Source organism: Oncorhynchus mykiss, chromosome 1 (genome assembly GCF_013265735.2).
Source record: "Oncorhynchus mykiss isolate Arlee chromosome 1, USDA_OmykA_1.1, whole genome shotgun sequence".
NCBI classification, from domain to species: Eukaryota; Metazoa; Chordata; class Actinopteri; order Salmoniformes; family Salmonidae; genus Oncorhynchus; species Oncorhynchus mykiss.
Window position 1 is genome coordinate 94,243,549 of NC_048565.1, and position 257,500 is coordinate 94,501,048.

At 44.9% G+C, this 257,500-nt stretch overlaps 8 protein-coding genes and 1 long non-coding RNA gene across 21 annotated transcripts; 2 read left to right on the forward strand and 7 right to left on the reverse strand.

Annotated features, from left to right (window-relative positions):
- Window positions 1-3,852: 3,852 nt before the first annotated feature.
- LOC110531877 (acyl-CoA dehydrogenase short/branched chain) lies at window positions 3,853-30,188 on the reverse strand. Of its 4 annotated transcripts, none has more exons than XR_005053382.1 (11): window positions 29,958-30,188; window positions 28,552-28,711; window positions 26,716-26,816; window positions 24,668-24,874; window positions 17,459-17,629; window positions 16,168-16,293; window positions 14,773-14,955; window positions 10,103-10,240; window positions 9,482-9,581; window positions 4,255-4,385; window positions 3,853-4,212 (listed from the first exon to the last, which is right to left on the reverse strand). XR_005053382.1 is itself a non-coding variant. In XM_036989044.1 (11 exons), exons 1-10 carry the CDS (start codon window positions 29,988-29,990, stop codon window positions 4,309-4,311), a joined length of 1,296 nt encoding a protein of 431 aa, XP_036844939.1. In that variant the 5' UTR covers window positions 29,991-30,188; the 3' UTR covers window positions 3,853-4,199; window positions 4,297-4,308. The 4 variants fall into 4 exon arrangements, 3 of the variants coding, with proteins under 3 accessions (XP_036844939.1, XP_036844930.1, XP_036844949.1); XM_036989044.1 differs by having other exon boundaries at window positions 3,853-4,199; window positions 4,297-4,385; XM_036989035.1 differs by having other exon boundaries at window positions 3,853-4,254; window positions 4,297-4,385.
- A 124-nt stretch (window positions 30,189-30,312) lies between these two features.
- Window positions 30,313-35,027, forward strand: LOC118936691 (zinc finger protein Pegasus-like). 2 transcript variants are annotated; one of them, XM_036988986.1, is made up of 4 exons: window positions 30,313-31,530; window positions 31,680-31,859; window positions 32,312-32,491; window positions 32,704-35,027. In XM_036988986.1, exons 2-4 carry the CDS (start codon window positions 31,730-31,732, stop codon window positions 33,711-33,713), a joined length of 1,320 nt encoding a protein of 439 aa, XP_036844881.1. In that variant the 5' UTR covers window positions 30,313-31,530; window positions 31,680-31,729; the 3' UTR covers window positions 33,714-35,027. The 2 variants fall into 2 exon arrangements, with proteins under 2 accessions (XP_036844881.1, XP_036844888.1); XM_036988993.1 differs by having other exon boundaries at window positions 32,315-32,491.
- Window positions 35,028-39,634: 4,607 nt separating this feature from the next.
- LOC110531859 (L-seryl-tRNA(Sec) kinase) lies at window positions 39,635-51,106 on the reverse strand. The gene is given in 9 exon segments (XM_036989094.1): window positions 39,635-40,103; window positions 40,170-40,987; window positions 44,016-44,109; window positions 46,286-46,361; window positions 47,167-47,368; window positions 49,004-49,142; window positions 49,203-49,340; window positions 50,643-50,843; window positions 50,846-51,106. Coding segments are annotated over 8 exon segments (1,104 nt in total). The 5' UTR covers window positions 50,873-51,106; the 3' UTR covers window positions 39,635-40,103; window positions 40,170-40,760.
- A 9,716-nt stretch (window positions 51,107-60,822) lies between these two features.
- LOC110531895 (disintegrin and metalloproteinase domain-containing protein 9-like) lies at window positions 60,823-74,826 on the reverse strand. 2 transcript variants are annotated; one of them, XM_036989080.1, is made up of 10 exons: window positions 74,541-74,826; window positions 74,108-74,303; window positions 73,147-73,255; window positions 71,145-71,325; window positions 70,581-70,670; window positions 70,153-70,258; window positions 68,728-68,869; window positions 66,475-66,553; window positions 61,394-61,434; window positions 60,823-61,271 (listed from the first exon to the last, which is right to left on the reverse strand). In XM_036989080.1, exons 1-10 carry the CDS (start codon window positions 74,637-74,639, stop codon window positions 61,172-61,174), a joined length of 1,143 nt encoding a protein of 380 aa, XP_036844975.1. In that variant the 5' UTR covers window positions 74,640-74,826; the 3' UTR covers window positions 60,823-61,171. The 2 variants fall into 2 exon arrangements, with proteins under 2 accessions (XP_036844975.1, XP_036844972.1); XM_036989077.1 differs by lacking the exon at window positions 66,475-66,553 and having other exon boundaries at window positions 74,541-74,825.
- A 5,027-nt stretch (window positions 74,827-79,853) lies between these two features.
- On the reverse strand, window positions 79,854-98,260 carry LOC118966130 (short/branched chain specific acyl-CoA dehydrogenase, mitochondrial-like). 4 transcript variants are annotated; one of them, XR_005053409.1, is made up of 8 exons: window positions 98,121-98,260; window positions 96,721-96,880; window positions 95,427-95,527; window positions 90,826-91,032; window positions 83,276-83,446; window positions 80,413-80,709; window positions 80,191-80,333; window positions 79,854-80,157 (listed from the first exon to the last, which is right to left on the reverse strand). XR_005053409.1 is itself a non-coding variant. In XM_036989115.1 (7 exons), the coding sequence occupies exons 1-6, from the start codon at window positions 98,151-98,153 to the stop codon at window positions 80,554-80,556; spliced, it is 828 nt and encodes a 275-aa protein (XP_036845010.1). In that variant the 5' UTR covers window positions 98,154-98,260; the 3' UTR covers window positions 79,854-80,269; window positions 80,538-80,553. The 4 variants fall into 4 exon arrangements, 2 of the variants coding, with proteins under 2 accessions (XP_036845010.1, XP_036845003.1); XR_005053407.1 differs by having other exon boundaries at window positions 79,854-80,333; XM_036989115.1 differs by having other exon boundaries at window positions 79,854-80,269; window positions 80,538-80,709.
- A 138-nt stretch (window positions 98,261-98,398) lies between these two features.
- On the forward strand, window positions 98,399-102,567 carry LOC110533014 (zinc finger protein Pegasus-like). Of its 3 annotated transcripts, none has more exons than XM_021617149.2 (4): window positions 98,399-98,646; window positions 99,839-100,018; window positions 100,886-101,065; window positions 101,281-102,567. In XM_021617149.2, exons 2-4 carry the CDS (start codon window positions 99,889-99,891, stop codon window positions 102,288-102,290), a joined length of 1,320 nt encoding a protein of 439 aa, XP_021472824.2. In that variant the 5' UTR covers window positions 98,399-98,646; window positions 99,839-99,888; the 3' UTR covers window positions 102,291-102,567. The 3 variants fall into 3 exon arrangements, with proteins under 3 accessions (XP_021472824.2, XP_036844894.1, XP_036844909.1); XM_036988999.1 differs by lacking the exon at window positions 98,399-98,646 and adding an exon at window positions 99,320-99,689; XM_036989014.1 differs by lacking the exon at window positions 98,399-98,646 and adding an exon at window positions 99,323-99,689 and having other exon boundaries at window positions 100,889-101,065; window positions 101,281-102,566.
- A 4,162-nt stretch (window positions 102,568-106,729) lies between these two features.
- Window positions 106,730-114,294, reverse strand: LOC118966131. Its single transcript, XR_005053410.1, has 2 exons — window positions 110,747-114,294; window positions 106,730-110,634 (listed from the first exon to the last, which is right to left on the reverse strand). It is a non-coding gene; the product is annotated as an uncharacterized LOC118966131 (long non-coding RNA).
- Window positions 114,295-119,838: 5,544 nt separating this feature from the next.
- Window positions 119,839-126,479, reverse strand: LOC110531886 (L-seryl-tRNA(Sec) kinase). Its single transcript, XM_036989065.1, is given in 7 exon segments — window positions 119,839-121,140; window positions 121,789-121,882; window positions 123,803-123,878; window positions 124,585-124,786; window positions 125,452-125,818; window positions 126,235-126,435; window positions 126,438-126,479. Coding segments are annotated over 7 exon segments (1,194 nt in total). The 5' UTR covers window positions 126,465-126,479; the 3' UTR covers window positions 119,839-120,913.
- Window positions 126,480-137,074: 10,595 nt separating this feature from the next.
- Window positions 137,075-178,337, reverse strand: LOC110533036 (disintegrin and metalloproteinase domain-containing protein 9). Of its 3 annotated transcripts, XM_036988969.1 has the most exons (22): window positions 178,180-178,337; window positions 173,633-173,742; window positions 173,452-173,528; window positions 170,157-170,235; window positions 169,164-169,240; window positions 167,744-167,936; window positions 167,522-167,584; window positions 167,109-167,180; window positions 166,543-166,712; window positions 164,862-164,952; window positions 159,640-159,770; window positions 157,557-157,728; window positions 152,372-152,461; window positions 151,939-152,134; window positions 150,992-151,100; window positions 149,262-149,442; window positions 147,933-148,022; window positions 147,503-147,608; window positions 143,305-143,446; window positions 140,392-140,470; window positions 137,657-137,697; window positions 137,075-137,523 (listed from the first exon to the last, which is right to left on the reverse strand). In XM_036988969.1, the coding sequence occupies exons 1-22, from the start codon at window positions 178,247-178,249 to the stop codon at window positions 137,424-137,426; spliced, it is 2,439 nt and encodes an 812-aa protein (XP_036844864.1). In that variant the 5' UTR covers window positions 178,250-178,337; the 3' UTR covers window positions 137,075-137,423. The 3 variants fall into 3 exon arrangements, with proteins under 3 accessions (XP_036844864.1, XP_036844853.1, XP_036844873.1); XM_036988958.1 differs by lacking the exon at window positions 140,392-140,470; XM_036988978.1 differs by lacking the exons at window positions 137,075-137,523; window positions 137,657-137,697; window positions 140,392-140,470; window positions 143,305-143,446 and adding an exon at window positions 144,940-145,154.
- Window positions 178,338-257,500: the final 79,163 nt, after the last annotated feature.

The window sequence follows — 257,500 nt, forward strand, 5'->3', positions numbered from 1 at the left end:
GAGACACCGCCATGTCATGTAGCTAGACAGGAGACACCGCCATGTCATGTAGCTAGACAGGAGACACCGCCATGTCATGTAGCTAGACAGGAGACACCGCCAAGTCATGTAGCTAGACAGGAGACACCGCCAAGTCATGTAGCTAGACAGGAGACACCGCCAAGTCATGTAGCTAGACAGGAGACACCGCCATGTCATGTAGCTAGACAGGAGACACCGCCAAGTCATGTAGCTAGACAGGAGACACCGCCAAGTCATGTAGCTAGACAGGAGACACCAAGTCATGTAGCTAGACAGGAGACGCCGTCAAGTCATGTAGCTAGACAGGAGACGCCGCCAAGTCATGTAGCTAGACAGGAGGAGACACCAAGTCATGTAGCTAGACAGGAGACACCATCAAGTCATGTAGCTAGACAGGAGACACCGCCAAGTCATGTAGCTAGACAGGAGACACCGCCAAGCCATGTAGCTAGACAGGAGACACCGTCAAGTCATGTAGCTAGACTGGAGACGCCGCCAAGTCATGTAGCTAGGCTGGAGACACCGCCACGTCATGTAGCTAGACTGGAGACACCGCCAAGTAATGTAGCTAGACAGGAGACACCAAGTCATGTAGCTAGACTGGAGACACCGCCAAGTCATGTAGCTAGACTGGAGACGCCGCCAAGTCATGTAGCTAGACTGGAGACGCCGCCAAGTCATGTAGCTAGACAGGAGACACCGCCAAGTCATGTAGCTAGACAGGAGACACCGCCAAGTCATGTAGCTAGACAGGAGACACCGCCAAGTCATGTAGCTAGACTGGAGACACCGCCAAGTAATGTAGCTAGACTGGAGACGCCACCAAGTCATGTAGCTAGACAGGAGACACCACCAAGTCATGTAGCTAGACTGGAGACACCAAGTCATGTAGCTAGACTGGAGACACCGCCAAGTCATGTAGCTAGACTGGAGATGGCGCCAAGTCATGTAGCTAGACAGGAGACACAAAGTCAAGTAGCTAGACAGGAGACACCAAGTCATGTAGCTAGACAGGAGACACCAAGTCATGTAGCTAGACAGGAGACACCACCAAGTCATGTAGCTAGACTGGAGACACCAAGTCATGTAGCTAGACAGGAGATGCCGCCAAGTCATGTAGCTAGACAGGAGACGCCGCCAAGTCATGTAGCTAGACAGGAGACACAAAGTCAAGTAGCTAGACAGGAGACACCAAGTCATGTAGCTAGACAGGAGACACCACCAAGTCATGTAGCTAGACTGGAGACACCAAGTCATGTAGCTAGACAGGAGATGCCGCCAAGTCATGTAGCTAGACTGGAGACACAAAGTCAAGTAGCTAGACAGGAGACGCCCCCAAGTCATGTAGCTTGACAGGAGACGCTAGACTGAAGACAAAGTCAAGTAGCTCGACTGAATCTTACAGAATCAACTTAGTCAGTGATGAATGTTCATTTGCTCTGTCGAACAGATATAATTACTGGCAGACAGCTGATATAGGTCCACCATGTTGTGTGTGTACTAACTATGCTGTCTGGGGAGAGAACAATATCCCTTGTATTGTATGGACAAGACCGGGTCTCGTACGGAAATCTAATCAATCTTATCTATCTGACAAACTGCTCCTGAGAGAGTGAATTATTTAATGAGTTCTCGTCAGTCTGAAACCTGAGCGTAATTCAATTGCAATAAAATAACATTAGAGCTGACAAGGCTATTAGAAGTTGTTTTAATTTACTGCTTTTTGGAGGTTACGGTCTGTGGCTTTTACTGTGACAAACCTCACCTCTCAGACTCAGAAAAACAAGGAAATGTCTGCCATCTAGTGGCTGAAAAACAGACGTGCTAGGAGTTGGGCTTTGGTACTTTAGCTAAACGAGATTTAGAAGGATAGCTTCGCAAGAATACCTTAGCTGAAATAAGAGGAGACAAGATCCTTAAAAACACTTATTCAATATTTATTAGTATTGTCAAAGAAGTTGATGAATAGTAAAAAACGTAGACAATCTCTTCTAGTTGTGTGAAACTAATTCCCCAGATATATCTTTAAAATAAAGTAAGAGTGCTGAAAGACAGGATGGATCTACTCCACCGAAGTAAACATGGTTACCGTGACAACAGTAGAGCCAAAACCACCCAACAGACGACACAACCATAGAAGGACTTCATCTAACGCAGGTATTAAATTATATCTTAAAATAAACAACAAACTATGCTGGGATGAAAGGCACTGATTTGATACGAGACTATTTAAAATCAGATGAGTAAATAATCATACCAATACTGATGAATTAACATGATGTATTCTTATTAGTTTGTAAAAAAAAACACAAGGTACTGAGGTGGAACATTCTGGAAGAGCCATGGAAGTAGGGGAAAACAGGTGAACACACTTAACAATACCAACACACCAGAGATATGTTACACCATCTATCAACAGGTCTGGAAACAGTTGTACCAACACACTAGAGATATGTTACACTATCTATCAACAGGTCTGGAAACAGTTGTACCAACACACCAGAGATATGTTACACTATCTATCAACAGGTCTGGAAACAGTTGTACCAACACACTAGAGATATGTTACACTATCTATCAACAGGTCTGGAAACAGTTGTACCAACACACCAGAGATATGTTACACTATCTATCAACAAGTCTGGTAATAGTTGTACAAACACACCAGAGATATGTTACACTATCTATCAACAGGTCTGGAAACAGTTGAACACACAACAATACCAACACACCATGGTGTTTCCAACTGTTTCCAGACCTGGAGATAGTGTAAAGTAGCTCACTTTACACTATCTATCTCCAGGTCTGGAACCAGTTGAACACACCAGAGCTACTTTACACTATCTATCAACAGGTCTGGAAACAGTTGAACACACCAGAGCTACTTTACACTATCTATCAACAGGTCTGGAAACAGTCGAACACACCAGAGCTACTTTACACCATCTATCTACAGGTCTGGAACCAGTTGGAAACACCAGAGCTACTTTACACCATCTATCTACAGGTCTGGAACCAGTTGGAAACACCAGAGCTACTTTACACTATCTATCAACAGGTCTGGAACCAGTTGGAAACACCAGAGCTACTTTACACCATCTATCTACAGGTCTGGAACCAGTTGGAAACACCAGAGCTACTTTACACTATCTATCAACAGGTCTGGAACCAGTTGGAAACACCAGAGCTACTTTACACTATCTATCAACAGGTCTGGAAACAGTTGTACCAACACCAGAGCTACTTTACACTATCTATCAACAGGTCTGGAACCAGTTGGAAACACCAGAGCTACTTTACACTATCTATCAACAGGTCTGGAACCAGTTGGAAACACCAGAGCTACTTTACACTATCTATCAACAGGTCTGGAACCAGTTGGAAACACCAGAGCTACTTTACACCATCTATCTACAGGTCTGGAACCAGTAACCATTAATCCATCCATAGTGGAAAGCATCAGATACATTGACGAAGTGAACATGATTATGGAGCATCCTCTAGTACTATATAGTCAGCAGTGGTTCACACATGACCTCTACAGTAATGTCTGACACTAAGGGCTCTATTCAGTCTGGCTGGCTGAAGTGGTACAGATTGTTTACGGTCTCCACTAACCCGGGCGCATGGCCTTTAAAATGTTCATATCATGCTGTAAAACGCTGAACTTCCAACCATTCAGATTGAATAGAGCCCTAAATCCCACACCAGTTCAACAACGAGTGATCAAATCCAGTTGGTCACAAAGAGGAGTGTATGACGGTCAGGAGATCAGGTCAGGAGGTCGGGTCAGGAGATCAGGTCAGGAGGTCGGGTCAGTCTCCATGCTGAGAATACGGTCAGGAGACCAGGTCAGGAGACCAGGTCAGGAGATCAGTCTACACGATGAGGAAACAGCCAGATCAGGTCAGGAGACCAGGTCAGGAGGTCAGTCTACACGATGAGGAAACAGCCAGATCAGGTCAGGAGACCAGGTCAGGAGGTCAGTCTACACGATGAGGAAACAGCCAAACCAGGGCAGGAGACCAGGTCAGGAGGTCAGTCTACACGATGAGGAAACAGCCAGACCAGGGCAGGAGACCAGGTCAGGAGGTCAGTCTACACGATGAGGAAACAGCCAGACCAGGGCAGGAGGTCAGGTCAGGAGATCAGTCTACACGATGAGGAAACAGCCAGACCAGGGCAGGAGGTCAGGTCAGGAGGTCAGTCTACACTATGAGGAAACAGCCAGACCAGGTCAGGAGATCAGTCTACACGATGAGGAAACAGCCAGACCAGGTCAGGAGGTCAGTGATCATACTCCTTGTCTATAAACTTGGCCATGGTGGACAGCTGGATGTTGGTTGTGCCCTCATAAATGGTACCTGTGTAGATACAGAGACGGAGGAACAGCTTTAATGACCAGCTTTAATCACCAATACAGGAATAGAACATTACAGACGACATGTTATCACACGTTAATGTCCATAACTTCCACCAATATTTAAAAGAGAGAGTTTTCCTTAAATCAGTACTGGACCAAAGAGAAACAGTTCACTCAGTCTGTCGAACTGCGCCTGGATCTGCCAAAATGTCTGCCATCAACAGTTAGGACGCCACAGGGCCCCGTCCTCTTACCTAGGACGCCACAGGGCCCCGTCCTCTTACCTAGGACGCCACACAGGGCCCCGTCCTCTTACCTAGGACGCCACAGGGCCCGTCCTCTACCTAGGACGCCACACAGGGCCCCGTCCTCTTACCTAGGACGCCACAGGGCCCCGTCCTCTTACCTAGGACGCCACACAGGGCCCCGTCCTCTTACCTAGGACGCCACAGGGCCCGTCCTCTACCTAGGACGCCACACAGGGCCCCGTCCTCTTACCTAGGACGCCACAGGGCCCCGTCCTCTTACCTAGGACGCCACACAGGGCCCCGTCCTCTTACCTAGGACGCCACACAGGCCCCGTCCTCTACCTAGGACGCCACAGGGCCCCGTCCTCTTACCTAGGACGCCACAGGGCCCCGTCCTCTTACCTAGGACGCCACAGGGCCCCGTCCTCTTACCTAGGACGCCACAGGGCCCCGTCCTCTTACCTAGGACGCCACAGGGCCCCGTCCTCTTACCTAGGACGCCACAGGGCCCCGTCCTCTTACCTAGGACGCCACAGGGCCCCGTCCTCTTACCTAGGACGCCACAGGGCCCCGTCCTCTTACCTAGGACGCCACAGGGCCCCGTCCTCTTACCTAGGACGCCACAGGGCCCCGTCCTCTTACCTAGGACGCCACAGGGCCCCGTCCTCTTACCTAGGACGCCACACAGGGCCCCGTCCTCTACCTAGGACGCCACAGGGCCCCGTCCTCTTACCTAGGACGCCACACAGGGCCCCGTCCTCTACCTAGGACGCCACAGGGCCCCGTCCTCTTACCTAGGACGCCACACAGGGCCCCGTCCTCTTACCTAGGACGCCACACAGGGCCCCGTCCTCTTACCTAGGACGCCACACAGGGCCCCGTCCTCTTACCTAGGACGCCACACAGGGCCCGTCCTCTTATTTTGGACAAACCCCCTCTCTCCTAGCACCCCCCTCTCTCCTAGCACCCACCCCCTCTCTCCTAGCACCCACCCCCTCTCTCCTAGCACCCCCCTCTCTCCTAGCACCCCCCTCTCTCCTAGCACCCCCCTCTCTCCTAGCACCCCCCTCTCTCCTAGCACCCCCCTCTCTCCTAGCACCCACCCCCCTCTCTCCTAGCACCCCGCTCTCTCCTAGCACCCCCCTCTCTCCTAGCACCCCCCTCTCTCCTAGCACCCCCCTCTCTCCTAGCACCCCCCTCTCTCCTAGCACCCCCCTCTCTCCTAGCACACCAAGGTCAGACCAGACACCTTGCTGTGGCCCAATAACTAGCTAGCTAACTGTAGTTATGACGTTCCTAAACACCACCCCCCCCTCCCCACTCCACCTTGCTGTGGCCCAATAACTAGCTAGCTAACTGTAGTTATGACGTTCCTAAACACCATCCCCCCCCTCCCCACTCCACCTTGCTGTGGCCCAATAACTAGCTAGCTAACTGTAGTTATGACGTTCCTAAACACCATCCCCCCCCCTGCCCACTCCACCTTGCTGTGGCCCAATAACTAGCTAGCTAACTGTAGTTATGACGTTCCTAAACACCATCCCCCCCCCCCTGCCCACTCCACCTTGCTGTGGCCCAATAACTAGCTAGCTAACTGTAGTTATGACGTTCCTAAACACCATCCCCCCCCCTCCCCACTCCACCTTGCTGTGGCCCAATAACTAGCTAGCTAACTGTAGTTATGACGTTCCTAAACACCACCCCCCCCCCCCCCCCCTGCCCACTCCACCTTGCTGTGGCCCAATAACTAGCTAGCTAACTGTAGTTATGACGTTCCTAAACACCATCCCCCCCCCTGCCCACTCCACCTTGCTGTGGCCCAATAACTAGCTAGCTAACTGTAGTTATGACGTTCCTAAACACCATCCCCCCCCCTGCCCACTCCACCTTGCTGTGGCCCAATAACTAGCTAGCTAACTGTAGTTATGACGTTCCTAAACACCACCCCCCCCTCCCCACTCCACCTTGCTGTGGCCCAATAACTAGCTAGCTAACTGTAGTTATGACGTTCCTAAACACCATCCCCCCCCTCCCCACTCCACCTTGCTGTGGCCCAATAACTAGCTAGCTAACTGTAGTTATGACGTTCCTAAACACCACCCCCCCCTCCCCACTCCACCTTGCTGTGGCCCAATAACTAGCTAGCTAACTGTAGTTATGACGTTCCTAAACACCATCCCCCCCCCTCCCCACTCCACCTTGCTGTGGCCCAATAACTAGCTAGCTAACTGTAGTTATGACGTTCCTAAACACCATCCCCCCCCCCCTGCCCACTCCACCTTGCTGTGGCCCAATAACTAGCTAGCTAACTGTAGTTATGACGTTCCTAAACACCATCCCCCCCCCTGCCCACTCCACCTTGCTGTGGCCCAATAACTAGCTAGCTAACTGTAGTTATGACGTTCCTAAACACCATCCCCCCCTCCCCACTCCACCTTGCTGTGGCCCAATAACTAGCTAGCTAACTGTAGTTATGACGTTCCTAAACACCATCCCCCCCCCTCCCCACTCCACCTTGCTGTGGCCCAATAACTAGCTAGCTAACTGTAGTTATGACGTTCCTAAACACCACCCCCCCCCCTCCCCACTCCCACCTTGCTGTGGCCCAATAACTAGCTAGCTAACTGTAGTTATGACGTTCCTAAACACCACCCCCCCCCCCCCCTCCCCACTCCCACCTTGCTGTGGCCCAATAACTAGCTAGCTAACTGTAGTTATGACGTTCCTAAACACCATCCCCCCCCCTGCCCACTCCACCTTGCTGTGGCCCAATAACTAGCTAGCTAACTGTAGTTATGACGTTCCTAAACACCATCCCCCCCCCTCCCCACTCCACCTTGCTGTGGCCCAATAACTAGCTAGCTAACTGTAGTTATGACGTTCCTAAACACCATCCCCCCCCCTGCCCACTCCACCTTGCTGTGGCCCAATAACTAGCTAGCTAACTGTAGTTATGACGTTCCTAAACACCACCCCCCCCTCCCCACTCCACCTTGCTGTGGCCCAATAACTAGCTAGCTAACTGTAGTTATGACGTTCCTAAACACCATCCCCCCCTCCCCAATTCACCTTGCTGTGGCCCAATAACTAGCTAGCTAACTGTAGTTATGACGTTCCTAAACACCACCCCCCCCTCCCCACTCCACCTTGCTGTGGCCCAATAACTAGCTAGCTAACTGTAGTTATGACGTTCCTAAACACCATCCCCCCCCCCCCCCACTCCACCTTGCTGTGGCCCAATAACTAGCTAGCTAACTGTAGTTATGACGTTCCTAAACACCATCCCCCCCCCCCTGCCCACTCCACCTTGCTGTGGCCCAATAACTAGCTAGCTAACTGTAGTTATGACGTTCCTAAACACCATCCCCCCCCCTGCCCACTCCACCTTGCTGTGGCCCAATAACTAGCTAGCTAACTGTAGTTATGACGTTCCTAAACACCATCCCCCCCCCTGCCCACTCCACCTTGCTGTGGCCCAATAACTAGCTAGCTAACTGTAGTTATGACGTTCCTAAACACCACCCCCCCCTCCCCACTCCACCTTGCTGTGGCCCAATAACTAGCTAGCTAACTGTAGTTATGACGTTCCTAAACACCATCCCCCCCTCCCCACTCCACCTTGCTGTGGCCCAATAACTAGCTAGCTAACTGTAGTTATGACGTTCCTAAACACCATCCCCCCCCTCCCCACTCCACCTTGCTGTGGCCCAATAACTAGCTAGCTAACTGTAGTTATGACGTTCCTAAACACCACCCCCCCCTCCCCACTCCACCTTGCTGTGGCCCAATAACTAGCTAGCTAACTGTAGTTATGACGTTCCTAAACACCACCCCCCCCCTCCCCACTCCACCTTGCTGTGGCCCAATAACTAGCTAGCTAACTGTAGTTATGACGTTCCTAAACACCATCCCCCCCTCCCCACTCCACCTTGCTGTGGCCCAATAACTAGCTAGCTAACTGTAGTTATGACGTTCCTAAACACCACCCCCCCCCTGCCCACTCCACCTTGCTGTGGCCCAATAACTAGCTAGCTAACTGTAGTTATGACGTTCCTAAACACCACCCCCCCCTCCCCACTCCACCTTGCTGTGGCCCAATAACTAGCTAGCTAACTGTAGTTATGACGTTCCTAAACACCATCCCCCCCCCTCCCCACTCCACCTTGCTGTGGCCCAATAACTAGCTAGCTAACTGTAGTTATGACGTTCCTAAACACCATCCCCCCCCTGCCCACTCCACCTTGCTGTGGCCCAATAACTAGCTAGCTAACTGTAGTTATGACGTTCCTAAACACCATCCCCCCCCCCCTGCCCACTCCACCTTGCTGTGGCCCAATAACTAGCTAGCTAACTGTAGTTATGACGTTCCTAAACACCACCCCCCCCTCCCCACTCCACCTTGCTGTGGCCCAATAACTAGCTAGCTAACTGTAGTTATGACGTTCCTAAACACCATCCCCCCCTCCCCACTCCACCTTGCTGTGGCCCAATAACTAGCTAGCTAACTGTAGTTATGACGTTCCTAAACACCATCCCCCCCCCTCCCCACTCCACCTTGCTGTGGCCCAATAACTAGCTAGCTAACTGTAGTTATGACGTTCCTAAACACCACCCCCCCCTCCCCACTCCACCTTGCTGTGGCCCAATAACTAGCTAGCTAACTGTAGTTATGACGTTCCTAAACACCCCCCCCCCCCCCCCCCCCCCACTCCACCTTGCTGTGGCCCAATAACTAGCTTGCTAACTGTAGTCATGACGTTCCTAAACACCACCCCACAGAGTCATGCTACCCACCGGGTTGCATAGCAACAGTACAGGAAAAGCTTTGGAACTAGCCATAGAAACTTACCTATTTTACAATCTCTGTAGTACTTCTCAACAGGGTAGTCTTTGGTGAAGCCTACCCCTCCCATCCACTCGATGCATTTTGAAGTGGTCAACGTTGCCACCTAATTTATGCAGAAAAGAACAAGGAACAATCAACACAAATACTGTGATGCTGTTGAATGAAGTAGTTTGGATTTACACTGTTCATTCCCTGTACCCCTCTCCGAGCAGGGCGGGACCCCTCTCCGAGCAGGGTGGGGACCCCTCTCCGAGCAGGGCGGGGACCGCTCTCGGAGCAGGGTGGGACCCCTCTCGGAGCAGGGTGGGGACCCCTCTCGGAGCAGGGCGGGACCCCTCTCGGAGCAGGGTGGGGACCCCTCTCGGAGCAGGGCGGGACCCCTCTCGGAGCAGGGTGGGGACCCCTCTCGGAGCAGGGCGGTGACCCGTCTCCGAGCAGGGCGGTAACCCTCTCCGAGCAGGGCGGGACCCCTCTCCGAGCAGGGTGGGGACCCCTCTCGGAGCAGGGCGGGACCCCTCTCCGAGCAGGGTTCTGATACAGGACCAGTCCAGTGATTATATGATCGTAGATCAGCACTCTGAGACGCTGTATGAACGTGGGCCTTGGTCTCTACATTCAGCTCACCTCTGAGGTGAAGTACTTGGCCATGCAGGCCTCCTTGATGAAAGGTCTTCCAGCCTCCTTCAGCCGGGCAGCGTTGTAGGTAAGCAGCCTGGCAGCCTCTATCTGGGTGGCTACATGGGCGATCTGGTGCTGCATGGCCTGAAACACATTACAGAACACCCTTTAGATGTGGTGCTGTAACACATTACAGAACACCCTTTAGATGTGGTGCTGTAACACATTACAGAACACCCTTTAGATGTGGTGCTGTAACACATTACAGAACACCCTTTAGATGTGGTGCTGTAACACATTACAGAACACCCTTTAGATGTGGTGCTGTAACACATTACAGAACACCCTTTAGATGTGGTGCTGTAACACATTACAGAACACCCTTTAGATGTGGTGCTGTAACACATTACAGAACACCCTTTAGATGTGGTGCTGTAACACATTACAGAACACCCTTTAGATGTGGTGCTGTAACACATTACAGAACACCCTTTAGATGTGGTGCTGTAACACATTACAGAACACCCTTTAGATGTGGTGCTGTAACACATTACAGAACACCCTTTAGATGTGGTGCTGTAACACATTACAGAACACCCTTTAGATGTGGTGCTGTAACACATTACAGAACACCCTTTAGATGTGGTGCTGTAACACATTACAGAACACCCTTTAGATGTGGTGCTGTAACACATTACAGAACACCCTTTAGATGTGGTGCTGTAACACATTACAGAACACCCTTTAGATGTGGTGCTGTAACACATTACAGAACACCCTTTAGATGTGGTGCTGTAACACATTACAGAACACCCTTTAGATGTGGTGCTGTAACACATTACAGAACACCCTTTAGATGTGGTGCTGTAACACATTACAGAACACCCTTTAGATGTGGTGCTGTAACACATTACAGAACACCCTTTAGATGTGGTGCTGTAACACATTACAGAACACCCTTTAGATGTGGTGCTGTAACACATTACAGAACACCCTTTAGATGTGGTGCTGTAACACATTACAGAACATCCTTTAGATGTGGTGCTGTAACACATTACAGAACACCCTTTAGATGTGGTGCTGTAACACATTACAGAACACCCTTTAGATGTGGTGCTGTAACACATTACAGAACACCCTTTAGATGTGGTGCTGTAACACATTACAGAACACCCTTTAGATGTGGTGCTGTAACACATTACAGAACACCCTTTAGATGTGGTGCTGTAACACATTACAGAACACCCTTTAGATGTGGTGCTGTAACACATTACAGAACACCCTTTAGATGTGGTGCTGTAACACATTACAGAACACCCTTTAGATGTGGTGCTGTAACACTACAGAACACCCTTTAGATGTGGTGCTGTAACACATTACAGAACATCCTTTAGATGTGGTGCTGTAACACATTACAGAACACCCTTTAGATGTGGTGCTGTAACACATTACAGAACACCCTTTAGATGTGGTGCTGTAACACTACAGAACACCCTTTAGATGTGGTGCTGTAACACATTACAGAACACCCTTTAGATGTGGTGCTGTAACACATTACAGAACACCCTTTAGATGTGGTGCTGTAACACATTACAGAACACCCTTTAGATGTGGTGCTGTAACACATTACAGAACACCTTTTAGATGTGGTGCTGTAACACATTACAGAACACCCTTTAGATGTGGTGCTGTAACACATTACAGAACACCCTTTAGATGTGGTGCTGTAACACATTACAGAACACCCTTTAGATGTGGTGCTGTAACACATTACAGAACACCCTTTAGATGTGGTGCTGTAACATATTACAGAACACCCTTTGGATGTGGTGCTGTAACACATTACAGAACACCCTTTAGATGTGGTGCTGTAACACATTACAGAACACCCTTTAGATGTGGTGCTGAAACACATTACAGAACACCCTTTAGATGTGGTGCTGTAACACATTACAGAACACCCTTTAGATGTGGTGCTGTAACACATTACAGAACACCCTTTAGATGTGGTGCTGTAACACATTACAGAACACCCTTTAGATGTGGTGCTGTAACACATTACAGAACACCCTTTAGATGTGGTGCTGTAACACATTACAGAACACCCTTTAGATGTGGTGCTGTAACACATTACAGAACACCCTTTAGATGTGGTGCTGTAACACATTACAGAACACCCTTTAGATGTGGTGCTGTAAACACATTACAGAACACCCTTTAGATGTGGTGCTGTAACACATTACAGAACACCCTTTAGATGTGGTGCTGTAACACATTACAGAACACCCTTTAGATGTGGTGCTGTAACACATTACAGAACACCCTTTAGATGTGGTGCTGTAACACATTACAGAACACCCTTTAGATGTGGTGCTGTAACACATTACAGAACACCCTTTAGATGTGGTGCTGTAACACATTACAGAACACCTTTTAGATGTGGTGCTGTAACACATTACAGAACACCCTTTAGATGTGGTGCTGTAACACATTACAGAACACCCTTTAGATGTGGTGCTGTAACACATTACAGAACACCCTTTAGATGTGGTGCTGTAACACATTACAGAACACCCTTTAGATGTGGTGCTGTAACACATTACATAACACCCTTTAGATGTGGTGCTGTAACACATTACAGAACACCCTTTAGATGTGGTGCTGTAACACATTACATAACACCCTTTAGATGTGGTGCTGTAACACATTACATAACACCCTTTAGATGTGGTGCTGTAACACATTACAGAACACCTTTTAGATGTGGTGCTGTAACACATTACAGAACACCCTTTAGATGTGGTGCTGTAACACATTACAGAACACCCTTTAGATGTGGTGCTGTAACACATTACAGAACACCCTTTAGATGTGGTGCTGTAACACATTACATAACACCCTTTAGATGTGGTGCTGTAAACACATTACAGAACACCCTTTAGATGTGGTGCTGTAACACATTACATAACACCCTTTAGATGTGGTGCTGTAACACATTACAGAACACCTTTTAGATGTGGTGCTGTAACACATTACAGAACACCCTTTAGATGTGGTGCTGTAACACATTACATAACACCCTTTAGATGTGGTGCTGTAAACACATTACAGAACACCCTTTAGATGTGGTGCTGTAACACATTACAGAACACCCTTTAGATGTGGTGCTGTAACACATTACATAACACCCTTTAGATGTGGTGCTGTAACACATTACAGAACACCCTTTAGATGTGGTGCTGTAACACATTACAGAACACCCTTTAGATGTGGTGCTGTAACACATTACAGAACACCCTTTAGATGTGGTGCTGTAACACATTACAGAACACCCTTTAGATGTGGTGCTGTAACACATTACAGAACACCCTTTAGATGTGGTGCTGTAACACATTACAGAACACCCTTTAGATGTGGTGCTGTAAACACATTACAGAACACCCTTTAGATGTGGTGCTGTAACACATTACAGAACACCCTTTAGATGTGGTGCTGTAACACATTACAGAACACCCTTTAGATGTGGTGCTGTAACACATTACAGAACACCCTTTAGATGTGGTGCTGTAACACATTACAGAACACCCTTTAGATGTGGTGCTGTAACACATTACAGAACACCCTTTAGATGTGGTGCTGTAAACACATTACAGAACACCCTTTAGATGTGGTGCTGTAGCACATTACAGAACACCCTTTAGATGTGGTGCTGTAGCACATTACAGAACACCCTTTAGATGTGGTGCTGTAACACATTACAGAACACCCTTTAGATGTGGTGCTGTAACACATTACAGAACACCCTTTAGATGTGGTGCTGTAACACATTCCAGAACACCCTTTAGATGTGGTGCTGTAACACATTACAGAACACCCTTTAGATGTGGTGCTGTAACACATTACAGAACACCCTTTAGATGTGGTGCTGTAGCACATTACAGAACACCCTTTAGATGTGGTGCTGTAACACATTACAGAACACCCTTTAGATGTGGTGCTGTAACACATTACAGAACACCCTTTAGATGTGGTGCTGTAACACATTACAGAACACCCTTTAGATGTGGTGCTGTATCATATTACAGAACACCCTTTAGATGTGGTGCTGTAACACATTACAGAACACCCTTTAGATGTGGTGCTGTAACACATTACAGAACACCCTTTAGATGTGGTGCTGTAACACATTACAGAACACCCTTTAGATGTGGTGCTGTAACACATTACAGAACACCCTTTAGATGTGGTGCTGTAACACATTACAGAACACCCTTTAGATGTGGTGCTGTAAACACATTATATAAGCATCATGATCACTAGTGTGCTGGAGTTTCCTTCCAATACAACACTGGTTCTGTGTGGCTAAGGAACCCACAGCCCACAGCAATGCCAGGGCTGTGGGTTCGATTCCCGCTGGGGCCAACCAGGCTAAAACGTATGCAGCCATGACTGAGTCGTTTTGGATTATTTTATTTTTTTAAAGTATCTGCTAAATGACCTCGATTATTGTTCAAGATGGAGAATAATGGAGGTTTTTAAAATGAATCACAAAGATGAGTTTGATAGAAGTCAGTAAGCCACACACTGGTCACAGCAGCAACACCTACAAGTGGAGAAACATTCATCCCATGACCAGGAAATGTATATATATTTTTTAAATGAATATGTTTTTTAACCTGGAAGTCGAAGATGCGTTTGCCAAACTGAACCCTCTGTCTGGTGTAGGGAACGGCCTGGTCGAAGCAACCCTGAGCCAGGCCCAGCATCTGAGCGGCGATCCCAATCCTGCCCTCGTTCAGCATGCCGATGGCGTACTTGTATCCGTGGCCGATCTGACCCAAGACGTTCTTCTCAGGAACCTTCAACAAAACCAAAGAAATCTCTGGTCGACCAACAGCCTATCGGACCAATCAATGGACCAGTCGACTAAATGGGGTCAGCCCGACAAAATATATAGACAGAATCTAAAATACGGATACTCTAAAAATGGCCACTTCTAGAGAGTACAGACACATTTCATATACGCAGCTAGAAGGTTCATTATTATTATTATTATTATTATTATTATTATTATTATTCATTATTATACACACATTACATGACCATTCAGTCAACATGCTTCTGATCTGATGGACAGGTTGATGCATATCAGATTCACCTTTTCATTGTTGGTTGTTGTTACGGTCTATATTTGTTCATATATAGAATGTGTGCCTTGATGTTGTCCAGGTTGAAGAGCCTACCCACCTTGATGTTGTCCAGGTTGACGAGCCTACCCACCTTGATGTTGTCCAGGTTGACGAGCCTACCTACCTTGATGTTGTCCAGGTTGACGAGCCTACCTACCTTGATGTTGTCCAGGTTGAAGAGCCTACCTACCTTGATGTTGTCCAGGTTGAAGAGCCTACCTACCTTGATGTTGTCCAGGTTGAGAGGACAGGTTGAAGAGCCTACCTACCTTGATGTTGTCCAGGTTGAAGAGCCTACCTACCTTGATGTTGTCCAGGTTGAAGAGCCTACCTACCTTGATGTTATCCAGGTTGAAGAGCCTACCTACCTTGATGTTGTCCAGGTTGAAGAGCCTACCTACCTTGATGTTATCCAGGTTGAAGAGCCTACCTACCTTGATGTTGTCCAGGTTGAGAGAACAGTTTGAAGAGCTTACCCACCTTGATGTTGTCCAGGTTGAAGAGCCTACCCACCTTGATGTTGTCCAGTTTGAAGAGCCTACCCACCTTGATGTTGTCCAGGTTGAGAGGACAGGTTGAAGAGCCTACCTACCTTGATGTTGTCCAGGTTGAAGAGCCTACCTACCTTGATGTTGTTCAGGTTGAAGAGCCTACCTACCTTGATATTATCCAGGTTGAAGAGCCTACCTACCTTGATGTTGTCCAGGTTGAAGAGCCTACCTACCTTGATGTTGTCCAGGTTGAAGAGCCTACCTACCGTTATGTTATCCAGGTTGAAGAGTCTACCCACCTTGATGTTGTCCAGGTTAAGAGGACAGGTTGAAGAGCCTACCTACCATGATGTTGTCCAGGTTGAGAGGACAGGTTGAAGAGCCTACCTACCTTGATGTTATCCAGGTTGAGAGGACAGGTTGAAGAAGCTCTCAGACCCAGTTTGTTCTCCTTCTTGCCGATCTGAAGCCCCTCGGTGTCTCTGTCCACGATGAAGCAGGTGATACCTCGGTGACCCTGTCGACAAAAGAGGAAGTTTACTGTCAATTTACTGCTGGATACAAAATCAAACTTTATTGGTCACATACACAGGTTCCAACAGCGTGTAAACCAGGAAGTAGCTGTTTCCTAGGAGCTACCACTCAACAGGACATATCAAACACTAAGGAGAAACTCCTCTACAGCCTGAAGACAAACACTAAGGAGAAACTCCTCTACAGCCTGAAGACAAGACAAACACTAAGGAGAAGCTCCTCTACAGCCTGAAGACAAGACAAAAACTAAGGAGAAACTCCTCTACAGTCTGAAGACAAACACTAAGGAGAAACTCCTCCACAGTCTGAAGACAAGACAAACACTAAGGAGAAACTCCTCTACAGTCTGAAGACAAACAGTGGTGACTGCGTGGGTTGGTGACTGCGTGGGTTTGTTTGGTGACTGCGTGGGTTTGTTTGGTGACTGCGTGGGTTGGGTTGGTGACTGCGTGGGTTGGGTTGGTGACTGTGTGGGTTGGGTTGGTGACTGCGTGGGTTGGGTTGGTGACTGCGTGGGTTGGTGACTGCGTGGGTTTGTTTGGTTACTGCGTGGGTTGGTGACTGCGTGGGTTAGTGACTGCGTGGGTTTGTTTGGTGACTGCGTGGGTTGGTGACTGCGTGGGTTGGTGACTGCGTGGGTTGGTGACTGCGTGGGTTTGTTTGGTTACTGCGTGGGTTGGTGACTGCGTGGGTTTGTTTGGTGACTGCGTGGGTTGGTGACTGCGTGGGTTGGTGACTGCGTGGGTTGGTGACTGCGTGGGTTGGTGACTGCGTGGGTTGGTGACTGCGTGGGTTTGTTTGGTGACTGCGTGGGTTGGTGACTGCGTGGGTTTGTTTGGTGACTGCGTGGGTTGGTGACTGCGTGGGTTGGGTTGGTGACTGCGTGGGTTGGTGACTGTGTGTGTTTGTTTTGTGACTGCGTGGGTTGGGTTGGTGACTGCGTGGGTTGGGTTGGTGACTGAGTTTGGATGGTGACTGCGTGGGTTGGGTTGGCGACTGCGTGGGATGGGTTGGTGACTGCGTGGGTTGGGTTGGTGACTGTGTGGGTTGGGTTGGTGACTGCGTGGGTTTGTTTGGTTACTGCGTGGGTTGGTGACTGCGTGGTTCGGTGACTGCGTGGGTTGTTGACTGCGTGGGGTTGAACTCACAGCAGACGGGTCCACGTTGGCCATCACCAGAAACACCCCGGCTTGCTCTGCGTTGCTGATCCACATCTTGGAACCGTTGATGACGTAATAGTCTCCATGTTTGTCAGCGCGGGTCTTCAGAGAGAAGGCATCGCTACCCGACTCTGCTTCTGACAGGCAGAAACTACCAACCTACAGGACAGGACAACAAGGTATCATTACATGGACAGGTCTGGAACTACCAACCTACAGGACAGGACAACAAAGTGTTAGCATCATTACATGGACAGGTCTGGAACTACAGGACAACAAGGTATAATTACATGGACAGGTCTGGAACTACCAACCTACAGGACAGGACAACAAGGTATCAGCATCATTACATGGACAGGTCTGGAACTACAGGACAGGACAACAAGGTATCAGCATCATTACATGGACAGGTCTGGAACTACAGTACAGGACAACAAGGTATCAGCATCATTACATGGACAGGTCTGGAACTACAGGACAACAAGGTGTCAGCATCATTACATGGACAGGTCTGGATCTACAGGACAGGACAACAAGGTGTCAGCATCATTACATGGACAGGTCTGGAACTACAGGACAACAAGGTATCAGCATCATTACATGGACAGGTCTGGAACTACAGGAAAACAAGGTGTCAGCATCATTAAATGGACAGGTCTGGATGTACAGGACAACAAGGTGTCAGCATCATTACATGGACAGGTCTGGAACTACAGTACAGAACAACAAGGTGTCAGCATCATTACATGGACAGGTCTGGAACTACAGTACAGAACAACAAGGTGTTAGCATCATTACATGGACAGGTCTGGAACTACAGTACAGGACAACAAGGTGTCAGCATCATTACATGGACAGGTCTGGAACTACAGGACAACAAGGTGTCAGCATCATTACATGGACAGGTCTGGAACTACAGTACAGGACAACAAGGTGTCAGCATCATTACATGGACAGGTCTGGAACTACAGGACAACAAGGTGTCAGCATCATTACATGGACAGGTCTGGAACTACAGTACAGGACAACAAGGTGTCAGCATCATTACATGGACAGGTCTGGAACTACAGGACAACAAGGTATCAGCATCATTACATGGACAGGTCTGGATCTACAGGACAGGACAACAAGGTGTCAGCATCATTACATGGACAGGTCTGGAACTACAGGAAAACAAGGTATCAGCATCATTACATGGACAGGTCTGGAACTACAGTACAGGACAACAAGGTATCAGCATCATTACATGGACAGGTCTGGAACTACAGGACAACAAGGTGTCAGCATCATTACATGGACAGGTCTGGAACTACAGTACAGGACAACAAGGTATCAGCATCATTACATGGACAGGTCTGGAACTACAGGACAACAAGGTGTCAGCATCATTACATGGACAGGTCTGGAACTACAGTACAGGACAACAAGGTATCAGCATCATTACATGGACAGGTCTGGAACTACAGTACAGGACAACAAGGTGTCAGCATCATTACATGGACAGGTCTGGAACTACAGGACAACAAGGTGTCAGCATCATTAAATGGACAGGTCTGGATGTACAGGACAACAAGGTGTCAGCATCATTACACTGACAGGTCTGGAACTACAGTACAGAACAACAAGGTGTCAGCATCATTACATGGACAGGTCTGGAACTACAGGACAACAAGGTGTCAGCATCATTAAATGGACAGGTCTGGATGTACAGGACAACAAGGTGTCAGCATCATTACATGGACAGGTCTGGAACTACAGTACAGAACAACAAGGTGTCAGCATCATTACATGGACAGGTCTGGAACTACAGTACAGAACAACAAGGTGTTAGCATCATTACATGGACAGGTCTGGAACTACAGTACAGGACAACAAGGTGTCAGCATCATTACATGGACAGGTCTGGAACTACAGGACAACAAGGTGTCAGCATCATTACATGGACAGGTCTGGAACTACAGTACAGGACAACAAGGTGTCAGCATCATTACATGGACAGGTCTGGAACTACAGGACAACAAGGTATCAGCATCATTACATGGACAGGTCTGGATCTACAGGACAGGACAACAAGGTGTCAGCATCATTACATGGACAGGTCTGGAACTACAGGAAAACAAGGTATCAGCATCATTACATGGACAGGTCTGGAACTACAGTACAGGACAACAAGGTATCAGCATCATTACATGGACAGGTCTGGAACTACAGGACAACAAGGTATCAGCATCATTACATGGACAGGTCTGGAACTACAGTACAGGACAACAAGGTGTCAGCATCATTACATGGACAGGTCTGGATCTACAGGACAACAAGGTATCAGCATCATTACATGGACAGGTCTGGATCTACAGGACAACAAGGTGTCAGCATCATTACATGGACAGGTCTGGAACTACAGGACAACAAGGTGTCAGCATCATTACATGGACAGGTCTGGAACTACAGTACAGAACAACAAGGTGTCAGCATCATTACATGGACAGGTCTGGAACTACAGTACAGGACAACAAGGTATCAGCATCATTACATGGACAGGTCTGGAACTACAGTACAGGACAACAAGGTGTCAGCATCATTACATGGACAGGTCTGGAACTACAGGACAACAAGGTGTCAGCATCATTAAATGGACAGGTCTGGATGTACAGGACAACAAGGTGTCAGCATCATTACACGGACAGGTCTGGAACTACAGTACAGAACAACAAGGTGTCAGCATCATTACATGGACAGGTCTGGAACTACAGGACAACAAGGTGTCAGCATCATTACATGGACAGGTCTGGAACTACAGTACAGGACAACAAGGTGTCAGCATCATTACATGGACAGGTCTGAAACTACAGGACAACAAGGCGTCAGCATCATTACATGGACAGGTCTGGAACTACAGGACAACAAGGCGTCAGCATCATTACATGGACAGGTCTGGATGTACAGGACAACAAGGTGTCAGCATCATTACATGGACAGGTCTGGAACTACAGGACAACAAGGCGTCAGCATCATTACATGGACAGGTCTGGAACTACAGTACAGAACAACAAGGTGTCAGCATCATTACATGGACAGGTCTGGAACTACAGAACAACAAGGTGTCAGCATCATTACATGGACAGGTCTGGAACTACAGGACAACAAGGTATCAGCATCATTACATGGACAGGTCTGGAACTACCAACCTACAGGACAACAAGGTATCAGCATCATTACATGGACACGTCTGGAACTACAGTACAGAACAACAAGGTATCAGCATCATTACATGGACAGGTCTGGAACTACCAACCTACAGGACAACAAGGTATCAGCATCATTACATGGACAGGTCTGGAACTACAGGACAATAAATTATAGAAAATACATATCCTTCAGACCACTGCAATTTCGCTGGTACACCATTGACATTTAAATGTTATTGAAATATTAACTTCTAATTACTACCCCAAATATGGCTGCCATTGAATGACAACTTAAAACGGTAATGTCTATTCTATGATGTATATTTCTATGATTTCAATAGGTTTCCTATGGAGGATTGACAGTAAAATGTTAAAACTACAGATATTAGTACCATTTATCAGCCAAAACATTATATCCACCCTGTATTCAAGATCCTGTTGTGTCTCAACCAATCGTAGGCACAATATAGAAACCTCAGCTGTAAAATATGGTCCAAGATACAACACGAAGAAGAAACAGCTGTAAAATATGGTCCAAGATACAACACGAAGAAGAAGAAACAGCTGTAAAATATGGTCCAAGATACAACACGAAGAAGAAGAAACAGCTGTAAAATATGGTCCAAGATACAACACGAAGAAGAAACAGCTGTAAAATATGGTCCAAGATACAACACGAAGAAGAAGAATTAACAGCTGTAAAATATGGTCCAAAATACAACACGAAGAAGAAGAAGAAACAGCTGTAAAATATGGTCCAAGATACAACACGAAGAAGAAACAGCTGTAAAATATGGTCCAAGATACAACACGAAGAAGAAACAGCTGTAAAATATGGTCCAAGATACAACACGAAGAAGAAACAGCTGTAAAATATGGTCCAAGATACAACACGAAGAAGAAACAGCTGTAAAATATGGTCCAAGATACAACACGAAGAAGAAGAAGAAACAGCTGTAAAATATGGACCAAGATACAACACAAAGAAGAAGAAACAGCTGTAAAATATGGTCCAAGATACAACACGAAGAAGAAGAAACAGCTGTAAAATATGGTCCAAGATACAACACGAAGAAGAAGAAACAGCTGTAAAATATGGTCCAAGATACAACACGAAGAAGAAGAAACAGCTGTAAAATATGGTCCAAGATACAACACGAAGAAGAAGAAACAGCTGTAAAATATGGTCCAAGATACAACACAAAGAAGAAACAGCTGTAAAATATGGTCCAAGATACAACACGAAGAAGAAGAAACAGCTGTAAAATATGGTCCAAGATACAACACGAAGAAGAAACAGCTGTAAAATATGGTCCAAGATACAACATGAAGAAGAAACAGCTGTAAAATATGGACCAAGATACAACATGAAGAAGAAACAGCTGTAAAATATGGTCCAAGATACAACACGAAGAAGAAGAAACAGCTGTAAAATATGGTCCAAGATACAACACGAAGAAGAAACAGCTGTAAAATATGGTCCAAGATACAACACGAAGAAGAAACAGCTGTAAAATATGGTCCAAGATACAACATGAAGAAGAAACAGCTGTAAAATATGGTCCAAGATACAACACGAAGAAGAAGAAACAGCTGTAAAATATGGTCCAAGATACAACACGAAGAAGAAACAGCTGTAAAATATGGTCCAAGATACAACACGAAGAAGAAGAACAGCTGTAAAATATGGACCAAGATACAACATGAAGAAGAAACAGCTGTAAAATATGGTCCAAGATACAACACGAAGAAGAACAGCTGTAAAATATGGTCCAAGATACAACATGAAGAAGAAACAGCTGTAAAATATGGACCAAGATACAACACGAAGAAGAAACAGCTGTAAAATATGGTCCAAGATACAACACGAAGAAGAAGAAACAGCTGTAAAATATGGTCCAAGATACAACACGAAGAAGAAACAGCTGTAAAATATGGTCCAAGATACAACACGAAGAAGAAACAGCTGTAAAATATGGACCAAGATACAACACGAAGAAGAAACAGCTGTAAAATATGGTCCAAGATACAACACAAAGAAGAAAAAGAAACAGCTGTAAAATATGGTCCAAGATACAACACAAAGAAGAAACAGCTGTAAAATATGGTCCAAGATACAACACGAAGAAGAAGAAACAGCTGTAAAATATGGTCCAAGATACAACACGAAGAAGAAGAAACAGCTGTAAAATATGGTCCAAGATACAACACGAAGAAGAAGAAACAGCTGTAAAATATGGACCAAGATACAACACGAAGAAGAAGAAACAGCTGTAAAATATGGACTGAGATACAACACGAAGAAGAAACAACAGAGTGAAGAATGAAGCAGGTTTTCCTCTAGGACTTTACCTGTAATTAGCTCTATTTTTTTTATCCTGAAAAGTACTGGGGAGTTTAACGATTACAAGCATACCCATAACATGATGCATTAAAAAAAATCCAAAATTGAATCCATTTTAAATTCAGGCTGTAACAACAACACAATGTGTTTAAACGTGAAGTGGATATTTTCTGAAGGCGTTGTAGGTCTGTTAAATGTCTTGTGAACCAGTAGCGCCCTCTACTGGCTATAATCAAGAGACGTTAGCTACATGATCAGAAGCTTTATTTAAAAACTTACTAGTTCAGCCTTAAATCAAAACACATAGATACAGACTACCTCTCACTACCCTTAAATCAAAACACACTACCTCTCACTACCCTTAAATCAACACACTACCTCTCACTACCCTTAAATCAACACACTACCTCTCACTACCCTTAAATCAAAACACACTACCTCTCACTACCCTTAAATCAAAACACACTACCTCTCACTACCCTTAAATCAAAACACACTACCTCTCACTACCCTTAAATCAAAACACACTACCTCTCACTACCCTTAAATCAACACACTACCTCTCACTACCCTTAAATCAACACACTACCTCTCACTACCCTTAAATCAAAACACACTACCTCTCACTACCCTTAAATCAACACACTACCTCTCACTACCCTTAAATCAAAACACACTACCTCTCACTACCCTTAAATCAAAACACACTACCTCTCACTACCCTTAAATCAACACACTACCTCTCACTACCCTTAAATCAAAACACACTACCTCTCACTACCCTTAAATCAACACACTACCTCTCACTACCCTTAAATCAACACACTACCTCTCACTACCCTTAAATCAAAACACACTACCTCTCACTACCCTTAAATCAACACACTACCTCTCACTACCCTTAAATCAAAACACACTACCTCTCACTACCCTTAAATCAACACACTACCTCTCACTACCCTTAAATCAACACACTACCTCTCACTACCCTTAAATCAAAACACACTACTTCTCACTACCCTTAAATCAAAACACAGATGCACTACCTCTCACTACCCTTAAATCAAAACACACTACCTCTCACTACCCTTAAATCAAAACACACTACCTCTCACTACCCTTAAATCAACACACACTACCTCTCACTACCCTTAAATCAACACACTACCTCTCACTACCCTTAAATCAACACACTACCTCTCACTACCCTTAAATCAAAACACACTACCTCTCACTACCCTTAAATCAAAACACACTACCTCTCACTACCCTTAAATCTAAACACACTACTTCTCACTACCCTTAAATCAAAACACACTACCTCTCACTACCCTTAAATCAAAACACACTACCTCTCACTACCCTTAAATCAACACACTACCTCTCACTACCCTTAAATCAACACACTACCTCTCACTACCCTTAAATCAACACACTACCTCTCACTACCCTTAAATCAACACACTACCTCTCACTACCCTTAAATCAAAACACACTACCTCTCACTACCCTTAAATCAAAACACACTACCTCTCACTACCCTTAAATCAAAACACACTACCTCTCACTACCCTTAAATCAACACACATAGGCCACATATTTCCTCTCAGGCTAGAAACCCGTTGAATAAAATCAATACGACACGCAACCTGTTAAGTCACTCACCATGTCTGTTGACAGCCGGCTGAGATACCTCTCTTTCTGGGCTGCGGTCCCCAGCTTGGTGAACAGCGTGTTGATGAGGGTGTTCTGGATGTCACACAGCACGGCCACGGAGGCGTCCACTTTGGCCAGCTCCTCAATGACCAGGATGGAGGAGAAGAACGTGGAGCCGGTGCCTCCGTACTCTGGGTCGATCTCTATGCCCATCAGCTGGGAAGTGACAATGAATCATCTGACAAATTAATGGGGAATACTCAGGTACATACAACAGGGTGGTGTTCAGGACATACTTTAACGTGTTCTTTTGGACAACAGGGCAGTGTCCATTTTGACAACAGGGCAGTGTCCTTTTTGACAACAGGGCAGTGTCCATTTTGACAACAGGGCAGTGTCCATTTTGACAACAGGGCAGTGTCCATTTTGACAACAGGGCAGTGTCCTTTTTGGACAACAGGGCAGTGTCCATTTTGACAACAGGGCAGTGTCCTTTTTGACAACAGGGCAGTGTCTAATGAACATGACGGAGGTCTATTCCACGATAACGGAATTATGCTGCGACTTCCAAATATTACTAAACAAAAAAAACATGTATTTAAAAAGTTTAAACAAACCAACTCCATGCACAAGGACTAATTTTAACAATTTCCCTTTGAACATTTGACAAAAATACATTCCCTAGAAGAACTGCGCCGATGCAAAGTTTGGTAACAGAATTTCGGTAAAATCTCCCTCAGTTTCTTATGTGAGAACGCTTTACAAAAACTCTAAATATACACTGAGAGTACAAAACATTAGGAACACCTTCCTAATATTGAGTTGCACCTCCTTTAGCCCCTCAGAACAGCATCAATTCGTCAGGAAATGGACTCTACAAGGTGTCGAACGCATTCCACAGGGGATGCTGGCCCATGTTGACTCCAATGCTTCCCCAACAGTTGTGTCATGTTGGCTGGATGTCCTTTGGGTGGTGGACCGTTCTTGATACACACGGGGAAACTGTTGAGTGTGGAAAACCCAGCAGCGTTGCAGTTCTTGACACAAACCGGTACCCCTGGACCCTACAACCCAGTTCAAAGGCACTTTTAATATTTTGTCTTGACCATTCACCCTCTGAATGACACACATACAACATTCATGTCTCAAGGCTTAAACATCCTTCTTCTCCTCCCCTTCATCTACACTGATTGAAGTGGATTTAACAAGTGACATCAATAAGCGATCATAGCTTTCACCTGATTAGTCTGTCATTGCACATTTTGTACACTCAGTGTCTTGAGAATGAAGATTCCAAGATGTCTGCTGATATCCCATTCTTTCTGCAGACATGACACCTCGACTTCAAAAATATATATTTTGGTTATTGAAGTACACTAAGTTGATTTCCATCAGGTAACAGAATTACGGTAACGGAACTACATCATGGGTCCCTGATCAGTATTCTACAGAAATGCATAATTATGGATATGAATATAATTATCTTCATGGTGATGTATCCTGGGTAATATCCTGCTTTACATATTTGGGTATTATTCTACACACTGGCTAGTATTCTAATGAGCTCCGCCCCCAAACAAATTCATTATCCTCATGAAGAGAGAAAATATCTTAAAACACACAGTAGGGTCTGAAATGATTGACATTCATTATCCTCATGAAGAGAGAAGAGAAAATATCTTAAACACACAGTAGGGTCCGAAATGATTGACACCCTTGATAAAGAGGAGCTTAAATGACTGTATAAAATAAATCATTCAAACACTGAGCTGTATGCTAAAAAAATAAAACAGCGTCAATTATATTAGTTTCTACTAATTGAAAATGCAATTTTGTTTAACTAGCAATAGTTGATTATTATTATTTTTTTTTTTTAAAGGAAGGGGTCAAAATGACCTCACCTTGAGAGGATACTGCACTTAGCTTGAAATTTTAGCCCCACTTCAAGTTGGTTCAAATGGGTCCTTATGAGCTTCACGTTGGTTCTAAATGGGTCCTTTTACATGGAAATGCCCTGAGCCTAATGACCATAGGATGTAAAGCAGAGAAACACATACCCCCTGTTCAAAGAGGGACTTTATCACTTCCGGGTCCATGAGAGAGTTTTCGTCCATCTTCGACACGAACGGGGCAAGACGCTCCTGTGCAAACTTGTTCACTGTTCAAATGTGGGACATTAAAATGAAATGCAATGTGACTTGATTAATTGAACTTACATAAAACCAAATTCATGACAAATTAGACCAATCCATAGCATGATCCAGTCTGTTTATTACATCTTATTGGTTGGTTTTAGTGCTATATAATCACACACACAATACCAGTCAAAAGTTTGGACACACTTACTCATTCCAGGGTTTTTCTTTATTTTAACTATTTTCTACATTGTAGAACAATAGTAAAGACATCAAAACTATGAAATAACAAAATATATTTTAGATTCTTCAAATTAGCCACCCTTTGCCTTGATGACAGCTTTGGCACACTCTTGGCATTCGCTCAACCAGCTTGATGAGGTAGTCACCTGGAATGCATTTCAATTAACAGGTGTGCCTTGTTAAAAGTTCATTTGTGGAATTTCTTTCCTTCTTAATAAGTTTGGGCCACTCAGTTGTATTGTGACAAGGTAGGGATGGTATACAGAATATAGCCCTATTTGGTAAAAGACCAAGTCCATATTATGGCAAGAACAACTCAAATAAGCAAAGATAAATGACAGTCCATCATTACTTTAAGACATGAAGGCCAGTCAATCTGGAAAATTTCAAGAACTTTGAAAGTTTCTTCAAGTGCAGTCGCAAAAAAACATCAAGTGCTGTGATGAAACTGGCTCTCATGAAGACCGCCACAGGAAAGGAAGACCCAGAGTTACCTCTGCTGCAGAGGATAAGTTCATTAGAGTTACCAGCCTCAGATTGCAGCCCAAATAAATGCTTCAGAATTCAAGTAACAGACACATCTCAACATCAACTGTTCAGAGGAGACTGCGTGAATCAGGCCTTCATGGTCGAATTGCTGCAAAAAAATCCACTAAAGGACACCAGTAAGAAGAGACTTGCTTGGGGCAAGAAACACGAGATATTAGACTGGTGGAAATCTGTCCTTTTTGTCTGTAGAGTGCAAACTTGAGATTTTTGGTTCCAACCGCCGTCTTTTTGAAATGCAGAGTAGGTGAACGGATTATCTCAGCACGTGTGGTTCCCACCATGAAGCATGGAGGAGGTGGTGTTATGGTGTGGGGTGCATTGCTGGTGACACGGTCTGTGATTTATTTAGAATTCTTGGCAGTCTTAGCCAGCATGGCTACCACAGCATTCTGCATTGATATGCTATCCCATCTGGTCTGGGCTTAGTGGGACTATCATTTGTTTTTCAACAGGACAATGACCCAACACACCTCTAGGCGGCGTAAGAGCTATTTGACCATCAGATGACCTGGCCTCCATAATCACCCAACCTCAACTCAACTCAATTGAGATGGTTTGGGTTGAGTTGGACCACAGAGTGAAGGAAAAGTAGCCAACAAGAAGTCAGCATTGGTGGGAACTCCTTCAAGACTGTTGGAAAAGCATTCCTCGTGAAGCTGGTTGAGAGAATGCCATGAGTGTGTAAAGCTGTCAAGGCAAAGGGTGGATACTTAAGAATGTAAAATATAACATCATTTGATTTGTTTAACACTTTTTTGCTTACTACATGATTCCATATGTGTTATTTCATAGTTCGGATGTCTTCACTATTATTCTGCAATGTAGAAAATAGTTTTAAAAAAACTTTTAAAAACTTGAATGAGTAGGTGTCAACTTTTGACTGGTATTGTATGTGATATATATATATATATATATATATACACTTTGTTGCTCTGCCTACTGTATATCCGGCATGCTCCAACTCACCAGCATCCCTCATCATCCCCTCCTCCTCAGAATATGTCTGTAGTGGAGGGTAGGTGACCCCCAGAGCAGCAGCCTGCTCTGCAGACATGTCTGGTTGGGTGGATCTGTTCCGCAGCCCATGTTGGCACACACTCCATGGTCGGGACACCTGCCTACCAACCTGAAATAACACAGTTACCTTTTTCGCTGATGGATGACATGATACAACTTGAGTGTCTAGGCAAAAAGTTGCCACTCTACTCAATCCCCAAAAATGATTTGCCCGGCTATCCAAACTCCTTGTTCGGTCAGCCATCCATTTGATTAAATCCATTTGAATTCAATCCCTTTTTGACAGCACCCCCTTTGATTTGTACCAAACCTTTCACACATATTTGCCCATCGTAGAAGTGCTCGGAAAGGGACTTTTTGCACATGAATGCAAAAAACATTCAAGAGAAATGTGACCTATTTTGCATACCCCACCATACCACGAGACATCCATGTCTTCATCACCAGAAAAAATAAACAGTTGAGTTTGATTTCATAAAAGCTTAAAAACAGGGTTGTCAATAAAAAATAAAATAAAAATTGACGATTTTATTTATTTAAAATTTGTTTTTACCTTAAATATAAATAATCTACAAAAGCATTAATTCATTTAAGTAGTATTTTTCCAATTTGATTCCCATTGTAGTACATTTATCCGCCAAAACATTATACCCACCCTGTATTCAAGATCATGTTGTCTCAACCAATGGTGGGCACAAGTAGGGCTTACAACATATACGAATATAGTTGGAGGTCCAGACATCAGAGAACGTTTGACAACCCTGTTTGAAAGCTTTTATGATATCAAACTCAACCGTTTATTTGTTTCCAGTAGTGAAGACACGGATGTCTCATGGTAAAGTGGGGTATGCAGAATAGGTCAACTTTGAGCACCTTTTGCTCTTGGAATGTTTTGGCACTCAGGTTTTTAAAAAATCACTTTCTGAGCACTTCTAAAATGTTAAATAGTGACCGTAGCAAGCGACAATAGAGCAGTGGAACAATTCAGTTTGAGTCGTCAGGCAACAAACATATATCCATTCTCCAGCATGAGTGAATATGAGAGAGTGGTGGCTATATACGGCAAGATAAAAAGCAGTGACACAGGCAGGACATTTCTTCATGAGTAACTTGTGGTGTAACTGACGCAGGCGGTAACTAACTAGCTAACGTTATGTCATTTTTATTATCATGCAGCTAACTAGCCAACGCGTTGTGTGATAGCAGGTTTCGAAATGGGGTAATTTAAAGTTACAAAAAAAACACTCACTAGCTAAGTTCGTATTTCTAATGAAGTATGACTACACAAAGACAACCTATCCTAAAAACAACAATGTGAACGAAGAAACCGCTTTTGCATTACTTATTCGTCTCACCTTTGAGAAGCACCTGATCAAGGGCGAAGCCATGTTTTTCTCTTGTTTACATCTGAGTGTGTTCACTTTCCTATTGACCGGGTGAAACAGCGACCGTGGAACGGTTTTCGCATCTTTCACTTTGGTAGAACGTGATCAGCTTTTACTCATGTCTTCAATTTTATATACGCAGGGTATCTTTAATCAAATAAACATGTTTCTCTAGGCAAACCCTTTCTCTTTCTGCTGTTGTATTTCCAACTAGGAGCTTTTCACTGACAGTCGGCTCTGTGCTTCTGAAATGGGAGTCATTTTACTGTTGCATAGCTACTATAACACATAGAGCTCCCTGCTCTCTCTCTCTCTCTCTCTCTCTTTGTTTTACACAACCAGATAACATTAACTTGTCATCACATATATTTTTGATTGTCTAGATCGTGTTTGAAATGTCCATCTTGACATCGGTCTTAGAATTAACATAAGAACGGATGGGAAAGCGTAAGTTGTCGTGTATATATTTCTTTTTAAACGGTGCTGTGATTGACGACCAGCGGGTAAGTAAAATGTCTAGCTCACATTATTAACGTGATATTAACTAACGTTAACGAGCCACGCCGGTAGTAGTGGAGTTATGGGCGGTGTATCAACATGCTGCGTGTCATGTTGCCACTGTTATGAGATGTTTTGGGGTGATAACATACTTATGATCGTGACTGACTGCCCACATAATGGATCATGGTTATGGCTCGTCTTTGATCATGACTCTCAGTTCCATTACATTGAAAGAGTCCTTGGATGAAGGCGTTTTCTGTAAGAGGGGAGTTTTATTAATAAGAGCCGCGACAGCCGGTCTGAACATTAACCGCATAGCTGGGCGGTTTTGGAATCATAATAACCGTATCTTTCATATCGGGCGAAAAAAAAAATGAATTGTTAAACTGACACGCCTTTATTGGGTTAGTATCCCACACGGCCATATTTACACGTTACTGCATCTATCCTGTGTCTAAACGGAAGACCGATGCCACAAACTGTTTTCACTGAAAAATACAGTCGGCTGCAGCGGTTAAAACACTGTACAATGTTTATTTTGCATTTGTGAAATTATTTTGTTGTGCTATCAAAAGTCGAGCGATTTATATTTGAAGAACCGTACCGAAATCGATTCACGTTTAGATGGGAGTCTTTGGCTGTTTTGGCATCCAGAGCCATTTCGCCCTTATTTTAATTGAACCTTTAAGAAAAAAATCTTATTTTCAATGACAGCCTAGGAACAGTCGGTTAACTGTCTGTTCAGGGGCAGAACGACAGTCAGTTAGGGGATTTGAACTTGCAACCTTCCGGTTATAAGCCCAACGCACTAGGCTACCCTGCCGCCCCTTAAACAGCACATCTAAGTTCTTTGGACTATGGAGTAACGTTAGGCTCATTTAGTCCAATATCGGGCTATAGATTATGTCATACATGCAGTGGTATTGTAACAATGTGATGATCATGTGGTTCATTATGTTAAATCTTCAAGCAGGTAGCCTAGTGGTTGGAGCGTTGTGCCAGTAACCGAAAGGTTGCAAGATCGAATCCCCGAGCTGACAAGGTACAAATCTGTCGTTCTGCCCCTGAACAAGGCACTTGTTAACCCCACTGTTCCCCGGTAGGCCATCATTGTAAATAAGAATTTGTTCTTTAACTGGCTTGCTTAGTTAAATAAAGGTTTTTTAAAAATATTATTGCCTTATTTTACAGGTTTCGGGGGGAGTGATCAGAAGTCATCATAAAACACCCCATCTTGCCAAATGGATGATGATCTAAAACCTCTGGATTTCATAAAGGACTTTCAAGAGTACCTGACACAGCAAACACACCATGTCAACATGATCTCAGGCTCTGTCGGTGGGGAGATAGAGCCCGACCACCTCCAAGCTGGTGAGACTGTTATGAACACTATCAGAGTAATTTACTTTTAACTTATGATGTGTATATATATATATATATATATATATTTTTTTTTTTAAATCACCCCCAAAAAACAAGCCATATCCCTAATTTTTCTTTGGGAAGTGAAACCAGTGGAACAGGGCCCAGCGGTACGGGGGAAAACCTAATAGGTGGGTTTGAACGTGTTTATTTAGTGGCTATGGTCCGTCATCTGAAAGGGGTCCTCTGGAGGAACAATGCGTGGTTCTTCTGTTTATGTAACGGATGTGAAACGGCTAGCTTCGTTAGCGGTGGTGTGCGCGCTAAATAGTGGTTCGATCGGTGACGTCACTCGCTCAGAGACCTTGAAGTAGTGGTTCCCCTTTGCTCTGCAAGGGCCGCGGCTTTTGACTGTAAAGTATCTATTTAATTCTGTGTGTTGTCGTCTCCTCTCCCGGTAGTAGCAGCTATCCCAGACAGTGATCATCACAATGGGTCGGTGGAAGTCTCTCTGGACGACAGCTCTGGGCTGCTGGTGGACGGCTTTCAGAGGACCTTCGACGGCAAGCTCAAGTGTAGCTACTGCAGCTACGCCAGTAAAGGCACCGCTCGCTTGATAGAGCACATCAGAATTCACACAGGTAAAAATGGACCAGCCCATCTGGCATTTGCCCAACATGCCAGATGGTCAGTCCGCCCCTTTTGCATCGCCCATATAGTTAGGATCTTATTTTTTATTTTTTTATTTTTTAAACTTGTATTTATATTGTGTAACGTTACATTTTAATGGATGTTGGAGTTGTGCCAAGATGTTCAAATAAACCTAAACATTCCCTCTTTGTTGATTTAACAGGAGAGAAGCCTCACCGCTGCCAGCTGTGCCCCTTCGCCTCTGCCTACGAGCGCCACCTTGAGGCCCACATGCGCTCCCACACGGGAGAGAAGCCCTACAAGTGTGACCTCTGCTCCTTCCGTTGCAGCGACCGCAGTAACCTGTCCCACCACCGCCGGCGCCGCCACAAGCTTTTACCCATGAAGGGGGCGGGGCTGCCCGCCTTCCTGTCCAACAAGAAGATGCTGAACGTCCTACAGAAGAAGAGTGGCAGCTCCCTGGGCCTGGGAGGCTACAGCAGACACCTCCTCATCAACTTCAGCCCTCCCTCCATGGTGGTGGGGAAACCAGACTACCTGAACCACGAGGTGTACGAGAGCGATGTGAAGGACCATGGGACTGGAGGAGGAGGAGCCAGCAGGGATGTCAACAGTGACATGATGGTGGACAATAATCCTCTGAACCAGCTGTCTACGCTGGCAGGCCAGTTGTCCAACCTCCCCCCAGTGGACCAGACCCCTGTGTCTCCTGACAGACTGTCCTGCAACGACGTCAAGCCGTTCCTCATCCAGCAGGCCTCTGGTGCACCGATTGCAGTGTCAGTATCTTTGTCCACCAGTCAAAGTGGTGCCCACCACCACCACTACCACCACCACCACCACCAAACCTCCTCCCCAACCAGCCCCGAGGACCTCCAACCGCCTGCAGGCCATAGCAGGAACTACAGCCCCAGCCCTGTGGACCCAGAACCCAGCAGTGAGCACAGTGCACACACACGCACCAGCTCAGCTAGCATTAGTAACAGCCAGCCCAGTACCCCTGCCCTGCTCGGTAGCACACAGCACCCAGACCCACAGATGCTGCACAGCTGCCAGCACTGCGACACCTACTTCTCTGACAACATCATGTATACCATTCACATGGGTTGCCACGGCTACGAGAACCCCTTCCAGTGTAATATCTGCGGCTGTAAGTGCAGGAACAAGTATGACTTTGCCTGCCACTTCGCTCGCGGGCAGCACACGCTGTGACTGACTTCCACAGTAACCCGAGATGAATTCGAACGATGTTTGGCGGCTCACAGAGAACATTAACTTATTCCCGTGTTTATGATAATCAGGGATCAGAGCGATTCTGATCTAGATTTTATTGTATCGGTTTTTTTTTTAAATGATATAACTTAGAGAGTGAGTGTTACTTTGAAATGAGGAATTGATGTTTCTATAAATGGGAACGCAATCTGGAGGTTGGAGACATTTATCACGTGTCCTCCTCGGTGCCGTCTGAGAATTTAAAGAAAGTCAACTTCTTATTATTTAAATGTATCCTTTTATTTAACGAGGCAAGTCAGTTAAGAACAAAGTCTTATTTACAATGACAGCCTACCCCCAGGGCCAAACCTTGACGACGCAGAGCCAATTGTGTGCCTCCCTATGGGACTCCCAATCATGGCCGGATGTTATACAGCCTGGATTTGAACCAGGGACTGTTGACGTCTCTTGCACTGAGATGCAGTGCCTTAGACCGCTGCGCCACACGAGAGCCCGACTCTGAATTAGTTACATAAATATTGGGGATGTTACTAAACTTATAGTTTAAATAGCGATTAGCAAGGTATCTGGTTGCTGTGACTAGAGTTTAAACAGTTTTGGCCTTATCTTTTATTTCACCTTTATTTAACCAGGTAGACCAGTTGAGAACAAGTTCTCATTTACAACTGTGACCTGGCCAAGATAAAGCAAAGCAGTTCGACACAAACAACAACACAGAGTTACACATGAAATAAACAAACATACAGTCAATAACACAATAGAAAAAGTCTATATACAGTGTTGTGCAAATGGTGTGAGGAGGTAAGGCATGAAGCAAGAAGCATGAACAAGCCCATTGGTCCAAATAGGTGCTCAACAATGACAAACAGACAGGCTTTATTATACATTGTGTATAGTAGTGTCTCACTTTGTGGTGAGTGTAAAAACGTAACATTATATCAACGGCTTGAAGTGAATGACATCTGTGCATATTGATGCTTTCAGCTTAGACATCATTTCACTCTGTAATTTACTCTGCTCGGTTCCACATTCCGGTTGATTCCATGTGTTCTCTGTTCCACATTCAGATTGATTCCATGTGTTCTCTGTTCCACATTCCGGTTGATTCCATGTGTTCTCTGTTCCACATTCAGATTGATTCCATGTGTTCTCTGTTCCACATTCAGATTGATTCCATGTGTTCTCTGTTCCACATTCCGGTTGATTCCATGTGTTCTCTGCTACACATTCAGATTGATTCCATGTGTTCTCTGCTACACATTCAGATTGATTCCATGTGTTCTCTGCTACACATTCAGATTGATTCCATGTGTTCTCTGTTTCAGATTGATTCCATGTGTTCTCTGCTACACATTCAGATTGATTCCATGTGTTCTCTGTTCCACATTCAGACATCCTCTGTTGCTGCCAATCACATAATTTCTTACCTTCAGCTAGCCTTACTGATTCATATTAACTGGTGCTCTTTAGCTAACACCTCCTAAATTAACAATGATCTGTAGCTTAAATGCAATTTGCGTTGGAGACAAATCATTCGGACTTGGATAAATCGTACTTCATCAGAAGGCCAAAGTATTCCTCTGAACCTGTTTTTAAAAAGTATTTCAAAGTATTTCACATAACAGTTGTAGCAGTGTTGGAAATGACTGTGGTCCTTACAGACAGTAACGTAACACCACCCCTTCCTGAGTATTGAAATGATTGTGGTCCTTACAGACAGTAACGTAACACCACCCCTTCCTGAGTGTTGAAATGACTGTGGTCCTTACAGACAGTAACGTAACACCACCCCTTCCTGAGTATTGAAATGACTGTGTTCCTTACAGTCAAAAACGAAAAACACCACCCCTCCCTGAGTATTGAAATGATTTGCACAGTTCCAAGTGACAGCCTGGAGTTTGTTTTTCATATTGTATGTTAAAAAGGATTTCCTGTTTGTTTTCTGGAAACATAGATTGATGTAGCAGTGTCTAATGGTCCCTGTATTGGAGTGGTGTTTTCTATGCAGTGATCTAGGATGTGTAGGATTGGCTGCCAATCAATGATCTATATTGGACTATGGAGAAAGTAATGTTATGATATGAAACACCACAGGGTAGAAATATGTAGATTCTGATTTACACTGAAGAAAAATATGAATTTCAAATGCAAAAATGTAAAAGATTCAAAGAGTTCCAGTTCATATAAAGGAAATCAGTCAGTGTAAATACATTCATTAGGCCCTAATCTATGGATTTCACATGACTGGGAATACAGACATACAAACGAACAACCAGAACAGGGGAGTGGATCAGAAAACCAGTCAGTATCTGGTGTGACAAACCATTTGCCTCATGCAGCGTGACACATCTCCTTCACATAGAGTTGATCAGGCTGTTGATTGTGGCCTGTGGATTGTTGTCCAACTCCTCTTCAAATGGCTGTGTGAAGTTGCTGGATATTGGCGGGAACTGGAACCACGCTGTCGTACACGTCTATCCAGAGCATCCCAAACATGCTCATTGAGTGACATGTCTGGTGAGAATGCAGGTCATGGAAGAACTGGGACATTTTCAGCTTCCAGGAATTGTGTACAGATCCTTGCGACATGGGGCCGTGCATTATCATGCTGAAACATGAGGTGATGGCGGTGGACGAATGGCACAACAATGGGCCTCAGGATCTCGTCACGGTATCTCTGTGCTTTCAAATTGCCATCGATAAAATGTAATTGTGTTCGTTGTCCGTAGCTTATGCCTGCCCATACCATAACCCCACCACCGCCACCATGGGGCACTCTGTTTACAACGTTGACATCAGCAAACCGCTTGCCCACACGATGCCAAACACACGATCTGCCATCTGCCCGGTACAGTTGAAACCAGGGATTCATCCGTGAAGAGAACACTTCTTCGTAGTGCCAGTGGCCATTGAATGTGAGCATTTGCCCACTGGAGTCGATTACGATGCAGAACTGCAGTCAGGTCAAGACCCTGGTGAGGACGACGAGCAGATGAGCTTCCCTGAGACGGTTTCTAACAGCCTGTGTAAAATATCTATGGTTGTGCAAACCCACAGTTTAATCAACAGTCCGGGTGGCTGGTCTCAAATCCCACAGGGGAAGAAGCTGGATGTGGAGGTCCTGGGCTGGCGTGGTTACACACTGGGGTTGTGAGGCTGGTTGGACGTACTGTCAAATTCTCAAATGCCACATCTGTCAGGTGGATGGATTATCTTGGCAAAGGGGAAAAGCTCACTAACAGGGATGTAAACAAATTTGGGCACAACATTTGAGATAAATATGTTTTTTGTGTGTATGGAACATTTCTGGGATTTTAGTTTTTTAATGACTTCTTTGGGAGGAGGGGGGGGGGGGGTTCCTTTATTTCAGCTCATGAAACATGGGACCTTCACTTTACATATTGTGTTTATATTTTTGTTCAGTGTATAATTTTAGTCACATGTTAACACCTTGAAAAGGCCTTTTATGTTATTGTAATTTGTTACAGTAACTGTAATATATTACATTATTACCATTACTAAGAGGACTGAGTTTATTATTTATATCATATAGGCCTGTAATATATTACATTATTACCATTACTAAGAGGACTGAGTTTATTATTTATATCATATAGGCCTGTAATATATTACATTATTACCATTACTAAGAAGACAGTTTATTATTTATATCATATAGGCCTGTAATATATTACATTATTACCATTACTAAGAGGACTGAGTTTATTAATTATATCATATAGGCCTGTAATATATTACATTATTACCATTACTAAGAGGACTGAGTTTATTAATTATATCATATAGGCCTGTAATATATTACATTATTACCATTACTAAGAGGACTGAGTTTATTAATTATATCATATAGGCCTGTAATATATTACATTATTACCATTACTAAGAGGACTGAGTTTATTAATTATATCATATAGGCCTATTGTAAATACAGGACTTTTTATTATTCGGTTATTAAAAGAAGTTAGAACAACGGACTTTCTGATTTCAGAGGGGTATAGAGGTCACGCAGAGAGGGGTATAGAGTTCACGTAGAGAGGGGTATAGAGTTCACGTAGAGAGGGGTATAGAGGTCACGTAGAGAGGGGTATAGAGGTCACGTAGAGACTATTTGATGACATGGTATAGTTGTGTGATATGTTTCCTGAAGGGAAGGTTGCCTTTCCAGGAAGTGAAATATTCAAATTGACAGGGACTCTTCTATAGTTTATATTTCAACAAAACAGAAATCATGAAATAGGTGAATATTTGCTGGAGCAGTCCGTGGTGCTGAAGAGGATTTATCTTGTTGAGCGTTAAGGAGGCCTCCCTCCCTTCGCCTAACTTGAGACCATCATGCAAAAACCATATACATGGACATTGTACTTACTACATGTTGTCAAACAGCCCTCTATAAAACCATATACATGGACATTGTACTTACTACATGTTGTCAAACAGCCCTCTATAAAACCATATACATGGACATTGTACTTACTACATGTTGTCAAACAGCCCTCTATAAAACCATATACATGGACATTGTACTTACTACATGTTGTCAAACAGCCCTCTATAAAACCATATACAGTGGGGCAAAAAAAGTAAGTTCTCCCACTAAAAAGATGAGAGGCCTGTAATTTTCATCGTAGGTACACTTCAACTATGACAAGACAAAATGAGAAAAGAAATCCAGAAAATCACATTGTAGGATTTTTTTATGAATTTATTTGCAAATTATGGTGGAAAATAATTATTTGGTCACCTGTAAACAAGCAAGATTTCTGGCTCTCACAGACCGGGTCATTCATTCCTGTTATGCAGTGCCTTTTCTGTCCCCAGGAAATATCATCTCTTATTTCACTGTAGAATGTGGTTTCCAAAGAGCTTTAAATAGAAAGGTAGGTGTCCTTTTCCCCATAAAAACACAGAAGATATCGATCTCAATGGGAATTTTATTTGCATTTTTTGACCATTTTGTTTTTCATTGGACGATGACATCACAATCAGGAAGTGTCCCATAACAGCGCAACGCCACATGAAGTATCAACACACGGTTTAAACACATCTACATTTTAATGTTTCGTGATGTCAGTCAGTACGGTCTCACTCTTAAAATGTCCCCCGGCTGTTCGGCTGAAGTAGATGAACATTTGATCACTTCAAATTGTGTTTGACAGAACAGTAAAAAAAAATGATCTTCAAGTGTTCACCATTATGCCAGCTAGATCACTCACAGTGCTACGGCTAAGTTAGCCTCCACATTTCCACCTTGCTATGTTCCACCCAGTGCTACGGCTAAGTTAGCCTCCACATTTCCACCTTACTAGGTTCCACCCAGTGCTACGGCTAAGTTAGCCTCCACATTTCCACCTTGCTAGGTTCCACCCAGTGCTACAGCTAAGTTAGCCTCCACATTTCCACCTTGCTATGTTCCACCCAGTGCTACGGCTAAGTTAGCCTCCACATTTCCACCTTGCTAGGTTCCACCCAGTGCTACGGCTAAGTTAGCCTCCACATTTCCACCTTGCTATGTTCCACCCAGCGCTACGGCTAAGTTAGCCTCCACATTTCCACCTTGCTAGGTTCCACCCAGTGCTACGGCTAAGTTAGCCTCCACATTTCCACCTTGCTATGTTCCACCCAGTGCTACAGCTAAGTTAGCCTCCACATTTCCACCTTGCTATGTTCCACCCAGTGCTACGGCTAAGTTAGCCTCCACATTTCCACCTTGCTAGGTTCCGCCCAGTGCTACGGCTAAGTTAGCCTCCACATTTCCACCTTGCTAGGTTCCACCTTGCTATGTTCCACCCAGGGCAACGGCTAAGTTAGCCTCCACATTTCCACCTTGCTATGTTCCACCCAGTGCTACAGCTAAGTTAGCCTCCACATTTCCACCTTACTAGGTTCCACCCAGTGCTACGGCTAAGTTAGCCTCCACATTTCCACCTTGCTAGGTTCCACCCAGTGCTACGGCTAAGTTAGCCTCCACATTTCCACCTTGCTATGTTCCACCCAGTGCTACAGCTAAGTTAGCCTCCACATTTCCACCTTGCTATGTTCCACCCAGTGCTACGGCTAAGTTAGCCTCCACATTTCCACCTTGCTAGGTTCCGCCCAGTGCTACGGCTAAGTTAGCCTCCACATTTCCACCTTGCTAGGTTCCACCTTGCTATGTTCCACCCAGTGCAACGGCTAAGTTAGCCTCCACATTTCCACCTTGCTATGTTCCACCCAGTGCTACAGCTAAGTTAGCCTCCACATTTCCACCTTACTAGGTTCCACCCAGTGCAACGGCTAAGTTAGCCTCCACATTTCCACCTTGCTATGTTCCACCCAGTGCTACGGCTAAGTTAGCCTCCACATTTCCACCTTACTAGGTTCCACCCAGTGCTACGGCTAAGTTAGCCCCCACATTTCCACCTTGCTAGGTTCCACCTTGCTATGTTCCACCCAGTGCTACGGCTAAGTTAGCCTCCACATTTCCACCTTGTTAGGTTCCACCCAGTGCTACGGCTAAGTTAGCCTCCACATTTCCACCTTACTAGGTTCCACCCAGTGCTACGGCTAAGTCAGCCTCCACATTTCCACCTTACTAGGTTCCACACAGTGCTACGGCTAAGTTAGCCTCCACATTTCCACCTTGCTAGGTTCCACCCAGTACTACGGCTAAGTTAGCCTCCACATTTCCACCTTGCTAGGTTCCACCCAGTGCTACGGCCAAGTTAGCCTCCACATTTCCACCTTGCTAGGATCCACCTTGCTATGTTCCACCCAGTGCTACGGCTAAGTTAGCCTCCACATTTCCACCCTGTTAGGTTCCACCCAGTGCTACGGCTAAGTTAGCCTCCACATTTCCACCCTGTTAGGTTCCACCTTGCTAGGTTCCACCCTGTATATGCACCTAACAGGTTGGACGTTTTGTCAGAAAAATATATAAATGTAATTACTAACGTCAATATGTATGACTATTTACATAGAATCAATGAAAGTTACATAACGGCGATCATCTATCCCTCATTTTCTGTGTCATTTTATTCTGTCATAAGGAGGAAGGTATCTTGCAATGATTTCCTGTTTCTCTCTGTTGAAGACGTCCACGGCTCTGCTCACAACCCGTTCCACCTCCACGCCCTCTCCCTGGGTTAAGGGAAGGCCGTGGAGAACTTGTCTCCGCAGGTCCTGGAGAAATCTGGTTTTGGATTCATTGAAGTCGGCTGCCAGAGACCTCATCCTCTCGGGGGGAAGTTGATGTTCTGAACATAGGAGGATGAAGAGTTGTGATTTACTGGTGAGCGTATATAGAAGGAAGGTGGAGGTAGTGAGTCAAGAAACGTTCTACTTAGAAACCTACAATATAAACCACACAATCATTCATTCTCTCTGTTTTTTGTTGTTGTTTTTTTTAACCTTTATTTAACCAGGCAAGTCAGTTAAGAACAAATTCTTATTTTCAATGACGGCCTAGGAACAGTGGGTTAACTGCCTGTTCAGGGGCAGAACGACAGAGTTGTACCTGGTCAGCTCGGGGGTTTGAACTCGCAACCTTCCGGTTACTAGTCCAACGCTCTAACCACTAGGCTACCTGCCGCCCCTCCACTCCACTCTAACCACTAGGCTACCCTGCCGCCTCTACACTCTAACCACTAGGCTACCCTGCCGCCTCTACACTCTAACCACTAGGCTACCCTGCCACCTCTACACTCTAACCACTAGGCTACCCTGCCGCCTCTACACTCTAACCACTAGGCTACCCTGCCGCCTCTACACTCTAACCACTAGGCTACCCTGCCTCCTCTACACTCTAACCACTAGGCTACCCTGCCGCCTCTACACTCTAACCACTAGGCTACCCTGCCACCTCTACACTCTAACCACTAGGTCACCCTGCCGCCTCTACACTCTAACCACTAGGCTACCTGCCGGCTCTACACTCTAACCACTAGGCTACCCTGCCGCCTCTACACTCTAACCACTAGGCTACCCTGCCACCTCTACACTCTAACCACTAGGCTACCCTGCCACCTCTACACTCTAACCACTAGGCTACCCTGCCGCCTCTACACTCTAACCACTAGGCTACCCTGCCGCCCCTACGCTCTAACCACTAGGCTACCCTGCCGCCTCTACACTCTAACCACTAGGCTACCCTGCCACCTCTACACTCTAACCACTAGGCTACCCTGCCGCCCCTACGCTCTAACCACTAGGCTACCCTGCCGCCTCTACACTCTAACCACTAGGCTACCCTGCCGCCCCTACGCTCTAACCACTAGGCTACCCTGCCGCCTCTACACTCTAACCACTAGGCTACCCTGCCACCTCTACACTCTAACCACTAGGCTACCCTGCCGCCTCTACACTCTAACCACTAGGCTACCCTGCCGCCTCTACACTCTAACCACTAGGTCACCCTGCCGCCTCTACACTCTAACCACTAGGCTACCCTGCCGCCTCTACACTCTAACCACTAGGATACCTGCCACCTCTACACTCTAACCACTAGGCTACCCTGCCACCTCTACACTCTAACCACTAGGTCACCCTGCCGCCTCTACACTCTAACCACTAGGCTACCTGCCGCCTCCACACTCTAACCACTAGGCTACCCTGCCGCCTCTACACTCTAACCACTAGGATACCTGCCACCTCTACACTCTAACCACTAGGCTACCCTGCCACCTCTACACTCTAACCACTAGGTCACCCTGCCGCCTCTACACTCTAACCACTAGGCTACCTGCCGCCTCCACACTCTAACCACTAGGCTACCCTGCCGCCTCCACACTCTAACCACTAGGCTACCCTGCCGCCTCTACACTCTAACCACTAGGATACCTGCCACCTCTACACTCTAACCACTAGGCTACCCTGCCACCTCTACACTCTAACCACTAGGCTACCCTGCCCCCTCTACACTCTAACCACTAGGCTACCCTGCCGCCTCTACACTCTAACCACTAGGTCACCCTGCCGCCTCTACACTCTAACCACTAGGCTACCCTGCCGCCTCTACACTCTAACCACTAGGTCACCCTGCCGCCTCTACACTCTAACCACTAGGCTACCCTGCCGCCTCTACACTCTAACCACTAGGATACCTGCCACCTCTACACTCTAACCACTAGGCTACCCTGCCACCTCTACACTCTAACCACTAGGTCACCCTGCCGCCTCTACACTCTAACCACTAGGCTACCTGCCGCCTCCACACTCTAACCACTAGGCTACCCTGCCGCCTCTACACTCTAACCACTAGGATACCTGCCACCTCTACACTCTAACCACTAGGCTACCCTGCCACCTCTACACTCTAACCACTAGGTCACCCTGCCGCCTCTACACTCTAACCACTAGGCTACCCTGCCGCCTCTACACTCTAACCACTAGGCTACCCTGCCACCTCTACACTCTAACCACTAGGTCACCCTGCCGCCTCTACACTCTAACCACTAGGCTACCTGCCGCCTCCACACTCTAACCACTAGGCTACCCTGCCGCCTCTACACTCTAACCACTAGGCTACCCTGCCACCTCTACACTCTAACCACTAGGCTACCCTGCCACCTCTACACTCTAACCACTAGGCTACCCTGCCGCCTCTACACTCTAACCACTAGGCTACCCTGTCGCCTCTACACTCTAACCACTAGGCTACCCTGCCGCCTCTACACTCTAACCACTAGACTACCTGCCGTCCCTACACTCTAACCACTAGGCTACCCTGCCGCCTCTACACTCTAACCACTAGGCTACCCTGCCACCCCTACACTCTAACCACTAGGCTACCCTGCCACCTCTACACTCTAACGACGTTACTGCCATGTTCTCACACAGTCAAGAGTATCTGACACGTGTTACGAGGGGAGCTTCACACTACCACGACGTGGTTGGTACGGGTCCCCCCCACCCCCCCCCAAAAAAAAAAAACAGAGAAGTTTAGTCGTCTCGTGCTTCAACGCCTCTTTTAGTTGTTGTGGAATTGGGCCGGATGTTTATTTCGTCATCTCACTGAGTCTACCTTTTAAAGGGGAGAGTAAACACCTCAGAATGTCCACGTGCTCCATGTTCATATTCCCCTTTGTTTGGCGTTCGTTCGGCACGGCGGGTTTTAGGGACCGACTGCCGGTGGGGCGTACGGCTGACAACATTTTCCGCTTGCAAATTACGCCTGGCATTCCGTTCAGAGTCGCTAAGTACTCTCAGCCGGCAAACTCTATCAGTGTGTGTGTGTGTGTGTGTGTGTGTGGGCTTTAAGGATCACAGTAAGGATGAATTACTGACCTCTGGCCTCCTGCATGGCCTGTGAGACCAGGCGTCTGCAGGCCTGGTCAGCCTGGTGGACCACACTGGACACACAGCTCTGACGGTCTGCCTCCTACAGAATATAGAATACACCACAGCTCTGAGGGTCAGCCTCCTACAGAATATAGAATACACCACAGCTCTGACGGTCAGCCTCCTACAGAATACACCACAGCTCTGAGGGTCAGCCTCCTACAGAATATAGAATACACCACAGCTCTGATGGTCAGCCTCCTACAGAATATAGAATACACCACAGCTCTGAGGGTCAGCCTCCTACAGAATATAGAATACACCACAGCTCTGACGGTCAGCCTCCTACAGAATATAGAATACACCACAGCTCTGAGGGTCAGCCTCCTACAGAATATAGAATAGACCACAGCTCTGAGGGTCAGCCTCCTACAGAATATAGAATACACCACAGCTCTGAGGGTCAGCCTCCTACAGAATATAGAATACACCACAGCTCTGACGGTCAGCCTCCTACAGAATATAGAATACACCACAGCTCTGATAGTCAGCCTCCTACAGAATATAGAATACACCACAGCTCTGAGGGTCAGCCTCCTACAGAATATAGAATACACCACAGCTCTGATAGTCAGCCTCCTACAGAATATAGAATACACCACAGCTCTGAGGGTCAGCCTCCTACAGAATATAGAATACACCACAGCTCTGATAGTCAGCCTCCTACAGAATATAGAATACACCACAGCTCTGACGGTCAGCCTCCTACAGAATATAGAATACACCACAGCTCTGATGGTCAGCCTCCTACAGAATATAGAATACACCACAGCTCTGATAGTCAGCCTCCTACAGAATACACCACAGCTCTGATAGTCAGCCTCCTACAGAATACACCACAGCTCTGAGGGTCAGCCTCCTACAGAATATAGAATACACCACAGCTCTGAGGGTCTGCCTCCTACAGAATATAGAATACACCACAGCTCTGAGGGTCAGCCTCCTACAGAATATAGAATACACCACAGCTCTGAGGGTCAGCCTCCTACAGAATACACCACAGCTCTGATAGTCAGCCTCCTACAGAATACACCACAGCTCTGAGGGTCAGCCTCCTACAGAATATAGAATACACCACAGCTCTGAGGGTCTGCCTCCTACAGAATATAGAATACACCACAGCTCTGAGGGTCAGCCTCCTACAGAATATAGAATACACCACAGCTCTGATAGTCAGCCTCCTACAGAATACACCACAGCTCTGACGGTCAGCCTCCTACAGAATATAGAATACACCACAGCTCTGAGGGTCAGCCTCCTACAGAATATAGAATACACCACAGCTCTGAGGGTCAGCCTCCTACAGAATACACCACAGCTCTGATAGTCAGCCTCCTACAGAATATAGAATACACCACAGCTCTGAGGGTCAGCCTCCTACAGAATATACCACAGCTCTGAGGGTCAGCCTCCTACAGAATACACCACAGCTCTGAGGGTCAGCCTCCTACAGAATACACCACAGCTCTGAGGGTCAGCCTCCTACAGAATATAGAATACACCACAGCTCTGAGGGTCAGCCTCCTACAGAATTCACCACAGCTCTGAGGGTCAGCCTCCTACAGAATATAGAATACACCACAGCTCTGAGGGTCAGCCTCCTACAGAATATAGAATACACCACAGCTCTGAGGGTCAGCCTCCTACAGAATATAGAATACAGCAGAGGTCACGTTAACATGGTCAAAATGCTCATCACTATACTGTAAGCTGCTCTGCCTCCTACTAGAATATTGGAGGGTTTCAGAGATGTCCTTTGGAAGTGTCAGTGGGTTCCATGAACTAACAGAACATACCTTCTGCTCAGCGTTGTCCTGGACTGGACTCAGTGGGTTCCATGAACTAACAGAACATACCTTCTGCTCAGCGTTGTCCTGGACTGGACTCAGTGGGTTCCATGAACTAACAGAACATGCCTTCTGCTCAGCGTTGTCCTGGACTGGACTCAGTGGGTTCCATGAACTGACAGAACATGCCTTCTGCTCAGCGTTGTCCTGGACTGGACTCAGTGGGTTCCATGAACTAACAGAACATGCCTTCTGCTCAGCGTTGTCCTGGACTGGACTCAGTGGGTTCCATGAACTAACAGAACATACCTTCTGCTCAGCGTTGTCCTGGACTGGACTCAGTGGGTTCCATGAACTAACAGAACATACCTTCTGCTCAGTGTTGTCCTGGACTGGACTCAGTGGGTTCCATGAACTAACAGAACATACCTTCTGCTCAGCGTTGTCCTGGACTGGACTCAGTGGGTTCTCCAACGCAGTAGAGATCACCTTCACCAACCTTTGGCTGAAGGAGACGGTGAAACACAAGGTTAATATACATAAACAGTAACATTTGATTAACGTCCCATTTCCTGTCTGATTGCTTGGATCGGATGGGGCCCCAGTGTCTCCTGACCCCTCCTGTCTCAGCCTCCAGTATTTATGCTGCAGTAGTTTATGTGTCGGGGGGCTAGGGTCAGTCTGTTATATCTGGAGTACTTCTCCTGTCCTTTCCGGTGTCCTGTGTGAATTTAAGTGTGCTCTCTCTAATTCTCTCTTTCTCTCTTTCTTTCTCTCTCTCAGAGGACCTGAGCCCTAGGACCATGCCTCAGGACTACCTGACATGATGACTCCTTGCTGTCCCCAGTCCACCTGGCCGTGCTGCTGCTCCAGTTTCAACTGACCTGAGCCCTAGGACCATGCCTCAGGACTACCTGACATGATGACTCCTTGCTGTCCCCAGTCCACCTGGCTGTGCTGCTGCTCCAGTTTCAACTGTTCTGCCTTATTATTATTATTCGACCATGCTGGTCATTTATGAACGTTTGAACATCTTGACCATGTTCTGTTTTAATCTCCACCCGGCACAGCCAGAAGAGGACTGGCCACCCCACATAGCCTGGTTCCTCTCTAGGTTTCTTCCTAGGTTTTGGCCTTTCTAGGGAGTTTTTCCTAGCCACCGTGCTTCTACACCTGCATTGCTTGCTGTTTGGGGTTTTAGGCTGGGTTTCTGTACAGCACTTTGAGATATCAGCTGATGTGCGAAGGGCTTTATAAATACATTTGATTTGATTGCTGGTGTAAGGGGACACTTCCCTAGACTCACTCACATGTATTCTATGGTGAAGTGGTGTTCGCTGTCCAGAGTGACACTGTTCTGCTCCCATGAGTTTCTCTGAGGGTTTGGAGGCTCCATGCGCTTAGCCATCTCTACTATAACATCACTGGGTAACGGCTGGGGCCTCAGCTGGTTTCTCCTGACACACGACTCCACGGGACAGTGGACGTACACCTGACAGAATCCCACAGAGTCTGTTTTCAAAGAGAAAAATGTCATCGTAGGCAAACGATATCTATGATTTACTAACTGTTTCCACGGAAACGGAATTACGCCGAGACTCTGATTTAACACGAAGACTTATGCTAAACAAAAAAAAAAAAACATTGATTTCAAAGTTTAACAAACCATACATACAATTCTATGCACAACAACATGTTTGAACAATTTACAGAGTAAATAAATAAAAATAAATTAAAAAAAAAACATTTACTGGAAAAACTGTGCAGATGCAAAAGTTTGGTAACAGAATTATGGTCAAATCTCCCTCAGTTTTATTCTGTTAACAAACTTTATCTGCACAGTTGTTCCTGTAAATGTGTTTTTGTTTTCTGTGGACATATTTAAAAGTCGTCCTTGTTTCGTTTGGTACATTTGTTTGGTAACTTGTAACTTTTTGGGCGACCAGACCAAATGCACATAGAAAGGTGACTTATAGATCTGTCATTTTCATTGAAAGCGAGTCTTAGAAAGCAGTAGGTCTGTTCTAGGTGTGCAATTTCTATGCTTCCCATACTTATTTTTGCATATTGTACTTTCAGTTTTGTACACCGGGCTTCAAACAGCTTTAAATAAAATATTATCAAGACATTTCACGGGGTTTCAGACGGTGCAGTAACTCTCTACCACGGGGTTTCAGACGGTGCAGTAACTCTCTACAACGGGGTTTCAGACGGTGCAGTAACTCTCTACCACGGGGTTTCAGACGGTGCAGTAACTCTCTACCACGGGGTTTCAGACGGTGCGGTAACTCTCTACCACGGGGTTTCAGACGGTGCAGTAACTCTCTACCACGGGGTTTCAGACGGTGCAGTAACTCTCTACCACGGGGTTTCAGACGGTGCAGTAACTCTCTACCACGGGGTTTCAGACGGTGCGGTAACTCTCTACCACGGGGTTTCAGACGGTGCAGTAACTCTCTACCACGGGGTTTCAGACGGTGCGGTAACTCTCTACCACGGGGTTTCAGACGGTGCAGTAACTCTCTACGTTACGGGGTTTCAGACGGTGCAGTAACTCTCTACCACGGGGTTTCAGACGGTGCAGTAACTCTCTACCACGGGGTTTCAGACGGTGCAGTAACTCTCTACCACGGGGTTTCAGACGGTGCAGTAACTCTCTACCACGGGGTTTCAGACGGTGCAGTAACTCTCTACAACGGGGTTTCAGACGGTGCAGTAACTCTCTACAACGGGGTTTCAGACGGTGCAGTAACTCTCTACAACGGGGTTTCAGACGGTGCAGTAACTCTCTACAACGGGGTTTCAGACGGTGCAGTAACTCTCTACGACGGGGTTTCAGACGGTGCAGTAACTCTCTACGACGGGGTTTCAGACGGTGCAGTAACTCTCTACAACGGGGTTTCAGACGGTGCAGTAACTCTCTACGACGGGGTTTCAGACGGTGCAGTAACTCTCTACCACGGGGTTTCAGACGGTGCAGTAACTCTCTACAACGGGGTTTCAGACGGTGCAGTAACTCTCTACCACGGGGTTTCAGACGGTGCAGTAACTCTCTACCACGGGGTTTCAGACGGTGCAGTAACTCTCTACGACGGGGTTTCAGACGGTGCAGTAACTCTCTACGACGGGGTTTCAGATTTAACATACGTTTTCTGGCCAGTTGGTACACCTCGTATCTCATGCTTGGATAGTAGAAGTTGTCGTCCAGCAGAATGACGAGTGGCGGCGGTGGTCGATCTGAAGGTGATGGGTAAGCCTGAGAAGAGCCCACCGGTGTCCCGCAGACCTGAGAAGAGCCCGCCGGTGTCCCGCAGACCTGAGAAGAGCCCACCGGTGTCCCGCAGACCTGAGCGGCGTGAAGGAGACGACTCCGGGCATCACTGTTGATCTGGTAGATGATTGGTGGTAGCTGCTCTGTGGGACTCTGTAGGAACTGTTCAACACACCGCAGCACCGCTTGTCTGTGACATTTCCATTCAGTCTGCTGAAAGACATGGGGGTTGTGGCACAGTGACATGAGGAATACATTCATGACAAACCCTGTTCTTTCATTACCATTCAGTCTGCTGAAAGACATGGGGGTTGTGGCACAGTGACATGAGGAATACATTCATGACAAACCCTGTTCTTTCATTTCCATTTACTCTGCTGAAAGACATGGGGGTTGTGGCACAGTGACATGAGGAATACATGTGACAAACCCTGTTCTTTAATTTCCATTTACTCTGCTGAAAGACATGGGGGTTGTGGCACAGTGACATGAGGAATACATGTGACAAACCCTGTTCTTTCATTTCCATTTACTCTGCTGAAAGACATGGGGGTTGTGGCACAGTGACATGAGGAATACATGTGACAAACCCTGTTCTTTAATTTCCATTCAGTCTGCTGAAAGACATGGGGGTTGTGGCACAGTGACATGAGGAATACATGTGACAAACCCTGTTCTTTCATTTCCATTCAGTCTGCTGAAAGACATGGGGGTTGTGGCACAGTGACATGAGGAATACATTCATGACAAACCCTGTTCTTTCATTACCATTTACTCTGCTGAAAGACATGGGGGTTGTGGCACAGTGACATGAGGAATACATGTGACAAACCCTGTTCTTTCATTTCCATTTACTCTGCTGAAAGACATGGGGGTTGTGGCACAGTGACATGAGGAATACATGTGACAAACCCTGTTCTTTCATTTCCATTCAGTCTGCTGAAAGACATGGGGGTTGTGGCACAGTGACATGAGGAATACATTCATGACAAACCCTGTTCTTTCATTACCATTCAGTCTGCTGAAAGACATGGGGGTTGTGGCACAGTGACACGAGGAATACATTCATGACAAACCCTGTTCTTTCATTACCATTCAGTCTGCTGAAAGACATGGGGGTTGTGGCACAGTGACACGAGGAATACATTCACGACAAACTCTGTTGCCTATTTCAAATAGTATATCATATTGTAATGACCCTGGGTTTATTAGCGCTGGAAATCGAGCATGCTTTTGCGGCACAGTCGATAGGGCGCCGGACCCGAGGGTTCGAGACCTGCTCCTTGCCGTTTCATTACAGTATCAATCAAACCTATGACGCATTTATATGGAAATGAACTCCCTTTTGATTCCTCTGGTAAAATGTTGTCTAATTGCAGTTGCTTTACAGGCAGTGTAATTCAATAATGCAGATTTGATTGAATTTCGGCACAAAACATCCCAGGTGGGTAGTTGAGAATTTACAGTTCTCAGTAGTCTACATTGATATAAACAGGATTTAGACTTGTAATGTACCGTCTGCGATCGCGGAATATCCTCCTCATCCTCGACTTCCTTCACATTGAAAGCGTCACCGGGAATCAGGTCGTCGTAAGAAATGACAGCGGACCTCCAGCCTCGTTGGACAGAGTGAGAGTTGACCGCCTGTGCAAGCGTCGACTTTCCTGCTGCAGGTAAACCGCAGAGAACACACAAGCATATCCGGGTGCACATCGCAAATTAACACTATCTTCATTTAGATTCATCGACGGAACGATGTGTCACCTTTGCAACGTTATTAAACTATTATTTGTTGAGGAATGTCCTCTTCCTGACCCATAACAAGTCCACGTCATAATCCAGTACTTCGATGGTGGTTTTGTTTTGGTAAGTATACTAGTTTCTGGCCCGGTGCTGCCACCTAACGGTGCTGGAGGTTCTACCAAACCAATGGCATGTTCAGAGTAATACCAAAGACAGGACAGTATCAAAGACCGGCTCAAACTGATTCTCCAACGGAAGTCCCCGTTCATACTAGGTAAACTCACGCGTACAAACACGTCATCGGGTCTAAGGGTCCTCTCGTGTCGAACTGCGCATGTGCACGCCGTCTCAAAGCCACTCTTTCGACAAAAGTTTAAAAAATCAAATGCTGTTGGTCACATATTCAGCAGATGTTATTGGTCACATATTCAGCAGATGTTATTGGTCACATATTCAGCAGATGTTATTGGTCACATATTCAGCAGATGTTATTGGTCACATATTCAGTAGATGTTATTGGTCACATATTCAGCAGATGTTATTGGTCACATATTTAGTAGATGTTATTGGTCACATATTTAGTAGATGTTATTGGTCACATATTTAGTAGATGTTATTGGTCACATACACATATTCAGCAGATGTTATTGGTCACATATACATATTCAGCAGATGTTATTGGTCACATACACATATTCAGCAGATGTTATTGGTCACATACACATATTTAGCAGATGTTATTGGTCACATACACATATTTAGCAGATGTTATTGGTCACAGACACATATTTAGCAGATGTTATTGGTCACATATTCAGCAGATGTTATTGGTCACATATTCAGCAGATGTTATTGGTCACATACACATATTCAGCAGATGTTATTGGTCACATATTCAGCAGATGTTATTGGTCACATACACATATTCAGCAGATGTTATTGGTCACATGCACATATTTAGCAGATGTTATTGGTCACATGCACATATTTAGCAGATGTTATTGGTCACAGACACATATTCAGCAGATGTTATTGGTCACATACACATATTCAGCAGATGTTATTGGTCACATACACATATTTAGCTGATGTTATTGGTCACATATTTAGTAGATGTTATTGGTCACATACACATATTCAGCAGATGTTATTGGTCACATACACATATTTAGCTGATGTTATTGGTCACATATTTAGTAGATGTTATTGGTCACATACACATATTCAGCAGATGTTATTGGTCACATACACATATTTAGCAGATGTTATTGGTCACAGACACATATTTAGCAGATGTTATTGGTCACATATTCAGCAGATGTTATTGGTCACATACACATATTCAGCAGATGTTATTGGTCACATATTCAGCAGATGTTATTGGTCACATATTCAGCAGATGTTATTGGTCACATACACATATTCAGCAGATGTTATTGGTCACATACACATATTTAGCAGATGTTATTGGTCACATATTCAGCAGATGTTATTGGTCACATACACATATTCAGCAGATGTTATTGGTCACATGCACATATTTAGCAGATGTTATTGGTCACATGCACATATTTAGCAGATGTTATTGGTCACAGACACATATTCAGCAGATGTTATTGGTCACATACACATATTCAGCAGATGCCATTGGTCACATGCACATATTCAGCAGATGTTATTGGTCACATACACATATTCAGCAGATGTTATTGGTCACATGCACATATTCAGCAGATGTTATTGGTCACATATACATATTCAGCAGATGTTATTGGTCACATACACATATTCAGCAGATGTTATTGGTCACATACACATATTCAGCAGATGTTATTGGTCACATATTCAGCAGATGTTATTGGTCACATATTCAGCAGATGTTATTGGTCACATACACATATTCAGCAGATGTTATTGGTCACATATTCAGCAGATGTTATTGGTCACATACACATATTCAGCAGATGTTATTGGTCACATGCACATATTCAGCAGATGTTATTGGTCACATATACATATTCAGCAGATGTTATTGGTCACATACACATATTCAGCAGATGTTATTGGTCACATACACATATTCAGCAGATGTTATTGGTCACATATTCAGCAGATGTTATTGGTCACATATTCAGCAGATGTTATTGGTCACATACACATATTCAGCAGATGTTATTGGTCACATATTCAGCAGATGTTATTGGTCACATACACATATTCAGCAGATGTTATTGGTCACATATTCAGCAGATGTTATTGGTCACATACACATATTCAGCAGATGTTATTGGTCACATATTCAGCAGATGTTATTGGTCACATATACATATTCAGCAGATGTTATTGGTCACATATTCAGCAGATGTTATTGGTCACATATTCAGCAGATGTTATTGGTCACATAGACATATTCAGCAGATGTTATTGGTCACATATTCAGCAGATGTTATTGGTCACATATTCAGCAGATGTTATTGGTCACAGACACATATTCAGCAGATGTTATTGGTCACATATTCAGCAGATGTTATTGGTCACATATTCAGCAGATGTTATTGGTCACATGCACATATTCAGCAGATGTTATTGGTCACATATTCAGCAGATGTTATTGGTCACATGCACATATTCAGCAGATGTTATTGGTCACATATTCAGCAGATGTTATTGGTCACATGCACATATTCAGCAGATGTTATTGGTCACATACACATATTCAGCAGATGTTATTGGTCACAGACACATATTCAGCAGATGTTATTGGTCACATATTCAGCAGATGTTATTGGTCACATACACATATTCAGCAGATGTTATTGGTCACATGCACATATTCAGCAGATGTTATTGGTCACATGCACATATTCAGCAGATGTTATTGGTCACAGACACATATTCAGCAGATGTTATTGGTCACAGACACATATTCAGCAGATGTTATTGGTCACATATTTAGTAGATGCCATTGGTCACATACACATATTCAGCAGATGTTATTGGTCACAGACACATATTCAGCAGATGTTATTGGTCACATACACATATTCAGCAGATGTTATTGGTCACAGACACATATTCAGCAGATGTTATTGGTCACATACACATATTTAGCAGATGTTATTGGTCACATACACATATTCAGCAGATGTTATTGGTCACAGACACATATTCAGCAGATGTTATTGGTCACATACACATATTCAGCAGATGTTATTGGTCACATATTCAGCAGATGTTATTGGTCACATATTCAGCAGATGTTATTGGTCACATATTCAGCAGATGTTATTGGTCACATATTCAGCAGATGTTATTGGTCACATACACATATTCAGCAGATGTTATTGGTCACATGCACATATTCAGCAGATGTTATTGGTCACATATTCAGCAGATGTTATTGGTCACATATTCAGCAGATGTTATTGGTCACACACATATTCAGCAGATGTTATTGGTCACATATTCAGCAGATGTTATTGGTCACACACATATTCAGCAGATGTTATTGGTCACATATTCAGCAGATGTTATTGGTCACACACATATTCAGCAGATGTTATTGGTCACATATTCAGCAGATGTTATTGGTCACATACACATATTCAGCAGATGTTATTGGTCACATGCACATATTCAGCAGATGTTATTGGTCACATGCACATATTCAGCAGATGTTATTGGTCACATATTCAGCAGATGTTATTGGTCACATATTCAGCAGATGTTATTGGTCACATACACATATTCAGCAGATGTTATTGGTCACATACACATATTCAGCAGATGTTATTGGTCACATATTCAGCAGATGTTATTGGTCACATGCACATATTCAGCAGATGTTATTGGTCACATATTCAGCAGATGTTATTGGTCACATACACATATTCAGCAGATGTTATTGGTCACATGCACATATTCAGCAGATGTTATTGGTCACATATACATATTCAGCAGATGTTATTGGTCACATATACATATTCAGCAGATGTTATTGGTCACATACACATATTCAGCAGATGTTATTGGTCACATATACATATTCAGCAGATGTTATTGGTCACATATACATATTCAGCAGATGTTATTGGTCACATGCACATATTCAGCAGATGTTATTGGTCACATATACATATTCAGCAGATGTTATTGGTCACATATACATATTCAGCAGATGTTATTGGTCACATATACATATTCAGCAGATGTTATTGGTCACATATACATATTCAGCAGATGTTATTGGTCACATGCACATATTCAGCAGATGTTATTGGTCACATATACATATTCAGCAGATGTTATTGGTCACATGCACATATTCAGCAGATGTTATTGGTCACATATTCAGCAGATGTTATTGGTCACATACACATATTCAGCAGATGTTATTGGTCACATACACATATTCAGCAGATGTTATTGGTCACATGCACATATTCAGCAGATGTTATTGGTCACATATACATATTCAGCAGATGTTATTGGTCACATGCACATATTCAGCAGATGTTATTGGTCACATACACATATTCAGCAGATGTTATTGGTCACATACACATATTCAGCAGATGTTATTGGTCACATGCACATATTTAGCAGATGTTATTGGTCACATGCACATATTTAGCAGATGTTATTGGCCACATGCACATATTTAGCAGATGTTATTGGTCACATGCACATATTTAGCAGATGTTATTGGTCACATGCACATATTTAGCAGATGTTATTGGTCACATGCACATATTTAGCAGATGTTATTGGTCACATGCACATATTTAGCAGATGTTATTGGTCACATGCACATATTTATCAGATGTTATTGGTCACAGACACATATTCAGCAGATGTTATTGGTCACATGCACATATTTAGCAGATGTTATTGGTCACAGACACATATTTAGCAGATGTTATTGGTCACAGACACATATTTAGCAGATGTTATTGGTCACATATACATATTCAGCAGATGTTATTGGTCACATACACATATTCAGCAGATGTTATTGGTCACATGCACATATTTAGCAGATGTTATTGGTCACAGACACATATTCAGCAGATGTTATTGGTCACATATTCAGCAGATGTTATTGGTCACAGACACATATTCAGCAGATGTTATTGGTCACATATTCAGCAGATGTTATTGGTCACATATTCAGCAGATGTTATTGGTCACATACACATATTCAGCAGATGTTATTGGTCACAGACACATATTCAGCAGATGTTATTGGTCACATGCACATATTCAGCAGATGTTATTGGTCACAGACACATATTCAGCAGATGTTATTGGTCACAGACACATATTCAGCAGATGTTATTGGTCACATATTTAGTAGATGCCATTGGTCACATACACATATTCAGCAGATGTTATTGGTCACAGACACATATTCAGCAGATGTTATTGGTCACATACACATATTCAGCAGATGTTATTGGTCACAGACACATATTCAGCAGATGTTATTGGTCACATACACATATTTAGCAGATGTTATTGGTCACATACACATATTCAGCAGATGTTATTGGTCACAGACACATATTCAGCAGATGTTATTGGTCACATACACATATTCAGCAGATGTTATTGGTCACATATTCAGCAGATGTTATTGGTCACATATTCAGCAGATGTTATTGGTCACATATTCAGCAGATGTTATTGGTCACATATTCAGCAGATGTTATTGGTCACATACACATATTCAGCAGATGTTATTGGTCACATGCACATATTCAGCAGATGTTATTGGTCACATATTCAGCAGATGTTATTGGTCACATATTCAGCAGATGTTATTGGTCACATACACATATTCAGCAGATGTTATTGGTCACATACACATATTCAGCAGATGTTATTGGTCACATATTCAGCAGATGTTATTGGTCACATACACATATTCAGCAGATGTTATTGGTCACATGCACATATTTAGCAGATGTTATTGGTCACATATTTAGCAGATGTTATTGGTCACAGACACATATTCAGCAGATGTTATTGGTCACATATTCAGCAGATGTTATTGGTCACACACATATTCAGCAGATGTTATTGGTCACATATTCAGCAGATGTTATTGGTCACATACACATATTCAGCAGATGTTATTGGTCACATGCACATATTCAGCAGATGTTATTGGTCACATGCACATATTCAGCAGATGTTATTGGTCACATATTCAGCAGATGTTATTGGTCACATATTCAGCAGATGTTATTGGTCACATACACATATTCAGCAGATGTTATTGGTCACATACACATATTCAGCAGATGTTATTGGTCACATATTCAGCAGATGTTATTGGTCACATGCACATATTCAGCAGATGTTATTGGTCACATATTCAGCAGATGTTATTGGTCACATACACATATTCAGCAGATGTTATTGGTCACATGCACATATTCAGCAGATGTTATTGGTCACATATACATATTCAGCAGATGTTATTGGTCACATATACATATTCAGCAGATGTTATTGGTCACATACACATATTCAGCAGATGTTATTGGTCACATATACATATTCAGCAGATGTTATTGGTCACATATACATATTCAGCAGATGTTATTGGTCACATGCACATATTCAGCAGATGTTATTGGTCACATATACATATTCAGCAGATGTTATTGGTCACATATACATATTCAGCAGATGTTATTGGTCACATATACATATTCAGCAGATGTTATTGGTCACATATACATATTCAGCAGATGTTATTGGTCACATATACATATTCAGCAGATGTTATTGGTCACATGCACATATTCAGCAGATGTTATTGGTCACATATACATATTCAGCAGATGTTATTGGTCACATGCACATATTCAGCAGATGTTATTGGTCACATATTCAGCAGATGTTATTGGTCACATACACATATTCAGCAGATGTTATTGGTCACATACACATATTCAGCAGATGTTATTGGTCACATGCACATATTCAGCAGATGTTATTGGTCACATATACATATTCAGCAGATGTTATTGGTCACATGCACATATTCAGCAGATGTTATTGGTCACATACACATATTCAGCAGATGTTATTGGTCACATACACATATTCAGCAGATGTTATTGGTCACATGCACATATTTAGCAGATGTTATTGGTCACATGCACATATTTAGCAGATGTTATTGGCCACATGCACATATTTAGCAGATGTTATTGGTCACATGCACATATTTAGCAGATGTTATTGGTCACATGCACATATTTAGCAGATGTTATTGGTCACATGCACATATTTAGCAGATGTTATTGGTCACATGCACATATTTAGCAGATGTTATTGGTCACATGCACATATTTAGCAGATGTTATTGGTCACAGACACATATTCAGCAGATGTTATTGGTCACATGCACATATTTAGCAGATGTTATTGGTCACAGACACATATTTAGCAGATGTTATTGGTCACAGACACATATTTAGCAGATGTTATTGGTCACATATACATATTCAGCAGATGTTATTGGTCACATACACATATTCAGCAGATGTTATTGGTCACATGCACATATTTAGCAGATGTTATTGGTCACAGACACATATTCAGCAGATGTTATTGGTCACATATTCAGCAGATGTTATTGGTCACAGACACATATTCAGCAGATGTTATTGGTCACATATTCAGCAGATGTTATTGGTCACATATTCAGCAGATGTTATTGGTCACATACACATATTCAGCAGATGTTATTGGTCACAGACACATATTCAGCAGATGTTATTGGTCACAGACACATATTCAGCAGATGTTATTGGTCACAGACACATATTTAGCAGATGTTATTGGTCACAGACACATATTCAGCAGATGTTATTGCGGGTGTAGCGAAATGCTTGTGTTTCTAACTCCAACAGTGCAGTAGTCTCTAACAATTCACAACAAAACACACATCTAAAAGTAAGATGTATGTAATTAAGAAATATATCAATATTAAGACGAGCAATGTTGGAGTGGCATAGACTAAGATACAGTAGAATAGAATACAGTATATACATATGAGATGAGTAATACATAGACTAGGATACAGTAGAATAGAATACAGTATATAGATATGAGATGAGAAATACATAGACTAGGATACAGTAGAATAGAATACAGTATATAGATATGAGATGAGAAATACATAGACTAAGATACAGTAGAATAGAATACAGTAGAATAGAATACAGTATATACATATGAGATGAGTAATACATAGACTAAGATACAGTAGGATAGAATACAGTATATACATATGAGATGAGTAAAGCAGTATGTAAACATTATTAAAGTGACCAGTGATTCCATGTCTATGTTTATGGGGCAGCAGTCTCTAAGGTGCAGGGTTGAGTAACCGGGTGGTGCAGTCTCTACGGTGCAGGGTTGAGTAACCGGGTGGTAGTCGGCTAGTGATGGCTATTTAACAGTCTGATGACCTTGAGATAGAAGCTGTTTTTCAGTCTCTCGGTCCCAGCTTTGATGCACCTGTACTGACCTCACCTTCTGGATGATAGCAGGGTGAACAGGCAGTGGCTCGGGTGGTTGTTGTCCTTGATGATCTTTTTGGCCTTCCTGTGACATCGGGTGCTGTAGGTGTCCTGGAGGGCAGGCAGTTGTTGTTGGCTATTGCTCCATTTAAAAAACAATCATTACCGCATGTAAGAGGCCTGAGAAATGAAAACCGGGTGGTGTAGACTACGCTCCAAAATGCCATGTGGTTCAATGAGAACACGAACATTTTCCAAGGCAGAGATGAGTGGCAGATACAGAGATGCGCGAGGACAGCAGTGGACACATACATTCTGGCCTAATGACAATAGCCCTGCCAAATGGCATTACACTTCTTTGGGTGATTGTGTAACCCATATCTCTTTCCATTCACCACTGTTTGGAGGCTTGCAATGTGTTTGTGAGAGAACGAACGTCAGTGGGTCGTCTTGTAGAGAATGTTTGACAATCAGATGAAAAGAACAACATGACTGGTTGTGTTTATGCCACAATAAAAAAAGGTCATACATTTTTTTTAAAGTTAAATGACAAATCTTTAAAATCGCCCGGCCCACAGAGATCCCATTGAATTAATAGGATCTCTGGGTTCTATATGAAATGCTATGACTCAGCCCATAACACAGGTTGGTGTAAGTGTGAACATATAGAATGTCCTGTACCTGGAAGAAATGAATTGAACTTTGACCCCTGGTTAGAATACCACAGAAGTATTCAGACCCTTTACTACACCTTTGGCAGTGATTACAGCCTCGAGTCTTCTTGGGTAGGACGCTACAAGCTTGGCACATCACCCAGTCCCTGCCACTGAAAAAAATCCCCACAGCATGCTGCTACCACCATGCTTCACCGTAGGGATGGTGCCAGGTTTCCACCAGATGTGATGCTTGGCATTCAGGCCAACGAGTTTAATCTTGGTTTCATCAGACTAGAGAATCTTGTTTCTCATGGTCTGAGAGTCTTTAGGTGCCTTTTGACGAACTACAAGTGGGTTGGGTAAATTGTTGGGTACCCTTCCCCAGATCTGTGCCTCGACACAATCCTGTCTCGGAGCTCTACTGACAATTCCTTCAACCTCATGTCTTGGTTTTTGCTCTGACATGTCAACTGTGGGATATATATATATATAGCCATGTTATTTTCTACTGATTTCCACTGTTAGTCTACACCTGCTGTCTACAAAGTAAGTCAGCAATAATTTGATTTGACTTTTCAAACTCCGGCATGGTCTGTTTCACAAGCGTTACTAGAAATCTCGCGATGTTGCGCCTCTGGGTTTAGAAACTCTGGTAATATTCTACTGTACCTCTGGGTTTAGAAACTCTGGTAATATTCTACTGTACCTCGGAATGAAAGATTGGCCTAATAAAACAATGGAAAATAAGGCAGGAAATATTATATACATTTTTTATTATGAGTAACATTTAAATATTAAAAAAGATCTTGTAAACCGCTCATAAAATAAATTGAGCCTTTCTGGAACTGAACAATATCAACAATATGTATATTTTTATTACAAAATGCGTTACCTTCATTTCCGTAGTAATAATGTAAAAAGCAATATCTTAAAAAGTCCCTGTCACCAAATCATGTTCCTGCAATAAAATGTTTTTTAAATTATTATTATTTTTTAGATATCCACAAACAATCATACAAATATGAGTAAAATACAAATATGAAATTTACAATAACGAATGAGGGAAGAGCCCCACATTATGTTCGAAGGGGTGTGTCTGTCAGGGTTAATGCTTGGGAGGGATGGGTTTGGGAACACCTGGGCCTTGCTGGGGGAGAGGTGGCTGGGAGGCAGGAGGTTGGTTCCAATTGTTGTTTTCTCCATACCTAAGTGGCATATTAAAACTAAAATCAACATTAAAAAATAAAACATACAACTAAGGCGTTTGTAATATGGACACTCTTCCCCCCCTCCCCCCCCCCAATATGCTACGATAAAGCATTAATACCTGGGTCCTGAGGTAGAGGATGGTGGATATGTAGGCATTGGCTGGAAACAGATGAAGAGAGCAGAATTACTACAACATGTAAACTGATTAATAAGTCACATACTGGAAAAGGTCCTAGGTCTGTTTGTGTTGTATAGCCCACTCCCATGACCAGGCTAGATCTGTGTGCGTTGTACAGCCCACTCCCATGACCAGGCTAGGTCTGTTTGTGTTGTATAGCCCACTCCCATGACCAGGCTAGGTCTGTTTGTGTTGTATAGCCCACTCCCATGACCAGGCTAGATCTGTTTGTGTTGTATAGCCCACTCCCATGACCAGGCTAGGTCTGTTTGTGTTGTATAGCCCACTCCCATGACCAGGCTAGATCTGGTTGTATAGCCCACTCCCATGACCACTGGGAGTGGGCTATACAACCAGATCTAGCCTGGTCATGGGAGTGGGCTATACAACCAGATCTAGCCTGGTCATGGGAGTGGGCTATACAACCAGATCTAGCCTGGTCATGGGAGTGGGCTATACAACCAGATCTAACCACAGATCCTTGATATCCTCTGTCTGCTCTTGTATACTACCCTCCTCAATTCAAACCACAGATCCTTGATATCCTCTGTCTGCTCTTGTATACTACCCTCCTCAATTCAAACCACAGATCATTGATATCCTCTGTCTGCTCTTGTATACTACCCTCCTCAATTCAAACCACAGGTTTTCAATGGATTTCAAGACCAGAGACAGATGGCGATTGCAAAATGTGGATTATGTAGCAAAATAACCATTTCGATGTGTGCTTGGGGTTATTGTATTGCTAGAAGAGCCACTTGTGGTCAAAGTTCAGCCTCCTCACAGAGTCAACCAGGTTGTTGGCTAAAATGTCCTGGAACTGGGTAAAGTCCATAACCTAAAGTCCGTTGACCTTAACAAGGCCTCCAGGACCAGCAGAAGTAGAACAGCCCCACAACATTAAAGATTCACCACCATATTATACAGTAGGTTGGGGGTTCTTTTCTGCTCATGTATTCTCAGACACCACCACTGGGTACGTGGCCTGTATTCTCAGACACCACCACTGGGTGGACGTGGCCTGTATTCTCAGACACCACCACTGGGTGGACGTGGCCTGTATTCTCAGACACCACCACTGGGTGGACGTGGCCTGTATTCTCAGACACCACCACTGGGTACGTGGCCTGTATTCTCAGACACCACCACTGGGTGGACGTGGCCTGTATTCTCAGACACCACTGGGTGGACGTGGCCTGTATTCTCAGACCCCACTGGGTGGACGTGGCCTGTATTCTCAGACCCCACCACTGGGTGGACGTGGCCTGTATTCTCAGACACCACTGGGTGGACGTGGCCTGTATTCTCAGACACCACTGGGTGGACGTGGCCTGTATTCTCAGACACCACTGGGTGGACGTGGCCTGTATTCTCAGACACCACCACTGGGTGGACGTGGCCTGTATTCTCAGACACCACTGGGTGGACGTGGCCTGTATTCTCAGACCCCACTGGGTGGACGTGGCCTGTATTCTCAGACACCACTGGGTGGACGTGGCCTGTATTCTCAGACACCACTGGGTGGACGTGGCCTGTATTCTCAGACACCACTGGGTGGACGTGGCCTGTATTCTCAGACACCACCACTGGGTGGACGTGGCCTGTATTCTCAGACCCCACTGGGTGGACGTGGCCTGTATTCTCAGACACCACCACTGGGTGGACGTGGCCTGTATTCTCAGACCTCACCACTGGGTGGACGTGGCCTGTATTCTCAGACCCCACCACTGGGTGGACGTGGCCTGTATTCTCAGACCCCACCACTGGGTGGACGTGGCCTGTATTCTCAGACACCACCACTGGGTGGACGTGGCCTGTATTCTCAGACACCACTGGGTGGACGTGGCCTGTATTCTCAGACACACTGAAGCCACCACTGGGTGGACGTGGCCTGTATTCTCAGACACACTGAAGCCACCACTGGGTGGACGTGGCCTGTATTCTCAGACACCACTGGGTGGACGTGGCCTGTATTCTCAGACACCACTGGGTGGACGTGGCCTGTATTCTCAGACACCACCACTGGGTGGACGTGGCCTGTATTCTCAGACCCCACCACTGGGTGGACGTGGCCTGTATTCTCAGACACCACCACTGGGTGGACGTGGCCTGTATTCTCAGACACCACCACTGGGTGGACGTGGCCTGTATTCTCAGACCTCACCACTGGGTGGACGTGGCCTGTATTCTCAGACACCACCACTGGGTGGACGTGGCCTGTATTCTCAGACACCACCACTGGGTGGACGTGGCCTGTATTCTCAGACCCCACCACTGGGTGGACGTGGCCTGTATTCTCAGACACCACCACTGGGTGGACGTGGCCTGTATTCTCAGACACCACCACTGGGTGGACGTGGCCTGTATTCTCAGACACCACTGGGTGGACGTGGCCTGTATTCTCAGACACCACTGGGTGGACGTGGCCTGTATACTCAGACACACTGAAGCCACCACTGGGTGGACGTGGCCTGTATTCTCAGACACACTGAAGCCACCACTGGGTGGACGTGGCCTGTATTCTCAGACACACTGAAGCCACCACTGGGTGGACGTGGCCTGTATTCTCAGACACACTGAAGCCACCACTGAGTGGACGTGGCCTGTATTCTCAGACCCCACTGGGTGGACGTGGCCTGTATTCTCAGACACCACTGGGTGGACGTGGCCTGTATTCTCAGACACCACCACTGGGTGGACGTGGCCTGTATTCTCAGACACCACCACTGGGTGGACGTGGCCTGTATTCTCAGACACCACTGGGTGGACGTGGCCTGTATTCTCAGACACCACTGGGTGGACGTGGCCTGTATTCTCAGACACCACTGAGTGGACGTGGCCTGTATTCTCAGACCCCACCACTGGGTGGACGTGGCCTGTATTCTCAGACACCACTGAGTGGACGTGGCCTGTATTCTCAGACACCACTGGGTGGACGTGGCCTGTATTCTCAGACCCCACCACTGGGTGGACGTGGCCTGTATTCTCAGACCTCACCACTGGGTGGACGTGGCCTGTATTCTCAGACACCACTGGGTGGACGTGGCCTGTATTCTCAGACACCACCACTGGGTGGACGTGGCCTGTATTCTCAGACACCACTGGGTGGACGTGGCCTGTATTCTCAGACACCACCACTGGGTGGACGTGGCCTGTATTCTCAGACACCACCACTGGGTGGACGTGGCCTGTATTCTCAGACCCCACCACTGGGTGGACGTGGCCTGTATTCTCAGACACCACCACTGGGTGGACGTGGCCTGTATTCTCAGACCTCACCACTGGGTGGACGTGGCCTGTATTCTCAGACACCACTGAAGCCACCACTGGGTGGACGTGGCCTGTATTCTCAGACACACTGAAGCCACCACTGGGTGGACGTGGCCTGTATTCTCAGACACCACTGAAGCCACCACTGGGTGGACGTGGCCTGTATTCTCAGACACACTGAATCCACCACTGGGTGGACGTGGCCTGTATTCTCAGACACACTGAAGCCACCACTGGGTGGACGTGGCCTGTATTCTCAGACACACTGAAGCCACCACTGGGTGGACGTGGCCTGTATTCTCAGACACACTGAAGCCACCACTGGGTGGACGTGGCCTGTATTCTCAGACCCCACCACTGGGTGGACGTGGCCTGTATTCTCAGACCCCACCACTGGGTGGACGTGGCCTGTATTCTCAGACACCACTGGGTACGTGGCCTGTATTCTCAGACACCACCACTGGGTGGACGTGGCCTGTATTCTCAGACCCCACCACTGGGTGGACGTGGCCTGTATTCTCAGACACCACCACTGGGTGGACGTGGCCTGTATTCTCAGACACCACCACTGGGTGGACGTGGCCTGTATTCTCAGACACCACCACTGGGTGGACGTGGCCTGTATTCTCAGACCCCACCACTGGGTGGACGTGGCCTGTATTCTCAGACACCACTGGGTGGACGTGGCCTGTATTCTCAGACCTCACCACTGGGTGGACGTGGCCTGTATTCTCAGACACCACTGGGTGGACGTGGCCTGTATTCTCAGACACCACTGGGTGGACGTGGCCTGTATTCTCAGACACCACCACTGGGTGGACGTGGCCTGTATTCTCAGACACCACTGGGTGGACGTGGCCTGTATTCTCAGACACCACTGGGTGGACGTGGCCTGTATTCTCAGACACCACCACTGGGTGGACGTGGCCTGTATTCTCAGACACCACCACTGGGTGGACGTGGCCTGTATTCTCAGACACCACCACTGGGTGGACGTGGCCTGTATTCTCAGACCCCACCACTGGGTGGACGTGGCCTGTATTCTCAGACACCACTGGGTGGACGTGGCCTGTATTCTCAGACACCACCACTGGGTGGACGTGGCCTGTATTCTCAGACACCACCACTGGGTGGACGTGGCCTGTATTCTCATCTGACCAAAGCACCGGTTCCAATGCAACATTCATAATCTACATTTATCAATGGCCATCTCAGTCTCCGGACTTGAAATCCATTGAAATCCTGTGGTTTGAATTGAGAAGGGCAGTCCACAAGCACAGACAAAGGATATGAAGGATCTGTAAGGGTTCTGTATGGAGGAATGGTCTAAGATCTGTATGGGTTCTGTATGGAGGAATGGTCTAAGACGTACCTTTGAGAATGATGAATAAAATAATATAATTTCAATTGTTGTAATAGATGAGTATTTGAATAATTTTTTCTCATTTTTTATCAAGGGTGTCAATATCAGATCCCACTGTACATGTAGTGGAACTGTTTACCCGAGGGGGTGGGGCCTGTGTTGCTGGGGGAACAGTTTGACCCGAGGGGGTGGGGCCTGTGTTGCTGGGGTAACAGTTTGACCCGAGGGGGTGGGGCCTGTGTTGCTGGGGTAACAGTTTGACCCAAGGGGGCGGGGCCTGTGTTGCTGGGGTAACAGTTTGACCCGAGGGGGTGGGGCCTGTGTTGCTGGGGTAACAGTTTGACTCGAGGGGGCGGGGCCTGTGTTGCTGGGGGAAAAAACAGTTTACCTGAGGGGGTGGGGCCTGTGTTGTTGGAGGTTGTGTAGTTGGTTGTTTCGGGGCATTGCCATTCGCTGTGTTTCCTGACCTGCGTACATTAGAAATCATCATGTGAAATGCAACAGCTGTGACCCAGAGAAAGTCACCCAGTTTTACATACTATATGCTTTTAATCTCATACAATTTCTATTTCTGTCACACAACCTGTTAAACTAATCAAAGAAGTGCCACCATCTAGGTTTGTACAGTTTTGTGATGAGATGAACCCAATTTACAGAGACAAGAATATTTATTGACATTTTGTTGGTTTACTCATAATCTAGGTGTCCATAAGCTACAGTTGAAGTGTGAAGTTTACATACACTTGGGTTGGAGTCATTAAAACTAATTTATCAACCACTCCACTAATTTCTTAGTTTGGGAAACAGCTTGGGAAATTCCAGAAAATGATGTCACGGCTTTAGAAGCTTCTGATGAGTCCTATATCAACATAACCTGAAAGGCCGCTCAGCAAGGAAGAAGCCGCTGCTCCAAAACCGCCATAGAGCCAGACTGCGGTTTGCAACTGCACATGGGGACAAAGATCGTACTTTTTGGAGAAATGTACTCTGGTCTGATGAAACGAAAATATAACTGTTTGGCCATAATGACCATCGTTATGTTTGGAGGAAAAAGGGGGAGTCTTGCAAGCCGAAGAACACCATCCCAACCGTGAAGCACGGGGGTAACAGCATCATGTTGTGGGGGTGCTTTGCTGCAGGAGGGACTGGTGCACTTCACAAAATAGATGGCTTCATGAGGTAGGAAAATTATGTAAATATATTGAAGCAACATCTCAAGACATCAGTCAGGAAGTTAAAACTTGGTCGCAAATGGGTCTTCCAAATGGACAATGACCCCAAGCATACTTCCAAAGTTGTCACAAAACGGCTTAAGGACAAAAAAGTCAAGGTATTGGAGTGGCCATCACAAAGCCCTGACCTCAATCCCATAGAAAAATTGTGGGCAGAACTGAAAAAGCGTGTGCGAGCAAGGAGGCCTACAAACCTGACTCAGTTACACCAGCTCTGTCAGGGGGAATGGGCCAAAATTCACCCAACTTATTGTGGGAATCTTGTGGAAGGCTACCCGAAACATTTGACCGAAGTTAAACAATTTAAAGGCAATGCTACCAAATACTAATTGAGTGAATGTAAACGTCTGACCCACTGGGATTGTGATGAAAGAAATAGAAGCTGAAATAAATCATTCTCTGTCCTATTATTCTGACATTTCACATTCTTAAAATAAAGTGGGGATCCTAACTGACCTAAAACAGGGAATTTTTACTAGGATTAAATGTCAAGAATTGTGAAAAACTGAGTTTAAATGTAATTTGGCTAAAGGTGTATGTAAACTTCCAACTTCAACTGTAAGTATCCATAGCTAGGTGTCCATCCAATTAGCGATAGAATTTCAGAGGAATACTCTAGAATCCGCATTACGGAAATATGCATTTTCCCCACCAGTGGTGTTTCCAGATAGATAGATAGATAGATATATATATATATATATATATATATATATATATATATATATATGTATAATATACTTTTTGCTGATAGAAACCAGTACGTGATGACAGAGTACACAAAATGTACTTCTTCGCTCAAGTATTCGTGTACCGAATAAAAATGTCAACTTCAATGTTTCCACGTTTTGTTTCCATCACAGCCGTCAGGATCATTTAAAAAACATGTTTATGACTTACAAACTGTGGATGAAACCGTGGTGATAGACTGTTTATATCCACGACTGGGTTTACCCGGAGCGTGGTGATAGACTGTTGATATCCACGACTGGGTTTACCTGGAGCGTGGTGATAGACTGTTGATATCCACGACTGGGTTTACCCGGAGCGTCTGGAGCGTGGTGATAGACAGTGTTTACCTAGAGTGTCTGGAGCGTGGTGATAGACAGTGTTTACCTAGAGCGTCTGGAGCGTGGTGATAGACAGTGTTTACCTAGAGGGTCTGGAGCGTGGTGATAGACAGTGTTAACCTAGAGGGTCTGGAGCGTGGTGATAGACAGTGTTTACCTAGAGTGTCTGGAGCGTGGTGATAGACAGTGTTTACCTAGAGTGTCTGGAGCGTGGTGATAGACAGTGTTTACCTAGAGTGTCTGGAGCGTGGTGATAGACAGTGTTTACCTAGAGTGTCTGGAGCGTGGTGATAGACAGTGTTTACCTAGAGCGTCTGGAGCGTGGTGATAGACAGTGTTTACCTAGAGCGTCTGGAGCGTGGTCCTTTGAGGCATCTTTCCAGGGTATCCCTTCTGAACACATAGAGCAGTACTAACACCAGCAGCACCAGGATGGGAACCACCAGCAGGAAGAAGATCAGCAGGCCGTCCCTCAGGGAATAATCTGGGAGCAGCAGAGTGATAGTTATTAGTGAAGGTCAGCAGGCCGTCCCTCAGGGAGTGAACAGCACCTGTCTATAATGACAGGCAGGTAGAGACAGGAAAGGTGTGCAGTGAACAGCACCTGTCTATAATGACAGACAGGCAGAGGGAGGACAGGTGTGCAGTGAACAGCACCTGTCTATAATGATAGGCAGGTAGAGGGAGGAAAGGTGTGCAGTGAACAGTACCTGTCTATAATGACAGGCAGGTAGAGACAGGAAAGGTGTGCAGTGAACAGTACCTGTCTATAATGACAGGAAAGGTGTGCAGTGAACAGTACCTGTCTATAATGACAGGCAGGTAGAGACAGGAAAGGTGTGCAGTGAACAGTACCTGTCTATAATGACAGGCAGGTAGAGACAGGAAAGGTGTGCAGTGAACAGTACCTGTCTATAATGACAGGAAAGGTGTGCAGTGAACAGTACCTGTCTATAATGACAGGCAGGTAGAGACAGGAAAGGTGTGCAGTGAACAGTACCTGTCTATAATGACAGGCAGGTAGAGACAGGAAAGGTGTGCAGTGAACAGTACCCGTCTATAATGACAGGCAGGTAGAGACAGGAAAGGTGTGCAGTGAACAGTACCTGTCTATAATGACAGGCAGGTAGAGACAGGAAAGGTGTGCAGTGAACAGTACCTGTCTATAATGACAGGCAGGTAGAGACAGGAAAGGTGTGCAGTGAACAGTACCTGTCTATAATGACAGGCAGGTAGAGACAGGAAAGGTGTGCAGTGAACAGTACCTGTCTATAATGACAGGCAGGTAGAGACAGGAAAGGTGTGCAGTGAACAGTACCTGTCTATAATGACAGGAAAGGTGTGCAGTGAACAGTACCTGTCTATAATGACAGGCAGGTAGAGACAGGAAAGGTGTGCAGTGAACAGTACCTGTCTATAATGACAGGCAGGTAGAGACAGGAAAGGTGTGCAGTGAACAGTACCTGTCTATAATGACAGGCAGGTAGAGACAGGAAAGGTGTGCAGTGAACAGTACCTGTCTATAATGACAGGTAAGGTGTGCAGTGAACAGTACCCGTCTATAATGACAGGCAGGTAGAGGGAGGAAAGGTGTGCAGTGAACAGTACCTGTCTATAATGACAGGCAGGTAGAGACAGGAAAGGTGTGCAGTGAACAGTACCCGTCTATAATGACAGGCAGGTAGAGACAGGAAAGATGTGCAGTGAACAGTACCTGTCTATAATGACAGACAGGTAGAGGGAGTTAAGGTGTGCAGTGAAGATTACCTATCTGTGCAGGCCCGCTGTCCACACTGCCCCCTCTCCCTGACTTGGCACAGTTAGGAGGTCCCCAGCCGTCATTACAGTGGCAGTGGCCCTGGTTGTTACACACCTGGGGGAGATATACCAATCAATTAACTAATCAACCAGCCAATACAATAGACACTGGTCTCTCTCCCAAGTAGAGCCAAACAATTAACTAATCAACCAGCCAATACAATAGACACTGGTCTTGACTCCCCAGAAGAGCCAATCAGATGGCCTGTAACACGTGATGTACCAAACCCCTTCTAGAGGGCGAGACCTCTCCCCAGAAGAGCCAATCAGATGGCCTGTAACACGTGATGTACCAAACCCCTTCTAGAGGGTGAGATCTCTCAGAAGAGCCAATCAGATGGCCTGTACGTAGAATGTAGAATGAGACCTTCTCTTACCCCCCGGCTGTTACATGTGTTGTTGGCATCACAGTGGAGGTCAACAGGCAGTAGAGCTGAGGCATTCACACACTGGAAGTCAAGGCAGGCCTGTAATAAAAAGAGAGGAGTCCTGGATATTATCTCTGGATTCAAACAAACCTCCCATAGCAATGACTACAAGGCATTATGGTTGTCCTGCCGCCTCAGTACACACCACCCACACTGTGGAAGAAATGGCTCAACACACACCACCCACACTGTGGAAGAAATGGCTCAACACACACCACCCACACTGTGGAAGAAATGGCTCAACACACACCACCCACACTGTGGAAGAAATGGCTCAACACACCACCCACGCTGTGAAAGAAATGGCTCAACACACACCACCCACCCTGTGAAAGAAATGGCTCAACACACACCACCCACCCTGTGAAAGAAATGGCTCAACACACACACCACCCGCTCTGTGAAAGAAATGTCTCAACACACACCACCCACCCCGTGGAGGAAGTGACATCATCTTAGAAAGACAGAAAGGGACAAAGTTGAAGACACTGAAACCAAAAATGCTAATCTTACCTTCCCCTTGGTGCAGGGGCTGCCCTGGTTGACATAGGCAGGGTCCAGAACATCAGAGCCCAGGTTAAAGTCTGCGTTGACACACGAAGAACCATCGATGATCTGGTTACTGACCGAGCCTCCAGGAGGAGGGTTGTTGGTGTTTACGTTAGTGCACTGTACCTTCCCACACATGGCATTACTGCAGGAACACAGTGGAGACAGGGAGGGAGTCAGTAGTAACTCTATACAGGAACACAGTGGAGACAGGGAGGGAGTCAGTAGTAACACAGTGGAGACAGGGAGGGAGTCAGTAGTAACACAGTGGAGACAGGGAGGGAGTCAGTAGTAACACAGTGGAGACAGGGAGGGAGTCAGTAGTAACACAGTGGAGACAGGGAGGGAGTCAGTAGTAACACAGTAGAGACAGGGAGGGAGTCAGTAGTAACACAGTGGAGACAGGGAGGGAGTCAGTAGTAACACAGTGGAGACAGGGAGGGAGTCAGTAGTAACACAGTGGAGACAGGGAGGGAGTCAGTAGTAACTCCATATAGGGAGGGAGTCAGTAGTAACTCTATACAGGAACACAGTAGAGACAGGGAGGGAGTCAGGAGTAACACAGTGGAGACAGGGAGGGAGTCAGTAGTAACTCAGTGGAGACAGGGAGGGAGTCAGTAGTAACACAGTGGAGACAGGGAGGGAGTCAGTAGTAACACAGTGGAGACAGGGAGGGAGTCAGTAGTAACACAGTGGAGACAGGGAGGGAGTCAGTAGTAACACAGTGGAGACAGGGAGGGAGTCAGGAGTAACACAGTGGAGACAGGGAGGGAGTCAGTAGTAACACAGTGGAGACAGGGAGGGAGTCAGTAGTAACACAGTGGAGACAGGGAGGGAGTCAGTAGTAACTCAGTGGAGACAGGGAGGGAGTCAGTAGTAACACAGTGGAGACAGGGAGGGAGTCAGTAGTAACTCAGTGGAGACAGGGAGGGAGTCAGTAGTAACACAGTGGAGACAGGGAGGGAGTCAGGAGTAACACAGTGGAGACAGGGAGGGAGTCAGTAGTAACTCAGTGGAGACAGGGAGGGAGTCAGTAGTAACTCCATATAGGGAGGGAGTCAGTAGTAACTCTATACAGGTACACAGTGGAGACAGGGGGGAGTCAGTAGTAACTCCATATAGGGAGGGAGTCAGTAGTAACTCTATACAGGGAGGGAGTCAGGAGTAACTCTATACAGGGAGGGAGTCAGGAGTAACACAGTGGAGACAGGGAGGGAGTCAGTAGTAACACAGTGGAGACAGGGAGGGAGTCAGTAGTAACACAGTGGAGACAGGGAGGGAGTCAGGAGTAACACAGTGGAGACAGGGAGGGAGTCAGGAGTAACACAGTGGAGACAGGGAGGGAGTCAGGAGTAACACAGTGGAGACAGGGAGGGAGTCAGTAGTAACACAGTGGAGACAGGGAGGGAGTCAGGAGTAACACAGTGGAGACAGGGAGGGAGTCAGTAGTGGCTCTACCCTCCGCCCAGGGGGGCTGGGGCTCCACCCTCCGCCCAGGGGGGCTGGGCTCTACCCTCTGCCCCGGGGGGCTGGGGATCTACACTCCGCCCCGGGGGGCTGGGCTCTATTACCATCATGTGTTAAACAAAAAAGTGTCAAACAATTCAAAATATATTTTACAGAGCCACCCTTTGCCTTGACATTCTCTCAACCTCCCAACACTTTTTTTGGTTACTACATGATTCCATATGTGTTATTACATAGTTTTGATGTCTTCACTATTATTCTACAATGTAGAACATATAAAAAATGAAGAAAAACCCTAGAATGAGTAGGTGTTCTAGAACCCTGGAATGAGTAGGTGTTCTAGAACCCTGGAATGAGTAGGTGTTCTAGAACCCTAGAATGAGTAGGTGTTCTAGAACCCTGGAATGAGTAGGTGTTGTAAAACTTAACAGTAATGAAACATTTCTCATCTTACTTTTTCATCAATTATGAATGCCGATGACAAATTCAGATCACTTACGCCAAACTACATTTCACATAGGTCCCTGACGACGTCATGCCACAGTTCCCAAACGCATCCCCCTTTAGATTAGCCGTCTGAAAGCAGATGTCTGCTGCTTTGCTTGCACCTGGGAAGAAAAATAAATCAAAACATTTAACATTTCAGACTTAAGAAATAAAAGAAGGAAAATATTAACAGTCAGGTCACAAGGTCACAGTTACTTTCTTGATTCAAATATAGAAAATAAAAATAAAATCAAACATATAAAATAAAATATATAAAATAAAATATATAAAATAAAATATATAAAATAAAAATCTAATCAAATATATAAAATAAAAATAAAATTAAATGTATAAAATTAAAATAAAAAAGAAAATGAAAATAAAATAAAATATAGAAAATTAAAATAAAAAAGAAAATGAAAATAAAATAAAATATAGAAAATAAAAATAAAATATAGAAAATGAAAATAAAATTAAAATAAAATCAAATATAGAAAATAAAATATATAAAATAAAATATATAAAATAAAAATCAAATATATAAAATTAAAATAAAATCAAATATATAAAATTAAAATAAAATCAAATATATAAAATTAAAATAAAATATATAAAATTAAAATAAAATATATAATATAAAAATAAAATAAAATATATAAAATTAAAATAAAATATATAATATAAAAATAAAATCAAATATATAAAATTAAAATAAAATCAAATATATAAAATTAAAATAAAATCAAATATATAAAATTAAAATAAAATCAAATATATAAAATTAAAATCAAATATATAAAATTAAAATAAAATATATAATATAAAAATAAAATAAAATATATAAAATAAAATGTATAAAATAAATATAAAATATATACAATTTAAATTAAATACAATATTTAAAATAAAAATAAAATATAAAAAATAAAAATAAAATATAGAAAATAAAATATATAAATATGTTTATTTTGTACCTGTTTCAAAAAGATGTTTGCATTGGTAGTCGTAGGTCTGGCAGCGGCCCTCATAACAGTACGCCGCGTTGTTCTCACAGAGAAGCCCATCCATGATATAGAAGTCAGATGGACAGTAGGAGGTGGAGCCGTTGCAGTATTCTGGGAGGTCGCATGAGTTGACAGATCCCCTGCACGGTGTCCCTGACACGCTGATCTGAAAAAATTGGAGAGAAATTAGGCCGGAGAAACATTCATTTTCAAAATCGGTTTTCATCATTAAAATCAAAAGTTGACACCTCCCAAGTTGAAACCTCTGACGAAATAGCTCAACACAATCCTAGGCCCTCCCCCACCAACAAACTGCTTTAATTGAAAATCATTGCTTTGCTGTCCGGTTTGGGGAGCGCACCTAATCCATACGGTTTTGAAGACCGACAGCAGCTGGACTAACCTTGCAGTCCTTGCAGCAGGCTCCCTGAGCGCAGGCCGATCCCCAGGTCAACTTACAGGTGGCCGCGTCACAGCACTTATTGGTACATTCCTGCAACATCGGCAAGATTAGTAAACTTAGGCATGTCAAAAACTAAATTCTGAACCGACACATCCATGGATAACTGACCAAATTATAAAATACATGCATTGTAATTTTGAATTCTTTAAAAAGTGTTATCTATCAACCATGACAAGCTACCTGGGTCTGACATTTTTTGATGGAAAATGACTGAGGATAATATTGAACGATATTGCCACTCCTATTTTCCATATCTTCAATCTAAGCCTTACAGGAAAGTGCCCCCAGGCCTGGAGAGAAGCAAAAGTCATTCCGCTACCCAAGAATAGCAAAGCACCCTTTACTGGATCAAACAGCCAACCAATCAGCCTGTTAACAGATTAAATTAACAGATTGTGGGGGATGTTTTTTTTTAGACTTCAGTCCATCTTCTGACATTATCGGTCATAATCTGCTGTTGGAAAAACATCTGTGTTATGGCTTTACACCACTTGCTATATTGTGGATAAAGAGTTACCTGTCTAACAGAACCCAGAGGGTGTTCTTTAACGGAAGCCAACATAATCCTGGTAGAGTCAGGCATTCCCCAGGGCAGCTGTCTAGGCCCCTTGCTTTGTTCAATCTTTACTAATGAGCTGCAATTGGCTCTGAGAAAATACTGTGTACAGCAAGTGAAATCACTGCAATAAGAGCTGCAGTCAGTTTAAGAATGGGTGGCAATATAAATAAGCTGAAAGTATTTGGGACAAATCATTCACTAAACCCTTACCTCACCAAAATCTTGTAATGAATGTGGAAGTTGAGCAAGTTGAGGTGACTAAACTGCTTGTAGTAACCATAGATTGTGAACAGTCATGGTGAAAACATAGTGATACAACAGTAGCTAAGATGGGGAGAAGTCTGTCCATAATAAAGCACTGCTCTGCCTTAACAGCACTTGCAGGCCTGAGTTTTGTGGCACCTGGACTACTGTCCAGTCTTGTGGTCACGTGCCACAAAAGAAGGACATGGGAAATTACAATTGTCTCAGAACACGGCTGGCCCTTGGATGTACACGGACAGCTAACATTAATCATATGTCCTGGCTCAATGTAGAGGAGAGATTGACTTCATCACACATACCCCACAAGACATACCACCAGAGGTCTCTTCACAGTCCCCAAGTCCAGAAAAAGACTATGGGAGGTGCACAGTACTACATAGAGCCATGACTACATGGAACTCTATTCCACAGTACTACATAGAGCCAAGACTACACGGAACTCTATTCCACAGTACTACATAGAGCCATGACTACACGGAACTCTATTCCACAGTACTATATAGAGCCATGACTACACGGAACTCTATTCCACAGTACTACATAGAGCCATGACCACACGGAACTCTTTTCCACAGTACTACATAGAGCCATGACTACACGGAACTCTATTCCACAGTACTACATAGAGCCATGACTACACGGAACTCTATTCCACAGTATTACATAGAGCCATGACTACACGGAACTCTATTCCACAGTACAACATAGAGCCATGACTACACGGAACTCTATTCCACAGTACAACATAGAGCCATGACTACACGGAACTCTATTCCACAGTACTACATAGAGCCATGACAACATGGAACTCTATTCCACAGTACTACATAGAGCCATGACTACATGGAACTCTATTCCACAGTACTACATAGAGCCATGACCACATGGAACTCTATTCCACAGTACTACATAGAGCCATGACTACATGGAACTCTATTCCACAGTACTACATAGAGCCATGACCACATGGAACTCTATTCCACAGTACTACATAGAGCCATGACTACATGGAACTCTATTCCACAGTACTACATAGAGCCATGACTACATGGAACTCTATTCCACAGTACTACATAGAGCCATGACTACATGGAACTCTATTCCACAGTACTACATAGAGCCATGACTACATGGAACTCTATTCCACAGTATTACATAGAGCCATGACTACATGGAACTCTATTCCACAGTATTACATAGAGCCATGACTACATGGAACTCTATTCCACAGTACTACATAGAGCCATGACTACATGGAACTCTATTCCACAGTACTACATAGAGCCATGACTACATGGAACTCTATTCCACAGTACTACATAGAGACATGACCACATGGAACTCTATTCCACAGTACTACATAGAGCCATGACCACATGGAACTCTATTCCACAGTACTACATAGAGCCATGACTACATGGAACTCTATTCCACAGTACTACATAGAGCCATGACTACATGGAACTCTATTCCACAGTACTACATAGAGCCATGACTACATGGAACTCTATTCCACAGTACTACATAGAGCCATGACTACATGGAACTCTATTCCACAGTACTACATAGAGCCATGACTACATGGAACTCTATTCCACAGTACTACATAGAGCCATGACTACATGGAACTCTATTCCACAGTACTACATAGAGCCATGACTACATGGAACTCTATTCCACAGTACTACATAGAGCCATGACTACATGGAACTCTATTCCACAGTACTACATAGAGCCATGACTACATGGAACTCTATTCCACAGTACTACATAGAGCCATGACTACATGGAACTCTATTCCACAGTACTACATAGAGCCATGACTACATGGAACTCTATTCCACAGTACTACATAGAGCCATGACTACATGGAACTCTATTCCACAGTACTACATAGAGCCATGACTACATGGAACTCTATTCCACAGTACTACATAGAGCCATGACTACATGGAACTCTATTCCACAGTACTACATAGAGCCATGACCACATGGAACTCTATTCCACAGTACTAAATAGAGCCCTGACTACATGGAACTCTATTCCACAGTACTACATAGAGCCATGACTACATGGAACTCTATTCCACAGTACTACATAGAGACATGACTACACGGAACTCTATTCCACAGTACTACATAGAGCCATGACTACATGGAACTCTATTCCACAGTACTACATAGAGCCATGACTACATGGAACTCTATTCCACAGTACTACATAGAGCCATGACTACATGGAACTCTATTCCACAGTACTACATAGAGCCATGACTACATGGAACTCTATTCCACAGTACTACGTAGAGCCATGACTACACGGAACTCTATTCCACAGTACTACATAGAGCCATGACTACATGGAACTCTATTCCACAGTACTACATAGAGCCCTGACTACATGGAACTCTATTCCACAGTACTACATAGAGCCATGACTACATGGAACTCTATTCCACAGTACTACATAGAGACATGACTACATGGAACTCTATTCCACAGTACTACATAGAGCCATGACTACATGGAACTCTATTCCACAGTACTACATAGAGACATGACTACACGGAACTCTATTCCACAGTACTACATAGAGCCCTGACTACATGGAACTCTATTCCACAGTACTACATAGAGCCCTGACTACATGGAACTCTATTCCACAGTACTACATAGAGCCCTGACTACATGGAACTCTATTCCACAGTACTACATAGAGCCATGACTACATGGAACTCTATTCCACAGTACTACATAGAGCCCTGACTACATGGAACTCTATTCCACAGTACTACATAGAGCCATGACTACATGGAACTCTATTCCACAGTACTACATAGAGACATGACTACACGGAACTCTATTCCACAGTACTACATAGAGACATGACTACATGGAACTCTATTCCACAGTACTACATAGAGCCCTGACTACATGGAACTCTATTCCACAGTACTACATAGAGCCATGACTACATGGTAACTGATGCGCAGGAGAATCAGATTTAATAAACAGATTTCTTTTTTTTTAAATAAACGCCATTTCTACTTGTTGCTCTGACTGAAAAGTTCTGTTAGCGTAAATTTGTCCGTCTAGTCCTCGCCCTCTTTATGTGACATGTATGCGACCAATAGGACCTGACCTATAGCCTATCATAAATCACTATAAAATTGGTTATAAACTCCGAACACATTGACAGCAAAATGGATACGGAGGATGTGAATAACAAACTTTGAAAAACAGGGGGAATGTTTACTGGTTGCTCAGGAGGAAATGGGAAAATCAGATATGTGGAAGACATTTTTTGATTTAGTTGTGGAAACTTCTAGAGATACAAGAAAAACACCCAAATCAGCTGTTAGATTACAACACAAATTCTAACCATTTGGAACAGTGTAAACAATTAAGTGTATCAGAGAGTCTTGTTCATAACCGATTGTAAAATAATTTATTGTTTAGGCTAATTATTCAAGGCTACCTTTCTTTCCTTTTAAAACTAAAATGTTTTGATTACATTTCTAAAGCATGAATGACTCGTATGCTGTGTGATGACATGAGCGAATGAATGATTGATACAGTAAGTCTATATTTAAGAAATAAATGCCTGAGGGGGTGTGGTCAATATAACACGGCTAAGGGCTGTTCTTAGGTACGACGCAACGCGGAGGTAACCAATATGGTAACCAAATTCAACGGTTCAGAACCGCGGACAGCGACATCTATCCAACGTGGGAGAAAGAGCAGTCGTTATAAAATAATATTTATTTATTTATTAGTGTTGCACCGTTGTTCTAACATAATATAACCCATATATATAACCTCAGTAGCACGTCTAACAGTGATGGACTACGACATCCCCACGGCCTCCGCAACGGATTGGTCCACTCGGACAGACGCAAATCACACGGGTGTCTTGTATGCCAATGAAATTAATGTAATAAATCTGTTCGACCAAAGAAATCTCTGGTCGACCAACAGCCTATCGGACCAATCAATGGACCAGTCGACTAAATGGGGTCAGCCCGACAAAATATATAGACAGAATCTAAAATACGGATACTCTAAAACTGGCCACTTCTAGAGAGTACAGACACATTTCATATACGCAGCTAGAAGGTTCATTATCATTATTATTATTATTATTATTATTATTATTATTATTATTCTTCATTATTATACACACACATTACATGACCATTCAGTCAACATGCTTCTGATCTGATGGACAGGTTGATGCATATCAGATTCACCTTTTCATTGTTGGTTGTTGTTACGGTCTATATTTGTTCATATATAGAATGTGTGCCCTGATGTTGTCCAGGTTGAAGAATCTACCTACCTTGATGTTGTCCAGGTTGAAGAGCCTACCTACCTTGATGTTGTCCAGGTTGAAGAGCCTACCCACCTTGATGTTGTCCAGGTTAAGAGGACAGGTTGAAGAGCCTACCTACCTTGATGTTGTCCAGGTTGAGAGGACAGGTTGAAGAGCCTACCTACCTTGATGTTGTCCAGGTTGAAGAGCCTACCTACCTTGATGTTATCCAGGTTGAAGAGCCTACCTACCTTGATGTTGTCCAGGTTGAGAGAACAGTTTGAAGAGCCTACCTACCTTGATGTTGTCCAGGTTGAGAGAACAGTTTGAAGAGCCTACCTACCTTGATGTTGTCCAGGTTGAGAGGACAGGTTGAAGAGCCTACCTACCTTGATGTTGTCCAGGTTGAAGAGCCTACCTACCTTGATGTTGTCCAGGTTGAAGAGCCTACCTACCTTGATGTTGTCCAGGTTGAGAGGACAGGTTGAAGAGCCTACCTACCTTGATGTTGTCCAGGTTGAAGAGCCTACCTACCTTGATGTTGTCCAGGTTGAAGAGCACCCACCTTGATATTATCCAGGTTGAAGAGTCTACCTACCTTGATGTTGTCCAGGTTGAAGAGCATACCTACCTTGATGTTGTCCAGGTTAAGAGGACAAGTTGAAGAGTCTACCTACCTTGATGTTGTCCAGGTTGAAGAGCATACCTACCTTGATGTTGTCCAGGTTAAGAGGACAGGTTGAAGAGTCTACCTACCTTGATGTTGTCCAGGTTAAGAGGACAGGTTGAAGAGTCTACCTACCTTGATGTTGTCCAGGTTAAGAGGACAGGTTGAAGAGCCTACCTACCTTGATGTTATCCAGGTTGAGAGGACAGGTTGAAGAAGCTCTCAGACCCAGTTTGTTCTCCTTCTTGCCGATCTGAAGCCCCTCGGTGTCTCTGTCCACGATGAAGCAGCTGATACCTCGGTGACCCTGTCGACAAAAGAGGAAGGTACTGTCATTTACTGCTGGATACAAAATCAAACTTTATTGGTCACATACACAGGTTCCAACAGTGTGTAAACCAGGAAGTAGCTGTTTCCTAGGAGCTACCACTCATCAGGACATATCAAACACTAAGGAGAAACTCCTCCACAGTCTGAAGACAAACACTAAGGAGAAACTCCTCTACAGTCTGAAGACAAGACAAACACTAAGGAGAAACTCCTCTACAGTCTGAAGACAAACACTAAGGAGAAACTCCTCCACAGTCTGAAGACAAACACTAAGGAGAAACTCCTCCACAGCCTGAAGACAAGACAAACACTAAGGAGAAACTCCTCCACAGTCTGAAGACAAGACAAACACTAAGGAGACACTCCTATACAGTCTGAAGACAAACACTAAGAGGACACTCCTATACAGTCTGAAGACAAACACTAAGGAGACACTCCTATACAGTCTGAAGACAAACACTAAGGAGAAACTCCTCTACAGCCTGAAGACAAACACTAAGGAGAAACTCCTCTACAGTCTGAAGACAAACACTAAGGAGACACTCCTATACAGTCTGAAGACAAACACTAAGGAGAAACTCCTCTACAGTCTGAAGACAAACACTAAGGAGACACTCCTCTACAGTCTGAAGACAAACACTAAGGAGACACTCCTCTACAGTCTGAAGACAAACACTAAGGAGAAACTCCTCTACAGTCTGAAGACAAACACTAAGGAGAAACTCCTCTACAGTCTGAAGACAAACACTAAGACAAGACCCGAATGAACTAGACCCTGTTGTTTGGTGACTGCATGAGTTTGGTTGGTGACTGCGTGGGTTTGGTTGGTGACTGCGTGGGTTTGGTTGGTGACTGCGTGGGTTTGGTTGGTGACTGCGTGGGTTTGGTTGGTGACTGCGTGGGTTTGGTTGGTGACTGCGTGGGTTTGGATGGTGACTGCGTGGGTTTGGATGGTGACTGCGTGGGTTTATTTGGTGACTGCGTGGGTTCATTTGGTGACTGCGTGGGTTTATTTGGTGACTGCGTGGGTTTGGTTGGTGACTGCGTGGGTTTGGTTGGTGACTGCGTGGGTTTGGTTGGTGACTGCGTGGGTTTGGATGGTGACTGCGTGGGTTGGTGACTGCGTGGGTTTATTTGGTGACTGCGTGGGTTTATTTGGTGACTGCGTGGGTTTATTTGGTGACTGCGTGGGTTTGGTTGGTGACTGCGTGGGTTTGGTTGGTGACTGCGTGGGTTTGGTTGGTGACTGCGTGGGTTTGGTTGGTGACTGCGTGGGTTTGGTTGGTGACTGTGTGGGTTTGGTGACTGCATGGGTTAGTGACTGCGTGCGTTTGTTTGGTGACTGTGTGGGTTGGTGACTGCGTGGGTTTGGTTAGTGACTGCGTGGGTTTAGTTGGTGACTGCGTGGGTTTAGTTGGTGACTGCGTGGGTTTAGTTGGTGACTGCGTGGGTTTAGTTGGTGACTGCGTGGGTTTAGTTGGTGACTGCGTGGGTTTAGTTGGTGACTGTGTGGGTTTGGTTGATGACTGTGTGGGTTGGTGACTGCGTGGGTTTGGGTTGGTGACTGCGTGGGTTGGGTTGGTGACTGCGTGGGTTGGGTTGGTGACTGCGTGGGTTGGGTTGGTGACTGCGTGGGTTGGGTTGGTGACTGCGTGGGTTGGTGACTGCGTGGGCTGGTGACTGCGTGGGCTGGTGACTGCGTGGGCTGGTGACTGCGTGGGCTGGTGACTGCGTGGGCTGGTGACTGCGTGGGCTGGTGACTGCGTGGGTTGGGTTGGTGACTGCGTGGGTTTGGGTTGGTGACTGCGTGGGTTTGGGTTGGTGACTGCGTGGGTTTGGGTTGGTGACTGCGTGGGTTTGGGTTGGTGACTGCGTGGGTTGGGTTGGTGACTGCGTGGGTTGGTGACTGCGTGAGTTGGTGACTGCGTGGGTTGGTGACTGCGTGGGTTGGTGACTGCGTGGGTTGGTGACTGCGTGGGTTGGTGACTGCGTGGGTTGGTGACTGCGTGGGTTGGTGACTGTGTGGGTTGGGTTGGTGACTGCGTGGGTTGGGTTGGTGACTGCGTGGGTTGGGTTGGTGACTGCGTGGGTTGGGTTGGTGACTGCGTGGGTTGGGTTGGTGACTGCGTGGGTTGGGTTGGTGACTGCGTGGGTTGGGTTGGTGACTGCGTGGGTTGGGTTGGTGACTGTGTGGGTTGGGTTGGTGACTGCGTGGGTTGGGTTGGTGACTGCGTGAGTTGGGTTGGTGACTGCGTGAGTTGGGTTGGTGACTGCGTGGGTTGGGTTGGTGACTGCGTGAGTTTGGTTGGTGACTGCGTGAGTTTGGTTGGTGACTGTGTGGGTTTGGTTGGTGACTGTGTGGGTTGGGTTGGTGACTGCGTGGGTTTGTTTGGTGACTGCGTGGGTTTGGTTGGTGACTGCGTGGGTTTGGTTGGTGACTGCGTGGGTTTGTTTGGTGACTGCGTGGGTTGGTGACTGCGTGGGTCGGTGACTGCGTGGTTCGGTGACTGCGTGGGTTGTTGACTGCGTGGGGTTGAACTCACAGCAGACGGGTCCACGTTGGCCATCACCAGAAACACCCCGGCTTGCTCTGCGTTGCTGATCCACATCTTGGAACCGTTGATGACGTAATAGTCTCCATGTTTGTCAGCACGCGTCTTCAGAGAGAAGGCATCGCTACCCGACTCTGCTTCTGACAGGCAGAAACTACCAACCTACAGGACAGGACAACAAGGTATCATTACATGGACAGGTCTGGAACTACCAACCTACAGGACAGGACAACAAGGTATCATTACATGGACAGGTCTGGAACTACCAACCTACAGGACAGGACAACAAGGTGTTAGCATCATTACATGGACAGGTCTGGAACTACAGGACAACAAGGTGTCAGCATCATTACATGGACAGGTCTGGAACTACAGTACAGGACAACAAGGTGTCAGCATCATTACATGGACAGGTCTGGAACTACAGGACAACAAGGTGTCAGCATCATTACATGGACAGGTCTGGAACTACCAACCTACAGGACAGGACAACAAAGTGTTAGCATCATTACATGGACAGGTCTGGAACTACAGGACAACAAGGTCTCAGCATCATTACATGGACAGGTCTGGAACTACAGTACAGGACAACAAGGTGTCAGCATCATTACATGGACAGGTCTGGAACTACAGTACAGGACAACAAGGTATCAGCATCATTACATGGACAGGTCTGGAACTACCAACCTACAGGACAGGACAACAAGGTATCAGCATCATTACATGGACAGGTCTGAAACTACAGGACAGGACAACAAGGTGTCAGCATCATTACATGGACAGGTCTGGAACTACAGGACAACAAGGTGTCAGCATCATTACATGGACAGGTCTGGAACTACAGGACAACAAGGAATCAGCATCATTACATGGACAGGTCTGGAACTACCAACCTACAGGACAGGACAACAAGGTATCAGCATCATTTTATGGACAGGTCTGGAACTACAGTACAGGACAACAAGGTATCAGCATCATTACATGGACAGGTCTGGAACTACAGTACAGGACAACAAGGTGTTAGCATCATTACATAGACAGGTATGGAACTACAGGACAGGACAACAAGGTGTCAGCATCATTACATGGACAGGTCTGGAACTACAGTACAGGACAACAAGGTGTTAGCATCATTACATGGACAGGTCTCGAACTACAGTACAACAAGGTATCAGCATCATTACATGGACAGGTCTGGAACTACCAACCTACAGGACAGGACAACAAGGTGTTAGCATCATTACATGGACAGGTCTGGAACTACAGGACAACAAGGTGTCAGCATCATTACATGGACAGATCTGGAACTACAGTACAGGACAACAAGGTGTCAGCATCATTACATGGACAGGTCTGGAACTACAGGACAACAAGGTATCAGCATCATTACATGGACAGGTCTGGAACTACCAACCTACAGGACAGGACAACAAGGTGTTAGCATCATTACATGGACAGGTCTGGAACTACCAACCTACAGGACAGGACAACAAGGTGTTAGCATCATTACATGGACAGGTCTGGAACTGCAGTACAGGACAACAAGGTGTCAGCATCATTACATGGACAGGTCTGGAACTACAGGACAACAAGGTGTTAGCATCATTACATAGACAGGTCTGGAACTACAGTACAGGACAACAAGGTGTCAGCATCATTACATGGACAGGTCTGGAACTACAGTACAGGACAACAAGGTGTCAGCATCATTACATGGACAGGTCTGGAACTACAGTACAGGACAACAAGGTATCAGCATCATTACATGGACAGGTCTGGAACTACAGGACAACAAGGTATCAGCATCATTACATGGACAGGTCTGGAACTACAGGACAACAAGGTATCAGCATCATTACATGGACAGGTCTGGAACTACAGTACAGGACAACAAGGTGTCAGCATCATTACATGGACAGGTCTGGAACTACCAACCTACAGGACAACAAGGTGTCAGCATCATTACATGGACAAGTCTGGAACTACAGTACAGGACAACAAGGTGTCAGCATCATTACATGGACAGGTCTGGAACTACAGGACAACAAGGTGTCAGCATCATTACATGGACAGGTCTGGAACTACAGTACAGGACAACAAGGTGTCAGCTTCATTACATGGACAGGTCTGGAACTACAGGACAGAACAACAAGGTGTCAGCATCATTACATGGACAGGTCTGGAACTACAGTACAGAACAACAAGGTGTTAGCATCATTACATGGACAGGTCTCGAACTACAGTACAACAAGGTATCAGCATCATTACATGGACAGGTCTGGAACTACCAACCTACAGGACAGGACAACAAGGTGTTAGCATCATTACATGGACAGGTCTGGAACTACAGGACAACAAGGTGTCAGCATCATTACATGGACAGATCTGGAACTACAGTACAGGACAACAAGGTGTCAGCATCATTACATGGACAGGTCTGGAACTACAGGACAACAAGGTATCAGCATCATTACATGGACAGGTCTGGAACTACCAACCTACAGGACAGGACAACAAGGTGTTAGCATCATTACATGGACAGGTCTGGAACTACCAACCTACAGGACAGGACAACAAGGTGTTAGCATCATTACATGGACAGGTCTGGAACTACCAACCTACAGGACAGGACAACAAGGTGTTAGCATCATTACATGGACAGGTCTGGAACTGCAGTACAGGACAACAAGGTGTCAGCATCATTACATGGACAGGTCTGGAACTACAGGACAGGACAACAAGGTGTCAGCATCATTACATGGACAGGTCTGGAACTACAGTACAGGACAACAAGGTATCAGCATCATTACATGGACAGGTCTGGAACTACAGGACAACAAGGTATCAGCATCATTACATGGACAGGTCTGGAACTACAGGACAACAAGGTATCAGCATCATTACATGGACAGGTCTGGAACTACAGTACAGGACAACAAGGTGTTAGCATCATTACATGGACAGGTCTGGAACTACCAACCTACAGGACAACAAGGTGTCAGCATCATTACATGGACAAGTCTGGAACTACAGTACAGGACAACAAGGTGTCAGCATCATTACATGGACAGGTCTGGAACTACAGGACAACAAGGTGTCAGCATCATTACATGGACAGGTCTGGAACTACAGTACAGGACAACAAGGTGTCAGCTTCATTACATGGACAGGTCTGGAACTACAGGACAGAACAACAAGGTGTCAGCATCATTACATGGACAGGTCTGGAACTACCAACCTACAGGACAACAAGGTGTCAGCATCATTACATGGACAGGTCTGGAACTACAGTACAGAACAACAAGGTGTCAGCATCATTACATGGACAGGTCTGGAACTACAGGACAACAAGGTGTCAGCATCATTACATGGACAGGTCAGGAACTACAGGACAACAAGGTATCAGCATCATTACATGGACAGGTCTGGAACTACCAACCTACAGGACAACAAGGTATCAGCATCATTACATGGACAGGTCTGGAACTACAGTACAGGACAACAAGGTGTCAGCATCATTACATGGACAGGTCTGGAACTACAGGACAACAAGGTGTCAGCATCATTACATGGACAAGTCTGGAACTACAGTACAGGACAACAAGGTGTCAGCATCATTACATGGACAGGTCTGGAACTACAGGACAACAAGGTGTCAGCATCATTACATGGACAGGTCTGGAACTACAGTACAGGACAACAAGGTGTCAGCTTCATTACATGGACAGGTCTGGAACTACAGGACAGGACAACAAGGTATCAGCATCATTACATGGACAGGTCTGGAACTACAGGACAGGACAACAAGGTATCAGCATCATTACATGGACAGGTCTGGGACTACAGGACAACAAGGTGTCAGCATCATTACATGGACAGGTCTGGAACTACAGGACAACAAGGTATCAGCATCATTACATGGACAGGTCTGGAACTACAGGACAACAAGGTATCAGCATCATTACATGGACAGGTCTGGAACTACAGGACAACAAGGTATCAGCATCATTACATGGACAGGTCTGGAACTACAGTACAGGACAACAAGGTGTTAGCATCATTACATGGACAGGTCTGGAACTACAGGACAATAAATTATAGAATATACATATCCTTCAGACCACTGCAATTTCGCTGGTACACCATTGACATTTAAATGTTATTGAAATATTAACTTCTAATTACTACCCCAAATATGGCTGCCATTGAATGACAACTTAAAATGGTAATGTCTATTCTATGATGTATATTTCTATGATTTCAATAGGTTTCCTATGGAGGATTGACAGTAAAATGTTAAAACTACAGATATTAGTACCATTTATCAGCCAAAACATTATATCCACCCTGTATTCAAGATCCTGTTGTGTCTCAACCAATCGTAGGCACAATATAAAAACCTCAGCTGTAAAATATGGTCCAAGATACAACACGAAGAAGAAACAGCTGTAAAATATGGTCCAAGATACAACACGAAGAAGAAACAGCTGTAAAATATGGACCAAGATACAACACGAAGAAGAAACAGCTGTAAAATATGGACCAAGATACAACACGAAGAAGAAGAAACAGCTGTAAAATATGGTCCAAGATACAACACGAAGAAGAAACAGCTGTAAAATATGGACCAAGATACAACACGAAGAAGAAACAGCTGTAAAATATGGACCAAGATACAACACGAAGAAGAAGAAACAGCTGTAAAATATGGTCCAAGATACAACACGAAGAAGAAGAAACAGCTGTAAAATATGGTCCAAGATACAACACGAAGAAGAAACAGCTGTAAAATATGGACCAAGATACAACACGAAGAAGAAACAGCTGTAAAATATGGTCCAAGATACAACACGAAGAAGAAACAGCTGTAAAATATGGTCCAAGATACAACACGAAGAAGAAACAGCTGTAAAATATGGTCCAAGATACAACACGAAGAAGAAACAGCTGTAGAATATGGTCCAAGATACAACACGAAGAAGAAACAGCTGTAAAATATGGACCAAGATACAACACGAAGAAGAAACAGCTGTAAAATATGGTCCAAGATACAACACGAAGAAGAAACAGCTGTAAAAATATGGACCAAGATACAACACGAAGAAGAAACAGCTGTAAAATATGGTCCAAGATACAACACGAAGAAGAAACATCTGTAAAATATGGTCCAAGATACAACACGAAGAAGAAGAAACAGCTGTAAAATATGGTCCAAGATACAACATGAAGAAGAAACAGCTGTAAAATATGGACCAAGATACAACATGAAGAAGAAGAAACAGCTGTAAAATATGGTCCAAGATACAACACGAAGAAGAAACAGCTGTAAAATATGGTCCAAGATACAACACGAAGAAGAAACAGCTGTAAAATATGGTCCAAGATACAACACGAAGAAGAAACAGCTGTAAAATATGGTCCAAGATACAACACGAAGAAGAAACAGCTGTAAAATATGGACCGAGATACAACACGAAGAAGAAACAGCTGTAAAATATGGTCCAAGATACAACACGAAGAAGAAACAGCTGTAAAATATGGTCCAAGATACAACACGAAGAAGAAACAGCTGTAAAATATGGTCCAAGATACAACACGAAGAAGAAGAAACAGCTGTAAAATATGGTCCAAGATACAACATGAAGAAGAAACAGCTGTAAAATATGGTCCAAGATACAACACGAAGAAGAAACAGCTGTAAAATATGGTCCAAGATACAACACGAAGAAGAAACAGCTGTAAAATATGGTCCAAGATACAACATGAAGAAGAAACAGCTGTAAAATATGGTCCAAGATACAACATGAAGAAGAAACAGCTGTAAAATATGGTCCAAGATACAACACGAAGAAGAAACAGCTGTAAAATATGGTCCAAGATACAACACGAAGAAGAAGAAACAGTTGTAAAATATGGACCAAGATACAACATGAAGAAGAAACAGCTGTAAAATATGGACTGAGATACAACATGAAGAAGAAGAAACAGCTGTAAAATATGGACCAAGATACAACACGAAGAAGAAACAACAGAGTGAAGAATGAAGCAGGTTTTCCTCTAGGACTTTACCTGTACTTAGCTCTATTCAGTTTATTTTTTTATCCTGAAAAACTCCCCAGTACTTAACGATTACAAGCATACCCATAACATGATGCATTAAAAAAAATCCCAATTGAATCCATTTTAAATTCAGGCTGTAAAGTGAAGTGGATATTTTCTGAAGGCGTTTTAGGTCTGTTAAATGTCTTGTGAACCAGTAGCTCCCTCTACTGGCTATAATCAAGAGACGTTAGCTACATGATCAGAAGCTTTATTTAAACTTACTAGTTCAGCCTTAAATCAAAACGCAGATGCACTACTTCTCACTACCCTTAAATCAAAACACACTACCTCTCACTACCCTTAAATCAAAACACACTACTTCTCACAACCCTTAAATCAAAACACACTACTTCTCACTACCCTTAAATCAAAACACACTACCTCTCACTACCCTTAAATCAAAACACACTACCTCTCACTACCCTTAAATCAAAACACACTACTTCTCACTACCCTTAAATCAAAACACACTACTTCTCACTACCCTTAAATCAAAACACACTACTTCTCACTACCCTTAAATCAAAACACACTACCTCTCACTACCCTTAAATCAAAACACAGATGCACTACTTCTCACTACCCTTAAATCAAAACACACTACTTCTCACTACCCTTAAATCAAAACACACTACCTCTCACTACCCTTAAATCAAAACACACTACCTCTCACTACCCTTAAATCAAAACACACTACCTCTCACTACCCTTAAATCAAAACACACTACCTCTCACTACCCTTAAATCAAAACACACTACTTCTCACAACCCTTAAATCAAAACACACTACCTCTCACTACCCTTAAATCAAAACACACTACCTCTCACTACCCTTAAATCAAAACACACTACTTCTCACTACCCTTAAATCAAAACACACTACTTCTCACTACCCTTAAATCAAAACACACTACCTCTCACTACCCTTAAATCAAAACACAGATGCACTACTTCTCACTACCCTTAAATCAAAACACACTACTTCTCACTAACCTTAAATCAAAACACACTACCTCTCACTACCCTTAAATCAAAACACACTACCTCTCACTACCCTTAAATCAAAACACACTACCTCTCACTACCCTTAAATCAAAACACACTACTTCTCACTACCCTTAAATCAAAACACACTACCTCTCACTACCCTTAAATCAAAACACACTACCTCTCACTACCCTTAAATCAAAACACAGATGCACTACTTCTCACTACCCTTAAATCAAAACACACTACTTCTCACTACCCTTAAATCAAAACACACTACTTCTCACTACCCTTAAATCAAAACACACTACCTCTCACTACCCTTAAATCAAAACACAGATGCACTACTTCTCACTACCCTTAAATCAAAACACATAGGCCACATATTTCCTCTCAGGCTAGAAACCCGTTGAATAAAATCAATACGACACGCAACCTGTTAAGTCACTCACCATGTCTGTTGACAGCCGGCTGAGATACCTCTCTTTCTGGGCTGCGGTCCCCAGCTTGGTGAACAGCGTGTTAATGAGGGTGTTCTGGATGTCACACAGCACGGCCACGGAGGCGTCCACTTTGGCCAGCTCCTCAATGACCAGGATGGAGGAGAAGAACGTGGAGCCGGTGCCTCCGTACTCTGGGTCGATCTCTATGCCCATCAGCTGGGAAGTGACAATGAATCATCTGACAAATTAATGGGGAATACTCAGGTACATACAACAGGGTGGTGTTCATTTTGACAACAAGGTAGTGTCCTTTTGGACAACAGGGCAGTGTTCAGGACATATTTTAACGTGTTGTTTTTGACAGCAATGTAGTGTCCTTTTTGACAACAGGGCAGAGGTAGGTTAGGTCTATTCCACGGTAACGGAATTATGCTGCGACTTCCAAATATTACTAAACAAAAAAAACATTTATTTAAAAAGTTTAAACAAACCAACTCCATGCACAAGGACTAATTTTAACAATTTCCCTTTGAACATTTGACAAAAATACATTCCCTAGAAGAACTGCGCCGATGCAAAGTTTGGTAACAGAATTTCGGTAAAATCTCCCTCAGTTTCTTATGTTTACAAAAACTCTAAATATACACTGAGTGACATCAATAAGGGATCATAGCTTTCACCTGATTAGTCTGTCATTGAACATTTTGTACACTCAGTGTCTTGAGAATTAATATTCCAAGATGTCTGCTGATATCCCATTCTTTCTGCAGACATGACACCTCGACTCCCCCCAAAATTATTTAGGTTATTGAAGTACACTAAGTTGATTTCCATCAGGTAACAGAATTACGGTAACGGAACTACATCATGGGTCCCTGATCAGTATTCTACAGAAATGCATAATTATGGATATGAATATAATTATCTTCATGGTGATGTATCCTGGGTAATATCCTGCTTTACATATCTGAGTATTATTCTACACACTGGCTAGTATTCTAATGAGCTCCGGCCCCAAACAAGACCAAATGTGGTTGGTCCGGACCAGACCAAATCTGAACCAATCAGAGACGTCTATGTTTCACATCACAGTACAGCACAGTGTAGTTCAGTACAGTAGATATGTTCAGTACATTATACTGTGCTCTACTCTACTGTGATCGGAACCAATTAGAGACGTCTATATCTGGGCCAAATCAAAGCCGCTCCGGACCCCAAAAAAATCTACATCTGTGGACGTTAAAATCAAGGACAGGGCGGACTGACAACATTTCAGTGGGTGAGGATGCTTGTAACAGTAAATGGAAAGAGAGTAGGTGTCAGTACGAGCTGGGAGAGGTGACACACTGGGGGGGGGGGGGCTGTCCAGATTGGCCTATGAGCTGAACATAACAGTATGTCAGTACGAGCTGGGAGAGGTGACACACTGGGTGGGGGGGACTGTCCAGATTGGCCTATGAGCTGAACATAACAGTATGTCAGTACGAGCTGGGAGAGGTGACACACTGGGTGGGGGGGACTGTCCAGATTGGCCTATGAGCTGAACATAACAGTATGTCAGTACGAGCTGGGAGAGGTGACACACTGGGGGGGGGGGACTGTCCAGATTGGTCTATGAGCTGAACATAACAGTATGTCAGTACGAGCTGGGAGAGGTGACACACTGGGGGGGGGGGGGGGGACTGTCCAGATTGGTCTATGAGCTGAACACAACAGTATGTCAGTACGAGCTGGGAGAGGTGACACACTGGGGGGGGGGGCTGTCCAGATTGGTCTATGAGCTGAACATAACAGTATGTCAGTACGAGCTGGGAGAGGTGACACACTGGGGGAGGGGGGGACTGTCCAGATTGGTCTATGAGCTGAACATAACAGTATGTCAGTACGAGCTGGGAGAGGTGACACACTGGGGGGGGGACTATCCAGATTGGCCTATGAGCTGAACATAACAGTATGTCAGTACGAGCTGGGAGAGGTGACACACTGGGGGGAGGGAGGGACTGTCCAGATTGGCCTATGAGCTGAACATAACAGTATGTCAGTACGAGCTGGGAGAGGTGACACACTGGGGGGGGGACTATCCAGATTGGCCTATGAGCTGAACATAACAGTATGTCAGTACGAGCTGGGAGAGGTGACACACTGGGGGGAGGGGGGGACTGTCCAGATTGGCCTATGAGCTGAACATAACAGTATGTCAGTACGAGCTGGGAGAGGTGACACACTGGGGGGGGGATTATCCAGATTGGCCTATGAGCTGAACATAACAGTATGTCAGTGGAAGGGAGGACAGTAGCAGGTGACTCATCCGTGGTTGGTGACTACTATGATTCTCCATTGTAGCCAATTCAATTGCAGTAATTCTGTTACTTGTTTTTTTTGTGTAATTCCATTACCGATTTGGTAACAGAATTAACACGTTTTAAATCAATGAATCATTCATGAACAACATGTATATTAGTATAAAACACTTTTACTTGTTATTTGTGTAGACATTCATTATCCTCATGAAGAGAGGAAATATCTTAAAACACACAGTAGGGTCTGAAATGATTGACATTCATTATCCTCATGAAGAGAGGAAATATCTTAAAACACACAGTAGGGTCTGAAATGATTGACATTCATTATCCTCATGAAGAGAGGAAATATCTTAAAACACACAGTAGGGTCTGAAATGATTGACATTCATTATCCTCATGAAGAGAGGAAATATCTTAAAACACACAGTAGGGTCTGAAATGATTGACATTCATTATCCTCATGAAGAGAGGAAATATCTTAAAACACACAGTAGGGTCTGAAATGATTGACATTCATTATCCTCATGAAGAGAGGAAATATCTTAAAACACACAGTAGGGTCTGAAATGATTGACATTCATTATCCTCATGAAGAGAGGAAATATCTTAAAACACACAGTAGGGTCTGAAATGATTGACATTCATTATCCTCATGAAGAGAGGAAATATCTTAAAACACACAGTAGGGTCTGAAATGATTGACATTCATTATCCTCATGAAGAGAGAAAACATCTTAAAACACACAGTAGGGTCCGAAATGATTGACATTCATTATCCTCATGAAGAGAGAAAACATCTTAAAACACACAGTAGGGTCCGAAATGATTGACATTCATTATCCTCATGAAGAGAGAAAACATCTTAAAACACACAGTAGGGTCCGAAATGATTGACATTCATTATCCTCATGAAGAGAGAAAACATCTTAAAACACACAGTAGGGTCCGAAATGATTGACATTCATTATCCTCATGAAGAGAGAAAACATCTTAAAACACACAGTAGGGTCTGAAATGATTGACATTCATTATCCTCATGAAGAGAGAAAACATCTTAAAACACACAGTAGGGTCCGAAATGATTGACATTCATTATCCTCATGAAGAGAGAAAACATCTTAAAACACACAGTAGGGTCTGAAATGATTGACAGCCTTGATAAAGAGGAGCTAAAATGACTGTATAAAATAAATCATTCAAACACTGAGCTGTATGCTAAAAAACTAAATAAGCGTCAATTATATTAGTTTCTACTAATAGAAAATGCAATTTTGTTTAACTAGCAATAGTTGATTATTATTTTTTATTTTTTTTAAAGGAAGGGGTCAAAATGACCTCACCTTGAGAGGATAACTGCACTTAGCTTGAAATTTTACCCCCACTTCAAGTTGGTTCAAATGGGTCCTTTTACATGGAAATGCCCTTATGAGCTTCACGTTGGTTCTAAATGGATCCTTTTACATGGAAATGCCCCTATGAGCTTCACGTTGGTTCTAAATGGGTCCTTTTACATTGAATTGCCCCTATGAGCTTCACGTTGGTTCTAAATGGGTCCTTTTTACATGGAAATTCCCCTATGAGCTTCAATTTGGTTCTAAATGGGTCCTTTTACATGGAAATGCCCCTATGAGCTTCACGTTGGTTCTAAATGGGTCCTTTTTTACATGGAAATGCCCCTATGAGCTTCAATTTGGTTCTAAATGGGTCCTTTTACATGGAAATGCCCCTATGAGCTTCACGTTGGTTCTAAATGGGTCCTTTTTACATGGAAATGCCCCTATGAGCTTCAATTTGGTTCTAAATGGGTCCTTTTACATGGAAATGCCCCTATGAGCTTCACGTTGGTTCTAAATGGGTCCTTTTTTACATGGAAATGCCCCTATGAGCTTCACGTTGGTTCTAAATGGGTCCTTTTACATGGAAATGCCCCTATGAGTTGGTTCTAAATGGGTCCTTTTACATGGAAATGCCCCTATGAGCTTCACGTTGGTTCTAAATGGGGCCTTTTACATGGAAATGCCCCTATGAGCTTCACGTTGGTTCTAAATGGGTCCTTTTACATGGAAATGCCCCTATGAGTTGGTTCTAAATGGGGCCTTTTACATGGAAATGCCCCTATGAGCTTCACGTTGGTTCTAAATGGGTCCTTTTACATGGAAATGCCCCTATGAGCTTCACGTTGGTTCTAAATGGGTCCTTTTACATGGAAATGCCCCTATGAGCTTCACGTTGGTTCTAAATGGGTCCTTTTACATGGAAATGCCCTGAGCCTAATGACCATAGGATGTAAAGCAGAGAAACACATACCCCCTGTTCAAAGAGTGACTTTATCACTTCCGGGTCCATGAGAGAGTTTTCGTCCATCTTCGACACGAACGGGGCAAGACGCTCCTGTGCAAACTTGTTCACTGTTCAAATGTGGGACATTAAAATGAAATGCAATGTGACTTGATTAATTGAACTTACATAAAACCAAATTCATGACAAATTAGACCAATCCATAGCATGGTCCAGTCGGTTTATTAAATCTTATTGGTTGGTTTTAGTGCTATATAATCACACACACAATACCAGTCAAAAGTTTGGACACACCTACTCATTCCAGGGTTTTTCTTTATTTTAACTATTTTCTACATTATAGAATAATAGTGAAGACATCACAACTATGAAATAATGATAAATATATTTTAGATTTTAGTAGCCAACCTTTACCTTGATGACAGCTTTGCACACTCTTGGCATTCTCTCAACCAGCTTGATGAGGTAGTCACCTGGAATGCATTTCAATTAACAGGTGTGCCTTGTTAAAAGTTTATTTGTGGAATTTCTTTCCTTCTTAATACGTTTGGGCCAATCAGTTGTATTGTGACATGGTAGGTGGTATTCAGAAGATAACCCTATTTGGTAAAAGACCAAGTCCATATTATGTCAAGAACAACTCAAATAAGCAAAGATAAATGACAGTCCATCATTACTTTAAGACATGAAGACCAGTCAATCTGGAAAATTTCAAGAACTTTTAAAGTTTCTTCAAGTGCAGTCGCAAAAACCATCAAGTGCTGTGATGAAAACTGACTCTCATGAGGGCAGCCACAGGAAATGAAGACCCAGAGTTACCTCTGCTGTGGAGGATAAGTTCATTAGAGTTACCAGCCTCAGATTGCAGTCCAAATAAATGCTTCAGAATTCAAGTAACAGACACATCTCAACATCAACTGTTCAGAGGAGACTGCGTGAATCAGGCCTTCATGGTCGAATTGCTGCAAAAAATCCACTAAAGGACACCAGTAAGAAGAGACTTGCTTGGGGCAAGAAACACGAGCAATGGATATTAGACTGGTGGAAATCTGTCCTTTTTGTCTTAAGAATGTAAAATATAACATTATTTGATTTGTTTAACACTTTTTTGGTTACTACATGATTCCATATGTGTTATTTAATAGTTTTGATGTCTTCACTATTATTCTGCAATATAGAAAATAGTAAAAATGTTTTTAAAAAACTTGAATGAGTAGGTGTCAACTTTTGACTGGTACTGTGTGTGATATATATATATACTTTGTTGCTCTGCCTACTGTATATCCGGCATGCTCCAACTCACCAGCATCCCTCATCATCCCCTCCTCCTCAGAATATGTCTGTAGTGGAGGGTAGGAGACCCCCAGAGCAGCAGCCTGCTCTGCAGACATGTCTGGTTGGGTGGATCTGTTCCGCAGCCCATGTTGGCATACACTCCATGGTCGGGACACCTGCCTACCAACCTGAAATAACACAGTTACCTTTTTCGCAGATGGATGACACGATACAACTTGAGTGTCTAGGCAAAAAGTTGTCACTCTACTCAATCCCCCCAAAAATGATTTGCCCGGCTATCCAAACTCCTTGTTCGGTCCGCCATCCATTTGATTAAATCCATTTGAATTCAATCCCTTTTTGACAGCACCCCTTGTGATTTGTACCAAACCTTTCACACATATTTGCCCGTCGTAGAAGTGCTCGGAAAGTGACTTTTTGCACATGAATGCAAAAAACATTCAAGAGAAATGTGACCTATTTTGCATACCCCACCATACCATGAGACATCCATGTCTTCATCACCAGAAAAAATAAACAGTCGAGTTTGATTTCATAAAAGCTTAAAAACAGGGTTGTCAATGAAAAATGAAATAAAATTGACCATTTTTTTATTTATTTTAATTTTTTATTTACCTTAAATTTTAATAATCTACAAAAGCATTCATTCATTTTTAAGTAGTATTTTTCCAATTTGATTCCCATTGTAGTACATTTATCCGCCAAAACAGTATTCAAGATCATGTTGTCTCAACCAATGGTGGGCACAAGTAGGGCTTACAACATATGTGAATATAGTTGGAAGTCCAGACATCAGAGAACGTTGACAAACCCTGTTTGTAAGCTTTTATGATATCAAACTCAACCGTTTATTTGTTTCCAGTAGTGAAGACACGGATGTCTCATGGTAAAGTGGGGTATGCAGAATAGGTCAACTTTGAGCATCTTCAGCTCTTGAATGTTTTGGCACTCAGGTAAAAACATAAAAGTCACTTTCTGAGCACTTCTAAAATGGGCAAATAGTGAACGTAGCAAGCGACAATAGAGCAGTGGAACAATTCAGTTTGAGTCGTCAGGCAACAAACAGTATATCCATACTCCAGCATGACTGAATATGAGAGAGTGGCTATATACGGCAAGATAAAAAGCAGTGACACAGGCAGGACATTTCTTCATGAGTAACTAGTGGTGTAACTGACGCAGGCGGTAACTAACTAGCTAACGTTATGTCATTTGTATTATCATGCAGCTAACTAGCCAACGCGTTGTGTGATAGCAGGTTTCGAAATGGGGTAATTTAAAGTTACAAAAAAAACACTCACTAGCTAAGTTCGTATTTCTAATGAAGTATGACTACACAAAGACAACCTATCCTAAAAACAACAATGTGAACGAAGAAACCGCTTTTGCATTACTTATTCGTCTCACCTTTGAGAAGCACCTGATCAAGGGCGAAGCCATGTTTTTCTCTTGTTTACATCTGAGTGTGTTCACTTTCCTATTGACCGGGTGAAACAGCGACCGTGGAACGGTTTTCGCATCTTTCACTTTGGTAGAACGTGATCAGCTTTTACTCATGTCTTCAATTTTATATACGCAGGGTATCTTTAATCAAATAAACATGTTTCTATAGGCAAACCCTTTCTCTTTCTGCTGTTGTATTTCCAACTAGGAGCTTTTCACTGACAGTCGGCTCTGTGCTTCTGAAATGGGAGTCATTTTACTGTTGCATAGCTACTATAACACATAGAGCTCCCTGCTCTCTCTCTCTCTCTCTTTGTTTTAGCACAACCAGATAACATTAACTTGTCATCACATATATTTTGATTGTCTAGATCGTGTTTGAAATGTCCATCTTGACATCGGTCTTAGAATTAACATAAGAACGGATGGGAAAGCGTAAGTTGTCGTGTATATATATTTTTTAAACGGTGCTGTGATTGACGACCAGCTGGTAAGTAAAATGTCTAGCTCACATTACTAACGTGATATTAACTAACGTTAACGAGCAACGCCGGCAGTAGTGGAGTTATGGGCGGTGTGTCAACATGCTGCGTGTCATGTTGCCACTGTTATGAGATGTTTTGGGGTGATAACATACTTATCGTGACTGACTGCCCACATAATGGATCATGGTTATGGCTCGTCTTTGATCATGACTCTCAGTTCCATTACATTGAAAGAGTCCTTGGAGGAAGGCGTTTTCTGTAAAGGGGGGGCGTTTTATTAATAAGAGCCGCGACGGCCGGTCTGAACATTAACCGCATAGCTTGCTGGAATCATAATAACCGTATCTTTCATATCAGGCGAAAAAATAAATTAGTTGTTAAACTGACACGTCTTTATTGGGTTAGTATCCCACACGGCCATATTTACACGTTACTGCATCTAACCTGTGTCTAAACGGAAGACCGATGCCACAAACTGTTTTCACTGAAAAATACTGTCGGCTGCAGCGGTTAAAACACTGTACACTACATACAATGTTTATTTAGCATTTGTGAAATTATTTTGTTGTGTTATCAAAAGTCGAGCAATTTATATTTCAAGAACCGTACCGCAATCGATTCACGTTTAGATGGGAGTCTTTGGCTGTTTTGGCATCCAGAGCCATTTCGCCCTTATTTTAATTAAACCTTTAAGAAAAAAAATCTTATTTTCAATGACAGCCTAGGAACAGTCGGTTAACTGTCTGTTCAGGGGCAGAACGACAGTCAGTTAGGGGATTTGAACTTGCAACCTTCCGGTTATAAGCCCAACGCACTAGGCTACCCAGCCGCCCCTTAAACAGAACATCTAAATTCTTTGGACTATGGAGTAACGTTAGGCTCATTTAGTCCAATATCGGGCTATAGGTTATGGCATACATGCAGTGGTATTGTAACAATGTGATGATCATGTGGTTCATTATGTTAAATCTTCAAGCAGGTAGCCTAGTGGTTGGAGCGTTGTGCCAGTAACCGAAAGGTTGCAAGATCGAATCCCCGAGCTGACAAGGTACAAATCTGTCGTTCTGCCCCTGAACAAGGCACTTGTTAACCCCACTGTTCCCCGGTAGGCCATCATTGTAAATAAGAATTTGTTCTTTAACTGGCTTGCTTAGTTAAATAAAGGTTTTTTAAAAATATTATTGCCTTATTTTACAGGTTTCGGGGGGAGTGATCAGAAGTCATCATAAAACACCCCATCTTGCCAAATGGATGATGATCTAAAACCTCTGGATTTCATAAAGGACTTTCAAGAGTACCTGACACAGCAAACACACCATGTCAACATGATCTCAGGCTCTGTCGGTGGGGAGATAGAGCCCGACCACCTCCAAGCTGGTGAGACTGTTATGAACACTATCAGAGTAATTTACTTTTAACTTATGATGTGTATATATATATATATATATATATATATATTTTTTTTTTTAAATCACCCCCAAAAAACAAGCCATATCCCTAATTTTTCTTTGGGAAGTGAAACCAGTGGAACAGGGCCCAGCGGTACGGGGGAAAACCTAATAGGTGGGTTTGAACGTGTTTATTTAGTGGCTATGGTCCGTCATCTGAAAGGAGTCCTCTGGAGGAACAATGCGTGGTTCTTCTGTTTATGTAACGGATGTGAAACGGCTAGCTTCGTTAGCGGTGGTGTGCGCGCTAAATAGCGTTTCGATCGGTGACGTCACTCGCTCTGAGACCTTGAAGTCGTTGTTCCCCCTTTGCTCTGCAAAGGGCCGCAGCTTTTGTGGAGCGATGGGTAACGATGCTTCGTGAGTGACTGTTGTTGATGTGTGCAGAGGGTCCCTGGTTCGCGCCCGGGTATGGGGCGAGGGGTTTGTCTGAAGCAGTTAGATACCATATTGTGGAGATATTAACGTAACAAAGATGACCCTAATGCATCTCAAGTGATCCTCTCATATCTTTCGAGCACCAGACATAAATAGGACTGCGCCACAAATGGTTTCTGACTAGATTATCTTGCCAGAATATATATTTTGTCACCGGAAAATAGATCAATGTAAAAATGTGATTTTTACAAATCCTGCTTCCGGATAAATTCTAGATGTGATTTGAGCTACAGACCTAGGCTTTTTTTGTGTGTCAGTGAGGCTGGCTATTGTTTAGAGGTATCAATTTCCAGGTGAAAAAAATGTGACTGTAAAGTATCTATTTAATTCTGTGTGTTGTCGTCTCCTCTCCCGGTAGTAGCAGCTCTCCCAGACAGTGATCGTCACAATGGGTCGGTGGAAGTCTCTCTGGACGACGGCTCTGGGCTGCTGGTGGACGGCTTCCAGAGGACCTTCGACGGCAAGCTCAAGTGTAGCTACTGCAGCTACGCCAGTAAAGGCACCGCTCGCTTGATAGAGCACATCAGAATTCACACAGGTAAAAATGGACCAGCCCATCTGGCATTTGCCCAACATGCCAGATGGTCAGTCCGCCCCCTTTTGCACCGCCCATATAGTTAGGATTTTTTTTTTTTTAAATTTTTTTTTTTTAAACTTGTATTTATATTGTGTGACGTTACATTTTAATGGATGTTGGAGTTGTGCCAAGATGTTCAAATAAACCTAAACCTTCCCTCTTTGTTGATTTAACAGGAGAGAAGCCTCACCGCTGCCAGCTGTGCCCCTTCGCCTCTGCCTACGAGCGCCACCTTGAGGCCCACATGCGCTCCCACACGGGAGAGAAGCCCTACAAGTGTGACCTCTGCTCCTTCCGTTGCAGCGACCGCAGTAACCTGTCCCACCACCGCCGGCGCCGCCACAAGCTTTTACCCATGAAGGGGGCGGGGCTGCCCGCCTTCCTGTCCAACAAGAAGATGCTGAACGTCCTACAGAAGAAGAGTGGCAGCTCCCTGGGCCTGGGAGGCTACAGCAGACACCTCCTCATCAACTTCAGCCCTCCCTCCATGGTGGTGGGGAAACCAGACTACCTGAACCACGAGGTGTACGAGAGCGATGTGAAGGACCATGAGACTGGAGAAGGAGGAGCCAGCAGGGATGTCAACAGTGACATGATGGTGGACAATAATCCTCTGAACCAGCTGTCTACACTGGCAGGCCAGTTGTCCAACCTCCCCCCAGTGGACCAGACCCCTGTGTCTCCTGACAGACTGTCCTGTAACGACGTCAAGCCGTTCCTCATCCAGCAGGCCTCTGGTGCACCGATTGCAGTGTCAGTATCTTTGTCCACCAGTCAAAGTGGTGCCCACCACCACCACTACCACCACCACCACCACCAAACCTCCTCCCCAACCAGCCCCGAGGACCTCCAACCGCCTGCAGGCCATAGCAGGAACTACAGCCCCAGCCCTGTGGACCCAGAACCCAGCAGTGAGCACAGTGCACACACACGCACCAGCTCAGCTAGCATTAGTAACAGCCAGCCCAGTACCCCTGCCCTGCTCGGTAGTACACAGCACCCAGACCCACAAATGCTGCACAGCTGCCAGCACTGCGACACCTACTTCTCAGACAACATCATGTATACCATTCACATGGGTTGCCACGGCTACGAGAACCCCTTGCAGTGTAATATCTGCGGCTGTAAGTGCAGGAACAAGTATGACTTTGCCTGCCACTTCGCTCGCGGGCAGCACACGCTGTGACTGACTTCCACAGTAACCCGAGAGATTAATTTGAACAATGTTTGGCGCCTCACAGAGAACATTAACTTATTCCCGTGTTTATGATAATCAGGGATCACAGCGATTCTGATCTAGATTTTATTGTATAGTTTTTTTTTATTTTTATGATATAACTTAGAGAGTGAGTGTTACTTTGAAATGAGGAATTGGTGTTTCTATAAATGGGAAAGCAATCTGGAGGTTGGAGACATTTATCACGTGTCCTCCTCGGTGCCGTCTGAGAATTTAAAGAAAGTCAACTTCTTATTTTTTTAAATGTATCCTTTTATTTAACGAGGCAAGTCAGTTAAGAACAAATTATTATTTACCCCCAGGGCCAAACCTTGACGACGCAGAGCCAATTGTGTGCCTCCCTATGGGACTCCCAATCATGGCCGGATGTTATACAGCCTGGATTTGAACCAGGGACTGTTGACGTCTCTTGCACTGAGATGCAGTGCCTTAGACCGCTGCGCCACACGAGAGCCCGACTCTGAATTAGTTACATAAATATTGGGGATGTTACTAAACTTATAGTTTAAATAGCGATTAGCAAGGTATCTGGTTGCTGTGACTAGAGTTTAAACAGTTTTGGCCTTATCTTTTATTTAACCTTTATTTAACCAGGTAGGCCAGTTGAGAACAAGTTCTCATTTACAACTGCGACCTGGCCAAGATAAAGCAAAGCAGTGCGACACAAACAACAACACAGAGTTACACATGGAATAAACAAACGTACAGTCAATAACACAATAGAAAAAGTCTATATACAGTGTTGTGTAACTGGTGTGAGGAGGTAAGGCATGAAGCAAGTACAAGCCCATTGGTCCAAATAGGTGCTCAACAATGACAAACAGACAGGCTTTATTATACATTGTGTATAGTAGTGTCTCACTTTGTGGTGAGTGTAAAAACGTAACATTATATCAACGGCTTGAAGTGAATGACATCTGTGCATATTGATGCTTTCAGCTTAGACATCATTTCACTCTGTAATTTACTCTGCTCGGTTCCACATTCCGGTTGATTCCATGTGTTCTCTGTTCCACATTCAGATTGATTCCATGTGTTCTCTGTTCCACATTCCGGTTAATTCCATGTGTTCTCTGTTCCACATTCAGATTGATTCCATGTGTTCTCTGTTCCACATTCAGATTGATTCCATGTGTTCTCTGTTCCACATTCCGGTTGATTCCATGTGTTCTCTGTTCCTCATTCAGATTGATTCCATGTGTTCTCTGTTCCACATTCAGATTGATTCCATGTGTTCTCTGGTCCACATTCCGATTGATTCCATGTGTTCTCTGTTCCACATTCAGATTGATTCCATGTGTTCTCTGTTCCACATTCCGGTTGATTCCATGTGTTCTCTGTTCCACATTCAGACATCCTCTGTTGCTGCCAATCACATAATTTCTTACCTTCAGCTAGCCTTACTGATTCATATTAACTGGTGCTCTTTAGCTAACACCTCCTAAATTAACAATGATCTGTAGCTTAAATGCAATTTGCGTTGGAGACAAATCATTCGGACTTGGATAAATCGTACTTCATCAGAAGGCCAAAGTATTCCTCTGAACCTGTTTTTAAAAAGTATTTCAAAGTATTTCACATAACAGTTGTAGCAGTGTTGGAAATGACTGTGGTCCTTACAGACAGTAACGTAACACCACCCCTTCCTGAGTATGGAAATGACTGTGGTCCTTACAGACAGTAACGTAACACCACCCCTTCCTGAGTATTGAAATGACTGTGGTCCTTACAGACAGTAACGTAACACCACCCCTTCCTGAGTATGGAAATGACTGTGGTCCTTACAGACAGTAACGTAACACCACCCCTTCCTGAGTATTGAAATGACTGTGGTCCTTACAGACAGTAACGTAACACCACCCCTCCCTGAGTATTGAAATGACTGTGGTCCTTACAGACAGTAACGTAACACCACCCCTCCCTGAGTATGGAAATGACTGTGGTCCTTACAGACAGTAACGTAACACCACCCCTTCCTGAGTATGGAAATGACTGTGGTCCTTACAGACAGTAACGTAACACCACCCCTTCCTGAGTATGGAAATGACTGTGGTCCTTACAGACAGTAACGTAACACCACCCCTTCCTGAGTATTGAAATGACTGTGGTCCTTACAGACAGTAACGTAACACCACCCCTTCCTGAGTATGGAAATGACTGTGGTCCTTACAGACAGTAACGTAACACCACCCCTTCCTGAGTATTGAAATGACTGTGGTCCTTACAGACAGTAACGTAACACCACCCCTCCCTGAGTATTGAAATGACTGTGGTCCTTACAGACAGTAACGTAACACCACCCCTCCCTGAGTATGGAAATGACTGTGGTCCTTACAGACAGTAACGTAACACCACCCCTTCCTGAGTATGGAAATGACTGTGGTCTTTACAGACAGTAACGTAACACCACCCCTTCCTGAGTATTGAAATGACTGTGGTCCTTACAGACAGTAACGTAACACCACCCCTTCCTGAGTATGGAAATGACTGTGGTCCTTACAGACAGTAACGTAACACCACCCCTCCCTGAGTATTGAAATGACTGTGGTCCTTACAGACAGTAACGTAACACCACCCCTTCCTGAGTATTGAAATGACTGTGGTCCTTACAGACAGTAACGTAACACCACCCCTTCCTGAGTATTGAAATGACTGTGGTCCTTACAGACAGTAACGTAACACCACCCCTTCCTGAGTATGGAAATGACTGTGGTCCTTACAGACAGTAACGTAACACCACCCCTTCCTGAGTATTGAAATGACTGTGGTCCTTACAGACAGTAACGTAACACCACCCCTTCCTGAGTATGGAAATGACTGTGGTCCTTACAGACAGTAACGTAACACCACCCCTCCCTGAGTATTGAAATGACTGTGGTCCTTACAGACAGTAACGTAACACCACCCCTTCCTGAGTATTGAAATGACTGTGGTCCTTACAGACAGTAACGTAACACCACCCCTCCCTGAGTATTGAAATGACTGTGGTCCTTACAGACAGTAACGTAACACCACCCCTTCCTGAGTATTGAAATGACTGTGGTCCTTACAGACAGTAACGTAACACCACCCCTTCCTGAGTATTGAAATGACTGTGGTCCTTACAGACAGTAACGTAACACCACCCCTTCCTGAGTATTGAAATGACTGTGGTCCTTACAGACAGTAACGTAACACCACCCCTTCCTGAGTATTGAAATGATTTGCACAGTTCCAAGTGACAGCCTGGAGTTTGTTTTTCATATTGTATGTTAAAAAGGATTTCCTGTTTGTTTTCTGGAAACATAGATTGATGTAGCAGTGTCTAATGGTCCCCGTATTGGAGTGGTGTTTTCTATGCAGTGATCTAGGATGTGTAGGATTGGCTCCCAATCAATGATCTATATTGGACTATGGAGAAAGTAATGTTATGATATGAAACACCACAGGGTAGAAATATGTAGATTCTGATTTACACTGAAGAAAAATATCAATTTCAAATGCAAAAATGTAAAAGATTCAAAGAGTTCCAGTTCATATAAAGGAAATCAGTCAATGTAAATACATTCATTAGGCCCTAATCTATGGATTTCACATGACTGGGAATACAGACATACAAACAAACAACCAGAACAGGGGAGTGGATCAGAAAACCAGTCAGTATCTGGTGTGACAAACCATTTGCCTCATGCAGCGTGACACATCTCCTTCACATAGAGTTGATCAGGCTGTTGATTGTGGCCTGTGGATTGTTGTCCAACTCCTCTTCAAATGGCTGTGTGAAGTTGCTGGATATTGGCGGGAACTGGAACCACGCTGTCGTACACGTCTATCCAGAGCATCCCAAACATGCTCATTGAGTGACATGTCTGGTGAGAATGCAGGTCATGGAAGAACTGGGACATTTTCAGCTTCCAGGAATTGTGTACAGATCCTTGCGACATGGGGCCGTGCATTATCATGCTGAAACATGAGGTGATGGCGGTGGACGAATGGCACAACAATGGGCCTCAGGATCTCGTCACGGTATCTCTGTGCTTTCAAATTGCCATCGATAAAATGTAATTGTGTTCGTTGTCCGTAGCTTATGCCTGCCCATACCATAACCCCACCACCGCCACCATGGGGCACTCTGTTTACAACGTTGACATCAGCAAACCGCTTGCCCACACGATGCCAAACACACGATCTGCCATCTGCCCGGTACAGTTGAAACCAGGGATTCATCCGTGAAGAGAACACTTCTTCGTAGTGCCAGTGGCCATTGAATGTGAGCATTTGCCCACTGGAGTCGATTACGATGCAGAACTGCAGTCAGGTCAAGACCCTGGTGAGGACGACGAGCAGATGAGCTTCCCTGAGACGGTTTTGTAGTGGCAAATCGGTTCAAATATGACACAACCAAGAACTTTGTGAAAATCAATATAGACTTTTAATACAACAGTATCATAAGCCGGAGCGGTCCGCGGAACACACACACTTTTTCAGAGCCCTCGCTCTGAGTTATACACCTACCATATAAGTCCCTCCCATATGCAAATTAAGTTACATCCCAATCCGTGCTTCCTGCTTGTTCAGCCCAATAACGCCCCCATCTGCTTTCCATTAGATCCTAATGGTGACAAGACCCTTGCTTTGACCCTTCACTCAGCTTAATGCGTTCTCCTGTTTGTGTGTTATCTAGGGTCAGCAGACTATGTGTCTCTTCTGTTTTTAGCATGCTCAGCTATACTAAAAATACTATACATTCCCCTTTCCTGTGGCCTGTGTTCATACCCTGTAATTAACTCCATGTGTCCCTTTTGGTGTCTTTCATCTCCTTTAGCTTTAGGGTGCCTAGCTGTTCTGGTCGCCTTCTCTTCATATGGTTGTCTAAGATCAAACAGACTTGTCTCCTGTGATGTGATTGATGTCTGTAATCCATCAATTGGTCCTTTGGCTGACCCCCTCCTTAGATAACCTCTGACCTTTGTATGTCCAGCTGCCCTAGGTGTTGCCCTCTCCCATGGCCCCACTCTGGCTTCCTGTCCTATACAATAGACAATGTACCTTACCAGAATGGCAAATGCCATTATATAGGACAATATATTTATCCATATATGTACCTAATTTCTCCCACATAACCCCCCTCTGGTGCTTTAATAAGCACCAAAAACTTAAAAAGGACATATGGAACATAATATCAACAGTCGATTATCAAAAAAAATATTTTTAAATAAAAAAATAAAAAATAATTAAAAAATAAAACTTCCTAATCACCTACACCAAACATCTCTAGTATTTCATAAGAGTAAAATATCTAGTTCGGTATAGAAACAAAAAATAATACATTATCTTTTGTTAAAGCATGAGCATGTAAATACATAACCTTGTCTGAGGTTCTCAGCTACGCAAAAAATAAAAATATATATAATAAAGCAATGAGTCAAATAATAAATTGAATATGAGAAAACACTAGGCCTCCATGCAGTTACAAAATAAAATTGACACATCATTCTAAATTTAAGCTTTCCACATGATTCTCCCTCTCAGACACCTCTCCAACAACCGTGATACCATCAATACCAATCTCTGTTAGAAGATTAAGGACATGGTCCGTAGACACTTGTAACCGGGATATCCCACTGTTACCTACATGTTTTTAAATATAACCTAGCATTTTAGAAGGCAAAACTAACTTTTAATTAAAAGAAACCAGATATATTCATTGATATACCTATAAAAACATTTGACAAAACATACTAAAACACAAGGCCGTGAGCAAAAGTAGACCTTACATAACACCTCTTGTACTTACTACGGAAATGACCCTTTTTGTGGATATGCATCAGTTGACTTTCTTATGAATTTGGAATGACAGCATAACTGTCCATTTTCATCAGTATAGTGGCCTGGCCTACCCGGCACAGGATCAACTATCACCGGAGTGTCAGCTCTACTTACAAACATCTGTTTAACCGTTGTCTGGATCACAAGTGATTTCACCCAGGGTAAAACACAACAAAATACAATACCCAGAGCCAATAACCCCCCTTCCAGCATAAAGGCCGTCCTAGCAAACATGGCTCCCTATTTCCCCAATGCTAAGTCCAACCAATTCCAAACATGAGAGTCCACCCCAGCATTTTTCTTAACCTCTTTTCTTAACCCTTTAAGTTTAGCCATAGCGACAGCAAAGAATCCATTAGGCGCAGTGTTATTGGGAATAAAGGTGCAACAATCATCCCGAACATAACAAACTCCACCCTTCTCTGCAAAAAGCCAATTGAGAGCCTGTCTATTTTGGCAAGACATTTTACTGGTATCCTGTACCTATTCCCCCAACGCCGTTAAAGCCGAGTCAGTATAGTTAATGAATCTCTGTTGGTTATAGTATATGTAATTAATCCACTCTAAGTTCTTATTTGATGTTATCCACAAAAATTAAGATTCAAATCCAGATTTAACTTCATCTCTTGCCTTGAACTCCCAACCCAGTCTAATTTAATATGGTTCTGCCTCTAGTGCTCCCTCGAGCAATCCTACATTCTATGTCACACAAGGGAATGTAGTATTTTCTCTGAATATTGAACATTTTACATTTAACGCATTCTTCAAATGATGCAGGTTCAGGTACTATCAAAAGATCAGACAAAGGTGATTTTCTACACAAAATACAATTGTCCCTCCTATGTTTATTTCTGCTGTATACTTAGCCTAATCGTACCACTCATTCTTCACTATTCATTTCATGTGGTGTCCTTGAGTGGTTCAGAGTCTGGTATGTCTGTGTCTGTCATCTTTGCAATGTTCTTATCTTGAGGTAGGTCATTAAAGTTAGTCAAAAAGTTCAAAATGTCAGTAAAGAACCCTCCTGGTTCTGATGCTTTCTAGCTACCACAGGCTCTTCCTGTTTAGGTATTGGCGTAAGACCAATTCTGAATGACTGAGGAACTACTCCCTTCAGCCAATCTTGTTCTCATTATTTCACCTATTAATTCTTCACCTTCAACTGGTTCAATCTGATTCATGGTGAGCACCCACTCGTCTACTTCTTTGGTTAACGTCAGGTCACATCCTTTTGAGTCCCAAATGACTTCTCTCTTCGTTCGATGATATGTCCATCCACCGAATGCAATCTCCGGTAAGGGTTTGATCCTTTTGTCTTCTATTCTTCTGTTTCAGTTATATGTTGAGGTGGGACAGAGATTCTAACCTTGTCAGTCTTTTTAGATTGTTTGACTGGTTCCTCTCTTCTCTTCCTGTTTCCACCCTACATCTTGATTGTGCGTGAGTCTGTTGTTGCTATTCTAGCGTTCACTGTTACTTCTGTTATGTCAATATCATTGTTCTTCTATGGGTCTAACTTCAATTGTTCATTATGGAGACAATTCAAGAGCTGAAAAGTCAATTTTGGGGAAATCCCCATTTCTTTCATCTTGCAAGATTTCTCCTTCTGCTCTTGGTAAGGCTTCTCCTCTGCTTTCTTCACTTGTTGTTCCTGATAAGGCTTCTCCTCCACTCTCTTCGCATGTTGTTCCCTCCTCAGCCCGAACTAGGCTTCCATCTGGGAAGGCGTCCATTTCAGGGAAGAGATGTTCCCCTTCTTTAGGCGATACCTCGGGGTCCCACTGTAGAAGGCTTCCGTCAACAAAGCCTGCCCCAACAAGTATATCATCAGGAGTGGCAGACATGTTACCCCCTCCCACTTCTGGGCTTTCTGGCCATACTGGAGGAAACTTTGGTTGTTTGTCTCTTTTCTTTTCAGGCTCTTTTTCCCTGGTCGGTTCTTCTGAGTGTGTTAGCCGATGCACTCGTTGTATCTGGTCTGCCATTTTCTTGATTCCTCCCCGGCGCTTTGATCGATTCCGCTGCTCCTGCTCCCTCCGGGGTCCCTTCTGGTGAATCAGCATCCTCTGTGTCCTCATCTCTGTATGGTTGTGTCCTTCTCTCCGTCGGGACTCGGGTGCAGTGGTTTAGATGATACCACGTCTTGCTTCCTTTCACTTGGACGGCCGTGTTTGTGGCTGTTGCCACCTCGTAGGGTCCTTCCCTCCTCGGCTGATCCCACTTCCTTCGGAACACTCAAACGTAGACTCGATCTCCTGGTATCACTGGGAGAGATCCTTCTGGTCCCCTTGGATCATCAGATGTGGAACCTCTCATCCTGGTTCAGATTTCTGCCTTCTTTCTATGGGGCATTCATACTTAGAGACTTATGGCCTCTGTTCTATGATTACACCATACATTCTCTTACTTCCATCACTCATCACACAAACTGACATTCCAGCTGAAGCTGGAGAACCCTTCTCCATCTGGTTTCCTAAACATAAGACTTGGAAAACAAAGGACAAAACATAACAGTATTGACAATGTTATGTGTTATGCATGACTGTATTCATGAATACTGAAATCTGAGACCATGACAATTCCCACTCTCTCTTCACCTGACTCTATGCCTCCAGGATACTTTTCTGCTGGACTCCACAAAAATGGAGGCCCTAATTGGCTTCCTCGTGCTTTCATCCAGTCTTCCCCTTTCAGCCGCAGGTTCTGAGAGGTGTTCCCAAACCATGTCATTTTTTACTTAGTTCCCCATCTGCTCTGTTTCAACTGATAAGCATGTGCATAACCTTAATCAACATTATTCCTTCTTGAAGTAATTCAACACTGAATGGGCTTCCACATCGAGCCTTCAACATGTGGTTTAGAGTACAACTACCCTAACATATATCCTTATTCACATGATACATTATCAAATAAAACAAATAACCCCCAAACTCAACCCAGTATGTCTACAGTAGAATCTAGTCTCTCTCTTTTGTTTTGTTTCACGTCCTCTGTCATGGTGTTTTCAAGCTCACCCATTATTCAGCTGGACTTTACTTCTTGTGAGACTTATGCACCCACCAAAGAGAGACATGACAATCTTTACCACTGCAGGTGCTGTAAGAAGTATATCCCCAGCCCGATGTATCTTGATGTACACTCAGTCTCCAGAATTCAGTCTATGCCCTTCCATCTGGCCTCTTATGTGCTGTTTTTTCCTGAGGACATACACACTAACACATGGGTTATTTCCTGACAACAGACTTTCTTCTTATAGCAGGATCACTAAATCTTAATTTTTAAATAACAGCCCTATGTAAACATTCTGTCTTAAATACCTGGCCTCCTGCCACAAAAATATTCATAATGATAGCCAAATTATGGTCCCTACCGTAACTGCTGCAAGAATTGCATGTAATCAGTCAAGTGTTTTCTAGTTGGAAGAATATCCAATCCTAACAAAACTAAGTCCTAAGCTTCTTCAAAATGCCACTACTTATTACTTTTACCATAATCTAGGTGTGTGTAATGTTCTATCTACTTTTAGAATTGTCCCTATATTTTTACAAGACCAACTGTCCTTCCTTTTCTGTGAATTATCTTGTCTATCAATATACACTGTTTCTAGAAATAACACCCCCCCCTTGTTACCATAACCTTCATATGAGCCCCCAATGTAGTTACAGTTTTTCTAACCCATAACACATAAGTCACTACTTCTAATTTCCTTCCATAGTTTGATACATACTTAAACATTCTCAAATCATTTTTAGTCAATTTATATCAGTCCCTCCTCAGGAAAAATATACACTCTTATTTTCCTCAAACCAAAAATAAATTGACCAAACAAGAAAAATGGTAAAGTAAATTATAATAACTGCATATTTGCTATAAATTACCACTATTTGTAATGTCTTCTTCATCCTTGGGTGTTATCACACAACAGACTATACTTTTTATTAAATTACTTATGTCATTCCAATGTATTACTCCAATTACAATGATATTGTAAAATAAAAGAAACAAAAACCTTTAATTTAATATTCTGCAAGTTCTGTCAATCAACCTGTCTCAGGATTAGTTTCCAGAGCTTCCCTAGGCCTAGTAAATTTAAACAGTCCTATATTCAAAACATAACTAAATGTTGTTTATTAATTGTCCAACCCAATATTCAAAATAACAGTCCTTAGTGCTTACTTTAACTCAAATTTGACCTTCTCAATTCAATTCATCATCCCTTTAATAATTAACATTTTACTAAAAACTTTTAGTACCAGTAATATCTATTTTACCATGCACCCTTTTACCTCTGTTTTTCTGTCATGAGTGGCCTAGTAATAAAAGGTCATTATCCCAATCCCCTTTAGTCTTTCTTCTCCCAGTACATATCATTCCAGATACAGTTCACAGGTCATCAGACACAGTTGTCCCACACTATTCAGCCAGTAGGGTGGGTTTGAGTTTCACACCCACTTGGTGTTATGATAGTCTCTCCCAAGCATTAATGCAGTCTGACATTACATTTCCATGATAACTCCCTTATTCTACTAGCGATCTCTCAGATGAGTTACAGATTATGTAGTTATCATCATAACCCTTGCAGAAACCCCCACTCCAATAACCTATTTGGAGTAACTGTTATCCCTTGTTTACATATATTTCCATTTTATATGTAGCATGAACAAAGCACATTTTGTATTTACCCAAAGACCATAACCCCAGGGAACTGATATGTTCTCCTATAACCCCATGTTAAATAAAAATAAACCTATTTGAATAACTAGTCAATTCAAGATTACAACTCTTCATCTTTTTCCCAAGGAAATAATGGAATTTCAAAGTGATTGTACACTTTGAATAGAGACTGGTGTTTCTCAATCATTTTATAATTAAATCCCACTTGTTCCAACAATTTCTAGTGAAGTTGATCAATCTTCAAGGGAAATTCTTAGGATTCAGGGCATTTGACACCATTAAAATGTTTCCACTCTCCTTTCTTTAGAAACAACCCAAATACATTTTCAAAAACATTTCCATCCTTCTGCATACCCAATTTGAAACTGAACTGAAAAAACCCTTCCAAAGGAAACCCACTATCGCATATAGGCCAAGAATACACATGAGCCGGCCTCACTTATCCGAAACTCCAGTTATAGCCTTAACCAGATACTAAGATTTTTAGTGGCCAAAATATCTCTAACTGCTTTCCTCAGTACTACAGTTTCCAATGACATTTTGACCAGAGAACATGTAACCCCTTTTTTTCTGGAAAAGAAATGTACATTTCGTTAACATTCACCATGCCACCCTCTAAATCAGCAAGCTAATAGTATTACATATACTAAAATCCCCTTACATTTCCCGAGCATGCGACAGAAGCTCCAGCCATACACAGAACGCACAATTCCCCCCTGCTCGGCCATCTGTATCCTACCCTTAGAAATTGAATACACCCATACTCTACAATTTGCTTTTCTTCTAACTATTTTTACCACGCTTGTGATTTTTCATATACGTTTATTTTCCGTATTTTGACGCTAATAACAACTTCTCCACGCATTTTATCACCACTGAAACCGCCATTTTAATGCAAAACGACTCCGAGTGGGGCTATTTGTAAATTACATCGGTACCTTACTATAAGTTAGGTAAAACGTGATCTAGTACGTATTTCATCACATAAACTGTACTCTCTATGAACCACTTTTTGATTAATCAGAGACTATACACCGCTTGGTGAAAACTTCATTCGTACTAACCTTAGAACGATCAGTTGTTGTTCTTTTAAAACGGGTGTAAATTCCTGTATTTCTGCATTCTCTGCTATCGCATTCCAGTGTCATCTTACACTAATTTTCCCCCACACTAGTTAGCCCTGCTCTACAACTTCTTACACTTCCCCCATCGTAATGTATTTCTGATGATATAATGTTAATTAACATTAAAACGCTGGTAAGTTAAGCTTCTTGTTATAGTTTTATGTGATCGTTCCAATTCATTATTTTATTTATCCTGTTTACCGGGTAATGTTGCCCTACATTGTAGCAAACCGCTCCTTCATATTCAAATCGAATTGGTAGAATTATCGTGCGCTTCTTTCAGCGACTCTATGGCTTTATTAAATTTCGCTATCTCTATATTCCCGGGAGAAACAGTCCAGTTGTTTCCATGCCACTATTTATTTTTCCTAAACTCTCCCATCGCATTATATACTTTATTTACTATTTTCCAAGGTAGAGCTACCCTACTTTCTCAAATAATAATTTATTAGTCACATCACTTAATACCTCCTATTAAAACCTACTCTATAATGTCTACAACTGTATTACTGAATACTACAGAAGCCTTAATGTCTTATTCTAGTACAGCACCTCAAATATCACTGTGTTTTTATCTTTGCTTATACTATTACTTTAACTTTATTCAATGTATTAAATCCTATTTCATATAATTTTCCTTCTAATTCAGCTTATTTATAATGTCTGCACTTTCTTATCTCTTTATTTATCCGCTTGCTATATTCTCTCTTAGCCTATTTTACTGTTTAATTCCTGAGGCTATTTTTAAATTGCAGCCTCCTATTTCGTTTACAGGGCTCGTGATATTTTTAATGTGTTCTAGACTTCTATTTTCATGCAATTCTCACTTTTGCCTAGATTTATTTTAACCAGTATATTTTAGTTTATCTGTATATTTTTAAGTTATTTCTTCCTACTTCGCATCCGTTTTATACTATCCATGCCTTGTTTAATACCTCTTTTTAACACCTATTGTAATTTTTACAATGGTCTTTTAACTCATTATCCAGTCAATGTTTTATGCTTATGTATAACTTATCTTGCCCAATATTTATCGATTTCGTTCCTCTTCCCAGTGAGAGTTAAATGCGCTCTCTTTCTCAAATTACACTTAGTTAACTGTCAGAGAGGCCTGCGCATTCCCAGTTGGTCACAGACACACAGCCTGTTCTTCCTCTTCTTTCTAATCTGCTCATTCATCACAAATAATTATATTACAGCATTCATTCAATCCTTTTGTCTTTACCTAAAAACAAAACAGTTTATTACCTAACTTAATTCACTTCCTCTACATAAGCTGGTATTATCCTATAGGATTTTTCACGCATACCCTTCGTTTTTACCTAAAAACGACCTATAGTTTATCCCCTAGTTTAATACACTTCCTCTACATAAACTGGTATTATCCTATAGGATTTTTACGACATGACGAGACTACTGTCTAATCGGATCAGCTTGTCTTCATATCCTATTCATCCACCCCGTATTGATCTTTATTCTACGTTAGAGCAATATCGTGGTGCGACCTACTGATTTATAAACCCCCGTTTAGCTAGACGGAGCGTTTTATATTCGCAGGATTTCCTTTTTCAGTTGAACGTCGCACAATCAGGCCAGCGTTCTTTCTGTGTTTTAAATATTCACCCGTACAGACCTTCATTTCAAAGCGGTAGCCATGTGTATTTATTTTCTAAATACTCATCCGTACAGACCTTTTCCTTGAAGCGGTAGCCATGAATGTTTATCTATCTACTTATCAATAAAGTAGCCTACCCATTCAGTCCTTCAGCTAAATATTTTGAAGCGGTATCGCAGGATTACTTATCAATAAAGTAACCTACCCATTCAGACCTTCTGGTAAATATTTTGAAGCGGTATCGCAGGACTTCTATAACTACTTATTTTATTCAAACCTTATAAGCAGATAGCTGTAACCCTGTGCCCAATCCCAGCCCCAACATGCCAGAATAACACACCCTACACCAGCGAAGTTCACAGCCCCCACCTACTTACTCACTAGACATGCATGCACATTCATTATACAATTTCCAAGCTTACACACATGCATGCAAATTCATTGAATTTCAAAAAGTTCTTTCGTTTCTATAGTTTTTAGGAAATTTGAGAGAGAGAGACCTATTTGACGCTCCTCTTGCTGAGGCAGGATCTCTGAAGCGATCTACGCAAACATTTCACTGTTGTCTTACCTTAGCTGGGTGGCCACCCTTGTTTGCCCAGATCGTCCAAAGATCCCGCTGCCAGCCAAGAACGTTATTCAGTCCCTAATTCTCCTGGCATGCTCGCCAATTATGTAGTGGCAAATCGGTTCAAATATGACACAACCAAGAACTTTGTGAAAATCAATATAGACTTTTAATACAACAGTATCATAAGCCGGAGCGGTCCGCGGAACACACACACTTTTTCAGAGCCCTCGCTCTGAGTTATACACCTACCATATAAGTCCCTCCCATATGCAAATTAAGTTACATCCCAATCCGTGCTTCCTGCTTGTTCAGCCCAATAACGCCCCCATCTGCTTTCCATTAGATCCTAATGGTGACAAGACCCTTGCTTTGACCCTTCACTCAGCTTAATGCGTTCTCCTGTTTGTGTGTTATCTAGGGTCAGCAGACTATGTGTCTCTTCTGTTTTTAGCATGCTCAGCTATACTAAAAATACTATACATTCCCCTTTCCTGTGGCCTGTGTTCATACCCTGTAATTAACTCCATGTGTCCCTTTTGGTGTCTTTCATCTCCTTTAGCTTTAGGGTGCCTAGCTGTTCTGGTCGCCTTCTCTTCATATGGTTGTCTAAGATCAAACAGACTTGTCTCCTGTGATGTGATTGATGTCTGTAATCCATCAATTGGTCCTTTGGCTGACCCCCTCCTTAGATAACCTCTGACCTTTGTATGTCCAGCTGCCCTAGGTGTTGCCCTCTCCCATGGCCCCACTCTGGCTTCCTGTCCTATACAATAGACAATGTACCTTACCAGAATGGCAAATGCCATTATATAGGACAATATATTTATCCATATATGTACCTAATTTCTCCCACAGTTTCTAACAGCCTGTGTAAAATATCTATGGTTGTGCAAACCCACAGTTTAATCAACAGTCCGGGTGGCTGGTCTCAAATCCCACAGGGGAAGAAGCTGGATGTGGAGGTCCTGGGCTGGCGTGGTTACACACTGGGGTTGTGAGGCTGGTTGGACGTACTGTCAAATTCTCAAATGCCACATCTGTCAGGTGGATGGATTATCTTGGCAAAGGGGAAAAGCTCACTAACAGGGATGTAAACAAATTTGGGCACAACATTTGAGAGAAATATGTTTTTTGTGTGTATAGAACATTTCTGGGATTTTGGTTTTTTAATGACTTCTTTGGGAGGGGGGGGGGGGGTTCCTTTATTTCAGCTCATGAAACATGGGACCTTCACTTTACATATTGTGTTTATATTTTTGTTCAGTGTATAATTTTTGTCAAATGTTAACACCCTGAAAAGGCCTTTTGTGTTATTGTAATTTGTTACAGTAACTGTAATATATTACATTATTACCATTACTAAGAGGACTGAGTTTATTATTTATATCATATAGGCCTGTAATATATTACATTATTACCATTACTAAGAGGACTGAGTTTATTATTTATATCATATAGGCCTGTAATATATTACATTATTACCATTACTAAGAGGACTGAGTTTATTAATTATATCATATAGGCCTGTAATATATTACATTATTACCATTACTAAGAGGACTGAGTTTATTATTTATATCATATAGGCCTGTAATATATTACATTATTACCATTACTAAGACGACTGAGTTTATTATTTATATCATATAGGCCTGTAATATATTACATTATTACCATTACTAAGAGGACTGAGTTTATTATTTATATCATATAGGCCTGTAATATATTACATTATTACCATTACTAAGAAGACTGAGTTTATTATTTATATCATATAGGCCTGTAATATATTACATTATTACCATTACTAAGACGACTGAGTTTATTATTTATATCATATAGGCCTGTAATATATTACATTATTACCATTACTAAGAAGACTGAGTTTATTATTTATATCATATAGGCCTGTAATATATTACATTATTACCATTACTAAGAAAACTGAGTTTATTATTTATATCATATAGGCCTGTTGTAAATACAGGACTTTTTATTATTTGGTTATTAAGAAGTTAGAACAACGGACTTTCTGATTTCAGAGGGGTATAGAGGTCACGTAGAGAGGGGTATAGAGGTCACGTAGAGAGGGGTATAGAGGTCACGTAGAGAGGGGTATAGAGGTCACGTAGAGAGGGGTATAGAGGTCACGTAGAGAGGGGTATAGAGGTCACGTAGAGAGGGTTATAGAGGTCACGTAGAGAGGGTTATAGAGGTCACGTAGAGAGGGGTATAGAGGTCACGTAGAGACTATTTGATGACATGGTATAGTTGTGTGATATGAAGGGAAGGTTGCCTTTCCAGGAAGTGAAATATTCAAATTGACAGGGACTCTTCTATAGTTTATATTTCAACAAAATAAGAAATCATGAAATAGGTGAATATTTGCTGGAGCTGTCCGTGGTGCTGAAGAGGATTTATCTTGTTGAGCGTTAAGGAGGCCTCCCTCCCTTCGCCTAACTTGAGACCATCATGCAAAAACCATATACATGGACATTGTACTTACTACATGTTGTCAAACAGCCATCTATAAAACCATATACAGTGGGGCAAAAAAAGTAAGTTCTCCCACTAAAAAGATGAGAGAGGCCTGTAATTTTCATCGTAGGTACACTTCAACTATGACAGACAAAAATGAGAAAAAAAATCCAGAAAATCACATTGTAGGATTTTTAATGAATTTATTTGCAAATTATGGTGGAAAATAAGTATTTGGTCACCTACAAACAAGCAAGATTTCTGGCTCTCACAGACCGGGTCATTCATTCCTGTTATGCAGTGCCTTTTCTGTCCCCAGGAAATATCATCTCTTATTTCACTGTAGAATGTGGTTTCCAAAGAGCTTTAAATAGAAAGGTAGGTGTCCTTTTCCCCATAAAAACACAGAAGATATCGATCTCAATGGGAATTTTATTTGCATTTTTTGACCATTTTGTTTTTCATTGGACGATGACATCACAATCAGGAAGTGTCCCATAACAGCGCAACGCCACATGAAGTATCAACACACGGTTTAAACACATCTACATTTTAATGTTTCGTGATGTCAGTCAGTACGGTCTCACTCTTAAAATGTCCCCCGGCTGTTCGGCTGAAGTAGATGAACATTTGATCACTTCAAATTGTGTTTGACAGAACAGTAAAAAAAAATGATCTTCAAGTGTTCACCATTATGCCAGCTAGATCACTCACAGTGCTACGGCTAAGTTAGCCTCCACATTTCCACCTTGCTATGTTCCACCCAGTGCTACGGCTAAGTTAGCCTCCACATTTCCACCTTGCTAGGTTCCACCCAGTGCTACGGCTAAGTTAGCCTCCACATTTCCACCTTGCTATGTTCCACCCAGCGCTACGGCTAAGTTAGCCTCCACATTTCCACCTTGCTAGGTTCCACCCAGTGCTACGGCTAAGTTAGCCTCCACATTTCCACCTTGCTATGTTCCACCCAGTGCTACAGCTAAGTTAGCCTCCACATTTCCACCTTGCTATGTTCCACCCAGTGCTACGGCTAAGTTAGCCTCCACATTTCCACCTTGCTAGGTTCCGCCCAGTGCTACGGCTAAGTTAGCCTCCACATTTCCACCTTGATAGGTTCCACCTTGCTATGTTCCACCCAGGGCAACGGCTAAGTTAGCCTCCACATTTCCACCTTGCTATGTTCCACCCAGTGCTACAGCTAAGTTAGCCTCCACATTTCCACCTTACTAGGTTCCACCCAGTGCTACGGCTAAGTTAGCCTCCACATTTCCACCTTGCTAGGTTCCACCCAGTGCTACGGCTAAGTTAGCCTCCACATTTCCACCTTGCTATGTTCCACCCAGTGCTACAGCTAAGTTAGCCTCCACATTTCCACCTTGCTATGTTCCACCCAGTGCTACGGCTAAGTTAGCCTCCACATTTCCACCTTGCTAGGTTCCGCCCAGTGCTACGGCTAAGTTAGCCTCCACATTTCCACCTTGCTAGGTTCCACCTTGCTATGTTCCACCCAGTGCAACGGCTAAGTTAGCCTCCACATTTCCACCTTGCTATGTTCCACCCAGTGCTACAGCTAAGTTAGCCTCCACATTTCCACCTTACTAGGTTCCACCCAGTGCAACGGCTAAGTTAGCCTCCACATTTCCACCTTGCTATGTTCCACCCAGTGCTACGGCTAAGTTAGCCTCCACATTTCCACCTTACTAGGTTCCACCCAGTGCTACGGCTAAGTTAGCCTCCACATTTCCACCTTGCTAGGTTCCACCTTGCTATGTTCCACCCAGTGCTACGGCTAAGTTAGCCTCCACATTTCCACCTTGTTAGGTTCCACCCAGTGCTACGGCTAAGTTAGCCTCCACATTTCCACCTTACTAGGTTCCACCCAGTGCTACGGCTAAGTCAGCCTCCACATTTCCACCTTACTAGGTTCCACACAGTGCTACGGCTAAGTTAGCCTCCACATTTCCACCTTGCTAGGTTCCACCCAGTACTACGGCTAAGTTAGCCTCCACATTTCCACCTTGCTAGGTTCCACCCAGTGCTACGGCCAAGTTAGCCTCCACATTTCCACCTTGCTAGGATCCACCTTGCTATGTTCCACCCAGTGCTACGGCTAAGTTAGCCTCCACATTTCCACCCTGTTAGGTTCCACCTTGCTAGGTTCCACCCTGTATATGCACCTAACAGGTTGGACGTTTTGTCAGAAAAATATATAAATGTAATTACTAACGTCAATATGTATGACTATTTACATAGAATCAATGAAAGTTACATAACGGCGATCATCTATCCCTCATTTTCTGTGTCATTTTATTCTGTCATAAGGAGGAAGGTATCTTGCAATGATTTCCTGTTTCTCTTTGTTGAAGACGTCCACGGCTCTGTCCACAACCCGTTCCACCTCCACGCCCTCTCCCTGGGTTAAGGGAAGGCCGTGGAGAACTTGTCTCCGCAGGTCCTGGAGAAATCTGGTTTTGGATTCATTGAAGTCGGCTGCCAGAGACCTCATCCTCTCTGGGGGAAGTTGATGTTCTGAACCTAGAGGATGACGAGTTGTGATTTACTGGTGAGCGTATAAAGAAGGAAGGGGAGGTAGTGAGTCAAGAAACGTTCTACTTAGAAACCTACAATATAAACACACAATCATTCATTCTCTCTGTGAAACATGCCTTGCCACAATTTTTTTTAAAGTTCGACTCCAGACGACGTTGAAACAAGATTTTGAGATGAGCGCGGGGCAAGACGTTACTGCCATGTTCTCACACAGTCAAGAGTATCTGACACGTGTTACGAGGGGAGCTTCACACTACCACGACGTGGTTGGTACGGGTCCCCCCCCCCCCCCAAAAAAACAGAGAAGTTTAGTCGTCTCGTGCTTCAACACCTCTTTTAGTTGTTGTGGTGCGGGCAACGTCATCTCACTGAGTCTACCTTTTAAAGGGGAGAGTAAACACCTCAGAATGTCCACGTGCTCCATGTTCATATTCCCCTTTGTTTGGCGTTCGTTCGGCACGGCGGGTTTTAGGGACCGACTGCCGGTGGGGCGTACGGCTGACAACATTTTCCGCTTGCAAATTACGCCTGGCATTCCGTTCAGAGTCGCTAAGTACTCTCAGCCGGCAAACTCTATCAGTGTGTGTGTGTGGGCTTTAAGGATCACAGTAAGGATGAATTACTGACCTCTGGCTTCCTGCATGGCCTGTGAGACCAGGCGTCTGCAGGCCTGGTCAGCCTGGTGGACCACACTGGACACACAGCTCTGACGGTCAGCCTCCTACAGAATATAGAATACACCACAGCTCTGAGGGTCAGCCTCCTACAGAATATAGAATATACCACAGCTCTGAGGGTCAGCCTCCTACAGAATATAGAATACACCACAGCTCTGAGGGTCAGCCTCCTACAGAATACACCACAGCTCTGAGGGTCAGCCTCCTACAGAATATAGAATACACCACAGCTCTGAGGGTCAGCCTCCTACAGAATATAGAATACACCACAGCTCTGATGGTCAGCCTCCTACAGAATATAGAATACACCACAGCTCTGATGGTCAGCCTCCTACAGAATATAGAATACACCACAGCTCTGAGGGTCAGCCTCCTACAGAATATAGAATACACCACAGCTCTGATGGTCAGCCTCCTACAGAATATAGAATACACCACAGCTCTGATGGTCAGCCTCCTACAGAATATAGAATACACCACAGCTCTGAGGGTCAGCCTCCTACAGAATATAGAATACACCACAGCTCTGAGGGTCAGCCTCCTACAGAATATAGAATACACCACAGCTCTGAGGGTCAGCCTCCTACAGAATATAGAATACACCACAGCTCTGATGGTCAGCCTCCTACAGAATATAGAATACACCACAGCTCTGAGGGTCAGCCTCCTACAGAATACACCACAGCTCTGAGGGTCAGCCTCCTACAGAATATAGAATACACCACAGCTCTGAGGGTCAGCCTCCTACAGAATACACCACAGCTCTGAGGGTCAGCCTCCTACAGAATATAGAATACACCACAGCTCTGAGGGTCAGCCTCCTACAGAATATACCACAGCTCTGAGGGTCAGCCTCCTACAGAATACACCACAGCTCTGAGGGTCAGCCTCCTACAGAATATAGAATACACCACAGCTCTGAGGGTCAGCCTCCTACAGAATACACCACAGCTCTGAGGGTCAGCCTCCTACAGAATATAGAATACACCACAGCTCTGATGGTCAGCCTCCTACAGAATATAGAATACACCACAGCTCTGAGGGTCAGCCTCCTACAGAATACACCACAGCTCTGAGGGTCAGCCTCCTACAGAATATAGAATACACCACAGCTCTGAGGGTCAGCCTCCTACAGAATATAGAATGCACCACAGCTCTGATAGTCAGCCTCCTACAGAATATAGAATACACCACAGCTCTGATAGTCAGCCTCCTACAGAATACACCACAGCTCTGATAGTCAGCCTCCTACAGAATACACCACAGCTCTGATAGTCAGCCTCCTACAGAATACACCACAGCTCTGATAGTCAGCCTCCTACAGAATACACCACAGCTCTGATAGTCAGCCTCCTACAGAATATAGAATACACCACAGCTCTGATAGTCAGCCTCCTACAGAATACACCACAGAGCTCTGAGGGTCAGCCTCCTACAGAATACAGCAGAGGTCACGTTAACATGGTCAAAATGCTCATCACCATACTGTAAGCTGCTCTGGCTCCTACTAGACTCAGTGGGTCCCATGAACTAACAGAACATACCTTCTGCTCAGCGTTGTCCTGGACTGGACTCAGTGGGTTCCATGAACTAACAGAACATACCTTCTGCTCAGCGTTGTCCTGGACTGGACTCAGTGGGTTCCGTGAACTAACAGAACATACCTTCTGCTCAGCGTTGTCCTGGACTGGACTCAGTGGGTTCCATGAACTAACAGAACATACCTTCTGCTCAGCGTTGTCCTGGACTGGACTCAGTGGGTTCCATGAACTAACAGAACATACCTTCTGCTCAGCGTTGTCCTGGACTGGACTTAGTGGGTTCCATGAACTAACAGAACATACCTTCTGCTCAGTGTTGTCCTGGACTGGACTCAGTGGGTTCCATGAACTAACAGAACATACCTTCTGCTCAGCGTTGTCCTGGACTGGACTCAGTGGGTTCCATGAACTAACAGAACATACCTTCTGCTCAGCGTTGTCCTGGACTGGACTCAGTGGGTTCTCCAACGCAGTAGAGATCACCTTCACCAACCTTTGGCTGAAGGAGACGGTGAAACACAAGGTTAATATACATAAACAGTAACATTTGATTAACGTCCCATTTCCTGTCTGATTGCTTGGATCGGACGGGGCCACCGTGTCTCCCGACCCCTCCTGTCTCAGCCTCCAGTATTTATGCTGCAGTAGTTTATGTGTCGGGGGGCTAGGGTCAGTCTGTTATATCTGGAGTATTTCTCCTGTCCTTTCCGGTGTCCTGTGTGAATTTAAGTGTGCTCTCTCTAATTCTCTCTTTCTCTCTTTCTTTCTCTCTCTCGGAGGACCTGAGCCCTAGGACCATGCCTCAGGACTACCTGACATGATGACTCCTTGCTGTCCCCAGTCCACCTGGCCGTGCTGCTGCTCCAGTTTCAACTGTTCTGCCTTATTATTATTGGACCATGCTGGTCATTTATGAACATTTGAACATCTTGGCCATGTTCTGTTATAATCTCCACCCGGCACAGCCAGAAGAGGACTGGCCACCCCTCATAGCCTGGTTCCTCTCTAGGTTTCTTCCTAGGTTCTGGCCTTTCTAGGGAGTTTTTCCTAGCCACCGTGCTTCTACACCTGCATTGCTTGCTGTTTGGGGTTTTAGGCTGGGTTTCTGTACAGCACTTTGAGATATCAGCTGATGTGCGAAGGGCTTTATAAATACATTTGATTTGATTGCTTGTGTAAGGGGACACTTCCCTAGACTCACTCACATGTATTCTATGGTGAAGTGGTGTTCGCTGTCCAGAGTGACACTGTTCTGCTCCCATGGGTTTCTCTGAGGGTTTGGAGGCTCCATGCGCTTGGCCATCTCTACTATAACATCACTGGGTAACGGCTGGGGCCTCAGCTGGTTTCTCCTGACACACGACTCCACGGGACAGTGGACGTACACCTGACAGAATCCCACAGAGTCTGTTTTCAAAGAGAAAAATGTCATCGTAGGCAAACGATATCTATGATTTACTAACTGTTTCCACGGAAACGGAATTACGCCGAGACTCTGATTTAACACGAAGACTTATGCTAAACAAAAAAAAAACATTGATTTCAAAGTTTAACAAACCATACATACAATTCTATGCACAACAACTTGTTTGAACAATTTACATAGTAAATAAATAAAAATAAATAAAAAAAAAAACATTTACTGGAAAAACTGTGCAGATGCAAAAGTTTGGTAACAGAATTATGGTCAAATCTCCCTCAGTTTTATTCTGTTAACAAACTTTATCTGCACAGTTGTTCCTGTAAATGTGTTTTTGTTTTCTGTGGACATATTTAAAAGTCGTCCTTGTTTCGTTTGGTACATTTGTTTGGTAATTTGTAACTTTTTGGGCGACCAGACCAAATGCACATAGAAATGTGACTTATAGATCTGTCATTTTCATTGAAAGCGAGTCTTAGAAAGCGGTAGGTCTGTTCTAGGTGTGCAATTTCTATGCTTCCCATACTTATTTTTGCATATTGTACTTTCAGTTTTGTACACCGGGCTTCAAACAGCTTTAAATAAAATATTATCAAGACATTTCACAATGTTTCTGACGGTGCAGTACGACAGGGTTTCAGATTTAACATACGTTTTCTGGCCAGTTGGTACACCTCGTATCTCATGCTTGGATAGTAGAAGTTGTCGTCCAGCAGAATGACGAGTGGCGGCGGTGGTCGATCTGAAGGTGATGGGTAAGCCTGAGAAGAGCCCTCCGGTGTCCCGCAGACCTGAGAAGAGCCCACCGGTGTCCCGCAGACCTGAGAAGAGCCCGCCGGTGTCCCGCAGAACGGAGAAGAGCCCGCCGGTGTCCCGCAGACCTGAGCGGCGTGAAGGAGACGACTCCGGGCATCCCTGTTGATCTGGTAGATGATTGGTGGTAGCTGCTCTGTGGGACTCTGTAGGAACTGTTCAACACACCGCAGCACCACTTGTCTGTGACATTTCCATTCAGTCTGCTGAAAGACATGGGGGTTGTGGCACAGTGACATGAGGAATACATTCATGACAAACTCTGTTGCCTATTTCAAATAGTATATCATATTGTAATGACCCTGGGTTTGTCATGAAGCGCTGGAAATCGAGCATGCTTTTGCGGCACAGTCGATAGCGCACCGGACCCGAGGGTTCGAGACCTGCTCCTTGCCGTTTCATTACATTATCAATCAAACCTATGACGCATTTATATGGAAATTAACTCCCTTTTGATTCCTCTGGTAAAATGTTGTCTAATTGCAGTTGCTTTACAGGCAGTGTAATTCAATAATGCAGATTTGATTGAATTTCGGCACAAAACATCCCAGGTGGGTAGTTGAGAATTTACAGTTCTCAGTAGTCTACATTGATATAAACAGGATTTAGACTTGTAATGTACCGTCTGCGATCGCGGAATATCCTCCTCATCCTCGACTTCCTTCACATTGAAAGCGTCACCGGGAATCAGGTCGTCGTAAGAAATGACAGCGGACCTCCAGCCTCGTTGGACAGAGTGAGAGTTGACCGCCTGTGCAAGCGTCGACTTTCCTGCTGCAGGTAAACCGCAGAGAACACACAAGCATATCCGGGTGCACATCGCAAATTAACACTATCTTCATTTAGATTCATCGACGGAACGATGTGTCACCTTTGCAACGTTATTAAACTATTATTTGTTGAGGAATGTCCTCTTCCTGACCCATAACAAGTCCACGTCATAATCCAGTACTTCTATGGTGGTTTTGTTTTGGTAAGTATACTAGTTTATGGCCCAGTGCTGCCACCTGTGGTGCCGGAGGTTCTACCAAACCAATGGCATGTTCAGAGTAATACCAAAGACAGGACAGTATCAAAGACCGGCTCAAACTGATTCTCCAACGGAAGTCCCCGTTCATACTAGGTAAACTCACGCGTACAAACACGTCATCGGGTCTAAGGGTCCTCTCGTGTCGAACTGCGCATGTGCACGCCGTCTCAAAGCCACTCTTTCGACAAAAGTTTAAAAAATCAAATCAAATGCTGTTGGTCACATATTCAGCAGATGTTATTGGTCACATATTCAGTAGATGTTATTGGTCACATATTCAGCAGATGTTATTGGTCACATATTTAGTAGATGTTATTGGTCACATATTTAGTAGATGTTATTGGTCACATATTTAGTAGATGTTATTGGTCACATACACATATTCAGCAGATGTTATTGGTCACATACACATATTCAGCAGATGTTATTGGTCACATACACATATTCAGCAGATGTTATTGGTCACATACACATATTTAGCAGATGTTATTGGTCACAGACACATATTTAGCAGATGTTATTGGTCACATATTCAGCAGATGTTATTGGTCACATATTCAGCAGATGTTATTGGTCACATACACATATTCAGCAGATGTTATTGGTCACATATTCAGCAGATGTTATTGGTCACATACACATATTCAGCAGATGTTATTGGTCACATGCACATATTTAGCAGATGTTATTGGTCACATGCACATATTTAGCAGATGTTATTGGTCACAGACACATATTCAGCAGATGTTATTGGTCACATACACATATTCAGCAGATGTTATTGGTCACATGCACATATTCAGCAGATGTTATTGGTCACATACACATATTTAGCTGATGTTATTGGTCACATATTTAGTAGATGTTATTGGTCACATACACATATTCAGCAGATGTTATTGGTCACATACACATATTTAGCAGATGTTATTGGTCACAGACACATATTTAGCAGATGTTATTGGTCACATATTCAGCAGATGTTATTGGTCACATACACATATTCAGCAGATGTTATTGGTCACATATTCAGCAGATGTTATTGGTCACATATTCAGCAGATGTTATTGGTCACATACACATATTCAGCAGATGTTATTGGTCACATACACATATTTAGCAGATGTTATTGGTCACATATTCAGCAGATGTTATTGGTCACATACACATATTCAGCAGATGTTATTGGTCACATGCACATATTTAGCAGATGTTATTGGTCACATGCACATATTTAGCAGATGTTATTGGTCACAGACACATATTCAGCAGATGTTATTGGTCACATACACATATTCAGCAGATGCCATTGGTCACATGCACATATTCAGCAGATGTTATTGGTCACATACACATATTCAGCAGATGTTATTGGTCACATGCACATATTCAGCAGATGTTATTGGTCACATATACATATTCAGCAGATGTTATTGGTCACATACACATATTCAGCAGATGTTATTGGTCACATACACATATTCAGCAGATGTTATTGGTCACATATTCAGCAGATGTTATTGGTCACATACACATATTCAGCAGATGTTATTGGTCACATATTCAGCAGATGTTATTGGTCACATACACATATTCAGCAGATGTTATTGGTCACATATTCAGCAGATGTTATTGGTCACATACACATATTCAGCAGATGTTATTGGTCACATATTCAGCAGATGTTATTGGTCACATATACATATTCAGCAGATGTTATTGGTCACATATTCAGCAGATGTTATTGGTCACATATTCAGCAGATGTTATTGGTCACATATACATATTCAGCAGATGTTATTGGTCACATATTCAGCAGATGTTATTGGTCACAGACACATATTCAGCAGATGTTATTGGTCACATATTCAGCAGATGTTATTGGTCACATATTCAGCAGATGTTATTGGTCACATGCACATATTCAGCAGATGTTATTGGTCACATATACATATTCAGCAGATGTTATTGGTCACATGCACATATTCAGCAGATGTTATTGGTCACAGACACATATTCAGCAGATGTTATTGGTCACATACACATATTCAGCAGATGTTATTGGTCACAGACACATATTCAGCAGATGTTATTGGTCACATATTCAGCAGATGTTATTGGTCACATATTCAGCAGATGTTATTGGTCACATACACATATTCAGCAGATGTTATTGGTCACATGCACATATTCAGCAGATGTTATTGGTCACATGCACATATTCAGCAGATGTTATTGGTCACAGACACATATTCAGCAGATGTTATTGGTCACAGACACATATTCAGCAGATGTTATTGGTCACATATTTAGTAGATGCCATTGGTCACATACACATATTCAGCAGATGTTATTGGTCACAGACACATATTCAGCAGATGTTATTGGTCACATACACATATTCAGCAGATGTTATTGGTCACAGACACATATTCAGCAGATGTTATTGGTCACATACACATATTTAGCAGATGTTATTGGTCACATACACATATTCAGCAGATGTTATTGGTCACAGACACATATTCAGCAGATGTTATTGGTCACATACACATATTCAGCAGATGTTATTGGTCACATATTCAGCAGATGTTATTGGTCACATATTCAGCAGATGTTATTGGTCACATATTCAGCAGATGTTATTGGTCACATATTCAGCAGATGTTATTGGTCACATATTCAGCAGATGTTATTGGTCACATACACATATTCAGCAGATGTTATTGGTCACATGCACATATTCAGCAGATGTTATTGGTCACATATTCAGCAGATGTTATTGGTCACATATTCAGCAGATGTTATTGGTCACATACACATATTCAGCAGATGTTATTGGTCACATACACATATTCAGCAGATGTTATTGGTCACATATTCAGCAGATGTTATTGGTCACATACACATATTCAGCAGATGTTATTGGTCACAGACACATATTCAGCAGATGTTATTGGTCACATACACATATTTAGCAGATGTTATTGGTCACATACACATATTCAGCAGATGTTATTGGTCACAGACACATATTCAGCAGATGTTATTGGTCACATACACATATTCAGCAGATGTTATTGGTCACATATTCAGCAGATGTTATTGGTCACATATTCAGCAGATGTTATTGGTCACATATTCAGCAGATGTTATTGGTCACATATTCAGCAGATGTTATTGGTCACATATTCAGCAGATGTTATTGGTCACATACACATATTCAGCAGATGTTATTGGTCACATGCACATATTCAGCAGATGTTATTGGTCACATATTCAGCAGATGTTATTGGTCACATATTCAGCAGATGTTATTGGTCACATACACATATTCAGCAGATGTTATTGGTCACATACACATATTCAGCAGATGTTATTGGTCACATATTCAGCAGATGTTATTGGTCACATACACATATTCAGCAGATGTTATTGGTCACATATTCAGCAGATGTTATTGGTCACATACACATATTCAGCAGATGTTATTGGTCACATATTCAGCAGATGTTATTGGTCACATACACATATTCAGCAGATGTTATTGGTCACATATTCAGCAGATGTTATTGGTCACATATACATATTCAGCAGATGTTATTGGTCACATATTCAGCAGATGTTATTGGTCACATATTCAGCAGATGTTATTGGTCACATATACATATTCAGCAGATGTTATTGGTCACATATTCAGCAAATGTTATTGGTCACAGACACATATTCAGCAGATGTTATTGGTCACATATTCAGCAGATGTTATTGGTCACATATTCAGCAGATGTTATTGGTCACATGCACATATTCAGCAGATGTTATTGGTCACATATACATATTCAGCAGATGTTATTGGTCACATGCACATATTCAGCAGATGTTATTGGTCACAGACACATATTCAGCAGATGTTATTGGTCACATACACATATTCAGCAGATGTTATTGGTCACAGACACATATTCAGCAGATGTTATTGGTCACATATTCAGCAGATGTTATTGGTCACATACACATATTCAGCAGATGTTATTGGTCACATGCACATATTCAGCAGATGTTATTGGTCACATGCACATATTCAGCAGATGTTATTGGTCACATGCACATATTCAGCAGATGTTATTGGTCACATGCACATATTCAGCAGATGTTATTGGTCACATACACATATTTAGCAGATGTTATTGGTCACATACACATATTCAGCAGATGTTATTGGTCACAGACACATATTCAGCAGATGTTATTGGTCACATACACATATTCAGCAGATGTTATTGGTCACATATTCAGCAGATGTTATTGGTCACATATTCAGCAGATGTTATTGGTCACATATTCAGCAGATGTTATTGGTCACATATTCAGCAGATGTTATTGGTCACATATTCAGCAGATGTTATTGGTCACATATTCAGCAGATGTTATTGGTCACATGCACATATTCAGCAGATGTTATTGGTCACATATACATATTCAGCAGATGTTATTGGTCACATGCACATATTCAGCAGATGTTATTGGTCACAGACACATATTCAGCAGATGTTATTGGTCACATACACATATTCAGCAGATGTTATTGGTCACAGACACATATTCAGCAGATGTTATTGGTCACATATTCAGCAGATGTTATTGGTCACATATTCAGCAGATGTTATTGGTCACATACACATATTCAGCAGATGTTATTGGTCACATGCACATATTCAGCAGATGTTATTGGTCACATGCACATATTCAGCAGATGTTATTGGTCACAGACACATATTCAGCAGATGTTATTGGTCACAGACACATATTCAGCAGATGTTATTGGTCACATATTTAGTAGATGCCATTGGTCACATACACATATTCAGCAGATGTTATTGGTCACAGACACATATTCAGCAGATGTTATTGGTCACATACACATATTCAGCAGATGTTATTGGTCACAGACACATATTCAGCAGATGTTATTGGTCACATACACATATTTAGCAGATGTTATTGGTCACATACACATATTCAGCAGATGTTATTGGTCACAGACACATATTCAGCAGATGTTATTGGTCACATACACATATTCAGCAGATGTTATTGGTCACATATTCAGCAGATGTTATTGGTCACATATTCAGCAGATGTTATTGGTCACATATTCAGCAGATGTTATTGGTCACATATTCAGCAGATGTTATTGGTCACATATTCAGCAGATGTTATTGGTCACATACACATATTCAGCAGATGTTATTGGTCACATGCACATATTCAGCAGATGTTATTGGTCACATATTCAGCAGATGTTATTGGTCACATATTCAGCAGATGTTATTGGTCACATACACATATTCAGCAGATGTTATTGGTCACATACACATATTCAGCAGATGTTATTGGTCACATATTCAGCAGATGTTATTGGTCACATACACATATTCAGCAGATGTTATTGGTCACATATTCAGCAGATGTTATTGGTCACATACACATATTCAGCAGATGTTATTGGTCACATATTCAGCAGATGTTATTGGTCACATACACATATTCAGCAGATGTTATTGGTCACATATTCAGCAGATGTTATTGGTCACATATACATATTCAGCAGATGTTATTGGTCACATATTCAGCAGATGTTATTGGTCACATATTCAGCAGATGTTATTGGTCACATATACATATTCAGCAGATGTTATTGGTCACATATTCAGCAGATGTTATTGGTCACAGACACATATTCAGCAGATGTTATTGGTCACATATTCAGCAGATGTTATTGGTCACATATTCAGCAGATGTTATTGGTCACATGCACATATTCAGCAGATGTTATTGGTCACATATACATATTCAGCAGATGTTATTGGTCACATGCACATATTCAGCAGATGTTATTGGTCACAGACACATATTCAGCAGATGTTATTGGTCACATACACATATTCAGCAGATGTTATTGGTCACAGACACATATTCAGCAGATGTTATTGGTCACATATTCAGCAGATGTTATTGGTCACATACACATATTCAGCAGATGTTATTGGTCACATGCACATATTCAGCAGATGTTATTGGTCACATGCACATATTCAGCAGATGTTATTGGTCACATACACATATTTAGCAGATGTTATTGGTCACATACACATATTCAGCAGATGTTATTGGTCACAGACACATATTCAGCAGATGTTATTGGTCACATACACATATTCAGCAGATGTTATTGGTCACATATTCAGCAGATGTTATTGGTCACATATTCAGCAGATGTTATTGGTCACATATTCAGCAGATGTTATTGGTCACATATTCAGCAGATGTTATTGGTCACATATTCAGCAGATGTTATTGGTCACATACACATATTCAGCAGATGTTATTGGTCACATGCACATATTCAGCAGATGTTATTGGTCACATATTCAGCAGATGTTATTGGTCACATATTCAGCAGATGTTATTGGTCACATACACATATTCAGCAGATGTTATTGGTCACATACACATATTCAGCAGATGTTATTGGTCACATATTCAGCAGATGTTATTGGTCACATACACATATTCAGCAGATGTTATTGGTCACATGCACATATTTAGCAGATGTTATTGGTCACATATTTAGCAGATGTTATTGGTCACAGACACATATTCAGCAGATGTTATTGGTCACATATTCAGCAGATGTTATTGGTCACATACACATATTCAGCAGATGTTATTGGTCACATATTCAGCAGATGTTATTGGTCACATACACATATTCAGCAGATGTTATTGGTCACATGCACATATTCAGCAGATGTTATTGGTCACATGCACATATTCAGCAGATGTTATTGGTCACATATTCAGCAGATGTTATTGGTCACATATTCAGCAGATGTTATTGGTCACATACACATATTCAGCAGATGTTATTGGTCACATACACATATTCAGCAGATGTTATTGGTCACATATTCAGCAGATGTTATTGGTCACATGCACATATTCAGCAGATGTTATTGGTCACATATTCAGCAGATGTTATTGGTCACATACACATATTCAGCAGATGTTATTGGTCACATGCACATATTCAGCAGATGTTATTGGTCACATATACATATTCAGCAGATGTTATTGGTCACATATACATATTCAGCAGATGTTATTGGTCACATACACATATTCAGCAGATGTTATTGGTCACATATACATATTCAGCAGATGTTATTGGTCACATGCACATATTCAGCAGATGTTATTGGTCACATATACATATTCAGCAGATGTTATTGGTCACATGCACATATTCAGCAGATGTTATTGGTCACATATTCAGCAGATGTTATTGGTCACATACACATATTCAGCAGATGTTATTGGTCACATACACATATTCAGCAGATGTTATTGGTCACATGCACATATTCAGCAGATGTTATTGGTCACATGCACATATTCAGCAGATGTTATTGGTCACATATACATATTCAGCAGATGTTATTGGTCACATGCACATATTCAGCAGATGTTATTGGTCACATACACATATTCAGCAGATGTTATTGGTCACATACACATATTCAGCAGATGTTATTGGTCACATGCACATATTTAGCAGATGTTATTGGTCACATGCACATATTTAGCAGATGTTATTGGTCACATGCACATATTTAGCAGATGTTATTGGTCACATGCACATATTTAGCAGATGTTATTGGTCACATGCACATATTTAGCAGATGTTATTGGTCACAGACACATATTCAGCAGATGTTATTGGTCACATGCACATATTTAGCAGATGTTATTGGTCACAGACACATATTTAGCAGATGTTATTGGTCACAGACACATATTTAGCAGATGTTATTGGTCACATATACATATTCAGCAGATGTTATTGGTCACATACACATATTCAGCAGATGTTATTGGTCACATGCACATATTTAGCAGATGTTATTGGTCACAGACACATATTCAGCAGATGTTATTGGTCACATATTCAGCAGATGTTATTGGTCACAGACACATATTCAGCAGATGTTATTGGTCACATATTCAGCAGATGTTATTGGTCACATATTCAGCAGATGTTATTGGTCACATACACATATTCAGCAGATGTTATTGGTCACAGACACATATTCAGCAGATGTTATTGGTCACAGACACATATTCAGCAGATGTTATTGGTCACAGACACATATTTAGCAGATGTTATTGGTCACAGACACATATTCAGCAGATGTTATTGCGGGTGTAGCGAAATGCTTGTGTTTCTAACTCCAACAGTGCAGTAGTCTCTAACAATTCATAACAAAACACACATCTAAAAGTAAGATGTATGTAATTAAGAAATATATCAATATTAAGACGAGCAATGTTGGAGTGGCATAGACTAAGATACAGTAGAATAGAATACAGTATATACATATGAGATGAGTAATATAGACTAGGATACAGTAGAATAGAATACAGTATATAGATATGAGATGAGAAATACATAGACTAAGATACAGTAGAATAGAATACAGTATATAGATATGAGATGAGAAATACATAGACTAGGATACAGTAGAATAGAATACAGTATATAGATATGAGATGAGAAATACATAGACTAAGATACAGTAGAATAGAATACAGTATATAGATATGAGATGAGAAATACATAGACTAAGATACAGTAGAATAGAATACAGTAGAATAGAATACAGTATATACATATGAGATGAGTAATACATAGACTAAGATACAGTAGGATAGAATACAGTATATACATATGAGATGAGTAAAGCAGTATGTAAACATTATTAAAGTGACCAGTGATTCCATGTCTATGTATATGGGGCAGCAGTCTCTAAGGTGCAGGGTTGAGTAACCGGGTGGTGCAGTCTCTACGGTGCAGGGTTGAGTAACCGGGTGGTAGTCGGCTAGTGATGGCTATTTAACAGTCTGATGACCTTGAGATAGAAGCTGTTTTTCAGTATCTCAGTCCCTGCTTTGATGCACCTGTACTGACCTCACCTTCTGGATGATAGCAGGGTGAACAGGCAGTGGCTCGGGTGGTTGTTGTCCTTGATGATCTTTTTGGCCTTCCTGTGACATCGGGTGCTGTAGGTGTCCTGGAGGGCAGGCAGTTGTTGTTGGCTATTGCTCCATTTAAAAAACAATCATTACCGCATGTAAGAGGCCTGAGAAATGAAAACCGGGTGGTGTAGACTACGCTCCAAAATGCCATGTGGTTCAATGAGAACACAAACATTTTCCAAGGCAGAGATGAGTGGCAGATACAGAGATGCGCGAGGACAGCAGTGGACACATACATTCTGGCCTAATGACAATAGCCCTGCCAAATGGCATTACACTTCTTTGGGTGATTGTGTAACCCATATCTCTTTCCATTCACCACTGTTTGGAGGCTTGCAATGTGTTTGTGAGAGAACGAACGTCAGTGGGTCGTCTTGTAGAGAATGTTTGACAATCAGATGAAAAGAACAACATGACTGGTTGTGTTTATGCCACAATAAAAAAAGGTCATACATTTTTTTTAAAGTTAAATGACAAATCTTTAAAATCGCCCGGCCCACAGAGATCCCATTGAATTAATAGGATCTCTGGGTTCTATATGAAATGCTATGACTCAGCCCATAACACAGGTTGGTGTAAGTGTGAACATATAGAATGTCCTGTACCTGGAAGAAATGAATTGAACTTTGACCCCTGGTTAGAATACCACAGAAGTATTCAGACCCTTTACTACACCTTTGGCAGTGATTACAGCCTCGAGTCTTCTTGGGTAGGACGCTACAAGCTTGGCACATCACCCAGTCCCTGCCACTGAAAAAAATCCCCACAGCATGCTGCTACCACCATGCTTCACCGTAGGGATGGTGCCAGGTTTCCACCAGATGTGATGCTTGGCATTCAGGCCAACGAGTTTAATCTTGGTTTCATCAGACTAGAGAATCTTGTTTCTCATGGTCTGAGAGTCTTTAGGTGCCTTTTGACGAACTACAAGTGGGTTGGGTAAATTGTTGGGTACCCTTCCCCAGATCTGTGCCTCGACACAATCCTGTCTCGGAGCTCTACTGACAATTCCTTCAACCTCATGTCTTGGTTTTTGCTCTGACATGTCAACTGTGGGATATATATATATATAGCCATGTTATTTTCTACTGATTTCCACTGTTAGTCTACACCTGCTGTCTACAAAGTAAGTCAGCAATAATTTGATTTGACTTTTCAAACTCCGGCATGGTCTGTTTCACAAGCGTTACTAGAAATCTCGCGATGTTGCGCCTCTGGGTTTAGAAACTCTGGTAATATTCTACTGTACCTCTGGGTTTAGAAACTCTGGTAATATTCTACTGTACCTCGGAATGAAAGATTGGCCTAATAAAACAATGGAAAATAAGGCAGGAAATATTATATACATTTTTTATTATGAGTAACATTTAAATATTAAAAAAGATCTTGTAAACCGCTCATAAAATAAATTGAGCCTTTCTGGAACTGAACAATATCAACAATATGTATATTTTTATTACAAAATGTGTTACCTTCATTTCCGTAGTAATAATGTAAAAAGCAATATCTTAAAAAGTCCCTGTCACCAAATCATGTTCCTGCAATAAAATGTTTTTTAAATTATTATTATTTTTTAGATATCCACAAACAATCATACAAATATGAGTAAAATACAAATATGAAATTTACAATAACGAATGAGGGAAGAGCCCCACATTATGTTCGAAGGGGTGTGTCTGTCAGGGTTAATGCTTGGGAGGGATGGGTTTGGGAACACCTGGGCCTTGCTGGGGGAGAGGTGGCTGGGAGGCAGGAGGTTGGTTCCAATTGTTGTTTTCTCCATACCTAAGTGGCATATTAAAACTAAAATCAACATTAAAAAATAAAACATACAACTAAGGCGTTTGTAATATGGACACTCTTCCCCCCCCCCCCCCCCCCCCCCCCCCCCCAATATGCTACGATAAAGCATTAATACCTGGGTCCTGAGGTAGAGGATGGTGGATATGTAGGCATTGGCTGGAAACAGATGAAGAGAGCAGAATTACTACAACATGTAAACTGATTAATAAGTCACATACTGGAAAAGGTCCTAGGTCTGTTTGTGTTGTATAGCCCACTCCCATGACCAGGCTAGATCTGTGTGCGTTGTACAGCCCACTCCCATGACCAGGCTAGGTCTGTTTGTGTTGTATAGCCCACTCCCATGACCAGGCTAGGTCTGTTTGTGTTGTATAGCCCACTCCCATGACCAGGCTAGATCTGTTTGTGTTGTATAGCCCACTCCCATGACCAGGCTAGGTCTGTTTGTGTTGTATAGCCCACTCCCATGACCAGGCTAGATCTGGTTGTATAGCCCACTCCCATGACCACTGGGAGTGGGCTATACAACCAGATCTAGCCTGGTCATGGGAGTGGGCTATACAACCAGATCTAGCCTGGTCATGGGAGTGGGCTATACAACCAGATCTAACCACAGATCCTTGATATCCTCTGTCTGCTCTTGTATACTACCCTCCTCAATTCAAACCACAGATCCTTGATATCCTCTGTCTGCTCTTGTATACTACCCTCCTCAATTCAAACCACAGATCATTGATATCCTCTGTCTGCTCTTGTATACTACCCTCCTCAATTCAAACCACAGGTTTTCAATGGATTTCAAGACCAGAGACAGATGGCGATTGCAAAATGTGGATTATGTAGCAAAATAACCATTTCGATGTGTGCTTGGGGTTATTGTATTGCTAGAAGAGCCACTTGTGGTCAAAGTTCAGCCTCCTCACAGAGTCAACCAGGTTGTTGGCTAAAATGTCCTGGAACTGGGTAAAGTCCATAACCTAAAGTCCGTTGACCTTAACAAGGCCTCCAGGACCAGCAGAAGTAGAACAGCCCCACAACATTAAAGATTCACCACCATATTATACAGTAGGTTGGGGGTTCTTTTCTGCTCATGTATTCTCAGACCCCACCACTGGGTGGACGTGGCCTGTATTCTCAGACACCACTGGGTGGACGTGGCCTGTATTCTCAGACCCCACTGGGTGGACGTGGCCTGTATTCTCAGACCCCACTGGGTGGACGTGGCCTGTATTCTCAGACCCCACTGGGTGGACGTGGCCTGTATTCTCAGACCCCACTGGGTGGACGTGGCCTGTATTCTCAGACCCCACCACTGGGTGGACGTGGCCTGTATTCTCAGACACCACTGGGTGGACGTGGCCTGTATTCTCAGACCCCACTGGGTGGACGTGGCCTGTATTCTCAGACCCCACTGGGTGGACGTGGCCTGTATTCTCAGACCCCACTGGGTGGACGTGGCCTGTATTCTCAGACCCCACTGGGTGGACGTGGCCTGTATTCTCAGACCCCACCACTGGGTGGACGTGGCCTGTATTCTCAGACCCCACTGGGTGGACGTGGCCTGTATTCTCAGACCCCACTGGGTGGACGTGGCCTGTATTCTCAGACCCCACCACTGGGTGGACGTGGCCTGTATTCTCAGACCCCACTGGGTGGACGTGGCCTGTATTCTCAGACCCCACTGGGTGGACGTGGCCTGTATTCTCAGACCCCACTGGGTGGACGTGGCCTGTATTCTCAGACCCCACTGGGTGGACGTGGCCTGTATTCTCAGACCCCACTGGGTGGACGTGGCCTGTATTCTCAGACCCCACCACTGGGTGGACGTGGCCTGTATTCTCAGACCCCACTGGGTGGACGTGGCCTGTATTCTCAGACCCCACTGGGTGGACGTGGCCTGTATTCTCAGACCCCACCACTGGGTGGACGTGGCCTGTATTCTCAGACCCCACTGGGTGGACGTGGCCTGTATTCTCAGACCCCACTGGGTGGACGTGGCCTGTATTCTCAGACCTCACCACTGGGTACGTGGCCTGTATTCTCAGACCCCACTGGGTGGACGTGGCCTGTATTCTCAGACCCCACCACTGGGTGGACGTGGCCTGTATTCTCAGACCCCACTGGGTGGACGTGGCCTGTATTCTCAGACCCCACTGGGTGTACGTGGCCTGTATTCTCAGACCCCACCACTGGGTGGACGTGGCCTGTATTCTCAGACACCACCACTGGGTGGACGTGGCCTGTATTCTCATCTGACCAAAGCACCGGTTCCAATGCAACATTCATAATCTACATTTATCAATGGCCATCTCAGTCTCCGGACTTGAAATCCATTGAAATCCTGTGGTTTGAATTGAGAAGGGCAGTCCACAAGCACAGACAAAGGATATGAAGGATCTGTAAGGGTTCTGTATGGAGGAATGGTCTAAGATCTGTATGGGTTCTGTATGGAGGAATGGTCTAAGACGTACCTTTGAGAATGATGAATAAAATAATATAATTTCAATTTTTGTAATAGATGAGTATTTGAATAATTTTTTCTCATTTTTTATCAAGGGTGTCAATATCAGATCCCACTGTACATGTAGTGGAACTGTTTACCCGAGGGGGTGGGGCCTGTGTTGCTGGGGGAACAGTTTGACCCGAGGGGGTGGGGCCTGTGTTGCTGGGGTAACAGTTTGACCCGAGGGGGTGGGGCCTGTGTTGCTGGGGTAACAGTTTGACCCAAGGGGGCGGGGCCTGTGTTGCTGGGGTAACAGTTTGACCCGAGGGGGTGGGGCCTGTGTTGCTGGGGTAACAGTTTGACCCGAGGGGGCGGGGCCTGTGTTGCTGGGGGAAAAAACAGTTTACCTGAGGGGGTGGGGCCTGTGTTGCTGGAGGTTGTGTAGTTGGTTGTTTCGGGGCATTGCCATTCGCTGTGTTTCCTGACCTGCGTACATTAGAAATCATCATGTGAAATGCAACAGCTGTGACCCAGAGAAAGTCACCCAGTTTTACATACTATATGCTTTTAATCTCATACAATTTCTATTTCTGTCACACAACCTGTTAAACTAATCAAAGAAGTGCCACCATCTAGGTTTGTACAGTTTTGTGATGAGATGAACCCAATTTACAGAGACAAGAATATTTATTGACATTTTGTTGGTTTACTCATAATCTAGGTGTCCATAAGCTACAGTTGAAGTGTGAAGTTTACATACACTTGGGTTGGAGTCATTAAAACTAATTTATCAACCACTCCACTAATTTCTTAGTTTGGGAAACAGCTTGGGAAATTCCAGAAAATGATGTCACGGCTTTAGAAGCTTCTGATGAGTCCTATATCAACATAACCTGAAAGGCCGCTCAGCAAGGAAGAAGCCGCTGCTCCAAAACCGCCATAGAGCCAGACTGCGGTTTGCAACTGCACATGGGGACAAAGATCGTACTTTTTGGAGAAATGTACTCTGGTCTGATGAAACGAAAATATAACTGTTTGGCCATAATGACCATCGTTATGTTTGGAGGAAAAAGGGGGAGTCTTGCAAGCCGAAGAACACCATCCCAACCGTGAAGCACGGGGGTGGCAGCATCATGTTGTGGGGGTGCTTTGCTGCAGGAGGGACTGGTGCACTTCACAAAATAGATGGCTTCATGAGGGAGGGAAATTATGTGGATATATTGAAGCAACATTTCAAGACATCAGTCAGGAAGTTAAAACTTGGTCGCAAATGGGTCTTCCAAATGGACAATGACCCCAAGCATACTTCCAAAGTTGTCACAAAACGGCTTAAGGACAAAAAAGTCAAGGTATTGGAGTGGCCATCACAAAGCCCTGACCTCAATCCCATAGAAAAATTGTGGGCAGAACTGAAAAAGCGTGTGCGAGCAAGGAGGCCTACAAACCTGACTCAGTTACACCAGCTCTGTCAGGGGGAATGGGCCAAAATTCACCCAACTTATTGTGGGAATCTTGTGGAAGGCTACCCGAAACATTTGACCGAAGTTAAACAATTTAAAGGCAATGCTACCAAATACTAATTGAGTGAATGTAAACTTCTGACCCACTGGGATTGTGATGAAAGAAATAGAAGCTGAAATAAATAATTCTCTCTACTATTATTCTGACATTTCACATTCTTAAAATAAAGTGGTGATCCTAATTGACCTAAGACAGGGAATTTTTACTAGGATTAAATGTCAGGAATTGTGAAAAACTGAGTTTAAATGTCATTTGGCTAAAGGTGTATGTAAACTTCCAACTTCAACTGTAAGTGTCCATAGCTAGGTGTCCATCCAATTAGTGATAGAATTTCAGAGGAATACTCTAGAATCCGCATTACGAAAATATGCATTTTCCCCAACAGTGGTGTTTCCAGATATATATATATATATATATATATATATATATATATATACACACACACAAACCTATATATATATAATATACTTTTTGCTGATAGAAACCAGTGCGTGATGACAGAGCACACAAAATGTACTTCTTCGCTAAAGTATTCGTGTACCGAATAAAAATGTCAACTTCAATGTTTCCACGTTTTGTTTCCATCACAGCCGTCAGGATCATTTAAAAAACATGTTTATGACTTACAAACTGTGGATGAAACCGTGGTGATAGACTGTTGATATCCACGACTGGGTTTACCCGGAGCGTGGTGATAGACTGTTTATATCCACGACTGGGTTTACCCGGAGCGTGGTGATAGACTGTTTATATCCACGACTGGGTTTACCCGGAGCGTGGTGATAGACTGTTGATATCCACGACTGGGTTTACCCGGAGCGTGGTGATAGACTGTTGATATCCACGACTGGATTTACCTGGAGCGTGGTGATAGACTGTTGATATCCACGACTGGGTTTACCCGGAGCGTGGTGATAGACTGTTTATATCCACGAGTGGGTTTACCCGGAGCGTGGTGATAGACTGTTGATATCCACGACTGGGTTTACCCGGAGCGTGGTGATAGACTGTTGATATCCACGACTGGGTTTACACAGAGCGTGGTGATAGACTGTTGATATCCACGACTGGGTTTACCCGGAGTGTCTGGAGCGTGGTGATAGACAGTGTTTACCTAGAGCGTGGTGATAGACAGTGTTTACCTAGAGCGTCCAGAGCATGGTGATAGACAGTGTTTACCTAGAGCGTCTGGAGCGTGGTGATAGACAGTGTTTACCCGGAGTGTCTGGAGTGTGGTGATAGACAGTGTTTACCTAGAGCGTCCGGAGCGTGGTGATAGACAGTGTTTACCTAGAGCGTCTGGAGCGTGGTGATAGACAGTGTTTACCCGGAGTGTCTGGAGCGTGGTGATAGACAGTGTTTACCTAGAGGGTCTGGAGCGTGGTGATAGACAGTGTTTACCTAGAGGTTCTGGAGCGTGGTGATAGACAGTGTTTACCTAGAGGGTCTGGAGCGTGGTGATAGACAGTGTTTACCTAGAGCGTCTGGAGTGTGGTGATAGACGGTGTTTACCTAGAGCGTCTGGAGTGTGGTGATAGACAGTGTTTACCTAGAGCGTGGTGATAGACAGTGTTTACCTAGAGCGCCTGGAGCGTGGTGATAGACAGTGTTTACCTAGAGCGTCTGGAGCGTGGTGATAGACAGTGTTTACCTAGAGCGCCTGGAGCGTGGTGATAGACAGTGTTTACCTAGAGCGTCTGGAGCGTGGTGATAGACAGTGTTTACCTAGAGCGTCTGGAGCGTGGTGATAGACAGTGTTTACCTAGAGCGTCTGGAGCGTGGTGATAGACAGTGTTTACCTAGAGCGTCTGGAGCGTGGTCCTTTTAGGCATCTTTCCAGGGTATCCCTTCTAAACACATAGAGCAGCACTAACACCAGCAGGACCAGGATGGGAACCACCAGCAGGAAGAAAATCAGCAGGCCGTCCCTCAGGGAATAATCTGGTAGCAGCAGAGTGATAGTTATTAGTGAAGGTCAGCAGGCCGTCCCTCAGGGAATAATCTGGTAGCAGCAGAGTGATAGTTATTAGTGAAGGTCAGCAGGCCGTCCCTCAGGGAATAATCTGGGAGCAGCAGAGTGATAGTTATTAGTGAAGGTCAGCAGGCCGTCCCTCAGGGAATAATCTGGGAGCAGCAGAGTGATAGTTATTAGTGAAAGTCAGCAGGCCGTCCCTCAGGGAATAATCTGGGAGCAGCAGAGTGATGGTTATTAGTGAAGGTCAGCAGGCCGTCCCTCAGGGAATAATCTGGGAGCAGCAGAGTGATAGTTATTAGTGAAGGTCAGCAGGCCGTCCCTCAGGGAATAATCTGGGAGCAGCAGAGTGATAGTTATTAGTGAAGGTCAGCAGGCCGTCCCTCAGGGAATAATCTGGGAGCAGCAGAGTGATGGTTATTAGTGAAGGTCAGCAGGCCGTCCCTCAGGGAATAATCTGGGAGCAGCAGAGTGATAGTTATTAGTGAAGGTCAGCAGGCCGTCCCTCAGGGAATAATCTGGGAGCAGCAGAGTGATGGTTATTAGTGAAGGTCAGCAGGCCGTCCCTCATGGAATAATCTGGGAGCAGCAGAGTGATAGTTATTAGTGAAGGTCAGCAGGCCGTCCCTCAGGGAATAATCTGGGAGCAGCAGAGTGATAGTTATTAGTGAAGGTCAGCAGGCCGTCCCTCAGGGAATAATCTGGTAGCAGCAGAGTGATAGTTATTAGTGAAGGTCAGCAGGCCGTCCCTCAGGGAATAATCTGGGAGCAGCAGAGTGATAGTTATTAGTGAAGGTCAGCAGGCCGTCCCTCAGGGAATAATCTGGGAGCAGCAGAGTGATAGTTATTAGTGAAAGTCAGCAGGCCGTCCCTCAGGGAATAATCTGGGAGCAGCAGAGTGATGGTTATTAGTGAAGGTCAGCAGGCCGTCCCTCAGGGAATAATCTGGGAGCAGCAGAGTGATGGTTATTAGTGAAGGTCAGCAGGCCGTCCCTCAGGGAATAATCTGGGAGCAGCAGAGTGATGGTTATTAGTGAAGGTCAGCAGGCCGTCCCTCAGGGAATAATCTGGTAGCAGCAGAGTGATAGTTATTAGTGAAGGTCAGCAGGCCGTCCCTCAGGGAATAATCTGGGAGCAGCAGAGTGATAGTTATTAGTGAAGGTCAGCAGGCCGTCCCTCATGGAATAATCTGGGAGCAGAAGAGTGATAGTTATTAGTGAAGGTCAGCAGGCCGTCCCTCATGGAATAATCTGGGAGCAGCAGAGTGATAGTTATTAGTGAAGGTCAGCAGGCCGTCCCTCAGGGAATAATCTGGGAGAAGCAGAGTGATAGTTATTAGTGAAGGTCAGCAGGCCGTCCCTCAGGGAATAATCTGGGAGCAGCAGAGTGATAGTTATTAGTGAAGGTCAGCAGGCTGTCCCTCAGGGAATAATCTGGGAGAAGCAGAGTGATAGTTATTAGTGAAGGTCAGCAGGCCGTCCCTCAGGGAATAATCTGGGAGCAGCAGAGTGATAGTTATTAGTGAAGGTCAGCAGGCCGTCCCTCAGGGAATAATCTGGGAGCAGCAGAGTGATAGTTATTAGTGAAGGTCAGCAGGCCGTCCCTCAGGGAATAATCTGGGAGCAAGAGAGTGATGATTATTAGTGAAGATCAGCAGGCCGTCCCTCAGGGAATAATCTGGTAGCAGCAGAGTGATAGTTATTAGTGAAGGTCAGCAGGCCGTCCCTCAGGGAATAATCTGGGAGAAGCAGAGTGATAGTTATTAGTGATGGTCAGCAGGCTGTCCCTCAGGGAATAATCTGGGAGAAGCAGAGTGATAGTTATTAGTGAAGGTCAGCAGGCCGTCCCTCAGGGAATATCTGGGAGCAGCAGAGTGATAGTTATTAGTGAAGGTAAGCAGGCCGTCCCTCAGGGAATAATCTGGGAGCAGCAGAGTGATAGTTATTAGTGAAGGTCAGCAGGCCGTCCCTCAGGGAATAATCTGGGAGCAGCAGAGTTATAGTTATTAGTGAAGGTCAGCAGGGCGTCCCTCAGGGAATAATCTGGGAGCAGCAGAGTGATAGTTATTAGTGAAGGTCAGCAGGCCGTCCCTCAGGGAATAATCTGGGAGCAGCAGAGTTATAGTTATTAGTGAAGGTCAGCAGGCCGTCCCTCAGGGAGTGAACAGCACCTGTATATAATGACAGGCAGGTAGACAGAGGAAAGGTGTGCAGTGAACAGCACCTGTCTATAATGACAGGCAGGTAGACAGAGGAAAGGTGTGCAGTGAACAGTACCTGTCTATAATGACAGGCAGGTAGACAGAGGAAAGGTGTGCAGTGAACAGTACCTGTCTATAATGACAGGCAGGTAGAGACAGGAAAGGTGTGCAGTGAAGATTACCTGTCTATAATGACAGGCAGGTAGACAGAGGAAAGGTGTGCAGTGAACAGTACCTGTCTATAATGACAGGCAGGTAGAGACAGGAAAGGTGTGCAGTGAACAGTACCTGTCTATAATGACAGGCAGGTAGACAGAGGAAAGGTGTGCAGTGAACAGTACCTGTCTATAATGACAGGCAGGTAGACAGAGGAAAGGTGTGCAGTGAACAGTACCTGTCTATAATGACAGGCAGGTAGACAGAGGAAAGGTGTGCAGTGAACAGTACCTGTCTATAATGACAGGCAGGTAGAGACAGGAAAGGTGTGCAGTGAACAGTACCTGTCTATAATGACAGGCAGGTAGACAGAGGAAAGGTGTGCAGTGAACAGTACCTGTCTATAATGACAGGCAGGTAGACAGAGGAAAGGTGTGCAGTGAACAGTACCTGTCTATAATGACAGGCAGGTAGAGACAGGAAAGGTGTGCAGTGAACAGTACCTGTCTATAATGACAGGCAGGTAGACAGAGGAAAGGTGTGCAGTGAACAGTACCTGTCTATAATGACAGGCAGGTAGACAGAGGAAAGGTGTGCAGTGAACAGTACCTGTCTATAATGACAGGCAGGTAGAGACAGGAAAGGTGTGCAGTGAACAGTACCTGTCTATAATGACAGGCAGGTAGAGACAGGAAAGGTGTGCAGTGAACAGTACCTGTCTATAATGATAGGCAGGTAGAGGGAGGAAAGGTGTGCAGTGAACAGTACCTGTCTATAATGACAGGCAGGTAGAGACAGGAAAGGTGTGCAGTGAACAGTACCTGTCTATAATGACAGGCAGGTAGACAGAGGAAAGGTGTGCAGTGAACAGTACCTGTCTATAATGACAGGCAGGTAGAGACAGGAAAGGTGTGCAGTGAACAGTACCTGTCTATAATGACAGGCAGGTAGACAGAGGAAAGGTGTGCAGTGAACAGTACCTGTCTATAATGACAGGCAGGTAGACAGAGGAAAGGTGTGCAGTGAACAGTACCTGTCTATAATGACAGGCAGGTAGAGGGAGGAAAGGTGTGCAGTGAACAGTACCTGTCTATAATGACAGGCAGGTAGACAGAGGAAAGGTGTGCAGTGAACAGTACCTGTCTATAATGACAGGCAGGTAGACAGAGGAAAGGTGTGCAGTGAACAGTACCTGTCTATAATGACAGGCAGGTAGACAGAGGAAAGGTGTGCAGTGAACAGTACCTGTCTATAATGACAGGCAGGTAGAGACAGGAAAGGTGTGCAGTGAACAGTACCTGTCTATAATGACAGGCAGGTAGACAGAGGAAAGGTGTGCAGTGAACAGTACCTGTCTATAATGACAGGCAGGTAGACAGAGGAAAGGTGTGCAGTGAACAGTACCTGTCTATAATGACAGGCAGGTAGAGACAGGAAAGGTGTGCAGTGAACAGTACCTGTCTATAATGACAGGCAGGTAGAGACAGGAAAAGTGTGCAGTGAACAGTACCTGTCTATAATGACAGGCAGGTAGACAGAGGAAAGGTGTGCAGTGAACAGTACCTGTCTATAATGACAGGCAGGTAGACAGAGGAAAGGTGTGCAGTGAACAGTACCTGTCTATAATGACAGGCAGGTAGACAGAGGAAAGGTGTGCAGTGAAGATTACCTATCTGTGCAGGCCCGCTGTCCACACTGCCCCCTCTCCCTGACTTGGCACAGTTAGGAGGTCCCCAGCCATCATTACAGTGGCAGTGGCCCTGGTTGTTACACACCTGGGGGAGATATACCAATCAATTAACTAATCAACCAGCCAATACAATAGACACTGGTCTTGACTCCCCAGAAGAGCCAATCAGATGGCCTGTATCACGTGATGTATCCAACCCCTTCTAGAGGGTGAGATCTCTCCCCAGGAGAGCCAATCAGATGGCCTGTAAAACGTGATGTACCCAACCCCTTCTAGAGGGTGAGATCTCTCCCCAGAAGAGCCAATCAGATGGCCTGTAAAACGTGATGTACCCAACCCCTTCTAGAGGGTGAGATCTCTCCCTCAGATGGCCTGTACGTGATGTATGTAGAATGAGACCTTCTCTTACCCCCCGGCTGTTACATGTGTTGTTGGCGTCACAGTGGAGGTCCACAGACAGTAGAGCTGAGGCATTCACACACTGGAAGTCAAGGCAGGCCTGGAATAAAAAGAGGGGAGTCCTGGATATTATCTCTGGATTCAAACAAACCTCCCATAGCAATATGGTTGTCCTGCCGCCTCAGTACACACCACTCGCTCTGTGGAAGAAATGGCTCAACACACACAGCACCCGCCCTGTGGAAGAAATGGCTCGACACACACACCACCCGCCCTGTGGAAGAAATGGCTCGACACACACACCACCCGCCCTGTGGAAGAAATGGCTCGACACACACACCACCCGCCCTGTGGAAGAAATGGTTCGACACACACCCCCCGCCCTGTGGAGGAAGTGGCTCAGCACACACCACCCACCCAGTGGGAGAAATGGCTCAGCACACACCACCCACCCAGTGGGAGAAATGGCTCAGCACACAACACCCGCCCTGTGGAAGAAATGGCTCAGCACACCACACACCCTGTGGAAGAAATGGATCGACGCACACCACCCGCCCTGTGGAGGAAGTGTCTCAACACACACCACCCGCCCTGTGGAGGAAGTGTCTCAACACACACCACCCGCCCTGTGGAGGAAGTGTCTCAACACACACCACCAGCCCTGTGGAAGAAATGGCTCAACACACCACCCGCCCTGTGGAAGAAATGGCTCAACACACACCACCCGCTCTGTGGAAGAAATGGCTCAACACACACCACCCGCCCTGTGGAGGAAGTGGCTCAGCACACAACACCCACCCTGTGAAAGAAATGGCTCAACACACACACCACCCACCCTGTAGAAGAAATGGCTCAGCACACACCAGCCCACCCAGTGGGAGAAATGGCTCAGCACACAACACCCGCCCTGTGGAAGAAATGGCTCAGCACACCACCCACCCTTTGGAAGAAATGGCTCGACGCACACCACCCGCCCTGTGGAGGAAGTGTCTCAACACACACCACCCGCCCTGTGGAGGAAGTGTCTCAACACACACCACCCGCCCTGTGGAGGAAATGGCTCAACACACACCACCCGCCCTGTGGAGGAAATGGCTCAACACACACCACCCGCCCTGTGGAAGAAATGGCTCAACACACACCACCCGCTCTGTGGAAGAAATGGCTCAACACACACCACCCGCCCTGTGGAAGAAATGGCTCAACACACACACCACCCGCCCTGTGGAAGAAATGGCTCGACACACACACCACCCGTCCTGTGGAGGAAGTGACATCATCTTAGAAAGACAGAAAGGGACAAAGTTGAAGACACTGAAACCAAAAATGGTAATCTTACCTTCCCCTTGGTGCAGGGACTGCCCTGGTTGACATAGGCAGGGTCCAGAACATCAGAGCCCAGGTTAAAGTCTGCGTTGACACACGAAGAACCATCGATGATCTGGTTACTGACCGATCCTCCAGGAGGAGGGTTGTTGGTGTTTACGTTAGTGCACTGTACCTTCCCACACATGGCATTACTGCAGGAACACAGTGGAGACAGGGAGGGAGTCAGTAGTAACTCTATACAGGAACACAGTGGAGACTGGGAGGGAGTCAGTAGTAACTCTATACAGGAACACAGTGGAGACAGGGAGGGAGTCAGGAGTAACACAGTGGAGACAGGGAGGGAGTCAGGAGTAACACAGTGGAGACAGGGAGGGAGTCAGGAGTAACACAGTGGAGACAGGGAGGGAGTCAGGAGTAACACAGTGGAGACAGGGAGGGAGTCAGGAGTAACACAGTGGAGACAGGGAGGGAGTCAGGAGTAACACAGTGGAGACAGGGAGGGAGTCAGGAGTAACACAGTGGAGACAGGGAGGGAGTCAGGAGTAACACAGTGGAGACAGGGAGGGAGTCAGGAGTAACACAGTGGAGACAGGGAGGGAGTCAGGAGTAACACAGTGGAGACAGGGAGGGAGTCAGGAGTAACACAGTGGAGACAGGGAGGGAGTCAGGAGTAACACAGTGGAGACAGGGAGGGAGTCAGGAGTAACACAGTGGAGACAGGGAGGGAGTCAGGAGTAACACAGTGGAGACAGGGAGGGAGTCAGGAGTAACACAGTGGAGACAGGGAGGGAGTCAGGAGTAACACAGTGGAGACAGGGAGGGAGTCAGGAGTAACACAGTGGAGACAGGGAGGAAGTCAGGAGTAACACAGTGGAGACAGGGAGGGAGTCAGGAGTAACACAGTGGAGACAGGGAGGGAGTCAGGAGTAACACAGTGGAGACAGGGAGGGAGTCAGGAGTAACACAGTGGAGACAGGGAGGGAGTCAGGAGTAACACAGTGGAGACAGGGAGGGAGTCAGGAGTAACACAGTGGAGACAGGGAGGGAGTCAGGAGTAACACAGTGGAGACAGGGAGGGAGTCAGGAGTAACACAGTGGAGACAGGGAGGGAGTCAGGAGTAACACAGTGGAGACAGGGAGGGAGTCAGGAGTAACACAGTGGAGACAGGGAGGGAGTCAGTAGTGGCTCCACACTCCGCCCCGGGGGGCTGGGGCTCCACACTCCGCCCCGGGGGGCTGGGGCTCCACACTCCGCCCCGGGGGGCTGGGGCTCCACACTCCGCCCCGGGGGGCTGGGGCTCCACACTCCGCCCCGGGGGGCTGGGGCTCCACACTCCGCCCCGGGGGCAAGAATGTGAATGTCAAAATTACAATCATGTGTTAAACAAAAAAGTGTTAAACAATTCAAAATATATTTTACAGAGCCACCCTTTGCCTTGACATTCTCTCAACCTCCCAACACTTTTTTTGGTCACTACATGATTCCATATGTGTTATTACATAGTTTTGATGTCTTCACTATTATTCTACAATGTAGAAAATATAAAAAATGAAGAAAAACCCTAGAATGAGTAGGTGTTCTAGAACCCTGGAATGAGTAGGTGTTCTAGAACCCTGGAATGAGTAGGTGTTCTAGAACACTGGAATGAGTAGGTGTTGTAAAACTTAACAGTAATGAAACATTTCCAATCTTACTTTTTCATCAATTATGAATGCCGATGACAAATTCAGATCACTTACGCCAAACTACATTTCACATAGGTCCCTGACGACGTCATGCCACAGTTCCCAAACGCATCCCCCTTTAGATTAGCCGTCTGAAAGCAGATGTCTGCTGCTTTGCTTGCACCTGGGAAGAAACATAAATCAAAACATTTAACATTTCAGACTTAAGAAATAAAAGAAGGAAAATATTAACAGTCAGGTCACAAGGTCACAGTTACTTTCTTGATTCAAATATAGAAAATAAAAATACAATCAAATATAGAAAATACAATATATAAAATAAAATATATTAAATAAAAATCTAATCAAATATATAAAATAAAAATAAAATTAAATGTATAAAATTAAAATAAAAAAGAAAATGAAAATAAAATAAAATATAGAAAATTAAAATAAAAAAGAAAATGAAAATAAAATAAAATATAGAAAATAAAAATAAAATATAGAAAATGAAAATAAAATTAAAATAAAATCAAATATAGAAAATAAAATATATAAAATAAAATATATAAAATAAAAATCAAATATATAAAATTAAAATAAAATCAAATATATAAAATTAAAATAAAATCAAATATATAAAATTAAAATAAAATATATAAAATTAAAATAAAATATATAATATAAAAATAAAATAAAATATATAAAATTAAAATAAAATATATAATATAAAAATAAAATCAAATATATAAAATTAAAATAAAATCAAATATATAAAATTAAAATAAAATCAAATATATAAAATTAAAATAAAATCAAATATATAAAATTAAAATCAAATATATAAAATTAAAATAAAATATATAATATAAAAATAAAATAAAATATATAAAATAAAATGTATAAAATAAATATAAAATATATACAATTTAAATTAAATACAATATTTAAAATAAAAATAAAATATAAAAAATAAAAATAAAATATAGAAAATAAAATATATAAATATGTTTATTTTGTACCTGTTTCAAAAAGATGTTTGCATTGGTAGTCGTAGGTCTGGCAGCGGCCCTCATAACAGTACGCCGCGTTGTTCTCACAGAGAAGCCCATCCATGATATAGAAGTCAGATGGACAGTAGGAGGTGGAGCCGTTGCAGTATTCTGGGAGGTCGCATGAGTTGACAGATCCCCTGCACGGTGTCCCTGACACGCTGATCTGAAAAAATTGGAGAGAAATTAGGCCGGAGAAACATTCATTTTCAAAATCGGTTTTCATCATTAAAATCAAAAGTTGACACCTCCCAAGTTGAAACCTCTGACGAAATAGCTCAACACAATCCTAGGCCCTCCCCCACCAACAAACTGCTTTCATTGAAAATCATTGCTTTGCTGTCCGGTTTGGGGAGCGCACCTAATCCATACGGTTTTGAAGACCGACAGCAGCTGGACTAACCTTGCAGTCCTTGCAGCAGGCTCCCTGAGCGCAGGCCGATCCCCAGGTCAACTTACAGGTGGCCGCGTCACAGCACTTATTGGTACATTCCTGCAACATCGGCAAGATTAGTAAACTTAGGCATGTCAAAAACTAAATTCTGAACCGACACATCCATGGATAACTGACCAAATTATAAAATACATGCATTGTAATTTTGAATTCTTTAAAAAGTGTTATCTATCAACCATGACAAGCTACCTGGGTCTGACATTTTTTGATGGAAAATGACTGAGGATAATATTGAACGATATTGCCACTCCTATTTTCCATATCTTCAATCTAAGCCTTACAGGAAAGTGCCCCCAGGCCTGGAGAGAAGCAAAAGTCATTCCGCTACCCAAGAATAGCAAAGCACCCTTTACTGGATCAAACAGCCAACCAATCAGCCTGTTAACAGATTAAATTAACAGATTGTGGGGGATGTTTTTTTTTAGACTTCAGTCCATCTTCTGACATTATCGGTCATAATCTGCTGTTGGAAAAACATCTGTGTTATGGCTTTACACCACTTGCTATATTGTGGATAAAGAGTTACCTGTCTAACAGAACCCAGAGGGTGTTCTTTAACGGAAGCCAACATAATCCTGGTAGAGTCAGGCATTCCCCAGGGCAGCTGTCTAGGCCCCTTGCTTTGTTCAATCTTTACTAATGAGCTGCAATTGGCTCTGAGAAAATACTGTGTACAGCAAGTGAAATCACTGCAATAAGAGCTGCAGTCAGTTTAAGAATGGGTGGCAATATAAATAAGCTGAAAGTATTTGGGACAAATCATTCACTAAACCCTTACCTCACCAAAATCTTGTAATGAATGTGGAAGTTGAGCAAGTTGAGGTGACTAAACTGCTTGTAGTAACCATAGATTGTGAACAGTCATGGTGAAAACATAGTGATACAACAGTAGCTAAGATGGGGAGAAGTCTGTCCATAATAAAGCACTGCTCTGCCTTAACAGCACTTGCAGGCCTGAGTTTTGTGGCACCTGGACTACTGTCCAGTCTTGTGGTCACGTGCCACAAAAGAAGGACATGGGAAATTACAATTGTCTCAGAACACGGCTGGCCCTTGGATGTACACGGACAGCTAACATTAATCATATGTCCTGGCTCAATGTAGAGGAGAGATTGACTTCATCACGCATACCCCACAAGACATACCACCAGAGGTCTCTTCACAGTCCCCAAGTCCAGAAAAAGACTATGGGAGGTGCACAGTACTACATAGAGCCATGACTACATGGAACTCTATTCCACAGTACTACATAGAGCCAAGACTACACGGAACTCTATTCCACAGTACTATATAGAGCCATGACTACACGGAACTCTATTCCACAGTACTATATAGAGCCATGACTACACGGAACTCTATTCCACAGTACTACATAGAGCCATGACCACACGGAACTCTTTTCCACAGTACTACATAGAGCCATGACTACACGGAACTCTATTCCACAGTACTACATAGAGCCATGACTACACGGAACTCTATTCCACAGTACAACATAGAGCCATGACTACACGGAACTCTATTCCACAGTACTACATAGAGCCATGACAACATGGAACTCTATTCCACAGTACTACATAGAGCCATGACTACATGGAACTCTATTCCACAGTACTACATAGAGCCATGACCACATGGAACTCTATTCCACAGTACTACATAGAGCCATGACTACATGGAACTCTATTCCACAGTACTACATAGAGCCATGACCACATGGAACTCTATTCCACAGTACTACATAGAGCCATGACTACATGGAACTCTATTCCACAGTACTACATAGAGCCATGACTACATGGAACTCTATTCCACAGTACTACATAGAGCCATGACTACATGGAACTCTATTCCACAGTACTACATAGAGCCATGACTACATGGAACTCTATTCCACAGTATTACATAGAGCCATGACTACATGGAACTCTATTCCACAGTATTACATAGAGCCATGACTACATGGAACTCTATTCCACAGTACTACATAGAGCCATGACTACATGGAACTCTATTCCACAGTACTACATAGAGCCATGACCACATGGAACTCTATTCCACAGTACTACATAGAGACATGACCACATGGAACTCTATTCCACAGTACTACATAGAGACATGACCACATGGAACTCTATTCCACAGTACTACATAGAGCCATGACCACATGGAACTCTATTCCACAGTACTACATAGAGCCATGACTACATGGAACTCTATTCCACAGTACTACATAGAGCCATGACTACATGGAACTCTATTCCACAGTACTACATAGAGCCATGACTACATGGAACTCTATTCCACAGTACTACATAGAGCCATGACTACATGGAACTCTATTCCACAGTACTACATAGAGCCATGACTACATGGAACTCTATTCCACAGTACTACATAGAGCCATGACTACATGGAACTCTATTCCACAGTACTACATAGAGCCATGACTACATGGAACTCTATTCCACAGTACTACATAGAGCCATGACTACATGGAACTCTATTCCACAGTACTACATAGAGCCATGACTACATGGAACTCTATTCCACAGTACTACATAGAGCCATGACTACATGGAACTCTATTCCACAGTACTACATAGAGCCATGACTACATGGAACTCTATTCCACAGTACTACATAGAGCCATGACTACATGGAACTCTATTCCACAGTACTACATAGAGCCATGACTACATGGAACTCTATTCCACAGTACTACATAGAGCCATGACTACATGGAACTCTATTCCACAGTACTACATAGAGCCATGACTACATGGAACTCTATTCCACAGTACTACATAGAGCCATGACCACACGGAACTCTATTCCACAGTACTACATAGAGCCATGACCACACGGAACTCTATTCCACAGTACTAAATAGAGCCCTGACTACACGGAACTCTATTCCACAGTACTACATAGAGCCATGACTACACGGAACTCTATTCCACAGTACTACATAGAGACATGACTACACGGAACTCTATTCCACAGTACTACATAGAGACATGACTACACGGAACTCTATTCCACAGTACTACATAGAGACATGACTACACGGAACTCTATTCCACAGTACTACATAGAGACATGACTACACGGAACTCTATTCCACAGTACTACATAGAGCCATGACTACACGGAACTCTATTCCACAGTACTACATAGAGCCATGACTACACGGAACTCTATTCCACAGTACTACATAGAGCCATGACTACACGGAACTCTATTCCACAGTACTACATAGAGCCATGACTACACGGAACTCTATTCCACAGTACTACATAGAGCCATGACTACACGGAACTCTATTCCACAGTACTACATAGAGACATGACTACACGGAACTCTATTCCACAGTACTACATAGAGCCATGACTACACGGAACTCTATTCCACAGTACTACATAGAGCCATGACTACATGGAACTCTATTCCACAGTACTACATAGAGCCATGACTACACGGAACTCTATTCCACAGTACTACATAGAGCCATGACTACATGGAACTCTATTCCACAGTACTACATAGAGCCATGACTACATGGAACTCTATTCCACAGTACTACATAGAGCCATGACTACATGGAACTCTATTCCACAGTACTACATAGAGCCATGACTACATGGAACTCTATTCCACAGTACTACATAGAGCCATGACTACATGGAACTCTATTCCACAGTACTACATAGAGCCATGACTACATGGAACTCTATTCCACAGTACTACATAGAGCCATGACTACATGGAACTCTATTCCACAGTACTACATAGAGCCATGACTACATGGAACTCTATTCCACAGTACTACATAGAGCCATGACTACATGGAACTCTATTCCACAGTACTACATAGAGCCATGACTACATGGAACTCTATTCCACAGTACTACATAGAGCCATGACTACATGGAACTCTATTCCACAGTACTACATAGAGCCATGACTACATGGAACTCTATTCCACAGTACTACATAGAGACATGACTACATGGAACTCTATTCCACAGTACTACATAGAGCCATGACTACATGGAACTCTATTCCACAGTACTACATAGAGCCATGACTACATGGAACTCTATTCCACAGTACTACATAGAGCCATGACTACATGGAACTCTATTCCACAGTACTACATAGAGCCATGACTACATGGAACTCTATTCCACAGTACTACATAGAGCCATGACTACATGGAACTCTATTCCACATCAGGTAACTGATGCAGCAGGAGAATCAGATTGGTTTTTAAACAGGCAAAAATGAACCTTATGAAACAGTGGGACAGGGAGGACACACACACTTTGTACTGTAAAGTAGTGGCCTTAGAGAACACACATGTGTTGTGAAATCTGTTGAAATGTAAATGTTTAATTATATTTAACTGCCTTAATGTTGTTGGACCTCAGGTACAGTAGCTGCTGCCTTGGCAGGAACTAATGGGGATCCATAATAAACCTAAGGAAGAGTAGCTGCTGCCTTGGCAGGAACTAATGGGGATCCATAATAAACCCCAGGAAGAGTAGCTGCTGCCTTGACAGAACTAATGGGGATCCATAATAAACCCCAGGAAGAGTAGCTGCTGCCATGGCAGGAACTAATGGGGATCCTTAATAAACCCCAGGAAGAGTAGCTGCTGCCTTGACAGAACTAATGGGGATCCATAATAAACCCCAGGAAGAGTAGCTGCTGCCTTGGCAGGAACTAATGGGGATCCATAATAAACCCCAGGAAGAGTAGCTGCTGCCTTGGCAGGAACTAATGGGGATCCATAATAAACCCCAGGAAGAGTAGCTGCTGCCTTGGCAGGAACTAATGGGGATCCTTAATGAATCCAAAATACAACACTCAGTCAAAGCTCCCATTTACACAAAGTAACATTAGAAATATTATATATATTAGAAAAATCATTCTGAATCAATTATAAATCATCAATCAATGGGTGAATGAATCAACGAATCAAGCATAACAGAAAGCCATTCAATAGGTAACTTTGTCTCACTAGTATCATGGGTGAGGCACCACGTCGACAGGACAGACAGGAAGACAGGTAAGGACTGACAGGAAGACAGGTAAGGACAGACAGGAAGACAGGTGAGTCAGACAGTACCTGGGGTGTTCCACAGTCACAGTCCTCTCCTTCCTCTAACATTCCGTTGCCACATTTACCCACAGAGACGATGTTGGACTGGGAGGGCTGGTTCAACAGACACACCCCTCCTCCACGCAGGACCAGGCGCTCAAAGTCAGAGGCACTACAGTCACTGAAGAGGGTGGATCCACTGGGGAGGGGAAGACAGACAACGCTGTACATGAATACCACACCGATGGAATCAATCAAATCAGTCACAATCAATGACCCCATTTCTATGAGACATACACTTATCAATATGGACAAAAGTGTGTGGATTCCTGCTCGTCAAACATCTCATTCCAAAACCATGGGCATTAATATGGAGTTGGTCCCCCTTTGCTGCTATAACAGCCTCCACTCTTCTGGGAAGACTTTCCACTAGATGTTGGAACATTGCTGCTATAACAGCCTCCACTCTTCTGGGAAGGCTTTCCACTAGATGTTGGAACATTGCTGCTATAACAGCCTCCACTGTCCTGGGAAAGCTTTCCACTAGATGTTGGAACATTGCTGCTATAACAGCCTCCACTCTTCTGGGAAGGCTTTCCACTAGATGTTGGAACATTGTATGTACTTGCTTCCATTCAGCCACAAGAGCATTAGTGAGGTCAGGCACTGATTTTGGATGATTAGGCCTGGCTCACAGTCGGCTTGATTCGTTTCAATTCATTCCAAAGGTGATCGATGGGGTTGAGGTCAGGGCTCTGTGCAGGCGAGTCAAGTTCTTCCACACAGATCTCGATAAATCATTTTTGTATGGAACTCGCTTTGTGCACGGGGGCATTGTCATGCTGAAACAGGAAATGGCCTTCCCCAAACTGTTGCCACAAAGTTGGAAGTACAGAATCATCTAGAATGTCATTGTATGCTGTAGCGTTAAGATTTCCCTTCACTGGAACTAAGGGGCCCGAACCATGAAAAACAGCCCCAGTCCATTATTCCTCCTCCACCAAACTTTACAGTTGGCACTATGCATTGGGGCAGGTAGCGTTCTCCTGGCACCAAACCCAGATTTGTCCGTCAGACTGCCAGATGGAAAAGCGTGATTCAGAGAACGCATTTCTACTGCTCCAGAGTCCAACGGTGGTGAGCTCCACACCACTCCAGCCGACGCTTGGCATTGTGCATGGTGATCTTAGGCTTGTGTGCGGCTGCTCAGCCATGGAAACTCATTTCATGAAGCTCTTGATGAACAGTTCTTGTGCTGACGTTGCTTCCAGAGGCAATTGGGAACTCTGTAATGAGTGTCGCAAACGAGGACAGACGATATTTACGCTCTACTTGTCCCAGCACTCTGCGGTCCCGTTCTGGCAGCTTGTATGGCCTACAACTTCGTGGCTGAGCAGTTGTTGCTCCTAGACGTTTCCTCTTCACAATAACAGCACTTACAGTTGACCGGGGGGCAGCTCTAGCAGGGCAGAAACCTTTCCAACTGTCTTGTTGGAAAGGTGGCATCCTATGACGGTGCCACGTTGAAAGTCACTGAGCTCTTCAGTATGGGGCCATTCTACTGCCAATGTTTGTCTATGGAGATTGCATGGCGGTGTGCTAGATTTTATACACTTGTCAGCAATGGGTGTGGGCCCGAATGAACCAGATCCACTAATTTGAAGGGGTGTCCACATACTTTTGTATATATAGTGGGGCGGCAGGGTAGCCTAGTGGTTAGAGCGTTGGACTAGTAACCGAAAGGTTGCAAGTTCAAACCCCCGAGCTGACAAGGTACAAATCTGTCGTTCTGCCCCTGAACAGGCAGTTAACCCACTGTTCCTAGGCCGTCATTGAAAATAAGAATTTGTTCTTAACTGACTTGCCGAGTTAAATAAAGGTGAAATAAAATAAAAAAATTCACTCAGCAGGTGAGTGTAAATAATGTTGACCAATACAGTGGCAACCTTACAGTTAATATATATAATATATAATATACAATATAGTTCAACAAACAGGTTGAAGAGCAGATGGCCTCTGAAAAAGACAACGCTCAGGAAAAGGGTCAAAATAAAAGGAGAATGTTGCTTTAGGGTTTTTTGTGGCGATGACAGTCGAGGCCAGTACTTACGTTGCCGATGCAGCCATGATACAGCTCCCTCCATTACAGCTACACCGGCTGTCGTCGTGATTCATGCCCAGGTTATGGCCCATCTCGTGGGCCACGACAGTAGAGACGTAGCCCAGACCGTCACCACTATACTGTGGAGATAGAAGACCACATGCTGTTCAGATGTGGAATGGTTAAATATAAATATATATATATATATATATATATATATGTTTAAAGGAGAAAATGACAATTGATTTAAACCAAAAACCCAAATGGAGTTGGGAAAAACCCCTCTGAATACTATAAATGTTAGCAGGAGCCTTTGGAACATGGTGTTACACACGGTACATTACCACACGAAGAAGAATCTGTGGAATGACACAAACACACTGTGCTTCGTCATCGTGGACTGGTTTCACCTGTTTACATTTGCATAGCAGATTAACTCCTGTGATGCGTCCCAAATGGCACCCTATTCCCTATATAGTGCACTACTTTAGACCAGAGCTCTATAGAACCCTATTCCCTATATAGTACACTACTTTAGACCAGAGCCCTATAGAACCCTATTCCCTATATAGTGCACTACTTTAGACCAGAGCCCTATAGAACCCTATTTATTTTATAGTGCACTACTTTAGACCAGAGCCCTATAGAACCCTATTCCCTATATAGTGCACTACTTTAGACCAGGGCCCTATAGAACCCTATTTATTTTATAGTGCACTACTTTAGACCAGGGCCCTATAGAACCCTATTTATTTTATAGTGCACTACTGTTGATCAAGGCTCCGGGTAAAAAAGTAGTGTTTAAAAGGGGAATAGGGTGCGATTCGATAGGGTGCCATGCGATAGGGTGCCATTTGTGAAGCAGACCAATAGGATGCCATTTGGGAGGAAGTCATGGTGTGTCTGAGAACAAACTGCACTATTGTCTTCTACATTGACTGACTCATGAATAATCTAGACCTATCAGGTGGCTGACACAACCTCACAACACTAACAACCACAGCCTCAGACGGTACTAGCTGGCTAGGTTACTATCTGATTCATGAATAATCTAGACCTATCAGGTGGCTGACACAACCTCACAACACTAACAACCACAGCCTCAGACGGTACTAGCTGGCTAGGTTACTATCTGACTCATGAATAATCTAGACCTATCAGGTGGCTGACACAACCTCACAACACTAACAACCACAGCCTCAGACGGTACTAGCTGGCTAGGTTACTATCTGACTCATGAATAATCTAGACCTATCAGGTGGCTGACACAACCTCACAACACTAACAACCACAGCCTCAGACGGTACTAGCTGGCTAGGTTACTATCTGACTCATGAATAATCTAGACCTATCAGGTGGCTGACACAACCTCACAACACTAACAACCACAGCCGGTACTAGCTGGCTAGGTTACTATCTGACTCATGAATAATCTAGACCTATCAGGTGGCTGACACAACCTCACAACACTAACAACCACAGCCTCAGACGGTACTAGCTGGCTAGGTTACTATCTGACTCATGAATAATCTAGACCTATCAGGTGGCTGACACAACCTCACAACACTAACAACCACAGCCTCAGACGGTACTAGCTGGCTAGGTTACTATCTGACTCATGAATAATCTAGACCTATCAGGTGGCTGACACAACCTCACAACACTAACAACCACAGCCGGTACTAGCTGGCTAGGTTACTATCTGACTCATGAATAATCTAGACCTATCAGGTGGCTGACACAACCTCACAACACTAACACCCACAGCCTCAGACGGTACTAGCTGGCTAGGTTACAATGATTAGTCTGCTAGGCGTTAGGGTCCTGGCTAGGTTACAATGATTAGTCTGCTAGGTGTTAGGGTCCTGTCTAGGTTACAATGATTAGACTACTAGGTGTTAGGGTCCTGTCTAGGTTACAATGATTAGACTACTAGGTGTTAGGGTCCTGTCTCTGGCTAGGTTACAATGATTAGACTACTAGGTGTTAGGGTCCTGTCTCTGGCTAGGTTACAATGATTAGTCTGCTAGGTGTTAGGGTCCTGTCTAGGTTACAATGATTAGTCTACTAGGTGTTAGGGTCCTGTCTCTGGCTAGGTTACAATGATTCGTCTGCTAGGTGTTAGGGTCCTGTCTCTGGCTAGGTTACAATGATTAGACTACTAGGTGTTAGGGTCCTGTCTCTGGCTAGGTTACAATGATTAGACTACTAGGTGTTAGGGTCCTGTCTCTGGCTAGGTTACAATGATTAGTCTACTAGGTGTTAGGGTCCTGTCTAGGTTACAATGATTAGTCTGCTAGGGGTTAGGGTCCTGGCTAGGTTACAATGATTAGTCTGCTAGGTGTTAGGGTCCTGTCTAGGTTACAATGATTAGACTACTAGGTGTTAGGGTCCTGTCTAGGTTACAATGATTAGACTACTAGGTGTTAGGGTCCTGTCTCTGTCTAGGTTACACTGATTAGTCTGCTAGGTGTTAGGGTCCTGTCTAGGTTATAATGATTAGTCTACTAGGTGTTAGGGTCCTGTCTAGGTTACACTGATTAGTCTACTAGGTGTTAGGGTCCTGTCTAGGTTACACTGATTAGTCTACTAGGTGTTAGGGTCCTGTCTAGGTTACACTGATTAGTCTGCTAGGTGTTAGGGTCCTGTCTAGGTTATAATGATTAGTCTACTAGGTGTTAGGGTCCTGTCTAGGTTACACTGATTAGTCTACTAGGTGTTAGGGTCCTGTCTAGGTTACACTGATTAGTCTACTAGGTGTTAGGGTCCTGTCTAGGTTACACTGATTAGTCTACTAGGTGTTAGGGTCCTGTCTAGGTTACACTGATTAGTCTACTAGGTGTTAGGGTCCTGTCTAGGTTACAATGCTTAGTCTGCTAGGTGTTAGGGTCCTGTCTCTGGCTAGGTTACAATGCTTAGTCTGCTAGGTGTTAGGGTCCTGTCTCTGGCTAGGTTACAATGATTAATCTGCTACATACCTAATGATACTACATACCTACCGGTGAATACTACATACCTACTGATGAATACTACATACCTACCGGTGAATACTACATACCTACTGATGAATACTACATACCTACTGATGAATACTACATACCTACTGGTGAATACTACATACCTACTGATGAATACTACATACCTACTGATGAATACTACATACCTACTGGTGAATACTACATACCTACTGGTGAATACTACATACCTACTGATGAATACTACATACCTACTGATGAATACTACATACCTACTGGTGAATACTACATACCTACTGATGAATACTACATACCCACCGATGAATACTACATACCTACTGATGAATACTATATACCTACTGATGAATACTACATACCTACCGGTGAATACTACATACCTACTGATGAATACTACATACCTACTGATGAATACTACATACCTACCGGTGAATACTACACCTAATGGTGAATACTACATACCTACTGATGAATACTACATACCTACTGATGAATACTATATACCTAATGGTGAATACTACACCTAATAGTGAATACTACACCTAATGGTGAATACTACACCTAATGGTGAATACTACATACCTACTGATGAATACTACATACCTACTGATGAATACTACATACCTACTGATGAATACTATATACCTACTGATGAATACTACATACCTAATGGTGAATACTACACCTAATGGTGAATACTACATACCTACCGATGAATACTATATACCTAATGGTGAATACTATATACCTACCGATGAATACTACATACCTACCGATGAATACTACATACCTACCGATGAATACTACATACCTACCGATGAATACTACATACCTACTGATGAATACTACATACCTACTGATGAATACTACATACCTAATGGTGAATACTACATACCTACTGATGAATACTACATACCTACTGATGAATACTACATACCTACTGATGAATACTACATACCTACTGATGAATACTACACCTAATGGTGAATACTACATACCTACTGATGAATACTACATACCTACTGATGAATACTACATACCTACTGATGAATACTACATACCTACTGATGAATACTACATACCTACTGATGAATACTACATACCTACTGATGAATACTATATACCTAAATGGTGAATACTACATACCTACCGATGAATACTACATACCTAATGGTGAATACTACATACCTACCGATGAATACTACATACCTACTGATGAATACTACATACCTACTGATGAATACTATATACCTACCGATGAATACTACATACCTACCGATGAATACTACATACCTAATGGTGAATACTACATACCTACCGATGAATACTACATACCTACTGATGAATACTACATACCTACTGATGAATACCTAGATACCTACCGATGAATACTACATACCTACTGGTGAATACTACATACCTACTGATGAATACTACATACCTACCGATGAATACTACATACCTACCGATGAATACTACATACCTACTGATGAATACTACATACCTACTGGTGAATACTACATACCTACTGATGAATACTACATACCCACCGATGAATACTACATACCTACTGATGAATACTATATACCTACTGATGAATACTACATACCTACTGATGAATACTACATACCTACTGATGAATACTATATACCTACTGATGAATACTACATACCTACTGATGAATACTACATACCTACTGATGAATACTACATACCTACTGATGAATACTACATACCTACTGATGAATACTATATACCTAATGGTGAATACTACACCTAATAGTGAATACTACACCTAATGGTGAATACTACACCTAATGGTGAATACTACATACCTACTGATGAATACTACATACCTACTGATGAATACTATATACCTAATGGTGAATACTACATACCTACCGATGAATACTACATACCTACCGATGAATACTACATACCTACCGATGAATACTACATACCTACCGATGAATACTACATACCTACCGATGAATACTACATACCTACTGATGAATACTACACCTAATGGTGAATACTACATACCTACTGATGAATACTACATACCTACTGATGAATACTACATACCTACTGATGAATACTACATACCTACTGATGAATACTACATACCTACTGATGAATACTACATACCTACTGATGAATACTACATACCTACTGATGAATACTACACCTAATGGTGAATACTACATGAAGCTTAGGACCCAAACCTATCACTACTAACCACATTGATTCCTCCAGCTGTGGCCATCGAACACACTGTGCCCACGAACGCCATGCCCAGGATCCCTCCTGCATACGCTCCCGCCAGACCACTGGGGAAACAGGGAGAGAAAAACATTACAGGACAAAGATGATCAACTAACAGACCACTGGGGAAACATGGGACACCAGGTGGGGGATTCACCTCTAATCAGGGCCTGATTTAGACCTGGGACACCAGGTGGGTGATTCCCCTCTAATCAGGGCCTGATTTAGACCTGGGACACCAGGTGGGTGATTCCCCTCTAATCAGGGCCTGATTTAGACCTGGGACACCAGGTGGGTGATTCCCCTCTAATCAGGGCCTGATTTAGACCTGGGACACCAGGTGGGTCATTCCCATCTAATCAGGGCCTGATTTAGACCTGGGACACCAGGTGGGGTGATATTAATGATCAGGGCCTGATTTAGACCTGAGACAGCAGGTGGGTGATTCCCCTCTCTAATCAGGGCCTGATTTAGACCTGGGACACCAGGTGGGGTGATATTAACGATCAGGACCTGATTTAGACCTGGGACACCAGGTGGGGTGATATTAACGATCAGGGCCTGATTTAGACCTGAGACAGCAGGTGGGTGATTCCCCTCTCTAATCAGGGCCTGATTTAGACCTGGGACGCCAGGTGGGTGATTCCCCTCTCAAATCAGGGCCTGATTTAGACCTGGGACACCAGGTGGGGTGATAATAATGATCAGGGCCTGATTTAGACCTGAGACAGCAGGTGGGTGATTCCCCTCTTTAATCAGGGCCTGATTTAGACCTGAGACAGCAGGTGGGTGATTCCCCTCTCTAATCAGGGCCTGATTTAGACCTGGGACACCAGGTGGGGTGATATTAACGATCAGGGCCTGATTTAGACCTGGGACACCAGGTGGGTGATTCCCATTTCTAATCAGGGACTGATTTAGACCTGGGACACCAGGTGGGTGATTCCCCTCTAATCAGGGCCTGATTTAGACCTGGGACACCAGGTGGGCGATTCCCCTCTAATCAGGGCCTGATTTAGACCTGGGACACCAGGTGGGGTGATATTAATGATCAGGGCCTGATTTAGACCTGGGACACCAGGTGGGGTGATATTAATGATCAGGGACTGATTTAGACCTGGGACACCAGGTGGGTGATATATTCACTATCAGGTAGAGGAGAAAACCAGCAGTGGTCCGGACCTCGTAGGGTTTAAGATGATCGGGTATCGGGAACACAATTTAAACATCTATCAACTAGTCATTGTTATGCAGCGACTGGAGACAACCTGCTCAGTATTATAGACGAACACATGATAGATAGCCTGTCTTCAGATGTTAATCACAGACCTGACTAACGACTATATACACCAGAGGTATTCAAATATTAAAACAGACTATATACACCAGAGGTATTCAAATCTTAAAACGGAACCATTTTATTTTTAAAGGAGACAAACGTAATTAAAATATACTGACATATGCAAATATCTAACACAACAGAATATACCACTTAGCAGACAGTTTTTTTCCAAAGCCACGTACATACTGGAGTGACTGTATGCATTGTTAATATGTGTACAAGTGATCACTATGGGAACTGAACCCACGAACCTATCAGGCATCATTCTCTTACCAACTGAGCCAATCAGAACCATTACATCTCTTCCACTCACACAATTAGCTGTGCGTCATCATGCCTGATCCGCGGTAGCAGTACTGTCTTCCTCCACTTGACGAACAGTCCCAACACGTCCCCCGCAGAGCCTTCCACACTGAAGGGGTTGGCTTCCTTAAAGATCTCCAGGCCTACCAGCACCACGCGGATATTCAGCCTCTTATAGTACTGGAGACGAATACAGAACAATACAGAGTAAATATATCACATCATGCTAATTATTTACAGACAACAACAGATATACAGCCACATAGTCTAGCACCCTCAAATTCAAATGTGGACCCGGTAGCTGACCTGTTGCACCCTATATAAAACTACTGTAATTATTAGAGCTCATTGTAGCCTTATGTCTCAATGAGGATGAAGAGGATTAAGGAAGTACATTTCAGTGTAACATTGTTGAGAGAGAGACAGAGACAGAGACAGAGACAGACAGAGAGACCGAGAGAGACAGAGAGAGACAGAGAGAGACAGAGAGAGACAGACAGAGACAGAGAGACAGACAGAGAGAGAGAGACACAGAGAGACAGAGACAGAGACAGAGAGAGAGAGAGATGTTGTCACCCCATCCAGCAGATTGGCTAGTTCCACCATCTCCTCTCGCACCGCTGTCTCGTTCTTCTTCTTGTAGGTGTACTGTGGTCATGGTCAGAAGGAGGCAGAACTCAGTCAGCTGATCATCAACATTCTAATATAACCTAGTAGCATTAACTTACGATTATACATGAGGCAAGTGGTTCTGAAACCTCTCCTCGAGGACCCTCAGACATTTTAACAATTGTGTTGTAGCCCTGAACTATCTTACCTTATTGACCTATTGAAAAGGGCTTGATGATTAGTTGACCAGTTGAATCTTAGCTGGGGAATAGTTAAAATACATGGAACGGCTGGGCGTCCAAGAGGAGAGGTCGGAAAACCTGTTAGCCTACACAAGTTATTCATCATCTATAAAATTAGAAAAATAGTAAGTATTTTACCCTGAGAAAGTCAGCTACCAACACCAACTCTACATATCTGGTCTGAGGTAGATTACGTTTTCTCTGTTAAGAAGAAGAAGAAGAAATGACAGGAAGTCCTAGGTGAGACTGGTACATCCATTCACCTCCATGCTTAGTGTGACAGACATCCAGTACATTCCCCCTGAAAACACTTTAATATCTGTTACATTCTGCCATGCTGTGTAATGGAAACATCCCAACCCGTAACAGTGCCGTCATCGAGAGGGATGGGTCGAAAGACGAGTGACTCTCAGTGCGCGACGTCTCATTGGTCACTCCGCAGACAAAGGGCTCCGATTGGCTGTGCTCCAGGCGGTAGAGGAGGTGCTCGTTGTTTGTCGACTGCTTGACTGGTTCCAGCCCATAACTCTGGTTGCCAAGGAGAATGACACCCCTACGAAGAAGAAGTACAACAGACGGATTCACAAATCAATGCTGACAAATGACTTTTCATTCACGAGATCACCGCAATGGTTTAACAACACTTCCTGGAATCAAGCTGAAGTCAGCGATTAGTAGTAGAGGACTGGGAAAGTCAGGATAACTGGTTAGACAAACCAGTAAACTATTAGAGGACAGAGAAAGTCAGGATAACTGGTTAGACAAACCAGTAAACTATTAGAGGACAGAGAAAGTCAGGATAACTGGTTAGACAAACCAGTAAACTATTAGAGGACTGGGAAAGTCAGGATAACTGGTTAGACAAACCAGTAAACTATTAGAGGACAGAGAAAGTCAGGATAACTGGTTAGACAAACCAGTAAACTATTAGAGGACAGAGAAAGTCAGGATAACTGGTTAGACAAACCAGGAAACTATTAGAGGACAGAGAAAGTCAGGATAACTGGTTAGACAAACCAGTAAACTATTAGAGGACAGAGAAAGTCAGGATAACTGGTTAGACAAACCAGGAAACTATTAGAGGACAGAGAAAGTCAGGATAACTGGTTAGACAAACCAGTAAACTATTAGAGGACTGGGAAAGTCAGGATAACTGGTTAGACAAACCAGTAAACTATTATGACAGGACTGGAGAACTTCCTTGTTAAGAGACACTTCAAGCCCTCTGATTGGAACATGGTCCTCTGTAGTTCAGTTAGTAGAACATGGTCCTCTGTAGTTCAGTTAGTAGAACACGGTCCTCTGTAGTTCAGTTAGTAGAACATGGTCCTCTGTAGTTCAGTTAGTAGAACATGGTCCTCTGTAGTTCAGTTAGTAGAACATGGTCCTCTGTAGGTCAGTTAGTAGAACATGGTCCTCTGTAGTTCAGTTAGTAGAACATGGTCCTCTGTAGTTCAGTTAGTAGAACATGGTCCTCTGTAGTTCAGTTAGTAGAACATGGTCCTCTGTAGTTCAGTTAGTAGAACATGGTCCTCTGTAGTTCAGTTAGTAGAACATGGTCCTCTGTAGTTCAGTTAGTAGAACATGGTCCTCTGTAGGTCAGTTAGTAGAACATGGTCCTCTGTAGTTCAGTTAGTAGAACATGGTCCTCTCTAGTTTAGGTCAGTAGGTACTGAGAGTTAGTATTATTATATTATATAGAAGTGAATAAGAGACAGACCTGAGGTCAGTAGGTACTGAGAGTTAGTATTATTATATATAAGTGAGATGAGAGACAGACCTGAGGCCTGAGCAGGTGCTGAGGGCGACCAAAGATTCTTCATGATCCTCCACATCTCCATGGTAATAACAATGGACCTGCAAAACACACACACACACACACACACACACACACACACACACACACACAGCTATAAACAGGCATGTCATTTAAAAACACCATGTGGAAATATACAGCCATAACGTATGCATGTAAAGTACCAGTCAAAAGTTTGGACACACCTACTCATTCAAGGGTTTTTCTGTATTTTTACTATTTTCTACATTGTAGAATAATAGTGAAGACATCAACTATGAAATAACACATGAAATCATGTAGTAAACAAACAAATCAAAATATATTTAATATTCTTCAAAGTAGCCACTCTTTTCCTTGATGACAGCTTTGCACACTCTTGGGACTATAATTTGTTTTTCAACAGGACAATGACCCAACACACCTCCAGGCTGTGTAAGGACTATTTGACCAAGAAGGAGAGTGATGGAGTGCTGCATCAGATGACCTGGCCTCCACAATCACCACCCCCCCCAGCTCGTCAGCCCCCTCCCCCCCCACCCCACCCAGCTCGTCAGTCCCCACCCCACCCAGCTCGTCAGCCCCCCTCCCACCCCACCCTGCTCGTCAGTCCCCCTCCCAGCTCGTCAGTCCCCTTCCCACCCCACCCAGCTCGTCAGTCCCCCTCCCACCCCACCCAGCTCGTCAGTCCCCACCCCACCCAGCTCGTCAGCCCCCCTCCCACCCCACCCTGCTCGTCAGTCCCCCTCCCAGCTCGTCAGTCCCCTTCCCACCCCACCCAGCTCGTCAGTCCCCCTCCCACCCCACCCAGCTCGTCAGTCCCTCTCCCACCCCACCCAGCTCGTCAGTCCACCTCCCACCCAACCCAGCTCGTCAGTCCCCCCCCCACCCCACCCAGCTCGTCAGTCCACCTCCCACCCGAGTCTCCCCTTTACAATCCACCCAATGTCATTCTGTAACGTAGTCTCTGCTACTTACATCAGGTTTAGGATATGTAGGCGTCAGATTCCCAGCGGCATCATGGGAAAACTGAACAAAGCTTTTGGATAAAAACTCTCTGATGACAAAAGAAGAAAAAATACACCGATCACTCCACAAGAAAATAATTGTGTGACCTTAAGGTCATAAGGTCATCGCTAGCACGTAAGGTCACCGCTAGCACGTAAGGTCATCGCTAGCACGTAAGGTCATCGCTAGCACGTAAGGTCATAAGGTCACCGCTAGCACGTAAGGTCACCGCTAGCACGTAAGGTCACCGCTAGCACGTAAGGTCATCGCTAGCACGTAAGGTCATAAGGTCATCACTAGTACGTAAGGTCATTACTAGTACGTAAGGTCATCACTAGTACGTAAGGTCATCACTAGTACGTAAGGTCATCACTAGTACGTAAGGTCATTACTAGTACGTAAGGTCATCACCAGTACGTTAGGTCATTACTAGTACGTAAGGTCGTAAGGTCATTACTAGTACGTAAGGTCATAAGGTCATCACTAGTACGTAAGGTCATCACTAGTACGTAAGGTCATCACTAGTACGTAAGGTCATAAGGTCATCACTAGTACGTAAGGTCATTACTAGTACGTAAGGTCATCACTAGTACGTAAGGTCATAAGGTCATCACTAGTACGTAAGGTCATTACTAGTACGTAAGGTCATCACTAGTACGTAAGGTCGTAAGGTCATTACTAGTACGTAAGGTCATAAGGTCATCACTAGTACGTAAGGTCATCACTAGTACGTAAGGTCATCACTAGTACGTAAGGTCATCACTAGTACGTAAGGTCGTAAGGTCATTACTAGTACGTAAGGTCATAAGGTCATCACTAGTACGTAAGGTCATTACTAGTACGTAAGGTCATCACTAGTACGTAAGGTCGTAAGGTCATTACTAGTACGTAAGGTCATAAGGTCATCACTCGTACGTAAGGTCATTACTAGTACGTAAGGTCATCACTAGTACGTAAGGTCATTACTAGTACGTAAGGTCATTACTAGTACGTAAGGTCATTACTAGTACTTAAGGTCATCACTAGTACGTAAGGTCATTACTAGTACGTAAGGTCATCACTAGTACGTAAGGTCATTACTAGTACGTAAGGTCATCACTAGTACGTAAGGTCATCACCAGTACGTAAGGTCATTACCAGTACGTAAGGTCATTACTAGTACTTAAGGTCATCACTAGTACGTAAGGTCATTACTAGTACGTAAGGTCATCACTAGTACGTAAGGTCATCACTAGTACGTAAGGTCATCACTAGTACGTAAGGTCATTACTAGTACGTAAGGTCATCACTAGTACGTAAGGTCATTACTAGTACGTAAGGTCATTACTAGTACGTAAGGTCATTACTAGTACGTAAGGTCATCACTAGTACGTAAGGTCATTACTAGTACGTAAGGTCATCACTAGTACGTAAGGTCATCACCAGTACGTAAGGTCATAAGGTCATCACTAGTACGTAAGGTCATTACTAGTACGTAAGGTCATTACTAGTACGTAAGGTCATTACTAGTACGTAAGGTCATTACTAGTACGTAAGGTCGTAAGGTCATTACTAGTACGTAAGGTCATTACTAGTACGTAAGGTCCTTACTAGTACGTAAGGTCATCACTAGTACGTAAGGTCATCACTAGTACGTAAGGTCATTACTAGTACGTAAGGTCATCACTAGTACGTAAGGTCATTACTAGTACGTAAGGTCATTACTAGTACGTAAGGTCCTTACTAGTACGTAAGGTCCTTACTAGTACGTAAGGTCATCACTAGTACGTAAGGTCATTACTAGTACGTAAGGTCATTACTAGTACGTAAGGTCGTAAGGTCATTACTAGTACGTAAGGTCCTTACTAGTACGTAAGGTCATCACTAGTACGTAAGGTCATCACTAGTACGTAAGGTCATTACTAGTACTTAAGGTCATTACTAGTACGTAAGGTCATTACTAGTACGTAAGGTCATAAGGTCATCACTAGTACGTAAGGTCATTACTAGTACTTAAGGTCATCACTAGTACGTAAGGTCGTAAGGTCATTACTAGTACTTAAGGTCATTACTAGTACGTAAGGTCATTACTAGTACGTAAGGTCATAAGGTCATCACTAGTACGTAAGGTCATTACTAGTACTTAAGGTCATCACTAGTACTTAAGGTCATCACTAGTACGTAAGGTCATAAGGTCATCACTAGTACGTAAGGTCATCACTAGTACGTAAGGTCATTACTAGTACGTAAGGTCATAAGGTCATTACTAGTACTTAAGGTCATCACTAGTACGTAAGGTCGTAAGGTCATTACTAGTACTTAAGGTCATTACTAGTACGTAAGGTCATTACTAGTACGTAAGGTCATAAGGTCATCACTAGTACGTAAGGTCATCACTAGTACGTAAGGTCATCACTAGTACGTAAGGTCATAAGGTCATCACTAGTACGTAAGGTCATTACTAGTACGTAAGGTCATAAGGTCATCACTAGTACGTAAGGTCATCACTAGTACGTAAGGTCATCACTAGTACGTAAGGTCATTACTAGTACGTAAGGTCGTAAGGTCATTACTAGTACTTAAGGTCATCACTAGTACGTAAGGTCATCACTAGTACGTAAGGTCATAAGGTCATCACTAGTACGTAAGGTCATTACTAGTACGTAAGGTCATAAGGTCATCACTAGTACGTAAGGTCATTACTAGTACTTAAGGTCATCACTAGTACGTAAGGTCGTAAGGTCATTACTAGTACTTAAGGTCATTACTAGTACGTAAGGTCATTACTAGTACGTAAGGTCATAAGGTCATCACTAGTACGTAAGGTCATTACTAGTACTTAAGGTCATCACTAGTACGTAAGGTCATCACTAGTACGTAAGGTCATCACTAGTACGTAAGGTCATAAGGTCATCACTAGTACGTAAGGTCATTACTAGTACGTAAGGTCATAAGGTTATCACTAGTACGTAAGGTCATCACTAGTACGTAAGGTCATTACCAGTACGTAAGGTCATTACTAGTACGTAAGGTCATCACCAGTACGTAAGGTCATCACTAGTACGTAAGGTCATTACCAGTACGTAAGGTCATTACCAGTACGTAAGGTCATCACTAGTACGTAAGGTCATTACCAGTACGTAAGGTCATTACTAGTACGTAAGGTCATCACCAGTACGTAAGGTCATCACTAGTACGTAAGGTCATTACCAGTACGTAAGGTCATCACCAGTACGTAAGGTCATAAGGTCATCACTAGTACGTAATAGAAAATAAACTGACATACGTGTTCTTTTGTAGATGTAGGAAATGTTCCTTGTTGTCAATGATCAATGAATAAGAACGTTCCTCGGGTTCTTCAGTCTGAAATGAGTTCCAACACAACACAGTCGCATGAAAATACACCAGTGGTCATTTACCATCATGTGTCAAACCACGAGTTGGGAGACCTGTAGAGGTAACCTTACCTTTCCCGAGTCAGGAAGTCTGTCTGCATTTCTTGCCCATCTCCTGTGAACAAGCTGAGGCTTTACAACCGTGTAGCTGGAAAGTTTAGATGTTTGTCCATTGAAAATATCTGAAAAGGGTAGAAAGAACAGCCATGAACTAGTGGCCAACTCGTGTTCCAATGGCCAATGTCCTGAATGGCCAAGATGACACACAGCCAAAGTCTAACCGGCCAATCAAACAAAACAGCTAATTCATCAAGTAAAAAAAATTAATCTACTGAAATGTGTCAATGATGACGTGCTTGACGTGCTTCTACACCTGCATTGCTTGCTGTTTGGGGTTTTAGGCTGGGTTTCTGTACAGCACTTTGAGATATCAGCTGATGTACGAAGGGCTATATAAATAAATTTGATTTGATTTGATGACATACTGGCATGGTCCCAAGTTAAATAAATGAGTGGAAAACCTGATGCATTGAGTATAGGTGACTCATGAGGTGCCGTCGACATTGAAGCCAACTTGAAAGGTGAATGGAGACGGACTGATCTACAAGTCACCTTGCATCATAAATACAGGGCCTCGCAAAAGTCTCCTTGGATTTCATCACATTTTATTGTGTTACAAAGTGGCATTCAAATGGTTAATTGTCTTTTTTTAATATAAACAATCTACACAAAATACTCTGATGTCAAAGTTTATTTTGTAAATTTTTTTTTAAAGATTAATAGAAAATAAAGTCTTTGCATAAGACTTCCTTGAATCAATACACGTTAAAAAACACCTTTGGCAGCGATTCCAGCTGTGAGTCTTTCTGGGTAAGTCTCTAAGAGCGATTCCAGCTGCAAGTCTTTCTGGGTAAGTCTCTAAGAGCGATTCCAGCTGCAAGTCTTTCTGGGTAAGTCTCTAAGAGCGATTCCAGCTGTGAGTCTTTCTGGGTAAGTCTCTAAGAGCGATTCCAGCTGCGAGTCTTTCTGGGTAAGTCTCTAAGAGCCATTCCAGCTGCGAGTCTTTCTGGGTAAGTCTCTAAGAGTGATTCCAGCTGAGAGTCTTTCTGGGTAAGTCTCTAAGAGTGATTCCAGCTGAGAGTCTTTCTGGGTAAGTCTAAGAGAGATTCCAGCTGTGAGTCTTCCTGGGTAAGTCTCTAAGAGCTTTACCACACCTGTATTGTGCAATATTAGCCATTATTATTTAAACTCTGTCAAGATGTTGGGAATCACAGCTAAACAGCAGTTTTCAAGTCTTGCCATTGATATTCAAGTAGATTTAAGTCAAACCTGTTACCTGAGTGGCCAACGTTCACTGACGTCATGGTAAGCAACTCCAGTGTGGATTTGGCCTTGTGTTTTAGATTGTCCTGCTGAAAGGTGAATCCCTCTACCAGTCTCTGGTGTAAAGCAAACTGAAGCAGATTTTCCTCTAGGAGATTTGCCTGTGCTTAGCTCAATCCTATTTATTTTTATTCTGAAAAACTCCCTAGTCCTTAACGATGTCAAGCATACCCATAACATGATGCAGCCTCCACCACCATGATTGAAAATAAGAAGGCAATCCCCCTCCCATCCCATCACAAAAAATGTTTTATCTAATTTTATGCTCAATTGTTTTTACATCCCTGTTTGTGAGCATTTCTTCTTTGCCAAGATAATTAATCCCCCTGACAGGTGTGGCATATCAAGAAGCTGATTAAACAGCACAATCATTACACAGGTGCACCTTGTGGTGGGGACAATAAAAGGCCACTAAAATGTGCAGTTTTGTCACACAACACAATGCCACAGCCGTCTCAAGTTCTGAGGGAGCGTGCAATTGGCATGCTGACTGCAGGAATGTCCACCAGAGATGTTGCCTGAGAATGAGAATTAATTTCTCTACCCAATAAATGCCTCCAACATCGTTTTTTTTTTCTCCTGTCCAACCGGCCTCCCAAATGCAGACCACGTGTTACCACACCAGCCCGGGACCCCCACCAGCCCTGGACCTCCACCAGCCCGGGACCTCCACTAGCCCGGGACCTCCACCAGCCCGGGACCTCCACCAGCCCGGGACCTCCACCAGCCCGGGACCCCCTCCAGCCCGGGACCCACACCAGCCCGGGACCCACACCAGCCCGGGACCCCCACCAGCCCGGGACCCCCACCAGCCCGGGACCTCTACCAGCCCGGGACCCCCACCAGCCCGGGACCTCCACCAGCCCGGGACCCCCACCAGCCCGGGACCTCCACCAGCCCGGGACCCCCACCAGCCCGGGACCTCCACCAGCCCGGGACCCCCACCAGCCCGGGACGTCCACATCCGGCTTCTTCACCTGCGGGATTGTCTGAGATCAGCCACCCGGACAGCTGATGAAACTGAGGAGTATTTCTGTCTGTAATAAAGCCCCTTTGTAGGGGAAAAACTCTCTCTGATTGGCTGGGCTTGGCTCCCCCGAGGGTGGGCCTATGCCCTCCTAGGCCCACCCATGGCCGAGCCCCTGCCCAGTCATGTGAAATCCATAGATTAGGGCTTGATAAATTTATTTCAATTGACTGATTTCCTCATATGAACTGTAACAAAGTAAAATCATTGAAATTGTGGCATATAGTTATGTCTTGTGTAGGCTGCTATCTTAATTGAAATAAACTTCTGTGAGGGGGAAATAATTGCCACATTAGCTACCACCAACAACACTGTTCTACAGCGGCCCAGTGGGAAGCACCTCGGGTTCAGTTTTCTCCTGGCAGATATGGGCTAGGTGAAGCGACCGTCTGTGCTCTCATACTCCCTAAAGACCGGGGCTTGAAAAACTAGAAGAAAAAACGCAGCAATATTACTGTTGTTTGTCTCTCTTGAGCCACCGTAGCAACAACATAGCCAGAAACATTTCCTAAAAAAAAGTATATATTAATCTTCTACATTCATTATAGACCCTCTGCAACTGAACACGGACATTTTAAAAGTTCCCTGTTTCCATGAATTGAGGAAGTAGATAACACTTCTCTGTGCCAAACAGTATCTAACCTGTAACTCCCAGTAACAGATACCAAAAATATTTGTTTAAATCAAATCAAATGTATTTATATAGCCCTTCTTACATCAGCTGATATCTCAAAGTGCTGTACAGAAACCCAGCCTAAAACCCCAAACAGCAAGCAATGCAGGTGTAGAAGCACGGTGGCTAGGAAAAACTCCCTAGAAAGGACAAAACCTAGGAAGAAACCTAGAGAGGAACCAGGCTGTGAGGGGTGGCCAGTCCTCTTCTGGCTGTGCCAGGTTGAGATTAGAAACCTAGAGAGGAACCAGGCTATGAGGGGTGGCCAGTCCTCTTCTGGCTGTGCCAGGTGGAGATTAGAAACCTAGAGAGGAACCAGGCTCTGAGGGGTGGCCAGTCCTCTTCTGGCTGTGCCAGGTTGAGATTATAAACCTAGATAGGAACCAGGCTCTGAGGGGTGGCCAGTCCTCTTCTGGCTGTGCCAGGTGGAGATTAGAAACCTAGAGAGGAACCAGGCTCTGAGGGGTGGCCAGTCCTCTTCTGGCTGTGCCAGGTTGAGATTATAAACCTAGATAGGAACCAGGCTCTGAGGGGTGGCCAGTCCTCTTCTGGCTCTGCCAGGTTGAGATTATAAACCTAGATAGGAACCAGGCTCTGAGGGGTGGCCAGTCCTCTTCTGGCTGTGCCAGGTTGAGATTATAAACCTAGATAGGAACCAGGCTCTGAGGGGTGGCCAGTCCTCTTCTGGCTCTGCCAGGTTGAGATTATAAACCTAGATAGGAACCAGGCTCTGAGGGGTGGCCAGTCCTCTTCTGGCTGTGCCAGGTTGAGATTATAAACCTAGATAGGAACCAGGCTCTGAGGGGTGGCCAGTCCTCTTCTGGCTGTGCCAGGTTGAGATTATAAACCTAGATAGGAACCAGGCTCTGAGGGGTGGCCAGTCCTCTTCTGGCTCTGCCAGGTTGAGATTATAAACCTAGATAGGAACCAGGCTCTGAGGGGTGGCCAGTCCTCTTCACATTATCTGATGTAACAATCTGTAGCTAGTTCTCTTGGCTTCCAGAATACAGAAACTAAAGTAAACTTCCCACTTTCTATTTGTTAACCTTAAATAAAAATAGCAAAACTAAAGAAAATATAAAAAAATGTTAGTCTCTAAACAAGTGAAATGACATTTTTCAAAATATATATATTTTTGTGGAGTGCCACATTCCATGCTGTACTTGTTGAGCCGACGTTTCATATTCGGTTCCACGCATCACAAAGTGATTTAGGATCAGCTCTTACCATCACAGCCCAAACCTTCAGGCACATCAGAAACAATAAGACCGAGCCTGGATCAGAATTTATAACAAGCGCTAACAAAAGGTAATTATTTTGTGCGGAAGCACAACGTGTCGCGGAGAGTTGTGAAATAGCCTCTATTGGTGGTTAATAAGTAGAGTTAAACGGTATGATAGACAAAGTAGCCTTGTTATCAGGTAGGCTACATTTCACAATCAAATTCCCGAGGCTTTGTAATCGCAACAGGTACCAAGCGTAACGAAGAAGGTTATCACCTAGGCAACAAAAAATACACCTCAATCTCTCACCCACCTTTATTGTTCTCGGTTCCAACGATGCAACAAATTAGAAACAGTAAAGACACTAGACTTTTCCCCACCATGATCCTTGCTACAGCATTTGTCCATTGACGACAGCTGTGGAGGCGGACAGGGCAGGTGAGAAGGCTAGGGGGGGGGGGGGGGGGGGTGCGCCGGTGAGCCAGAGGGGGTGTGCCTAAAGTTACTCTTCTTCTGTGGGGTTTATCGGCGTTTGGAATCCAACGTTATGGTGCATTACCGCCACCTACTGTACAGGAGTGTGGGCCAGAGAGGACCGAAACTAAATTCTACCTGTCAGCACCGGTTATTTTTAATGTTTTTACGAAACGTTGCAAACTATATCTACTGATATTCACTTTTTAATTTTCTCTCATTCCAGCTAACATAAAAACATTCCCACAAACTTTCGAGAACGTTCCCTTCAGAGGAACTCTTTAGGTCGTTACCATTTTCATAGGAACGTTCCCGTGATGTGCGAGGAACGTTTCCTGGAGGCCATTCCCTTCATTTCTAATAGATCTAAACCCAGAACGTGTTTACCATGTTCTCTGAACTTAAGACATTCATGTTCTTAACAAGTTTCATGGGAACCTTGCAAGCTCATTCATGTGTCCAGTTTTCTGTGAATTAGGAGAATATCCCATCAATGTCCCACCAAACATTTTTTTTTATTTTTTAATTTCACCTTTATTTAACCATCAAAAGCCCATTGAGACCCAGAGTCTCCTTTTCAAGGGAGACCTGACCAAGAAGGCAGCAACAATCAATACATTACAGAATTAAAACATAGAACAATACAACATGATCCAGCCTAAATAAAGCATCAACACTCCTCTGTAACAGAGTCTCCCATCAATATTTTAAATCCATTCAGTGGCACTAACACATCTAGATGAAGCATGGATTGTAGACTATTCCAGAGGAGGCTACATGATAAACAGAGGAGGCTGCATGATAAACAGAGTCCAGTCTCTGTCAGACAGAGGAGGCTGCATGATAAACAGAGTCCAGTCTCTGTTAGACAGAGGAGGCTGCATGATAAACAGAGTCCAGTCTCTGTAAGACATAGGAAGCTGCATGATAAACAGAGTCCAGTCTCTGTCAGACAGAGGAGGCTGCATGATAAACAGAGTCCAGTCTCTGTCAGACAGAGGAGGCTGCATGATAAACAGAGTCCAGTCTCTGTTAGACAGAGGAGGCTGCATGATAAACAGAGTCCAGTCTCTGTAAGACATAGGAAGCTGCATGATAAACAGAGTCCAGTCTCTGTCAGACAGAGGAGGCTGCATGATAAACAGAGTCCAGTCTCTGTCAGACAGAGGAGGCTGCATGATAAACAGAGTCCAGTCTCTGTAAGACGGAGGAGGCTGCATGATAAACAGAGGAGGCTGCATGATAAACAGAGTCCAGTCTCTGTAAGACGGAGGAGGCTGCATGATAAACAGAGGCTGCATGACAAACAGAGTCCAGTCTCTGTCAGACAGAGGAGGCTGCATGATAAACAGAGTCCAGTCTCTGTTAGACAGAGGAGGCTGCATGATAAACAGAGGCTGCATGATAAACAGAGTCCAGTCTCTGTCAGACAGAGGAGGCTGCATGATAAACAGAGTCCAGTCTCTGTTAGACAGAGGAGGCTGCATGATAAACAAAGTCCAGTCTCTGTTAGACAGAGGAGGCTGTATGTATATACAGTACAACAAGTCACCATAATTAATTACTGAGAGAAAAGTGGCCTGAACAAGCTTCAACTTGTCATCCAATCAGATATCTCGGTATTTGTAGGATGACACTTTGTCAATGGATAAGCCACCAGATGTGACCATGCTAACATTCTCTGGCAGAGTTCTAGCTCTGGTAAAGGTCATGAATTTAGTTTTTTGTACATTCAAGACCAGATTTTCAAGAACATTTTGAGTCCATAAAGGGAGGCCTGCAGTGACTGAATAACAATGTGGAGCTCTTCAACAGCCTGAACCAGAGAAGGAGCATAGAAGTGGGGGGGCTTTCTCCCTGAGGAACATAGAAGTGAGGGGCTTTCTCCCTGAGGAACATAGAAGTGGGAGGGCTTTTCCCTGAGGAACATAGAAGTGGGAGGGCTTTCTCCCTGAGGAACATAGAAGTGAGGGGCTTTCTCCCTGAGGAACATAGAAGTGGGGGGGCTTTCTCCCTGAGGAACATGGAAGTGGGAGGGCTTTCTCCCTGAGGAACATAGAAGTGGGAGGGCTTTCTCCCTGAGGAACATAGAAGTGAGGGGCTTTCTCCGTGAGGAACATAGAAGTGGGGGGCTTTCTCCCTGAGGAACATAGAAGTGGGAGGGCTTTCTCCCTGAGGAACATAGAAGTGGGGGGGCTTTCTCCCTGAGGAACATAGAAGTGGGGGGCTTTCTCCCTGAGGAGCATAGAAGTGGGAGGGCTTTCTCCCTGAGGAACATAGAAGTGGGAGGGCTTTCTCCCTGAGGAACATAGAAGTGGGAGGGCTTTCTCCCTGAGGAACATAGAAGTGAGGGGCTTTCTCCCTGAGGAACATAGAAGTGGGAGGGCTTTCTCCCTGAGGAACATAGAAGTGAGGGGCTTTCTCCCTGAGGAACATAGAAGTGGGGGGCTTTCTCGCTGAGGAACATAGAAGTGGGGGGGGGCTTTCTTCCTGAGGAACATAGAAGTGGGGGGCTTTCTCCCTGAGGAACATAGAAGTGGGGGGGCTTTCTCTCTGAGGAACATAGAAGTGGGCAGGCTTTCTCGCTGAGGAACATAGAAGTGAGGGGCTTTTCCCTGAGGAACATAGAAGTGGGGGGCTTTCTCCCTGAGGAACATAGAAGTGAGGGGCTTTCTCCGTGAGGAACATAGAAGTGGGGGGCTTTCTCCCTGAGGAAACCTACTGGAGAAATACTAAAATACACAATGTATGATCTATACTGGGCATGTAGCTTTCTCTCTTATGGGTGGCACAAATTGGGATAAGGGGGAGGAGAATGGGCAGGGTATATGCAAATTAAATACTGTAGTATTTACTATACTTAAAAAAGTGTTTTTGCGGACATTACTGTAGTATTTCCTATAGTATTCTACAGTATACTACAACATCCTATAGTACGTACTACACATGATCGAGGGGTACTACAGTGTGTAGTATAGTATTCTAAGGTGTAGTATAGTATTCTACAGTGTGTAGTATAGTATTCTACAGTGTGTAGTATAGTATTCTACAGTGTTTAGTATAGTATTCTACAGTGTGTAGTATAGTATTCTACAGTGTGTAGTATAGTATTCTAAGGTGTAGTATAGTATTCTACAGTGTGTAGTATAGTATTCTACAGTGTGTAGTATAGTATTCTACAGTGTGTAGTATCGTATTCTACAGTGTGTAGTATAGTATTCTACAGTGTGTATTATAGTATTCTATAGTGTGTAGTATAGTATTCTACAGTGTGTAGTATAGTATTCTACAGTGTGTAGTATAGTATTCTACAGTGTGTAGTATAGTATTCTAAGGTGTAGTATAGTATTCTACAGTGTGTAGTATAGTATTCTACAGTGTGTAGTATCGTATTCTACAGTGTGTAGTATAGTATTCTACAGTGTGTATTATAGTATTCTACAGTGTGTAGTATAGTATTCTACAGTGTGTAGTATAGTATTCTACAGTGTGTAGTATCGTATTCTACAGTGTGTAGTATAGTATTCTAAGGTGTAGTATAGTATTCTACAGTGTGTAGTATAGTATTCTAAGGTGTAGTATAGTATTCTACAGTGTGTAGTATAGTATTCTACAGTTTGTAGTATCGTATTCTACAGTGTGTAGTATAGTATTCTAAGGTGTAGTATAGTATTCTACGGGGTGTAGTATAGTATTCTACAGTGTGTAGTATAGTATTCTACAGTGTGTAGTATAGTATTCTACAGTGTGTAGTATAGTATTCTACAGTGTGTAGTATAGTATTCTAAGGTGTAGTATAATATTCTACAGTGTGTAGTATAGCATTCTACAGTGTTTAGTATAGTATTCTAAGGTGTATTATAGTATTCTACAGTGTTTAGTATAGTATTCTAAGGTGTATTATAGTATTCTACAGTGTTTAGTATAGTTTTCTAAGGTGTATTATAGTATTCTACAGTGTGTAGTATAGTATTCTACAGTGTTTAGTATAGTATTCTACAGTGTGTAGTATAGTATTCTAAGGTGTAGTATAATATTCTACAGTGTGTAGTATAGTATTCTACAGTGTTTAGTATAGTATTCTAAGGTGTATTATAGTATTCTACAGTGTGTAGTATAGTATTCTAAGGTGTAGTATAGTATTCTACAATGTGTAGTATAGTATTCTACAGTGTGTAGTATAGTATTCTAAGGTGTAGTATAGTATTCTACAGTGTGTAGTATAGTATTCTAAGGTGTAGTATAGTATTCTACAGTGTGTAGTATAGTATTCTAAGGTGTAGTATAGTATTCTAAGGTGTAGTATAGTATTCTACAGTGTGTAGTATAGTATTCTAAGGTGTAGTATAATATTCTACAGTGTGTAGTATAGTATTCTACAGTGTTTAGTATAGTATTCTAAGGTGTATTATAGTATTCTACAGTGTGTAGTATAGTATTCTAAGGTGTAGTATAGTATTCTACAATGTGTAGTATAGTATTCTACAGTGTGTAGTATAGTATTCTAAGGTGTAGTATAGTATTCTACAGTGTGTAGTATAGTATTCTAAGGTGTAGTATAGTATTCTACAGTGTGTAGTATAGTATTCTAAGGTGTAGTATAGTATTCTACAATGTGTAGTATAGTATTCTACAGTGTGTAGTATAGTATTCTACAGTGTGTAGTATAGTATTCTACAGTGTGTAGTATAGTATTCTACAGTGTGTAGTATAGTATTCTACAGTGTGTAGTATAGTATTCTACAGTGTGTAGTATCGTATTCTACAGTGTGTAGTTTAGTATTCTACAGTGTGTAGTATAGTATTGTAAGGTGTAGTATAGTATTCTACAGTGTTTAGTATAGTATTCTACAGTGTGTAGTATAGTATTCTACAGTGTGTAGTATAGTATTCTACAGTGTGTAGTATAGTATTCTACAGTGTGTAGTATCGTATTCTACAGTGTGTAGTATAGTATTCTACAGTGTGTATTATAGTATTCTATAGTGTGTAGTATATTATTCTACAGTGTGTAGTATAGTATTCTACAGTGTGTAGTATAGTATTCTACAGTGTGTAGTATAGTATTCTAAGGTGTAGTATAGTATTCTACAGTGTGTAGTATAGTGTGTGTAGTATAGTATTCTACAGTGTGTAGTATAGTATTCTACAGTGTGTAGTATAGTATTCTACAGTGTGTAGTATAGTATTCTACAGTGTGTAGTATAGTATTCTACAGTGTGTAGTATAGTATTCTAAGGTGTAGTATAGTATTCTACAGTGTGTAGTTTAGTATTCTACAGTGTGTAGTATAGTATTCTAAGGTGTAGTATAGTATTCTACAGTGTGTAGTATAGTGTGTGTAGTATAGTATTCTACAGTGTGTAGTATCGTATTCTACAGTGTGTAGTTTAGTATTCTACAGTGTGTAGTATAGTATTGTAAGGTGTAGTATAGTATTCTACAGTGTTTAGTATAGTATTCTACAGTGTGTAGTATAGTATTCTACAGTGTGTAGTATATTATTCTACAGTGTGTAGTATAGTATTCTACAGTGTGTAGTATAGTATTCTACAGTGTGTAGTATAGTATTCTAAGGTGTAGTATAGTATTCTACAGTGTGTAGTATAGTATTCTACAGTGTGTAGTATAGTATTCTACAGTGTGTATTATAGTATTCTACAGTGTGTAGTATAGTATTCTACAGTGTGTAGTATAGTATTCTAAGGTGTAGTATAGTATTCTACAGTGTGTAGTATAGTGTGTGTAGTATAGTATTCTACAGTGTGTAGTATAGTATTCTACAGTGTGTAGTATAGTATTCTACAGTGTGTAGTATAGTATTCTACAGTGTGTAGTTTAGTATTCTACAGTGTGTAGTATAGTATTCTACAGTGTGTAGTATAGTATTCTACAGTGTGTAGTATAGTATTCTACAGTGCGTAGTATAGTATTCTACAGTGTGTAGTATAGTATTCTAAGGTGTAGTATAGTATTCTACAGTGTGTAGTATAGTATTCTACAGTGTGTAGTATAGTATTCTAAGGTGTAGTATAGTATTCTACAGTGTGTATTATAGTATTCTACAGTGTGTAGTATAGTATTCTACAGTGTGTAGTATAGTATTCTAAGGTGTAGTATAGTATTCTAAGGTGTAGTATTGTATTCTACAGTGTGTAGTATAGTATTCTACAGTGTGTAGTATAGTATTCTACAGTGTGTAGTATAGTATTCTAAGGTGTAGTATAGTATTCTACAGTGTGTAGTATAGTATTCTACAGTGTGTAGTATAGTATTCTACAGTGTGTAGTATAGTATTCTACAGTGTGTAGTATAGTATTCTACAGTGTGTAGTATAGTATTCTACAGTGTGTAGTATAGTATTCTACAGTGTGTAGTATAGTATTCTACAGTGCGTAGTATAGTATTCTACAGTGTGTAGTATAGTATTCTAAGGTGTAGTATAGTATTCTACAGTGTGTAGTATAGTATTCTAAGGTGTAGTATAGTAATCTACAGTGTGTAGTATAGTATTCTAAGGTGTAGTATAGTATTCTACAGTGTGTATTATAGTATTCTACAGTGTGTAGTATAGTATTCTACAGTGTGTAGTATAGTATTCTACAGTGTGTATTATAGTATTCTACAGTGTGTAGTATAGTATTCTACAGTGTGTAGTATAGTATTCTACAGTGTGTAGTATAGTATTCTACAGTGTGTAGTATAGTATTCTACAGTGTGCAGTATAGTATTCTAAGGTGTAGTATAGTATTCTACAGTGTGTATTATAGTATTCTACAGTGTGTAGTATAGTATTCTACAGTGTGTAGTATAGTATTCTACAGTGTGTAGTATAGTATTCTACAGTGTGTAGTATAGTATTCTAAGGTGTAGTATAGTATTCTACAGTGTGTATTATAGTATTCTACAGTGTGTAGTATAGTATTCTACAGTGTGTAGTTTAGTATTCTACAGTGTGTAGTATAGTATTCTACAGTGTGTAGTATAGTAATCTACAGTGTGTAGTATAGTATTGTAAGGTGTAGTATAGTAATCTACAGTGTGTAGTATAGTTTTCTACAGTGTGTAGTATAGTATTCTACAGTGTGTAGTATAGTAATCTACAGTGTGTAGTATAGTATTCTACAGTGTGTAGTATAGTAATCTACAGTGTGTAGTATAGTATTCTACAGTGTGTAGTATAGTAATCTACAGTGTGTAGTATAGTATTGTAAGGTGTAGTATAGTAATCTACAGTGTGTAGTATAGTTTTCTACAGTGTGTAGTATAGTAATCTACAGTGTGTATTATAGTAATCTACAGTGTGTAGTATAGTATTCTACAGTGTGTAGTATAGTTTTCTACAGTGTGTAGTATAGTAATCTACAGTGTGTAGTATAGTATTGTAAGGTGTAGTATAGTACTCTACAGTGTGTAGTATAGTTTTCGTTACAAAAACGTTCTTACTCCCTAGAATTGTTAGCTGGGATAGCATCTCTCTCTCTCTCTCTCTCTCTCTCTCTCTCTCTCTCTCTCCTCTGTCTGTCTGTCTCTCTCTCTCTCTCTCTCTCTCTCTCTCTCCTCTGTCTGTCTCTCTCTCTCTCTCTCTCTCTCTCTCTCCTCTGTCTCTCTCTCTCTCTCTCTCTCTCTCTCTCTCTCTCTCTCTCTCTCTCTCTCCTCTGTCTCTCTCTCTCTCTCTCTCTCTCTCTCTCTCTCTTCTCTGTCTCTCTCTCTCTCTCTCTCTCTCTCTCTCTCTCTCTCCTCTGTCTCTCTCTCTCTCTCTCTCTCTCTCTCTCTCTCTCTCTCTCTCTCTCTCTCTCTCTTCTCTGTCTCTCTCTCTCTCTCTCTCTCTCTCTCTCTCTCTCCTCTCTCTCTCTCTCTCTCTCTCTCTCTCTCTCTCTCTCTCTCTTCTCTGTCTCTCTCTCTCTCTCTCTCTCTCTCTCTCTCTCTCTCCTCTGTCTCTCTCTCTCTCTCTCTCTCTCTCTCTCTCTCTCTCTCTCTCTCTCTCTCTCTCTCTCTCTCTCTCTCTGCCTCTCTCTCTCTCTCTCTCTCTCCTACAGTTTCAAATTCCTGGCGGTAACCACACCTTCCTGTTAGGTGTAATAAGTTGTTCATCCGGATGTGTCCTACTCTGAGTCCAGTGAAAACTGCCTCCTCTTTCCTGTCTCTTTCTGCCATCATGTTCTCCTAACTGTAACACCAAAACATAGATAGAATGTTCCCCTGACTAATGGAAAACACTCAAACATTAGGGGGACATTACGGGTGACATTACAAAAACATTCTTTCTCCCTAGAATTGTTAGCTGGGATAGCAATTATCTCTCTCTCTCTCTCTGAAACCTCAATGGCCAATTCCAAGGGCTGAAACCTCAAAGTCCACCTCCCCACCTCCAAGGGCTGAAACCTCAATGTCCACCTCCCCACCTCCAAGGGCTGAAACCTCAATGTCTACCTCCCCACCTCCAAGGACTGAAACCTCAATGTCCACCTCTAAGGGCTGAAACCTCAATGTCCACCTCCACACCTCCAAGGGCTGAAACCTCAATGTCCACCTCCCCACCTCCAAGGGCTGAAACCTCAATGTCTACCTCCACACCTCCAAGGGCTGAAACTTCAATGTCCACCTCCGAGGGCTGAAACCTCAATGTCCACCTCCCTACCTCCAAGGGCTGAAACCTCAATGTCCACCTCCCTACCTCCAAGGGCTGAAACCTCAATGTCTACCTCCCCAACTCCAAGGGCTGAAACCTCAATGTCCACCTCCCCACCTCCAAGGGCTGAAACCTCAATGTCCACCTCCAAACCTTCAAGGGCTGAAACCTCAATGTCCACCTCCACACCTCTAAGAAAGGAAACCTCTATGTCCACCTCTAAGGGCTGAAACCTCAATGTCCATCTCTAAGGACTGAAACCTCAATGTCCACCTCCCTACCTCCAAGGGCTGATACCTCAATGTCCACCTCCCCACCTCCAAGAGCTGAAACCTCATTGTCTACCTCCCTACCTCCAAGGGCTGAAACCTCAATGTCCATCTCCCTACCTCCAAGGGCTGAAACCTCAATGTCCACCTCCACACCTCTAAGAACATAAACCTCAATGTCCACCTCTAAGGGCTGAAACCTCAATGTCCACCTCTAAGGGCTGAAACCTCAATGTCCACCTCCCTACCTCCAAGGGCTGAAACCTCAATGTCCACCTCCCCACCTCCAAGGGCTGAAACCTCAATGTCCACCTCTAAGGGCTGAAACCTCAATGTCCACCTCTAAGGGCTGAAACCTCAATGTCCACCTCCCTACCTCCAAGGGCTGAAACCTCAATGTCCACTTCCACACCACCAAGGGCTGAAACCTCAATGTCCATCTCCCCACCTCTAAGAAGAGAAACCTCAATGTCCACCTCTAAGGGCTGAAACCTCAATGTCCACCTCTAAGGGCTGAAACCTCAATGTCCACCTCCCTACCTCCAAGGGCTGAAACCTCAATGTCCACCTCCACACCTCTAAGAAGAGTAACCTCAATGTCCACCTCTAAGGACTGAAACCTCAATGTCCACCTCCCTACCTCCAAGGGCTGAAACCTCAATGTCCAACACCACACCTCCAAGGGCTGAAACCTCAATGTCCACCTCCAAGGGCTGAAACCTCAATGTCCACCTCCAATGGCTGAAACCTCAATGTCCACCTCCAAGGGCTGAAACCTCAATGTCCACCTACACACCTCCAAGGGCTGAAACCTCAATGTCCACCTCCCCACCTCTAAGGGCTGAAACCTCAATGTCCATCTCCCTACCTCCAAGGGCTGAAACCTCAATGTCCACCTCCACACCTCTAAGAACAGAAACCTCAATGTCCACCTCTAAGGGCTGAAACCTCAATGTCCACCTCTAAGGGCTGAAACCTCAATGTCCACCTCCCTACCTCCAAGGGCTGATACCTCAATGTCCACCTCCCCACCTCCAAGGGCTGAAACCTCAATGTCTACCTCCCCACCTCCAAGGGCTGAAACCTCAATGTCCATCTCCCTACCTCCAAGGGCTGAAACCTCAATGTCTACCTCTAAGGGCTGAAACCTCAATGTCCACCTCTAAGGGCTGAAACCTCAATGTCCACTTCCACACCTCCAAGGGCTGAAACCTCAATGTCCACCTCTAAGGGCTGAAACCTCAATGTCCATCTCCCTACCTCCAAGGGCTGAAACCTCAATGTCCACCTCCAATGGCTGAAACCTCAATGTCCACCTCTAAGGGCTGAAACCTCAATGTCCACTTCCACACCTCCAAGGGCTGAAACCTCAATATCCACCTCTAAGGGCTGAAACCTCAATGTCCATCTCCCTACCTCCAAGGGCTGAAACCTCAATGTCCACCTCCACACCTCTAAGAACAGAAACCTCAATGTCCACCTCTAAGGGCTGAAACCTCAATGTCCACCTCTAAGGACTGAAACCTCAATGTCCACCTCTAAGGGCTGAAACCTCAATGTCCACCTCCACACCTCCAAGGGCTGAAACCTCAATGTCCACCTCCAAGGGCTGAAACCTCAATGTCCACCTCCAATGGCTGAAACCTCAATGTCCACCTCCAAGGGCTGAAACCTCAATGTCCACCTACACACCTCCAAGGGCTGAAACCTCAATGTCCACCTCCCCACCTCTAAGGGCTGAAACCTCAATGTCCATCTCCCTACCTCCAAGGGCTGAAACCTCAATGTCCACCTCCACACCTCTAAGAACAGAAACCTCAATGTCCACCTCTAAGGGCTGAAACCTCAATGTCCACCTCTAAGGGCTGAAACCTCAATGTCCACCTCCCTACCTCCAAGGGCTGATACCTCAATGTCCACCTCCCCACCTCCAAGGGCTGAAACCTCAATGTCTACCTCCCCACCTCCAAGGGCTGAAACCTCAATGTCCATCTCCCTACCTCCAAGGGCTGAAACCTCAATGTCTACCTCTAAGGGCTGAAACCTCAATGTCCACCTCTAAGGGCTGAAACCTCAATGTCCACTTCCACACCTCCAAGGGCTGAAACCTCAATGTCCACCTCTAAGGGCTGAAACCTCAATGTCCATCTCCCTACCTCCAAGGGCTGAAACCTCAATGTCCACCTCCACACCTCTAAGAACAGAAACCTCAATGTCCACCTCTAAGGGCTGAAACCTCAATGTCCACCTCTAAGGGCTGAAACCTCAATGTCCACCTCCCTACCTCCAAGGGCTGATACCTCAATGTCCACCTCCCCACCTCCAAGGGCTGAAACCTCAATGTCTACCTCCCCACCTCCAAGGGCTGAAACCTCAATGTCCATCTCCCTACCTCCAAGGGCTGAAACCTCAATGTCTACCTCTAAGGGCTGAAACCTCAATGTCCACCTCTAAGGGCTGAAACCTCAATGTCCACTTCCACACCTCCAAGGGCTGAAACCTCAATGTCCACCTCTAAGGGCTGAAACCTCAATGTCCATCTCCCTACCTCCAAGGGCTGAAACCTCAATGTCCACCTCCAATGGCTGAAACCTCAATGTCCACCTCTAAGGGCTGAAACCTCAATGTCCACTTCCACACCTCCAAGGGCTGAAACCTCAATGTCCACCTCTAAGGGCTGAAACCTCAATGTCCATCTCCCTACCTCCAAGGGCTGAAACCTCAATGTCCACCTCCACACCTCTAAGAACAGAAACCTCAATGTCCACCTCTAAGGGCTGAAACCTCAATGTCCACCTCTAAGGACTGAAACCTCAATGTCCACCTCCCTACCTCCAAGGGCTGAAACCTCAATGTCCACCTCCACACCTCCAAGGGCTGAAACCTCAATGTCCACCTCCAAGGGCTGAAACCTCAATGTCCACCTCCAATGGCTGAAACCTCAATGTCCACCTCCAAGGGCTGAAACCTCAATGTCCACCTACACACCTCCAAGGGCTGAAACCTCAATGTCCACCTCCCCACCTCTAAGGGCTGAAACCTCAATGTCCATCTCCCTACCTCCAAGGGCTGAAACCTCAATGTCCACCTCCACACCTCTAAGAACAGAAACCTCAATGTCCACCTCTAAGGGCTGAAACCTCAATGTCCACCTCTAAGGGCTGAAACCTCAATGTCCACCTCCCTACCTCCAAGGGCTGATACCTCAATGTCCACCTCCCCACCTCCAAGGGCTGAAACCTCAATGTCTACCTCCCCACCTCCAAGGGCTGAAACCTCAATGTCCATCTCCCTACCTCCAAGGGCTGAAACCTCAATGTCTACCTCTAAGGGCTGAAACCTCAATGTCCACCTCTAAGGGCTGAAACCTCAATGTCCACTTCCACACCTCCAAGGGCTGAAACCTCAATGTCCACCTCTAAGGGCTGAAACCTCAATGTCCATCTCCCTACCTCCAAGGGCTGAAACCTCAATGTCCACCTCCACACCTCTAAGAACAGAAACCTCAATGTCCACCTCTAAGGGCTGAAACCTCAATGTCCACCTCCCTACCTCCAAGGGCTGAAACCTCAATGTCCACCTCCCCACCTCCAAGGGCTGAAACCTCAATGTCCACCTCCCTACCTCCAAGGGCTGAAACCTCAATGTCCACCTCCACACCTCTAAGAACAGAAACCTCAATGTCCACCTCTAAGGGCTAAACCTCAATGTCCACCTCCAAGGGCTGAAACCTCAATGTCCACCTCCAATGGCTGAAACCTCAATGTCCACCTCCACACCTCCAAGCGCTGAAACCTCAATGTCCACCTCCACACCTCCAAGGGCTGAAACCTCAATGTCCACCTACACACCTCCAAGGGCTGAAACCTCAATTTCCACCTCCCCACCTCTAAGGGCTGAAACCTCAATGTCCACCTCCCCACCTCTAAGGGCTGAAACCTCAATGTCCACCTCCAAGTGCTGAAACCTCAATGTCCATCTCCAAGGGCTGAAACCTCAATGTCCACCTCCCCACCTCCAAGGGCTGAAACCTCAATGTCCACCTCCCCATCTCTAAGAACAGAAACCTCAATGTCCACCTCCCCATATCCAAGGGCTGAGACCTCAATGTCCACCTCTCCACCTCCAAGGGCTGAAACCTTAATGTCTACCTCCAGGGGCTGAAACCTCAATGTCCACCTCCAAGTGCTGAAACCTCAATGTCCATCTCCAAGGGCTGAAACTTCAATGTCCACCTCCCTACCTCTAAGGGCTGAAACCTCAATGTCCACCTCCCCACCTCTAAGGGCTGAAACCTCAATGTCCACCTCCCCACCTCCAAGGGCTGAAACCTCAATGTCCACCTCCCCACCTCCAAGGGCTGAAACCTCAATGTCCACCTACACACCTCCAAGGACTGAAAACTCAATGTCCACCTACACACCTCCAAGGGCTGAAACCTCAATGTCCACCTACACACCTCCAAGGGCTGAAACCTCAATGTCCATCTCCAAGGGCTGAAACCTCAATGTCCACCTCCCCACCTCCAAGGAATGAAACCTCAATGTCTACCTCCCCACCTCCAAGGGCTGAAACCTCAATGTCCACCTCCCCACCTCCAAGGGCTGAAACCTCAATGTCTACCTCCCCTGTCGTACCCGACCATGGGTTAGGAGTATTCCGTATAACAGGCCACATGAGCTGTGACCCCAGTAAATCTAGCCTGTATACCCATCTGTCTAACCCCACCGTAGGTTAGGAGTATCTCATATAACAGATCTTGTCTGCTACGTGAGTTAAATGTTTGCAGATTCCTCAACATGACATATGAGTCAGAACATATAACTACTCTGTTCGGCTTGGCTTCCTCCTCCCACTGTAATGTACACTGAGCGTACCAAAACATTAGGAACTATTTCCAGGACAGACTGACCAGGTGAATCCAGGTGAAAGCTATGAGCCCTTTATTGATTGTCACCTGTTAAATCCACTTCAATTCAAGAAGGATCTTTTTAAGCCCTCGGGTAACTGAGACATGGATTGTGTACGTGTGCCATTCAGAGGGTGAATGAGCAAGACAAAAGATGTAAGTGCCCTTTGAATGGGGGTGTGGTCGTAAGAACCGGGCGCACCGGTTTGTGTGAAGAACTGCAACGCTTATGCGTTTTGTCACGCTCAGCAGTTTCCTGTGTGTCTCAACAATGGTTCAGGACAATCCAGCCAAACTTGACACAACTGTGGGAAGCATTGGAGTCAACATGGACCAGCATCCCTGTGGACCTTGACACCTTGTAGTTCATTCCCCGATAAAATGAGGCTGTTCTGAGTGGAAAAATAGGGTGCGACTCAATATTAGGAAGGTGTTCCTAATGTTTTGAGAACTCAGTGAATATAACTCCATCTGTTTGGCTTGTCTTCCTCCACCCACTGTAATGTATATAACTCCATCTGTTTGGCTTGTCTTCCTCCACCCACTGTAATGTATATAACTCCATCTGTTTGGCTTGTCTTCCTCCACCCACTGTAATGTATATAACTCCATCTGTTTGGCTTGTCTTCCTCCACCCACTGTAATGTATATAACTCCATCTGTTTGGCTCGTCTTCCTCCACCCACTGTAATGTATATAACTCCATCTGTTTGGCTTGTCTTCCTCCACCCACTGTAATGTATATAACTCCATCTGTTTGGCTCGTCTTCCTCCACCCACTGTAATGTATATAACTCCATCTGTTTGGCTCGTCTTCCTCCACCCACTGTAATGTATATAACTCCATCTGTTTGGCTCGTCTTCCTCCACCCACTGTAATGTATATAACTCCATCTGTTTGGCTCGTCTTCCTCCACTCACTGTAATGTATATAACTCCATCTGTTTGGCTTGTCTTCCTCCACCCACTGTAATGTATATAACTCCATCTGTTTGGCTTATCTTCCTCCACCCACTGTAATGTATATAACTCCATCTGTTTGGCTCGTCTTCCTCCACCCACTGTAATGTATATAACTCCATCTGTTTGGCTTGTCTTCCTCCACCCACTGTAATGTATATAACTCCATCTGTTTGGCTTGTCTTCCTCCACCCACTGTAATGTATATAACTCCATCTGTTTGGCTCGTCTTCCTCCACCCACTGTAATGTATATAACTCCATCTGTTTGGCTTGTCTTCCTCCACCCACTGTAATGTATATAACTCCATCTGTTTGGCTTGTCTTCCTCCACCCACTGTAATGTATATAACTCCATCTGTTTGGCTCGTCTTCCTCCACCCACTGTAACGCCAACAGTGCAGCTATCAGCTCTGCTGTGTAGTGAACCCCCCCCCCCCCCCCTGTCTTTCTGTAATCTCTCCATCACTTGTAGATCAGCTCCTGGAGGTGGGAGGAGCCATGATGGATTCACAGGGACAGGTGGGGCTGAACTCCCTTCCATACGGTCCTATCTGCCTCGCCTGGGTATTACCCACCCATCCTAAGCTTGTATTCTGTCCGTGTTCCCGACATGCCTGTCACACCTCTTTGTCATTCGACAGGTGGAGCAAAGTGATGCAAAGAGTTAGAAGTTGACATGTTTTTTTTGTAAGATCATCAAGGCAACTGATCAATGATATTAAGGTTGTTTAATGAAATCCTTCACCTTAGGGCCTAGGCTACCTCACCTTAGGGCCTAGGCTACCTCACCTTAGGGCCTAGGCTACCTCACCTTAGGGCCTAGGCTACCTCACCTTAGGGTCTAGGCTACCTCACCTTAGGGCCTAGGCTACCTCACCTTAGGGCCTAGGTTACCTCACCTTAGGGCCTAGGCTACCTCACCTTAGGGCCTAGGTTACCTCACCTTAGGGCCTAGGCTACCTCACCTTAGGGCCTAGGCTACCTCACCTTAGGGCCTAGGCTACCTCACCTTAGGGTCTAGGCTACCTCACCTTAGGGCCTAGGCTACCTCACCTTAGGGCCTAGGTTACCTCACCTTAGGGCCTAGGCTACCTCACCTTAGGGCCTAGGTTACCTCACCTTAGGGCCTAGGCTACCTCACCTTAGGGCCTAGGCTACCTCACCTTAGGGCCTAGGCTACCTCACCTTAGGGCCTAGGCTACCTCACCTTAGGGCCTAGGCTACCTCACCTTAGGGCCTAGGCTACCTCACCTTAGGGCCTAGGCTACCTCACCTTAGGGCCTAGGCTACCTCACCTTAGGGCCTAGGTTACCTCACCTTAGGGCCTAGGCTACCTCACCTTAGAGCCTAGGCTACCTCACCTTAGGGCCTAGGCTACCTCACCTTAGGGCCTAGGCTACCTCACCTTAGGGCCTAGGCTACCTCACCTTAGGGCCTAGGCTACCTCCCCTTAGGGCCTAGGCTACCTCACCTTAGGGCCTAGGCTACCTCACCTTAGGACCTAGGCTACCTCACCTTAGGGCCTAGGCTACCTCACCTTAGGGCCTAGGCTACCTCACCTTAGGGCCTAGGCTACCTCACCTTAGGACCTAGGCTACCTCCCCTTAGGGCCTAGGCTACCTCACCTTAGGGCCTAGGCTACCTCACCTTAGGGCCTAGGCTACCTCACCTTAGGGCCTAGGCTACCTCACCTTAGGGCCTAGGCTACCTCACCTTAGGGCCTAGGCTACCTCACCTTAGGACCTAGGCTACCTCCCCTTAGGGCCTAGGCTACCTCACCTTAGGGCCTAGGCTACCTCACCTTAGGGCCTAGGCTACCTCACCTTAGGGCCTAGGCTACCTCACCTTAGGGCCTAGGCTACCTCACCTTAGAGCCTAGGTTACCTCACCTTAGGGCCTAGGCTACCTCACCTTAGGGCCTAGGCTACCTCACCTTAGGGCCTAGGCTACCTCACCTTAGGGCCTAGGCTACCTCACCTTAGGGCCTAGGCTACCTTCTTTTTTAGGCTATTAATTCATTACATTTCAGTGTATTTCAGTAGAATATACTATATATAATACATTATTTGATACAGCATAATAATCCATATTATTTATAGTATTTTTCAATGCACTAAATAATTTAATGGTTTTTTTTTTAGCAGTCAACGAATGTCACAACCTTTCTAAGAACTCATGTGGAATCTTTGTGTGAAGAAACATTTGCGCTGACTCAACGCCAGTATGACGTCACTTCCACCGTTGTTTTCAGGGAAGTTCAAGAGGACAAAGTACGGATCCATTTTTAGACACGTTCGTTTTCAGCGAACATTGGAATTTTAAATGCGGGAGGCAACCCGTCAGACCCAGGGAGCCTACGTCCTAGGCTATTTGTTCTCTGTTATTGTGTCGCCGTCTTGTGGTCAAACTGACAACAAACCGAAATACGCGTGAGTCAGACTGATCAAATCTAAATGTATTTGTCACATGCGAAGAAATACAACAGGTGTACGTTACCATGACACGCGCACTTACAAGCCCTTAACCAACAAGCCCTTAACTTACAAGCCCTAAACCAACAATGCACTTTTAATAAAAATAAGAGTTAAGAAAAATATTTACTAAATTATCTCATGTAAAAAAATCATAGAGCAACAACAAAATAACAATGACGAGGCTTTATACAGGGGGGTACCGGTACCGAGTCAACGTGCGGGGGTACAGGTTAGTCGAAGTAATTGAGGTAACATGTACATGTAGGTAGAGGTAAAGTGACTATGCATTGATAGAAACAGAGAGTAGCAGCAGCGTAAAAAAAAAAGTGTGTGGGGGGGTCAATGCAAATACCCTGGGTAGCCTTTTGATTAGCTGTTCAGGAGTCTTATTGTTTGGGGGTAGAAGCTGTTAAGAAGCCTTGGACCTTGACTTGGAGCTCTGGTACCGCTTGCCGTGCGGTAGCAGAGAGAACAGTCTATGACTAGGGTGGCTGGAGTCTTTGACAATTTTTAGGGCCTTCCTCTGACACTGCCTGGTATAGAGGTCCTGGATGGCAGGAAGCTTGGCCCCAGTGATGTACTGGGCCGTTCGCACTACCCTCTGTAGCGCCTTGCGGTCGGAGGCCGAGCAGTTGCCATACCAGGCGGTGATGCAACCTGTCAGGATGCTCTCGATGGTGCAGCTGTAGAACTTTTTGATGATCTGAGGACCCATGCCAAATCTTTTTAGTCTCCTGAGGGGGAATAGGTTTTGTCGTGCCCTCTTCACGACTGTCTTGGTGTGCTTGAACCATGTTAGTTAGTTGGTGATGTGGACACCAAGGAACATGAGGCTCTCAACCTGCTCCACTACAGCCCCGTCGATGAGAATGGGGGCGTGATCGGCCCTCCTTTTCCTGTAGTCCACGATCATCTCCTTTTGTCTTGATTACGTTGAGGGAGAGGAGCCGGCTTTTGGCCGTTCGCCATACATAGACCGGTGCCCAGCAGCTCAGCATAATTGATTATTGACTCTAAATCAACTAGAAAAAACGAGCCTATGAAATGTCTCGCTTTCTCTTCCATCTCTGGCGTCAGTACCCAGAGCATCGTTTCCCAATCCTGGTCCTCTTGGGGACCCAAAGGGGGGCACATCGTTTCCCAATCCTGGTCCTCTTGGGGGGCAGCACATCGTTTCCCAATCCTGGTCCTCTTGGGGACCCAAAGGGGGGCACATCGTTTCCCAATCCTGGTCCTCTTGGGGGGCAGCACATCGTTTCCCAATCCTGGTCCTCTTGGGGACCCAAAGGAGGCACATCGTTTCCCAATCCTGGTCCTCTTGGGGACCCAAAGGAGGCACATCGTTTCCCAATCCTGGTCCTCTTGGGGACCCAAAGGAGGCACATCGTTTCCCAATCCTGGTCCTCTTGGGGACCCAAAGGAGGCACATCGTTTCCCAATCCTGGTCCTCTTGGGGACCCATAGGAGGCTCATCGTTTCCCAATCCTGGTCCTCTTGGGGACCCAAAGGAGGCACATCGTTTCCCAATCCTGGTCCTCTTGGGGACCCTAAGGAGGCACATCGTTTCCCAATCCTGGTCCTCTTGGGAACCCAAAGGAGGCACATTGTTTCCCAATCCTGGTCCTCTTGGGGACCCAAAGGAGGCACATCGTTTCCCAATCCTGGTCCTCTTGGGGACCCAAAGGAGGCACATCGTTTCCCAATCCTGGTCCTCTTGGGAACCCAAAGGAGGCACATTGTTTCCCAATCCTGGTCCTCTTGGGGACCCAAAGGAGGCACATCGTTTCCCAATCCTGGTCCTCTTGGGGACCCAAAGGAGGCACATCGTTTCCCAATCCTGGTCCTCTTGGGGACCCAAAGGAGGCACATCGTTTCCCAATCCTGGTCCTCTTGGGGACCCTAAGGAGGCACATCGTTTCCCAATCCTGGTCCTCTTGGGAACCCAAAGGAGGCACATTGTTTCCCAATCCTGGTCCTCTTGGGGACCCAAAGGAGGCACATCGTTTCCCAATCCTGGTCCTCTTGGGGACCCAAAGGAGGCACATCGTTTCCCAATCCTGGTCCTCTTGGGAACCCAAAGGAGGCACATTGTTTCCCAATCCTGGTCCTCTTGGGGACCCAAAGGAGGCACATCGTTTCCCAATCCTGGTCCTCTTGGGGACCCAAAGGAGGCACATCGTTTCCCAATCCTGGTCCTCTTGGGAACCCAAAGGAGGCACATTGTTTCCCAATCCTGGTCCTCTTGGGGACCAAAAGGAGGCACATCGTTTCCCAATCCTGGTCCTCTTGGGGACCCAAAGGAGGCACATTGTTTCCCAATCCTGGTCCTCTTGGGGACCCAAAGGAGGCACATTGTTTCCCAATCCTGGTCCTCTTGGGGAAACAAAGGAGGCACATTGTTTCCCAATCCTGGTCCTCTTGGGGACCCAAAGGGGGCACATTGTTTCCCAATCCTGGTCCTCTTGGGGACCCTAAGGAGGCACATCGTTTCCCAATCCTGGTCCTCTTGGGGGGCAGCACATCATTTCCCAATCCTGGTCCTCTTGGGGACCCTAAGGAGGCACATCGTTTCCCAATCCTGGTTCTCTTGGGGACCCTAAGGAGGCACATCGTTTCCCAATCCTGGTCCTCTTGGGGATCCTAAGGAGGCACATCGTTTCCCAATCCTGGTCCTCTTGGGGACCCTAAGGAGGCACATCGTTTCCCAATCCTGGTCCTCTTGGGGACCCAAAGGAGGCACATCGTTTCCCAATCCTGGTCCTCTTAGGGACCCAAAGGAAGCACATCGTTTCCCAATCCTGGTCCTCTTGGGGACCCAAAGGAGGCACATCGTTTCCCAATCCTGGTCCTCTTGGGGACCCAAAGGAGGCACATCGTTTCCCAATCCTGGTCCTCTTGGGGGGCACATCGTTTCCCAATCCTGGTCCTCTTGGGGACCCAAAGGAGGCACATCGTTTCCCAATCCTGGTCCTCTTGGGGACCCAAAGGAGGCACATCGTTTCCCAATCCTGGTCCTCTTGGGGACCCAAAGGAGGCACATCGTTTCCCAATCCTGGTCCTCTTGGGGACCCAAAGGAGGCACATCGTTTCCCAATCCTGGTCCTCTTGGGGACCCATAGGAGGCTCATCGTTTCCCAATCCTGGTCCTCTTGGGGACCCAAAGGAGGCACATCGTTTCCCAATCCTGGTCCTCTTGGGGACCCTAAGGAGGCACATCGTTTCCCAATCCTGGTCCTCTTGGGAACCCAAAGGAGGCACATTGTTTCCCAATCCTGGTCCTCTTGGGGACCCAAAGGAGGCACATCGTTTCCCAATCCTGGTCCTCTTGGGGACCCAAAGGAGGCACATCGTTTCCCAATCCTGGTCCTCTTGGGAACCCAAAGGAGGCACATTGTTTCCCAATCCTGGTCCTCTTGGGGACCCAAAGGAGGCACATCGTTTCCCAATCCTGGTCCTCTTGGGGACCCAAAGGAGGCACATCGTTTCCCAATCCTGGTCCTCTTGGGGACCCAAAGGAGGCACATCGTTTCCCAATCCTGGTCCTCTTGGGGACCCTAAGGAGGCACATCGTTTCCCAATCCTGGTCCTCTTGGGAACCCAAAGGAGGCACATTGTTTCCCAATCCTGGTCCTCTTGGGGACCCAAAGGAGGCACATCGTTTCCCAATCCTGGTCCTCTTGGGGACCCAAAGGAGGCACATCGTTTCCCAATCCTGGTCCTCTTGGGAACCCAAAGGAGGCACATTGTTTCCCAATCCTGGTCCTCTTGGGGACCCAAAGGAGGCACATCGTTTCCCAATCCTGGTCCTCTTGGGGACCCAAAGGAGGCACATCGTTTCCCAATCCTGGTCCTCTTGGGAACCCAAAGGAGGCACATTGTTTCCCAATCCTGGTCCTCTTGGGGACCAAAAGGAGGCACATCGTTTCCCAATCCTGGTCCTCTTGGGGACCCAAAGGAGGCACATTGTTTCCCAATCCTGGTCCTCTTGGGGACCCAAAGGAGGCACATTGTTTCCCAATCCTGGTCCTCTTGGGGAAACAAAGGAGGCACATTGTTTCCCAATCCTGGTCCTCTTGGGGACCCAAAGGGGGCACATTGTTTCCCAATCCTGGTCCTCTTGGGGACCCTAAGGAGGCACATCGTTTCCCAATCCTGGTCCTCTTGGGGGGCAGCACATCATTTCCCAATCCTGGTCCTCTTGGGGACCCTAAGGAGGCACATCGTTTCCCAATCCTGGTTCTCTTGGGGACCCTAAGGAGGCACATCGTTTCCCAATCCTGGTCCTCTTGGGGATCCTAAGGAGGCACATCGTTTCCCAATCCTGGTCCTCTTGGGGACCCTAAGGAGGCACATCGTTTCCCAATCCTGGTCCTCTTGGGGACCCAAAGGAGGCACATCGTTTCCCAATCCTGGTCCTCTTAGGGACCCAAAGGAAGCACATCGTTTCCCAATCCTGGTCCTCTTGGGGACCCAAAGGAGGCACATCGTTTCCCAATCCTGGTCCTCTTGGGGACCCAAAGGAGGCACATCGTTTCCCAATCCTGGTCCTCTTGGGGGGCACATCGTTTCCCAATCCTGGTCCTCTTGGGGACCCAAAGGAGGCACATCGTTTCCCAATCCTGGTCCTCTTGGGGACCCAAAGGAGGCACATCGTTTCCCAATCCTGGTCCTCTTGGGGACCCAAAGGAGGCACATCGTTTCCCAATCCTGGTCCTCTTGGGGACCCAAAGGAGGCACATCGTTTCCCAATCCTGGTCCTCTTGGGGACCCAAAGGAGGCACATCGTTTCCCAATCCTGGTCCTCTTGGGGGGCACATCGTTTCCCAATCCTGGTCCTCTTGGGGACCCAAAGGAGGCACATCGTTTCCCAATCCTGGTCCTCTTGGGGACCCTAAGGAGGCACATCGTTTCCCAATCCTGGTCCTCTTGGGGACCCAAAGGAGGCACATCGTTTCCCAATCCTGGTCCTCTTGGGGACCCAAAGGAGGCACATCGTTTCCCAATCCTGGTCCTCTTGGGGACCCAAAGGAGGCACATCGTTTCCCAATCCTGGTCCTCTTGGGGACCCAAAGGAGGCACATCGTTTCCCAATCCTGGTCCTCTTGGGGACCCAAAGGAGGCACATCGTTTCCCAATCCTGGTCCTCTTGGTGACCCAAAGGAGGCACATCGTTTCCCAATCCTGGTCCTCTTGGGGACCCAAAGGAGGCACATCGTTTCCCAATCCTGGTCCTCTTGGGGACCCTAAGGAGGCACATCGTTTCCCAATCCTGGTCCTCTTGGGGACCCAAAGGAGGCACATCGTTTCCCAATCCTGGTCCTCTTAGGGACCCAAAGGAAGCACATCGTTTCCCAATCCTGGTCCTCTTGGGGACCCAAAGGAGGCACATCGTTTCCCAATCCTGGTCCTCTTGGGGACCCAAAGGAGGCACATCGTTTCCCAATCCTGGTCCTCTTGGGGGGCACATCGTTTCCCAATCCTGGTCCTCTTGGGGACCCAAAGGAGGCACATCGTTTCCCAATCCTGGTCCTCTTGGGGACCCAAAGGAGGCACATCGTTTCCCAATCCTGGTCCTCTTGGGGACCCAAAGGAGGCACATCGTTTCCCAATCCTGGTCCTCTTGGGGACCCAAAGGAGGCACATCGTTTCCCAATCCTGGTCCTCTTGGGGACCCAAAGGAGGCACATCGTTTCCCAATCCTGGTCCTCTTGGGGGGCACATCGTTTCCCAATCCTGGTCCTCTTGGGGACCCAAAGGAGGCACATCGTTTCCCAATCCTGGTCCTCTTGGGGACCCTAAGGAGGCACATCGTTTCCCAATCCTGGTCCTCTTGGGGACCCAAAGGAGGCACATCGTTTCCCAATCCTGGTCCTCTTGGGGACCCAAAGGAGGCACATCGTTTCCCAATCCTGGTCCTCTTGGGGACCCAAAGGAGGCACATCGTTTCCCAATCCTGGTCCTCTTGGGGACCCAAAGGAGGCACATCGTTTCCCAATCCTGGTCCTCTTGGGGACCCAAAGGAGGCACATCGTTTCCCAATCCTGGTCCTCTTGGGGACCCAAAGGAGGCACATCGTTTCCCAATCCTGGTCCTCTTGGTGACCCAAAGGAGGCACATCGTTTCCCAATCCTGGTCCTCTTGGGGACCCAAAGGAGGCACATCGTTTCCCAATCCTGGTCCTCTTGGGGACCCTAAGGAGGCACATCGTTTCCCAATCCTGGTCCTCTTGGGGACCCAAAGGAGGCACATCGTTTCCCAATCCTGGTCCTCTTGGGGACCCAAAGGAGGCACATCGTTTCCCAATCCTGGTCCTCTTGGGGACCCAAAGGAGGCACATCGTTTCCCAATCCTGGTCCTCTTGGGGACCCAAAGGAGGCACATCGTTTCCCAATCCTGGTCCTCTTGGGGACCCAAAGGAGGCACATCGTTTCCCAATCCTGGTCCTCTTGGGGACCCAAAGGAGGCACATCGTTTCCCAATCCTGGTCCTCTTGGGGACCCAAAGGAGGCACATCGTTTCCCAATCCTGGTCCTCTTGGGGACCCAAAGGGGGGCACATCGTTTCCCAATCCTGGTCCTCTTGGGGACCCAAAGGAGGCACATCGTTTCCCAATCTTGGTCCTCTTGGGGACCCAAAGGAGGCACATTGTTTCCCAATCCTGGTCCTCTTGGGGACCCAAAGGAGGCACATTGTTTCCCAATCCTGGTCCTCTTGGGGAAACAAAGGAGGCACATTGTTTCCCAATCCTGGTCCTCTTGGGGACCCAAAGGGGGCACATTGTTTCCCAATCCTGGTCCTCTTGGGGACCCAAAGGTGGCACATCGTTTCCCAATCCTGGTCCTCTTGGGGACCCAAAGGAGGCACATTGTTTCCCAATCCTGGTCCTCTTGGGAACCCAAAGGAGGCACATTGTTTCCCTCTTGGGGACCCAAAGGAGGCACATCGTTTCCCAATCCTGGTCCTCTTGGGAACCCAAAGGAGGCACATTGTTTCCCAATCCTGGTCCTCTTGGGGACCCAAAGGAGGCACATCGTTTCCCAATCCTGGTCCTCTTGGGGACCCAAAGGAGGCACATCGTTTCCCAATCCTGGTCCTCTTGGGAACCCAAAGGAGGCACATTGTTTCCCAATCCTGGTCCTCTTGGGGACCAAAAGGAGGCACATCGTTTCCCAATCCTGGTCCTCTTGGGGACCCAAAGGGGGGCACATCGTTTCCCAATCCTGGTCCTCTTGGGGACCCAAAGGAGGCACATCGTTTCCCAATCCTGGTCCTCTTGGGGACCCAAAGGAGGCACATTGTTTCCCAATCCTGGTCCTCTTGGGGACCCAAAGGAGGCACATTGTTTCCCAATCCTGGTCCTCTTGGGGAAACAAAGGAGGCACATTGTTTCCCAATCCTGGTCCTCTTGGGGACCCAAAGGGGGCACATTGTTTCCCAATCCTGGTCCTCTTGGGGACCCTAAGGAGGCACATCGTTTCCCAATCCTGGTCCTCTTGGGGGGCAGCACATCATTTCCCAATCCTGGTCCTCTTGGGGACCCTAAGGAGGCACATCATTTCCCAATCCTGGTTCTCTTGGGGACCCTAAGGAGGCACATCGTTTCCCAATCCTGGTCCTCTTGGGGATCCTAAGGAGGCACATCGTTTCCCAATCCTGGTCCTCTTGGGGACCCTAAGGAGGCACATCGTTTCCCAATCCTGGTCCTCTTGGGGACCCAAAGGAGGCACATCGTTTCCCAATCCTGGTCCTCTTAGGGACCCAAAGGAAGCACATCGTTTCCCAATCCTGGTCCTCTTGGGGACCCAAAGGAGGCACATCGTTTCCCAATCCTGGTCCTCTTGGGGACCCAAAGGAGGCACATCGTTTCCCAATCCTGGTCCTCTTGGGGGGCACATCGTTTCCCAATCCTGGTCCTCTTGGGGACCCAAAGGAGGCACATCGTTTCCCAATCCTGGTCCTCTTGGGGACCCAAAGGAGGCACATCGTTTCCCAATCCTGGTCCTCTTGGGGACCCAAAGGAGGCACATCGTTTCCCAATCCTGGTCCTCTTGGGGACCCAAAGGAGGCACATCGTTTCCCAATCCTGGTCCTCTTGGGGACCCAAAGGAGGCACATCGTTTCCCAATCCTGGTCCTCTTGGGGACCCAAAGGAGGCACATCGTTTCCCAATCCTGGTCCTCTTGGGGACCCAAAGGGGGGCACATCGTTTCCCAATCCTGGTCCTCTTGGGGACCCAAAGGAGGCACATCGTTTCCCAATCCTGGTCCTCTTGGGGACCCAAAGGAGGCACATTGTTTCCCAATCCTGGTCCTCTTGGGGACCCAAAGGAGGCACATTGTTTCCCAATCCTGGTCCTCTTGGGGAAACAAAGGAGGCACATTGTTTCCCAATCCTGGTCCTCTTGGGGACCCAAAGGGGGCACATTGTTTCCCAATCCTGGTCCTCTTGGGGAAACAAAGGAGGCACATTGTTTCCCAATCCTGGTCCTCTTGGGGACCCAAAGGGGGCACATTGTTTCCCAATCCTGGTCCTCTTGGGGACCCTAAGGAGGCACATCGTTTCCCAATCCTGGTCCTCTTGGGGGGCAGCACATCATTTCCCAATCCTGGTCCTCTTGGGGACCCTAAGGAGGCACATCGTTTCCCAATCCTGGTTCTCTTGGGGACCCTAAGGAGGCACATCGTTTCCCAATCCTGGTCCTCTTGGGGATCCTAAGGAGGCACATCGTTTCCCAATCCTGGTCCTCTTGGGGACCCTAAGGAGGCACATCGTTTCCCAATCCTGGTCCTCTTGGGGACCCAAAGGAGGCACATCGTTTCCCAATCCTGGTCCTCTTAGGGACCCAAAGGAAGCACATCGTTTCCCAATCCTGGTCCTCTTGGGGACCCAAAGGAGGCACATCGTTTCCCAATCCTGGTCCTCTTGGGGACCCAAAGGAGGCACATCGTTTCCCAATCCTGGTCCTCTTGGGGGGCACATCGTTTCCCAATCCTGGTCCTCTTGGGGACCCAAAGGAGGCACATCGTTTCCCAATCCTGGTCCTCTTGGGGACCCAAAGGAGGCACATCGTTTCCCAATCCTGGTCCTCTTGGGGACCCAAAGGAGGCACATCGTTTCCCAATCCTGGTCCTCTTGGGGACCCAAAGGAGGCACATCGTTTCCCAATCCTGGTCCTCTTGGGGACCCAAAGGAGGCACATCGTTTCCCAATCCTGGTCCTCTTGGGGGGCACATCGTTTCCCAATCCTGGTCCTCTTGGGGACCCAAAGGAGGCACATCGTTTCCCAATCCTGGTCCTCTTGGGGACCCTAAGGAGGCACATCGTTTCCCAATCCTGGTCCTCTTGGGGACCCAAAGGAGGCACATCGTTTCCCAATCCTGGTCCTCTTGGGGACCCAAAGGAGGCACATCGTTTCCCAATCCTGGTCCTCTTGGGGACCCAAAGGAGGCACATCGTTTCCCAATCCTGGTCCTCTTGGGGACCCAAAGGAGGCACATCGTTTCCCAATCCTGGTCCTCTTGGGGACCCAAAGGAGGCACATCGTTTCCCAATCCTGGTCCTCTTGGTGACCCAAAGGAGGCACATCGTTTCCCAATCCTGGTCCTCTTGGGGACCCAAAGGAGGCACATCGTTTCCCAATCCTGGTCCTCTTGGGGACCCTAAGGAGGCACATCGTTTCCCAATCCTGGTCCTCTTGGGGACCCAAAGGAGGCACATCGTTTCCCAATCCTGGTCCTCTTAGGGACCCAAAGGAAGCACATCGTTTCCCAATCCTGGTCCTCTTGGGGACCCAAAGGAGGCACATCGTTTCCCAATCCTGGTCCTCTTGGGGACCCAAAGGAGGCACATCGTTTCCCAATCCTGGTCCTCTTGGGGGGCACATCGTTTCCCAATCCTGGTCCTCTTGGGGACCCAAAGGAGGCACATCGTTTCCCAATCCTGGTCCTCTTGGGGACCCAAAGGAGGCACATCGTTTCCCAATCCTGGTCCTCTTGGGGACCCAAAGGAGGCACATCGTTTCCCAATCCTGGTCCTCTTGGGGACCCAAAGGAGGCACATCGTTTCCCAATCCTGGTCCTCTTGGGGACCCAAAGGAGGCACATCGTTTCCCAATCCTGGTCCTCTTGGGGGGCACATCGTTTCCCAATCCTGGTCCTCTTGGGGACCCAAAGGAGGCACATCGTTTCCCAATCCTGGTCCTCTTGGGGACCCTAAGGAGGCACATCGTTTCCCAATCCTGGTCCTCTTGGGGACCCAAAGGAGGCACATCGTTTCCCAATCCTGGTCCTCTTGGGGACCCAAAGGAGGCACATCGTTTCCCAATCCTGGTCCTCTTGGGGACCCAAAGGAGGCACATCGTTTCCCAATCCTGGTCCTCTTGGGGACCCAAAGGAGGCACATCGTTTCCCAATCCTGGTCCTCTTGGGGACCCAAAGGAGGCACATCGTTTCCCAATCCTGGTCCTCTTGGGGACCCAAAGGAGGCACATCGTTTCCCAATCCTGGTCCTCTTGGTGACCCAAAGGAGGCACATCGTTTCCCAATCCTGGTCCTCTTGGGGACCCAAAGGAGGCACATCGTTTCCCAATCCTGGTCCTCTTGGGGACCCTAAGGAGGCACATCGTTTCCCAATCCTGGTCCTCTTGGGGACCCAAAGGAGGCACATCGTTTCCCAATCCTGGTCCTCTTGGGGACCCAAAGGAGGCACATCGTTTCCCAATCCTGGTCCTCTTGGGGACCCAAAGGAGGCACATCGTTTCCCAATCCTGGTCCTCTTGGGGACCCAAAGGAGGCACATCGTTTCCCAATCCTGTTCCTCTTGGGGACCCAAAGGAGGCACATCGTTTCCCAATCCTGGTCCTCTTGGGGACCCAAAGGAGGCACATCGTTTCCCAATCCTGGTCCTCTTGGGGACCCAAAGGAGGCACATCGTTTCCCAATCCTGGTCCTCTTGGGGACCCAAAGGAGGCACATCGTTTCCCAATCCTGGTCCTCTTGGGGACCCAAAGGAGGCACATCGTTTCCCAATCCTGGTCCTCTTGGGGACCCAAAGGAGGCACATCGTTTCCCAATCCTGGTCCTCTTGGGGACCCAAAGGAGGCACATCGTTTCCCAATCCTGGTCCTCTTGGGGGGCACATCGTTTCCCAATCCTGGTCCTCTTGGGGACCCAAAGGAGGCACATCGTTTCCCAATCCTGGTCCTCTTGGGGACCCTAAGGAGGCACATCGTTTCCCAATCCTGGTCCTCTTGGGGACCCAAAGGAGGCACATCGTTTCCCAATCCTGGTCCTCTTGGGGACCCAAAGGAGGCACATCGTTTCCCAATCCTGGTCCTCTTGGGGACCCAAAGGAGGCACATCGTTTCCCAATCCTGGTCCTCTTGGGGACCCAAAGGAGGCACATCGTTTCCCAATCCTGGTCCTCTTGGGGACCCAAAGGAGGCACATCGTTTCCCAATCCTGGTCCTCTTGGTGACCCAAAGGAGGCACATCGTTTCCCAATCCTGGTCCTCTTGGGGACCCAAAGGAGGCACATCGTTTCCCAATCCTGGTCCTCTTGGGGACCCTAAGGAGGCACATCGTTTCCCAATCCTGGTCCTCTTGGGGACCCAAAGGAGGCACATCGTTTCCCAATCCTGGTCCTCTTAGGGACCCAAAGGAAGCACATCGTTTCCCAATCCTGGTCCTCTTGGGGACCCAAAGGAGGCACATCGTTTCCCAATCCTGGTCCTCTTGGGGACCCAAAGGAGGCACATCGTTTCCCAATCCTGGTCCTCTTGGGGGGCACATCGTTTCCCAATCCTGGTCCTCTTGGGGACCCAAAGGAGGCACATCGTTTCCCAATCCTGGTCCTCTTGGGGACCCAAAGGAGGCACATCGTTTCCCAATCCTGGTCCTCTTGGGGACCCAAAGGAGGCACATCGTTTCCCAATCCTGGTCCTCTTGGGGACCCAAAGGAGGCACATCGTTTCCCAATCCTGGTCCTCTTGGGGACCCAAAGGAGGCACATCGTTTCCCAATCCTGGTCCTCTTGGGGGGCACATCGTTTCCCAATCCTGGTCCTCTTGGGGACCCAAAGGAGGCACATCGTTTCCCAATCCTGGTCCTCTTGGGGACCCTAAGGAGGCACATCGTTTCCCAATCCTGGTCCTCTTGGGGACCCAAAGGAGGCACATCGTTTCCCAATCCTGGTCCTCTTGGGGACCCAAAGGAGGCACATCGTTTCCCAATCCTGGTCCTCTTGGGGACCCAAAGGAGGCACATCGTTTCCCAATCCTGGTCCTCTTGGGGACCCAAAGGAGGCACATTGTTTCCCAATCCTGGTCCTCTTGGGGACCCAAAGGAGGCACATCGTTTCCCAATCCTGGTCCTCTTGGGGACCCAAAGGAGGCACATCGTTTCCCAATCCTGGTCCTCTTGGTGACCCAAAGGAGGCACATCGTTTCCCAATCCTGGTCCTCTTGGGGACCCAAAGGAGGCACATCGTTTCCCAATCCTGGTCCTCTTGGGGACCCTAAGGAGGCACATCGTTTCCCAATCCTGGTCCTCTTGGGGACCCAAAGGAGGCACATCGTTTCCCAATCCTGGTCCTCTTGGGGACCCAAAGGAGGCACATCGTTTCCCAATCCTGGTCCTCTTGGGGACCCAAAGGAGGCACATCGTTTCCCAATCCTGGTCCTCTTGGGGACCCAAAGGAGGCACATCGTTTCCCAATCCTGTTCCTCTTGGGGACCCAAAGGAGGCACATCGTTTCCCAATCCTGGTCCTCTTGGGGACCCAAAGGAGGCACATCGTTTCCCAATCCTGGTCCTCTTGGGGACCCAAAGGAGGCACATCGTTTCCCAATCCTGGTCCTCTTGGGGACCCAAAGGGGGGCACATCGTTTCCCAATCCTGGTCCTCTTGGGGACCCAAAGGAGGCACATCGTTTCCCAATCTTGGTCCTCTTGGGGACCCAAAGGAGGCACATTGTTTCCCAATCCTGGTCCTCTTGGGGACCCAAAGGAGGCACATTGTTTCCCAATCCTGGTCCTCTTGGGGAAAAAAAGGAGGCACATTGTTTCCCAATCCTGGTCCTCTTGGGGACCCAAAGGGGGCACATTGTTTCCCAATCCTGGTCCTCTTGGGGACCCAAAGGTGGCACATCGTTTCCCAATCCTGGTCCTCTTGGGGACCCAAAGGAGGCACATTGTTTCCCAATCCTGGTCCTCTTGGGAACCCAAAGGAGGCACATTGTTTCCCTCTTGGGGACCCAAAGGAGGCACATCGTTTCCCAATCCTGGTCCTCTTGGGGACCCAAAGGAGGCACATCGTTTCCCAATCCTGGTCCTCTTGGGGGGCACATCGTTTCCCAATCCTGGTCCTCTTGGGGACCCAAAGGAGGCACATCGTTTCCCAATCCTGGTCCTCTTGGGGACCCAAAGGAGGCACATCGTTTCCCAATCCTGGTCCTCTTGGGGACCCAAAGGAGGCACATCGTTTCCCAATCCTGGTCCTCTTGGGGACCCAAAGGAGGCACATCGTTTCCCAATCCTGGTCCTCTTGGGGACCCAAAGGAGGCACATCGTTTCCCAATCCTGGTCCTCTTGGGGACCCAAAGGAGGCACATCGTTTCCCAATCCTGGTCCTCTTGGGGACCCAAAGGAGGCACATCGTTTCCCAATCCTGGTCCTCTTGGGGACCCAAAGGAGGCACATCGTTTCCCAATCCTGGTCCTCTTGGGGACCCAAAGGAGGCACATCGTTTCCCAATCCTGGTCCTCTTGGGGACCCAAAGGAGGCACATCGTTTCCCAATCCTGGTCCTCTTGGGGACCCAAAGGGGGGCACATCGTTTCCCAATCCTGGTCCTCTTGGGGACCCAAAGGAGGCACATCGTTTCCCAATCCTGGTCCTCTTGGGGACCCAAAGGAGGCACATTGTTTCCCAATCCTGGTCCTCTTGGGGACCCAAAGGAGGCACATTGTTTCCCAATCCTGGTCCTCTTGGGGAAACAAAGGAGGCACATTGTTTCCCAATCCTGGTCCTCTTGGGGACCCAAAGGGGGCACATTGTTTCCCAATCCTGGTCCTCTTGGGGACCCAAAGGAGGCACATCGTTTCCCAATCCTGGTCCTCTTGGGGACCCAAAGGGGGGCACATCGTTTCCCAATCCTGGTCCTCTTGGGGACCCAAAGGAGGCACATCGTTTCCCAATCCTGGTCCTCTTGGGGACCCAAAGGAGGCACATTGTTTCCCAATCCTGGTCCTCTTGGGGACCCAAAGGAGGCACATTGTTTCCCAATCCTGGTCCTCTTGGGGAAACAAAGGAGGCACATTGTTTCCCAATCCTGGTCCTCTTGGGGACCCAAAGGGGGCACATTGTTTCCCAATCCTGGTCCTCTTGGGGACCCAAAGGTGGCACATCGTTTCCCAATCCTGGTCCTCTTGGGGACCCAAAGGAGGCACATCGTTTCCCAATCCTGGTCCTCTTGGGAACCCAAAGGAGGCACATTGTTTCCCAATCCTGGTCCTCTTGGGGACCAAAAGGAGGCACATCGTTTCCCAATCCTGGTCCTCTTGGGGACCCAAAGGGGGGCACATCGTTTCCCAATCCTGGTCCTCTTGGGGACCCAAAGGAGGCACATCGTTTCCCAATCCTGGTCCTCTTGGGGACCCAAAGGAGGCACATTGTTTCCCAATCCTGGTCCTCTTGGGGACCCAAAGGAGGCACATTGTTTCCCAATCCTGGTCCTCTTGGGGAAACAAAGGAGGCACATTGTTTCCCAATCCTGGTCCTCTTGGGGACCCAAAGGGGGCACATTGTTTCCCAATCCTGGTCCTCTTGGGGACCCTAAGGAGGCACATCGTTTCCCAATCCTGGTCCTCTTGGGGGGCAGCACATCGTTTCCCAATCCTGGTCCTCTTGGGGACCCTAAGGAGGCACATCGTTTCCCAATCCTGGTTCTCTTGGGGACCCTAAGGAGGCACATCGTTTCCCAATCCTGGTCCTCTTGGGGATCCTAAGGAGGCACATCGTTTCCCAATCCTGGTCCTCTTGGGGACCCTAAGGAGGCACATCGTTTCCCAATCCTGGTCCTCTTGGGGACCCAAAGGAGGCACATCGTTTCCCAATCCTGGTCCTCTTAGGGACCTAAAGGAAGCACATCGTTTCCCAATCCTGGTCCTCTTGGGGACCCAAAGGAGGCATATCGTTTCCCAATCCTGGTCCTCTTGGGGACCCAAAGGAGGCACATCGTTTCCCAATCCTGGTCCTCTTGGGGGGCACATCGTTTCCCAATCCTGGTCCTCTTGGGGACCCAAAGGAGGCACATCGTTTCCCAATCCTGGTCCTCTTGGGGACCCAAAGGAGGCACATCGTTTCCCAATCCTGGTCCTCTTGGGGACCCAAAGGAGGCACATCGTTTCCCAATCCTGGTCCTCTTGGGGACCCAAAGGAGGCACATCGTTTCCCAATCCTGGTCCTCTTGGGGACCCAAAGGAGGCACATCGTTTCCCAATCCTGGTCCTCTTGGGGGGCACATCGTTTCCCAATCCTGGTCCTCTTGGGGACCCAAAGGAGGCACATCGTTTCCCAATCCTGGTCCTCTTGGGGACCCTAAGGAGGCACATCGTTTCCCAATCCTGGTCCTCTTGGGGACCCAAAGGAGGCACATTGTTTCCCAATCCTGGTCCTCTTGGGGACCCAAAGGAGGCACATTGTTTCCCAATCCTGGTCCTCTTGGGGAAACAAAGGAGGCACATTGTTTCCCAATCCTGGTCCTCTTGGGGACCCAAAGGGGGCACATTGTTTCCCAATCCTGGTCCTCTTGGGGACCCAAAGGAGGCACATCGTTTCCCAATCCTGGTCCTCTTGGGGACCCAAAGGAGGCACATCGTTTCCCAATCCTGGTCCTCTTGGGAACCCAAAGGAGGCACATTGTTTCCCAATCCTGGTCCTCTTGGGGACCAAAAGGAGGCACATCGTTTCCCAATCCTGGTCCTCTTGGGGACCCAAAGGGGGGCACATCGTTTCCCAATCCTGGTCCTCTTGGGGACCCAAAGGAGGCACATCGTTTCCCAATCCTGGTCCTCTTGGGGACCCAAAGGAGGCACATTGTTTCCCAATCCTGGTCCTCTTGGGGACCCAAAGGAGGCACATTGTTTCCCAATCCTGGTCCTCTTGGGGAAACAAAGGAGGCACATTGTTTCCCAATCCTGGTCCTCTTGGGGACCCAAAGGGGGCACATTGTTTCCCAATCCTGGTCCTCTTGGGGACCCTAAGGAGGCACATCGTTTCCCAATCCTGGTCCTCTTGGGGGGCAGCACATCGTTTCCCAATCCTGGTCCTCTTGGGGACCCTAAGGAGGCACATCGTTTCCCAATCCTGGTTCTCTTGGGGACCCTAAGGAGGCACATCGTTTCCCAATCCTGGTCCTCTTGGGGATCCTAAGGAGGCACATCGTTTCCCAGTCCTGGTCCTCTTGGGGACCCTAAGGAAGCACATCGTTTCCCAATCCTGGTCCTCTTGGGGACCCAAAGGAGGCACATCGTTTCCCAATCCTGGTCCTCTTAGGGACCCAAAGGAAGCACATCGTTTCCCAATCCTGGTCCTCTTGGGGACCCAAAGGAGGCACATCGTTTCCCAATCCTGGTCCTCTTGGGGACCCAAAGGAGGCACATCGTTTCCCAATCCTGGTCCTCTTGGGGACCCAAAGGAGGCACATCGTTTCCCAATCCTGGTCCTCTTGGGGACCCAAAGGAGGCACATCGTTTCCCAATCCTGGTCCTCTTGGGGACCCAAAGGAGGCACATCGTTTCCCAATCCTGGTCCTCTTGGGGACCCAAAGGAGGCACATCGTTTCCCAATCCTGGTCCTCTTGGGGACCCAAAGGAGGCACATCGTTTCCCAATCCTGGTCCTCTTGGGGACCCAAAGGGGGGCACATCGTTTCCCAATCCTGGTCCTCTTGGGGACCCAAAGGAGGCACATCGTTTCCCAATCCTGGTCCTCTTGGGGACCCAAAGGAGGCACATTGTTTCCCAATCCTGGTCGTCTTGGGGACCCAAAGGAGGCACATTGTTTCCCAATCCTGGTCCTCTTGGGGAAACAAAGGAGGCACATTGTTTCCCAATCCTGGTCCTCTTGGTGACCCAAAGGGGGCACATTGTTTCCCAATCCTGGTCCTCTTGGGGACCCAAAGGAGGCACATCGTTTCCCAATCCTGGTCCTCTTGGGGAAACAAAGGAGGCACATTGTTTCCCAATCCTGGTCCTCCCCCAAAGGAGGCACATTGTTTCCCAATCCTGGTCCTCTTGGGTGGCACATCGTTTCCCAATCCTGGTCCTCTTGGGGACCCAAAGGGGGCACAGTGTTTCCCAATCCTGGTCCTCTTGGGGACCCAAAGGGGGCACATCGTTTCCCAATCCTGGTCCTCTTGGGGACCCAAAGGAGGCACATCGTTTCCCAATCCTGGTCCTCTTGGGGACCCAAAGGAGGCACATCGTTTCCCAATCCTGGTCCTCTTGGGGACCCAAAGGAGGCACATCGTTTCCAAATCCTGGTCCTCTTGGGGACCCAAAGGAGGCACATCGTTTCCCAATCCTGGTCCTCTTGGGGACCCAAAGGAGGCACATCGTTTCCCAATCCTGTTCCTCTTGGGGACCCAAAGGAGGCACATCGTTTCCCAATCCTGGTCCTCTTGGGGACCCAAAGGAGGCACATCGTTTCCCAATCCTGGTCCTCTTGGGGACCCTAAGGAGGCACATCGTTTCCCAATCCTGGTCCTCTTGGGGACCCAAAGGAGGCACATCGTTTCCCAATCCTGGTCCTCTTGGGGACCCAAAGGAGGCACATCGTTTCCCAATCCTGGTCCTCTTGGGGACCCAAAGGAGGCACATCGTTTCCCAATCCTGGTCCTCTTGGGGACCCAAAGGAGGCACATTGTTTCCCAATCCTGGTCCTCTTGGGGACCCAAAGGAGGCACATTGTTTCCCAATCCTGGTCCTCTTGGGGAAACAAAGGAGGCACATTGTTTCCCAATCCTGGTCCTCTTGGGGAAACAAAGGAGGCACATTGTTTCCCAATCCTGGTCCTCTTGGGGACCCTAAGGAGGCACATCGTTTCCCAATCCTGGTCCTCTTGGGGGGCAGCACATCGTTTCCCAATCCTGGTCCTCTTGGGGACCCTAAGGAGGCACATCGTTTCCCAATCCTGGTCCTCTTGGGGACCCAAAGGAGGCACATCGTTTCCCAATCCTGGTCCTCTTGGGGACCCAAAGGAGGCACATCGTTTCCCAATCCTGGTCCTCTTGGGGACCCAAAGGAGGCACATCGTTTCCAAATCCTGGTCCTCTTGGGGACCCAAAGGAGGCACATCGTTTCCCAATCCTGGTCCTCTTGGGGACCCAAAGGAGGCACATCGTTTCCCAATCCTGGTCCTCTTGGGGACCCAAAGGAGGCACATCGTTTCCCAATCCTGGTCCTCTTGGGGACCCAAAGGAGGCACATCGTTTCCCAATCCTGGTCCTCTTGGGGACCCTAAGGAGGCACATCGTTTCCCAATCCTGGTCCTCTTGGGGACCCAAAGGAGGCACATCGTTTCCCAATCCTGGTCCTCTTGGGGACCCAAAGGAGGCACATCGTTTCCCAATCCTGGTCCTCTTGGGGACCCAAAGGAGGCACATCGTTTCCCAATCCTGGTCCTCTTGGGGACCCAAAGGAGGCACATTGTTTCCCAATCCTGGTCCTCTTGGGGACCCAAAGGAGGCACATTGTTTCCCAATCCTGGTCCTCTTGGGGAAACAAAGGAGGCACATTGTTTCCCAATCCTGGTCCTCTTGGGGACCTAAAGGGGGCACATTGTTTCCCAATCCTGGTCCTCTTGGGGACCCTAAGGAGGCACATCGTTTCCCAATCCTGGTCCTCTTGGGGGGCAGCACATCGTTTCCCAATCCTGGTCCTCTTGGGGACCCTAAGGAGGCACATCGTTTCCCAATCCTGGTTCTCTTGGGGACCCTAAGGAGGCACATCGTTTCCCAATCCTGGTCCTCTTGGGGATCCTAAGGAGGCACATCGTTTCCCAATCCTGGTCCTCTTGGGGACCCTAAGGAGGCACATCGTTTCCCAATCCTGGTCCTCTTGGGGACCCAAAGGAGGCACATCGTTTCCCAATCCTGGTCCTCTTGGGGACCCAAAGGAAGCACATCGTTTCCCAATCCTGGTCCTCTTGGGGACCCAAAGGAGGCACATCGTTTCCCAATCCTGGTCCTCTTGGGGACCCAAAGGAGGCACATCGTTTCCCAATCCTGGTCCTCTTGGGGACCCAAAGGAGGCACATCGTTTCCCAATCCTGGTCCTCTTGGGGACCCAAAGGAGGCACATCGTTTCCCAATCCTGGTCCTCTTGGGGGGCACATCGTTTCCCAATCCTGGTCCTCTTGGGGACCCAAAGGAGGCACATCGTTTCCCAATCCTGGTCCTCTTGGGGACCCAAAGGAGGCACATCGTTTCCCAATCCTGGTCCTCTTGGGGACCCAAAGGAGGCACATCGTTTCCCAATCCTGGTCCTCTTGGGGACCCAAAGGAGGCACATCGTTTCCCAATCCTGGTCCTCTTGGGGACCCAAAGGAGGCACATCGTTTCCCAATCCTGGTCCTCTTGGGGACCCAAAGGAGGCACATCGTTTCCCAATCCTGGTCCTCTTGGGGACCCAAAGGAGGCACATCGTTTCCCAATCCTGGTCCTCTTGGGGACCCAAAGGAGGCACATCGTTTCCCAATCCTGGTCCTCTTGGGGACCCAAAGGAGGCACATCGTTTCCCAATCCTGGTCCTCTTGGTGACCCAAAGGAGGCACATCGTTTCCCAATCCTGGTCCTCTTGGGGACCCAAAGGAGGCACATCGTTTCCCAATCCTGGTCCTCTTGGGGACCCTAAGGAGGCACATCGTTTCCCAATCCTGGTCCTCTTGGGGACCCAAAGGAGGCACATCGTTTCCCAATCCTGGTCCTCTTGGGGACCCAAAGGAGGCACATCGTTTCCCAATCCTGGTCCTCTTGGGGGGCACATCGTTTCCCAATCCTGGTCCTCTTGGGGACCCAAAGGAGGCACATCGTTTCCCAATCCTGGTCCTCTTGGGGACCCTAAGGAGGCACATCGTTTCCCAATCCTGGTCCTCTTGGGGACCCAAAGGAGGCACATCGTTTCCCAATCCTGGTCCTCTTGGGGACCCAAAGGAGGCACATCGTTTCCCAATCCTGGTCCTCTTGGGGACCCAAAGGAGGCACATCGTTTCCCAATCCTGGTCCTCTTGGGGACCCAAAGGAGGCACATCGTTTCCCAATCCTGGTCCTCTTGGGGACCCAAAGGAGGCACATCGTTTCCCAATCCTGGTCCTCTTGGTGACCCAAAGGAGGCACATCGTTTCCCAATCCTGGTCCTCTTGGGGACCCAAAGGAGGCACATCGTTTCCCAATCCTGGTCCTCTTGGGGACCCTAAGGAGGCACATCGTTTCCCAATCCTGGTCCTCTTGGGGACCCAAAGGAGGCACATCGTTTCCCAATCCTGGTCCTCTTGGGGACCCAAAGGAGGCACATCGTTTCCCAATCCTGGTCCTCTTGGGGACCCAAAGGAGGCACATCGTTTCCCAATCCTGGTCCTCTTGGGGACCCAAAGGAGGCACATCGTTTCCCAATCCTGGTCCTCTTGGGGACCCAAAGGAGGCACATCGTTTCCCAATCCTGGTCCTCTTGGGGACCCAAAGGGGGGCACATCGTTTCCCAATCCTGGTCCTCTTGGGGACCCAAAGGAGGCACATCGTTTCCCAATCCTGGTCCTCTTGGGGACCCAAAGGAGGCACATTGTTTCCCAATCCTGGTCCTCTTGGGGACCCAAAGGAGGCACATTGTTTCCCAATCCTGGTCCTCTTGGGGAAACAAAGGAGGCACATTGTTTCCCAATCCTGGTCCTCTTGGGGACCCAAAGGGGGCACATTGTTTCCCAATCCTGGTCCTCTTGGGGACCCAAAGGAGGCACATCGTTTCCCAATCCTGGTCCTCTTGGGGAAACAAAGGAGGCACATTGTTTCCCAATCCTGGTCCTCCCCCAAAGGAGGCACATTGTTTCCCAATCCTGGTCCTCTTGGGTGGCACATCGTTTCCCAATCCTGGTCCTCTTGGGGACCCAAAGGGGGCACAGTGTTTCCCAATCCTGGTCCTCTTGGGGACCCAAAGGGGGCACATCGTTTCCCAATCCTGGTCCTCTTGGGGACCCAAAGGAGGCACATCGTTTCCCAATCCTGGTCCTCTTGGGGACCCTAAGGAGGCACATCGTTTCCCAATCCTGGTCCTCTTGGGGACCCAAAGGAGGCACATCGTTTCCCAATCCTGGTCCTCTTGTGGACCCAAAGGAGGCACATCGTTTCCCAATCCTGGTCCTCTTGGGGACCCAAAGGAGGCACATCGTTTCCCAATCCTGGTCCTCTTGGGGACCCAAAGGAGGCACATCGTTTCCCAATCCTGGTCCTCTTGGGGACCCAAAGGAGGCACATCGTTTCCCAATCCTGGTCCTCTTGGGGACCCAAAGGAGGCACATCGTTTCCCAATCCTGGTCCTCTTGGGGACCCAAAGGAGGCACATCGTTTCCCAATCCTGGTCCTCTTGGGGACCCAAAGGAGGCACATCGTTTCCCAATCCTGGTCCTCTTGGGGACCCAAAGGAGGCACATCGTTTCCCAATCCTGGTCCTCTTGGGGACCCTAAGGAGGCACATCGTTTCCAAATCCTGGTCCTCTTGGGGACCCAAAGGAGGCACATCGTTTCCCAATCCTGGTCCTCTTGGGGACCCAAAGGAGGCACATCGTTTCCCAATCCTGGTCCTCTTGGGGACCCAAAGGAGGCACATCGTTTCCCAATCCTGGTCCTCTTGGGGACCCAAAGGAGGCACATCGTTTCCCAATCCTGGTCCTCTTGGGGACCCAAAGGAGGCACATCGTTTCCCAATCCTGGTCCTCTTGGGGACCCAAAGGAGGCACATCGTTTCCCAATCCTGGTCCTCTTGGGGACCCAAAGGAGGCACATCGTTTCCCAATCCTGGTCCTCTTGGGGACCCAAAGGGGGCACATCGTTTCCCAATCCTGGTCCTCTTGGGGACCCAAAGGGGGCACATCGTTTCCCAATCCTGGTCGTCTTGGGGACCCAAAGGAGGCACATCGTTTCCCAATCCTGGTCCTCTTGGGGACCCAAAGGAGGCACATCGTTTCCCAATCCTGGTCCTCTTGGGGACCCAAAGGAGGCACATCGTTTCCCAATCCTGGTCCTCTTGGGGACCCAAAGGAGGCACATCGTTTCCCAATCCTGGTCCTCTTGGGGACCCAAAGGAGGCACATCGTTTCCCAATCCTGGTCCTCTTGGGGACCCAAAGGAGGCACATCGTTTCCCAATCCTGGTCCTCTTGGGGACCCAAAGGAGGCACATCGTTTCCCAATCCTGGTCCTCTTGGGGACCCAAAGGAGGCACATCGTTTCCCAATCCTGGTCCTCTTGGGGACCCAAAGGAGGCACATCGTTTCCCAATCCTGGTCCTCTTGGGGACCCAAAAGAGGCACATCGTTTCCCAATCCTGGTCCTCTTGGGGGGCAGCACATTGTTTCCCAATCCTGGTCCTCTTGGGGACCCGAAGGAGGCACATTGTTTCCCAATCCTGGTCCTCTTGGGGGGCAGCACATCGTTTCCCAATCCTGGTCCTCTTGGGGGGCAGCACATTGTTTCCCAATCCTGGTCCTCTTGGGGACCCAAAGGAGGCACATCGTTTCCCAATCCTGGTCCTCTTGGGACCCAAAGGAGGCACATCGTTTCCCAATCCTGGTCCTCTTGGGGACCCAAAGGAGGCACATTGTTTCCCAATCCTGGTCCTCTTGGGGACCCAAAGGAGGCACATCGTTTCCCAATCCTGGTCCTCTTGGGGACCCAAAGGAGGCACATCGTTTCCCAATCCTGGTCCTCTTGGGGACCCAAAGGAGGCACATCGTTTCCCAATCCTGGTCCTCTTGGGGACCCAAAGGAGGCACATCGTTTCCCAATCCTGGTCCTCTTGGGACCCAAAGGAGGCACATCGTTTCCCAATCCTGGTCCTCTTGGGGACCCAAAGGAGGCACATCGTTTCCCAATCCTGGTCCTCTTGGGGACCCAAAGGAGGCACATCGTTTCCCAATCCTGGTCTTCTTGGGGACCCAAAGGAGGCACATCGTTTCCCAATCCTGGTCCTCTTGGGGACCCAAAGGAGGCACATCGTTTCCCAATCCTGGTCCTCTTGGGGACCCAAAGGAGGCACATCGTTTCCCAATCCTGGTCCTCTTGGGGACCCAAAGGAGGCACATCGTTTCCCAATCCTGGTCCTCTTGGGGACCCAAAGGAGGCACATCGTTTCCCAATCCTGGTCCTCTTGGGGACCCAAAGGAGGCACATCGTTTCCCAATCCTGGTCCTCTTGGGGACCCAAAGGAGGCACATCGTTTCCCAATCCTGGTCCTCTTGGGGACCCAAAAGAGGCACATCGTTTCCCAATCCTGGTCCTCTTGGGGGGCAGCACATTGTTTCCCAATCCTGGTCCTCTTGGGGACCCGAAGGAGGCACATTGTTTCCCAATCCTGGTCCTCTTGGGGGGCAGCACATCGTTTCCCAATCCTGGTCCTCTTGGGGGGCAGCACATTGTTTCCCAATCCTGGTCCTCTTGGGGACCCAAAGGAGGCACATCGTTTCCCAATCCTGGTCCTCTTGGGACCCAAAGGAGGCACATCGTTTCCCAATCCTGGTCCCCTTGGGGACCCAAAGGAGGCACATTGTTTCCCAATCCTGGTCCTCTTGGGGACCCAAAGGAGGCACATCGTTTCCCAATCCTGGTCCTCTTGGGGACCCAAAGGAGGCACATCGTTTCCCAATCCTGGTCCTCTTGGGGACCCAAAGGAGGCACATCGTTTCCCAATCCTGGTCCTCTTGGGGACCCAAAGGAGGCACATCGTTTCCCAATCCTGGTCCTCTTGGGACCCAAAGGAGGCACATCGTTTCCCAATCCTGGTCCTCTTGGGGACCCAAAGGAGGCACATCGTTTCCCAATCCTGGTCCTCTTGGGGACCCAAAGGAGGCACATCGTTTCCCAATCCTGGTCTTCTTGGGGACCCAAAGGAGGCACATCGTTTCCCAATCCTGGTCCTCTTGGGGACCCAAAGGAGGCACATCGTTTCCCAATCCTGGTCCTCTTGGGGGGCAGCACATTGTTTCCCAATCCTGGTCCTCTTGGGGACCCGAAGGAGGCACATTGTTTCCCAATCCTGGTCCTCTTGGGGGGCAGCACATCGTTTCCCAATCCTGGTCCTCTTGGGGGGCAGCACATTGTTTCCCAATCCTGGTCCTCTTGGGGACCCAAAGGAGGCACATCGTTTCCCAATCCTGGTCCTCTTGGGACCCAAAGGAGGCACATCGTTTCCCAATCCTGGTCCTCTTGGGGACCCAAAGGAGGCACATCGTTTCCCAATCCTGGTCCTCTTGGGGACCCAAAGGAGGCACATCGTTTCCCAATCCTGGTCCTCTTGGGGACCCAAAGGAGGCACATCGTTTCCCAATCCTGGTCCTCTTGGGGACCCAAAGGAGGCACATCGTTTCCCAATCCTGGTCCTCTTGGGGACCCAAAGGAGGCACATCGTTTCCCAATCCTGGTCCTCTTGGGACCCAAAGGAGGCACATCGTTTCCCAATCCTGGTCCTCTTGGGGACCCAAAGGAGGCACATCGTTTCCCAATCCTGGTCCTCTTGGGGACCCAAAGGAGGCACATCGTTTCCCAATCCTGGTCTTCTTGGGTACCCAAAGGAGGCACATCGTTTCCCAATCCTGGTCCTCTTGGGGACCCAAAGGAGGCACATCGTTTCCCAATCCTGGTCCTCTTGGGGACCCAAAGGAGGCACATCGTTTCCCAATCCTGGTCCTCTTGGGGACCCAAAGGAGGCACATCGTTTCCCAATCCTGGTCCTCTTGGGGACCCAAAGGAGGCACATCGTTTCCCAGTCCTGGTCTTCTTGGGGACCCAAAGGAGGCACATCGTTTCCCAATCCTGGTCCTCTTGGGGACCCAATGGAGGCACATCGTTTCCCAATCCTGGTCCTCTTGGGGACCCAAAGGAGGCACATCGTTTCCCAATCCTGGTCCTCTTGGGGACCCAAAGGAGGCACATCGTTTCCCAATCCTGGTCCTCTTGAGAACCCAAAGGAGGCACATCGTTTCCCAATCCTGGTCCTCTTGAGAACCCAAAGGAGGCACATTGTTTCCCAATCCTGGTCCTCTTGGGGACCCAAACGAGGCACATTGTTTCCCAATCCTGGTCCTCTTGGGGACCCAAAGGAGGCACATCGTTTCCTAATCCTGGTCCTCTTGTGAACCCAAAGGGGGGCACATTGTTTGTGTTTGCAGCACTAACACACCTAATAGAGTACCAAAGTATGAGTCCATAATACCCATAAAACCATAGCGGTCAAACAGGGAAATGTCTCCAATACTTTTTCCGACGTTTCATTTATTTTCCCAAAGGGTATATTAGAAACACTTAAAATCAGGGCTGTGTTTTGTGGAGGGCTTTCCCTGGCGGGACGTATTGATAACAGTCTACATCTCTCTAGGACCAAGGGGGCTTTCATCAATATATTCCTATGTGTTACAGCCTAATTCATTTTGGAGTGGAGCTTTATAGTTACGCAGTGACGTCACGTGCACCTTCAAGACAATTAGGCAATGGTTTCCCTCATCATTTTTCTCCATGAAGAAAATGAGTCAGAAGAAAAATCGACCCCCTGTCGAACGGATACAATGTTTTTATAGATCTTTAGAAAATGTCTCCTATATCTGCAGTTTCCATTAAATAAACCTGGGTCAACGGAAACCTGCCTAGTGTGTCCATCCCAAATGATACCCGTATTCTGTATGTAGTGTTCCACCTGGCCACACTGTCAGCCCAGTGGTAAGGTTTCTCCAAATGATTCCGTATTCTGTATGTAGCGCTCCACCTGGCCACACTGTCAGCACAGTGGTAAGGTTTCTCCAAATGACACAGTATTCTGTGTGTAGTGTTCCACCTGGCCACACTGTCAGCCCAGTGGTAAGGTTTCTCCAAATGACACAGTATTCTGTGTGTAGTGTTCCACCTGGCCACACTGTCAGCCCAGTGGTAAGGTTTCTCCAAATGACACCGTATTCTGCAGGTAGTGCATTACTTGGCACAGTGGTAAGGTTTCTCCAAATGACACCGCATTCTGCAGTTAGTGCACTACTTGGCACCGCAGTCAGCACAGTGCTTCCTAGGCTGTCATTGACAATAAGAATTTGTTCTTAACTGACTTGCCTAGTTAAATAAAGGTAAAACATACCTGTTCATATTCCCACAGGAGAGAGCTCCAACAGTCTCAGACTGCCCAGTTCCACAGCATCAGGAAACCATAAACAACACAGGCAGAGGAACTCAAGATGGAAACATCACTGATGCATTCACTAGTTTCTATGAGCCAGAGGAGTTGAGAAGGCCCACTTTTAGGCCAGTGCTTTGACTACAGAGGCAGTTTTATTTGTCCAACTCACCTTAAATTCACACCAGAAGGCTGTCAAACTTACCCGTGTGGTCAATATGGCAAGAGTTGTTCAACCCGAAGCAGCGCTTGAAGAGGCACCAAATAACTCACACAGCGAATAAACCTTACCGCTGCTCTGTGCCGGAAGAGTTTCAGTCTGGTAGGAAAGCTGAATGGACACCAGCTAACTCACACAGGAGAGAAGCCTAACCACTGCTCTCAATGTGGGGATAGTTTCACCACTTTATATTTCCCAAAGATACACTAGCTAACTCACACAGGAGAGAACTCTTACTTACCAATGCTCTCAGCTAACACACCCAGCAGTCCTATAGCTAACACACCCAGCAGTCCTATAGCTAACATAGCTAACTCAAACTGTGCCCCAAAATTTCCCAAACAGCCTGCACAGCACAGGAAAGGCACCCTGTGTGAAAAATCCTGTTTTCCTATGGTTTTGTATTAGTTTTCCTATATCTTCTTCAGATTTGCACTCTCAACATCACACCATAATAGAAAAACAACCCCCATGCGTATCAAAATAGTGTTCTAAGTCCACAACAAAGCTTTATCCAAATCAGGAGGCCATTTTGGATGTCTGGGAAATATCGAAAAAAATATATTTTTTTGGTGGGGGAGCATTTTTGTAATAATAATGTATTCTTAAAAAAAAAAAAATGTTGCTCAATCTGATTGGGTGGGCCTGGCTCCCCAGTGGGTGGGCCTGTGCCCACCCAGGCCTACACCACTGATGCTAATGAACAATGATGACTGAATTACTAATAGGGCATGAAAACTTCGGACCAAACTTTTCTCAATACCTGATTTGCATACCTATTGTCGCCTTAGTTTTCCATTTACTGGTAGATATCATCAGTTGAAATGTCTTTCCTACCTACCCTACCCCTACCTACCCCTACCTAACCCTACCTACCCCTACCTACCCCTACCTAACCCTACCTACCCCTACCTACCCTATCGGCTACCCGTGTCATTTATTCTGTGAGCTGCTCCAAACCAAAACTAGTTGAGAGCTGTGTGCCCTTTGCTGCCTGCAGATAATATTCTGTTGAAACTAGGCTCTGTGTGCTTCGAGCACGTTCATGTATTTCACTGCTTTGTGACTGTGTAGGCTACACTGCGCATCATTTCTCTATTGTACTACATAACTGATGAGCGGTGTACCTCTACGACACTATGTTGATACGCATCGGTGAGGATTTAACCCTCCTGTTGTGTTCCGGTCGAATTGGACCGATTTACAAGTTTTCTCTCTGAAAAAGTGTAGTTCATTTTAATTTGATTGTCATCGGGTTCCATGTCTTTGTTCACACAGGGCATCTGAACACACCAAATACACTTGGATGATTTTCATTATATTTTGGGTGTTTTCTTTAACTTTTGTACACCTGTGGTGTTCCCGCTCAAAAATGACCCGTCGTTAGAAATGAATGGGTGAGACTATAATTAGTGTATATAATTGAGTTCAGGCACATGCCCATTCATCAGATTGACACGCTTCCTCTCCCAAACCCCCACATGCTGTCACATCTGCTCCTGCTACGCCCTCTGGTGTTCATCCGGTGTCTTCTTGACCTGCAGTTACTCCCCCTGTATACACTCTCTCTCTCCCTCTCCCTCTCTGTGTGATTGTGTGGTTGGAGACAGGTGTGCTGGAGACAGAGCAGATCCCTACCAGCTGCAACTCGTTCCATAATCAAGACCTCTACAAGTACACAGTTCTGCCACTTCCACTCTGCCAGATTGTAATCTCTGTTCAGTCAGTTCATGATTCTAGCCATTTATGATTACTCAAGATCCTGTTACTCTGCTGAGCCTGTTTCCCTGCCTGACACCATTTATCCTCTCATTGCAGTTACCTCTCTGGCTCTGGCTCCTGTCTCCCGTTCCACATCTCACCACCCAACCATCTTCCTCTGGATTTTACTCACCACTACTACCTTGGATTCCCATCAGGACCTGTTAACCCTGTTCTACTCAGCCAACTCCAACCTCAGTCTCCACATCTCACCACTACTACCTTGGATTCCCCTCAGGACCTGTTTACCCTGTTCTACTCAGCCAACTCCAACCTCAGTCTCCACATCTGGTTTTTCTGCAACTCATCCGAGCTTCCCCGGATCTGCACTCCATATATCCCTGTGTAACAATACATATTTTGGTTTCATTCATCCCTGTTTCCTCATCTGAGTCTGCTCTTGGGTTCCCCTGTGTCGCTCCGCTTAACACATGCATGTGTGCACGATATACTGTATGTGAGGCTCTTGGATCATATCTTTGATCATGACACTGGTGAGGAGGAGAGAGGCCAGGAAGCTGACAGTGAAGATACGTTAGAGGAGGAAGTGTCAGAAGTTGAAGACAACACAGAATATGATCCAGACCCCGAGACAACCGATGTGGAACATTCCAGTGATGAGGAAGAGGGCCCTGCTGAGGTCGTTGTTACAATCCTGTGATGAGGAAGAGGGCCCTGCTCAGGTTGTTACATTTCAGTGATGAGGAAGAGGGCCCTGCTCAGGTTGTTGTTACAATCCTGTGATGAGGAAGAGGGCCCTGCTCAGGTTGTTGTTAGATTCCAGTGATGAGGAAGAGGGCCCTGCTCAAGTTGTTACATTTCAGTGATGAGGAAGAGGGCCCTGCTCAGGTTGTTGTTACATTTCAGTGATGAGGAAGAGTGCCCTGCTCAGGTTGTTGTTACATTTCAGTGATGAGGAAGAGGGCCCTGCTGAGGTTGTTGTTACAATCCTGTGATGAGGAAGAGGGCCCTGCTGAGGTTGTTGTTACAATCCTGTGATGAGGAAGAGGGCCCTGCTCAGGTTGTTGTTACAATCCTGTGATGAGGAAGAGGGCCCTTCTGAGGTTGTTACATTTCAGTGATGAGGAAGAGGGCCCTGCTCAGGTTGTTACATTTCAGTGATGAGGAAGAGGGCCCTGCTCAAGTTGTTGTTACATTTCAGTGATGAGGAAGAGGGCCCTGCTCAGGTTGTTGTTACATTTCAGTGATGAGGAAGAGGGCCCTGCTCAGGTTGTTACATTTCAGTGATGAGGAAGAGGGCCCTGCTCAGGTTGTTGTTACAATCCTGTGATGAGGAAGAGGGCCCTGCTGAGGTTGTTACATTTCAGTGATGAGGAAGAGGGCCCTGCTCAGGTTGTTACATTTCAGTGATGAGGAAGAGGGCCCTGCTCAGGTTGTTGTTACATTTCAGTGATGAGGAAGAGTGCCCTGCTCAGGTTGTTACATTTCAGTGATGAGGAAGAGGGCCCTGCTCAGGTTGTTGTTACATTCCAGTGATGAGGAAGAGGGCCCTGCTCAGGTTGTTACATTCCAGTGATGAGGAAGAGTGCCCTGCTCAGGTTGTTGTTACATTCCTGTGATGAGGAAGAGGGCCCTGCTCAGGTTGTTGTTACATTTCAGTGATGAGGAAGAGGGCCCTGCTGAGGTTGTTGTTACATTTCAGTGATGAGGAAGAGGGCCCTGCTCAGGTTGTTACATTCCAGTGATGAGGAAGAGGGCCCTGCTCAGGTTGTTGTTACAATCCTGTGATGAGGAAGAGGGCCCTGCTCAGGTTGTTGTTACAATCCTGTGATGAGGAAGAGGGCCCTTCTGAGGTTGTTACAATCCAGTGATGAGGAAGAGGGCCCTGCTCAGGTTGTTACATTTCAGTGATGAGGAAGAGGGCCCTGCTCAGGTTGTTGTTACAATGCAGTGATGAGGAAGAGGGCCCTGCTCAGGTTGTTGTTAGATTCCAGTGATGAGGAAGAGGGCCCTGCTCAGGTTGTTGTTACATTCCTGTGATGAGGAAGAGGGCCCTGCTCAGGCTGTTGTTACAATCCAGTGATGAGGAAGAGGGCCCCGCTCAGGTTGTTGTTACATTTCAGTGATGAGGAAGAGGGCCCTGCTCAGGTTGTTGTTAGATTCCAGTGATGAGGAAGAGGGCCCTGCTCAGGTTGTTGTTACAATCCAGTGATGAGGAAGAGGGCCCTGCTCAGGTTGTTGTTACAATCCTGTGATGAGGAAGAGGGCCCTGCTCAGGTTGTTGTTACAATCCAGTGATGAGGAAGAGGGCCCTGCTCAGGTTGTTGTTACAATCCAGTGATGAGGAAGAGTGCCCTGCTCAGGTTGTTGTTACATTCCAGTGATGAGGAAGAGGGCCCTGCTCAGGTTGTTGTTACATTTCAGTGATGAGGAAGAGGGCCCTGCTGAGGTTGTTGTTACAATCCAGTGATGAGGAAGAGGGCCCTGCTGAGGTTGTTGTTACAATCCAGTGATGAGGAAGAGGGCCCTGCTGAGGTTGTTGTTATATTCCTTTGATGAGGAAGAGGGCCCTGCTGAGGTTGTTATAATCCAGTGATGAGGAAGAGGGCCCTGCTCAGGTTGTTGTTACAATCCAGTGATGAGGAAGAGGGCCCTGCTGAGGTTGTTGTTATATTCCTTTGATGAGGAAGAGGGCCCTGCTGAGGTTGTTATAATCCAGTGATGAGGAAGAGGGCCCTGCTCAGGTTGTTACAATCCAGTGATGAGGAAGAGGGCCCTGCTCAGGTTGTTGTTACATTCCAGTGATGAGGAAGAGGGCCCTGCTCAGGTTGTTGTTAGATTCCAGTGATGAGGGAGAGGGCCCTGCTCAGGTTGTTTTTACAATCCAGTGATGAGGAAGAGGGCCCTGCTCAGGTTGTTGTTACAATCCAGTGATGAGGAAGAGGGCCCTGCTCAGGTTGTTACATTCCAGTGATGAGGAAGAGGGCCCTGCTGAGGTTGTTGTTAGATTCCAGTGATGAGGGAGAGGGCCCTGCTCAGGTTGTTTTTACAATCCAGTGATGAGGAAGAGGGCCCTGCTCAGGTTGTTGTTACAATCCAGTGATGAGGAAGAGGGCCCTGCTCAGGTTGTTGTTACATTCCAATGATGAGGAAGAGGGCCCTGCTCAGGTTGTTACAATCCTGTGATGAGGAAGAGGGCCCTGCTCAGGTTGTTGTTACATTCCAGTGATGAGGAAGAGGGCCCTGCTCAGGTTGTTGTTACATTCCAGTGATGAGGAAGAGGGCCCTGCTCAGGTTGTTACAATCCTGTGATGAGGAAGAGGGCCCTGCTCAGGTTGTTGTTACAATCCAGTGATGAGGAAGAGGGCCCTGCTGAGGTTGTTGTTACATTCCAATGATGAGGAAGAGGGCCCTGCTGAGGTTGTTGTTACAATCCAGTGATGAGGAAGAGGGCCCTGCTCAGGTTGTTTTTATAATCCAGTGATGAGGAAGAGGGCCCTGCTCAGGTTGTTTTTATAATCCAGTGATGAGGAAGAGGGCCCTGCTCAGGTTGTTTTTATAATCCAGTGATGAGGAAGAGGGCCCTGCTCAGGTTGTTGTTAGATTCCAATGATGAGGAAGAGGGCCCTGCTGAGGTTGTTACATTTCAGTGATGAGGAAGAGGGCCCTGCTCAGGTTGTTGTTACATTCCAGTGATGAGGAAGAGGGCCCTGCTCAGGTTGTTGTTACATTCCAGTGATGAGGAAGAGGGCCCTGCTCAGGTTGTTAGAATCCAGTGATGAGGAAGAGGGCCCTGCTCAGGTTGTTGTTACATTCCAGTGATGAGGAAGAGGGCCCTGCTGAGGTTGTTACAATCTAGTGATGAGGAAGAGGGCCCTGCTGAGGTTGTTGTTACAATCCAGTGATGAGGAAGAGGGCCCTGCTCAGGTTGTTGTTACATTCCAGTGATGAGGAAGAGGGCCCTGCTCAGGTTGTTACAATCCTGTGATGAGGAAGAGGGCCCTGCTCAGGTTGTTACAATCCAGTGATGAGGAAGAGGGCCCTGCTCAGGTTGTTGTTACATTCCAGTGATGAGGAAGAGGGCCCTGCTGAGGTTGTTACAATCCAGTGATGAGGAAGAGGGCCCTGCTCAGGTTGTTACAATCCTGTGATGAGGAAGAGGGCCCTGCTCAGGTAGTTGTTACAATCCAGTGATGAGGAAGAGGGCCCTGCTGAGGTTGTTGTTACATTCCAATGATGAGGAAGAGGGCCCTGCTGAGGTTGTTGTTACAATCCAGTGATGAGGAAGAGGGCCCTGCTGAGGTTGCTGTTACATTCCAGTGATGAGGAAGAGGGCCCTGCTCAGGTTGTTTTTATAATCCAGTGATGAGGAAGAGGGCCCTGCTCAGGTTGTTTTTATAATCCAGTGATGAGGAAGAGGGCCCTGCTCAGGTTGTTGTTAGATTCCAATGATGAGGAAGAGGGCCCTGCTGAGGTTGTTACATTTCAGTGATGAGGAAGAGGGCCCTGCTCAGGTTGTTGTTACATTCCAGTGATGAGGAAGAGGGCCCTGCTCAGGTTGTTACAATCCTGTGATGAGGAAGAGGGCCCTGCTCAGGTTGTTGTTACATTCCAGTGATGAGGAAGAGGGCCCTGCTCAGGTTGTTGTTACATTCCAGTGATGAGGAAGAGGGCCCTGCTCAGGTTGTTACAATCCTGTGATGAGGAAGAGGGCCCTGCTCAGGTTGTTGTTACAATCCAGTGATGAGTAAGAGGGCCCTGCTGAGGTTGTTGTTACATTCCAATGATGAGGAAGAGGGCCCTGCTGAGGTTGTTGTTACAATCCAGTGATGAGGAAGAGGGCCCTGCTCAGGTTGTTTTTATAATCCAGTGATGAGGAAGAGGGCCCTGCTCAGGTTGTTTTTATAATCCAGTGATGAGGAAGAGGGCCCTGCTCAGGTTGTTTTTATAATCCAGTGATGAGGAAGAGGGCCCTGCTCAGGTTGTTGTTAGATTCCAATGATGAGGAAGAGGGCCCTGCTGAGGTTGTTACATTTCAGTGATGAGGAAGAGGGCCCTGCTCAGGTTGTTGTTACATTCCAGTGATGAGGAAGAGGGCCCTGCTCAGGTTGTTGTTACATTCCAGTGATGAGGAAGAGGGCCCTGCTCAGGTTGTTAGAATCCAGTGATGAGGAAGAGGGCCCTGCTCAGGTTGTTGTTACATTCCAGTGATGAGGAAGAGGGCCCTGCTGAGGTTGTTACAATCTAGTGATGAGGAAGAGGGCCCTGCTGAGGTTGTTGTTACAATCCAGTGATGAGGAAGAGGGCCCTGCTCAGGTTGTTGTTACATTCCAGTGATGAGGAAGAGGGCCCTGCTCAGGTTGTTACAATCCTGTGATGAGGAAGAGGGCCCTGCTCAGGTTGTTGTTACAATCCAGTGATGAGGAAGAGGGCCCTGCTGAGGTTGTTGTTACATTCCAATGATGAGGAAGAGGGCCCTGCTGAGGTTGTTGTTACAATCCAGTGATGAGGAAGAGGGCCCTGCTGAGGTTGCTGTTACATTCCAGTGATGAGGAAGAGGGCCCTGCTCAGGTTGTTTTTATAATCCAGTGATGAGGAAGAGGGCCCTGCTCAGGTTGTTTTTATAATCCAGTGATGAGGAAGAGGGCCCTGCTCAGGTTGTTGTTAGATTCCAATGATGAGGAAGAGGGCCCTGCTGAGGTTGTTACATTTCAGTGATGAGGAAGAGGGCCCTGCTCAGGTTGTTGTTACATTCCAGTGATGAGGAAGAGGGCCCTGCTCAGGTTGTTACATTCCAGTGATGAGGAAGAGGGCCCTGCTCAGGTTGTTACAATCCAGTGATGAGGAAGAGGGCCCTACTCAGGTTGTTGTTACATTCCAGTGATGAGGAAGAGGGCCCTGCTGAGGTTGTTACAATCCAGTGATGAGGAAGAGGGCCCTGCTGAGGTTGTTGTTAAAATCCAGTGATGAGGAAGAGGGCCCTGCTGAGGTTGTTGTTACAATCCAGTGATGAGGAAGAGGGCCCTGCTGAGGTTGTTGTTACAATCCAGTGATGAGGAAGAGGGTCCTGCTGAGGTTGTTGTTAGATTCCAGTGATGAGGAAGAGGGCCCTGCTGAGGTTGTTACAATCCTGTGATGAGGAAGAGGGCCCTGCTCAGGTTGTTGTTACAATCCAGTGATGAGGAAGAGGGCCCTGCTCAGGTTGTTACATTCCTTTGATGAGGAAGAGGGCCCTTCTCAGGTTGTTACAATCCAGTGATGAGGAAGAGGGCCCTGCTCAGGTTGTTGTTACAATCCAGTGATGAGGAAGAGGGCCCTGCTCAGGTTGTTACATTCCTTTGATGAGGAAGAGGGCCCTGCTCAGGTTGTTACAATCCTTTGATGAGGAAGAGGGCCCTGCTCAGGTTGTTACATTCCTTTGATGAGGAAGAGGGCCCTGCTCAGGTTGTTACATTCCAGTGATGAGGAAGAGGGCCCTGCTCAGGTTGTTACAATCCAGTGATGAGGAAGAGGGCCCTGCTCAGGTTGTTGTTACAATCCAGTGATGAGGAAGAGGGCCCTGCTCAGGTTGTTACATTCCTTTGATGAGGAAGAGGGCCCTGCTCAGGTTGTTACAATCCTTTGATGAGGAAGAGGGCCCTGCTCAGGTTGTTACATTCCTTTGATGAGGAAGAGGGCCCTGCTCAGGTTGTTACAATCTAGTGATGAGGAAGAGGGCCCTGCTCAGGTTGTTACATTCCAGTGATGAGGAAGAGGGCCCTGCTCAGGTTGTTACAATCCAGTGATGAGGAAGAGGGCCCTGCTCAGGTTGTTACAATCCAGTGATGAGGAAGAGGGCCCTGCTCAGGTTGTTGTTACAATCCAGTGATGAGGAAGAGGGCCCTGCTCAGGTTGTTACATTCCTTTGATGAGGAAGAGGGCCCTGCTCAGGTTGTTACAATCCTTTGATGAGGAAGAGGGCCCTGCTCAGGTTGTTACATTCCTTTGATGAGGAAGAGGGCCCTGCTCAGGTTGTTACAATCTAGTGATGAGGAAGAGGGCCCTGCTCAGGTTGTTACATTCCTTTGATGAGGAAGAGGGCCCTGCTGAGGTTGTTGTTACATTCCAGTGATGAGGAAGAGGGCCCTGCTCAGGTTGTTTTTACAATCCAGTGATGAGGAAGAGGGCCCAGCTCAGGTTGTTGTTACAATCCAGTGATGAGGAAGAGGGCCCTGCTCAGGTTGTTGTTACAATCCAGTGATGAGGAAGAGGGCCCTGCTGAGGTCGTTGTTACAATCCAGTGATGAGGAAGAGGGCCCTGCTCAGGTTGTTGTTACATTCCAGTGATGAGGAAGAGGGCCCTGCTGAGGTTGTTATAATCCAGTGATGAGGAAGAGGGCCCTGCTGAGGTTGTTACAATCCAGTGATGAGGAAGAGGGCCCTGCTCAGGCTGTTGTTACATTCCAGTGATGAGGAAGAGGGCCCTGCTGAGGTTGTTACATTTCAGTGATGAGGAAGAGGGCCCTGCTCAGGTTGTTTTTACAATCCAGTGATGAGGAAGAGGGCCCTGCTCAGGTTGTTGTTACATTCCAGTGATGAGGAAGAGGGCCCTGCTCAGGCTGTTGTTACATTCCAGTGATGAGGAAGAGGGCCCTGCTGAGGTTGTTACATTTCAGTGATGAGGAAGAGGGCCCTGCTCAGGTTGTTTTTACATTCCAGTGATGAGGAAGAGGGCCCTTCTGAGGTTGTTACATTTCAGTGATGAGGAAGAGGGCCCTGCTCAGGTTGTTTTTACAATCCAGTGATGAGGAAGAGTGCCCTGCTGAGGTTGTTACATTTCAGTGATGAGGAAGAGGGCCCTGCTCAGGTTGTTTTTACAATCCAGTGATGAGGAAGAGGGCCCTGCTCAGGTTGTTTTTACATTCCAGTGATGAGGAAGAGGGCCCTGCTGAGGTTGTTATAATCCAGTGATGAGGAAGAGGGCCCTGCTCAGGTTGTTGTTACATTCCAGTGATGAGGAAGAGGGCCCTGCTGAGGTTGTTGTTATAATCCAGTGATGAGGAAGAGGGCCCTGCTCAGGTTGTTGTTACAATCTAGTGATGAGGAAGAGGGCCCTGATGAGGTCGTTGTTACAATCCAGTGATGAGGAAGAGGGCCCTGCTCAGGTTGTTGTTACATTCCAGTGATGAGGAAGAGGGCCCTGCTGAGGTTGTTATAATCCAGTGATGAGGAAGAGGGCCCTGCTCAGGTTGTTACAATCCAGTGATGAGGAAGAGGGCCCTGCTCAGGTTGTTGTTACATTCCAGTGATGAGGAAGAGGGCCCTGCTCAGGTTGTTGTTACATTTCAGTGATGAGGAAGAGGGCCCTGCTCAGGTTGTTTTTACAATCCAGTGATGAGGAAGAGGGCCCTGCTCAGGTTGTTGTGACAATCCAGTGATGAGGAAGAGGGCCCTGCTCAGGTTGTGACAATCCTGTGATGAGGAAGAGGGCCCTGCTCAGGTTGTTTTTACAATCCAGTGATGAGGAAGAGGGCCCTGCTCAGGTTGTTGTTATAATCCAGTGATGAGGAAGAGGGCCCTGCTCAGGTTGTTATAATCCAGTGATGAGGAAGAGGGCCCTGCTCAGGTTGTTGTTATAATCCAGTGATGAGGAAGAGGGCCCTGCTCAGGTTGTTATATTCCAGTGATGAGGAAGAGGGCCCTGCTGAGGTTGTTGTGACAATCCAGTGATGAGGAAGAGGGCCCTGCTCAGGTTGTTGTGACAATCCAGTGATGAGGAAGAGGGCCCTGCTCAGGTTGTTGTGACAATCCAGTGATGAGGAAGAGGGCCCTGCTCAGGTTGTGACAATCCTGTGATGAGGAAGAGGGCCCTGCTCAGGTTGTTTTTACAATCCAGTGATGAGGAAGAGGGCCCTGCTCAGGTTGTTGTTATAATCCAGTGATGAGGAAGAGGGCCCTGCTCAGGTTGTTATAATCCAGTGATGAGGAAGAGGGCCCTGCTCAGGTTGTTGTTATAATCCAGTGATGAGGAAGAGGGCCCTGCTCAGGTTGTTATATTCCAGTGATGAGGAAGAGGGCCCTGCTGAGGTTGTTGTGACAATCCAGTGATGAGGAAGAGGGCCCTGCTCAGGTTGTTGTGACAATCCAGTGATGAGGAAGAGGGACAGTAGTTATATAGGATGGTGTGTATAGACAGTAGTTATATAGGATGGTGTGTATAGACAGTATAGACAGTAGTTATATAGGATGGTGAGTATAGACAGTAGTTATATAGGATGGTGTGTATAGACAGTAGTTATATAGGATGGTGTGTATAGACAGTAGTTATATAGGATGGTGTGTATAGACAGTAGTTATATAGGATGGTGTGTATAGACAGTATAGACAGTAGTTATATAGGATAGTGTGTATTGACAGTAGTTATACAGGATGGTGTATATAGACAGTAGTTATATAGGATAGTGTGTATAGATAGTACTTATATAGGATGGTGTGTATAGACAGTAGTTATACAGGATGGTGTGTATAGACAGTAGTTATATAGGATGGTGTGTATAGACAGTAGTTATATAGGATAGTCTGTATAGACAGTATAGACAGTAGTTTTATAGGATAGTCTGTATAGACAGTAGTTATATAGGATGGTGTGTATAGACAGTAGTTATATAGGATGGTGTGTATAGACAGTAGTTATATAGGATGGTGAGTATAGACAGTAGTTATATAGGATGGTGTGTATAGACAGTAGTTATACAGGATGGTGTGTATAGACAGTAGTTATATAGGATAGTCTGTATAGACAGTATAGACAGTAGTTATATAGGATAGTCTGTATAGACAGTAGTTATATAGGATGGTGTGTATAGACAGTAGTTATATAGGATGGTGTGTATAGACAGTAGTTATATAGGATGGTGTGTATAGACAGTAGTTATATAGGATGGTGAGTATAGACAGTAGTTATATAGGATGGTGTGTATAGACAGTAGTTATATAGGATGGTGTGTATAGACAGTAGTTATATAGGATGGTGAGTATAGACAGTATAGACAGTAGTTATATAGGATGGTGTGTATAGACAGTAGTTACACAGGATGGTGTGTATAGACAGTATAGACAGTAGTTATAGAGGATGGTGTGTATAGACAGTATAGACAGTAGTTATATAGGATGGTGAGTATAGACAGTATAGACAGTAGTTACACAGGATGGTGTGTATAGACAGTATAGACAGTAGTTATAGAGGATGGTGTGTATAGACAGTAGTTATATAGGATGGTGTGTATAGACAGTAGTTATATAGGATGGTGTGTATAGACAGTAGTTATATAGGATGGTGTGTATAGACAGTAGTTATATAGGATGGTGTGTATAGACAGTAGTTATATAGGATGGTGAGTATAGACAGTAGTTATATAGGATGGTGTGTATAGACAGTAGTTATATAGGATGGTGTGTATAGACAGTAGTTATATAGGATGGTGAGTATAGACAGTATAGACAGTAGTTATATAGGATGGTGTGTATAGACAGTAGTTACACAGGATGGTGTGTATAGACAGTATAGACAGTAGTTATAGAGGATGGTGTGTATAGACAGTATAGACAGTAGTTATATAGGATGGTGAGTATAGACAGTATAGACAGTAGTTACACAGGATGGTGTGTGTAGACAGTATAGACAGTAGTTATAGAGGATGGTGTGTATAGACAGTAGTTATATAGGATGGTTTGTATAGACAGTAGTTATATAGGATGGTGTGTATAGACAGTAGTTATATAGGATGGTGTGTATAGACAGTAGTTATATAGGATGGTGTGTATAGACAGTAGTTATATAGGACGGTGAGTATAGACAGTAGTTATATAGGATGGTGTGTATAGACAGTAGTTATATAGGATTGTGTGTATAGACAGTATAGACAGTAGTTATATAGGATGGTGTGTATAGACAGTATTTATATAGGATGGTGTGTATAGACAGTAGTTATATAGGATGGTGTGTATAGACAGTAGTTATATAGGATGGTGTGTATAGACAGTAGTTATACAGGATGGTGTGTATAGACAGTAGTTATATAGGATGGTGTGTATAGACAGTAGTTATAGAGGATGGTGTGTATAGACAGTAGTTATATAGGATGGTGTGTATAGACAGTAGTTATATAGGATGGTGTGTACAGACAGTATAGACAGTAGTTATACAGGATGGTGTGTACAGACAGTATAGACAGTAGTTATACAGGATGGTGTGTACAGACAGTATAGACAGTAGTTATACAGGATGGTGTGTATAGACAGTAGTTATATAGGATGGTGTGTATAGACAGTATAGACAGTAGTTATATAGGATGGTGTGTATAGACAGTAGTTATATAGGATGGTGTGTATAGACAGTAGTTATATAGGATGGTGTGTATAGACAGTAGTTATATAGGATGGTGTGTATAGACAGTAGTTATATAGGATGGTGTGTATAGACAGTATAGACAGTAGTTTTATAGGATGGTGTGTATAGACAGTAGTTATACAGGATGGTGTATATAGACAGTAGTTATACAGGATGGTGTGTATAGACAGTAGTTATATAGGATGGTGTGTATAGACAGTAGTTATATAGGATGGTGTGTATAGACAGTAGTTATATAGGATGGTGTGTATAGACAGTAGTTATATAGGATGGTGTGTATAGACAGTAGTTATATAGGATGGTGTGTATAGACAGTAGTTATAAGGATGGTGTGTATAGACAGTAGTTATATAGGATGGTGTGTATAGACAGTAGTTATATAGGATGGTGTGTATAGACAGTATAGACAGTAGTTATATAGGATGGTGAGTATAGACAGTAGTTATATAGGATGGTGTGTATAGACAGTAGTTATATAGGATGGTGTGTATAGACAGTAGTTATATAGGATGGTGTGTATAGACAGTAGTTATATAGGATGGTGTGTATAGACAGTATAGACAGTAGTTATATAGGATAGTGTGTATTGACAGTAGTTATACAGGATGGTGTATATAGACAGTAGTTATATAGGATAGTGTGTATAGATAGTACTTATATAGGATGGTGTGTATAGACAGTAGTTATACAGGATGGTGTGTATAGACAGTAGTTATATAGGATGGTGTGTATAGACAGTAGTTATATAGGATAGTCTGTATAGACAGTATAGACAGTAGTTATATAGGATAGTCTGTATAGACAGTAGTTATATAGGATGGTGTGTATAGACAGTAGTTATATAGGATGGTGTGTATAGACAGTAGTTATATAGGATGGTGAGTATAGACAGTAGTTATATAGGATGGTGTGTATAGACAGTAGTTATACAGGATGGTGTGTATAGACAGTAGTTATATAGGATAGTCTGTATAGACAGTATAGACAGTAGTTATATAGGATAGTCTGTATAGACAGTAGTTATATAGGACGGTGTGTATAGACAGTAGTTATATAGGATGGTGTGTATAGACAGTAGTTATATAGGATGGTGTGTATAGACAGTAGTTATATAGGATGGTGAGTATAGACAGTAGTTATATAGGATGGTGTGTATAGACAGTAGTTATATAGGATGGTGTGTATAGACAGTAGTTATATAGGATGGTGAGTATAGACAGTATAGACAGTAGTTATATAGGATGGTGTGTATAGACAGTAGTTACACAGGATGGTGTGTATAGACAGTATAGACAGTAGTTATAGAGGATGGTGTGTATAGACAGTATAGACAGTAGTTATATAGGATGGTGAGTATAGACAGTATAGACAGTAGTTATATAGGATGGTGTGTATAGACAGTATAGACAGTAGTTATAGAGGATGGTGTGTATAGACAGTAGTTATATAGGATGGTGTGTATAGACAGTAGTTATATAGGATGGTGTGTATAGACAGTAGTTATATAGGATGGTGTGTATAGACAGTAGTTATATAGGATGGTGTGTATAGACAGTAGTTATATAGGATGGTGAGTATAGACAGTAGTTATATAGGATGGTGTGTATAGACAGTAGTTATATAGGATGGTGTGTATAGACAGTAGTTATATAGGATGGTGAGTATAGACAGTATAGACAGTAGTTATATAGGATGGTGTGTATAGACAGTAGTTACACAGGATGGTGTGTATAGACAGTATAGACAGTAGTTATAGAGGATGGTGTGTATAGACAGTATAGACAGTAGTTATATAGGATGGTGAGTATAGACAGTATAGACAGTAGTTACACAGGATGGTGTGTGTAGACAGTATAGACAGTAGTTATATAGGATGGTGTGTATAGACAGTAGTTATATAGGATGGTTTGTATAGACAGTAGTTATATAGGATGGTGTGTATAGACAGTAGTTATATAGGATGGTGTGTATAGACAGTAGTTATATAGGATGGTGTGTATAGACAGTAGTTATATAGGACGGTGAGTATAGACAGTAGTTATATAGGATGGTGTGTATAGACAGTAGTTATATAGGATGGTGTGTATAGACAGTATAGACAGTAGTTATATAGGATGGTGTGTATAGACAGTATTTATATAGGATGGTGTGTATAGACAGTAGTTATATAGGATGGTGTGTATAGACAGTAGTTATATAGGATGGTGTGTATAGACAGTATAGACAGTAGTTATATAGGATGGTGTGTATAGACAGTAGTTATATAGGATGGTTTGTATAGACAGTAGTTATATAGGATGGTGTGTATAGACAGTAGTTATATAGGATGGTTTGTATAGACAGTAGTTATATAGGATGGTGTGTATAGACAGTAGTTATATAGGATGGTGTGTATAGACAGTAGTTATATAGGATGGTGTGTATAGACAGTAGTTATATAGGACGGTGAGTATAGACAGTAGTTATATAGGATGGTGTGTATAGACAGTAGTTATATAGGATGGTGTGTATAGACAGTATAGACAGTAGTTATATAGGATGGTGTGTATAGACAGTATTTATATAGGATGGTGTGTATAGACAGTATTTATATAGGATGGTGTGTATAGACAGTAGTTATATAGGATGGTGTGTATAGACAGTAGTTATATAGGATGGTGTGTATAGACAGTATAGACAGTAGTTATATAGGATGGTGAGTATAGACAGTAGTTATATAGGATGGTGTGTATAGACAGTAGTTATATAGGATGGTGTGTATAGACAGTAGTTATATAGGATGGTGTGTATAGACAGTAGTTATATAGGATGGTGTGTATAGACAGTATAGACAGTAGTTATATAGGATAGTGTGTATTGACAGTAGTTATACAGGATGGTGTATATAGACAGTAGTTATATAGGATAGTGTGTATAGATAGTACTTATATAGGATGGTTTGTATAGACAGTAGTTATACAGGATGGTGTGTATAGACAGTAGTTATATAGGATGGTGTGTATAGACAGTAGTTATATAGGATAGTCTGTATAGACAGTATAGACAGTAGTTATATAGGATAGTCTGTATAGACAGTAGTTATATAGGATGGTGTGTATAGACAGTAGTTATATAGGATGGTGTGTATAGACAGTAGTTATATAGGATGGTGAGTATAGACAGTAGTTATATAGGATGGTGTGTATAGACAGTAGTTATACAGGATGGTGTGTATAGACAGTAGTTATATAGGATAGTCTGTATAGACAGTATAGACAGTAGTTATATAGGATAGTCTGTATAGACAGTAGTTATATAGGACGGTGTGTATAGACAGTAGTTATATAGGATGGTGTGTATAGACAGTAGTTATATAGGATGGTGTGTATAGACAGTAGTTATATAGGATGGTGAGTATAGACAGTAGTTATATAGGATGGTGTGTATAGACAGTAGTTATATAGGATGGTGTGTATAGACAGTAGTTATATAGGACGGTGAGTATAGACAGTATAGACAGTAGTTATATAGGATGGTGTGTATAGACAGTAGTTACACAGGATGGTGTGTATAGACAGTATAGACAGTAGTTATAGAGGATGGTGTGTATAGACAGTATAGACAGTAGTTATATAGGATGGTGAGTATAGACAGTATAGACAGTAGTTACACAGGATGGTGTGTATAGACAGTATAGACAGTAGTTATAGAGGATGGTGTGTATAGACAGTAGTTATATAGGATGGTGTGTATAGACAGTAGTTATATAGGATGGTGTGTATAGACAGTAGTTATATAGGATGGTGTGTATAGACAGTAGTTATATAGGATGGTGTGTATAGACAGTAGTTATATAGGATGGTGAGTATAGACAGTAGTTATATAGGATGGTGTGTATAGACAGTAGTTATATAGGATGGTGTGTATAGACAGTAGTTATATAGGATGGTGAGTATAGACAGTATAGACAGTAGTTATATAGGATGGTGTGTATAGACAGTAGTTACACAGGATGGTGTGTATAGACAGTATAGACAGTAGTTATAGAGGATGGTGTGTATAGACAGTATAGACAGTAGTTATATAGGATGGTGAGTATAGACAGTATAGACAGTAGTTACACAGGATGGTGTGTGTAGACAGTATAGACAGTAGTTATATAGGATGGTGTGTATAGACAGTAGTTATATAGGATGGTTTGTATAGACAGTAGTTATATAGGATGGTGTGTATAGACAGTAGTTATATAGGATGGTGTGTATAGACAGTAGTTATATAGGATGGTGTGTATAGACAGTAGTTATATAGGACGGTGAGTATAGACAGTAGTTATATAGGATGGTGTGTATAGACAGTAGTTATATAGGATGGTGTGTATAGACAGTATAGACAGTAGTTATATAGGATGGTGTGTATAGACAGTATTTATATAGGATGGTGTGTATAGACAGTAGTTATATAGGATGGTGTGTATAGACAGTAGTTATATAGGATGGTGTGTATAGACAGTAGTTATACAGGATGGTGTGTATAGACAGTAGTTATATAGGATGGTGTGTATAGACAGTAGTTATAGAGGATGGTGTGTATAGACAGTAGTTATATAGGATGGTGTGTATAGACAGTAGTTATATAGGATGGTGTGTACAGACAGTATAGACAGTAGTTATACAGGATGGTGTGTACAGACAGTATAGACAGTAGTTATACAGGATGGTGTGTGCAGACAGTATAGACAGTAGTTATACAGGATGGTGTGTATAGACAGTAGTTATATAGGATGGTGTGTATAGACAGTATAGACAGTAGTTATATAGGATGGTGTGTATAGACAGTAGTTATATAGGATGGTGTGTATAGACAGTAGTTATATAGGATGGTGTGTATAGACAGTAGTTATATAGGATGGAGTGTATAGACAGTAGTTATATAGGATGGTGTGTATAGACAGTATAGACAGTAGTTTTATAGGATGGTGTGTATAGACAGTAGTTATACAGGATGGTGTATATAGACAGTAGTTATATAGGATGGTGTGTATAGACAGTAGTTATACAGGATGGTGTGTACAGACAGTATAGACAGTAGTTATACAGGATGGTGTGTATAGACAGTAGTTATATAGGATGGTGTGTATAGACAGTAGTTATACAGGATGGTGTGTATAGACAGTAGTTATATAGGATGGTGTGTATAGACAGTAGTTATATAGGATGGTGTGTATAGACAGTAGTTATATAGGATGGTGTGTATAGACAGTAGTTATATAGGATGGTGTGTATAGACAGTAGTTATATAGGATGGTGTGTATAGACAGTAGTTATATAGGATGGTGTGTATAGACAGTAGTTATAAGGATGGTGTGTATAGACAGTAGTTATATAGGATGGTGTGTATAGACAGTAGTTATATAGGATGGTGTGTATAGACAGTAGTTATATAGGATGGTGTGTATAGACAGTTGTTATATAGGATGGTGTGTATAGACAGTAGTTATATAAGATGGTGTGTATAGACAGTATAGACAGTAGTTATATAAGATGGTGTGTATTGACAGTAGTTATATGGGATGGTGTGTACAGACAGTAGTTATATAGGATGGTGTGTATAGACAGTAGTTACACAGGATGGTGTGTACAGACAGTATAGACAGTAGTTATATAGGATGGTGTGTATAGACAGTAGTTACACAGGATGGTGTGTACAGACAGTATAGATAGTAGTTATATAGGATGGTGTGTATAGACAGTATAGACAGTAGTTATATAGGATGGTGTGTATAGACAGTAGTTATATAGGATGGTGTGTATAGACAGTAGTTATATAGGATGGTGTGTATAGACAGTAGTTATAAGGATGGTGTGTATAGACAGTAGTTATATAGGATGGTGTGTATAGACAGTAGTTATAAGGATGGTGTGTATAGACAGTAGTTATATAGGATAGTCTGTATAGACAGTAGTTATATAGGATGGTGTGTATAGACAGTAGTTATATAGGATGGTGTGTATAGACAGTAGTTATATAGGATGGTGTGTATAGACAGCAGTTATATAGGATGGTGTGTATAGACAGTAGTTATATAGGTGTGTATAGACAGTAGTTATATAGGATGGTGTGTATAGACAGTAGTTATATAGGATGGTGTGTATAGACAGTAGTTATAAGGATGGTGTGTATAGACAGTAGTTATATAGGGTGGTGTGTATAGACAGTATAGACAGTAGTTATATAGGATGGTGTGTATAGACAGTAGTTATATAGGATGGTGTGTATAGACAGTAGTTATATAGGATGGTGTGTATAGACAGTAGTTATATAGGATGGTGTGTATAGACAGTAGTTATATAGGATGGTGTGTATAGACAGTAGTTATATAGGATGGTGTGTATAGACAGTAGTTATATAGGATGGTGTGTATAGACAGTAGTTATATAGGATGGTGTGTATAGACAGTAGTTATATAGGATGGTGTGTATAGACAGTATAGACAGTAGTTATATAGGATGGTGTGTATAGACAGTATTTATAAGGATGGTGTGTATAGACAGTAGTTATATAGGATGGTGTGTATAGACAGTAGTTATATAGGATGGTGTGTATAGACAGTAGTTATATAGGATGGTGTGTATAGACAGTAGTTACATAGGATGGTGTGTATAGACAGTAGTTATATAAGATGGTGTGTATAGACAGTATAGACAGTAGTTATATAAGATGGTGTGTACAAACAGTAGTTATATAGGATGGTGTGTATAGACAGTAGTTACACAGGATGGTGTGTACAGACAGTATAGACAGTAGTTATATAGGATGGTGTGTACAGACAGTAGTTAAATAGGATGGTGTGTATAGACAGTAGTTACACAGGATGGTGTGTACAGACAGTATAGACAGTAGTTATATAGGATGGTGTGTATAGACAGTAGTTATATAGGATGGTGTGTATAGACAGTAGTTATATAGGATGGTGTGTACAGACAGTATAGACAGTAGTTATATAGGATGGTGTGTACAGACAGTAGTTATATAGGATGGTGTGTATAGACAGTAGTTATATAGGATGGTGTGTATAGACAGTATAGACACTAGTTATAAAATCTTGACTTAAAAACTGCATGTTGTTTTTACTTGAGTTATCTTTGTGTAATATTTACATTTGTTTGATGATCTGAAACATTTAAATGTGACAAATGAACTACGGAAATACTTATTCACAGCCCTGTAGATGAAAAGGGTAGCTACCCACTGTAGATGAGAAGGGTAGTTACCCACTGTAGATGAGAATGGTAGTTACCCACTGTAGATGAGAAGGGTAGTTACCCACTGTAGATGAGATGGGTCGCTACCCACTGTAGATGAGAAGGGTAGTTACCCACTGTAGATGAGAAGGGTAGCTACCCACTGTAGATGAGAAGGGTAGCTACCCACTGTAGATGAGATGGGTCGCTACCCACTGTAGATGAGAAGGGTAGTTACCCACTGTAGATGAGAAGGGTAGCTACCCACTGTAGATGAGAAGGGTAGCTACCCACTGTAGATGAGATGGGTCGCTACCCACTGTAGATAAGAAGGGTAGCTACCCACTGTAGATGAGAAGGGTAGCTACCCACTGTAGATGAGAAGGGTAGCTACCCACTGTAGAGGAGACGGGTAGCTACCCACTGTAGAGGAGAAGGGTAGCTACCCACTGTAGATGAGAAGGGTAGCTACCCACTGTAGATGAGAAGGGTAGCTACCCACTGTAGAGGAGAAGGGTAGCTACCCACTGTAGATGAGATGGGTCGCTACCCACTGTAGATGAGAAGGGTAGCTACCCACTGTAGATGAGAAGGGTAGCTACCCACTGTAGAGGAGAAGGGTAGCTACCCACTGTAGATGAGAAGGGTAGCTACCCACTGTAGATGAGAAGGGTAGCTACCCACTGTAGAGGAGAAGGGTAGCTACCCACTGTAGAGGAGACGGGTAGCTACCCACTGTAGAGGAGAAGGGTAGCTACCCACTGTAGATGAGAAGGGTAGCTACCCACTGTAGAGGAGAAGGGTAGCTACCCACTGTAGAGGAGAAGGGTAGCTACCCACTGTAGATGAGAAGGGTAGCTACCCACTGTAGAGGAGAAGGGTAGCTACCCACTGTAGAGGAGAAGGGTAGCTACCCACTGTAGAGGAGAAGGGTAGCTACCCACTGTAGAGGAGAAGGGTAGCTACCCACTGTAGATGAGAAGGGTAGCTACCCACTGTAGAGGAGAAGGGTAGCTACCCACTGTAGATGAGAAGGGTAGCTACCCACTGTAGATGAGAAGGGTAGCTACCCACTGTAGATGAGATGGGTCGCTACCCACTGTAGATGAGATGGGTCGCTACCCACTGTAGAGGAGAAGGGTAGCTACCCACTGTAGATGAGAAGGGTAGCTACCCACTGTAGAGGAGAAGGGTAGCTACCCACTGTAGATGAGATGGGTCGCTACCCACTGTAGAGGAGAAGGGTAGCTACCCACTGTAGATGAGAAGGGTAGCTACCCACTGTAGATGAGAAGGGTAGTTACCCACTGTAGATGAGAAGGGTAGCTACCCACTGTAGATGAGATGGGTCGCTACCCACTGTAGAGGAGAAGGGTAGCTACCCACTGTAGATGAGAAGGGTAGCAACCCACTGTAGAGGAGAAGGGTAGCTACCCACTGTAGATGAGAAGGGTCGCTACCCACTGTAGAGGAGAAGGGTAGCTACCCACTGTAGATGAGAAGGGTAGCTACCCACTGTAGAGGAGAAGGGTAGCTACCCACTGTAGATGAGATGGGTCGCTACCCACTTTTCTCTCTAATTCTTAACAGAATAGTTTTAGGATTGAACTATTTGGCGACTATTGATCTTACAGTATAGCACTGCAGATATAGGCATGTCAGTATGGGCACTTCCTGTTTGAGTTTCTGAGGAGCAAGATGGAGTCGTGGTCAGATTTGCCGAAAGGAGGGCGGGGGAGGACCTTGTAAGCATTCCGGAAGTTTGAATAGCGCTATTACAGGCATTCTGGTGAACAAAATGACTTGAGTTCCTGAATGTTCCTAGAATTACACCATGACACGTTAATCATGAAACACAACCCCTCTGCCCTTCTGCTTCTCAGAGATATATTCATTCCTGTCTGAGCGAAGTACTGAGAACAATAATAACAACAGTAAAGTAAAGTAAAGACTAGGTCATTTCCTAGCTCAACTTCCTCAGCTCGGCGTCAGCTGTAGTGTGTTGAGTTCGTGGTATGAGTTGTATGTAGTCTCGGTCTGTTGCCTCATTCATTCATTGGCCACGGTAAAACATGTAGAATGATTTCCAGGATGGCCAGCAGAGGGCAGCAGTTCTCCGTGATAGAGTCCTCACGCGACCCATCGTCTCACATCAGGGTTGGAAAGACCAACTGCGTTATTAATTTTAGGTCATTCAGCAGACACTTTTATCCAGGGCTTTTTTTTTTTACAGTGCAGGGCATTCAACTAGCGTAGGTAAAACAACCACATATCACAGACATAGCACGATTATTCCATGTAATTACAAGCTTATTACATAGTAATTCATTTGCTCCGTGTTTAATTACAGTGGAAAAGGCCAATTCATTGTCTATGAGATGTAGAGGAAGTGTTGCATTGTTACATTGCATGAAACCTACTGTAGTTTTAACCATGACTTCGCTGAAACTACATCTCCCATGAGCACTTGCTTATTCCTCTGCCGCTCAACTCTCTCGCACTAGAGGTGGTCAAAAAAACAAAAAAAAAAGTTTGGGAAAGAATCCCAGGAATTCGTTTCCTGTGAAATTTGGCAAGAGGAGAGAACTGGACGTAGAGCCAAGCTCGGAGAGCATTGACCAAGTTCCACAGACAGAGATGGGCTCACACAACAGTCCTTTTACAGATGGACCGAGAACGAGGATGAGGACTCCCGGAGTTTAGAGCGAATTAACCCGCTTCCCCAGTCCGCTTGCACCGAGCAGGGAAAAACACACATTACGGGGTTTCAGCCATGGCTGAACCCCTGCTGAAACGGACCTTCTCTCGGCTGCGGGGAAAGGATCGATCCCGGCGGAAAACGGACCCCAAACTTAATGGTAACTGTAAAACGATGTTTAGAGTTTTAATTCCTTTTATAGACAGTTTGTATTTTTCACATGTGTGTATTTTTTTTATACCCAAACTAGATAATCAATAAGTAATCCAGCCTTACACAAATAACAGACCGCTGCAGATGTCGAAAACATGTATTCAGAAAACATTTACTTGTTTTTGTGGGGCAACTCATTTCGTAGGCACGAAGAAAATACATCACTTTTCAGTAGAACATGCACGATATGTTGATGCGATTTGAGACATAGTGAATGACGCTACGTCAAGGATAGGAGTGAAGCAGCAGGGTACACTTTGTATTGGTTAAACTTTAACATGTTTCACAATCCAGAAGTCACCCTGGGCATTGTTTACATTCTTCTGGTCTGTCGACGGAGAAACACAGAGACAAGAAGAAGTAGCGGAGACCGACGGCAACGGAACACATATCTAGAGAGAGTAGCGTTAAGTCAAAGAAAGGACTACCTTTAACCCCGGTACGGGATACCGTTATCTAGAAATAGGCTACCGTTATCTCCGGAACGGGCTACCGTTATCTCCGGAACGGGCTACTGTTATCTCCCGAAACGGGCTACCTTTATTTTCGAAACAGCTACCGTTAACCCCGGAATGGGCTACCGTTATCTCCAGAATGAGCCTAAATAAAATGCATTTGTCTGCAGATGTGCCAGTGTTACACAATTCAGCCATTCAGGATCAATACAGGGAGTCAGACAGGGCGGGCCGCGCCTCTCGACCCCTGCGCCAGACCCTCCTATAGCGGTTTTGTCTAAATGGGATACAGACAGCTTATTGACGTAAAAAGTGGATTTTTTTGTGCATTTTACCTAACCCTAACCCCTTTTCTAAAAACCTAATTATCATAACCTTTTGCTTCAGTTCTCTTAACCTGCTATGAAAAGTAAATTCTGACATAAACTGTATACCATCTAGTCAAAACCATCTATAGTCAAGATGTTACAGACAGTATACCATCTAATCAAAACCATCTATAGTCAAGATGTTACAGACAGTTGATTCCCACACATTGACACAGACAGACCACTCAGAGAGAGAGTATGATGCTGGGGGTTCGTATCCTACACAGAAACAAGAGCCAACATACACCTCCCTCCTCTTCATCATTAGTAAAGTCAACTCACAGAAACAGGCCAACCTATACCTCCCTCCTCTTCATCATTAGTAAAGTCAACTCACAGAAACAGGCCAACCTATACCTCCCTCCTCTTCATCATTAGTAAAGTCAACTCACAGAAACAGGCCAACCTACACCTCCCTCCTCTTCATCATTAGTAAAGTCAACTCACAGAAACAGGCCAACCTACACCTCCCTCCTCTTCATCGTTAGTAAAGTCAACTCACAGAAACAGGCCAACCTATACCCTCCTCTTCATCATTAGTAAAGTCAATTCACAGAAACAGGCCAACCTACACCTCCCTCCTCTTCATCATTAGTAAAGTCAACTCACAGAAACAGGCCAACCTATACCCTCCTCTTCATCATTAGTAAAGTCAATTCACAGAAACAGGCCAACCTATACCCTCCTCTTCATCATTAGTAAAGTCAACTCACAGAAACAGGCCAACCTATACCCTCCTCTTCATCATTAGTAAAGTCAACTCACAGAAACAGGCCAACCTACACCTCCCTCCTTTTCATCATTAGTAAAGTCAACTCACAGAAACAGGCCAACCTATACCCTCCTCTTCATCATTAGTAAAGTCAATTCACAGAAACAGGCCAACCTATACCTCCCTCCTCTTCATCATTAGTAAAGTCAACTCACAGAAACAGGCCAACCTATACCTCTCTCCTCTTCGTCATTAGTAAAGTCAATTCACAGAATCAGGAGCCAACCTACACCTCCCTCCTCTTCATCATTAGTAAAGTCAACTCACAGAAACAAGAGCCAACCTACACCTCCCTCCTCTTCATCATTAGTAAAGTCAATTCACAGAAATATAAATGAAAGAGAATCATTGTGCCAGTCTCCTCTCTGCCCTCGACTCTGTAGTCATGTGAATAAGGCCTTTATAAAACTCTTGGCCTGGATTTCACCAGGGCTGGACAGCATATGGGCTGGGACTCTGTTTGAGAAAGCTGTATTTGTCCCACAGCCCCAAGGTTGAAGGGCAATGACAAACATTAATGGTGAAGTCTGTGTGAATGTGTCAACATTTAGTTTTCTCCCCTCCTCTCCTCTCCTCTGTTTTTTCTCCTCTCCTCTCCTCTCCTCTCCTCTCCTCTCCTCTCCTCTCCTCTCCTCTCCTCTCCTCTCCTCTCCCCTCCTCTCCCCTCCTCTCCTCTCCTCTGTTTTTTCTCCTCTCCTCTCCTCTCCTCTCCTCTCCTCTCCTCTCCTCTCCTCTCCTCTCCTCTCCTCTCCTCTCCTCTCCTCTCCTCTCCTCTCCCCTCCTCTCCTCTCCTCTGTTTTTTCTCCTCTCCTCTCCTCTCCTCTCCTCTCCTCTCCTCTCCTCTCCTCTCGCCTCCTCTCCTCTCCTCTGTTTTTTCTCCTCTCCTCTCCTCTCCTCTCCTCTCCTCTCCTCTCCTCTCCTCTCCTCTCCTCTCCTTTCCTCCTCTACTCTCCTCCTCTTCCCTCTCCCCTGCAGCAGTAGAATTATGGATGACATCACTGCTAGGTCAGAGGGGGGGCGTGTCATGTACTCCAGTGTATAACAGAGCCTGTTTTGTACAGACCCTGTTGATGAGGATGATGATGATGACGAAGCATTACGGATGAATGGACACATTGAGAAATGCTACATCGCCAACATTAAATTGGCCCATCGCCTATAGTTGTTACAGATGACAAACTCGAGTGGCCTGTCATGTCTGGACGAGGTGATCTCATAAGTTCTGTTGGGACTACCTAGGTTCCTGGTTTCAGCAGGCTGGATGGTGAACCCAGCAGTCAGTGTGGGTTTAACCAGGCTACCGTGGGACCACATTAACCACCCTGAGAACATGTCTGTCTGAGACATAGAATGGGGATCCCAAATGGCACTCTTTCTCCCTTTACAGAGCACTAGTTTTGAGCAGAACCTTATGGGCCCTGGTCGAAGTAGTGAACTAATAAGGCCAGAGAGCGCCATTTGGGACACAGGAAGGTCTGCTCATTCTGCTGCAGTTCACTGTAATGACCTCCAACTGTAATGACCTCCAACTGTAATGACCTCCCACTGTAATGACCTCCCACTGTAATGACCTCCCACTGTAATGACCTCCCACTGTAATGACCTCCAACTGTAATGACCTCCCACTGTAATGACCTCCAACTGTAATGACCTCCCACTGTAATGACCTCCAACTGTAATGACCTCCAACTGTAATGACCTCCCACTGTAATGATCTCCCACTGTAATGACCTCCCACTGTAATGACCTCCAACTGTAATGACCTCCCACTGTAATGACCTCCCACTGTAATGACCTCCCACTGTAATGACCTCCAACTGTAATGACCTCCAACTGTAATGACCTCCAACTGTAATGACCTCCCACTGTAATGACCTCCCACTGTAATGACCTCCCACTGTAATGACCTCCCACTGTAATGACCTCCAACTGTAATGACCTTCAACTGTAATGACCTCCAGTATACTACAGCCCTATTCCCTATATAGTGCACTACTCTATACTACAGCCCTATTCCCTATATAGTACACTACTCTATACTACAGCCCTATTCCCTATATAGTACACTACTTTATACTACAGCCTTATTCCCTATATAGTGCACTACTTTATACTACAGCCTGGCCTGGTCTAACTATTCCCTATATAGTACACTACTTTATACTACAGCCCTATTCCCTATATAGTACACTACTTTATACTACAGCCCTATTCCCTATATAGTGCACTACTTTATACTACAGCCCTATTCCCTATATAGTGCACTACTCTATACTACAGCCCTATTCCCTATATAGTACACTACTTTATACTACAGCCCTATCCCCTATATAGTGCACTACTTTATACTACAGCCCTGTTCCCTATATAGTGCTCTACATTATACTACAGCCCTATTCCCTATATAGTGCACTACTTTATACTACATCCCTATTCCCTATATAGTGCACTACTTTATACTACATCCCTATTCCCTATATAGTACACTAATTTTGAGCAGAGCCATATAGACCCTATCAAATCAAATCAAATGTTTTTTGGTCACATACACGTGTTTAGCAGATGTTATTGCGGGTGTAGCGAAATGCTTGTGTTCCCAGCTCCAACAGTGCAGTAATATCTAACTAAATACTTGTGTTCCTAGCTCCAACAGTGCAGTAATATCTAACTAAATGCTTGTGTTTCTAGCTCCAACAGAGCAGTAATATCTAACTAAATACTTGTGTTCCCAGCTCCAACAGTGCAGTAGTATCTAAAAAAACACAACAAAACACACATCTAAAAGTAAAAGAATGGAATTAAGAAATATATAAATATTAGGATGAGCAATGTCGGAGTGACATAGACTAAGATACAGTAGAATAGAATACAGTATATAGATATGAGATGAGTAATACATGGACTAAGATACAGTAGGATAGAATACAGTAGAATAGAATACAGTATATACATATGAGATGAGTAATACATAGACTAAGATACAGTAGAATAGAATACAGTATATACATATGAGATGAGTAATACATGGACTAAGATACAGTAGGATAGAATACAGTAGAATAGAATACAGTATATACATATGAGATGAGTAATACATAGACTAAGATACAGTAGAATAGAATACAGTATATAGATATGAGATGAGTAATACATAGACTAAGATACAGTAGAATAGAATACAGTATATAGATATGAGATGAGTAATACATAGACTAAGATACAGTAGAATAGTACAGAATACCGTATATACATATGAGATGACTAAAGCAGTATGTAAACAATATTAAAGTGACCAGTGATTCCATGTCTATGTATATAGGGCAGCAGCCTCTAAGGTGCAGGGTTGAGTAACCAGGTGGTAGCTGGCTAGTGATGGCTGTTTAACAGTCTAAGGCGTTGTTGCGCCTGCTTCACCACACTGTCTGTGTGGGTGGACCATTTCAGATTGTCAGTGATGTGTACGCCGAGGAACTTGTAGCTTTCTGCCTTCTCCGCCGCTGTCCCGTCGATGTGGACGGGGTGGTGCTCCCTCTGCTGTTTCCTGAAGTCCATGATCAGCTCCTTTGTTTTGTTGACGTTGAGTGAGAGTTTGTTTTCCTGACACCACACTCCGAGGGCCCTCACCTCCTCCCTCTAGGCCGTCTCCTCGTTGTTGGTAATCAAGCCCACTAGGTCCACAGACGATGCAATCTCTGTGGACCTAGGTCCACAGACAATGCAACCTCTGTGTCATCTGCAAATTTGATGATTGAGTTGGAGTTGTGCATAGCCACGCAGTCATAGGTGAGTACAGGAGGGGGCTGAGCACGTACCCTTTTGGGGACCCAGTGTTGAGGATCAGCGAAGTGTAGGTGATGTTTCCTACCTTCACCACCGAGGGGCTGCTCGTCAGGAAGTCCAAGACCCGGTTACACAGGGCGGGGTTCAGACCCAGGGCCTCCAGCTTAATGATGAGCTTGGAGGGTACTATGGTGTTGAATGCTGAGCTGTAGTCAATGAACAGCATTCTTACATAGGTATTCCTCTTGTCCAGATGGTTTAGGGCAGTGTGCAGTGTGGTTGAGATTGCATTGTCTGTGGACCTATTGGGGCGGTAAGCAAATTGGAGTGGGTGTCAGGTAGGGTGGAGGTGATATGGTCCTTGACTAGTCTCTCAAAGCACTTCATGATGACAGAAGTGAGTGCTATGGGGCGATAGTCATTTAGTTCCGGTACCTTAGCTTTCTTGGGTACAGGAACAATGGTGGACATCTTGAAGCAAGTGGGAACAGGAGACTGGGATAGGGAGAGATTGAATATGTCTGTAAACACACCAGCCTGCTAGTCTACGCATGCTCTGAGGACGCGGCTAGGGATGCCGTCTGGGCCGGTAGCCTTGTGAGGGTTAAGATCCTTAAATGTCTTCCTCACGTCAGCCACGGAGAAGGAGAGCCCACAGTCTTTGGGAGTGGGTCGCGTCGGTGGCACTGTGTTATCCCCAAAGCGGGCGAAGAAGGTGTTCAGCTTGTCCGGGAGCAAGACGTCGGTGGCACTGTGTTATCCCCAAAGCGGGCGAAGAAGGTGTTTAGCTTGTCCGGGAGCAAGACGCCAGGGTCCGCGATGTGTCTGGTTTTCCCTTTGCAGTCTGTGATTGTCTGTAGACCCTGTCACATATGTCTCATGTCTGAGCCGGTGAATTGCGACTCCATTTTGTCTCTGTACTGACGTTTTTCCTGTTTGATTGCCTTACGGAGGGAATAACTACACTGTTTGTATTCAGCCATATTCCCAGTCACCTTGCCATGGTTAAGTGCGGTGGCTCGTGCTTTCAGTTTTGCGCGAATGCTGCCATCTATTCATGGTTTCTGGGTAGTTTTTAATAGTCACAGTGGGAACAAAATCCCATTCCTGATGAACTCAGTCACCTCAATGTTATTCTCAGAGGCTACCCAGAACATGTCCCAGGCCGCATGATCAAAACAATGTTGAAGCATGGATTCTGATTGGTCAGACCAGCGTTGAATAGATCTTAGCACGGGTACTTCCTGTTTAAGTTTCTGCATATAGGAAGGGAGGAGCAAAATGGAGTTGTGATCTGATTTGCCAAAAGGAGTGCGGGGGAGGGCCATGTAGGCAATTCGAAAGGGGGAGTAGCAGTGTTTTACCAGAGGGAGAACTACAGTCAATGTGTTGATAGAACTTTGGTAGCGTTTTTCCTCAAATTTGCTTTGTTAAAATCCGCAGCTACAATAAATACAGCCTCAGGATATGTGGTTTCCAGTTTGCATAAAGTCCAGTGTAGTTCCTTGTGGGCCGTCGTGGTATCGGCTTGAGTTGGAATATACACGGCTGTGACTATAACCGGAGAGAAGTATCTTGGGAGTTTTGATTGTGAGGTATTCTAGATCGGGATTAGTGGTTAATCATGAAACAACCCTGTCTTTCTTCTTCCCGGAGAGTTCTTAATTCCTGTCTGCGCGATGAACTGAGAACCCAGCTGGCTGTATGGACGGGGACAGTGTATCCGGAGAGAACCATGATTCCGTGAAACAGAGTATGTTACAATCTCTGATGTCTCTCTGGAAGGAGATCTCTGGAAGGAGATCCTCGCCCTGAGCTCGTCTTCTTTATTGTCCAGAGACTGAACATTAGCGTGTAATGGGAAGTGGTGGATGGTGTGTTCGCCTCCTGAGTCGGACTAGAACTCCACTCCGAATTAGAGGTCGACCAATTATTTATTATATTTATCATTATTTATTGCCTTACCTCCTCAAGCCATTTGCACACACTGTATATAGACTTTCTTTTTTTATATTGTGTTATTGACTGTACGCTTGTTTATTCCATGTGTAACTCTGTGTTGTTGTTTGTGTCGCACTGCTTTGCTTTATCTTGGCCAGGTCGCCAGTTGTAAATGAGAACTTGTTCTCAACTGGCCTCCCTGGTTAAATAAAGATGTTCTCAACTAGCCTACCTGGTTAAATAAAGATGTTCTCAACTAGCCTACCTGGTTAAATAAATATGTTCTCAACTAGCCTACCTGGTTAAATAAATATGTTCTCAACTAGCCTACCTGGTTAAATAAAGGTGTTCTCAACTAGCCTACCTGGTTAAATAAAGATGTTCTCAACTAGCCTACCTGGTTAAATAAAGGTGTTCTCAACTAGCCTACCTGGTTAAATAAAGATGTTCTCAACTAGCCTACCTGGTTAAATAAAGGTGTTCTCAACTAGCCTACCTGGTTAAATAAAGGTGTTCTCAACTAGCCTACCTGATTAAATAAAGGTGTTCTCAACTAGCCTACCTGGTTAAATAAATATGTTCTCAACTAGCCTACCTGGTTAAATAAATATGTTCTCAACTAGCCTACCTGGTTAAATAAAGGTGTTCTCAACTAGCCTACCTGGTTAAATAAAGGTGTTCTCAACTAGCCTACCTGGTTAAATAAAGGTGTTCTCAACTAGCCTACCTGGTTAAATAAAGGTGTTCTCAACTAGCCTACCTGGTTAAATAAAGGTGTTCTCAACTAGCCTACCTGGTTAAATAAAGGTGTTCTCAACTAGCCTACCTGGTTAAATAAAGGTGTTCTCAACTAGCCTACCTGGTTAAATAAAGGTGTTCTCAACTAGCCTACCTGGTTAAATAAAGGTGTTCTCAACTAGCCTACCTGGTTAAATAAAGGTGTTCTCAACTAGCCTACCTGGTTAAATAAAGGTGTTCTCAACTAGCCTACCTGGTTAAATAAAGGTGTTCTCAACTAGCCTACCTGGTTAAATAAAGGTGTTCTCAACTAGCCTACCTGGTTAAATAAAGGTGTTCTCAACTAGCCTACCTGGTTAAATAAAGGTGTTCTCAACTAGCCTACTTGGATAAATAAAGGTGTTCTCAACTGGCCTACCTGGTTAAATAAAGGTGTTCTCAACTAGCCTACCTGGTTAAATAAAGGTGTTCTCAACTAGCCTACCTGGTTAAATACAGGTGTTCTCAACTGGCCTACCTGGTTAAATAAAGGTGTTCTCAACTGGCCTACCTGGTTAAATAAAGGTGTTCTCAACTAGCCTACCTGGTTAAATAAAGATGTTCTCAACTAGCCTACCTGGTTAAATTAAAGTGTTCTCAACTAGCCTACCTGGTTAAATAAAGGTGTTCTCAACTAGCCTACCTGATTAAATAAAGGTGTTCTCAACTAGCCTACCTGGTTAAATAAATATGTTCTCAACTAGCCTACCTGGTTAAATAAATATGTTCTCAACTAGCCTACCTGGTTAAATAAAGGTGTTCTCAACTAGCCTACCTGGTTAAATAAAGGTGTTCTCAACTAGCCTACCTGGTTAAATAAAGGTGTTCTCAACTAGCCTACCTGGTTAAATAAAGGTGTTCTCAACTAGCCTACCTGGTTAAATAAAGGTGTTCTCAACTAGCCTACCTGGTTAAATAAAGGTGTTCTCAACTAGCCTACCTGGTTAAATAAAGGTGTTCTCAACTAGCCTACCTGGTTAAATAAAGGTGTTCTCAACTAGCCTACCTGGTTAAATAAAGGTGTTCTCAACTAGCCTACCTGGTTAAATAAAGGTGTTCTCAACTAGCCTACCTGGTTAAATAAAGGTGTTCTCAACTAGCCTACTTGGATAAATAAAGGTGTTCTCAACTGGCCTACCTGGTTAAATAAAGGTGTTCTCAACTAGCCTACCTGGTTAAATAAAGGTGTTCTCAACTAGCCTACCTGGTTAAATACAGGTGTTCTCAACTAGCCTACTTGGTTAAATAAAGGTGTTCTCAACTGGCCTACCTGGTTAAATAAAGATGTTCTCAACTGGCCTACCTGGTTAAATAAAGGTGTTCTCAACTGGCCTACCTGGTTAAATAAAGGTGTTCTCAACTAGCCTACCTGGTTAAATAAAGATGTTCTCAACTGGCCTACCTGGTTAAATAAAGGTGTTCTCAACTAGCCTACCTGGTTAAATAAAGGTGTTCTCAACTAGCCTACCTGGTTAAATAAAGGTGTTCTCAACTAGCCTACCTGGTTAAATAAAGGTGTTCTCAACTAGCCTACCTGGTTAAATAAAGGTGTTCTCAACTGGCCTACCTGGTTAAATAAAGGTGTTCTCAACTAGCCTACCTGGTTAAATAAAGGTGTTCTCAACTAGCCTACCTGGTTAAATAAAGGTGTTCTCAACTAGCCTACCTGGTTAAATAAAGGTGTTCTCAACTAGCCTACCTGGTTAAATAAAGGTGTTCTCAACTAGCCTACCTGGTTAAATAAAGGTGTTCTCAACTGGCCTACCTGGTTAAATAAAGGTGTTCTCAACTAGCCTACCTGGTTAAATAAAGGTGTTCTCAACTAGCCTACCTGGTTAAATAAAGGTGTTCTCAACTAGCCTACCTGGTTAAATAAAGGTGTTCTCAACTAGCCTACCTGGTTAAATAAAGGTGTTCTCAACTAGCCTACCTGGTTAAATAAAGGTGTTCTCAACTAGCCTACTTGGTTAAATAAAGGTGAAATAAAATGTAAAAAAAAAATCAAATTTAATCCGTTCTGACAGAACAAACCGAGGTAGAGGTCGGCATGGCCGATTAATTAGAGCCGATTTCAATTTTTCATAACAATCGGTAATCAGCCTTTTTGGATGGCCGATTGGAGAGGAGACTGTTGCAGGCTGACTACCTGTTATGCGAGTGCAGTGTCAAAGGGACCTTGTGGCAGCAAGGAGCCAAGGATAAGTTGCTAGCTAGCATTAAACTTATCTTATGAAAAAAACAATCAATCTTAACATAAACACTAGTTAACTACACATGGTTGATGATATTACTAGGTTAACTAGCTTGTCCTGCTTTGCATATAATCAATGCGGTGCCTGTTAATTTTGTCGTCGAATAACAGCCTACTTCAACTTCGCTAAACGGGGGGTGATTTAACAAAAGCACATTCTCGAAAAAAGCACAATCGTTTCACAAATATACCTAACCATAAACATTAATGCCTTTCTTAAAATCAGTACACTGAAGTATATCTTTTTAAACCTGCATATTTAGTTAAAATAAATTAATATTAGCAGGCAGTATTAACTAGGGAAATTGTGTAACTTCTCTTGCGCTCTGTGCTAGCAGAGTCAGGGTATATTCAGCAGTTTGGGCCGTCTGGCTCTTTGCGAACCGTGTGTAAAGACCATAATTAATTTTCCAGAATTTGACATAATTATGACATAACATTGAAGGTTGTACAGAAATATTTACACCATTCGATCAAATACGGAACGGTTCCGTATTTCACTGAAATAATAAACGTTTTGTTTTCGAAATGATAGTTTCCGGATTTGACCATATTAATGACCAAAGGCTTGTATTTCTGTGTGTTTATTATAATTAAGTCTATGATTTGATATTTGATAGAGCAGTCTGAGCAGTGGTAGGCAGCAGCAGGCTCGTAAGCATTCATTCAAACAAACTTTACTGCGTTTTTGCCAGCAGCTCTTAGCAATGCTTGAGGCACAGTGCAGTTTATGACTTCAATCCTATCGACTCCCAAGATTAGACTGGCAATACTAAAGTGCCTATAAGAACATCTAATAGTCAAAGGTATATGAAATACAAACGGTATAGAGAGAAATAGTCCTATAATAAATACAACCTACAACTTCTTACCTGGGAATATTGAAGACACATGTTAAAAGGAACCACCAGCTTTCTCATGTTCTGAGCAAGGAACTGAAACGTTAGCTTTCTTTCATGGCACATATTGCACTTTTACTTTCTTCTCCAACACTTTGTTTTTGCATTATTTAAGCCAAATTGAACATGTTTCATTATTTATTTGAGACTAAATTGATTTTATTTATGTATTATATTAAGTTAAAATAAAACTGTTCGTTGTTCATTCAGTATTGATGTAATATTATTGATGTAATTGTCATTATTACAAGAGGTATTCGATAGCGATATCGGTGTTGAAAAATCCCAATCGGTCGACCTCTACTCCGAATACCTCTTCTCCGCCGGCTGCGTCTTGGTGCAGCCTCTGGGATAAGTTCAATCGCCCTGGGGGGTACGAACGAAGGATCCAATTTTGTAAATAACACACCAAAAAAAACAAAATACTGCAACGTTGTTTAGGAGCTGGAAGCAGAGCTGCCATGTCTGAAGGGCGCCATCTTACCATAGGAATTGGGCGGCATTTGGGACACTGGCTACGATTATATACTGTACTGGTACATTCTAGAAGTGTACTGTTGCTCTCTCGTGCTCTCTCTCTCTCTATCTCTCTTTCTCTCCCTCTCTCTCTCTCTCTCTCTCTCTCTCTCTCTCTCTTTCTCTCCCTCTCTCTCTCTATCTCTCTCTCTCTCTCTATCTCTCTTTCTCTCCCTCTCTCGCTCTCTCTCTATCTCTCTTTCTCTCCCTCTCTCTCTCTCTCTCTCTCTCTCTCTCTCTCTCTCTTTCTCTCCCTCTCTCTCTCTATCTCTCTCTCTC

What these genes read in the sequence shown, in the direction of transcription:
- LOC110533036 (XM_036988958.1), bottom strand. Translation starts at nt 178,249, where the DNA reads ATGGTGGGGAAAAGTCTAGTGTCTTTACTGTTTCTAATTTGTTGCATC. An exon ending in ATCATGGCTGCATCGGCAAC is followed by an intron (nt 157,729 to 159,639) that starts GTAAGTACTGGC and finishes TCCCCTCCCCAG; the next exon opens with TGGATCCACCCTCTTCAGTG. An exon ending in ACACATGTAACAGCCGGGGG is followed by an intron (nt 147,609 to 147,932) that starts GTAAGAGAAGGT and finishes TATCTCCCCCAG; the next exon opens with GTGTGTAACAACCAGGGCCA.
- LOC110531895 (XM_036989077.1), bottom strand. Translation starts at nt 74,639, where the DNA reads ATGTTGCAGGAATGTACCAATAAGTGCTGTGACGCGGCCACCTGTAAG. An exon ending in CCTGCTGCAAGGACTGCAAG is followed by an intron (nt 74,304 to 74,540) that starts GTTAGTCCAGCT and finishes CAATTTTTTCAG; the next exon opens with ATCAGCGTGTCAGGGACACC. An exon ending in TATGTGAAATGTAGTTTGGC is followed by an intron (nt 71,326 to 73,146) that starts GTAAGTGATCTG and finishes GTGTTCCTGCAG; the next exon opens with TAATGCCATGTGTGGGAAGG.
- LOC118936691 (XM_036988986.1), top strand. Translation starts at nt 31,730, where the DNA reads ATGGATGATGATCTAAAACCTCTGGATTTCATAAAGGACTTTCAAGAG. An exon ending in GCCCGACCACCTCCAAGCTG is followed by an intron (nt 31,860 to 32,311) that starts GTGAGACTGTTA and finishes CTCTCCCGGTAG; the next exon opens with TAGCAGCTATCCCAGACAGT. An exon ending in GCACATCAGAATTCACACAG is followed by an intron (nt 32,492 to 32,703) that starts GTAAAAATGGAC and finishes TTGATTTAACAG; the next exon opens with GAGAGAAGCCTCACCGCTGC.
- LOC110533014 (XM_021617149.2), top strand. Translation starts at nt 99,889, where the DNA reads ATGGATGATGATCTAAAACCTCTGGATTTCATAAAGGACTTTCAAGAG. An exon ending in GCCCGACCACCTCCAAGCTG is followed by an intron (nt 100,019 to 100,885) that starts GTGAGACTGTTA and finishes CTCTCCCGGTAG; the next exon opens with TAGCAGCTCTCCCAGACAGT. An exon ending in GCACATCAGAATTCACACAG is followed by an intron (nt 101,066 to 101,280) that starts GTAAAAATGGAC and finishes TTGATTTAACAG; the next exon opens with GAGAGAAGCCTCACCGCTGC.
- LOC118966130 (XM_036989115.1), bottom strand. Translation starts at nt 98,153, where the DNA reads ATGGCTTCGCCCTTGATCAGGTGCTTCTCAAAG. An exon ending in TGATCAGGTGCTTCTCAAAG is followed by an intron (nt 96,881 to 98,120) that starts GTGAGACGAATA and finishes GTGTTATTTCAG; the next exon opens with GTTGGTAGGCAGGTGTCCCG. An exon ending in CCAACGTGGACCCGTCTGCT is followed by an intron (nt 80,710 to 83,275) that starts GTGAGTTCAACC and finishes TTTTGTCGACAG; the next exon opens with GGTCACCGAGGTATCAGCTG.
- LOC110531877 (XM_036989044.1), bottom strand. Translation starts at nt 29,990, where the DNA reads ATGGCTTCGCCCTTGATCAGGTGCTTCTCAAAG. An exon ending in AGTCCCTCTTTGAACAGGGG is followed by an intron (nt 24,875 to 26,715) that starts GTATGTGTTTCT and finishes GTCACTTCCCAG; the next exon opens with CTGATGGGCATAGAGATCGA. An exon ending in GCCGGCTGTCAACAGACATG is followed by an intron (nt 17,630 to 24,667) that starts GTGAGTGACTTA and finishes CCTGTCCTGTAG; the next exon opens with GTTGGTAGTTTCTGCCTGTC.